Below are 261,682 nucleotides of genomic sequence, written 5' to 3'. Positions count from 1 at the left end.
TAGTCATTCTAACAAGTGTGAGATTCTCTTATTATATTTTTAGAGCTTTTGAAATAAATAGGAATGTCATATGTTTTCATTCCTAAAATCAGAATGTGTGCCTTATCTTTTTAAAATAATAAGTCTTTCCAGAGTTTTATCAAAAAAAATTTTTTTTAAGATTTTATTTATTTGCGAGAGAGAGAATGAGAGACAGAGAGCATGAGAGGGAGGAGGGCCAGAGGGAGAAGCAGACTCCCTGCTGAGCAGGGAGCCTGATGCGGGACTCGATCCCGGGACTCCGGGATCATGACCTGAGCCGAAGGCAGTTGCTTAACCAACTGAGCCACCCAGGCGCCCCTATCAAAAATTTTAAAGATTTTATTTTTTAAGTAATCTCTACACCCAGTGTGGGGCTCAAACTTAAAACCCCAAGATCAAGAGTCACATGATCCAACTGTGCCAGCCAGGCGCCCTTAGAATTTTATCAATTTTATTAGTCCTTTTAAAGAACCAATTTTGACTCTGTTTTTCTTTTTCTTTTTCTTTTTAATGATTTTATTTATTTATTTGAGAGAGAGAGAGAGAATGAGAATGGGGAGGAGCAGAGGGAGAAGCAGATTCCCTGCTGAGCAGGGGGCCCGATGTGGGGCTCAATCCCAGGACTCCAGGATCATGACTTGAGCCAAAAGTAGACACCCAACCGTCTGAGCCACCCAGGCGCCCCTGTTGTTTTTCTTTATTGTGTTTGCTTACCATTTCATTAGTTTCTTTTTAAATTTTTTTATTTTTCAAAATTGTGTGTTTGGGGTGCCTGGATGGCTTAGTTAAGGCTCCAACTCTTGATTTCGGCTCAGGTCATGAGCTCAGGGTTGTGATATCAAGCCCCGCATGGGGCTCAGCACTCAGCACAGAGTCGGCTTCATCTGTATTACTTTTAAATGTTCAGTAGTGTTCAGTATGTCCACATTGTTGTGACTCCAATCTATTTTTAACCCTAATAGCAAAGCAGGAATCTGGGACATATTTTCTTTGCTTTAACACACCCTTTGAAGTGGTCCTCACTAGGGCAACAGAATCATTACAAAACTGTAAGTTCATTTATTCACAGGATGACTGAGCAATTACTACACTGATGTGAATCAGTGAGTCCATGGACACTGAAAAAATCACATTTATATCACTGTTACCCTCCTCCTCTCCCAACCACAGGGAATTTGCCGGGTATTTGTTTATTTTTATTGTGGTAACAGCACTTCCTTGCTTTTAAATATATTTTCACCAAGGAGCAAAACACCTGTCCTTTCGTAAACGCAGTTTTTCCTACAAGTGGTCTCATTTAAATCTATCAACATGTAACAAATGCCTTTAACATAAAGTTTTCATTCCCTTTAATATATTTCATTTAATTGTAGAAGATTTTAAAAACATACATAAAGAACAAAGAGGAAAATAACAATAAATAAATTATAAAAAAACCCAACCACATGAAATGAGTTTCTGTGGATGTTTTTTGCTTGTTTTTAAAAAGATACTTATTTATTTGTTTGTTTATTTATTTATCAGAGAGAGAGAGACACAGCGAGAGAGGGAACACAAACAGGGGGAGTGGGAGAGGGAGAAGCAGACTCCCCGCTGAGCAGGGAGCCCAATGTGGGGCTCGATCCCAGGACCCTGAGATCATGACCTGAGCCGAAGGCAGAAGCCCAACTGACTGAGCCACCCAGCTGCACTCTGTGGATGTTTTCTTTTCCTCAGGCCTTTTAAAATTGTCTCCCCTACCACGGAACCATCGGTGACGGGGAATCAGAGCTCTATCAGGAGAGGGAGTCTGACAAACAGCTATCCCGTCCAAGGAAGGCAAGCAGGTGTGCAAATTGCCCCCTCTTCCCCAGGAAACGGCAATGATGAAAAGTAGCAATACAAGACCCTTTCAAGGTCTTATAATTGGAATGCACCCACTTTCAGTTCTTTAATGAGAGTCTGTTGGAGGGCAAGCCTGGTGCCAGCGCCACAGTAATTCTAGCTCTAACAGAGGATACTGAAGTTGCGGCAGTTGAAACGCTCACACCCGGCTCTCAGGAGCAGATAGGGTGCTAGCAAGGCAGAGGGGAGTCTCTGCCACCTGCCTGCCCGCCTCTTGGCACCCCCTCCATGCTCTTAGTGGACTGTCCCTGGAGGCTCAAAGCATTTACTTTGAAAAAGTTAGGGTGTTCAAAGCAGACCAGAGCCACCTGGACACCACAGCTAGAAATAGTGGACTAGAACTGTAATTCTCTTCTGATGGCTTTTGGATCGGAGACCATGATCAAGAGGGATGGCTGGGGACATTCGTAATGCACTGCTAGCGGTGAAATTCTTGAACTGATTCAAGTAAAAAAAAAGTTTCTTATTAAAAAAACCAAACATTTGGGGCGCCTGGGTGGCTCAGTTGGTTAAGCGACTGCCTTCAGCTCAAGTCATGATCCTGGAGTCCCGGGATCGAGTCCCGCATCGGGCTCCCTGCTCGGCGGGGGGTCTGCTTCTCCCTCTGACCCTCCCCCCTCTCATGCTCTCTATCTCATTCTCTCTTAAATAAATAAATAAAATCTTTAAACAAACAAACAAACAAACATTTTCTCTTAATAAATGTAAATGATGCCTACATAGCCACATGCATTTTGGGGTCATCACGGGGGGCCTTAGAAAAACAGGGGAGACTGTGTCAGGGGCATTTGAAACATCTGCTTTGTACCAGCAGCTCCCTACTTTGGGGGGCATTGGAATTACCTGGAGGGTTTGCTAAACTACAGATCGCTGTGTTCTGCAACCCCCTTCCCCACAGATGCTAAACCTGGGGTGAGGCCCGAGAATGTGCATGTCAGACTTTTTCCCAAGGAACTGATTCTGCTGGTCCAGGGACCACCTTCAGAACCACTGAGCAGCACAGCCCAATTCTAACCAGAAAGGATGTGTTACAGAGTCAAGGGAAATTATGCAGGCATCCTCATGGGTTAGCAGATCCATGCATTTGCATTCCATCTAGCAACCCAGGGCCTCTCCCATTACTAAAGCAGGAAACTTTCTCAGGGAACCAGATAGGGACATTTCAGCAGTGAATGAGTTTTTGAAGGATTTTTCCTCCTTTCCTCAAAGTTTTCCTTCTCCACATGATCATCAAACCACTGGGGTAGTCTCTATAAAATGGTCTCAGCAGGGGTGGAGGTGGGGGACACCTGGCTGGCTCAGTCAGTAGAGCGTGCGACTCTTGATCTCAGGGTTGTGAGTTCGAGCCCCATATTGGGTATAGAGATTACTTTAAAAAAATGGGGCGCCTGGGCGGCTCAGTCGTTAAGCCTCTGCCTTCAGCTCAGGTCATGATCCCAGGATCCTGCTTCTCCCTCTCCCACTCCCCCTGCTTGTGTTCCCTCTCTCGCTATGTCTCTCTCTGTCAAATAAATAAATAAATAAAATCTTTAAAAAATGATTGATCTCAGGGGATTCATTTTGTAGTAATTCCTCAAACAGAAGCTACCAGCATCTGTAACAATAAGCACTTTTCACCAGCCTATGTGAAAACACATCATCAGTGTTTCTGCTTTTGTGGGGCAGGGAGGATTGAAACCAAACAACTCTTACCAGAATTTGAGGAGCTGACCAGAATGTTTAAGAAAAGATTACAAGATAACAGACCTTTAAAATCTGGCATTGGATTTTTTTTTTTTTTAAGATTTTATTTTTAAGTAATCTCCACACCCAATGTGGGGCTTGAACTTACAAACCTGAGATCAAGAGTCACATGCTCTTCCAACTGAACCAAACAGGAGCCCCTGGATTTGTCTAATTATAGCAAAGTGCTGTGTTTTTTTCAGAAGTTTCAAATGCAGGAAAAGCTCCATGTTCACCAGAATGTGGGGATTTGGGGCACTTGTTTTCTCCTTGTGTTATAAGTTCCTAGAACAATACCTGGCACGTAATAGGTGCTCTATAAATACCTGTTAAGTAAATAATTAAAACCTAAATTTTAGGGCGCCTGGGTGGCTCAGTTGGTTAAGCGACTGCCTTCGGCTCAGGTCATGATCCTGGAGTCCTGGGATCGAGTCCCGCATCGGGCTCCCTGCTCAGCGGGGAGTCTGCTTCTCCCTCTGATCCTCCCCCATCTCATGCTCTCTCTCTCTGTCTCATTCTCTCTCTCAAATAAATAAATAAAATCTTAAAAAAAAAAAAACAAAAAAACCCCTAAATTTTATAAACAGTAAAAATTCACATCTCAATTACTGTTGTGCCTGAGGTTATAATTCTGTGGCTTTCAAGGTGCAGATACGTTCTCTGGGGCTCCTTGTCAGGAGCTGAGGTTTGCTCTCCTAAGTAGAGCCTTCTAAAGCAAGCATGACTCACTTTCCCTCAACAGTCAGCCTATCCATTTATATAACTCCTAGTGGGATGTAATGTGGAGGAGCAGGCTCGAAAAGCCTATGTATTACCAGAAGTCATGCTGTTAAGTCTATTCCCATATTATACTGTCTTCTTTAATAAAAGAAAGACAAAGGAAGGGAAACACACTTAAAAAACTCTATATAGGGGTGCCTGGGTGGCTCTGTTGGTTAAGTGTCTGCCTTTGGCTTGGGTCATGGTCTTGGGGTCCTGGGATTGAGCCCCGCATAGGGCTCCCTGCTCAGAAGGGAGTCTGCTTCTCCCTCTTCCTCTGCCCCCTGCCTCCCCTGCTCATGCTCTCTCTCTCTCATAAATAAATAAAAAATACTTACTTTCCCCTATTAAAAACAGAAAAACCAAAAAAAAAAAAAAAGAAAAAAAAACCCAGAAAAACCTCTATGTCTACCCACTAACCTGACACACTTACTAGATTGGTATTGAGCAGATTAATTCTGGACCAATGCCTTGAAAGTTGTCAACAGAGCCCTCTGTCTCTGTTCAGCCACATTAGCTCATTTCTTTTTAAAAGATTTTAGTTATTTATTTGACAGAGAGAGAGAGAGAGAGCACAAGCGGGGGAGCGGCAGGCAGAGGGAGAAGCAGACTCCCCACTGAGCGGGACTCAATCCCAGGACCCTGGGACCATGACCTGAGCTGAAGGCAGACACTTAACCGATGGAGCCAACCAGGCATCCGTCCAGACACTAGCCCATTCCAAATACTCTATCAGTCGGGGTGCAGACAAGAAAGCCGAAACCACACTAGGTAGTTCAAACACAGCAAATCTAGGAAGAGGATTTGTTATGAAAATATTTGAAGAGCTCACTGAGCAAAATGAGAAGGGAGGGCACCCCAAAGTTCAGTGTTTGCAAGCAGTTGTCCCATACCCAGGGCTGGGAGATCCTGAGCACAGAACACACTCCCTGCCAGCAGTTATTGCCAAAACCCCAAATTTCTGCTGCTGAAACTGCCCAAGGCTGTAGCCTGCAGCCTTGCATTGCTACAGGAGAGGCTTCCAGAAACAGAGATAGAACACTGGCTTCTCCTCTTTTCCTGCCTTCCAATCTCCCCCAGTGCTTCCCCTATTTGGTCAAACACAACTAGAAGCCAGTTGCCCAGGGATTCCAGGAAATGCAATTTGTAGTGGTCTAGTCCTCTGCAAAACAGAACAGAGCACGAGGATAGGCACTCCATTTCCATTCCACTGGAGAATGAAATGGAGCTGAGAACAAACAGGAACATAATTGGATCTCTCACCTTTAGATTTTTGCTTTTATTTTTTATTTATTTATTTTGAGAGACAGAGAGAGAGAAAAAGAGCAGGGGGAGGGACAGAAGGAGAGAGAGGAAGGGAGAGAAGGAGAGAGAGAATCCTAAGCCTGTTCCACGCCCAGCACGGAGCCCAATCTCACGACCCTGAGATCATGACCTGAGCCGAAATCAAGCGTGGGACGCTTAACCGACTAAACCACCCAGGCGCCGCTAGATTTTTGTGTTTAAGTAAAATGAGACAGGTACCTGTCTTCCAAACTCTAGAGAACACATGTTCACTCTCTGAGTGATTGTCTGAAGCATCCACTTACTTGGCTTGAGATGGGCAGTGAGTAGCGAAGCACAACAAACTTCCATGGTGCTGAAATACTCAAAATACTGAATACCTTTTTTTCAATCTCATGGTTATCCTGTGACAATCGCGTTGATATTTTGTGCTGAGGATGCAAAAGCGATGGTGGGTAGGACTGCTGGTGCCTTCCCCTGACTCGAAACAGTGGCACCAAGCCGTGCTAACAGTTACTGTATACCTCGCATGCAGAGTCAAAACAAACGCCCCTTTCACTAAAGAACCTTTTTAATGACATAGGAAACAGAAGGATGTGTAAAGTGCTCTGACTCCCTGCTGCTCCAACGCTGGTTCTGGTTTAGCTTCTGCCCTGTGTAGCCTTACCTTACAATGCACCCAGATACTTGGAGAACAGCAGGTTTGTTGGTCTCTTTGTGAGAGTGAGTCAACTGAAGACCTCTTATACCTCCTATAAAAACAATGCCTCATGGATTGTGTCCTTTTTTTTTTTTTAAAGACTTATTTACTTACTTTAAATTTTTTTTTAAGACTTTATTTATTTATTTGAGAGAGAGAGTGAGAGAGAGAAAGAGCACAAGAGGGGGGAGCGGGAGAGGGAGAAGCAGACTCCCTGCTGAGCAGGGAGCCCGATGCGGGACTCGATCCTGGGACTCCAGGATCATGACCTGAGCCGAAGGCAGTCGCTTAACCAACTGAGCCACCCAGGCGCCCCTATTTACTTACTTTAGAGAGAGCAAGAGAGGGGGCAGGGACAAAGGGAGAGAAAATCCCAAGCAGACTCCCCGCTGAGCAAGGAGCCTGAGGTGGGGCTTGATCTCAAGAACCCGAGATCATGACCTGAGCAGAAATCAAGAGTCGGATGCTTAACCAACGGACCCATCCAGGCACCGGGGACCGTGTCTTACTAAGGGTCTAGTTATGCAGAGGGAGGGTCTCTCAGAGCTCCTGGTCATATGATAACAGAAGTGATTATAGGGCGAGCATAAAATAAAGATATTTCAGATAGGCAAGTTTCCTTTCATAGAAAGCTGTGAAGGAGGTATTTATCAAAATAGGGAAGGACACCAAAAAAAAAAAAAAAAAAAGGAAGTGAGCCTGAGATCAGGAAAAAGGCAATCTAACACATCACCCCAAGATGATGGTGAAGGTAACTCCACAGCGACAGGTGTACAAACACAGAGAGAGTGAAAAACCCACATGTGTGCTCAGAAAGCACCAGGGAGGAATTTGGATAACTGGTAAAGAATTTGGAGTTGAATTACTGATCAGCATTGATAAAACAAAGTGTGTGGGGAAAAAAATTAATTCCTGAGGGGCGCCTGGGTGGCTCAGTCGTTAAGCGTCTGCCTTCGGCTCAGGTCATGATCCCGGAGTCCTGGGATCGAGCCCCGCATCGGGCTCCCTGCTCCGCGGGAAGCCTGCTTCTCCCTCTCCCACTCCCCCTGCTTGTGTTCCCTCCCTCGCTGTGTCTCTCTCTGTCAAATAAATAAATAAAATCTTTTAAAAAGATTAATTCCTCAGAAGATAAAAAGTTATGCAGAAAAGGAAAGTAATCGTAATTTGCTACGTCTTTTTTTTTTTCATTTTCTAACACCTTTTTTTTTTAAGTTTTTATTTAAATTCCAGTTAGTTAAAATACAGTGTAGTATTAGTTTCAGATGTACAATATACTGATTCAACATTTCCATACATCACCTGGCACTCATTAAGTTAATGGTCATTCAAGTTTGAACCCGTTCTTTTCTCCTCTCCTCCCTTTTAGGTGTATTATATTTTACATCCTTTTGTATACGTGTAAGTTCTTTCACTGATTTTTACGGAAATATTTTCACTGCTTTTGTGTTTCCTCGATGTGGCCTCTTCTCTCCTTCAGTTATGGAGTTTGTTCTGTTAGTCTTCAGGTCCATTTCTGGGGTATTTAGGATGATTTGATAGTTTTCTAGTTGTGTTCGTGGGAGAAGCCAAGCCTAGGGTCCTCCTCTGCTGTCGCCATCTTCCTGCTCCTAAACGTTTCAGTTTTTAATAAATTCCAGAGTCATAATAATCAGAGTGGAAGTTTAATGTATAATGCTTCCTGCTGAGGAATCAAGACGTAGCGAGACAAATGAATTAAATGTAAAAGCAATCAGCGAGGTGTGCGTGGCTCTCAGTCGTTAGAGCACCTGAGTCTTGGTCTCGGGGTTGTGAGTTCAAGCCCCATGTTGGGTATAGAGATTACTTAAAAATAGAATCTTTCAAAAAAATAAATAAAAGTAATCAGCTCAGGGCGCCTGGGTGGCTCAGTTGGTTAAGCCACTGCCTTTGGCTCAGGTCATGATCCTGGAGTCCCGGGATCGAGTCCCGCATCGGGCTCCCTGCTCAGCAGGGAGTCTGCTTCTCCCTCTGACCCTCCCCCTTCTCATGCTCTCTCTATCTCATTCTCTCTCTCAAATAAATAAATAAAATCTTAAAAAAAAAAAGTAATCAGCTCAGTATTGTGGGACGTTAAAAACCCTGTCATCCAGGACATATTGCTTTCACTGGAGCTAATTCCACACGCTTCTTTCAACAGGGTGATTTCCTGCCACTGGCCTCAAGATCATCGAGCCATTGCCTGTGGAACTACTCTATTTTGAATCTTGCTGCCTGAAGTCTGGTTGCTACCACTGGTTGGTCCACACTGTAAAGTTACATTGCGTTCAGCCTACGGAATGGGCAGTTTTTACATTCGTATTTGACAACTCCATCTGTTGTTCCACTCTGAAAAATAAAAATTAAAAACAGAAATGAGTGTTTGGACCTGAAACCGAGCCTTTACATATAATGTCATTTACACGGAAATTACTGTATTTCAGGGAAGCTAAAAACAGTATGAGTGGCAATGAAAAAAAGTATGGAGGAAAAGGGCTTTTATGTGGCTCATCAGCTACTCCTAGAATCCCTGTCATTAACTTTTTTTTTTAAAGATTTTATTTGTTTATTTGGGAGAGAGAGAGCACAAGCAGAGATTGAGGAATATTAAGTTAAATAGAATTTTTAAAAAGATTTTATTTATTTATTTGAGAGAGAGAGAATGAGAGAGAGAAGAGAGCGCACAAGCAAGGGGGAGGGGTAGAGGGAGAAGAAGATTCCCCACCAAGCAGGGAGCCTGATGCAGCAAATGATCCCAGGACCCTGGGATCATGACCTGAGCTGAAGACAGACGCTTAACCAACTGAGCCACCCAGGCACCCCTGTCATTAACTCTTTCACTAACTCATTCAAGGGCCTGACAGAGTCACATCATCTCTTAGTATTATGTTCTGATTTGTTACATGACAATACCTGTCCTAGTTGCAGTACACTGTTATTATGAAATTCATATGTACTGATGTTCATGAAAGTGCTTAGAAAAGTGTAAAAACCTAGAGCACAAAGAGGGATGCTGGTTCAGGGCTCCCCCCCAGGAATAAACCGTGTATGAGAACTCTGAAAAAAAAACATATATAAGACACCCACACATTGCCAAGAAAAATACTGTTTTTATTTTATTTTTAAGATTTTATTTATTTATTTGAGAGTGCAGAGCAGGGGAAGAGGCAGAAGGACGGAGAGGGAGAAGCAGACTCCCCACTGAGCAAGGAGCCCGATGTGGGGCTCGATCCCAGGACTCTGAGATCATGACCTGAGCCGAAGGCAGATGCTTAACCAACTGAGCCACCGAGATTGCCCTTGCCAAGAAAAATTTTAAAATATTTGGCTTCTTATTTGACCTCCAGCACACATATTATGTATTTTACAAATAGGTTGTCTAAAAAGGAAAATAAACAGATATTAATGAAAACATTTCCTCCACAAAAGCCAAATTTATAATCTCAGGAATCTTTACACATTAAAATATTAAAAGGAAGATACCCCAAGAAGGTTATCATATTGGAGTTTTGTTTAGAAAAGAGACATATCAGTCCCCTCTGATCTTCTCTGTCAGCTGGTTTACAATTGTCACTTATCCAAAAACTAACTTGATAGGAATAATCAGAATTGGCTCTGAGAAAAAAAATAAAAATAAAAATAAAAAAGAATTAAAGAATTCAAAAAAACCAAAAAACAAAAAATAAGAATAAACAAACAAACAAAAAAAGAAATTGGCTCTGATATTGTGATGCATTAGTTTCCAGATTTGTTAACATTTCTCTTTTCTGAGCTATGTTGTTTTATCGGGAGCATCTTGTGAAGAATCTCATTTGGTTTTATGCTTTCCATCATCTCTTCTCTCTCGTTGGATTATCTCCCTAGGTTGACAAGATCCTCAATTTTCTCCATAGTAGATTAAGTTATTTATGCTGTGTGTTGGTGGATCTGCGGAGGAAGCAGCAGAGATTGAGGAATATTAAGTTAAATAGAATTTTTAAAAAGACTTTATTTATTTATTTGAGAGAGAGTATAAGAGAGAGAGAGAGCACACAAGCAAGGGGGAGGGGTAGAGGGAGAAGCAGATTCCCTGCTGAGCAGGGAGCCCAACAAGGGACTCGATCCCAGGATCCTGGGATCATGACCTAAGCCAAAGGCAGATGCTTAACCAACTGAGCCACCCAGGTGCCCCAAGTTAAACAGAATTTTTAACTCAACTTATTATTTAAGTTAATACTTGGCTTAAAAAATACTTAATATTCTGGGATTGCCTGGGTGGCTCAATCAATAAAAATCAATAAAAGATCAATAGAAATTGATCTCTGATGCCTCCTCTGGGTAAACTAATCTTAGCCACTATCTGTATCAATGATTCCAGATCCTTCCACTACAGCTTTCTTCTGAGTAACTGTACGCCTTATGATTTTCTGAACTCATCCTTTCAAGTCAGAAAAAATTAAAACTGTGCTATCATATTTGGAAATCACTGTTAATTTATTAACCCTCACTGAGGCTATAAATGAAAAATAATAGATTATATCCTTTATTTTTTTTTAAAGATTTTATTTATTTGACAGAAAGAGACACAGCGAGAGAGGGAACAGAAGCAAGGGGAGTGGGAGAGGGAAAAGCAGGTTCCCCACGGAGCAGGGAGCCTGATGAGGGGCTCGCTCCCAGGACCCTGGGATCGTGACCTGAGCCGAAGGCAGGCGCTTAACCGACTGAGCCACCCAGGTGCCCCAGATAATATCCTTTAGACTACTGGTGTCTTCCTAAGGAATTTTAAATGCAAATAGAGGAGCCTATGGACTCCTATAGAGAACTCATATCTACTCATCAGAGCCTGTTCCCTCTCTGACCTTAACTATTTCCTTCCCCCTCCTTCACTGTATTCCAGCCACGCTGGCCTCCTTGCTCCTTTACAAACTCTCCTGATACACTCTCATTTCAGGGCCTTGGCACATACCATTCCCTTGACTATCCCTCCCATCCATACCTTCTTCTGACTTTAACTTAAAGTCACTTGAGACCTCCCCTAACTTCACTCTATCTAGAATTGCATACAACACGCTGGTCAACAATCCATATTCACCTCACCTACTTTATCTTCTAAGCTGCATTCATCATATACTCTATATTTTACTTATTATGTTTATTGTCTCTCTCCCGGATAGAACATAAGCTCTAATAGGACAGAGCTTTCTCTCTGGATTTGTCTCTTTTTTCCCACTGCTGTCTCCCCAGCACCTAAAATCTCCTGCCCATGGTAATTTAATGAATTAGCGAATATGCAGGTATATTTCTATAACTTAATTTTAATATTTATATATTTACATTTATAGTTTACATTCCTGAAGGAAATTACAGTTTCAAAGCACTTTTTCAAGATTCTATTTGGGCACCTGGGTGGCTCAGTTGGTTAGGCGGCTGCCTTCGGCTCAGGTCATGATCCTGGAGTCCCGGGATCGAGTCCCGCATCGGGCTCCCTGCTCGGCAGGGAGTCTGCTTCTCCCTCTGACCCTCCTCCCTCTCATGCTGTCTCTCATTCTCTCTGTCTCAAATAAATAAATAAAAAATAAAATCTTAAAAAAAAAAAAAGATTCTATTTGTCATATTCTCCTCTCCTCTCCATCCCCAGGTGACTTAAACCATTTTACTTTTCAGCATCTGAGTCAGCTAAGGGCAGTTTGGGACAGGAAACCCATAAAATAATGGCTAAATATTTAAATAAGGCTTCTAGGTTAGTTTGAATTCTATATACCTTGAATTGTGAACAGTTCCATCGTCCTAGACCTAGTGATGATAAGGCAAGATCGATGAAGCGGTGTATTGGCCTGAACACCATGTAAGGAAAGATCACGCTTCGCCATTACATTCTAGGGGTAATGGAGTATTCTCCCCAGCAGGGGGCATAAGGCCCAGTTCTCGGCTGTGGGTTTCTCTCCCTTTGCCCCACCGTGTAGTCCCACTGGAGGACCCTATACTCTAGTGCAGAATGGTCTCAGAAGGCCACCTTTTAAGGAGTTCTTAAGACCTTTTGAATTATTGTCAAGACAGTTATGGGGCACCCGGGTGGCTCAGTTGGTTAAGTGTCTGCCTTCGGCTCGGGTCATGATCCTGGGGTCCTGGGATCGAGTTCCGGATTGGGCTCCCTGCTCCGCGGGAAGCCTGTTTCTCCCTCTCCCTCTGCTGCTCCCCCTGCTTGTGCTCTCTTGAGCTCTCTCTCTGTCAAATAAATAAGTAAATAAAATCTTAAAAAAAAAAAAAAAAAAAAAGACAGGGCGCCTGGGTGGCTCAGTTGGTTAGGCGACTGCCTTCGGCTCAGGTCATGATCCTGGAGTCCCTGGATCAAGTCCCGCATCGGGCTCCCTGCTTGGCAGGGGGTCTGCTTCTCCCTCTGACCCTCCCCCCTCTCATGTACTCGCTCTCTCTCTCATTCTCTCTTTCTCAAATAAATAAATAAAATCTTAAAAAAAAAAAAAAAGACAGTGACTCAGCAGGACCCCTTCCAGCCCTAACCTTTTTCTCTAGACCAGCCAAAATGTGGTCCACCAATCGGCAGCATCAATATCACCAGGAAGCAGATCCAGTACCAGACCAATTGAATCAGAATCCGTGTGTTAGCAGATTCCAAGGGGATTTGTGCGCACGATCATACTGGAGAAGCGCTGCCCTAGAGCCTTTTTTTTTTTTTTTTAAGATTTTATTTATTTATTTGAGAGAGAGAATGAGATAGAGAGAGCATGAGAGGGGAGAGGGTCAGAGGGATGCCCTAGAGCCTTTAAGGCAGGCGTTTGGCTCACCTAAATCCTGCTGTGCAGGTTTTCAAATTGGAACTCAGGGGAACTCAGGGGTCTCTGCCTCTGCGTTCTTAAGGTTGAACAGGAAGTCAAAGCTTGGTTTTCCCAAACTGTCACAGAGGGCCCAGGCTTTAGAGAAGCCAGACTCAGAACTCTTGGTGTGAGAGAGAGAGTGGCTGGCCGACCCAAGCTCTTTATATATTTGTTGTCATTTATCACAGTGTGGTTCCAGTTCACCATATCCCATTGGATAATCCAGCTGCCCTACTCGAAATCATATCGTGGAAATGCGCCACTGATTGAAAAGAAAAGCAATCAAATCACCTCATCTTCCTTCTGTGACTTTGGAGGAAGGGTCCAAGCCTATGCCAGGCCCTTCCCAGTGTTGGGTTCCATCACTCTTAGGTTGTTTTTTTTAATTTTTTTTAAAGGTTTCTGAAATCATACTCTGTTTTCTCCAAATAAGTGAATAAACCAGGATACAAATGTGATAATTCCTATTCCTCTGCTATTTAGGAGATTTTTATTTCTCTGCTACCATAAACTCACAGTAAATATGTAAAAGCAACTCTGGATATATAAGAGCTCAACAGCGTACCAATATCCATCCATGTCCCCATCCTTTCCTCCCTCAACATAAACATACTTTTTTTATTTTTGTCCTTATCTCTCCTAATTTGATCCTCAGTGATCATCTATTCATTTTCTTTTTTTTTTTTTAAGATTTATTTATCTATTTATTTATTTGACAGAGAGAGAGCACAAGCAGGGGGAGCGGCAGGCAGAGGGTGAGGGAGAAGCAGGCTCCCCACTGAACAGGGAGCCTGATGCAGGGCTCAATCCCAGGACCCTGGGACCATGACCTGAGCCGAAGGCAGACGCCCAACCATCTGAGCCACCCAGAGGCCCCATCTATTCATTTTCTTTTTTTTTTTTCTTTTTTTTTTAAAGATTTTATTTATTTCAGAGAGAGAGAATGAGAGACAGAGAGCACAAGAGGGAAGAGGGCAGAGGGAGAAGCAGACCCCCCGCCGAGCAGGGAGCCCGATGCGGGACCCAATCCCGGGACTCCAGGATCATGACCTGAGCCGAAGGCAGCCGCCCAACCAACTGAGCCACCCAGGCGCCCCTCATTTTCTAATCATGGTATTAAATGTGTAAAAATAGAGTACTGGAAGTGTTAGGCTTCATTTATCCAGGGAACATGAAGGATTAAAAGATTCAGGACTTGAGGACACTGGAAAATATGGTCAACACTACTGACATTTTATATCAGATTAATTCTTTGCTTTAGGGGGGCTATCCTCTGGCGTGGCAGATGCTTAGCAGCATCCCCGGCCTTTACCCCCTTTGCCCACTAGATGTCAGTAGCACTCCCTCAATTGTGACATCCAATAAAATGCCAAATTTGAGGGGGGAGGGGAGGAGGGGACTGGCCCCAGTTGAGAACTACTGTGTTTATAATCTGTCCGAGCTTTAGTATGTGCTGCTCTCAACATCAAACTGATTCTGTCTTCTCCGTTTGAGAGGTATTGGGAGTAGAAAGAGTTTAAAAATTATAAGGTTTGGGGGATTGAGAGATGCGAACTACATACAAGGTTTTCCCTAGAATCACTTTACCTTTCCTGACAAGGAAATTCAGACGTGAAACCTCAGGTAGGAATGGCTTTACACATATTGGCAGAGAATCAACAGCAGTGACTACTTCGGCAACATGTTAGAATCAGCCGGGGGTAAAAAAAAAATTTCTTCCTTTCTTTCTTCTCTCTTTTTTTTTAAAGATTTTATTTATTTATTTATTTGAGAGAGAGAGAGAGAGAGAAACAGCATGAGAGGGGACAGGGTCAGAGGGAGAAGCAGGCTCCCCGCTGAGTCAGGAGCCCGACGTGGGACTCGATCCCAGGACTCCGGGATCATGACCTGAGCTGAAGGCAGTCGCTTAACCAACTGAGCCACCCAGGTGCCCTCTTTCTTCTCTTTCTTTTCTTTCTTTCTCTCCTTTCTTCTCTTTCTTTTCTTTTCTTTCTTTCTTTCTTTCTTTCTTTCTTTCTTTCTTTCTTTCTTTCTTTCTTTCTTTCTTTCTTCCTTCCTTTCTTCCTTCCTTTCCTTCCTTTTCTTTCTTTCTTTCTTTCTTTCTTTCTTTCTTTCTTTCTTTCTTTCTTTCTTTCTTTCTTTCTTTCTTTTTTCCTTTCCTTTCCTTTCCTTTCCTTTCCTTTCCTTTCCTTTTTCCTTTCCTTTTTCCTTTCCTTTCCTTTCCTTTCCTTTCCTTTCCTTTCCTTTCCTCCTCCGCCTCAACCCTGCCCTGGAAAACTGAGATTTAATTGGTCTGGAGATGGGCCTAGAATAGGTATTGTTTTTGTTTATTTTTGAGAGAGAGAGACAGCATGAGCGGAGTGGGAGGGGCGTGGCGGGCAGAGGGAGAAGCAGGCTCCCCCTGAGCAGGGAGCCCCTGCAGGGTTCCATCCCAGGACCCTGAGATCCTGACCCAAGCAAGCCAAAGGCAGCTCCTTAACTGACTGAGCCACCCAGGCGTCCCTTAGTTACTTACTTTTTAATGTTTAAATCTTTGAGGGGCACAGCCTCCCATGGATTCTGCGTCCAATGGCTTTAGCGGGAATTTGGCATGAACCATGCAACTGTTTGCTTGGGCATTAAGTTCCCTTTCCCCAAATTACTCTGGTTTTGTTTGGTTTGCCACCAGGAGTCACTGGGTTATTTGCTTTGCACATATAAGCATGTCTTGCCTAGATAGAATTCAGTTTCCTCTCTAATATAAATACCTTCAGTTTTTAATTTTTTTAATTTTTATTTTTTTACCTTCAATTTTAAGAAGAGCTGTGTGGTCCCTTTGGTTTCAGAGACACCACTTATAGCCAGTAAAAATGGCCTTTGCTCATAGATCTCCAGACAAATTTGTTTTAGAAGTCCTGTCACCAGCAGGTCTCCACACCTCCAAAATAGCGGAAAAGGCCTTACATCATTAATAAAAGTTGAGGACTTATATTAAAGTGCCGCTCAGCATGTACTTTTTGTCCTCTTTCACACAGTGTTGTCCAGAGTGCACTAGTGAAACACAAAGATGAACCTGGAGTATCTGAGCAGTGGTGTTCTCTTTCTCTGATGTTCTGAGAAAAGAGTGGCATCTTGTGTGGTCTAGTGAGAGATCTGAGTTACTGCTGTTTTGTGTTTATGAATGTGGGATATCCAAATCTTTCCCAAGTTCCCTTAGGGTAGTTATTTTTTAAATCTTCTCTTAAGTTCTTGAAGATAAGCTAAATGAACAAAACATGAGACTTCTTTTCACTCAGAGAAATTAGGGAATGAAGATGAGCCGCAATAGTTCAAAAGTGGAATACTGAGTGGTGCCTGGCTGGCTCAGTTGGTAGAGTATGTGACTCTTGATCTCGGGGTCATGAGTTCCAGAACCACATTAGGTGTAGAGATTACTTAAGTAAATACAACTTAAACAAAAAAGTATTATACCAAGGGAGAGGAAAACGATTCCAGAATTCACTACCCTGAGCACTGAATTCTGTTCTGAAGTCCAGGTAATTCCTTTTGTTTGTTGTTTTTTTAAATATATTATCTTTTTTTGTGCTATCTTTTTTTTTTTTAAGATTTTTATTTATTTGCGAGAGCAAGCGACACAGATCACAGAGGGAAAGAGAGAAGCAGACTCCCCACTGAGCAGGGAGCCCAATGTGGGGCCTGATCCCAGGACCCTGAGATCATGACCTGAGCTGAAGGCAGACATTTAACTGACTGAGCCACCCACCCAGGCACCCAAGGCAGAGTTCTTAAGAGGTGACACTAAAAGCAGGATCCATAAAAGGAAAAGTCCATAAATTGGATTTCATTAAGAACTATTCCTCCATGAAAAACCTTGCTAAGAGGATGAAAAAACAAACTAGAGTGAGGAAAAGTGTTTGCAAACTACATATTTTTTAAAGTAGATGAAACAGGTCTCTACTGGAAGATCTAGGACTTTCATAGCTGGTGAGAAGTCAGGCCTGGCTTCAGAGCTTCCAAGACAGGCTAATGTAGCTGGTGACTTTAAGCTGAAGCCAATGCTCATTCACCATTCTGAAAATTCTAGGGCCCTTAAGAATTATGCTAAATGTCTTCTGTCTGTGGTCTGTAAGTGGAACAGCAAAGCCTGCAGGACAACGCATTGGTTTATGACATGGTTTACTGAATAGTAAGCCCACTGTTGAGATCTACTGCTCAGAAAAGATTCCTTTCCAAATATAACTGCTCATTGACAATGCACCTGGTCACCCAGGAGCTTTGATGGAGATGTCCATTGCAATTCATACTGTGTTCATGCCTGCTAATACCACATCCATTCTGCAGCCCATGGAGCAAGGAGTAATTTCTTAAGACTTTTGAATCTTATTAAGAAATACCTTTTTTGAGAAAGACATGTATCATATGATCTCACTGATATGAGGAATTCTTAATTGTAGGAAACAAACTGAGGGTTGCTGGAGTGGGGGGTGGGGTGGGAGGGGTGGGATGACTGGGTGATAGACACTGGGGAGGGTATGTGCTCTGGTAAGCGCTGTGAATTGTGCAAGACTGTTGAATCTCAGATCTGTACCTCTGAAACAAATAATGCAATATATGTTAAGAAAAAAAAAAGAAGAAGAAGAAGGTAGTGGGAGGGGAAGAATGAAGCGGGGGAAATCGGAGGGGTAGACGAACCATGAGAGATGATGGACTCTGAAAAACAAACAGGGTTCTAGAGGGGAGGGGGGTGGGAGGATGGGTTAGCCTGGTGGTGGGTATTGAGGAGGGCACATTCTGCATGGAGCACTGGGTGTTATGCACAAACAATGAATCATGGAACACCTCATCTAAAACTAATGATGTAATGTATGGGGATTAACATAAGAATTAAGAAAAAAAACAATGTATATCTCAGTTTTATATAATTTTGATAAAATAAATTTCAAATAAAGTTAAATGAATATGAAAAATATAAAAAAAATAATAATAGTTGAAATATATTGTCCAATAATATAAGCTTAATAAACTAAATCTAATCATTTGTCCACTGATGGGCCTAAAAAAATCCACCTCTGAAATTCTAAATATATTACCATAATTTAAAAAAAAAAAAAAAGAAATACCTTTTTTAAGGCTATAGCTGTCATTGATAGTGAATTTTCTGATAGATCTGGACAAAACAAATTGAACACTTTCTGGAAAAGATTCACTATTCTTCCCCCTTTTTAAAAGATTTATTTATTTGACAGAGAGAAAGTGAGAGAGCACAAGCAGGGGGAGGGGGAGGCAGAGGGAGGGAGAGGGAACAGACTCCCCACTGAGCAGAGAGCCCCATGCGGGACTCGATCCCAGGACCCTAGGATCATGACCTGAGCTGAAGGCAGACGCTTAACAACTGAGCCACCCAGGGGCCCAGAATTCGTTATTCTTGATGCCATTAAGAACATGTTATTCAGGGCGCCTGGGTGGCTCAGTTGGTTAAGCGACTGCCTCCGGCTCAGGTCATGATCCTGGAGTCCCGGGATCGAGTCCCGCATCGGGCTCCCTGCTCGGCAGGGAGCCTGCTTCTCCCTCTAACCCTCCCCCCTCTCATGTGCTCTCTCTCTCTCATTCTCTCTCTCTGAAATAAATAAATAAAATCTTTTAAAAAAAAAAAGAACATGTTATTCAGAGTTAAGAGGTCAAAATATCAATATTAACAGAAGTTTGGAAGAAGCTGATTCCAGCCCTCATTGGAGGATTGAGGGATTCAAGACTTCAGGAGAGGAAGTGACTGTTGATGTGGTTGAAACAGCAAGATAACTAGAATCAGATGTGGAGACTTAAGATGTGCCTGAATTGCTGCAACTTCAGGATCATGAGAGTTTCTTCTAACGGGAAGAGCAAAGAAAGTGGCTTCTTGAGATGGAACCTACTCCTATCGAAGATGCTGTGAAGACTGTTGAAATGATAAAGGATTTAGAATATTACATTAACTTCGTTGATAAAGCAGCGGCAGGTTGGAGAGGAGGAGACTCCAATTCTGAAAGAAGTTCTACTGTGGGTAAAATGCTATCAAAGAGCAAAGATGCACACTACACAGAATTGTTCTTGAAAGGAATTGAGGAAGCAAACTTCATTGTTGTCTCAGGAACCTGCCCAGCCTCCGCACCTTAAGCAACCACCTCCCTAATTAGTCAGCAGCCATCAACATCAGAGGCCAGACCATCCACCAGTAAAAAGATTACCACTGGCTGAAAACTCAAATGGTGGTTAATATTTGTAGCAATAAAGTATTTAATTAGGGCATCTACATTTATAGACATAATGCTTTTGCACATTTAATAAACTACAGTATAGTGTAAACCTAACTTTTGTATGCACTGGGAAACCAAAACATTTATTTGACTCACTTTGTTGAGATACCGTCTTTATTGCAGTGGTCTGGAACCAAACTCACAGTAACTCCGAGGTATGCCTATAAATAGAAGATAGAAAGTAGAATAACAAAGAAAATTAAGTGGAAATAATTTTTAAAAGATTCTAGAAAAAAATATAAAGACAAGCAAAGGCAATCCAAAATACACAGAATTGGACTCCCCAGAGAAAACAAAAGCAATGGAACAGAACCATTCTGAAGAAAGCACTCAAAGATACTAAATGAAACCGAAAGAATACACCATGTTCAAGAGGAAATGATCCAGAATGGTCCAAACAGAGAGCTATTTGAAGAGCTATCTTCAAAGATAAAAGACCCTTTTGAACAGTGAGGCAAAAAGAGACACTTAAGGCTTTGGGGATGAGGGGAAGTAGCAGGCTGGCCTCAGCTCTCATTGACACTCAGCATTTACAACAGAACAATGCTCCTAATATCCTTGAGCAAGAGGAGTGAGCCAAGCAGTCTTTCAAGAAAAAAAAGTTTTAGATATGAAAGAACTCGGCATTCTGAGTCCTTTCTGAAGAAAGCTCTACAGAACAAACAAATCAAGTCAGGAGTAACTGGATTAACTACAGAAAAGAGTTAATAAGCATTACATATACATAACTGGAGGAAAAAGGACTTTAAAAAGTGAGCAGATAGGAGTAACAGAACAAGCAGTGGGAATCTAATGATGTAGAAATGACATAAAGTTGAGGGGAAGAAGGAACAAGATAGGAGAATAGTTGGTTCCTATGCAAACTTGAGTTTAGTGTGACAAAGCTGAACACCAAGAGATAATTGACTCAAATGCAAATTAAGAGGTGGATAAGACTGAAGGATGAGGGAAGGGAAAAATGTAATAATCACTGTTCACATAGAAAAATAGGTACTAATGAAAGTAAAAGTATTGGGGCACCTGGGTGGCTCAGGCATTAAGCGTCTGCCTTTGGCTCAGGTCATGATCCCAGGACATGCCCCGCATCGGGCTCCCTGCTCCGCGGGAAGCCTGCTTCTCCCTCCCCCACTCCTCCTGCTTGAGTTCCCTCTCTCACTGTGTGTCTGTCAAATAAATAAAATCTTAAAAAAAAAAAAAAAAGTAAAAGTATTAAGGAGGTTCAAGTTTTATGGGTAACCACTAGAGAGAAAATTTGAATTCTCCTAAATTCCTGAAGAACTACACACATACACAAATATAGCTGGCATGATAAAAAGATAAAAATCACCCACTGAATTATTTTTAGATTGCATTAGACAAAAAACCTAAATCTTTGCTGCATCGAAGAGTCACACAAGAGGATACAGAAGGCTGAATAGAAACAGGCAAAATTATACAATTCCTTTATAAATCTTGTCATTATAAGAGAACATTCATATTCAAGATACAAAATATTTGAGGATGAAGGATTTTAACATCTTTAGTTTACTTCCAAATATCTCACTAAAAAGTGTTAAGCATGTGGGAATGCAAGCTGGTGCAGCCACTCTAGAATAAAAAGTATGGAGGTTACTCAAAAAGTTGAGAATAGAGCTACCCTATGACCCAGCAATTGCACTGGGTATTTACCCCAAAGATACAAATGTAGTGATCTGGGGCGCCTGGGTGGCTCAGTTGGTTAAGCGACTGCCTTCGGCTCAGGTCATGATCCTGGAGTCCCGGGATCGAGTCCCGCATCGGGCTCCCTGCTTGGCAGGGAGTCTGCTTCTCCCTCTGACCCTCCTCCCTCTCATGCTCTCTGTCTCTCATTCTCTCCCTCTCAAATAAATAAATAAAATCTTAAAAAAAAAAAAATGTAGTGATCCGAAGAGGCACATGCACTCCAACACTTATAGCAGCAATATCCACAAGAGCCAAACTATGGAAAGAGCCTAGATGTCCATCAACAAATGAATGGATAAAGATGTGGTATATATGTATATAATGGAATATTATGCAGCCATCAAAAGGAATGAAATCTTGCCATTTGCAATGACGTGAATGGAACTGGAGGGTATTATGCTAAGCAAAATAAGTCAATCAGAGAAAGACAATTATATCTCACTGATGTGTGGAATTTGAGAAACAAGGCAGAGGATCATAGGGGAATGGAGGGAAAAATGAAACAAAACAAAACCAGAGAGGAAGACATACGGTAAGAGACTCAGGAAACAAACTGAGGGTTGCTGGAGTGGAGGGGGGTGGGAGGGATGGGGTGGCTGGGTGATAGACATTGGGGAGGATATGTGCTATGGTGAGTGCTGTGAATTGTGTAAGACTGATGAATCACAGACCTGTACCCCTGAGACAAATATGACGTATATGTTAATAAAAAGAAAAAAAAAGATAATTGACTAAGCAAAAAAAAGTGTTAAGTATGGCTAATATCTATGTGAGATGTACATACTTATTGGTCTAATTGTGGGAATTTTGTTCAAAATTTCTTAAAGAGTTAAAAATAAAAAATTACGCTTTAAGGGGCGCCTGGGTGGCTCAGTTGTTAAGCGTCTGCTTTCAGCTCAGGTCACGGTCCCAGGGTCCTGGAATCGAGCCCCGCATCGGGCTCCCTGCTCTGCAGGAAGCCTGCTTCTCCCTCTCCCACCCCCTTGCTGTGTTCCCTCTCTTGCTGTGTCTCTGTCAAATAAAATCTTAAAAAAAAAAAAAAAAAAAATGTACGGACACCTCGCTGGCTCAGTCAGTAGAACGACTGACTCGATCTCAGGGCTGTGAGTCTGAGCTTCATGTCGGATGTTGATTAAAAAAAATTATTTTAGGGGCGCCTGGTGGCTCAGTCGTTAAGCATCTGCCTTTGGCTCAGGTCATGATCGCAGGGTCCTGGGATGGAGCCCCGCGTTAAGCTCCTTGCTCCGCGGGGAACCTGATTCTCCCTCTGATTCTGACTGCCACTCTGCCTACTTGTGCTGTCAAATAAAATCTTTTAAAAAAGTTTTTTAGATTCTGTATTTTTGGCAGAGAAAGCACAAGCAGGGGGAGCAGCAGAGGGAGAGGGAGAAGCCGACTCCCTGCAGAGCAGGGAGCCCAACACAGGGCGGGGCTCCATCCCAGGACTTCAGGATCATGAACGGAGCCTGAGGCAGAGGCTTGACTGAGCCACTCAGGCGCCCCTAAAAATAAAATCTTGAAAAATAAAAATGTAAAATAAAATAAAGGCAACAAAAATAGAAACTGACAGCTCTCCTGTAATGCAATCAGTGAGGAAATCCAATGTCAGTCCCTCAGAACACCTGAGAGAGGAACTCAAGAGGAAAGATGGAAGAGCTATAGGGTGTATTTGCTTAAGTGCAGAAAGTGACTTCCCTCTCACATCACCCACTTGAATAGGTTTTCCATGAAAAATACTAATACATGCCTCCTAGTTTTGTTGCAAGCTTAAACAAAACTTCAAGCCTGCCCACCCTTATCCATGTTAGTAGACTAGGGCAGCTAGACTAGTTCTAAGTAGAAAAACCTCTGAAGACCTACTTTGGTAGTGAGCAGAGGCTATTATTTAATACCGCTCCCTGACATCACTGTTGCACTTGACCTTTGTTGGAACCAGTCCTCCCCAAGTTCATGCTGTTTCTGCCTCCACCCTATTCTGAAGACCAACAGATTGTTGGTTCCGTACCTGTGTACTCATCAGCATGGGATTCTTCACCCAGGTCTCTAGTTGCTTCTCTTCCAAACCGTTCCTTGTAAGTGAACAAAACACTTTGAACACATGCTCCACCTCTATCTTCCTCCCGGTTTTTGAGAGCTCTTCCAGAAGGTGGTACGTACAAGTATTTGTCTTTTTTAAAAAAAAAGATTAGGGGCGCCTGGGTGGCTCAGTCGTTAAGCGTCTGCCTTCGGCTCAGGTCATGATCCCAGGGTCCTGGGATCAAGCCCCACATCGGACTCCCTGCTCAGCAGGAAGCCTGCTTCTCCCTCTCCCACTCCCACTGCTTGTGTTCCCTCTCTCGCTGTGTCTGTCAAATAAATAAAATCTTAAAAAAAAAAGATTAGAGAGAGATCACGAGTAGGGGGTAAGGTAGAGGGAGAAGCAGACTCCCGCTGAGCAGGGAGCCTGATGTGGGACTCGATCCCAGGACCCTGGGATCATGACCCGAGCCGAAGGCAGACACTTAACCGACTGAGCCACCCAGGTGCCCTGGTATCTGTGTCCTTGCTTTCTAACTTTACCCAGATGTATCAAGTGCCTTTCCAGTGGGACAGTATCACACATTAAAATGCCAGAAGTTTACATTCTAGCAATGTCATGAGGGTAAGAACACTTGTTCACTGAATACACAGTAAAAACAAGTTAAAAAAAGAACAAGACTCTTTAAGAGGTATTCAAATAAATCAATTTTAATAAGATCCTCTACACACACATTTGCTACTGAAAACTGAAACAGCACAAAAAAATTTTATTACAATTTTTGAAAACCAGAAAATCTAGCATACATATCTGCCCTAATCATGCTCTCACCAAACCACCCAAAGTTTTCTGTGTATTCCTTCTGCACAAGTTACTTGGCTTCCAATTTTTGAGGTTAGGTCTTGTCTTAATGACTTCAGGCCTCTCAAACACACAGGCAACACTCAAAACCTATTAGTGCTTCCTTAGGTCAAATCAAAAGGTGGACGTGTACTGAAGTCATTCAAATGCAAACTACAGGATTCCTCACAAATTACCGGTAGGAAGGTAGGAAAGATACAAAAAAGACTTTATAATATCATAGATTACCAAAATATTATAGTTTGCCCTAACATAGAGCAGCTTTCCCAAGCTGTTGCAAAATGATCCTAAAATCAGTAGTTAAGAAGAAACCATACAAGAATAAAGTTTATGTTTACATTGGCTCTATGTCATAATTATTCTCCATGCTGGTTTCCTCAGAAAGATCTTTATGATACAGGCAATAATGACAGCGACATTGAAATCTTTCTACTCTTGATTCACCCTGAAAAAGTGAAATGGATTAATTGCGTTAATTTTTTTTTTTTTAAGATTTTATTTATTTGAGAGAGAGAATGAGAGACAGAGAGCAGAAGAGGGAGGAGGGTCAGAGGGAGAAGCAGACTCCCTGTTGAGCAGGGAGTCCGATGTGGGACTCGATGCCAGGACTCCAGGATCATGACCTGAGCCGAAGGCAGTTGCTTAACCAACTGAGCCACCCAGGCGCCCGCGTTAATAATTTAAATAAAATGGATTAACTGCACCATGATGAGGTGTAACCAAGCCTCCACCCTCAAATCTAGGGTTGGTTATTATTATAACCTTTTAAGTTGTGTTCCATGCCAACTCGGGGCTTGAATTCACCACCGAGATCAAGACCTGCGCTGAGATCAAGAGTCGGATGCTTCACCAACTGAGCCACCCAGGCACCCCTAGAATAGCCTTTGGAATACATTTTGGAGGGCAAAGAGGTGGCAGGATTGAAATGTATGGGTACCAAAGAATGCCAGATTGTGGGTCATTTTGTGATGGTAACATCTGACTGTCAACCAGTAAAATATATCCTAGTGTCATTATTCTCTGAATGCCTTAAATGTAACTTCTTCTGGACCCAGTACTCAAGGTTGTTTGCTCCTACTAGAGTATCATCATGACCATGTTTCTGACAGCACTTGAAAAGGTACAAATATACCACCAAGAGTTAACCCTAATGTAAACAATAGACTTGAAGTGAGAACGTGTCAGTGTAGGTTCAACTATACAAATTTATCACTAGCATGGGATGTTCATAGTGGAGGACACTATATTCAGGAAGTATATGGGAACACTCAACTTTCCGCTCAATTTTGCCATTAATCTAAAACTGCTCTAAAAAATTAAAAAATAACTAAATAAAAATTACAAACATGAACGGATTTCTCCAGAATTCCCAGAGATTCAAAATCAAATTCCCCTTTCCTCCTCTCAAAAACAAAAATCAAAAAATAGAAACCAGACAGCCACCCACATGTATAGTTTGAGAAAATCTTTTTTACCTCATCAGCTTCCTTCTGCTGTAGATCTTTTTGAAGCTTTATGGGAAGAAAAACATATATTTACTGAAAACTATCAAAAAGGTTGGATTACTAACATTATACATCTACCGTAAGAAGTTGGAGAATCTTAAAAACACAACTGTTACTCACACCCTGCGTTCGTCAGTATGGTTGACTGACCGCTGCCTATCATTCCTAGTGGCTATTGAGCACCCTGGTGGGGCAGCGCTGTCTGCCCATATCCCATGAACCTACCTGGGACCCCGGGCTGAGGTAGCGCTGGTACTGAATCATTCGAATCATCTTTGCCGTCCTTTCTTTCCGAGCAGTTAACAAAGTCCTTACTCCAGTCCTCCTCCCGCTGCTGCTAAGGATGCGCTCAACCAGCCCCTGTGGTTTCGTCTCTCTGTCCTGCTGCTGGGATGGATATTCTGGAAGAGGGGAAGGGAGCTTGATACTAGAGTCGAGAGTCAATTTACCAAGATTCTTTGTTAATACTTCGGAGATAGTTTGAGAGGCACCTGTAAGAAAAGAGAAAAGTTAAGATCCATTAGAGTGCATTGCATCATCCAGAAGTCACTTGTCTCAGGCTCCAAGTAGGTCTGCTCTTAAGCAGGTTGACAATGGACAACGGGAGGTACTTCAGCGTGGAAGATCACACATAGCGAGCACATTACCTACTCTGCTAACCTAACATGTTGCATGTGGTGAGACAGTACGTTTGAGAATATGCTTAAGAATCCACTATGATGAGACACCTGGGTGGCTCAGTCGGTTCAGCATCTGCCTTCGGCTCAGGTCATGATCCCAGGGTCCTGGGACTGAGCCCCACATTGGGCTCCCTGCTCAGCGGGGAGCCTGCTGCTCTCCCTGCTGTGCTCTGTCAAATGACTAAAATCCTAAAAAGAAGCCATTATGATGGGGGGCACCTGGGTGGCTCAGTCAGTTTAGCAGCCAAATGGATCTCAGCTCAGGTCTTTATTTCATGGTCTCAGTGTCCTGAGACCAAGCCCCCGTCAGGCTCTGCGCTCAGAGTGGAGTCTGTTTGTCCCTCTCCCTCTGCTCCTCCTCCCTCTTGTGCTCTCTCTCTCTAAAAATAAAGCCAAAAAAAGAAAGAAAGAAAAGAAGAATCATCCACTATGATGGGAAACAGTCCTTAAAAAAATTTTCCCCGCTCTTCTTGTTATTGGTAGTTCTGACGGTTAGATGTTTTTCCCGCCACAGGGTCAAAAGGTACCTAAATAGGATTCCAACTGGAAAAACATGTGATTCCACCTGGAAAAACATGTGCAGTTTTCCTATTTTCACTTGTGTTAGTTTGTAATAGAAGGAGGGGAAGAGACACACAACAAAGCATTAATGCAAATCAAATCAGTAAACAAGTTTCAGCAGTTCAACTTGATAACACTTATAAATCTCTTAAACTTTCTTGGGGGGGAGTGGTGGGGGGGTAAAGGCCCGTGAAATAGACAAGGAAACCCCACATACAACCGTCTCTCCTTAAACAGAACTAAGAAGCTGAACTGGCTGTTACCCTCTTCACTTACACCCAACCTTTTCATGGTACAAAATCTCTCCACTCAAACTCCAAAATCAGCCACTCACTTGCCTCTTTGATCCAAACCCATATGCATACCCTGTACACTCTCAAAACTCATATAAAGCAGTTAACATTCATTTTCCCTGTGTGTGAAAGCATTAAGTAAAAGAGTCAGGATCCATTTGACTTCCAGGGACTTGCGCACACGTAAATAAAGATCCCTAGTTGGGAACCATCAGGTACTAAGGCAGGTTCGAGGGAAAGCAGAGATCGGATTATACAGATACCCTCTCTTTGTTAATTTTCCCTTTGTATATATCCACCCAGGTTCTTTCCTCAAAGATGGGGGGAAGCAGGTCTGGACTGGGGAGGGGCAGGGGGAGAAGATGCTGACGGAATAGAAAATATCAGCAAGCTTCCCACCCAGCTTTTTAGCTGCCCAGTGCACCCACCACCATCCAGCCCCACCCATTAGTCCCGGTAGTAAGGTTTCAAATCCATTGAGTGGTTCTCTGTGGTCAAGCCTGGGGTTGGGTTCTGCTACGGGAAGAAGCCAGGAGAGGACCTAATTGGCAGTATTTCTGGGACACTGTTCCTCAAAAAGCCCTCCAGAGTCTGTCCTACTAATTTACATTATAGAACACATTCACTGGCTTTAAGTGTTCCCCTTTTTTCAATTTCTTCTGAAAAGCCATCTCCCTGCTTAACATTCCTAAAGGGAAAATTTAGCTGGAAAACCAATCCAGAAAATGCTGGTGAGATTAAGAAAAACTTTAGGTTAAACTAAGAGTTTAGGTTTCTTGTATTTTGTTCCTTTTCACATTCCTGACATGTATTGCTGATAGGCAGACATTTTGAGCCACGACCTAGGAGAATCCCGATTGCTCTTCCCCAGAAACAGAACTGAAAACATTTTTAAGTATTCCTGAACGTAGGAAGTAAACCAAGCAGCTCTCAATACCCCTTCCCCAATTTCCCCCCTGCCCTCCGTGTTTCTTCACTGGGGAGACCTACAGAACCTTGGCCCTCCTGCCTGGAAGACTGAAGTCAATTTAAGAAGGAGGGCAACCTCTTCGCTCCCGAACCCTCTGTCGTCAGAAAGGGTACCATCTGGCTTACCCGAGCCTTCCTGGGAATTCTCTTCACTGGGCATCTGAGATGACCCCAGGGCCCAGGTTGGGTAAAGCTGCTTTGGCAAATCCATTGGAAGCCTGGTCACAGACCGAAGCTCCTCCTAGATCTTCGGGGTCCAGTGGGAGGTGATGCTCAAGACTCAACTTGCTACAAAATACCTGGGAAGAACTTCATAGCCCAGAAGGAGCAAGAAAAACCCAAACTCCTTTAGAGTGGCAAGAGAAAGAACAAACCTCAAAGCTCCCATCAGGTTTCCTCTTAAAACTACAGATAAGCCAATCAGCCAGCCTATTTTAATGTAAATGCTAATGGTTAAAGGGATAAGGTGAGTGGGTGTAGTCCCATTAGTGGACTAATAGGGTGATGCTTCATCTGCTCCGCATTAAAACAATCATACTCTCCTACACGTAGGCTGGAAAATTTTAAAAGAGCCTCTGTGGTTGTATCTCCCTAAGGTTGCCTTGAAAATCAGTTTTTCCAAACTACTTCTGGAAATGGCTACTGGTTTGTGAACTGGGCTCTACAGTGTTCTAGTGCAGAGAGATGAAGGGTGGTTCCCCCCCCAACTGCTAATTAATTCCCAATTAAATTAATTGAGAAAGTTCCTTTAAAAGTTTTCCTTGCCTGACATCTTAAACCTGCGGATGCTAGTAAGGGAACAGAGAGGAGAAATAAAGTGTCTGTTAGAAACACTTCAATAGCTTGATATTTTATGGATGTGTGCTTTGGATCTGTAATTTTAGTTTGTTTTCTAGACTATTAATTGAATTGCATTTAACATTTGTGAGCAGCTGAAATTAAATTTATGAATTCCCACCCCCACCCCAATGCTTGTACTGAACTCTGGCAACGAGCACGATTATTAACTGCTGATTTTCTGCAGGAGGTGGAAAACAAGGCCCACCCCCCTCTGGCAAAATGCATGTTTTTCCCATCTCCTATTTAATGTACAGCTTCCCCTATACCGGCTGTAGCTGGAAATCATGAGAAAATACTCAAACGCAATCTCGCTTTTTTTTACTAAAAAGCAAAAGTCGAAGTTCTGATCAAGAAATATTTTTGCAGGAGATGAAGAACGGCCATAAATACATGTTAGGTTACAATACTTTATTCAAATGGTTCTCAAAAAATATGGCCTCCAGACAGGCAGCATCAACAGCCCCTGGTAACTTGGAGGATATGATTAAAAAAGCACTGAGCTCCAACCCAGCTCTGCTGAATCAAAGACGCACCCAGCAGTTTAGCAAGCCTCCCAGGTGAATCAGAAGCACTGCTTTATGGCACTCTTAACTCTCCACTCCTGGTCTGTTCTTAGCCATTCCCCTTTTGCCATGGATACCTGTCCCCTAGCAGTCTCTCAGAATTCTGCGGGAGACGTGAGGGCAAATATCAGATGGCAGGAGGTGTAAGATTAGGAGGTAAGACAGTGAAAAGGGCTGGCATAGACTCTCACTCAAAAAATCCAGGTTTAGAGAGAGCCATTCTTACAGGAAATGTGTGGGATATGGATGGCGGAGATGCAGTTTTCTTCAACATGACAGAAGCTGAGCCAACAGAAGGCAAAAAATATGAGGGACAGGGTTCTTGGGGAAACACCCTCCCTAAATATGCTTAAAAAGATCAGATTTTTAAAAAATCTTTAGGGGCGCCTGGGTGGCTCAGTCGGTTAAGCATCTGCCTTCGGCTCAGGTCACGATCCCAGGGTCCTGGGATCGAGTCTCACATCGGGCTCCTTTCTCAGTAGGGAGCCTGCTTCTCCCTCTCCCTCTTGCTTGTGCTCACTATCTCTCTCTCTAAAATAAATAAAATCTTGGGGCGCCTGGGTGGCTCAGTTGGTTAAGCGACTGCCTTCGGCTCAGGTCATGATCCTGGAGTCCCTGGATCGAGTCCCGCATCGGGCTCCCTGCTCGGCAGGGAGTCTGCTTCTCCCTCTGACCCTCCCCACTCTCATGTGCTCTCTCTCTCTCATTCTCTCTCTCAAGTAAATAAATAAAAATCTTAAAAAAAATAAAATAAAATAAAATAAAATCTTTAAAAAAATAAATAAAATAAAAAATCTTCAAAAGTTATGACAGCTTTCTAGTTAACATGTTTTTTTCTTCATAGTATGAAAGATGAGGTAAAAAGCCAAACAATGAAGCAACTTGAAAACAAACAAACGGCGCCTGGGTGGCTCAGTTGGTTAAGCGACTGCCTTAGGCTCAGGTCATGATCCCAGGGTCCTGGGACTGAGTCCCACATCGGGCTCCCCGTGCTGTGTGGGGAGCCTGCTTCTCCCTCTGCCTACCACACCCCCTGCTTGTGCTCTCTCTCTGTCAAATAAATAAAATCTTTAAAACAAACAAACAAAACAATGCAGACTATAAAAACACATCAAGAAAATGATACCTAATTTCTCTAGAGATAAGAAATCATATGTAATATTTTTGAAACAGGATGCCCCTTTTAAAGAAGGAAAAGAGCAAAAAAAAAGAGTACCTGGATTTAGACATTTGATATTAGAAACAAAAAAAAAATGGTTTGAAGACAAAAATCAAAGATATTCTCTTAATAAGTAAAGCAGAACCACAAGCAGATATAAAATAGAGAAAATATAAGAAGAGCATTTAATATCAGGAATATAATGGCTCAGATTCCTCAACAACATTGAATGCTAGAGGATAGTGGAGAAACACCTTCCAAATTCTGAAGGAAAATACTTCCCAACCTAGAATTCTATATTTAGTCAAATTATTGAGCAAGTGTGGAACATTCCCAGATACTCAGTTTCTCAAAAATGTTACCATCAGGATAGATTCCTTTGTCTTGTGGGAAATTAACTTGATACAAGAACACTACCAGGCAAGTACTCCCAAGGTCATGAAACAGAAAGGCTCACAGACCATATTAAAAAGCTCATATCTCAGGCGCCTGGGTGGCTCAGTTGGTTAAGTGACTGCCTTCGACTCAGGTCATGATCCTGGAGTCCCTGGATCGAGTCCCACATTGGGCTCCCTGCTTGGCAGGGAGTCTGCTTCTCCCTCTGACCCTAACCCCTCTCATGTGCTCTCTCTCATTCTCTCTCTCTCAAATAAATAAAATCTTAAAAAAAAAAAAAAGCTCATATCTCTCAGTTTTTTCAGTTTAAGGTGCACAGCAAAAGGCAATGCAAAAGGGGTGGGGTAAACAAATGGATTCAGAACGTTAAAAACAAGACAACAGGCCCAAATGTAGTCGCTCCTGCTAAGCTCCATGTCACCAAATTGATATTTCATGTAATTAATTACAGTTTTGGTTCTCCCAGAAATGAAATCTGAAACCAATCCATCTGATCAGCACTGTTAGGTAATCTGCCAGCAGACCCCTGCCATTCCCTAAAGGAAAGTATCCTTACAATAACTAGTCCGCTTTTTTGCGCGGTACAACTTCCTTACTCCTACTGCCTTCTGCCTGTAAAATCTCCTTTCTTGTATAGCTCTTTAAAATTCCTTTCTATTTGCTAGATTGGATGCTGCCCAATCCATGAATCATTGAATAAAGCCAATAAGATCTTTAAAATTTACTCCAGTGAATTTTGTTTTTTGGGAATAGGCTACAGTCTAGATGGATCTTAATTCCCAAGTTAAGGAATCTGCAGTTGATAGGCTTCAATACACACTATCCTAAAATATGACATCTTGGCATATTGAATATTTTAAGCTGAGAGGTACCCTTCCCATACCTGCAGGAAAGGAACATATTTATCTCCAAGACAGAGGGACACTGATAAGAACCCAGATGAAGGGGCGCCTGGGTGGCTCAGTCAGTTAAGCGTCTGACTCTTGGTTTCTCAGAGTCCTGAGATCGAGTCCCACATCAGGCTCCTCACTGCAGAGTCTACTTGAGATTCCCTTTCTCCCTCCGTCCCTTCACCCCAACCCCTCCACACTCTCTCTCAAATAAATAAATATATATTTTTTAAAAGAACCCAAATGTACAGGTCTTGCTAAGTTTCCCCTTCTACTACAATTACCTCATACTCCTTAATCCATGATATTCTTTCATGACTGTCCAGTCTTCATCAAACCTAGCATAGAAAGGCTCAGCTTTAACCATTTGTCCAGGTCTTCATTTCCTTAGAAAGGCTCCTGTGAGTCAAATTTACATTTGTAAAGTAAATTTGTATCCTTTTCTCCTGCTAATCTGTGTTTGTCAGTTTAATTTTTAGGCCCAGCCAGGGACCTTAACAGGGTCAAGAAAGCTTCTTCCTTCCCTACACACTGTTTATATGTTTTTGTTTTGTTTTGTTTTTAAGATTTTATTTATTTATTTGACAGAGAGAGACACAGCGAGAGGGAACACAAGCAGGGGGAGTGGGAGAGGGAGAAGCAGGCTTCCCGCGGAGCAGGGAGCCCAATGCGGGGCTCGATCCCAGGACCCTGGGATCATGACCTGAGCCGAAGGCAGACGCTTAACGACTGAGCCACCCAGGCGCCCCAAGATTTTATTTATTTATTTGACAGAGAGAGACACAGCGAGAGCGGGAACACAAGCAGGGGGAGTGGGAGAGGGAGAAGCAGGCTTCCCGCCGAGCAGGGAGCCCGATGCGGGGCTCGATCCCAGGACCCTGAGATCATGACCTGAGGCGAAGGCAGACGTTTAACGACTGAGCCATCCAGGCGCCCCTGTTTATATGTTTTGTCTCTCTGCTGCATCTTCCTTCCCCGTTGATGGGGTTGTCATGAGAACCAGAGCTGAGGTTGAGGAAAGAGCCCTACGTGGAAAGTACCAGGTACCAATAACACACACTGATTCTACCAGTGAAATTGGCCGGGCCATAGCTGTAGACCGCCAATTAGCCTGGTGAGCAATCATGCATTTTGTTTGCATTTCAAGGGCAGAGCATATGTGGGCCCACGATGGGATAATAGTGGGTGCCCCTAATGGGTGACTGATTTAGGGGTGAGAGAGTCAGTCCACAGGTGATATGATCATGACTTGTTCTTTCCATCCTTTTTTTTCTGTAAGTAATAACTGTGTTTTTTTGGTTACTATTTTACTTACTGAATATTTTTTTAACTTACAGTATATTTAAACACACATAATGAATTCTGCCTATATCTCACATGCTAGTTATTTACTAAGTATCCACACTCAGTAATGAGTTTCACCTCTGTCTCATAAGCTACTAGTTCACTGTCCATGCTTAACCTTAAGGGTATCATCTATCCCATTTCTTTTTTCCCTCTACTGCAGAATTGAATACTCTCAAATAACAGTTCAAATGCATGTTATACCTTTTACCAGGAATGCTGATCTAACTAAAACAGAAAATAACCACATTAGAAGGGTGAGGAGATTGAAAATATTTGAGTGTAGTAGGGGAGAAGAAAAAGCTAAATCTGTGTTGGAAGTCAATAATAATGCCCAACACCAAAAAGAAAGAAAGAAGGAAAGAAAGAAAGAAAGAAAGAAAGAAAGAAAGAAAGAAAGGAAGAAAGAAAAGAAAGAATCAAAGAAAGAGGGACGCCTGGGTGGCTCAGATGGTAAGTGTCCACCTTTGGCTCAGGTCATGATCCCAGGGTCCTAAGATTAAGCCCTGCATCGGGCTCCTGCTTGGTGAGCCGGTGAGCCTGCTTCTCCCTCTGCCTGCCGCTCCCCCTGCTTGTGCTCTCTCTCTCTATCAAATAAATAAATAAAATCTTTAAAAGAAAGAAAGAAAGAAGGAGAGAAGAGAGGGGCATCTGGGTGGCTCAGTCGGTTAAGCAACTGCCTTTGGCTCATGTCATGATCCTGGAGTCCTGGGATCGAGTCCTGCATCAGGCTCCCTGCTCAGTGGTGGGTCTGCTTCTCCCTCTAACCCTCCCCATTCTCATGCTCTCTCTCTCTCTCTCTCATTCTCTTTCTTTCAAATAAATAAATAAAATCTTAAAAAAAGAAAGAAAGAAAAAGGAACTTGCAGCATATATATGTCCGATAAAGAACACAATAATACTAATGAATAAAAATCCATGAGGGGGTGCCCAGCTGCCTCAATTGGAGGAGACTGCAGCTCTTGATCTCAGTCTCATGGATTCAAGCCCCACGTTGGGTGTAGAGATTACTTAAATAAATAAAACCTAAAAAAAAAAAAATCCATTAGATGAATTTCAAAAAAAGCAAAGATTTCTCATTTGAGGAAATATGAGTAAAGTAACATATAAAACAGTTCACTTCTACTTGAGTTTTAAAACCCTAATAAAGATAGCTTTTAAACTTTTGCATGGCAATTTTAGAATAGAAAAACTAGGAAAGATGTATGGTGAGATTATAGCTGGTAGCTGTGAACCAAATCTTTGAAATATTGTCTGCAAATAGATATTAAGAGCTTTAAAATAGATACATACAAAACATGAGATTTGAGATCAGGTAAACCGTTAAATTCGTGTTCTCTCTAGTGCGTAACACATTACAGAACCATGGACATGAAACGCTTGAGTGAATCAAAACATCATACCAACATCTCTACTTAGACAATTATTAAAAACCAAAATTCGACTGAGTAAATTTTGAAGATTTATATTGGCTTTATTCAATGATCCATGAATGGGACAGCATCCCATCCAGTGGATAGAAACAGTCCCAATTGGCTTCAACTTTTTCTATGTGTTGGGGACGGTTGCCATTATTCTTCCCTTGGTCCTGTAACCTCAGGCCTAGCTTGCAGAGCAGGGAGATTTTTAGGCAATCTCTAAGAGATACAACTAGAAAAGATAGGCTCTTTAAATTATCCAAAAGAATTGTAGAAGCTGTCATTTTTTTTTTTCTTTTTTGGTGAAAGAATGGAATTGGAAGCATATCAGTTCTAATTCAATCTCAATACCCACCCACCTAATTATTTCAGTCAATGGTTCATTTATTTTTCAATGGATTGGCAGATAGGTTTACTTGATAGGCTAAAAGGAGGTAAGAATTGAATTTCTAGGACAGTCCCACCTACCGTTTTACTGGAAGTCTGCTCTAATTGAGCTGAAGTTCTTTTCAGATCAACTTGAAGCAAAATGTCATCTTTCTGTTCGGACTTCTGGGAGGAGGCCAGACCTAGATCTGTTCAGATCTAGGTGGAACTTCAAGCTGTGACTAGAGCTCCATGGACCCACCACAGAAGTTTACCTTGAACTGGAGTATTCACAGATGGGCAGGGAAGAAAATTAACGGGAAGACACAGAGAAGCTGATAAACCTCGTTTTTTTGTTTTTTTTTTTAAAGATTTTATTTATTTATTTGAGACAGAATGAGAGAGAGAGAGAGCACATGAGAGGGGGGAGGGTCAGAGGGAGAAGCAGACTCCCCGCCGAGCAGGGAGCCCGATGCGGGACTCGATCCAGGGACTCCAGGATCATGACCTGAGCCGAAGGCAGTCGCTTAACCAACTGAGCCACCCAGGCGCCCGATAAACCTCGTTTTGACAAGACAGAGATAAGCCAGATAACCCTCTTCTTCTTCTTTTTTAAGATTTTATTTATTTATTTGAGAGAGAGAGCACAAGCAGGAGAGAGAGGCAGAGGGAGAGGGAGAAGCAGGCTTCCTGACGAGCAGGAAGGCTGACATAGGACTCGATTCCAGGACCCTGGGATCATGACCTGAGCCAAAGACAGACGCTTAACCGACTGAGACACCCAGGTGCCTCATGATAACCCCTGTCTTGACAGTGGGAAATTTCAGATTCTTTGTATTAATTTCCAGTCCTTGAAGGAGGAATATAAGTACAGCTCCTCAAGCCAGAAGCAGGAGTATAAGTCCTTCTAGTAGCAAAACAGGAGGGCAAAGGGAAAATCTGTTAAGGGTGAACTACATTGTTAAACTATGTTAACTATGCATTGTTAAGAACAAGACAACAGGCCCAAAATGGACTCACTTGTGCTAAGCCCCACCTCGCCAAACCAAAAATTAATTACAATTTTGGCTCTCCCTAGAAACAGAATCTCAAACCAGTCAACCAGGGATCACCTGATCAGCACTAGTTAGGTAATCTGATAGACTCTTGCTATCCCCTATGGGTAAGTAACCTTGCCATAACCAATCTGCTTTTTGCCTAAGTATAATGTCCTGTTCCTGCCCCCTTTTGCCTTGAAAGTCTTTCATTTTATACAGCCCTTTGGAGCTCCTTTCTATCTGCTAGATAGGATGCTTCCCCATTTGAACTGAGTTTTGCTCAAATAAACTCTTACACATTTTAATATGCCTAAATTCATCTTTTTTTACTAAATCAGTTCATATCATTTTATTCATGTTTGAGCTCCACTGGAGTCAGGGATGAAGTGTCATCTTTCCTTCCAAGAATGAAGTCTTCAGGTAACATCTCAGGTGCTACCTGAGCTAACTGGTCATCACAAGAAGGTAGAGTCCATAATTTCTCGAATTCACAGGTTTCTCTTTTCTGGAGGCATCAAATGAATCACCATGCTGCCAAAGTCCACACAGAGCCATTCATCAGGGTCCTTCCCTTCTTTTACTGTGAGACCCACTTTTATATTTCGGGCATTTGTACGTTTTCACAATGTGAAAAGAAGTTTTCTACTTGAAAAGGTTTTCTACTATCAATCACGAAGTAATCTGTATATTTCTTTTTTTTTTTTTAAGATTTTATTTATTTATTTGAGAGAGAGAATGAGAGAGAGAGCAGGAGAGGGGGGAGGGTCAGAGGGAGAAGCAGACTCCCCGCCGAGCAGGGAGCCCGATGCGGGACTCAATCCTGGGACTCCAGGATCATGACCTGAGCCGAAGGCAGTCGCTTAACCAACTGAGCCACCCAGGCGCCCGTAATCTGTATATTTCATTTCTGTTGGACCCTTAATCTCACAAACATCTCTTGCATTTTCTAGCCTCAAAAGCGAAACCAGCATATTGATGTCAAACTTAGGGCCAGAACGATGTGCGGTGCCTGACTCCAGGTCCCCCAAGCTGGCTGCCCCTCCGCGGGCTCAGTAGGGCCACTGCCGCAGTGCAGGGCACGTGTGAGCCCTGGAGTCAGGCAGGTGGGGCCCAATGCTGGTCCCACCTTCAGCCAACCCCGCAGCGGGCAGTCCCCCAAGCGGGTCCAGCACCCTCCACTACCCTGCACCACAGCTGGGTCCGCATCTGCGGCCGCACACTGCTTGCTTAAGCTTATTGTTTTCTGTTTTTTTTTTTTAATTAACATATAATGTATTATTTATTTCAGAGGTACAGTTCTGTGATTCATCAATCTTACACAATTCACAGCACTCACCATAGCACATAACCTCCCCAATGTCCATCACCCAGCCACCCCATTCCCCCGCTCCGCAAAGCTTATCTTTAACAGTACAGGACGCTCCAGTTCCCAGACTCATTTCTGGAAAGGGGGATGATAAACAGTGAAATAGCTTCATCTACTGGAGGTCTTCATCTACATGGAGTCTTTAAGATCGGATGAATGGAATTTAAAATTCTAATCTGCCCCAGGGGGTTGAACTGATGAAGTCGGAATCTTGGCTGTCCTTTCTCTCTGATCTGTGGAGCCCACGTTTTCCCTCCAGGTGGCCTCTCTAGCTCAGAAATGTTTTCCCTTCAACTGTGCCAGGTTGGTTTCAGGTCAGGCAACAGAGCCGCAGGCAAAATTAAAGTGTTGCCCTCAGGGCGCAAACATTCTGGTGGATCTAGACAACAAACCGTAGATCCAAAATATAGGGTAGGTAGTGAAACATATTCCAAAGAGAGGTAAAGCCTGGTAAAGGAGAGGGGAAAGCTGCTGTTCCCCAAACACACAGTTAATGAATTACTCGATGTACTGCTCTGGGCTCGCGTCTGGCGGGGAGGGACTCCCCCTGCACCCCTTGTCCTTGCTTTGGTCCCTCTGCCCCGTGGGCTCCACCCCCCGTGCCCCACCAGTGTGTCTCCTCTGCCCTCGCTCAGTTTCTCCACTGAGCCTTGAGTTGAGAAGCCTGTTTCCACTGGCGTCCAAGGCCATCTGCCCAGGAGTCGGGCCTTGAGGCCTGACACACGGGGTAGGGACAAGTGGTTGGGTGCCCCGCACCTGCGCCCACCTGGGGACCGGGGTCTCTGCAGCCCCATGTGCCTGCCGCGCGCCAGGCGCCCCGCGCTTTGCCTCTCTCCCCGCACCGACTGTGGTTGCCTTCCTTTCCGCGGATCCACCTTAGTTCTTGAAATTCCACAAGGAAGAATCAATGCTCCTCGGGGTCGAATCCTGGGTCTACGATCAATTATTGAACAGCTTAGTGGAAAACATTTAACGACTTTCCAATGTGAGAGTCGGCTAAAGAGCAGCCTCCCTGGCGGGATTCTGATGGAAAGAGCTCAGTACGCGCTGGGGCCATAAATTTCCCAACATTTGTGGTTTGAATGAAGATATGGGACCCACGAAGGTACTGGTTAACTAGTCAATTAGGCCTATCAGAAGAGAGTAGCAAATACTGCCGGCATTCCCAAGTTTGCTTAAAGAGGAGATTTCAGGAAAGACAAGGAGGCAATGCTGTGAGGCATAGCCCAAGTGGAACGTTGTATTTCAGCTTTGGAAACCCAGTCCGGAGATCAAAGGAATGCCTGTGTCTTCGTTCCTGTTGTTCCATTGACTTTCTGCCTTGACTTCTCTTTTTGAGAAAAGGAACCCAGACACAAAGGCTTGTTGTCTTTCCTTTGTCTACCCGTGAAGAACTTCTAGTGCAGTCCATTGTTCCTTGTTAAAGAGGGTATCTGGGCGCCTGGGTGGCTCAGCGACTGCTGAGTTAAGCGACTGCCTTCGGCTCAGGTCATGATCCTGGAGTCCCGGGATCGAGTCCCACATCAGGCTCCCTGCTCAGCAGGGAGTCTGCTTCTCCCTCTGACCCTCCTCCCTCTCATGCTCTCTGTCTCTCATTCTCTCTCTCACAAATAAATAAAATCTTAAAAAAAAAAAAAAAAAAGAGGGTATCTGACCAGGGGTGGGGTGGGGGTGGGGGGGTGGGGGCAAGGGACTTCCAGAGGAGGCACTTCACCCAACAGATTTTATTTACTTTGTCTCCTTTCACCAGCCTCATGCTCAGAAATGCTGGCAGAGGGCTTCAGCCCTGGTACCAAGCCCCCATCCTCTGTTCCAGAAGGACAACAGGGCAGGAAGATTGGACACCAATGCTTTTTTTTTTTTTTTTTTTAAGATTTTATTTATTTATTTGACAGAGAGATAGAAGAGCACAAGCAGAGGGAGTGGCAGAGGGAGAGGGAGAAGCAGGCTCTGCACTGAGCAGGGAACCCGATGCGGGACTCGATTCCAGGACCCTGAGATCACGACCTGAGCCGAAGGCAGACGCTTAACCATCTGAGCCACCCAGGCGCCCCACACCAATGCTTTTCAACTTCCCCATAGTACAGTTTCCATGATTCCTTGTCTTTTCCCTCCAGCTCTGTCTTTCTCGTGTCATTATCCTCATTTCATAAGCCAGCTGTATAGTTTGAATGCTTTTCTGATTTCAATTAGTTTTTATTCCATTTTATTTATTTGCCCCAAGAAGAAACATCAGGACCCATGGGATGCAAGTGTTGTAGAATTCTAATGTCAATAAATTGAGATGAAATATTAATAATATGAAACAAAAGATTGGAAAAGGGATGTGAAAGTAGAACTTGGAGGTATTGCATTGCAAAATAATTGGGGGCATTAATGAGGACTCTAAGTCAGCTTAAAAACATGGCCAGAGGGCACCTGGGTGGCTCAGTCAGTTAAGCGGCTGCCTTTGGCTCAGGTCATGATCCCAGGGTCCTGGGATCGAGCCCCACATCAGGCTCCCTGCTTCTTCTTCTCCCTCCGCCTGCCTCTCTGCCTACTTGTGCTCTCTATCTCTCTGTCAAATAAATAAATAAAATCTTAAAAAAAAAAAAAGAAAAGAAACCTGGCCAGAGATCAGAGCAATGCCATCCCTATGCCCCTGTACAAATTGTGCAATTGATGTTCTGCCTCAGTGTCGGGTTTTTAAGAACATGCAGGGACGAAGCATTATTTTTCCTCTGATCTTCTACCCTTAAAGAACCTCCAGTGCATACAACTCAAGAATAAAAAGTCATATAAAAACCCAATTAAGGTTTTTATTTGTATATACATATATTAGTATAAACACATACACTTTTTGCTTTGTCCATGAGAGGGCCTGCAGAAATGACCCCCAGGAGCAATGAGCATGCCTCATGCCTGGATCTTGGTTTCTTTTTTTATTTTAATTTTTTTTTTTAAAGATTTTATTTATTTATTTGACAGAGAGAGACACAGTGAGAGAGGGAACACAAGCAGGGGGAGTGGGAGAGGGAGAAGCAGGCTTCCTCCTGAGCAGGGAGCCCGATGCAGGACTCAATCCCAGGACCCTGAGACATGACCTGAGCCGAAGGCAGACGCTTAACTGACTGAGCCACCCAGGTGCCCCTAGGTCTTGGTTTCTAATACCATTTTCTATTGAAAAGGAACCAAGGCTCCTCGGGGAAATGGTTATTTCTAGGATTGGGGCAGGAAATATATAAAATAAATCCTGAGCACTTTGTAGTGCCAGAAAGAAAGGAAGTGTTCAAGAAAAAAAAAAAAAAAGAGGGGCATCTGGGTAGCTCAATCAGTTAAGCATCCGACTGTTGGTTTTGACTAGGGTCATAATTTCAGGGTCGTGAGAGCAAGCCTCACGTCGGATTCCTCTGGGCACAGAGCCTGTTTAAGAGTCTCTCCCTCTCCCTCTACCCCCCACCCCACTCATGTGCTCTCTCTCAAATTAATAAATAAATCTTTAAAATAAAAAGAAAAAGGAAAAACAACAACACAATGCACACATTGGTAGGGGCACGTAAAAGGAAAATATGAAATAATACTGGATTCTAACCCAAAGTATAAAATAAATATCCATGAGTCCCTATAGATAAAAATTCTAGAAATTGGCAAATGGAGGAGAAGAGACAAATCTCTTATGCAAATAATTCCAAGTAATTTTTGTTTTCACCCATTCCGCAAGGAGGATGGGCATAACTCCCCCTCCTTAAGTGTGGGCTGCACATAGTCACTTCATTTCAAAGTGTACAGTGTGGAAAGCAGGGGAAGAAAGGATACTTTTATGGGGGAGAAACCTAACGAACATGACCTCAGCCAGATGATCAAGGCCAACATCAACAGTGATGAGTCACATTGGTAGCATGTACCCTTGATATGATATGAAGAAAATGGCACTTTGCCTCTGTGGGCTCCTTCCAATAACCCATAACCCTGCTCTCACCACAAGAGAGACATAAAGACAAATTCCAGTACTGCGGTATCCTACAAAACACCTCACCAGGACTCCTCAAAATTGTCAAGGTTGTCAGGGCACCTCGGTGGCTCAATCGGTTCAGCATCTGCCTTCAGCTCAGGTCATGATGCCAGGTCATGATCCAGAGTTGGGCTCTTTGCTCAGTGGGGAGTCTGCTTCTCCCTCTGCCTGCTTCTCTCCCTCCCCCTCTTTTTCCCTCTTCCCTCCCCCTGCTCCTGCTCTCTCTCTCTTTCTCTCTCAAACAAATATATAATAAAATCTTTAAAAAAAAATTGTCCAGGACATCAAAAACAAGGCAAGTCTGAGGAATTGCCCAACTAAGAGAACGATAAAGGAGACACGACAACTAGAGTAATGTGGTATCTTGCATGGGATCCTGGAACAGAAAAAGGAAGTTAGGTAAAACCTAAAGGAAATCACGGCGCCTGGGTGGCTCAAGTGGTTAAACATCTGCCTTCGGCTCAGGTCATGATCCCAGGGTCCTAGGATCGAGCCCTGCATCAGGCTCCCCGCTCCACGGGAAGCCTGCTTCTCCTTCTCCCACTCCCCCTGCTTATGTTCCCTCTCTCCCTGTGTCTCTCTCTGTCAAATAAATAAAATCTTTAAAAAAACCCCAAAACCTAAAGGAAATCTAAATAAATTATGACTGTATGTATGTATATATGTATTAATATTGGTTTATTATTTTTTTAATATTTTTAAATATTTTTAATATTTTTTAATATTAATTTATTCGAGAGAGAGTGAGAGAGCAAAAGCAGGGGGAGTGGGAGAGGGAGAAGCAGGCTCCCCACTGAGCAGGGAGCCCGATGAAGGACTCGATCTCAGGACCCTGGGATCACAACCTGAGCCGAAGGCAGATGCTTAACCGACTGAGCCACCTAGGTGCCCCTATATTAGAATTCTTAATGTTTTGTGCAGTTTCATAGACTTTGAGTGCTTTTGTCCCTTTACCCTATATTCTCCATAATGACTGTGTGTGCGTGTGTGTTTCTGTTTGTGTGCATATGCACACACATAATTTTGCAGGGCGTGAGGTCTTTCTGAAGTCACATGTGGCAGACTGAATAATGGCCCTCGAAAGATGTCCACATTCTGTTCCCTGGAACCTGTGAATGTGACCTTCCATGGCAAAAGAGCCTTTGCAGATGTGATTAAGTTAAGATTCCGGACATCAGGAGATGATCCTGGATAATCCAGGTGGGCCCAAGATAATAATAAAGGTCTTTATAAGAGGGAGGCTGGAGGGTCACACAGAGAAAACCGAGTGACAACAGAAGCAGAGAGAGGAAAGGCAAAGTGATTGGGGAGCCATGACCAAGGGAAAAGGACAAGCTGTATAAGGCCCTTCCTCTTCCTGCCCCGCCTCCACCTTGTGTCTTCAACTCTGGTTCCTTCCCATGAATATGTTTGAACATGCATAAGACCCTACCTACAAAAAATACCACCTTCTTTCATTCATTCTTTCTTTCTCTCTTTCTCCCTTCCTTCCTTTCTTTTCTTTTCCTTTCCTGTCTTCCATCCCTCCTTTCTTTCTTCTTTTTTTCAAGATTTTATTTTTAAGTGATCTCTACACCCAACATGGGGCTCAAACTCACAACCCCAAAATCAAGAGCTGCATGCTCCACCAACTGAGCCAGCCAGGGGCCCCCCAAATACCTCTTTCCTTCTCTCCTTCTTCCACTTTCTCTCTTATCTGTCTTTCAATGCTGATTTCTCAGTATCTGCCCTTTCCTTTCCGTTTCTGCTCTTTCATCCCTCAATCTGGGGCCCACCTGCTCCCTTGAACAACTTTCTCTAGGGGCTCTGTTCATGTTCATCAAAGTCCTCTAAACACCTAGTGGACACTGTTCAGGCCTTATTCTCAGAAATATTTGACCCCATTCAAAAAGTCTTTCTTAAAACATCACTTGACTTACATAACACCACATTCTTCAGGGTTTCCTTTTATCCAGAAGGAAAGACGGTTTTCCCTTGTATTTTGTTCTGCTCAAAGATAAACTGAGGCAAAGGCACCTGCCTGGCTTAGTCGGTAAAGGTAGAGCATGCGACACTTGATCTTAGGGTCGTGAGTTCAAACCCCACATTGGGCGTGGAGCCTACTTAAAAAGAATTAAAAAGAGAAAGATAAACTGAGGCACACTGAAAATTTTAAGAGTTTATTTGAGTAAAAAGTGATTTCAGTCAGACAGCACCAAACTACCGGAAGTAGTTAGGAGCACTGCAAGACAGGAGCCAGGGGAAAAGACATACAGAGAAAGTTCAGAAGAGAAGAAAGAAAATTATTTGGTTGATTGGCTATCGCTCAAAGCCCAGTTGGCTTTGCTGGTTGTCCCTAGCATTGTGATTTTGTAACCTTGAGGCATTTACAAGCTTAGCTTTCGGTGTGCTTATGCAGACTCCATGGGATTAGAGCCACCTCAGTCTAATGGCCTCCTTGTCTAGTAAACTGAACAGTTCTTTCTGTGGATTCTGCCCATGGTGTTCATTATTTTTCTCATGCCGCATCAGATGTCCTCAAAGATCTCATGGATGTGATTTAAGAAGTTAAGGAACTCCCTAAAAATGCAATCAGAGGGCAACTGGGTGGCTCAGTCGTTGGGCATCTGCCTTCAGCTCAGGTCATGATCCCAGGGTCCTGGGATCGAGTCCCACATCAGGCTCCCTGCTCCGCGGGAAGCCTGCTCTCCCTCTCCCACTCCCGCTGCTTGTGTTCCTGCTTTCTCTGTCTCTGTCTCTGTCAAATAAATAAATAAAATCTTTAAAAAAAATGCAGTCAGAGTTATGAGTATGTGTTTTCTCTGGAAAGCAGATAGATTACTTTCATTACATTTTCCTACGTGTCCCTGATTCCCTGATTCCCTGATAATGATCCACTGCTCTGGGCAATCTAATGACTCCTAAATCCACGGGTGCGATCAGAGCCCCCTTCTCAGCCCCACATTGGCATATGCAACTGTCCATTCAACATCTCTCTTCGGACATTAAGGAGGCAGCTTAGATTTACCCCTAAACCTGCTCTACTTCCTCGGTTTTCTACTTCAGTGATTGGCACCCCCATCCATCCAGCTGCCCAGGTCCAAAGCCTCATTACCATATAGGATTCCTCCCTTTTTTCAGTCTAGATACTCAATCACCAATTCTGGTTAATTCTACGTATTCATGTCTCTCTCTTCAATCCTCACTGCTACAGCCACCATTATTTCCAGTCTGAATCACTGAGCCAGTAACCTGGCTAACCTCCTTGTATTATTTAGTCCTCTGCGATCCATTTCTTTTCCCATTGAGGGTATGTTTTGCTGAAAGGTGATGGGGAAATCCAGCCTGTGCCCCACTACGGGGCTCTACTAGTCCAGAATATTGTCTAAACCACTGTCTAGAGAGAAGATCTTTAAAAGAAATATGTACTGGGGCTCCTGGGTGGCTCAGTCAGTTAAGCGTCTGCCTTCGGCTCAGGTCATGATCCCAGGGTCCTGGGATTGAGCCCCCATCGGGCTCCCTGCTCAGTGGGGAGTCTGCTTCTCCCTCTGACCCTCCCCTTGCTTGTGCTCTCTCTCTTTCAAATCAATAAAATAAAATCTTAAAAAGTGGGGTGGAGGACCACCCTGCTCCAGGCGTGTGGGGTAGGTCATGTGGGATGGCTGTCTTTATGATAATCACCTGTGACCAACAAAGAATAACCAGACCCTAAAAAGGAAGTAAGCCATTGAAGGTGTTATCAATAGAGATATTAAAAGGATTTAAGTTCCCTGGTTAGCTTTCTATAAAAGACCAACCCTAAAGGCTTTCGTGGGCAACCCTATCTGGACCCCTCTCACTCTTGAGAGCTTTTTCTGTATCTTCACTTAATAAACTTCTATCACTTTACTCACAAAAAAAATACAAAATAAAATAAAATCTTTAAAAAAATATACGTACTAAAGTAAATGTGCGCTATCAAGCAGATCCTGGCCTCATGAGAGCCAGGGTGATGTCAAGCCTGCTTTAAACTCTTCAAAGTCCCCATTGTCTGAAGATTGAAGTCCACATTTTCCATATGGTTTACAAGGCCTTTCATACTCTAACCCTCTTTTACTTTACCACCTTATCACTTCTCCCAGGGTTTGTCTTATGCTCTGCTCCATTCTCAACCCCATCCCAAGTCGTAGGGGCCCTCAGGCCCCACATGCGGGGGCACATGTGCACTTCCCCTCCTGCCCCGTCTGTCCCCCAGATCCCATGAGGTAATGGTAAATACTTGTTATGGCTGTGTCAGGCTGAGCACTTTACTGTTATTATGTCAGTTAATCCTAACCATGTCCCTATAGGACAGGGACCTTTATTTTTTCCTTCTTCAGATAAGGAAACTAAGGTGTAGAGATTAAGTAACTTGCACAAAGTCACATGGGAAATAATGATGGCGCCCTGGAAGGATCCAGGCGGTCTGTCTTCAGAGTACATGTTCTTAGCCACTCCTCCAGGCTTTAGCAAAATGACATTTCTTCCAGGAAGCAGCCCTGATCCCTCATTTCTAGGTAAGGCACTTTTCACACTGCTTCCCCTGCTGCTGTACTCACCCTATCACATCATCACTGTTGGTTCCATATCAGTCCCCTCACCAGAATGTAAACTCCATGAAAGAAAGGAGTCGTTCAAGAACGTCATTAGTATGGTGGCATTCACACTGTCTTGCCAGTGACCCACATTAAGAAATAAACCCGGGGCGCCTGGGTGGCTCAGTTGGTTAAGCGACTGCCTTCGGCTCAGGTCATGATCCTGGAGTCCCGGGATCGAGTCCCGCATCGGGCTCCCTGCTCGGCAGGGAGTCTGCTTCTCCCTCTCCCACTCCCTCCTGCTTGTGTTCCCTCTCTCGCTGTGTCTTTCTCTGTCAAATAAATAAATAAAATCTTTAAAAAAAATAAAAAATAAAAAATAAAAAAAATAAACCCAATATAGGGGTGCCTGGCTGGCTCAGTTGGTAGAGCATGAGACTGTTGATTTTGGGGGTTGTAAGTTCGAGCCCCACATTGGGTATAGATATTACTTAAAAACAAAATCTTCCAAAAAAAAAAGAAAGAAAAAGAAGAAGAAATAAACTCAGTATAAAATTTAAAAAATAAAATAAAAAATTTAAAGCCCCCCCAAAAGAGAAAAGAAATATGCCCAGTAACATATCCAGATAAATATTAAAAGCTAAAAATTTCAGGAAAAAATCATTAGCCATTGTACAATGCATTCTGATATTATCTAGAGTTTTGGGTTTTTTTTCAATCCTGACACACAAATTTATTTTGCTATTCATTAATGACTCAAAGGTTGAAAAACACCCACCTAGTGCATTGCCTGGAACAAAGTCAGGACATCATAATATCTGTTTAACCATTCGTTCATTATTAATTCAATGGCTATGTATATTTCATACTCATATATAATAAGTCACAAGTATTCAAAGAATGAGTACATTCATTTTCAAGGTTGTTTTGGTTTTTGTTCTTTCTTCTTCTCCTTTAAAATTTGTAAATTCTGTCACTACTTTTGAAACAACAAAAATAAACTTGGAGCTCCTGAATCTCAAGAGGTTAAAGAGGTTAATCCTAAGAGTAAAGGTCAAGACCAACATCTTTTCTATTATCTTCTGACCCTCTTAAAAAAGAATACTTTTAAAAATTTGTTATCTAAGAATGCAAGGCTTAGAAAATACTGTTATCCAAGGCAATAAGAATGACCCCACTAACCCTTATCAACTGCAAATTTATACCCTTGGAGGAAAGGAGGACTATTTTTTGTTTTCTTTGCTCTAGGCCCAGACATTCAGGGTAGTGTTTTAGATAAAATACACAATTTAGACATAGTAATAATATTTTATTTTCCTTGCCTTGGAGAAACCAAAAAGATCCAGAAAAGAAATTGTTCATAACCATTTATTTAAATTTTAAATTGCCATTCAAGCAATTTCTCAATCATAATGTACAAAATATTAAATATAAAGTTTTATAATGAAATATCATTTATCTCTCACCTAATTTTAATTTACAAAGTTATTCAACTCTGTTAAGTATTTATTTTATTTATCCATTATATTTATCCTATCTAAAATATATAATTGAGTATTGCTATGTGTTTATATTTATTTTTATTCCAGATTAGTTTTCACAAATATTTTGAGGTAGACCATTCTAATTATGAAAATCTTCTGAGTATAATAAATTTATGGATTTAAGGTAGCAATTTCATTGATAAGATTAAATAGTCTTAGGGATGCCTAGGTGGCTCAGTTGGTTGGGTGTCTGCCTTCGGTGCAGGTCATGATCCCAGAATGCTGGGATGGAGTCCTGCATCAGGCTCCTTGCTCAGCGGGGAGCCTGCTTCTCCCTCTGCCTCTGCCTCTCCCTGCTGCTCATTCTCTCTCTGTCTCTCAAATGAATAAAATCTTTAAAAAAAAAAAAGACTAGTCTTAATTTTTTTTTTAAGATTTTATTTATTTGACAGAGAGAGACACAGCAAGAGAGGGAACACAAGCAGGGGAGTGGGAGAGGGAGAAGCAGCTTCCTGCTGAGCGGGGAGCCGATGTGGGGCTCGATCCCAGGACCCTGGGACCATAACCTGAGCCGAAGGCAGACACTTAATGACTGAGCCACCCAGGTGCCCCAATAGTCTTAATTTTTAAAATTCATTTTAATTATGAAAGAGAAAGATTGGTAATACCAAGTATTCTAAGTCAGTGGTTCTCAAACCCTGTGACTTAAAAAACCAGTATCGTTTCCCATTTCTCTCCACACAAAAAAATTCCAAATATTTTTTTCCCCAGTAAGACTATTAATGAAAAAATACCATCATTTATTCTATCACTTCATAAAATATAAAAGAGAGACATGTTCTCGGATTAAGTTACAGGTCACACCTAGAAAAGACAGCTAGTACTCATATGACAAATACTTAGGTATGAATATATGCATATATGTGTGTATACATAAGTGTGCCTGACCCAATATTTTCCTATTGGTTATTATTATTACTTTTTAAAGATTTCATTTGTCCATTTGTCAGAGAAAGAGAGACAGAGAGAGCACAAGCAAGGGGAATGGCAGGCAGAGGGAGAATCAGGTTCCCCACGGAGAAGGAGCCTGACGCAGGACTCGATCCCAGGACCCTGGGATCATGACCTGAGCTGAAGGCAGACGCTTAACTTACTGAGCCACCCAGGGGTCCCTACCTGTTGGTTATTGATTAGCAATTTGGCCATATTGTACAGAAACTTACAGAATGCATATTCTTTGACCCAGCAATTCCATTTCTAGAAAACTGTTCTGTAGAAGTACTTGAATAAGTGCCCGAAGATATTTCTATTTATTTATTCCACAAATAATATTTACTTATTTATTATATTTATGTGTACTGACTGTCTTGCTGCACTAGAACATAAGTTGTTTGAAGTCAGGGATTTTCATCTTTAGTTCACTTGTACATCCTAAATGCATAAAACAATGACTGGCACAAATATCCGTTGAACAGATGAATGAAATTATTAGTATGTTAAAAAATACATGCTGTGAACAGGGCAAAGGAGATTGCAAGTGTGGGAGAAGAGCAAAGTGGGAAAGTAAAATGGAATGGTAGGAATACGCTTTAAGGAGAGGGGGAGGAATGTGTAGAGACTTGAGGGAGGTGAGAAAGCCAGACATGGGGACATCCAGTGAGAGTCTTCCTGGCAGCGGGAGCAGCGAGTACGTAAAGAATTTGGAGTAGCACCAGCAGAGGAAGGGGGAGATCACACACACACACACACACACACATTAGAGTAGCAGCAAAACCACTGTTCTGGAGCCAAATGAACAAGGGGCAAAATTAGCAGATAAGGCAACTGTAGACACCACTTTTCCCCTGGGGTAAAACAGAGAGCCAGTGGAGAGTTTCTGAGCACATGAATGAATGAGTTAACTGAACTTTTTAAAGAATTTGGTTGATGTAGGGCGCCTGGATGGCTCAGTCGGTTGAGCGTCCGACTCTTGATTTCATCTCAGGGCATGATCTCAGGGTTGTGGGATCCAGCCCTGTGTTGGGCTCTGCACTCAATGCGGAGTCTGCTTGAGATTCTCTCTCTCCTTCTCCTTCTGCTCCTCCCCCCTCTCACGTACATGCATTCTCTTTCTCAAATAAAGGCAGAGATCAATTTAGAGGTTACAGTATAATTTAGAGAGGAAATAGTAGTGTCTCAAATTAGAGTGGCTTCAGGGAGTACAGATTCTGAAAATATTTTGGAGGTAGAGCCAGTAGAATTTCCTGATGAACTGAATATGGGGTATGAGAGAACAGAACCAAGAAGAATTCCAAGGCTTTGTTCTGAACACCTAAAGGACAGAGCTGGCATTAGCGAAGGCAGAAAAGCCTGCATGTGGTGATGCAAAGTAGGGTATGGTATGGAGACCAGAAATTCCACTTTGAGTAATATAAACTTTTACAATGATTTTGAGATACCCAAGAGGAGATGAATAACCAATAAAATGGTTCTGGAATACAGAGAAGTTCTGAGCACACAGAAATTCAATCACCAAATATGGTAGTTGAAGCCACAGACTAGATGAGGTCTCCAAGATGGTGAATGTAATTATAAATGAAAAGAGACCCGGGGCGCCTGGGGGGCTCAGTCGTTAAGCATCTGCCTTCGGCTCAGGTCATGGTCCCAGGGTCCAGGGACAGATTCCCTCCTTGGGCTCCTTGCTCAGCAGGGAGTCTGCTTTTCCCTTTGCCTGCTCTCTCTGTCAAATAAATAAAATCTTAAAAAAAACCCAAATCAGGGGCGCCTGGGTGGCTCAGTTGGTTAAGCAACTGCCTTCGGCTCAGGTCATGATCCTGGAGTCCCAGGATCGAGTCCCGCATCGGGCTCCCTGCCGAGCAGGGAGCCTGCTTCTCCCTCTCACCCTCCCCCCTCTCATGCTCTCTGTCTCTCATTCTCTCTCTCGCAAATAAATAAAATCTTAAAAAATAAATAAATAAATAAATAAAATTAAACACCTTTGGGATGCCTGGGTGGCTCAGTCGGTTAAGCGTCTGCCTTCAGCTCAGGTCATGATCCTGGAGTCCCGGGATCGAGTCCCGCATCGGGCTCCCTGCTCGGCGGGGAGTCTGCTTCTCCCTCTGACCCTCCCCCCTCTCATGTACTCTCTCTCATTCTCGCTCTCTCAAATGAATAAATAAATCTTGAAAAAAAAAAAAACCCAAATCAAACAATAATTCTTTATATTTGTATCTTACTAAAGGAATATAAATAGGGGTGCCCACAACTGTTGGCAGTATAAAGTGAAACATTATCTAAAACAATTTGTTCAAAAGAATTAAGACCCTTAACAGTCTTTATGTGCAATGAAGTAATAATGAGACTTATAATTTAGTAAGAATATAATATGAACCACAGATAAAATTTAATTGGCATGTAATGAAATGCAGCATAATTATTTAGTGTCTAAAGATTAAAAATATTCCTAAATGAGTAAAATATAGGACATGCAAAGTGATATTACTACAGTCATTAATGTGCTTCTAAGGGATTTTATTCATTATTATTTTGCTTTGTTTTTGGCAATACGATAAAATATTCAAACTGTTAAATGGCAAGAATGAGGTCTTATAGGATATAGAAAAATACTAAAAATATTAACCTTGTATACCTTCCGGGTTTTTCCCCCAACATTCTATTACTAGTCCTACTCAGACTATAGTTCTTTTCATTCATTCACCCATTAAACGTAACTATAAATAAATAATATGCTTCATAGTAAAATAACGGCGTTGGGTGGTGCAGTTGGTTAAACATTCGATTCTTGGTTTCTGCTCAGGTTGTGATCTCAGGGTTGTGAGGTGAGCCCAAGGTTGGGCTCCCTGCTCAGTGGGGAGTCTGCTTGAGATTCTCTCTCCCTCTCCCTCTGCTTCTCCCACTCATTCTCTCTCTCAAATAAATAAATAAAAAGCTCAAGAGTCGCACACTCCACCCACTGAGCCATCCAGGCGCCCTGCTGTTGTCTTTCTCATCTTGCTAATTGAGAGACATTTCGTTGCTTTAATCTGCCTTTTGGGCGCCTGGGTTGCTCAGTTGGTTGGGTGGCTGCCTTCGGCTCAGGTCATGATCCTGGAGTCCCGGGATCGAGTCCCGCATCGGGCTCCCTGCTCAGCAGGGAGCCTGCTTCTCCCTCTGACCCTATCCCCTCTCATGCTGTTTCTCGCTCTCTCTCTCAAATAAATAAATAAATAAAATCTTAAAAAAAAAAGATTAATCTGCCTTTTTTTTCCCTACTGAGGTTAAATATCTTTTATACTTAGGATCACAATAATTCTGTTGGACCGATATCTTTTTTGTTGTATTAATTATAAAACCGAAGGCCAGAGAAACAATTTGTCCAGGACTCCCCAGACAGTGAATGATAGAGCTGGGGGTTTAATCTAAGTCCTTGACTGCAGAACCAATTCTATGTTATTTAGCCATGTTGCCTCACTTTTGAATTTCTGATTTGGGCTGAAAATCCAGAATCACATATTTTTGTAAAATCCTTAAAGACAATCCAATTCAATCTTGTGATTTTATTGGGAAAGAAAGTGAGGCCCAGATAGGTTAACCCTTTATGACATTGCAGACCATTTAAATCTTTCTATTTAAAACATTTCCATGCTTGGGTAGGTATCATAAAACACTGACACTGAGTGAAATGACCAGGATTACATGGTCATTGGAGGAACTGTGATTACCTTAGATCTTCTGACTCTTGCTTGATGTGGTGCTTTTCTTGCTATATATATATTGCTATATTACACACTCTCAATTATTTTCTTTCCCTTGATTAAACTCCCTTTAAATAAGCAAAAATGATAACAGTAATTACTACCAGCTAACTTTTATCAAGTATGTCAAATGACAAAACTAAAACAATTTAGTAACAAATTTTATGTCTTTTTTTTTTTTAATGTCCTTTATTTAAGAGAAAACAACCATGGATTGGGAGAGTACAGTGCTTCACAGCAAAGGGACACTGTTCCCAAGGGATTTGATGCAAGTTTTATAGAGCTTTAGAAGAGGCAACAGGAGAACAGGGCATGATTGGCTAGGTTGGGGATTTCCTTAGAAGGCTAGCAAGTCCTATTTTCCAGGGAAAGGTGAGCTAGCTAAAGCTGAGTTGGAGGACTGTGATTGATGTATATTAAATTTTCCTAATAGGTGTTTCCATAAATGCAGGCTAAGTTAGGTTTAGTTTTGTGACGTGGGCACCAGGCCACTCGGGTGGCCTCCATTTTGTGGGTACCGATACTAATGGACTTTATCAAATGCTTCAATGGCAGACATTGTCCTGAGCATTGTGTACACATCATCCCATCAGATTTCCTCAGCACCGTAGCAAAGAATGTTTTATTCTTACTTTACAGTTGAGTGACTTGGTCATGATCACACAACTCATAAGTGGTGGAACCTGAATTTAAACCAGTTTGCCTGATTCTGAATTCTTTTTTTAAGATTTATTTATTTATTTATTTATTTATTTATTTATTTATTTATTTATTTATCAGAGAGAGAGCATGAGCTTTGGGGAGGGGCAGAGGGAGTGGGAGAAGCAGACTTCCCACTGAGCAAGGAGCCACATGTGGGGCTCAATCCCAGGACCTGGAGATCATGAACTGAGCCGAAGGCAGATGCTTAACCGACTGAGCCACCCAGGCGCCCCGAACTCTGACACTAAGAAAAGTTGAATAAGGAAAAATGAGACGCAACCCACACTTATTGTTGAAACAGGTGAAGATTATAGATTAATTAAAGCCTCCTTTAAAAGATTTTATTTATTTATTTGACACAGAAAGAGAGAGAGAGCAAGAGAGAACAACCAGGGGGAATGGCAGGCAGAGGGAGAGGGAGAGGGAGAAGGAGGCTCCCTGCTGAGCAAGGAGCCCGACGCAGGCTGTGGTCGATCCCAGGACCCCGAGATCGTGACCTGAGTGAGCCAAAGGCAGACACTTAACTGACTGAGCCACCCAAGCACCCCTATAGATGAATGTAAAAGTGTTAACGTTTAGCTTTTTAGGATGCAAGCAGGAGGACATAGGAGAAATAGGAATGGGGGAAACTTGGCTATCTAGAAGAATGAGACCTTGGAAATAGCACCAATTCATTTTGTACATTTATTTGTTGCACAGATATTTACTGAATGTCTACTACCTGCCAGATACTTCCTTGGGCCGTGGAGATACTTAGAGGAAAATACACAGTGGAGAGACTTAGAAGAAAACACATGATTCCCCTTCTGCAGAAGTATATTGTCTGGGAGGGACAGAGACAAAAGACACAGTGAGGGGTGCCTGGGTGGCTCAGTCGTTGAGCATCTGCCTTCAGCTCAGGTCATGATCCCAGGGTCCTGGGATCGAGTCCTGCATCGGGCTCCCTGCTCCAAGGAAGCCTGCTTCTCCCTCTCCCACTCCCCCTGCTTGTGTTCCCTTTCTAGCTGTATCTCTCTCTGTAAATAAATAAATAAATAAAATCTTTACAAAAAGAAAAAAAGTAACCTTATCTTGGCAGCAGCTGTCCCCTCAAGGTCCTGAAAGCCTTGCTTCCAGATTCCTTGGAGACTTGCGCTAGTATGCAATCAGTCACTCCTCACAATCCCAGTGTAGCTTTTTCTGCCCACAGGTCCCATCCCATGAATAGGGAAGGGGTTAAGGAATAGGCAGGAGAGATAGGAGGCCCCCTGACTCTCCTGACCAGGTTCCAGAATTATTCCGGCAGGTGGAGACGCTGAGACAGAGTGGAACAAGAGATGAGGAAACAAACCAAGACGGCACAAGAATCTCAAGGCCACAAGCTTCCCAGTCAAGTTTTCAATAAGACTGCCGCTAATAGCCCTCATTGGCAACCCATTTGGGACCCGTCTCCCTCTAGAGAGCTTTTTCTTTCCTTTCTGTTCTCACCTTCACTTAATAAACGTTCACTTCACTTTACCCTTTTGTGTCCGCAAAATTCATTCTTCGACTCATTCTTCGACTCCATGGGACAAGAACCCTGCAATCCTGCAACAATATGACTGCCAGATCAATACAATCTTTCCGTGCCAAGCTAAGGGGGTGTCTGGGTGGCTCAGTCCGTTAAGCGGTTGCCTTCAGCTCAGGCCATGATCTCAGGGTCCTGGGATCGATTGAGCCCTGCGTTAGGCTTCCTGCTCAGCAGGGAGTCTGCTTCTCCCTCTGCCTTCCCCTGCCCCCGTCATTCTCTCTCAAATAAATAAATAAAATATTTTAAAAATTAAAATTAAAAAAAACTAAAAATTAAAAAAAAAAAAAGAAATGCCAAGCTAAGGAGTCTTGACTTTATGCTGTAGATGATGGGAAACTATTATATATTAGATACAATATTTTGTTTTTCCTTTGGGGGAAACAAGGTCTTAAAATAGGTGGTATAAAAGAATGTAAAATGAAAAAGTCCCTGTTAGTCCCAAATTAGTTTGGCAAGAAACCAGTTAATTCTTCTATAGCATTTGGAAATCTTCTAGGAGTTTGGTAAAACAACAAAATGCAAAACCAGAAATTGATAAGTGCTGCCATAAACTTCTCAATAACGTCCATGCCTTTCCACATCAGTTCCTTCAGCCTTGAACGCGCGATTGTCTTACTGAAAAACGTCTACTTACTTCAACTTTGAAGCTTTCTCCTCTGCGAACACTTTGTGCTTGCCATTTGGCAGGCGTACAGAGCACTTTAAATACATCATCTTGTCAGATTCCTATAGCAAATTAAAAGGTCAGTTTTTCTTTTCAGTTGAGAAAACAAAAACTTTAGAAGGTTAAGTGACATGCCCAGTTTCACATACCTAAAAAGTAGTAGAATCAGAAGTAACCCAGTCAGTCTGATTTTTGACTTTTAATCAGGAAGGGCAAAGTTAGGGGCACCTTGCTGGCTTAGTCCGAGGAACATGGGACTCTTGGTCTTGGGGTCGTGAGTTCAAGCCCCAGGTTGGGTGTAGAGATTACTTAAATAAATGCAACTTTAAATAAAAAGGAAGGGCAGGGCGCCTGGGTGGCTCAGCCGTTAAGCGTCTGCCTTCGGCTCGGGTCATGATCCTGGAGTCCCAGGATCGAGTCCCGCATCGGGCTCCCTGCTCGGCGGGAAGCCTGCTTCTCCCGCTCCCACTCCCCCTGCTTGTGTTCCCTCTCTCGCTGTCTCTCTGTCAAATAAATAAATAAAGTCTTTAAAAAAAAAATAAAAAAAAAATAAAGGAAGGGCAAAGTTAGGTGAGTAAAATTCAGTCCCTCTTAGAGCTGAAGACAGAGTGTAGATCGAATTCCTTGGGTGGAGTTTTCTCTTCCTGGTTTGGCTTCCCACAGCACTGTGGATACAGTCTAATAGAAAGCTGCCTATGTATTTGTCTAAACAGACTGTCAGTGACAAGACTCTGCATTTTTCATTACTATTCTAGCACCTCTATCAGAGCCTTGCACGTAATAGATGCTTAATAAGTTTGTTACATGAATAAATGCATGTCTCCTTTCCAGTCTGTCTACTGCAGACAAACCTCAGATTTTTGTAGTTAAGTCTATGCATTGGTAATCTTTGCTTTGTGAACTTTTTGAGGGGAAGAGCAGAGCAAGAGAAGAGGAAAAAAAGTCAATGTCCTCTGACATCCAATTGCCTTTGAGGAGCTGGGAAGAGAGCAATTCACACTTGATTATCTTCCATCAGATAAATTAGCAGCATCTGAATTGCCAGGCAGTCAGGCCACCGAAGTCTCTCCAGCCCGACTGGCCCGCTTTGTCTCCTCTCAGAGGCCATGATTCCTTCCCTGACTGCCTTGACTCTCCGCCTCCTGGTCATTGTGGCTTTGGGCCAGACATTCCAATTTCAAAAACATGTCTTTCTCCAATTTCTGGGCTTAGACAAAGTGCCTTCACCCCAGAAGTTCCAACCTGTGCCTTCTGTTTTGAAGAAAATTTTCCGGGATCAAGAGGCAGCGGCAACCAGTGGGGACTCCCGAGATTTATGCTACATAAAGGATCTTGGTATCCGTGGGAACATACTGCGACTTCTCCTGGATCAAGGTAAGGAAATTAGCGTGCCAATTCGATGGCATGAAGAAAGAAAAGAAGGGGAAGGTAACAATTACCGAGGGGTTTGTAGAAGGCCTTGTGCTGGTCTTTTACATGTTTTATCTCATGATCCTGGCCACATCCCGAGATTCCAAAGGCAGGTATTCTTATCAGCTTTTTAACAATAAGGAAAGTCAGACTCGGACAGTAGATTAACCCATAAGCTATTCAAGATCAGGATCATATGAGCAAAGTCAGGATTCAAAATACATTTTTTCGGGGTGCCTGCATGACTCAGTCGTTGAGAGTCTGCCTTCGGCTCAGGTCATGATCCCAGGGTCCTGGGATCGAGTCCCGTATCAGGCTCCCTGCTCAGCCGGGAGCCTGCTTCTCCCGCTCCCACTCCCCCTGCTTGTGATCCCTCTCTCGCTGTGTCTCTCTCTGCCAAATAAATAAAATCCTTAAAAAAACACACAAAAAAACCAAAATACGTTTTTCTTTTTTTTAAAAAAAGATTTTATTTATTTGACAGAGAGACACAATCATACTTTTATATATAACAAATGTCTTCCAAAATTTATACCCCATCATGGATGTATAAGAATTTATACTTTTTAGGGGCACCTGGGTGGCTCAGTCGGTTAAGCGTCTGCCTTCGGCTCAGGTCATGATCCCAGGGTCCTGGGATGGAGCCCCGCATCGGGCCCCCTGCTCAACGGGAACCTGCTTCTCCCTCTGCCTGCCGCTCCTGCTGCTTGTGCTCTCTCTCTCTGTCAAATAAATAAATAAAATCTTTAAAAAAAAAATTTATACTTTTTATATATAGCAAGTGTCTTCCAAAATTTATACCCCACCATAAATGTATAAAAATTCTTGCTTTCTGGGGTGCCTCGGTGGCTCAGTCGTTAAGTGTCTGCCTTCGGCTCAGGTCATGATCCCAGGGTCCTGGGATCGAGCCCCGCATCGGGCCCCCTGCTCAACGGGAACCTGCTTCTCCCTCTCCCACGCCCCCTGCTTGTGTTCCCGCTCTCGCTGTGTGTCTCTCTGTCAGATAAATAAATAAAATCTTAAAAAAAAAAAAAGAATTCTGGAACGCCTGGGTGGCTCCGTCAGTTAAGTGTCTGCCTCTGGCTCAGGTCTTGATCCCAGGGTCCAGGGATCGAGTACCGCATCAGTCTCCTTGCTCAGTGAGGAGCCTGCTTCTCCCTCTGCCAGCCGCTTCCCTGCTTGTGCTCTCTCTCTCTCTGGCAAGTAAATAAATCAAATATTTTTTTTAGGCCATTTAAGCCATTGAGTAACAATACTCTTTTAGCTTTTAATTTTTGTTACTCTGGTAGTAAAACATGATCTCATTGTTTTGATTTTTATTTCTTTAATAAGGTGGAATGCATTTTTAAATGGATAATGAATCTTTCTTTTTTTTTCTTCAAACAATTGCCTATTTTTATACACACTGGCCATTTTCTACTGAGGAGTCTTCCTTTCCTTAATGATTTGTAAGCCCTCTTGATCATCTGTAAAAGCTCTTTCTAATTATGAATTTAAACTCATGCATATTATACGTTTTCTTGTTGTTCTTTGTGGTTTTAATTTTGTTAATGATGTCTTTTGAATACAGAAGTTCTTTTATCTTCATGCTCTCAAATCTGTCCATCCTTTCCATTGTGGCTTTTGGATTTTCTTTTATGCTTAAGGAATCTGACTAGTGCTAGGAAGAGGAAGGGAGATGGATAGGTTAGAATTCTAGCCTGGAACAGGAGATGTCAACTTTTCAGAGAAGTGGAAAAGATAAGTACTATGAAGACATCTCTGCACTTGACAGCCAACCTTTAAGAAAGATGTTTCAGTGGAATAGTGAGGGGCAAAGAGTTGGAAAATAACAGAAGAATATGAAGAGGCAGAGACAGCAAATATAGACTTACCTTTTCAAAAGATGGTCAATGAAAAGAAAGAGAAAGATGATAAGGTAGTCTTGAAGAGGATGCTGGATAATTTCAAATGCTTCTTAATTTTATTGTTTTTTAAATGAGGCTTGAGAATGAAGGGGGAATGGTTAGAATGTTAGGGTGTCTTTGGGGGAGCAGTTCTTTCTGTTTTGTTTTGTTTTTTAAAGTAATCTCCACAGATCCAGTGTGGGGCTTGAACTCAACGACGCTGAGATCAAGAGTCGCGTGTTCTACCGACTGAGCCAGCCAGGCACCGTTGGAATGTTTGGGTTTGTGTTGTAATTTCTCCATAAGCTGAAGGGTCTTAGAAAATCCCTACTTAGGGTTGGGGCACCTGGGTGGTTCAGTCGGTTGAGCATCTGATTCTTGATTTCTTCGGCTCAGATCATGATCTCAGGGTGGTGAGATGGAGCCTGCATCAGGCTCGTGCTAGGTGTGGAGCCTGCTTAAGATTCTCCCTCTCCCTCTCCCTCTGCCTCCTACTCCCCCTAAAAACAAAATCCCTACCTAGGGTGGAGACACCCTACCTAACAATATGATGGCATTAAGTCAAAGAAATTACTTGCGGAGAGGGAGAAATTGAAGCCGGGGGAATAAGAGGTAAAAGTAAGCTCTACTGGGCCTTTTCGTAAAGGAATAGGTAAGGTTTGAAAATCTGGGCAGAGAAGTCAGCTTTGAAAACAGGGAGAGTACATCTACAATGGCAAAAGATTAGAGAGAGGGGTCCATGTGGAGAAACTGGAGAATCACACTGCACCTCAATATTCAGTGAAGTGGGATATGATCTTTGCAGAGACCCTGGACCAGAAATTGTTGACATAGACAGCTGTGGGCTTTAGATAAGGAATCATCTAAGGATGAAACACATGGGATTTCAGAGGGCCAGTCTTGGCTAGATTAGAGTTTGTTTTGAAGTCAATCTAAGTAGTTAGATTTTTGGCGAGCAACACCTGACTGTCTAGGATGTTCTTAAACATTTTTTTTTAAAGATTTTATTTATTTATTTGAGAGAGAGAATGAGATAGAGAGAGAGAGCATGAGACAGGGGAGGGTCAGAGGGAGAAGCAGACTCTCTGCTGAGCAGGGAGCCCGATGCGGGACTCGATCCTGGGACTCCAGGATCATGACCTGAGCTGAAGGCAGTCGCTTAACCAACTGAGCCACCCAGGCACCCCATGTTCTTAAACATTTTTGTGCCTTTGGCCATTCTGTTGAAGGTGATGGACTCCTTCTCAGAGTAATGGTTTATATGCTAAAAGAAAATACTTAGGGGGCGCCTGGGTGGCTCAGTCGTTGAGCGTCTGCCTTCGGCTCAGGTCACGATCCCAGGGTCCTGGGGTCGAGCCCCGCATCGGGCTCCCTGCACAGTGGGGAGCCTGCTTCTCCCTCTCCCACTCCTCCTGCTGTGTTTCCTCTCTCGCTGTGTCTCTCTCTGTCAAATAAATGAAATCTTAAAAGAAAAATAAAGTATTTAGGATTTCCAAGGAAATCAATTAAATATTTAAATACATTTATGAAAATATTTTAAACCAAATGTGTGTACAGTGACATACACGGATGCATTTATTTTATTTTTATTTTTATTCTTTTTTAAGATTTTATTTATTTATTTGAGAGAGAGAGAATGAGAGAGAGCAAGCACATGAGAGGGGGGAGGGTCAGAGGGAGAAGCAGACTCCCTGCTGAGCAGGGAGCCCGATGTGGGACTTGATCCAGGGACTCCAGGATCATGACCTGAGCCGAAGGCAGTCGCTTAACCAACTGAGCCACCCAGGCGCCCCACGGATGCATTTATTAATGCAACAAATAACAAGATCCAGGGTTGGGACTATATTTACCATAAATTCAAAGTAGTGTGAGTGTAAATGTTATTTTGAGATACTTGCAACAACTTAATCTATGAACACACCTAGGACTTTTATTGGTAACAGTGTCATAGGCCCTGAAAATATTTTTGGGATTTGTTGCCTATATTCATAGCTGAAAGAAATGCTAAATTTCATTTAGAGTTCCGTGAAAATACAGATGTAATTCTTTTTTTTTTTTTTTTTAAGATTTTATTTATTTATTTGAGAGAGAGAGAATGAGAGAGAGCACATGAGAGGCGGGAGGGTCAGAGGGAGAAGCAGACTCCCTGCCGAGCAGGGAGCCCGATGCAGGACTCGATCCCGGGACTGCAGGATCATGACCTGAGCTGAAGGCAGTGGCTTAACCAACTGAGCCACCCAGGCGCCCAATACAGATGTAATTCTTTCTCCCATCCAAATTCATGGACCTTCTAAATTCTATCCAGGACCCCTTGGGGACCTGCAGATGTGAAGATAAGAACCTCTGGCCTTGAATGAGGAGTGAAAGAAACAAATCCTCCCAATGGTAGGGTTTGAGTATAGCTGATAACTTCCTGCCCTTAGTTTGCATATGTAGATATCATATAACATTTGACATTTATATCATATAGGCGGATCTGAAGTGAAATATGTTTTGGTGACTCTCACATCTCTGTTCCCATCTAGGTCTCTTTCTTTACTCCGAGAAACTCCCTCAAGCCTCCTCCTGCCTACAGAAGCAGCTCTACTTTAACTTGTCCGCCATTCAAGATAAGGAGCAGTTAACAATGGCCCAGCTGGGCCTGGATTTGGGGCCCAACACTTACTATGAGCAGGGACCGGAACTGGAGTTGGCTCTGTCCCTGGTTCAGAAGCCTCATGTGTGGGGCCAGTCCATCCCCAAACCAGGTAAAATGCTTGTGTTACAGTCAGTACCATGGCCTCAAGGTGTTGTGCATTTCAACCTGCTGGATGTGGCTAAGGATTGGAAGAGCAAGCCCCAGAAGAACTTAGGTTTGTTGCTAGAGATACTGGTCAAGGGGACCAGAGATGGGGGGCGGAATTTTCAGCTTCAGGACACCTGTGCCAGACTGAGACAGTCCCTCCATGCTTCCCTGCTGGTGGTGAGTCTCAACCCTGAGCCATGCCACCCTTCATCCCGAAGAAGGAGGGAGGCCGTTCTGGCCCCTGAAGCTTCTTGCAGGAGTCTCTGCCTTCGTCACCAGCTCTTCATCAACTTCCAGGACTTAGGTTGGCACAAGTGGATTATTGCCCCCAAAGGGTTCATGGCAAACTATTGCCATGGAGACTGTCCTTTCTCAATGACCACCTCCCTCAACGGTTCCAATTATGCTTTCATGCAAGCACTGATGCGTGCAGTTGACCCGGAGATCCCCCAGGCCGTCTGTATCCCCACCAAGCTGTCCCCCATTTCCATGCTCTATCAGGACAATGATGACAATGTCATTTTACGACATTATGAAGACATGGTGGTTGACGAATGTGGATGTGGGTAGGCTGTTAGAAATAGGAGGGGTGTTCTTAGAGTAAACCTTCTAATAAAACTAGCAACGTGGTTTATGACTTCTTGGATCTGAAATATCAATATATTTGTGTTTACGATTTGTCTTCCTGGAAAATCCATCATGATTAATGATCTCCCTAAGTAGACACACACACACACACACACACACACACACACACACACCCCAGCCCTAATAATCTAACAGTCATGATGCACTTGACAGTATATTCGACTCTAGATAGAAGGAGACTTGCATTTATTGGTGGCCTAGGATGGGCAGGCATTATTCTATGTGTTACTTATAAACATCATTTCAGGATGTTTCTTGAGATAGGCCTTATTATTTATAAAATACTTCATAGAGAAAGTAGATAACAAATTTCCTTAAATTTATCAACTTTCCCTGGCAGATCTCACAGGCTAACAATGTTCTTAAAAAAAAATTATCTTGACGGGCACCTGTGTGGCTCAGTTGGTTAAGTGGTGGACTCTTGATTTCAGCTCAGGTCATGATCCCAGGGTTCTGGGATTGAGCCCCGAGTCAGACTCCACACTCAATGGGGAGTCTACTTGAGGATTCCCTCTCTCCCTCTCTCTCAAATAAATGCTACCCTCACTCACACACTCTCTCTTTCTCTCTCTCAAATAAATAAATAAATCTTTAAAAAAATTACTTTGCGATAATACAAAATAATATGAAAAATATTATCAAAACAGTACCTGATATCTACATTTCCTTCTGGTCTTTTATTGTTGTTATATATGATTTTTATAGCTCAGATCACACTGTATATATAATTTTGTATCTTTCTGTACTCAGTGTTACCATAGGAATTTTTTTCAAATCACCAACATCTACATAGTTCATTTAATGGCTGTATTATATACGAATATTTAGATACATATTTTACTTAAGAGAGTGTTTATCATTGGGCATTATATTGTTTGCAGTTTTCATGGTGGAATAGTGTTATGACTTTCTGTTCATATTTCAGTTGATATTTTGTCCCCACTTGGAAAAATTTTAGAGATGGAATTACAGAGTCAAAGATATAAATTGACTTCTATAATCAATAGAAAATATATTGATATTAAAATAAACATGCATACGATATGGGATAAAATGCAAAATTTATACAGACTTCAAATACAAAACTCTAGATTTGGTAGGATACTTTGGGTGGTACCTGGAAGTATGAGTTCACTCATTTCCCCCGTTGGGAGAACTAAAGCAGAAGTTTGTGAATCACTGCTTTATTTAGTCCTTTCTTTAATGCCATTTGTCACTGTCTTCTGTCAACTTCACCACTCTCATCTGGATTACTGCCACTTTTTGTTTGTTTGTTTTTTAAGATTTTTATTTTTATTTATTTGACAGAGAGAGAGGGCGAGAGCAGGAACACAAGCAGGGGGATTGGGAGAGGGAGAAGCAGGTTTCCCACAGCAGAGGGTGGCTGAGAAGATGGCTCCCAAGGTTGCAACTGAAAAAAAGTTTGGAGGGTGGTCAGAGGCTGGTAGAAGGGGTGTCCCTGGGTCTGTTCTGTTCACTGTTGGAAAGACAAAACACACAATATTTTGCAAATAATTTCAGTTGCTTCATGGAATCCCTGCAGTGTAAACTGTAAGGTTGTGGAGAACACATTCTTCTTTTCCTTTTTTATTTTACAATTTTATTTATTTATTTGTCAGAGAGAGAGAGAGCACAAGCAGGGGGAAAGGGAGAAGGAGAGGGAGAAGCAGGCTCCCCGCTGAGCAGGGAGCCTGATGTGGGACTCGATCTCAGGATGGCAGAAATTGAGGACTGCTAGATTTCCTTAGTCCACTAAGAATTTTGATGTGGGTTCTGTGCTTAATACATTTATATTATTTTTTAGAAGATTTATTTATTTTAGGGGGAGGGGCAGAGAGAGAGGGAGAGAGAGAATCTCAGACTCTCTGCTGAATGCTGAGCCCAACACAGGGCTCCATCCCACAACCCTGAAATCATGACCTGAGCCGAAATCAAGAGTTGGCCGCTTAACGGACCAAGCCACCCAGACACCCCTATATTATTTTAAAAAGTTATTTAAAACTATTAAAAGGGTAGCTATTTCCTTCTGCTTGCAGTTCTGTTGTTGGCAGGTTTGTTCACTCCCCAGTTAATCAAGTTTTCTCCTGGGGCCATTATGCCCAGGGCTAGAGAAGAACATACATTACTGGCTTCATGGCTTTGGGACACACATTATCTTCTTTCTCTACTAGAACATTAATGTCTGACAAATTGGTCTACAAATAGGCATGTGCCCTGTAAGTCAAGTTATATGCTCTGATTTGGGCAGGATGGCACAGGGTAGGACTTCTTAATCCAAAATATAAATAAATTATGAACCGATGGGTCGTACGGCTATTTCGGAGCATTTCAAGACCAGTGATCTTATTTATTGGCAGGTCTGTCCACTCACTTACAGGCCAGTTTGGTTTGAAACTTCACCATCAGTTTAATTCATTTCAATTCAATTTGATGCTTATTGAAGGCCTTGAAAGGGAGAAAGACACGGTGTCTGCCTTTGGTCGTTTGCCATGAAATGATGCATTCCAAAATCAAGTCAGGCCTTAATTTTGTTTCTTTTAAAATAAGAAATGAGACATAAATAGGACACCAAGGGTTATTCAAGGGTTATTTCTCACCATTTTATTCTCTACTCAAAAAAACATTAAGCACTTCAAGTATTATCACAGAGTTTTCTGTGCTCAGCTTGTGAGTAGAAATCTTGGGGTAGCTAAGCTCAAAATAGTATGTTGGCTCGTCCCAGAGGCAGAGGGTGGCTGAGAAGATGGCTCCCAAGGTTGCAACTGAAAAAGAGTTTGGAGGGTGGTCAGAGGCTGGTAGAAGGGGTGTCCCTGGGTCTGTTCTGTTCACTGTTGGAAAGACAGATCCATGGGTCTGCCGGGAGCACTGCCTTCTCTTACTTTTTCTGTTTAATTGTTTGCTTAGCAACATTACACAGCAAGCTGGTACCATTGTTTTGGGGCAAAAACTTATCACATATTTTGCAACCATCACCTTTGTCTTGTTGCAGTGATGTGAAATTTACCTTCTGACACACAGATCTTTTGGAACCTTACTTGAAAATGATTGGTTTAGTTACAACCTATATTTTCATCTTTCAAAAAAATAATAATTATGCAGTGATTAATACGGGTAATTGACCAAGGTCTCCTGGAACAATAATTAAATCAATAGCTGTTTTGAAAGGAAGAATATGATAACTCCCATAGATATCAACAGAATGCACAGGGAAACTGAAAGGAAGGAGTGAATCCATCCAAATTAAAGAAGAAGGGCTGCTTTTGATATGGGTAGTCGGAGACAGTAGGGTTTTGACATATGCAGAAGGGGATTGCAGGTAGGGAATTTTAGCCTAGAGAAAAGCCAGAGCAAATGGGCACCTGGCTGGCTCAGTCAGTAGACACGTGACTCTTGATATCAGAGTCGTGAGTTCAAGCCCCACGCTGGGTGTAGAGCTCACTTAAAAAAACAAACAAACTAGAGCAAAGACAGGAAATAGATGGCAGAAATTGAGGACTTATTTATAGAGGGTTGAATTTGCTAATTGTATTACTTTTCTGCCCTCTGCTGATTAAAACAGGGAAGAGCAAATCTATTAAAATAGTGGTTCCGGGACCCCTGGGTGGCTCAGTGGGTTAAGTGTCTGCCTTCAGCTCAGGTCATGATCCCGGGGTCCTGGGATCCAGCCCCGCATCAGGCTCCCTGCTCGGCGGGGAGCCTGCTTCTCCCTCTCCCTCTGCCTGCCACTCCCCCTGCTTGTGCTCTCTCTTTCTCTCTCTCTGACCAATAAATAAATAAAATCTTAAAATAAAATAAAATAAAATAAAATTTTATTCACCAATTTATGGTTCCTAATGTCTAGAGGATCAAGGGTGTTGTTGAGAACCTGGTAAAACATATAGACTCTCCCCAGAATATAATACATATAAACACACAATATTTTGCAAATAATTTCAGTTGCTTCATGGAATCCCTGCAGTGTAAACTGTAAGGTTGTGGAGAACACATTCTTCTTCTTCTTTTTTATTTTACAATTTTATTTATTTATTTGTCAGAGAGAGAGAGAGAGCACAAGCAGGGGGAAAGGGAGAAGGAGAGGGAGAAGCAGGCTCCCCGCTGAGCAGGGAGCCTGATGTGGGACTCGATCTCAGGACCCTGGGATCATGACCTGAGCCAAAGACAGACAACAAAATGAGCCACCCAGGTGCCCCTGAGTTTACTTTTTTTTTTTTTAAGATTGATTTATTTATTTTAGAGAGAGAGAGCAAGTGGAGGAGGGCAGAGGGAGAGGGAGAGAAGCAGACTCCCTGCTGAGCGCAGAGCCCCTTGCGGGCCTGGGTCCTACGACCCTAAGATCATGACCTGAGCCGGAACCAAGGGTCGGAGGCTAAACCTACTGAGCTACCCAAGGAGCCCCAGTTCTGAGTTTTCCAACACAAAATCTAATCCAAAGTACCCTTGATGACGAGTATCCGATAGGAATTCTAACAGAAACAAACTCAGATTATACTCCATCTTAACTATTATATATATGCCTCTGTGAGTGTGTCACGTTAGTTTTCTCTTGCTGCTGTAACAAACTACCATGAATTTAGTGGTGTAAAACAACATAAGTTATCATATAGCTCTGGAGGTCAGAAATACACAACAGGGTCTCACTGGCTAAAATCAAGGTGTCATCAGGGCAGCATTTCTTCAGGAGGCTCTAGGGAAAAATCCATTTACACACCCTTCCAACTTCTAGAAGCTATCCTCATTCCCTGAATCATGGCCCCTTCCAGCCATATCTGCTTTCATATTCACCCGGCTTTCTTGGACTCTGATTCTTTTTTTTAATTGTTATGTTAATCACCATACATTACATCATTAGTTTTAGATGTAGTGTTCCATGATTCATTGTTTGTGCATAACACCCAGTGCTCCATGCAGTACGTGCCCCCTTAATACCCATCACCACGCTAACCCATCCTCCCACCACCCTCCCCTCTAGAACCCTCAGTTTGCTTTTTTAGAGTCCATCGTCTCTCATGGTTTGTCTCCCCCTCCGATTCCCCCCCTTCATTTTTCCCTTCCTGCTATCTTCTTCTTCTTCTTTTTTTTTTTCTTAACATATATTGCATTATTTGTTTCAGAGGTACAGATCTGAGATTCAACAGTCTTGCACAATTCACTGCGCTTACCAGAGCACATACCCTCCCCAGTGTCTATCACCCAGTCACCGCATCCCTCCCACCCCACCCCCCACTCCAGCAACCCTCAGTTTGTTTCCTTAGATTAAGAATTCCTCATATCAGTGAGGTCATATGATACATGTCTTTCTCTGTTTGACTTATTTCGCTCAGCATAATACCCTCCAGTTCCATCCCCGTCGTTGCAAATGGCAAGATCTCGTTCCTTTTGATGGCTACATAATATTCCATTGTATATATAGACCACATCTTCTTTATCCATTCATCTGTCGATGGACATCTTGGCTCTTTCCACAGTTTAGCTATTGTGGACATTGCTGCTATAAACATGAGGGTGCACATACCCCTTCGGATCCCTACTTTTGTATCTTTGGGGTAAATACCCAGTTCTGACTCTGATTCTTTCGCACCGCTCTTATAAGGATACTTTTGATAGGATAATAGGATAAGGGTACTCATGATAGGATAATCTTCTTACCCCAAGATCCTTAACTTAATCACACCTGCAAAGTCCCATGTGCCATTGTAAGGTACCACACTTATAGATTTCAGATATTAGGAGGCAGACATCTCTGAGGGGCTGTTCTTCTACTTACCACAAATACAACTTTGAAATACTTGGCTTCTGAAGGACCTGCATTTATGATGTGGCACTTCTGCCCCTTCTTCAAAACTCTAACCTGCCCCTTGAACAACTGCTTTACCTGAGGAAACTCTAGTTTGACTTTCATAATTAAGGAATGTCTTATATTTAGGGCTCAGGTAGAGGGTTCATGGTACTTGAGATTCAAATTTAGCAGCTCTAGATCTGAGACGCTAGAGGAAGGGAGACTTAGGTCTTGAAAGTGACCTCAATTCTGGGAGTCTGTGCTGAAACTCAAGAGATGCCTGAGCCAGGGGTCAGGCAACAGGAGGCAATGGTAATCTGGAGCACAGTATTCACTCTCTCAAGAAGAATGAAAAAGCAGAAGTGGACTTGGCCATACACTTCACCTTAGCTTCAAAAAGGAAGAGAGATCACCCAAGACTTGTACACTAATTACCCAACTTCGAGGCCAAAGTTCTTCTGATTTTGCATCTAACAGTGCACTTCCCCATTCCAACAGGACTGGGGGCAAAGAGCAAAATAGGAGGAAGTTAGAAATATGAGAGAGGCAGAAGAGCACTTATAGAAAAACAAATAAGGGGCGCCTGGGTGGCTCAGTTGTTAATATTAAAAGGCAAGTCCATAGTGTCTTCACCAGGTAACATTGAAGGTCTTCAGGTTATACAAACAGGTTAATTCTCTCTTCTCTTTGTTCTTCCTTTGTGCTCTTGAATAAGGAATGATGGGTCAGCGTTAATTTAAGGAGAGGGAAAAACTAAATTCAGATGTTATCAGGGAAGAACTTAGAAATTCAGGGGCGCACGCATGGCTCCGTTGGTTAAGCGTCTGCCTTCGGCTTGGATCGTCCAGGGATCAAGCCCCAAGTGGGGCTCCCTCCTTGGTGGAGAGCCTGCTTCTCTCTCTCCCTCTGCTGCTCCCCCTGTTTGTGCTCTCTCCGTGTCTGTCTCTCTCTGTGTCAAATAAAAAAAATTAAAAAAAAAAGAGAAAGAAAAATTCAGATAGCCTCAGTGATTTACTCTATTGGGTTAATTATTTGAGGAGTGCCTGGGTGGCTCAGTTTGTTAAGTGTCTGCCTTCGGTTCAGGTCATGATCCCGGGGTTCTGTGTCCTGGGACTTGGCCCCACAGCAGGCTCCCTTGCTGAGTGGGGAGTCTGCTTTTCCCCCTCCCTCTGCCGCTCCCCCTGCTTGTGCTCTCTCTCTCTCAATAAATAAAATCTTTATTAGCACATGCTCTAACCAGCTGAGCTAACTGGCCAACCCAATAAATAAAATCTTTTAAAAAAAGGATTAATTATTTGATTCATGAGCTTTCTTATCAACATAGTGATACAAATCCCCACACCTTGTATAATCGAGATACCCAGTAATTGCCTGAGACTCAGGACTGAGTCATCCTCTGCCCAAGCCAGGTAGCAGTGGTCACACCTACCATGTTCAGGCATGTTGTTGGTAAGAGCAATCCACACAATAATATAATTCCAGGGGAAAAGTCCAGTGACAGAGCACCATGGCTTCTGACAAAGGTAAACGGGACCCAGGGGCCTGGTAAATTCTGTATTCTTGAAAAGGGCAAAATCTGTGTGTGTGTGTGTGTGTGTCCTGTCTGTGCTTGTGTCTTGGGCATTTTTCAACTTTCCTATTTATTAATATATTGATATTATTCTTTTTTTTTTTAATTTTTTAAGATTTTATTTATTTGCGAGAGAGAGAATGAGAGACAGAGAGCATGAGAGGGGGGAGGGTCAGAGGGAGAAGCAGACTCCCTGCTGAGCAGGGAGCCCGATTCGGGACTCGATCCCGGGACTCCAGGATCATGACCTGAGCCGAAGGCAGTCGCTTAACCGAATGAGCCACCCAGGCGCCCCCTTAATGCTTTTTTTTAAAAAAAGATTTTATTTATTTGAGAGTTCATGAGTGGGGGAAGGGAGAGGGAGAAGCAGACTCCCTGCCGAGCAGGGAGCCCGATGCGGGACTCGATCCCGGGACTCCAGGATCATGACCTGAGCCGAAGGCAGTCACTTAACCAACTGAGCCACCCAGGCGCCCTATTGATATTCTTCTTCTTTTTTTTTTTTTTTTAAAGATTTTATTTATTTTTTAGAGAGTGAGCGAGAGAGAAACAGCATGAGAGGAGAGAGGGTCAGAGGGAGAAGCAGGCTCCCCGCTGAGCCGGGAGCCCGATGTGGGACTCGATCCCGGGACCCTGGGATCATGACCCGAGCCGAAGGCCGACGCTTAACCATCTGAGCCACCCAGGCGCCCCCTATTGATATTATTCTTAAACAGGGTTTATTATTGTTATTAATACTAACTATTCACATCCACAAATTATTTTGGTCAAATGACACCAAATCAATGCTTATTTCACCATAATAAAAAATTAAGTAAAAAATACAACTGTTAATTAACAGTTTAAAATAGCAACAGAAGTGAAAGCACAAGGGCATGTTAATTGATATTTTAAGGTTCAGTTACTTAATGTTGGAGAAATTTGTGGGAGAGGGAGAACACTTCAGGATGTGGAAGGAAATGATTTTCAGCTGAAGTGGGATTTGAGCTGGATCCTGAAAGGGTAGAATTTGGATTGGCAAAGAGGAAGAGAGTCCTGGTTGACTGACACAAAGAACTTGAGAGAATTTACAAAGATTGTGTGTGGAAATATCAAGAGTAAACTGGTTAAGCTATAGGAGAGTCTGGGGAAATAATCTGCAGTCAGATTAGAAAGCAAAGCTGGAGGGGCGCCTGGTGGCACAGTTGGTCACGCAACAGACTCTTGGTTTTGCTCAGGTCATGATCTCAGGGTCTGGATCTCAGGGTCATGAGATGGAACCCCAAGTTGGGCTCTGCGCTCAGCAAAGAGTCTGAGGATTCTCTCTCTGCTCCTCCCCCCCACTCTCTCTCTCCGTATCTCTCTCAAATCAATAAATAAATCTTAAAAAAAAAAAAGGGAAAGCAAACCTGGAATGATATTATGGAGGACTTTGAATGCTAGGCTAAGGAAAATGAGGTTGATCTTTTTGGTCAGAGAAGATCTTTGGAGAATTTGTGACTAGCATAGCAATGACTAAAATAGTGCTTTATTGTTTTTATTATTTTATTTTATTTTATTTTATTTTATTTTATTTGGGAGAGAGAGAGCAAGTGATCAGGGGAAGGAGCAGAGGGAGAGAATATCCAAGCAGACTCCCACTGAACAAGGAGTCTAACGTGGGGCTTGATCTCACAAGCCATGAGATCAGGGCCTGAGCCAAAATCAAGAGTCAGATGCTTAACCAGCTGAGCCACCCAGGTGCCCCTTATTTTATTTTTTTTAGAGGAGGGGAGAGGCAGAAGGGGAGAGAGAATCTTTTTTTAAAATTTTTATTCTTATGTTAATCCCCATACATTACATCATTAGTTTTAGATGTAGTGTTCCATGATTCATTGTTCGCGTATAACACCCAGTGCTCCATGCAGAACGTGCCCTCTTTAATACCCATCACCAGGCTAACCCATCCTCCCACCTCCTTCCCCTCTAGAACTCTCAGTTTGTTTTTCAGAGTCCATCATCTCTCATGGTTCGTCTACCCCTCCGATTTCTGGGGAGAGAGAATCTTAAAGATTTTATTTTTTTATTTTTTTTATTTGAGACAGAGAGAATGAGAGAGAGAGAGCACATGAGAGGGGGGAGGGGGAGGGTCAGAGGGAGAAGCAGGCTCCTTGCTGAGCAGGGAGCCTGATGCGGGACTCAATCCCGGGACTCCAGGATCATGACCTGAGCCGAAGGCAGTCACTTAACCAACTGAGCCACCCAGGCGCCCGGGTAGAGAGAATCTTTTTTTTTTTTTTAAAGATTTTATTTATTTATTTGACAGAGACAGAGACAGCGAGAGCAGGAACACAAGCAGGGGCATGGGAGAGGGAGAAGCAGGCTTCCCGCTGAGCCGGGAGCCCGACGTGGGACTCGATCCCAGGACCCTGGGATCATGACCCGAGCCGAAGGCAGTCGCTTAACCAACTGAGCCACCCATGCACCCAGGGGAGAGAGAATCTTAAGCAGGCTCCACACCCAGGGTGGCTCGACTTGGGGTTCAATCTCACAACCCTGAGATCATGACCCGAGCCAAAATCAAGAGTCGGATGCTTAACCAACTGAGCCCTAAAATAGTGCTTATATACCACCTTAACAGGAAAAGCAGAGAGGCAGAAGAGCACTTACAGAAAAACAAATAAACTTTTAGGAAATCTAGATGGGCCCTTGGGAGACTAGACGGACATATTATGTTTTTGTGGCAATGTCTGTGTGGGTGTGTATCTTGAGTGGTAAGAGTCGAACTCTCCTGGTTTGTTCCAGGGGATGGGGCTTATGACAGTTGATTTCTTTCTTTTTTTTTTCTTTTAAAGATTTTATTTATTTATTTGAGAGAGAATGAGATAGAGAAAGAGAGCATGAGAGGGGGGAGGGTGAGAGGGAGAAGCAGACTCCCCGCTGAGCAGGGAGCCCGATGCGGGACTTGATCCCAGGACTCCAGGATCATGACCTGAGCCGAAGGCAGTCGCTTAACCAACTGAGCCACCCAGGCGCCCTCTTTTGAGTTCTTTTGGAAGGCTCTGCTTATAGGAAAATAAAGGATTTCAGAAGAAGGCAGTCTATTTTTGAATGTCTTCAGATCCAAAATAATTTTTATGCCTCAGTGGCACATTGTGGACCCCTCAACACACACACAGACACACACACAAACACACACACAGCCTCGGGCAAAATGCCTTCTGTTTTAGAGGAAGTGTCTTCCAGGTCTTGTGACTCTTCTTGGCTTAAAAACACCACCTCAGAGTTAAGGTTTACCAGCAGGATAGACTGAACATCCTGGCTGCATCTCTGCACAGCTACTTCCCCCTCAGGAGTGGCAATGACTTGTGCGTCTCTCTGGCCCACGGAAAAAGGGTATCATGTGGAACGTTTTGCTCTGTGTCTCCTCTTTCTTGGGAAAGAGAGATTGGTAATAATGACAATTGAACCTTTCAATTTATGATCCTTTTCTCCCACTTCCCCAAATTTTAGCTTTCAAATAACCAGGGAGCAAACCCTTAACATGAGTTCTTGTTGCCAAAATAAATGTCCATGTTCCTCCAAATAAAACAAATGACTTGCATTTCTGCTTTCAGAGTTTTACAGGCCAGTGCCCATTTCATCCCCAAAGCTCTGAGTCTTGAGAGGCATGGGCCTCTAAAATCCAGTACTTGAACTTGAATAGTCCTTACATGCTCTAATGGCTTCTAGGACACTTCGAATAAAATCCATGGCTTAGAATATAAACTCCATGAACATAAAGATAGGGATTTGTTTTGTTCCCTGTTCCTGTACTTCAAAGAGTCCCTAACATTTAGTAGGCCCCTCATTAATAGCTCTACCGACTGAGCCAGCCAGGCACCCCGGTGTGTGGTTTTTAATTAAGAAACTGCCAAACTGGGGCGCCTGGGTGGCTCAGTCGTTAAGCATCTGCCTTCAGCTCAGGTCATGATCTCAGGGTCCTGGGATCGAGCCCCACATCGGGCTCCCTGCTCCGCAGGAGGCCTGCTTCTCCCTCTCCCACTCCCCCTGCTTGTGTTCCCTCTCTCGCTGTGTCTCTCTCTGTCAAATAAATTAAAAAAAAAAAAAAAAAAATCTTTAAAAAGAAACTGCCAAACTGTTTCCTAGAGGGGCTGTACCAATTTACATTCCCACCAGCAATATATGAGAGATATACTTTCTCTGCACAGTGTGGTTCTCTCTCTCTCTTATAGCTATCCTATAAAGGATAGTAGTGAGATTCATTCAGTCATTTGCTCAATAAATATCTATTACTAACCAACATGTTTCAGGCAGTGTGATAGGGTCTGGAACAAGATATACATAATCCATACCTCACATAATTTACAATTCAGTGTTATTATAGGCATATAAATAACGGTAAAATACAGCATGATTGCTATGATGAAGGAAGTACAAGAAGCTATGGAAACACTTAGAAATTACACATGGGAGCCTCTGAGGAATGACTTTCTCATTGCACTTAATCATTCTTGTTGGAGCCTTAAGGAAAGTTACTTGGTTTGGGATTGGGCAAATAGATTTCGGCAAAGCCCTTAGAAACTTGCTTTTCTTGATGGTCCAATACAATTAATACAGGAGAGAATCTTTTAACTCCATTTTCTGATATGGTTCGCAGGTTTGAAAGAACAGAGTATTTTTTTGTTAGCTAAATTTGTATGTGGGGAGCGCCTGAGTGGCTCAGATGGTTAAGCGTCTGCCTTCGGCTCAGGTCATGATCCCAGGGTCCTGGGATCGAGTCCCGCATCGGGCTCCCTGCTCCTTGGGAGCCTGCTTCTCCCTCTGCCTCTCTCTCTCTCTCTCTCTCTATCTCTCATGAATAAATAAATAAAATCTTTAAAAAAAAAATTTGTATGTGGGTGTTATCTGACATAATCATCTCTTGGTCAACAGGTCCTTCAGCTGGAGATGCCACCTTGAGGTAAGAATAATACCATCATAGTGAGCATCTAATTCAACCAAGAATAAGTGGATTTAAGAGCTGTAGGACTATAGCTTTCCATATTTTTCCTTTCTTCTTTTATCATGCTCCCACTCTTTCTTTTTTGTCTTTTCTAACTTCATTCTCTGTGATTATTGCTTTCTATATCTTTGCTTGTATGTCTTTTGGGTTTTGTTTAAATAAATTACCTTCCAGCTTTGTTCCATTGTTGCCTTACCTTTGTTTCTTCTCTGTTTAAATCACATGATTGTATAGCCATTAGTGAAAAGTCCAGAGAACTCATTTGTCACTTTGATTTCATCTTTTTGTTTTATACTATATGCCCATTTTTTTGGATGTAGCATTATAACAGGGGGTCTTCTGTCAGGGAATATATTATTTCATGATGGGTGGAAGGATTGATCTATGTAATAAATAAATGTAATACTTTAGGGATGAGTAGAAATATTAGGATGTAATAACAAGCTGATGACTCAACCATATTGCAAAGAGTCCTCAGCACAATCCTGAGTCTCCCCTGAGTTCCAGCTGTGATGCATGGAAAATATTAAATCTAAAGATGTCATTGGGAGGGGCACCTGGCTGGCTCAGTCAGTAGAGCATGTAACTCTCGATCTCAGTATTTTAAGTTTGAGCCCCACATTGGGTGTAGAGATTACTTAAAAATAAAATCCTAAAAAAAAAAAAAAATGAATAAAGATGTCATTGGGAGCAGTTTGAATTTTTTTCTTATGAGGAATTAGGATACAGAATTTAATGTGGAAGAATCCTGAGGTTCTCTCTCTCTTCTCAGACTTGGCAATAGAATCTTGTTGGTGATTTGAGGCTTCTACACCTAAAATCTAGTTAGAGTCCATTGAGTCATGAAGATTAACGATTGTGTGAAGATTGGGACATGGCAACTCCATGGTGAGACAGAAAGATTAGACTATAAAGAGAAGCCTTTAAAAGTGAAACAAGGTCATATTTATACCTGAATTCTAAATTACCAGGTAATGGTACAGAGACAGTGGTAACCAAATAACATGAGTTGGGAAAAATCTCTTCACTATGCTTATGAGAGAAACTCTGATAATTCAAATGGACCTCCCTAGATAACTTTGAAAAACAGAAAAAAAAAGTTTCCTGAGACATCATGTTTTATTTTTTCTAAAGATTTTATTTATTTATTTGACAGAGAGAGTGGGAACACAAGCAGGAGGAGTGGGAAAAGGAGAAGCAGGCTGTCCACCGAGCAGGGAGCCCGCCAAGCAGAGAGCCTAATGCAGGGCTTGATCCCAGGACGCTGGGATCATGACCTGAGCCGAAGGCAGATGCTTAACAACTGAGCCACCCAGGCATCCCGAGATGTCATGTTTTAGATCTGCCTGATAGAAGAGGGGAGCAGGAAATGATTTCAAGTTCCCTCTAAAGATAGCATGACAACATGGGAGTGTTTTTTGTATTTCAGGAGGAGAATCAAACCCTGGGAATTTGAAGTCTTCTTTGACCCCAGAGAACTCCGTAAAGAGACCTGCCTGCTCTATGAAATCCAGTGGGGCACAAGTCATAAGATCTGGCGAAACGCAGGCAAAAACACTGCCAACCATGTGGAAATCAATTTTATAGAAAAATTTACTTCAGAAAGACAGTATTGCCCATCCATCCGCTGCTCCATTACCTGGTTCCTGTCCTGGAGTCCGTGTTGGGAATGCTCCAAGGCTATTAGAAGATTTTTGAGTCAACACCCTAGTGTGACTCTGGTTATTTATGTAGCACGGCTTTTCTGGCATATGGATCCACAAAACCGTCAAGGACTCAGAGACCTCATTAACAGTGGTGTGACTATCCAGATTATGAGAGTCCCAGGTAAAAACAATGAACAAAGAATCTTGAGTGTTTATGAGAGACCGTGGTGCTGGCATGTTTCAAGGCCAGGAGATTGATTATCCCACTCTGGAAGTCTCAGAAGTGAAAGTCCAAAATAACGTAAGAAAGGACCGGGTCTGAATTTCATAGTAAGGAAGTATCAAAAAGAGGACTCCTTTCTCCATTCCTGCCACTATGACCTCTCAGCCATCTTCATCTTTTTTCTTTTTTAGGGATTCTGGGGAGTGTAGCCCTTCTCCAATGACAAAGAGGCTAATAGGCTTTATATAAAGTATATCTATAAGTTAGGCTCCCTTTAAAGTAAGTTTCTGCTGTATTTGTTGAATGAACCAAGATTTGTGTTTCCTCAGAGTATGATCATTGCTGGAGGAATTTTGTCAACTACCTACCTGGGAAAGAAGATCACTGGCCAAGATACCCTGTGCTATGGATGAAGCTGTATGCACTGGAACTCCACTGCATAATTCTAGTAAGTTACTTTAAGGGGTAGAGATTCTGATGCCAAAAGAAGCATCCTTCTTCAAACTTCTTTTTTGATGAATTGACATGTACTTTCCTCACCATCTCTTTGCCATTTATATTGAAATTTGGTTATTTAACTACTTGATCCACCTGAAGAAAATGTGAGAACAAAACAATCTCTTTGTAGGAAGAAAGAGGGAGAAAGGAGTGGATAAACTGGTCTAAGATATATGTGGACTCCACGTTAACTTGATATTATTATCATTATTATTACAACACTTGCTAGCTCTACAGAATTGCAGATATTCTCCTTTCCCATATTGGTTTGTGCCATCCTATTGAAGAAATAAATGGAGGTGTCCCATTTGTATTCTCTTCAAAGTTGTTTAATAGTCTTCCAACTAATGTTTTAAAATGTTTGTGGTAGGGGCATCTAGGTGGCTTAGTCAGTTAAGTGGCCAGCTTTTGATTTTGGCTCAGGTCATGGTCTTGGGGTCCTGGGATCAAACCCCACATCAGGCTTCACGCTCAGCAGGGAGTCTGCTTGAGGATTTGCTTTCCCTCTGCCCCTCCCGCCTCTCCTGCTCACACTTCTCTCTCTCTCTCAAATAAATAATTAAATCTTGGGCTCCTGGGTGGCTCAGTCGTTAAGCGTCTGCCTTCAGCTCAGGTCATGATCCCAGGGTCCTGGGATCGAGTCCCACATCGGGCTCCCTGCTCGGCAGGAAGCCTGCTTCTCGCTCTCCCACTCCCCCTGCTTGTGTTCCTGCTCTCGCTATCTCTCTCTCTCTGTCAAATAAATAAATAAAATCTTTAAAATAATAATAATAATTAAATCTTAAAATAAGATAAATAAAATGTTTCTGGTAATAATAGTATGAAGAAAAATATTATTCTAACTTTTTTTTCTTCCAGAGTCTCCCTCCCTGTTTAAGGATTTCAAGACGTCAGAATCAGCTTACATTGTTCAGACTTACTCTTCAAAATTGCCATTATCAAATGATTCCACCCCATATCCTTTTAGCTACAGGGTTGATACAAGTTCCTGTGACTTGGAAATGAATAGAATGGTTCCTTGTGTACACTGTTTCTGTAGCAGACATTGAAGACCCACGAGAGAGTGAGTGCCACTAGAATGTAGAAAATTTCAGTTTGTGTTTCTATATACCAACAACAAATTATCTGAAAAAAGAAATTTTTAAAAATCCCATTCATTATTGCATCAAAAGTAATAAAATACTTAAGAATAAATTTAACTAAGGAAGTGAAAGGTTTGTGCTCTGTGAAATCTTGGACATTGACGAAAAGACATTGGAAACAGGTAAATGAATGAAAAGATATCCCATGTTCATGGGTTGGTAGAATTAATATTGTTAAAATGTCCATACTACTCAAAGTGATCTGTAAATTCAGTGTAATCCTTATCAAGATTTTAATGGCTTTTTACAGAAATATAAAAAAATTCTGAATTTCATATGAAACCACAAAAGACCCTGAAAACCCAAAACAATTCTGAGAAAGAAGAACAAAGCCGGTGGCATCACACTTTGTAATTTCAAACTATATTCCAAAGCTGTATAATCAAAATAGAATGGTACCAGTATTAAAAACAGACATATAGATCAATAAAACAGAATCCAGAGCCCAGAAGTAAACCCATGTGTATATGGTCAACTAATATTTGGCAAGGAAGCAAAGAATATTCAATGAGGAAAAGATAGTCTCTTTAATAAATGGTGGTGAAAAACTGATTTCACATGCAAAAAAATGAAATGGGATGCCTATCTTACACTACTCAGAGAAATTATTTCAAAATGGGTTAAAGACTTAAACCCAAGACCTGAAACCATAAAACTCCTAGGAGGAAACATAGAGAAAAAGCTCCTTGACATTAGTCTTGGTAATGATTTTATGGTTATGACACCAAAAGCACAAGCAACCAAAGCAAAAATAGACAAGTGGTACTATATCAAAATAAAAGCTTCTGCACAGCAAAAGAAACAACCAACAAAATGAGAAGGCAACCTATGGAATGGGAGAAAATATTACACATCTGATAACGGGCAAATATCCAAAACAGATAATGAACTCATACAACTCAAGAGCAAAAGAACAAACAATCTGATTTAAAAATGGGCAAAGGATCCAAATAGACATTTTTCCAAAGAAGATAGTCAAATGGGGTGCCTGGGTGGCTCAGTTGGTTAAGCGACTGCCTTCGGCTCAGGTCATGATCCTGGAGTCCCGGGATCGAGTCCTACGTCGGGCTCCCTGCTCAGCAGGGGGTCTGCTTCTCCCTCTGACCCTCTTCCCTCTCGTGCGTGCTCTCTGTCTCTCATTCTCTCTCTCTCAAATAAATAAATAGAATCTTAAAAAAAAAAAAAAAGAAGATAGTCAAATGGCCAACACCTACATGAAAAGTTGTTTAACATTACTAATCACTAGGGAATGCAAAACTACAATGAGCTATCACCTCACACCTGTTGATGAATTTCTATCATCAAAAACGTAAGTGATAAAAAATGTTGGTGAGATTGAGGAGAAAAGGGAACAATTGTACACTGTCAATGGCAATATAAATTGGTAGAGCCACCATGGAAAGCGGTATGGAAGTTCCTCAAAAAATTAAAAATAGGGGCGCCTGGTTGGCTCCGTTGGTTAAGCATCTGCCTTCAGCTCAGGTCATGATCCCAGAGGCCAGGAATTGGGCCCCACATCGGGCTTCCTGCTCAGTGGGGAGTCTGCTTCTCCTTCCACCTGCTCCTTCTCTCTCTCTCTCACTCACTCTCTCTCAAATAAATAAATAAAATCTTTTTAAAAAATTAAAAATAGAGGGGCACCTAGGTGGTTCAGTCGGTTAATCATCTGCCATTGGCTCAGGTCATGATCCCAGGGTCCTGGGATTGAGCCCTACATTGGACTCCCTGCTCAAAAGAGAGTCTGCTTCTCCTCCCTCTGCACCTCCCCTCTGCTTGTGCTCTCTCGAATGCTCTCTCTCTCAGATAAATAAACACTTCAAAAAATAAATAAATAAAGTAACTCTAGCACATTAAAAAAAAAAAATTAAAAATAGAACTACCATAAGGGCTCCTGAGTGGCTCAGTTGGTGGTTGAGTGTCCAAATTTTTTTTTTTTAAGATTTTATTTATGTATTTGACAGAGAGAGACACAGCGAGAGAGGGAACACAAGCAGGAGGAGTGGGAGAGGGAGAAGCAGGCTTCCCGCAGAGCAGGGAGCCTGATCCGGGGCTCGATCCCAGGACCCTGGGATCATGACCTGAGCCAAAGGCAGACGCTTAACGACTGAGTCACCCAGGCGCCCCTGAGTATCCAAATCTTGATCTCAGGTCTTAATATCAGGGTCATGAGTTCAAGACCCATGTTGGGCATGGGGCCTACCTAAAAAAATAAAAAATAAAAAAAAAGAACTACCATATGATTCAACAATGTTTTTTCTGGGTATATATCTGAAGGAAATGAAATCACTATCTCAAGATATCTGTACCCCATGTTCATTGCGACATTATTTACTATAGTCTAGACATGTAAACAACCTATGTGTCCATCAACAGGTATGAATAAAGAAGATGCAATGTATATTATATATATACACACACATATACATATATAGATGTATATTACACACACACACACACAAATATTATATAGCCATAAAAAAGGAGGAAATCCTGCTATTTGTGACAACATGGATGAAACTTGAGGACATTATGTCATTTGAAATAGAGAGAGACAAATACTACATGATCTCACTTATATGCAGAATCTAAAAAATCCAAACTCATAGAAACAAAGAGAAGATTAGTGGTTACCAGGGGCGGGGATGAAGGTAGTCAAAGGGTATGAACTTCCAGTTTTAAGATGAATAAGTTCTGGGGATGTAATGTACCACATGGTGATTATGTTTAACAATACTGTATTGGGTTTTTTGGGAAGATTTTATTTATTTGAGAGAGAGAGTGAGAGACAGAGTACACACATGAGCAGTGGCAAAGGGAGAGGGAGAAGCAAACTCCCTGCTGAGCAGGGAGCCCGATGCCAGGCTCAATCCCAGGACCCTGGGATCATGACCTGAGCCGAAGGCAGACGCTTAACCGACTGAGCCACCCAGGTTCCCCAGCAATACTGTATTGTAAACTTGAAGTTTGCTAAGAGAGTGGATCTTAAATATTCTTATCACACATACACTGACACACACAACTGTAACTATATGAGGTGATAAATGTGTTTACTCACCTTATTGTAGTAATCATTTTGCAATATATATTATATCAAACCATTATTTTGTACCCCTTAAACTTATACAATGCTGTATGTTAATTGTCTCAATACTGTTTGAGGAAAAAAAAAAAGAGATTAAAAAAAGATCTAGAAATTTTACCAAACAGTAGTATCATGGATTATGTCAACTGCCTTGTTACAAATTATTCCAATACCTTTTGGCTTAAGATAACAATTAATATTTATTATGTCAAATTCATCAGGAATTCAGGAGCAACTTATCATGGTGTTTGTGGCTCAGGATCTCTCATGAGGTTTCAGTCAAGCTGTGAGCCAGGGATGTAGTCATCTCCAGGTTTGATTGAGGCTGGGGAATATGCTTCCCAGGTGGCATACTCATGGCTGGAAAGTAGGTGCTAGTGGTTGATGGGAGGTCTGTTTCTCCACAGGCTGCTTAAATGTCCTCATGACATGGCAGTTGGCTCTCTACAGAGCAAGTGGTCTAAGAAAGACCAAGGTGGACATTACCATGTCTTCAATGACTCAGTCTTGGAATCATACACTATTTCTTCTGCAGTAATGGACTACACAAGGACTTGAATCCCTGGAGATGAGAATAATTGGAGGCCATCTTGGATTTTAACTGTAGGGACTTTTGCTGTGTGTTTAGGACAAATAATTACATGGAACTAATTTCTAAGATGCTAAAGGGAAGCAAGAAACAAGTTTTTATTTATTTTTGACTCAGAACATCATAAGATTTAATAGAAAATTTATTAGTCAGAATTTATAGGATGACTTATTGTTATAATTAACAACATCTTAAACTTTGAGTAGCTAAACACAAAAAAGGGTTATTTCTTGCTCACATTGCAGCCTAATGTAAACTGGATGAGAATGTGGTTGCTCTGTGTGGTTTTTCAGGAACCCAAATTCCTTCCATCTGGGGACTCCACCATCTCCTATGACCTTCTGAATTCTCCACATTCAGCCAGCTCACAGGAGAAAGCACACACAGGAGAGGAGAGAGACAGAGACAGAAAGCATTAGTTTGCATGAAATAATGTTTTGTTTATTTATTTATTTTTATTTTATTTTTTAAGTAGGCTCCATGCCTAACATGGAACCCAGAGTGGGGCTTGAACTCACAACCCTGAGATCAAAACCTAAAGTGAGATCAAGAGTCAGATACTCAACTGACTGAGCCACCCAGGTGCCCCCGAAAGAGTATTTTTAGAATTAAGGTTTGGAAATGGCAAACATCACTTAATTTTTTTTTAAAGATTTATTTATTTATTTTAGAGAGACAGAGAGAGAGATCATGAGCAGGAGGGGCAGAGAGAGAGAGAGAATCAGGAGACTCTGCGCTGAGCTCAGAGCCCAAAGTGGGCCTCAATCTCACGACCCTGAGATCACAACCTGAGCTAAAACCAAGAGTTGGAGGCTTAACTGACTGTGCCATCCAAGTGCCCCTGCAAACATCACTTCTGACCCAATTCCACTAACCAAAAATCAGTCATGTGGCCCTACCCAACTCTTAGAAAGACAGAAACATGGTCCAGGAAGAGAAGAAAATGGAGATTGGTGAACACATAAAGTGCTTGCCACATGAGGAAACTGAAAGATTATGCAATCTAGCCAGGGTCAGACAAGGAACACCAGGGGAGTAAAAGTAGTGTGTTTTTTAAAAATACTTAATCTTGGGGGCACTTGGGTGGCTCATTCGGTTGGGTGTCTGCCTTCGGCTCGGTTCGTGGTCCCAGGGTTCTGGGATCGAGTCCCACATCGGGCTCCCTGCTCAGTGGGAAGCCTGCTTCTCCCTCTGCCTGATGCTCCCCCTGCTTGTTCTCCCTCTCTCTCTCTCTGACAAATAAAATCTTAAAAAAAAAAACAAAACTTAATTTTTAAAAACTTTGTTTGGCCATTCAGGATATGCCAGTAACCAACATCTCACCAACTCTCATTATGGATTCAGACTGGCTCAGTTACTTGCTTCACTTGCTTTCCTGGATTGGCATGAGGATATAAAGTGTTTTTTGGGGGGGGGGCATAAATAGGTGCTGGGAACTTATTGAATGTCCATATGAAGACTATGTGCATTTTTAATTTTTTAATTTTTTAAAGATTTATTTATTTATTTGAGAAAGAGAAAATGAGAGAGAGTGCAAGCCAGGGAGAGGGGGAGAGGGAGAGAGACAATCTCAAGCAGGGTCCATGCCCAGCATGTGAGGCTCAATCTCACAACCCTGAGATCACGACCCTAGCCAAAAATCAAGAGTTGGATGCTTAACCACTGAGCTACCCAGGCACCCTGAGAGCTAAGTTTTATATGCATCCATTGCTCTGTCTCATATATATATATATATGTATATCTCTCACATATACATATATACATATATATGTATATCTCTATCTCATAGATATGTGTGTGTGTGTGTGTATATATATATATATACTTTTAAATAGTTTATTTTTAAATAATCTCTACACCCAATGTGGGGCTTGAATTTATAACTCTGAGATCAAGAGTCACATGCTCTAGCGACTGAGCCAGCCAGCCACCCTGCCTTTTCTTATATATTAAACATATTCCTCCACAGTCCACACCCCTAATCATTTACCTTTTGTCATTTTACTCTTGCTTTAAAAGTTTTTGCTAACTACAGGGCGCCTGGGTGGTTCAGTCTGTTAAGTGTCTGACTCTTGATTTCAGCTCAGGTAGCTTTTCAGGGCTGTGAGATCCAGCCGCAAGTTGGGGCTCCACCCTCAGCTCAGGTCTGCTTAAGATTCTCTCCCTCTCCCTCTGCTTCTACCCCCAACCCCCTCTCACTCTTATTCTCTCTCTCTTTCAAAAAAAAAAGTTTTTGCTAATCTGATGGGGCACCTGGCTGGCTCAGTCAGTAGAGAATGTGAATCTTGATCTCGGGGTTGTGAGTTCAACCTCATGCTGGGGTGTAGATATTACTTAAAAATAATATCTTTAAAAAAATAAAAGAGTTTGCTAACTTGAATATTAAATTTATGATTTGGAAAGTTGGTATGGATAAGTCATTAAAGTGTGAATGATAAGCAATATAAGAATTATGTGACAAATAAAGTTATAGAACAATATGGGAAAGACCTAAAACTCTAAATAAATACATAACATACTAAATAAGGATATGCCTATGATCACCATATTTCTCAAAGAAAAATAAGTCTAGCTTGACCCTTGACTAATCCCTGAGGTCAATATAAATTTTTTCAACCTTGAAATTTCCATCTTGCCCAAATATACTCCTTCTGATTCTTTTATTTTCTTTCTTTCTTTTTTTTTAAGATTTTATTTATTTATTTGACAGAGAGAGACACAGCGAGAGAGGGAACACAAGCAGGGGGAGCGGGAGAGGGAGAAGCAGGCTCCCGGAGGAGCAGGGAGCCCGATGCGGGGCTCAATCCCAGGACCCTGGGATCATGACCTGAGCCGAAGGCAGACGCCCAGCGACTGAGCCACCCAGGCGCCCCCTGATTCCTTTGTTTTCTGTCATTTTGTATCTGAGCCTTTTCACATCCACTACTCCCGTGAGATTTATCCCTGTACTATTCCTTCATCTCACACTCTACGAGCCATCTGACTTGCCTCATGCATCTTTATATCCCCAGTGCCTAAGGTAGTGGTTAATATAGGCCCTGCCTGTCTATAACCATCATTTCATTAGGAAAAAAATCAATAATTTAAAATTAGTAAAAGCAACATGAGAGGGTACAAGGAACACTGCCTGCACATCAGAAAACCTAAAAACGTTCATAGCCTGTCACTTAAACACTGTAACCTTGAATAAGTACATTAACTTGTATGGGCCTTAATTTACTCATCTATAAAATTTTGATGATCATGGCTTAAGGCAAAGGAAAAGATTAAGATCATATATAGCTTAAGGAAAGGGAAGACTGAAGTCAGAAACTTCTATTTCTCTACTGTATTAGTTATCTATGGCTGTATAACAAATTACCCCGAAACCTAGTGGCTTAGTCAAAACTTCAGTTTCTTCAGTCAAAACACTTTCAGTTTTCTGTGGCAGGAATCTGGGAGTGGCTTAGCTGGGTGGTTCTTGCTCTGGGTTTAGATTTGACTCTAGTACTTTAGCATCTGTAACAGACCTGCCATTCATCAAACATTTGCAACTTTTTGTTAATATTTCGGATCTTCAGGGCACCTGGGTGACTCAGTTGTTTAAGCCTCCGACTCTTGATTTCGGCTCAGGTCATGATCTCAGAATTGTGAGATCGAGCCCCACGTCAGGTTCTGCACTGGACATGGAGCCTGCTTAAGATTCTCTCTCTCTCTCCCTCTCTCTCTCTGCCCCTCTCTTTAAAAAAAAAAAAAAAAATTCAAATCCCATTCATTTCTGCAAGAAGTAGGTTTCCTTTCCAGGTTTTTAAATTTCCTTGCATGATTTACAGAAAACTGATAGTATTGGAATTTTCTTAAATGACATGGGGGGGGCGGTGCTGTTGATCAGAGATTGTCTCATATCAACCTTGGGAAGTTTTGCCAGATGTATTAACAGAAAATGACCAAGGTAGGTTTTTTCCCACAGAGTAGGTTGACCTGAATTTTGTTTGTGAGACAGGACTGATGTTGTCTCCTCAGAAGAGTTTTAAGCACAGAAGAGAGGAGAAAAAATTCCCAGGGTGATAGTGAAGGGAGATCCCAGGATAATAGTAGACTCAGTAAGCAATTACATAGTTTGGGGCAAGAAGGCAAAGAGGTCCAGAAAGAATGTATCTAAGAAAAAAAGTGAACTTCCAGTTTTCCCACATTTTTACCAACACTGGATAATAGAAAAACAGCCCCTCTGGGAATTGTTTGTTATTATCCTTTGCCCATTTATCTGTTGGTTTTGTCATCTCCCCTCTATTAATATTTGTAAAAGAGCTTTGTACATTTGAGAAAACATCCATTATAGAGAAATACATCCAGATGTATTTTTCTCTCTTTTGATTTTGTTCTGTTTTGTTTTTCCCCTTTTGAGAACTGTTAAAATTTTATGTAGTCAAATATATAAATCTCTAGTTTCTACATCATGCTGATAAAGGTAATTTGTATATCGGGACTGTGATACTGTGAATTATAATTTGAATTGTAATAAATACATATTTGGTCTTCATCCATGTTTCTAGCACAGTGCTTTCTAAAACCCTTGGAATTTCCTAAGTGGCTGGAGGGATGAGGGATTAAAGTGTCTTTTGTTATGTTAATGAGGTAATTTTTGGACCGCCTCGGGTCACTTAAGAAAGAGGGGTGGTTGCCCGGGGAACTGACCGAGTGATTAAAGGGCTGAAACTTTCAGTTCCAAGTTCCATGAGGGTGAGGGGCTGGAGGTTAAATGGATCACCAATGGCCAATGATTTAATCCATCATCACCTAAGCACTGGAGCCATCCTTTTTAAAAAGCCAAAGGGACAGGGTTTGAAGAGCTTCAGGGCTGGTGAATAGGTGGAGATTTGGGGAGAACATTGCGCTTGGAGAGGGTGTGAAAGCTCCCCTCATTTCCCCATACCTTGCTCACTGTATCTCTTCCATCTGGTTGTTCCTGAGTTACATCCTTTTATAAGAAGCTGGCACTCTAGGGGCACCTGAGTGGCTTAGTCCTTAGGCGTCTGCCTTTGGCTCAGGTCATGATCCCAGGGTCCTGGGATCAAGCCCCGCGTCAGGCTCCCTGCTCCGCGGGAAGCCTGCTTCTCCCTCTCCCACTCCCTCTGCTTGTGTTCCCTCTCTCGCTGTGTCTCTCTCTGTCAAATAAATAAATAAAATCTTAAAAAAAAAAAAAGCTGGCACTCTAGTAAGTAAAATGTTTCTCTGAGTTCTGTGAGCCCCTCTAGCAAATTAATCAACCCCTAGGAGTGGATCGAGGGAGCCTCTGATTTATAGCCAGTAGGTCAGGAGCACGCGTGACAGCCTGGACTTGTGATTGGTATCCTATTGCAGGGAGTTGTTGGAAACTCCCAGTTTGTGGCTCATCAGTCAAAACACAGATAATGAGCCTGCCATTGGTGTCTGAAGGCAGGGATGAGGGGGTGTGGGACTGAGCCTTTATTCTGTGGAATCTGATGCTATATCCTAGAACATAGTGTCAGAATTAAGTTGACAGCAGCTGGTGTCCTGAGCATTGCTTCATGGTGTATATGGGGGTAACCTCCTTCCCATATTGGAACTGGGCCCAGAACCTCATTTAGGGACCCACAAAATGGTGGTCAGTCCACATCACAAAACTAGTTGAAACCTAAGTTGGCCTGTACTTACGAGAAATGCTTCATGGTTAAAGAAGCATCACATACACTAATCACACACACCCCCCCCCTCGGCTTTAGCTCACCTTACCCTAGAAAACAGGATCTGCTAGCCTATTAAGGAAATCCCTGACATCCTAACTAATCATGCCAGGTTTCCAAGTTGTGGCTTCTAATGACTTATAAAACTCACTTTTGGCCAAACATCCTTCTGGAAGAGTCTCCTTTGCTTGTGAGGCACTGGACTCCCCCAGTCCACGGATGATTTTCCCTTGAGTGAAGAATATCTAACTTGTTACTAAATTATTGTACTTTCTTTGACAATGCTTCGTAAGACTTTTACCTCTACCAGAGTATAATATATTCATTCATCTTCCCCTCCTCCCACCCAAGGTGGGGGGGAGAGTTCACAAGAAAAAGGGCCCATTTGGGATGCCTCAGGTCACTTAAGTTGTCTTAAATTTATAGTCTTTAATGTCCCTTTTCTGTGGCATTCTCCAGTTGCTCTGAGCTACTAAGGTTCAGGCATGGAGAGGGCAGATGGGGTTTTAGCAGATGAGAGCAATAAAGTGAAGGGGAAAAAAACCTTCAGACAAGTCTGAGTCTGAGCTGGATAAGAAAGAAAATGGAGAGGACTGGTAGGTTGGGAAAAGTCAGAAAGGTCAACCAGCTGGAAATCTTGATAAGATCATTAAATAGGTCTCGTGGGTGTATTTCAACAATCGAGCTTGAAGAATGGTATGTTATGGTCAGAAACAGGATGGGTTAGCTATTTGGAAAGCCAGGTAGCTACAACTGATAACATTGCTGAGGGTGTGACCAAGGGAGTCTGTGCTTGAGTTTGAGTAGAAAAGCAGAAAGGAGGAGGAGGTCAAGTAACTAAGAGGTAAGCCCCACTATTGTCTTGCTGTTTTCTTGGTGTTCTTAACAAGTTTCAGAATTTTTCTTGCTGTTCTCACATGTTTCTTTTTTATTTATTATAAATATATATTTATTTATTACATGTTTCTTTTAGTAGATGAACTCTGGAATAATTTTGTGCAATTCTTAAAGGTCTGTTAGAATTTTCAAAATGCCATTAAGGAGGCTGTAAATGCCATGTAAAAAAAGCAACTTTTCCTTTATCCTCCAATAATGTGGTACTGTCCTGTGTCCATTTCTTCCCAGCCAAGTTTCTTGAGATAATAGTGTATATGCACTATTTTATTTACTTATCTTTTGCTCCTCAACTCCTTTGGGAAGTTTATGCTAAAGACTCTCTTCAGTCTTTGTCTTCCTTTACATATTTGCAGACAGAGATTGAGTAAAACCAATTTGGGAAAATAGCAGTGACTAAAACAGACCCCACCTTTGCTTTCATGGTGCTCAAATACTAGTTTTCTCTTACTATAAAAACACACCTCTCAAAAGATCTCACCCATCTCCATGGCTTCAACTATCACCTGTAATCAGAAGTGATAGTCATATTAACAGTTGATATCACCCAAGCACCAACTAAGTCAGAACGGGGCACCAGCCAATCAGACAACTAGTCTGGTTGCACTCTAATGTTGGCTGAATATTGGCCCAACCTACAATATATAAATATTATATGATAATATGATGTCTGATAGTTTGTTCTTTTAATAAACTGGAACCTCCAGACTGCTCAAGTTCTAGCTGTTAATTCCTGCTGTGTGATTTGGGGCAAGTTACTTTACCTGTTTGCTCCAGTTTCATCCTCTAAATGGGGGAGAATAGAGTTCTTATATCATAGGGTTGTTAGGCAAATCAAATGAGATGAACATGGAAAGCATTTAGAACAGCCTGGAATATAATAAGCACTCAGTAAATGAAAGCTATTAGTATTCATTGTTCTATGACCATGTCCCTAATCCTGAGACATTTTCCCCCCTGAGTTTCAAAGTTACAGATTAAGTGGCTTCCCCCACACCCTCAGTTATACCATGGATGCCTGGGTAACATATAAGTTTAAGTATAATTAGTAGAGGCAGACTTGTAAACAAATCGGGCAAACAAATTTTATATGTACTTGATTATAGGTACTGGGTTGAATGCGGAAAGTAATAAAAACAGCAGTTATATAAGGTACTCATCATGTATGGGATGCCTGGGGGGCTCAATCAGTTAAGCGTCTGCCTTCGGCTCAGGTCATGATCCCAGGGTCCTCGAAACCAGTCCTACATCGAGCTCCCTGCTCAGCGGGAAGCCTGCTTCTCCCTCTGCCTGCCACTCCCTCTGCTTGTGCTCTCTCTCTCTGACAAATACATAAAATCTTTATTTAAAAAAAAAAAAAAAAGGTACTCATCGTGTACCAGGTACTGTTATAAGTTATTCATATATGTGGACCCACTTAATCTTAGCGACTGTCCCATCAAGTAAGTACTGTTCTTATTCTCACTTTATAAATAAGAAAACAAGCACAGAAAGCTCAACTGATTTGAACAAGGTCACAGAGCTACTCAGTTTTAAACGACTCTGCCTCCAGACTTGAAGCTCCTTGTCACGCCACTGTTCTGCCTCACCAAAGAGGAAGCAGTTATTCGTGACAAAAGAGCATTTCTTAAACTCTTTACATATCAGATCTATTTCCCTCCAGATTTTACAATTCTAAAATATCCCCCAGAGGAAGCGAGCTGTGGACCCTTGTTCTGCTGGTTAATATAACAGTATATCCTTTCATTATACCTGGGATCAGCGCCCTGATGGTGACTTATTTTTTTTTAAGATTATTTATTTATTTATTTGAGAGAGAGAATGGGAGGGGGGAGGGGCAGAGGGAGAAGCAGACTCCCCGCTGAGCAGGGAGCCCGATGCGGGACTCGATCCGGGGACTCCAGGGTCATGACCTGAGCCGAAGGCAGTCGCTTAACCAACTGAGCCACCCAGGCACCCGATGGTGACTTCTTTTTTGATCTCCTATTTTTAAACATCTGATCCTTTATCATGAAAGATATATTCTTCACTTTAACGTATAAAGTTAGTTTTCTGAGACAGAACCATTTCTGTCTGCTCGAACAGCCCTGCTTCATTGCCTAATTATTAAAGAGGAAATGAACACTGTTGGAGCCAAGGTCAAAGCTAGAGTCAAAGGAACTGACAAACTTGAATCATTTTCTGAATAACTACCTTCTCGTCCCAGAACTCAGAGCAAGTGAACACACACGTGTGTACCTGTGTGCACAACTGGATAATAAATTTTGATCTGCCCTCAAAGAAGTAAAAAAGTACATAATTTTTACACAATATAATGAGAAGGATGCTATTCATGTTTCTAGTGTTGATGACAGTCACTTAGCTTCACTGAGACCCTATATTGGCTGAGAACTGGCATCCTTTGATACCGGCAAGGCAGTGTTTCCCAAACTTAAATCATCAGAGACAAATTACAAATTTTCATATAAGAATACGTGGGGGATGCCTGGGGGGCTCAGTCGGCTAAGGGTGGGCTCAGGTCGTGATCTCAGGCTCCTGGGATCGAGCCCCATATGGGGCTCCCTGCTCAGCGATGAGTCTGCCTCTCCCTCTCTTTCTGCCCCTCTCCCTGGCTCATTCTCTCTCTCTCTCAAACTAAAAAAAAAAAAAAAAAAAAAAAATACTGGATCATCTGGAATAACTGTTTTATAATAGAATTATCAATGTCAAGAGAAGTCTAAAGGAGAGCACTGGGTACTGTACTGAAGAAAGATTAACAGTAACTTGAATAAATTAAAATTATGGGACAGATGAGCCATCCTGGGACACTGGGTGGAATTTGGAGCTTCTATATAAGTTATTGCCATATTTATTTTGTAGTCTATACTTATGAAAGTATATACTCATCTTGGTGTGAACCAAGGTGAAAACATTTCATTAAAAATAGTATCGTAACTTTCTTAGTTAGGAGAAAAAAAAAGTGAGAGAGTTTATACTCCAAGTAGATGATCACCACAAGTTCCTTCTAATTTTATCATTCTATCGTTGACTGATTTTGTGTTTTTAAGACTCTAGTTCAACTTCATTAATCTTTATGAAGGCCTTTGCCAAACTTCTGTAGCTCAGTGGTTTCAATATTCTTTATCCCTCCTGGCTTAATTTTGGGTTTGGATCTCATCTCTGATAAAGGGTACATGAAGTCTCTATGGGATTTAAATCAGAAGGAAAAAGAAACCAAATTTCATGGACCATGACAGCTTTAAAACCCCAGGGGCAGATTTTATTTGATTAACACTCAGAGGTGGTTATTTGTGCTGTGCAGATTTCATGGTCCAAAGATTAGAACAGCTTGTTATGCATCAACCTAGCCAGGCTTTGTGCCTATCTCTCCAATGGTGTGTGACTTCAGACAAGCTCTCTCCTGAGCTGGCCTCTCCACACCTTCCTGACAATCACTCCTTCCCCTTTGCCTCTCAGCTGCGACGTGGGACCCCTCCTGAGCTGTTACTAGCCCTAGGACACTTCGTGGTCTCTCTTTGGCTCCCTTAAGCCCTGTTCTCCCCTTGTAAATAGTTAAAGTGTGCCATCTGTCGCTGCCAGGATTCTGACCATTTTTATGAAATTAACAGGAAATACATTTTTTTTTTTTTTTTTTTTTTTTACATTCTTGCTTTTCCCAGGTTTGTAGGCACTGGCAATATTTGGTGATTGTCTTTATGAACCAGCGCGTGGATGCATGTATTAGTTTGTTGGTGTGGCTTACAGAGCCAGGAATAAAGGAGACACCAGCTCTTAACTTGGATACCGGCCTCTTGTCTACCCAACTATGCAGTGCAAGCAACCAGATCCTGTCTTTGGGTCACATGGTCTTCCCACTGCATCAAGTATTGCAGATGGCCAAGGACCCGGAGGAAGGCTGGCAGCTTCTCAAGTATCTACTCTTCTTCATTTTTATTGGAGCTGGATGCCGGTTTGTGAGCTAGAAGTTTCGGCAAGGGTGTATCTGAATAGACAAAGGTTGTTGGAGATGAGAATCTAAAGGGTTTAATAACTCAATCACCATAGAGCTTTCAAAGGAAGGGGCAGTCTTCCAGCTTGGACTGGAGGTAGGGGAGACATATCAAGAAGCCAACCAATCAACTTCTCTAGCTTGGATTTTCTACTGGTACTTGATGCTTTCACTTTATGCTACAACTTATCAAATATCTTAGAAAAGCTGGTGGAGGGGGGCACCTGGGTGGCTCAGTTGGTTAAGCGACTGCCTTCGGCTCAGGTCATGATCCTGGAGTCCCGGGATCGGGCTCCCTGCTCGGCAGGGAGTCTGCTTCTCCCTCTGACCCTCTCTCCTCTCATGCTCTCTCTCTCTCTATCTCATTCTCTCTCAAATAAATAAATAAAATCTTAAAAAAAAAAAAAAGAAAAGAAAAGCTGGTGGAGGGAGTGTAGCTCTTCCTGGGCTTGTGATGGTGCAGAGTGGTTTGAGCAAGTTCCTAGGATAAAGCCATAGCTGCTGAAGAATGGTATACTCTTGGTGGAAGAGTGAATTCTTCTATGGGATTTCTTTGAAGGTAAGGTTGGTGAGTCAGTCACATTCTCTGAGAGATAAAGGGCAGAGAGACATTCTCCAGGGTTCTGACTAGTCGTTAAGTAGAGGACTTGCACAGTGTTTGGTAGAATAACGATCTAAAATGAGAGCTGCGTGAGAGATTATACAGTCAGGTAAGCAGTAGAGGTAGAATAATCTAGAGTCTTAAAATAATAAGGAAAATTACCCTGTGTCTTCTTGAACACCCAAATCCCTGAAGAGGGAAATGTTTGTACAGTTTTCTTAGCTGTATCCCAAATCACATTTCCATGGAGAGTCACATGCTTCCTAAGAACATCCTTATACCACAAGGTAATAAAAACTTTTCAGCCTTCAGTAAAATTTTATATATTACTTCAAGTCATTTTTTTTCCTACAAAGAAACAACATATATCCCCTATATGATAAATAAAGAATAATAAAACCATAATGAAATATAGATTCTAGGCTGCCAACTTCCTTTACACCAGCCTTAAAGTTGATGAACAAATTAAAAAGGTATTGCAGGGGCACCTGGGTGGGTCATTTGACTAAGCGGCTGCCTTCAGTCAGGTCGTGATCTCGGGGTCCTGGGACTGAGTCCCACATTGGGCTCTCTGCTCAGCAGGGAGTCTGCTGCTGCTTCTCTCTCTTTCTCTCTCTCTCTCAAATAAATGAATAAAATCTTAAAAACAAATAAAAAGTATTTCATTGCATATCATAGAAACTTCATTGTCTAAGGAAATAATAAAACCAGGTAGGGTTGGAAAAATGTTCCATTCTTCTCCGTTTTTTGGCTAGTGTAATAATTACATTGACATAGGGCAGATTAACGGGAAGAAAACAAATTTAATTTTATATGTACAGGAGCCCCATAAAAATATGAGACTCAGAGAAGGAAGGAAGGAAACTTTTAGACAAACACAAATTTGTGAAGACTTGGCAAGACAACGGTGTTTGAGCTTCAGACGGTTAAATGGTGAAGAAGTAACAAGACTTGTTTATACAGCCTTCTCAGTCCTAACTTCCCTGTCTCTGGTGAGAAGGATGCCTCCACCTTCCTGGTACAGGGAAGGTACCTTTCCCATGGGAGATTTATCTCCTGCTTCCAGGAGGGCAAGGAGGGTCAGAGTGTCCTTCTTGCACCAGCTGTTTCTCAAGAGCCTTTGATTCACAACAATCAATATGCCCAGGTGGCATATTTGGGGGTGGCATGTTCTGTTCTCCTTCAACCAGAAAATGTTAAACTTGAGAATGACAAGAGTCTGCCATATATGTTTGATAAAACAAGAGACACTGTCAGGGGTTGAAGGGACTACCCAGTGCAGTATATGACCTGGGTTGGGGGTGAGGTCATTCTCGGGTTCACCAACTACCTGCATTCAGGGCCTTGGGAAAGAGGCATGTGTAAGATACAATCATGAGTGTGGGTCAAGGAGATCACTAGGAACTATTTTAAGACCTGTAGGCCTGAAGCAGTCCTGTGTTGGGGCATGCTTTATATTCTTTTATGAGATGATCAAGTGCAGCCATAACAGGAGACAGAGACACTCAGGAAAAATTTACTCTATTCGCAGGTTGTAGAGACAGGAGACACAGCATGTGATACAGGGCCCCATGAAAGAACATCAGAGTGGTCAGGAAGCAGAAGATTGGTGGGAGCCAAAGGTCTAGGGGAGAGCCTCCACTGGAGTTTCCAATGAGAAAAGCAAGGCAGGGTAGGGTAAACAGTTTAGGACTATCTAGTTTGAATAATTTTCTTGGGCTCTACCCTATTGAGATGGTCCCTCCTTGCCTGGTATCTGGCCCTGGGATGAATAAGGAAGAGGAATTTTACCTCCAGGGGCATATGGTCAGCTAGGGGAGGTATGGCTGTGGATTTGTTAGTTTGCACGTCAAGGACATGCTGGGTCCTTGCTATCTCTAAGAATTGGCTAGCCTCTGGAGGGGCAGCCTCTTCCCAGCCCGAAGGTTGTTGTGTTGTGTTTTGTTTTTTAGTTTGTTGTTTGTTTTTAAGTAATCTCTAGGCCCAACATGTGGCTCAGACTCAGGACCTTGAGATCTAGAGTCACATGCTCTACTGACTGGGCCAGCCACATGACCCTTTTTAAGGTGTTAAGATAGAATACCCCGAAAAAGTTTAAAAATATGTACAACAGGGCACGTGGGTGACTCAGTGGGTTAAGCCTCTGCCATTGGCTCAGGTCATGATCCCAGCGTCCTGGGATCAAACCCTGCGTCGGGCTCTCTGCTCAGTGGGGAATCTGCTTCTCCCTCTCTCTCTGCCCCTCCCCCTGCTCATGCTCTCTCTCTGTCTCTGCCCCTCTCTCAAATAAATAAAGTCTTTAAATAAAAATATGTACAACAGGGCACCTGGTTGGCTCAGTCAGTTAAGCATCTGCCTTCAGCTCAGGGCTCAGGTCATGATCCCAGGGTCCTGGGATTGAGACCCACGCCGGGCTCTCTGCTCAGCAGAGAGTCTGCTTCTCCCTCTCCCTCTGCCTGCTGCTCCCCCTGCTTGTCCTCTTTCTCTCTCTGTCAAATAAATAAATAAAATCTTTAAAAAAAGAGAGTACCTTTAAAAAAAATATGTACAACACGGGGGACCCTACTATGTATCAGTTGTTTATATGTAATATTAATTTTAGGGGCACCTGGGTGGCTCAGTAGATGAAGCATCTGCCTTTGGCTCCGGTCATGATCCCAGGGTCTTAGGATCCGAGTCCCACATCGGTCTCCTTGCTCTGTGAGGGGCCTGCTTCTCCCTCTCCCTCTGCCCCTGCTCGTTTGCTCTCTCTCAAATAAATAAATAAAATCTTTTTTAAAAAAATAAATTTATATGTGAGTTAAGTAACTATTGGCCAATTGGCATATTATGTTTTGTTGGTATTTAATTAAACATTTATTTACTTTTCAGGAATTTGGCAATGGGTAGGTGGGCATTTTAGAGGTGTTCACTTTTAGGTCTCAGATAGTTTTTAGACCTCTGAAAAGTTTATAAGGCCTAGAGTAGCTCAGGCCATAACCTAGTTTACCAAATCTCCTGATGTCCTTTAATCTCCTTCACATTTTTCAGGAGGGGTTGGTTGTGGTAATCTCAACTTGTGATGGATATCATATCAGCCGTCCTCTCAGTAAGACCTGACAAATGCACCCTTGACTAATGCACTTGCAATCCTTGGCTTGTTGTGATACCAGGCATCAACTGATCTGATTCTCTACAGAAAAGATAAAACTGTCTGCTCTCTGTCCAAACAGCAGGTATTTATTATCTGTGCCTCCCAGGCAAGAGAAGTTGTAGCCTGGTTGAAGGCAATCTTAGTAGAATTAAGAATCTGCTGATGAGTTTGACCTGTACCCCAGTTGAAGATGTAATCAATCAGGTACCTGGGTGGCTCAGTTGGTTAAGTGTCCAACTCGTGATTTTGGCCCAGGTCATGATCTTAGGGTCTTGAGATCAAGCCCCATGTCAGGCTATGCACTGAGCATGAAGTCTGCTTAAGATTCTCTCTCCCCCGGGTGCCTGAGTGGCTCAGGTGGTTAAGTGTCTGCCTTTGGCTCAGGTCATGATCCCAGAGTCCTGGGGTTGAGCACCACATCGGGCTCCCAGCTCAGCGGGGAGTCTGCTTCTCCCTCTCCCTCTCCCTCTGCCCCTCCTCCCTGCTTGTGTGCTCTCTCTCTCTCTCAAATGAATAAAATCTTAAAAAAAAAAATTCTCTCCCCGCTTTCCCTCTGTCCCTCCCCACATGCTCTCTCTCACTTTAAAAAAAAAAAGATGCAGTCAGTCAGAACAACAAATGTATCAAGGGTCTATCATGTTTCAGATGATCCTCTAAGACAATGATGGCCAAAAGAATACAAATCCTATAATTCTCCCTCATACAATCAAACTTTATGAAAGAACAATTTCTGATTAGTGCTCTTGATCCCCAGTTCTTTCCTGCTCATTGTTTTTTCAATGGAACACATCCACGTCCCCCTGAAGCCCTTGTTCACCTCCACATCATTAAATCCAGTCAGTACTTATCATCTTATCTGCCTCCTTTCTGAAAACTCCCTACTCCGTTGCCTCCATGGATGCTGCTCCCGTGGTTTCCCTTTTTTCCTCTGGATGTCTCCTCTGAGACTCATTCTTAGATTCTTCTTTCCCTTTCTGCACCTTACATGTCTGTGCTCCCCAGTTCTCTCTCATTTATTTGCATTTTATATACTTTCTTCCTGTGGACCTCCTACACATGCATGGATCCATTTAAGAAAGTATAAGGCTGATAGCTACCAAATCTATTTTTTCTTCAAATGAACCATTTTCCTGCTTTAACATGTCTCAACATAAACCCACTGTCCTCAGGAAACAACAGATGTTGGCGAGGATGTGGGGAAAGGGGAACCCTCTTAGACTATCGGTGGGAATGCAAACTGGTACAGTCACACTGGAAAACAGTATGGAGATTCCTCAAAAAGCTAAAAATAGAGCTACCCTATGACCCAGCAATTGCACTACTAGGTATTTATCCAAAGGATACAAACATAGTGATCTAAAGGGGCACCTGCACCCCAATGTTTATAGCAGCAATGTCCACAATAGCCAAACTGTGGAAAGCGCCCATATACCCAGATTTTGAATGGATAAAGAACACACACACACACACACACACACAATGGCATATTACTTGGCCATCAAAAAGAATGAAATCTTGCCATTTGCAACGATGTGGAGGGAACTAGAGGGTATTATGCTAAGCAAAACTAAGTTAGAGAAAGACAAATATATGATTTCGCTCATATGTGGAATTTAAGAAACAAAACAGATGAACATAGGGGAAGAGGGAAGGAAAAATAAGATGAAAATAGAGAGAGGGGCAAACTATGAGACCCTGAACTATAGGAAACAAACTGAAGGTTGCTGGAGGGGAGGTTGCAGGGGAGGGATGAGGTAACTGGGTGATGAGCATTAAGGAGGGCACTTGATGTAATGAGAACTGGGTGTTATATGCAACTGATGAATCACTAAATTCTACCTCTGAAACTAACACTACACTGTATGTTAACTAACTTGAATTTAAATTTAAAAATTAAAAAAAAAAAAAACCCATAAACCCGTTGTCTTTATCACCCTGTTCTTTTTTCCCTCCTTTGTTTTCTCTCTTGGTGATGAGATCACCATCAAGTCATTTTCAAAGTGGAAACCTAGCAGTTACCCTCAACCACAACCTCTTCCACAACTAATTAGCTAAGGCAGATGCTACTCCCTAACATTCACCAGCTCCCTCCCTCATCCATGACTCCAGTCCTGCCTTAAAGTCTTCATCCCTTTTATCCAGGCCTAACTGCAATAGTATTTTAAGAAACCTTCCAGGGCGCTTGGGTGGCTCAGTCGGTTAAGCATCTGCGTAGAGCATCTGCCTTTGGCTCAGGTCATGGTCCCAGGGTCTTGGGATCGAGTCCCACACCGGGCTCCCAGCTCAGCAGGGAATCTGCTTCTCCCTCTCCCTTGGCCTGTCTCCCCCACTTGTGCTCTCTTTCTCTCTGACATAAGTAAAATCTTAAAAAAAAAAAAAAAAGACAAGGGTTTTCAGGATCAGGCTACTGCTTATAGAGGAGATCAGCTTTATTTCCAACCACCCCCTTCTCCTACTACCTAAGTCACACAAATTTCTACCTTCTGCACTACTTTAAACCTCTCAGTCTTTATTTTTTTTAAAGGTTTTATTTATTTGTCAGAGAGAGAGCACACAAGCAGGGACAGTGGCAGGCAGAGCAATGAGCCCAACGTGGGGCTTGATTCTAGGACCCTGGGATCATGACCTGAGCTGAAGGCAGACACTTAACTGACTGAGCCACCCAGGCATCCCTAAACCTCTTAATCTTTAGACATGCTATTCTATCTGCCAAGTATATCCTTACCACTTTTCACTCCTAACTTCTTTTAATGTAAGCAAGAGGACTGGGAGGATGCATAAGCAGAGCTCTGGAATGCTAGTAATGTTCTATTTCTTGATCTTGGTGTTTGTCATACATTCTTGAAAATTCTCAAAGTGTCATTTGTGATTCCTGCACTTTTCTCTATGTGCATAATATTTTAATTAAAAAATTATTTAAAACTTAAAAATATTAAGTTCCTGGATATTCTGCTCTGGGAAGCCTTCTTTGGAACTTCAAGCTAAATAAAACAACTTCCTCCACATGTATGTCTGCATACTTTTGTCAAATTGTGTGTAATTGTGGATTGTTAGCCTCTCTCTTTTCTAGGAGCTTTTTAGGGGAAAGGCTATTTCTCATTTACTTTGTAGCATGAGTACTCACCAGTGCTTGCCAAAATAGTAGGTGCTCAAAAGATACATGATACAGAAACATAAGTCTCCTCTCCCTCTGCTTTGAAGGAGACATGGCCGGCCTGACCAGTCATAGTCACTAGAAGATGGAATTCGATTCCCGAGTTTTGAGATAGAGCTCTGTTCCTACCAAAATCAACAGTTTTTACTAGAAACTGAAGAGTTAAGCGAAGATTGAGTAGAGGAGAATCAAGATGGAAATACCAGGAATAGACAGATTAAAAGCCTAGAACAACAGAGATTAGAATTGGGGTGACTCAGTGACACTGAGTTTAGAGGACAGACAGGACAGACATAAGCCAAGGGTGTCCTGGTGATGGTGAGAAACACAAGCTGGCATTGGGCTTTTAGTTTCCAATTGCAGGGCTGTTAGGTTCCTGCATGAGTCACATTGGCTTATGGGATCAGGGCATGGAGAGACAGGCGATTAGGCAAGGACCAGCGCCACTGGGTGAGACCTAGGGACTCAGGCAATGTATTTCTCTCAAATACAGCTATCTTCAAGGAGCAATACTCCAGTCAATGTAGAAACCTGTGATTTGCTTTTAATTCACTCTCCCTTTACAACATTCATATCTAATCACTCATCTCCTCAAAGTCTATAAAGTGGTTCACGCCTCTCATTTCTTTTTTTTTTAAGATTTTATTTATTTATTTATTTATTTATTTATTTATTTATTTGAGAGAGAGAGAGAGAGAGAAACAGCATGAGAGGGGATAGGGTCAGAGGGAGAAGCAGGCTCCCTGCTGAGCCGGGAGCCAGATGTGGGACTCAATCCCAGGACTCCGGGATCATGACCTGAGTCGAAGGCAGTCGCTTAACCAACTGAGCCACCCAGGCGCCCTCGCCTCTCATTTCTAATTCCCACTGATACCACCTTAGTAGGAACATGTTTTGAACAGCCCAAAAGATAGTTGAGGCAATTTAAATTGTCCCTCTTTGGGCAATTTGAAAAAATTGCCAATTAGCCATAATATTTACGAATAAAAAAGTAGAGAAGATGGGAGCATCCATGAGGGATTATACACAAGTTCAAGTATTACGGAACAGCAACTTGGAGTAAGCAGAGGAAGTAAGCTAAGAAGGGAGGTGAACAGGGGCACCTGGCTGGCTCAGTCACTGGAGTGTGTGACTCTTGATCTTGGGGTTGTGAGTTCAAGCCCCACCTTGGGTGTAGAGCTCACTTAAAAATAAAGCCTTAAAAAAAATAAATAAGGGAGGTGAACAGAGGGAACCCTTAGTGGAAAAAAAGGAGACTCTTAATAGAGACAGAGGTCATGTGGTCCCTGAAAAAGAGACAGAAAAAGTAAAAGGCGAAAGATTTATGCGATCTGAAGAGAAACCAGAGTATTGAGACAGAAAAAGTAATCAGGGAGCGCCTGGGTGACTCAGTTGTTAAGCGTCTGCCTTCGGCTCAGGTCATGATCCCAGGGTCCTGGGATCGAGCCCCGCGTCAGGCTCCCTGCTCGGCGGGGAGTCTGCTTCTCCCTCTCCCACTCCTCCTGCTTGTGTTCTCTCTTTTGCTGTGTCTCTCTCTGTCAGATAAATAAATAAAATTTAGGGGGCGCCTGGGTGGCTCAGTTGGTTAAGCGACTGCCTTCGGCTCAGGTCATGATCCTGGAGTCCCGGGATCGAGTCCCGCATCGAGTCCCACATCGGGCTCCCTGCTCGGCAGGGAGTCTGCTTCTCCCTCTGACCCTCCTCCCTCTCATGCTCTCTGTCTCTCATTCTCTCTGTCTCAAATAAACAAATAAAATCTTAAAAATAAATAAATAAATAAATAAATAAATAAATAAATAAAATTTAAAAAAAAAGAAAAAGTAATCAGTCACAAGAACCGTATCAGTTGCTAGTAAAACCATCTCACTTTTCCAGTTAGTCTACCTGTGGCTATGAAAGAAGTTTCCTTTTTATGTGTAAATTGAGCCGGTCTCTGCAACTGAATGAGCTACATTAATTCAAATAAATGTCAGAGTCACCGGTACCTAAATTTAAGTCTACTTTGGTAGCTGACCGTGGGACTATACTGCATGACTAAGTGAGGTAACGTGTCAAGCAACTAGCCCCATGACAGGCCTAAGGTCTGCACTCAAAGATGGTTACTGTGGGAGCACCTGAGTGGCTCAGTGGGTTAAACCTTCGGCTCAGGTCATGATCTCAGGGTCCTGGGATCTCAGGGTCCTGGGATCGAGCCCTGCATAGGGCTACATGCTCAATGGGGAGTCCTCTTTCTCCCTCTGCCCCTCCCCCTGCTTGTGCATGCACTCTCTCTCTGTCTCAGATAAATACATTTTTTTAAATCTTTTCTAAAAAACTTAAAAATAGTGACTCTGATATGTCTTTTTTTGTTCTTTACATAGACATACTGTGACGTGTTTTTATGAGTCAATTTTTTTTTTAAAGATTTTTATTTATTTATTTGACAGAGACACAGCGAAAGAGGGAACACAAGCAGGGGGAGAGGGAGAGGGAGAAGCAGACTCCCCGCTGAGCAGGGAGCCTGATGCGGGGCTTGATCCCAGGACCCTGGGATCATGACCTGAGCCAAAGGCAGACGCTTAACGACTGAGCCACCCAGGCGCCCCTTTATGAGTCAATTTGCCTAGACCCCAGTTATTCAATCAAACACCAACCCAGGTGTTACTCCGGAATAGTCCATTGATAAGACTTAAGTCCATAATCAGTTCACTGTGAGATTCTTAGATAATATGGGTGGGCCTGATTCAGTTAGTTTAAAGGATGTAAGAACAGAACTGAGGCTTCCACAGAGAAATTTCACCTGAGCACGAAAGCATCAGGTCCTTCCCTAAAGCCCCGGCCTGTTTTCCTGGCAGCCAGCACAGACTCCAGACTTGTTCTGCAGACGCCTACAATCATGTAAGCCAACCCCTGACTAGGTATCGCCATTTCTCTTTCTCTTGGCGAATTCCGCCTACTAGACTCTGGCGTACAGATTACTCAGTCCTTAAAAAGTGTTTCATAAATCATTGGTGGGAGGAGGAAGAAAGCTTTTGGACATTCAAAGAAAGATCCATGCCTCTGCTAGAGTGAAAGTGAAAGTCCCCTCTCCCTGCCTTCTTCCTCCCATCCAGTTTTTCTCTCTGGATATAACCACAGCTGATGGTTTGGATTTTATCACTTCAGCATTTTTCCTGAGCGTATATCTATATGAATATGTATATGTATATGTAAAAGTTTTATGTATACATATACACATACCTATGAAAGTATAAATGAGATCAAGCTATACAAAGTTTTAAAACAATTTTTCTTCACTTAGTAATATGTTTTGGATATTTTTCTATGTCTTTCTTTTTTACTGGTTGCTTAGAGTTTATTTTTTACGTGGTGCAAGACGTTACAGGGTGTCAGGAAGGCTTGTGTGTGGCCTGGATAGTAAGGAGTGGGGTTCTCTCAACTCCCTTTTTGATGTTTTGCTGTTTTGATATAGAAGAACCCAACTGCGTCTGCGTGCTGCAGCCTGCCTAGTCTACCGGGAGAGAGAGGAGGGGTTCTCATGAGCCTAGCACCTTCTGAAGCCTAGTGGCTGGTGGTGGCCACTCAGGATTGGGGCTCGGTGTTGGCTTTGACACGCTGGCCACCGGGCTACTTTTTCATGGCTTCTGGAGCCAAGTCCCAGGTGATCGAGCTGCTCGAGTCCTAGGAGAGGCTCAGCGTTCTGGGGACTCCGACACTGTAGCCGTGAACCCGAGAGTGGACTTGCGGAAAAAGAAGCTTGCCCACTAGGGACCCTGGTCAGCGTTGGGGAGACGGGGATGCTGAGAGATAACTTCTCCAGGATGCCCTGCACTTCCGCAGGAGCTGTTACTGCAAGTAGAACCCCCGCGGCTTGGGTAATGGTCGTGGGTGGCCACTGCGAGCCCGTGGAGGGGATGGATGACATGCCGTCGCTTGTGCGCTGGTGGAAATCTCGGGCGCCCCCTCGCGGCCTCTGCGCAGGACCGGGGTGGCGGGAACCCGGTCGGGCGCTGGGACACAGAGCCCACTTGCAGAGACCGCCAAAGGCAGCTCCGCGACCGAGGCTCAGGCGGGTCCTCTGCCTTTTCTATATGCATTTATGTAGCTTTACAGTATTTTTTGAAGAATTTGTTCATTTAGAATGCAAGTGGGGGGAGGAGGAGAGAGAATCTCAAGCGGACTCCAGGTAGAGCAGGAGCTGCTAGGGGCTCAGTCTCACCACCCTGAGATCATGACCTGAGCTGAAACCAAGAGTCGGACACCCAAGAGACTGAGCCACCCAGGGCGCCCCACAGTATCCTTTTTTTACTTTCTGAGCTCATTGCAGAGTGCGCTTGAGATTCTCGCCCTCTCCCTCTGCTCCAGCGCAGCTTGCGCTCTTTTTCTAAAATAAAAAAATAAAAAATCTTAAAAAAATAATAATTCTCCCTCTCCCTCTGTCCCCCCTCCCCAAATAAATAAAATCTTAAAAAAAATTGTGGCCAAGATTATGGAAAGAATTCAAATTAGTGAAAAGATTAGATAAATCCAATTAAGTAGTGAAGGAAGTTAGCTGCAACATGGTGTAGGGGGATCAAATTCCATCTACCCAAATTGGGTAACTACCATTTAGAGGCTGAGAGTACTTGGGGAATCTGTTGACAAATCAGCCCTATAAGAGTCCATTCCTACTCTTAACAGAATAAACCTGGAGTTTTGTAGTTCTCAGATTCCATGGCTCGTCTGCAATCTCAAACCCTGCAACGGATACGCAACTGTATTATTACCCGGAATTTCCAGCCCATCTTAGATATTAAATACTTTGCAATCCTATTAAAGTTTGGACTTGAATCTATAGATAATAAAGTAGATGAAACTGATTATATTAAAACCTTTGGTTTTAATTAAGGATAATATGTGTGCAGATGTGATTTAAAGAATCTTCACATATTAGATCTTAGCATTTTAAGCTGAAAGGTTTAAGATAATTTGGTCAGGCCTGTAATGAATATTGAGATGTTTGGAATATTTAACAAAATTCGTTTTGACATTTCATAGTGTTTTTTTGGTTGTTGTTGTTGTTAGACTTGCTTATAAACCAGGCTGCCCTGTCAAGCATTTAAGGTGGTTAAAAAGCAGCCACATGAATATACATAACTTAAAATGGTAAAAGTAGTGTAATCGTATTTGTGAATAGGGACGGTTTTTAAGTTTAATTGCTATTTTAGGTTATTCTAATATTAAAGAGCAAGTAATACTGGGTTTGGTAAAAAAAGAGCAAGTGAAAGTGGTTGCTCTTATTTAATACAAAATTAGACTTATAAATCATAAAATAATTTTGAAGTTTGAAACAAAGGCTTAAAAGTTAGGTGCTTAAATTTGTATCTTTAATAAGTTGAACATTTAAATTCTAAAATACTATAATTAGCAGTTTCTATAACAAAAAGTACCCCAACTCACATTTAAAAACATATGTAGTATTTTCTTCATGCACATGGATTGTCTTTCTGGCCAGAATGTAAGCTTTTTGAACACATGGATATAGATACATATATGCTGGTCACACTGCTATGCACCTAGTAGTTGATCAGTAAATATTAAGGAGAATGAATGATTAAATAGCAGATTCAGCATTTATTTCTCATGAAATTTTCTTAAAACCAACCATATCATCACCACCACAGAATACTTCTCGTGGGGCATCCTGATTGAGAGGGGGCCAACTGCAAAAGAATTCACCCAGGGCAGAACAAAAGAGTTCATTGAATACATTGCAAGGGAGACTGTCTGCCACAAAATGGTGGTGAGATACCACAGTTACAGAGTGGAGTGAGAAGGTATGGAATGTATGGAATTTTCCCTTTTTTGGTAACTGCCTGGTTGTAAGTAGCCCATTGGTTAGTTAGGACCTATGGCGATTTCCAAGGTGAGTCACTTAACGAGCCTGTGTGTCACCTGGGTGGTCACTGTGGGCCCTTTTGCCTCGCTCTTGTTTCCATTGCTCAAACCTGTTCACTCAAAGTGGCCTCTACACTTGTCAGTAAAATGTTACAAGAATTAGTGAATATCATAACTATTACAATAGACTAAGATGTCGGTAGCTCCAGCTAAGATGTGTCAATGGCCTCCATCCAAAGACAATAAATAACTCGCCTCCTGTAGTTGAACAAGTGGGATTTATTACTCTTGCCGTGAGAGAGAACCAACATTATGGGCAGCCATGAGCTGTGAAGTGTCTAGTCAGTAAGAGGGTGTTTCTCTCACTGAGACACGTCATGACTATGAATTTAAGTACAGAATTTGGGCTTTGGTTCGGTGAATTGGGGGAGGGGCTAAGAAAATGGGAATTTGTGTTAGATTAGATATTGTGAGGGAATTAGGTCAGTTCTATAATCGGGTGTGTCCCATCTTTCTGGAGGGCTGACTAGAACACGGATAAAGCTGTAACTGGTAAGGAAGTAGCAGTCATTCCTTCCAGCCAAGAGAGGTGGTGTTTGGTATTTTGTGGGGTGGCTCAGACAAATTATGAAATGGTTTTGCTTTCTCTCATATCAGTCTGAATAATCCTGTTTGAGGTTGTTATTCTATGAGACTGTTTGTGTCCAACAGGAAAATAATAATGGCCTGGCTAAAAGTGTCAGGCCTGCTTTCAACTATCAGACTATTTTTTGTTTTCGTTTTTTACCCTCTTTCTTAGGTACTAGTAGAGGAGGGAGAGAAAAGTGAATGCAAGAAGTATTTAGCATACAAAGTGTAAGGACCCGATATGGGGGCAGACGGTGATGTCATGGGTGATTTCTAGGTTTGTCCGGCAAACAGAAAGGGTAGCAATGCTAATCACTAAGATAGTTGTGTTTGTGTTATTTTCTAATTTAATACTTACCAAAATTGTGAAAAGTTCATATTATCATACCCATGTAGAGATCGGGAACTAAAGCTGTAGAGAGGTTAAATGTATCTTGCCCACTGTCGCATAGAAACAGAATTCAAATTTAGGGTCACCTGACTCAAGTCATATTGGCTTGTCTTAAATGAGATAAAATTCACATAACATAAAATTTGCATTTATAAGTTCATTTATCAATTCACACACATGTAAACTTTAGCCACTCTAAAATACACGTTAGTGGGTTTTAGTACATTCAGAATGTTTTGCAACCATCACCACTGAAATGTAGACCATTTTCATCACCCCCAAAAGAAACTCCATATGCATTAAGTAACTCCCATGCCCTTTTCCCTCTTGCCCCTGGCAACCACTAATTTTTTTGTCTGTCTCTGTGGGATTACCTGTTCTGGACATTTCATATGAGCGGAATCATAAAATATATGGCATTTTGTGTCTGGCTTTCTTTCCGTTGGCACAACGTTTTCAAGATTCATTCATGTTGTATCATGTTCCTACTTCATTCCTTTTTATGACTGAATAAAATACTGTTGTATGGATATAGCACGTTTATTTATCCACCCATCACTTGATGGGACATTTGGTGTTTCCTTTTTTTTTTTTTTGGCTCTTACGAATACTCCTGCTATAAATATTCACGGAAGAGTTTTTGTTTCAACGTATGCTTTTAATCTCTTGGATATATACCTAGAAGTGGAATTGCTGGGTGATATCTGTGTTCAGCTTTTGAGGAACCACCAAACTGTTATCCATAGCAGCTGCACAATTTTACATTTCCACCAGTTAACATATGGAAGGTTTGTTTCTCCATCTTGAGCAACGATTGTGATTGTTTTTGATGTTGATAGCCATGCTAATAGTCTGAGTGGTATCTCACTGGCTTTGATTTCCCTAAAGACTAAGGATGTTGAGTACCTTTCATGTGCTTATTAGCCATGTGTGTATCATCTTTGGAGGAATGTCTATTCAAGTCTTTTGGCCATTTTAAAATTAGGTTGTTGGGGTTTTTTATGAGTTGTAAGAGTTCTTGGTGTATTCTGTCTACTAAACTCTTACCAGGTATATTATTTGTAAATATTTTCTCCCATTTTGCAGATTGTCTTTTTACTTCCTTGCTTTTCTTTTGATGCACAAAAGCTTTTAATTTTAAAGAAGTCCAATTTCTCTCTTTTTTCCTTCTGTTGCTTGTGCTTTTGCTGTCATATTTAAGGGACTTGATCATATCCAAGGTCGTGAAGATTTCCACCTGTGTTTCCTTCTAAGGGTTTTATAGTTTTAGTTCTTGCATGTGGTATGTGGTAAGAGATCCAAATTCATTCTTTTGCATATAGATATCCAGTTGTCCCAGCAGTTTGTTGCAAAGGATTATTCTTTCTTCTATTGATTAGTCCTGGCACCCATTTGTAGTTGTAAAACAACGCAATTGTGCATTCAACTTGTCATGCAGATCTATTTATCTGCATTGCAAGGGTTGCTAGGTAATAATTGCACAGTGATATGGTTATTTTTTAATATTTTTCTTAGTCAAAGAGAGTTGTTACAAAGAGGCACTTTCTGCCATGTTGGCTCCCTACATTTTGCTGGAGAAAACACTATTTCTTTGTAATGAATGCTCTGTCATCCTTCCTTTCCAAATGTTACTCTCTTTTTGTCACACTGTCCTACATAGTGAACATTTCTTTGAGAGGAGCATCGCATACATACAAAAAGTCGGAAATGTTGGCCTGGTTGACACTGTTCAAGTTACGAGACCCACTGGAGAGGACAGATTTTTCTTTTCTCAAACTGAAGCAAGTCCTTTCCAAGTGTTACCTAATTAAATGTGAAATTTATGGTTGTGGTTTCTGACCTATGGACTTCTTTAAAAGGATCTATGTTTCCAGATGTGTTAATTGAGGCATCAACTAACTTTTAGAGTGTCTTCTTCACAGTCCTCATTCATTTTAAGATCCTTTATTATAAAATAGCTTGAAGGTGATCATGCATATTTCATACCAAGAAAAAAATTGTCTTATGTACAAACATAAAAACATACCTCAGACAATGAAAACATACAGTGCATGCTTAGATATTAATGCCTTGGGAAGATGTTTTGGGGTTACAATTACCCAGATCCTTTCATTAGGAGGTTCTGTATAGATCATGGACTGGTACAAGTTTGTTCACTTGAAAGGGAACCCCAAAGGAAAAGAGTAGAAAAAAATATCACTAATATCATTGAAAACTCCGTATGAATCACATAATAAAGGATACATATTATAAAAACATTTGATCTTCTCACCATGCTTTTACAGATTTACCTTTTGTTTCCTCCCTCAGTCATAGAACACGACACTTTAGGTGCTCCCAGGCCCTGCAATTCTGTCATTTCCCAGTAGGGGGCGCTGTTGCATTAAAAGCTGCACCAGTTGCAGCATTTCCCTGGTGGGCCTGTGTTCCTTCTGTACTTTCAAGACGGTTTTTTTTTACAAAGTCCTGTAATGAATATTTTCTCTCTAAACTCTTAAGAAAATGAGAGTTGAAGAAAAACGGAATTCTTGAAAGATTGTCCTTTTACCCACTGTCTTCAGAGGTGGTTAATTTTAAGTGACATTCTTGGAGGTTGATATCAAAGTCCCAAAGTACGAAATGCATCTCGTAAGTCATCAACCTCATACAGGGGCTGTAAAGAAAGAAAGAAGCTGAGTGGATGTATTTGTAACATCGTGGAAGAAAGTAACTTGGCAGGGGTAGGAAGAGGAGAGGAAGGAATTCTACCTGAAGGAAAACAGAATCCTGAGGAGAGTGTAAGGGAGAGAGTTGTGGGTGATGAAAGAGGGGAAAGGAAGGGCATCTCAGCAGAGGGCTCTGAATTGTGAAACAAAAGAGCAAATTCAAATGTAGGAGAAATAACAAAAAAAAAAGACACAGTACGGCTTTCATCAGAGAAAAAATGAGAGTGATACCTACACACATATGCACAGACAATGTAAAAAATATGCTAAAGGAAAATTTAAGTAGCTCCAGGAAAAGATGACTTTGGAGAGAGAAAGAAAATGAGAAGCAAAGAAGCCCCTTACCAAAAGAATGCGTCGAAGCTGTCTGGATAGTCGAACGGAATTTTCGTGCAATCCCTCCCAGGCTTTGAAAGTTTTTTCACGATTTTCCACAAAAGTATTCCAGCAATAAAAATAATCTTTAAAAAAGGAGGGGCATGGGGTAGGAGATAGCTCAGATCCCAAATAGAGAGGAAAGAAAGAACCCCCTCCCCCTTTTAAATCTCATTTCCTACAAAGCCTGGTGTCCAAGCCTTAATTCTCTTCCTCCTATTCTAGTCAATTTTTGGCTGAATTCCGCCCCCCGCCCCCCCCCCCCCCGATTTTTCTCCTCCGAACTGCAGTCCCAAACGAGGTCCCCTTCTCACCTTTGAAGGTCATGATGGCGATCTGGACCCCCGCGCGGTGCAGCCGCCGCAGCCCCTCGGGCTCAGCCTTGCGGTCCTCGCAGAAGTAGAGGCGCGCGGTGAAGATCCTCAGACTGAGGTTGGGGTACCCTCTCAGAAAGTCGGCCACGTGCCGGGCACAGTCGTAGCAGGGGCTCCAGGAGGTGAACCAGGTGACGCGGTAGCACCGGCCAGGGTCCAGGTCCCAGTCGGAGATGTAGCGGAGGAAGAGCAACTCCACGTGGCAGCCCGACTGCGGACAGAGCAGAGGACTTAGGTGACGTTTAGTGACCTTTACTGCGGTGCCGGCAGCTTTATGGTCACTAATTCATCTGCCTCCCCCAGTAATCTTTTTTAGCGTGTCTGCAGTTTGGGCCTTAGGTTACAACAGAACAGAAAAGCAGGAGGATGCGATGAGTCTGGCTGAAGTAGCATCACAGTGTTCCAGAGTTTTGAGTTGTGTTCGCGAAGTTACTTCTGGCGCGTTTGTGGAGAAAGAAAATGGCCTGTTGCTGTAACATTGTGGAAACACACCAGACCACTAGGGGGAGGTAGGAAACATATGGTTGAGGACTGGAAGGGGTAAAAGAGATTAGGCTAAGGCCAACAGAGGGGTGTTGTAGGAGAGGTAATAGGACTGCTGTGGGTTCAGAACAATTAAATAATGTGATTGCTCATCCTATGATCCCTGTGATTGTAATAACTGCGCAATAATGAGATAGAGCAAATCTGCATAGTATTGCCGAAAAGTCATTAGTCCTAGAATCTGAAAGATCTAGGTTTCATTTCCTGGCATCACCACTCAGGTGACTGGGACAACTCATCCAACTCTTGGATCTTCTAAGTCCTCACCAATAAAATGGCCTGGTATCGATCGTGAGGATTAAAGGAGAAGGAAAGAAAGGGTTGGTAACAGCAAACCCTTCTCTACTTAGAATGTGTCACATCACCAAACAGGAAAGATTAGAATGTAAAACAACCGAAGTGAGATAATTTACACAATACAAATGGAGGCAAAGGAAATTGAATCATAAAATAAACACTTAACAGTGAGCCAGACAATGTCCTTCCACCTATGGATTCTTCCCTGGGATCCCACCAGTATCAGATCTCACTGCCTGTTTTGAGACATGAAATACTCAGATTATGCAAACCCATCTGGATGGTGAAGTCGCTTGTAAATATAATTCTCTGATAGATGCTGAGAGATTGATTTAATTAATTGACCAATTGAGGCTTCCCTGAGTATTCTGGGTCTCACCATGCTGAATGTACTCATTGGCCTATGATCTATGTGAGCAGGAGGGACTAGAAATCATTAGGGAAACAGAATTGAGTCGTTAATTTTTCCTACTTTTTTCTTAATTTTCCAAAAAATTCTAAAGAAAGGGAATTTTCACATTTAAATTTAGCTTGAGTGAGCTGACAATATTCTTCCAAATCAAAAGGCTCTTATATTTGATTTCCTTAATCTCAAAGGCAATTCAGGTGCTGGGGAAAGGGAAGGAAAGTTTGGGGGCAGTTACTCTTGGCATTGAAGCAAGGTGTCACAGTAATGTGCCCAACATGATCAGGGAGGACATAAAATGGCATGCTTTGGGGCATACCTGTTCTGGTTTCATGGATATAAAAAAGAAAGAGATTTGAGAAATCTGGTGGAGACCTAAACGTGAAACAGGCTGAAAGTAGTACTATCTGCATATGGTTCTGAAAGTGCCCGAAGTCTAGCTTGGAAGCAACTAATTGATACCTTGTTTCGAAGGTGACCAAAGTCCAGTGAAAAGGAGGTGGCGCTATCCCGCCGCTTCACCACGTAGCACAAGTAGGTCTCATGGCGACCCTTAGCCCAGCGGACATTCTTGAAATGGTAAAGAAACTTCCTCTGCTTCATCAGGAGGCTGTGGGTGAGGAGAGGGAGGAACATTCAGGAGCAGCGCTCATTCTCCTGGCTTTCCTTCAGCTTTTAAAAATATCTATAATGACTTGAGCCAAACCAGAGAAGATCCTCTTCTTACTTCACTGGATGCCTGAGACTTACTGAACTTGGAATCCATTATAAAACCCTCTTCATGCTTATATTTAAGAACAATTGAGGGGCTCCTGGGTGGCTCAGTCAGTTAAGCGTCTGCCTTCAGCATGATCCCAGCATCCTGGGATCGAGTCCCACATTGGGTCTTTGTTCAGTGGGGAGTCTGCTTCTCCCTCTGCCTGCAGCTCCTCCTGCTTGTGCTCACTCACTCTCTCTGACAAATAAAATCTTAAAAAAAAAAAAAAAATTTGAGAGGTAGCCAGAACCCCCAAATGGTATGAACTCGCAGGACAGTCTCCTCTCATAGCTGTCTGTTAGATGCTGACAACTTGGACTTACAAACCTGTTCCTCGGTTCCATAATTTTTTCAGAGTTCCCCTCTAAACTCTACCTAAATGTCCAATATGTACTTCAAACCCAACCTGACCAAAACAGTAATTCCTAAAATGTCCTCTGTACTGACTATCCTGTCTCTCCTTACTTTTCCATCTCAAGTAACCAGGCGAAAAGCTTTGGCTCATCTTTGATTCTTCTTCATATTTAATGATCTAAATTTATTGATTCAAATCTCTTTTGTTTTTCAGTATTTTTATTTTTTAAACCTCCAAATATTTCTTGAGTCTTTGTACCTGCGCTATTCCCTCTATTCTCTGCTTACTCTCAAAGCCCTCACCTTTCGGCTTATCTCTTGTCCTGGCCTCTAAGCTGGTCTGTCTGGCCCCAGTCCCTCCAAAAGAACATTCTCCGTGCTGTGCCAGAGTGATCTCACAAAAGCCCAGGCGTGACCATGTCATTTCTATGTTGAAAAATCCCCAGTTGAATCTCCTGTGCCCACAGGATAAATCCCAAGCTCTAAGATGGTATTTAGGCCAGTTTTTACGTTTGATCATCAAATCTGCATTTCTAGCTTCCTCTCCTGCTACTTTTCCCCTTCCCCTCCCTATCTTCAAGGCCTATGCAGCTGATCCCCTGGTGCTAGTGTCGGATCCTGTGGCTTTTTCTTTCCAGTCACCTTGCTGATGCGCTTCCTCTCAGTGAATCCTTTCCTACCTTTTTCCACTGGACAAAACTTACATATCCTTCAAAGCCAGTTCACAGTTCAACTCTTCTTTCTCACCACCGCTTATCCCAACATTTCTAGGCAAAAAATCGAACGCTTAACAGCAACAAAAACCCCTCCTGTAATTTCCCTTCATTCTCCAGTTTATCTCTGTCAAAGCCCTCATCCTCTGTTACCAATTGATCACTGACATCTCTGTCTCCCCAATTGGATTTTTTGTGTTTTGAGGCAGAAAGTATCACTTTATGAGAAAAGATTTCTTTTTAATATCAGAGTAATATTTGTTAACTTGTATAATACAAAAAGTTGAAAGTTTTACATGTAAAAATACTAAAGAATTAAAATTTAGGGACACCTGGGTGGCTCAGTGGGTTAAGCATCTGACTCTTGATTTCAGCTCAGGTCATGCATGATCTCAGGGTTGTGAGAGAGAGCTCGCATTGGGTTCCCCCCTCAGTGTGGGAAGTCTGCTTAAGATTCCCTCCCTCTGCCCCCCCAACTTGCATGTACATCACTCTTTAAATATTAAACAAAATTTAAATTTAAAAAATTTAAAATTTAGGATACAGTGTCAAATAATTCGACATAGTATCTAATAAAAATTACTGTTAAAAAATTTTTTCTGGTCTTCTTATAGGCATGTTTACATGATTTTGATTATACTGATTTCATATGCAATTTTGCATCCTGCTGCTTTTTTAGCTTGGCAATATAATCTATTACTCTGTGTTGCTCACATGCAGGGACTTGCTCTGGTTTCCTTATGCCTAGCAGTGTTTTGCATGTCATAAGCACTAAATTGAATTGAATTTGTGGAAATACTCTTGGCTAACTGAAGTTTCTTTGCAGTTGTGGACATAAAACAAGCTATACGTGTGGTTGATACCAAAGCACTAATGAGGTCTCTCTCGTTTTTTGTCCCTAGTCTTTTCCAGAAATGTATTCAAGTTGTGGAGATCATGCTGCCACCTAATGGCAGTGGGCAGAAGTGCAGTAAACTTGTAAAAGTAAAGACCTAGGCAAGGATTTGAATACGGTTTGCTGGCAAGAGAATTGAAACTTTTTTCACCTTTATTTATTTATTTTTTTTTAAGAATTGAGGTATAATTTACATACCTCACCCATTTAAAACGTGCGATTTTATGAGTCCTGGCAAATGTAAACACCCAAAACTGCAACCACAATCAGGACACAGAACGTTTCCAGGGCACCCTTCCCCAAAATTTGCTCATTCACCTTTTCAGTCAGTTCTTCCCCAACCCTCTACGCAACGACTAATCTGCCTTCTGTAACTCTACATTACTATCCACTTCCTAGAATCCCATATAAGTCCTACATTATCTCTTACTTTGTGTCCAACTTCTTTCACTTAGCATAATGAATTTGAAATTCATTTGCGTTGCATGTATCAGTAGTTTGATCCTTTTTACTGCAAAGTAATATTCCACTGCATGGCCATAGCACATTTATCCCTCCACCTGTAGATGGACATTTGGATTGTTGCCACTTCGGGGCTGTTGTGAAGACAGCTTCTACAAACATGTACCAGTCTTTGGGAGGACATATGTTGAGAATTAATTTTAATGCAGTACATGTGATAGACCGTGAAGTTAAAAGTTAAATACCCAAGCATCAACCTTAAGAGTTAGGTAAACACAGATGAGTTTTTTATAGCTGTCTCAATTTAAATGTCACGCTTCACACACAATGAAGCTTGTTGAAATACACTTTAGGCAGAGAACTAGATTTATCACCAGTATATACATTATACCAAACAGTATAAAAATTGTTGAATCATATTATTTTAGAATTAAAAATTGGCAGGAATCTGACATAATTGCTAACAAAGATCTAATAACTGTTGGCTTTACTTTAAAATGACAATTTTATTGCTTGCTTTGGCAGTACATATACTATAATTGGAGTGATACAGAGATTAGTATGGCCCCTGCACAAGGATGACACGCAAATTCATGAAGTGTTCCATATTTTTTGACCAAGATCGTAAGTTTTGATGGTGAAAACATGACATTTTCATATACCAAAAAAAATAATTTTATAGTAATCATCATAGCACTTACCACCATTATTATTACTGTTGTGACATAATTTGCATATAGTCATTAGCATATATAAATTGAATACATAATAAGTGCTTAATCAATCCTGAAGTAAAAGGGGGAAGAAAGTCTCTTGGCTCAGTTTTAAACTGATAGCATCATTCCTTACTGATAAATTTCTCTGAACAGTTAACCTGCCCTCCTGGGCTGTCCAGCTGAGAAAGGGGTGGAGGGGGGTACTGTGTCATGCACAGGCATTAGGTGGGGATCTGCTGCTGGGAGAAAGCAAAGGTGTCCTGGGAGTATAGGAAAGGACATGGCTTAGGTAAGAGAATTCAGATGGACTTTTGCCTTCTGCTCACATGAAAATACGTAGTTCCTGTTTCTATCAGAAGTGACCAGTCACAGTGAAGCGAATTGCTTGATGGTGACCTTTTAATTAACTTTCTTGGTTCATCACTTTTAACTGTAGCTAGGAGCCCGTTTCAAGTACCCTCTTCTCTTAGTTTCTCTTTTGGGTACGAAGGACTTTGTAGGGGCAGTTTTTCAAGCTCAAAAGTCGACAGCTGCCCTAGACAGCTGTGCTCCCTGAGGCAGAACATCGCTGCATCCCCAGCAATGCAAACCGGAGACAGATGGGTTAAAAATAATCATGACCGAGTCCTCTCCTGTCCTGTGCCATCACTAATGCCCTCTGCAGATGTTCTTTTCCCTAATGATAATTATGTATTTCCCTTTTTCTCCTGTTCCGTTTCATCTTTTCTCCTTGTTGCCTTTGAATTTCAACTATTAATTATTGCTTTGCATTTTATTATATACAGATATTTTCATTGAACCCTTTACCTCTGACTTAGACCTCAGATGAATTTTCAAAATCTCATTGCAAGCTGAGCAGACAGCTGACATTTTTGCCCTCAAGAAAATTTTCTGAAGAACATTGAGTCTTCCATTAAAAATTTTAATTCTGGGGACACCTGACTTGCTCAGTCGGTGGAGCGTGCGACTCTTGATCTCAGGTTTGTGAGTTCGAGCCCCACATTGGGTATACAGATAGATTACTTAATAATACAGTCTTCAAAAAGATTTTAAAAAATAAAATCTTAATTCTGTAGTCTAAATTCTTTATAAAAGTTAAATTGAGATAAAGTATATGGATTAGGTATTCTCATATTTGTAGTAATCATAAAAGTAGGAATAAAGTTAAGTTGTGATAATAACTTGTCATAAACTACATGTGAAAACATTGTGTAAATCTTACAAAATACATTTTAAGAAATAAGTTAGCAGTGTCTGAAGAAATTGAAAGACAGTAAATAGTAAAAATGCCATTAACTGCCTAGTGATTGGAACTATAACATTAAATAACTTGACTGAATTTTTCTTCCTGTAATAGGTATATACCAGCATAGTGACTTTCAAGCAGTTTTTAATATTGGCATTAAAAAAATATTTTCCTTACTATGTAGCTCAATTATTCAGTAAAGGCTCCCCAGGAAAGTTTACAAAGTCCTTTTGCAATTGAATATTTACAAAATTAGTATTACAATTTCCACAACTGTCTTTAGTATACTAGATTATTGCTATTACCTCTTCATGATTTGAATCTTTAAACATTTGCTATGTTAATATTACCATAAACTAGTCCTAACTGCAGTACATGGCCATACATGGCCCATAAAAGTTCTTTTGGGTGTGGAAGAGAGACAGAACAGAGAGAATTAGGCAGAGAGCATGTAAGATCTGAAGAGATGAGACAGATCCAGAAAAATAAATGTGCATATTGACCAAGCAGTGAGTCAGATAGTGAGAGGAGAGAAAGGGATAGCTCCTGATCTGAAAACTCAGATGTGCTCTGAGAGAAAAGCCAGGGCAAGCACGCACAAGGAGACTGCTTTACCTGTCCATAGTGGAATCCAGAGTGTCTTTCTTAGTCTTAGGCATGGGAGCCTTGCCTCAAGTCCTGCTGCTTCACTGAACTCTGTCTGGCAAGGCATTGGCCCCACACATTCAAATTTGAGCTTACCCTCCTAGGCCCCTCCCCCAGGCATCATCACCATCAGGTACCCCAACAGCCTTCCTCCTGTTTGGGTCCAAAAAAGATGGGCGGGGCTGTCATACAGAGTCACGTGGGTAAATGACTGAGGGCCACTCTGCTTAATGTATAGGTTCCTTTAGGGCTACATCTCTAAAAATCCAGTCTGTGCTCCACAGGCAACAAAGATCAGGAGAGAGTAGCCGTAGACGCTTTGGAAATTGTATTCCTGATGACAAATAATATCTTTAATTTTTTTTTTAAGATTTTATTTATTTATTCATGATAGAGCGCGAGAGAGAAACAGAGGGAGAAGCAGGCTCCCAAGGAGCAGGGAGCCTGATGCGGGACTCGATCCCAGGACCCTGGGATCATGACCTGAGCCGAAGGCAGACGCTTAACCATCTGAGCCACCCAGGCGCCCTATCTTTAATTTTTTTAAAAAGATTTTATTTATTTGTCAGAGAGCACAAGCAGGGGGAGCGGTAGGCAGAGGGACTCGATCCCAGGATGCTGGGATCATGACCTGAGCCAAAGGCAGATGCTTAACCCACTGAGTCCCCCAGGTGTCCCATATCTTTAATTTTAAAAGCATAATAATAGTAATGTTCACTCAAGTAGCATATTGCGCCCTGTTAGCTAAAGTATCTATTCCCTTGCTTAAGTGCACGCTGTCTCTTGACCAGCACTTACAGCTGCTGCTTTGTGGCCAAGCAAGTAAACTCAAGTCACTTATATAGGACTTAGGAATAGAAATTTTGCATCCTAAACCAATGATTTTTTTTCCCTTTCTGATTGCATTATAAGAATTGCTAGAAGACTAGATGATTGCACAAGAGAATTTTGCAAAAGCTGTCTTTTCCACGAAAGTCATATATGCTGAATTCAGAAGCAGCAGCATCCCAAACCATTAAAGAAATGTTTATTTCATCAGACAGAATCAGCATCTAAATGACTGCGTTGAACTTGGAACACAGGTTGGGCTTTTCGAATAAAAGGCTTTAAATCCCTGCCCTCATACGATTTGGTCTATTAAAGATTTGGCTTCTCGGGACGCCTGGGTGGCTCAGTTGGTTAAGCGACTGCCTTCGGCTCAGGTCATGATCCTGGAGTCCCAGGATCGAGTCCCGCATCGGGCTCTCTGCTCGGCAGGGAGTCTGCTTCTCCCTCTGACCCTCCCCCCTCTCATGTGCTCTCTCGCTCTCATTCTCTCTCTCAAATAAATAAATAAAATCTTAAAAAAAAAAAAAAAAAGATTTGGCTTCTCCCTCCAACTTCAGTCTGTATGCATTCTATTTCTTCATTCAATAGAAAATACCTAACTACGTGATGGAAACTGGGTACTGGGGATACAGTGGTGAGTAAAGCAGCTAGGGTCTCAGCTCCCTTCTTACCTCAAGGCTTTAAATATCATCTATACATTGATTCCCAAATCTCTAGCTCTAGCTTGGACTACTTCCTTGAACTCAGGACCAATGCAAACCACTTCTGCCTCAGCATCTCCATTTAAATATCTGATGGGCATCTCAAACATGCCTCAAACTGAGCACCTGTTCTCTCTCAACACACCCGTTCCTTTTGTCATCTTTCCTATCTTGGTGGTGATGTCATCCCTCCCACGGCTCTGGCCAACCTGGCAGTCTTCCTTGATTGCTGTCTTCCTTTTAAAGTCCAGTCCATTAGCAAATCCTGTTAACTCTACTTGCAGAATAAATCCAGAACTGGCCACTTTTCAACACCTCCAGGTCCGAGCAACCTGGATTGCTGCATTTAGCCTCCCAACTGCTCTTCCCGTTTCACCCTCCTTAAATTACAGTCTATTCTTTACACAGGAGTCAGGGTAATCCTTTCAACACTCCCCCCCCCCTTTTTTTTTAAGATTTTATTTATTTGAGAGAGAGGAGAGAGAGGAGGGAGGGAGAGGGAGAAGCAGACTTCCTGCTGAGCAAAGAGCCGGATGTGGGGCTTGATCCCAGAACCCCAGGATCATGACCTGAGCCGAAGGCAGACGCTCAATGGACTGAGCCACCGAGGCGCACCATTGAAACCCTTCAGATCCTGTCACTCCTCTGTCAGTACTCTCCATGTCTCCCCATTCTCTCAGTAATAGCCAACATCCTTACATGACTCACAAGACCCTCTACCATCTGCCCCTGCTTTACCTCTAAATTTTACCTTCAGGGGCACCTGGCTGACTCAGTTGGTAAAGCTTGCAATTCTTGATCTAGGGGTTATAAGTTCGAGCCCCAAGTTGGGTGTAGAGATTACTTTAAAAAATAAAATCTTGGGGTGCCTGGGTGGCTCAGTTGTTAAGCGTCTGCCTTCGGGTCAAGTCATGATCCCAGGGTCCTGGGATCGAGCCCCGCATCGGGCTCCCTTCTCTGCGGGAAGCCTGCTTCTCCCTCTCCCACTCCCCCTGCTTGTGTTCCCTCTCACTCTGTCTCTCTCTCTCTCTGTCAAATAAATAAATAAATAAAATCTTTAATAAATAATAAAAATAAATAAATAATAAAATCTTAAAAAAATGATCACCTTTAATTCTCTCCCTTGCTTACACAAGGAACACCCACTCCTACCCCACTTACTGATGCCCCTGCCTGGAGTGATCTTTCCCTGTATCTCATTATGGTTTTTTTTTTTTAAGCTTTTATTTTAATTCTAGTATAGCTAACTGTTGTATTAGTTTCAGGTGTTATATCATTACAGTTTGATTTCCTTATTTATGTCTTAACTCAAATATGTCCTTGTAGTTGAGGATTTTCCTAGCTACCATGTATCTAAAATTTCAACTGTAGCCCACAATCCTCACATTTCCTCTTTCCCTAATTCATACTTCTTTTTACTACTTATCACAAAATGCGCTGTGATCTCTGTTCCTCAGTGAATCTTAGTTCTATGAGGGGAGGGATTTTTGTCTTTGTTTTCCCCCACGACGATATCACTAGTAACTAGTACCTGGTTGGCCTATAGTAGACACTGAATGAATGTAGAATGGATGAATCAAGAAGGATCTCATGGACCTTACACTCAAGTGGGAAACAATAATCAAATAATCTGTAAATACGTCATTGAAACAGATGTTTACTATGAAAGAAAATTACACATCACATAACCAGAAACTGGCCAGTCCATGATCACTGGAAGGACTCCTGGTTGGGAGATGGTAATAGACAATGTCTTAACTCCCTTCTCAGTCCGAGACTCCCTGATGGTTGGGTTATGGAAGAAAGGCAGTATCCACTACTTCATCTTAACATTCCATGCTCTGACCCAGAAACTTTATAATTACATCCTTTGTTAAACCATAGAAGTTTAGACTTTCCGATTTGCCCTACTCCTCCCTTCACACTATCAAAGCTGGGACATTAAGGGAAATTTCTGAAGTGGGTTAATGCATAGAACAGCTAGTAGTTTTGAGAGCTTATTATGGTTAGACATTATGCTAAGCACTTTAAAGACAAAGTAAACGTATTTAGGAAAACTGTGGTGGGACAAAGTCTCTTGTATGCTCCTGAGTTGTGCTCCTGGTCACTGATTCTATAGATTGCAAATTCTGCTTTGCTTCATGGTGGGTACCCAGCCAAGGATGGCCTGATGCTAGTTCACTCTCAGGACTCTCTTAAGGAGGGAGAGGATTTAATGCAGGGAAGCCTCACTAAGCTTTACGAGGCTATCTCTCACTTGCCTCCAATAAACCACACCAAAATGCAAAGGTACAGCAGATTTCACTGAAGTGTTGGAGAAATCCAAGGGAATAATACACGTGAAAGAAGTCATAAATTAATAGGCTAATTTTGGCTTTTTATGGTTTAAGAAAGAATTTCAAAAGAACTAGGCTCTTAACAGGACTCTGCTCAAGACTACACCCATTCCTGCCCTCCAGTCTACTCCTCTTGGTCAAAAAGCCTCTATTTCTCACTTCCACAGGGAAACTCGACCTTGGATTCTCTTGGATTATTCTCACCCATGGATCCATTTCCTATCTAGACATTTATTTCTCCAAGTCTTTATTTCTGAAAAAGATTCTAAGGGCACCAGAAAGTGACCTTTGGCGCTCTGAATTCCATGGAACAGATGGGTGGGGGCAGAGGGAAGGACACTTCACAAATTCCTCTGCAGAGACCACAGTGGGGCAGGGCCACAGGCAAGTTGATTCCTTTAAATTGTCTCCTCAGATAAGAGTTGGACCTTTACCATATTTTTATCCAATTGTCCAGAGAATTACACACACACACACACATCCTCCCAAAAGATAAATATTAATTTTTAGAGATGGTAGTATCTCCAAATCCAAAAAATAGAAATTTCCCATCGGCCCAAAACTTTTCATCATTATGCCAAACTGTATTTAGTTCCCGTTATGTATTCTCTCATCAAATTATACCCCTTTGTTCCAGCCAGAAATAAGAAAACTGGGCCATTGCTGATCCACGTGCCTCTTTGTTTGGTTTTGGTTTGATTTGTTTTCATTTTTTGCAGTTTTAATCATTTCTAAGTGTATAATTCAGTGGTGTTAATTGTATTCACAGTGTTGTACAATCATCACCACTGTCTGTTTCCAAAACGTTTTCATCACCCCAAAAACAAACTTCATAAACATTAAGCAATAACTCACCATTCCCTCCTTGTACATCCTGGTAACCTCTAATCTACTTTCTTTTTTTTTTAAAGATTTATTTATTTATTTATTTGAGAGAGCGAGCACATGAGAGGGGGGAGGGTCGGAGGGAGAAGCAGACTCCCTGCCGAGCAGGGAGCCCGATGCGGGACTTGATCCCGGGACTCCAGGATCATGACCTGAGCCGAAGGCAGTCGCTCAACCAACTGAGCCACCCAGGCGCCCTCTAATCTACTTTCTTAATTTGCCTACTCTAGATATTCCATGTAAGTGAAAAACATACAAGGTTTGTCCATTTGTGTTTGGTTTATTTCACTTTGTCAGTTTTCAAGATTCATGATACAGCTTGTATCAGAACATCATCCCTTTTTATGGTTTATACATTTATAATGTTCCATTGTATGTATATAGCACATTTTACTTATCCACGCATCTGGACACTTGGGTTTCCACCTTTTGGTTATTGTGCATAGTGTCGCAATGAAGATTTGCATACAGCATGAGTCCTTGTTTTTGGTTTTTTTTAAAGATTTTATTTGACACAGAGACAAAGAGAGCACAAGCAGGGGGAGAAGCAGGTTTCCCTCTGAGCAAGGAGCCAGATGCGGGACTTGATTCCAGGTCCCTAGGACCATGACCTGAGCTGAAGGCAGCGGCTTAACTGACTGAGCTACCCAGGCGCTCCTGAGTCCTTGTTTTCAAAACTAGAAGTGGAGTCACCTTCTGAATGACATAGACATACACGCGTGCGCGTGCACACACACACACACACACATATTCTGGCTGAGGGTTGCCTAGCTGGCTCAGTTGCTACAGTGTGCGACTCTTCATCTCGGGATTGTGAGTTTGAGCACAACGTTGGGTGTAGACATTAGGAAAAAAGTAAAATCTTGAAAAAATAATTCTGGCTGAAACTGTGATCACTTTAAAAGACCCAACGGCTCCTCACATAGGGGCCCTCCTTTCTGCTCAGCCTCTGGCTGGGGAGAGATTTTCATTCTACTTTTCACAAGCCCATTTAATAGCTGAGAAGTAGAAAAGCTACACATAACTTCTGAACCCAAGTCAGCAGTTCTTCCATACTGTCCATGCAATACTATCAGGCTGGTAAAAACAACCCCACAGAACCGTAATCAGTTTGAACATACCAGCTCAGCAATCTTTATCAGAGCTACAGAGAAGGATTTTCTCCCCCTGTATTACTGTATCACTTAGAAGTCGGTTTGGCTAGATATGTCAGGCAAACTCAATGAATTACTTAATGGAAGATAGAATTTCTCTCCCACATAAAACATGTAAGTGTCTAGCAGGGAATTTAAATCTAATTGAAACATGCATTTTGGAGCTCTTTATTTTTATCAACAGTATCTGTGGGTCACCTTTTTAGCCAGGATGTTTTTCTCATCTCTCAGTTCAGTGATGCGGCATGAGTCTCAGCCAGGCACCACTGGGAAATGAAATGCTGCATATCAGGAACCATACAAGAATGGGGGTGTGGGAGAGAATATAGGAAGGTGGCTATGGGTGTACTTCACTGGTTCAGGTGGTGGAGCATATGACTCTTGATCTCCAGTCTGGGATGTAAGTTTGAGCCCCATGTTGAGTGTGGGGATTAATTTTAAAAAAGATGGCTATGGAGTCAATTCCTCCAAATTGGTTTCTGAGGCAGAGTTACCTGTGGATATTTACTTCATCTCTAAAGCAGATTTGATACGATGTTGGCAAAATCTATGAACACAACATAAGTACATTCTTGTATATCTCCTGCTTGAAAATCTTTTCAGTGTATAGACTTAAAAAGATTTCTCCAACAGATGTAAAAGTTTTAAATATTTATTACTTGAATTGAAAATGAAGTTTCTGGAGAGAGGATGTTTTGATGTTCTGCTTTGAGGGCAATTTAAAAAGTACTCTTGTAAGTTATGAATAAAATCTTAGAAAACTGAAATTCATTCAGTTAATATTTATTGAAGGCCTACTATGAGAAAGCATAAGGCTGAGTTTATGATGCACATTGTAGTTCTTCAAGGAATTCATAATTTTGTTTGAAGTTTTAAAGCTAGACAAAATAACTTACATGACAATATAAAAGAATTAAATATCAATGGAAGACAAATCTAAAAATTACAGAACCAGGGGCACCTGGGTGACTGACTTGGTTGGGTGTCCAGCTCTTGGTCGGCTCTGGTGGTGATCTCAGAGTCATGGGATTTGGCCCCGTATTGGGCTTGGCATTCAGCATGGAGCCTGCTTGTCCCTCTCCCTCTGCTCCTCCCCACACTCACTCTCTCAGATAATCTTTTAAAAAATAAAAAATAAAAATAAAAATTACGGAATCATATTTCAGAGTTGAGGAACTTTAGTGTATATGTAGCCCTATGCTTCTCAAAATGACATGCTTATTTGGAGATACACTTAAATATGAGTGCATGACCGTATATCAGATCAAAACTGCAGGATAAATATGTCGTGCTATCCTAGAACATAAAAGCTTTCCAGAGATTAGGGGGAAACAGCAATTTTGGTTTTTTATTTTATTTATTTATTTTTTTTTACAGGCCCCACTCAGGAAAGAATGCACCAAATACCCCTTGCATTTTTTAAGCAAATGACAAAGACCTAGTTTACCAGCTTTACTTTTTTAAACCTAAGCTTAACGTTACATATTTAAACAATTGTCAAAACTTACTAAGTTGCCAGCAGTCATAAACAACTAGAAAAACATTCTCAATTTACATTAAATGAGAAATGTATTACCATTAATGCATTAATATCTCTCACTACTAAATACTGAAAAAAATATTTTTTTGTGAAAGATTCATCCTGGCAATGTCTACTTCACAGTGTATGGGGCGCCTGGGTGGCTCAGTCGTTGGGTGTCTGCCTTCGGCTCAGGTCATGATCCCAGGGTCCTGGGATCGAGCCCCGCAGCGGGCTCCTTGCTCAGCGGGGAGCCTGCTTCTCCCTCCCCCACTCCCCCTTCATGTGTTCCCTCTCTCGCCCGTGTCTCTCTCTCTGTCAAATAAATAAATAAAATCTTAAAAAAAAAAAAAAACTTCACAGTGTACGAAAGAATCCTGGCCACCTTGCTTTACATTTAAAGTAGAATATAATATGCATATTCATTTTCCTTACATTATATGGCTTTTCCCCAATATCCTCTCCCACCCTCATGTAAAAAGTAAGAGTTCTCAAAACATGGAAGATTTCAAAGATGATTCTCCCTTGTAGGTAGAGTTAGCCCACATTTGGAAGGCTCACAAGTGTGATTGCTAATATAGCATCATGTAAATGTTAAGAATAAAACAGATTCCAGGGAAATTTCAGCCTAATGTGGGTTGTTTGGGATTATATCCTCAGATCATCAGCATTTATTACCTTTGTTTTTTTTAAGATTTTATTCATTTATTTGAAAGAGGGAAAGAGAGCATGCAAGCACATGGAAGGAGAGGGAGAAGCAGACTCCCCGCTGAGCAGGGAGCCTGACTTGGGGCTCGATCCCAGGATCCCAAGACCATGACCTGAGCCAAAGGCAGATGCTTAACCGACTGAGCCACCCAGGTGGCCCATTTTACTCTTTTATAGGGGGAAATATGAATAACAATGGTTCTCTAATTCTCCATAGAAAGCATGAATCCTAAAGCATCCCAAGCAGTTGTCTACTAACCTCATACTTGTATAATTCCAATAACAGGACATACATCACCCACTTCCATGAGCTCAGGTGGCTACTGTGTGTGAATGTGAAAGCATGGTATTTGGAATATGTGGAATATGCCTGCTAAAAACTTAACCATCCTCTCTCCAGGTAACAGAAGCCCCATGAGCAAAGGCAGGGACTGTGTGGATGTGCTTCATCTGTTTTAGCAACAATGAGTAGTTTAGTTCGGTTTGAGTGATGGCTCATAACAAAACAATGACGACAGATAAAATTGAGATGTCATTCATATTTCGTGTAAGCTTTTTTTAAAATTTTTTATTTATTTGTGAGAGAGGGAGGGAGAGTGTGCCATCGTGCACAAGTGCGCGAGCACGAGCATGGGGGGGGGGACAGAGGGAGAGGGAGACGCGGGACTCCCCGTTGAGCAGGGAGCCCGATATGGGCTCGATCCTTGGATCCTGGGATCATGACCCCAATCGAAGAGAGACACTTAACTTACTGAACCACCCAGGCACCCCTCATGTAAGTTTCTTAAGGAAAGCTTTTGAACAAAGTAGAGAGTTCTATACCTTGCACAACGACTATAAATAAAAAGCTATTGAAGAGGCATGATTTGTTCAGCATAAGAAAATAATTTTTTTCCCCCCAGAGGCTGTATTCCCTGCTTCCCTTTCTCTTAAAAGAAGGAAAATTACATCTCTTATAATTACAATAGCATTTTTTTTTCCTGGGCATTTGGAGTTGGTGCAGTTAAAAAGACCATTTTTTGAGGTTTCATTTTGCTATTTTTAAAACTTATTTTCCTTACTAATTACCCTCTCCCCTCACCAACTTCCCTTGAAAAACCACAGGACAACCTGGTTAGTTTATTTTTAACAAAAACAACATGACTTGGAAATTATGCCTCCGGTAGCTGAGTGAAGTTTTGGACATCTGGACTTCACCACTGCTGATCTTCATCATGGGAAGCTCGTGGTGAGGTTTCATTCTGGCCAGCGTGTGAGGCCAAAAGGCCCCCTGGGAATCCTCCAGGGCACACATTCCTGGGTCTGTGAGCCAAGATGCTCAGATAATGACTCCCCAGGCCACTATTTTTGGGCACCAGGTAGATTGTTCAATATGATACTTTCTTGTTTTTGAAAAAGCCCAAAAAGGGATCCATGTGGGTGAAGTGTGGTTTTTGGAGTGCTTTAACTTCTGCATTTCCTGATTTTTGTTTTTCTCAGTTGGCTGCCAGACACATTACTGAATTTCTCTGGGGTATGAACAAGTTGAGGGACAGACCTTTAAGCATATACAGGAATTACTCATCCACCTTCCGCTGTGCAGCTGCCCGGGTCTCAGTGAGGTTGAGAGAACAAACAAGTATTCATCAAAAGCCTAGGGCTGGGCACAGGGCTGAAGAAAGTTATTTTCAGTGGGAAAAGTCACGAAAGAAGCTTCATTGATCATGCACATAATGAAAAATAGTACAGAGTAGTGGGAAAAGTTGGGTTTTGAAATTAAGCACATTGAGTTGAATCGTCTCTGCCACTTCCTAGCAGAGTGTCTGCGTGTGTCTGTTTCAGTTTCCCCACATGTGAAATGTGGGGAAAAAAAAAAGTAATAACAGCTAATCTTTAGTGTGCACATACTTTATGCAAGCTTCTGTGCCAAGCATGTTGCATATATTGAGTATAAGAGGTGGGGACTATTACCCCAATTTTCAGCCATGAACACTGAAGCTCAGATATGAAACAACTATCCTGCAGGATTGTTAAAGATAATGTAAGCAAGGGACGCCACACGATGCCTAGTGCATGGCAGATATTCTATAAAGAACTGGTTTTAGGGCGCCTGGGTGGCTCAGTTGGTTAAGCCACAGCCTTTGGCTCAGGTCATGATCCTGGAGTCCCAGGATCGAGTCCCGCATCGGGCTCCCTGCTCGGCAGGGAGTCTGCTTCTCCCTCTCCCACTCCCCGTTTGTGTTCCCTCTCTCGCTGTGTCTTTCTCTGTCAAATAAATAAATAAAATCTTAAAAAAAAAAAAAAAGAACTGGTTTTATAAGATATCTTATAGAACTGATAAATTTAGAAGGTCAGATATTTTAAAAATATCAGCCGGGATCATCAGCACGTTATGGGAGCACATGGTTTTCTGATTAGTAATAAAATGTGAGTGAGGAGTTTTGAGGTTCTCACACTTCAGTGACAGTGAGTGTATAAAATTGCAGATTCTGGTCTTTAATCCCTGAAGAGTTTATTCAGTAAGTCTGGAATGCAGCCCAGGTTCTCTGCCTTTCTGACAAGCGGCCATTCATTCCAAAGCAGGTGGTGTGGTTGGAACCTAACTTTGAAAAATATTGGCCTAGTTGAACTCAAATCTCTCCCAGCTCTAAAATTCTGTGTTTGTATGACTTCGCTCTACAATTTTGTGTTTATATGACTTCACATAGTTTTGAAAAATTGGAGAGTGTTTGCTTCATTGCTTTTTAGCCAATTGAAATGCCAGGGGAAATTAGAGATGCTCGAAATAACATGGAGATCTTTTCTCTTTTTGTGGGAAGGTACATTCCAAAGACCAAATTCCCTGTTACTTGTTTGCTCAGTGATGTAAGGAATGACGATTCCCATCTTGACAAAACTGCTCCGAAGTGGATGAGGGACAGTTCCTAAAGAAAGCATAGCATATTAGAAACAATATGTTACCTGTGGAATTGCCATTCTCCTCTATTCCTCTCTAAATAATCCTGAACAGTTGAAATCAAATCACCCTCTGCTCTAAGGAAGTCCTGGCACCATATTGGCAAATTCTTCCTCTGTTTTTGTAGAGTCTGTGCTGATTATTGCCTTTCTTCTCAATAATTGTTCTGTCACTGATAATTAAATCACACCCTCTTGGTTTTATTATAGTCAGTATTCCTGATGAGATTTGAGAAACAGCTACTTGATATCAGCAGATCCAAATTGTGTGTAGCCTGGTTTTCTCTTCCCCCACAACCCTCAGACCTTCCCTCCTCCTCTACTCACCCATACATTGGCCAAAAGTACCAACAAAGATCTCTTCCCTTTACCAGAGGGAGACTGGAAGAGCCAAACTATGTCAGTAATAGTAGAAAAAAAACCACCACTAACTCATCCAGTGCACTCAGCATTTTGGTTAATTTATTCAGCATGGTCCTGTCTCCCACACATCTTGGTTACTTTAGACCTCCGTCCACAGGTTCCACAGACGAGGTATGGCTACAGCACATGAAGAAGTCAAAGTTCTCCCTGTTGAGAAAGTTATCTTGGATATGCTCTGTAACTAGTTGTTTATGCCCCAAAGAAATAACCTTTTTAAAAAGATTTTATTTATTTATTTATTTGATGGGGGGGAGAGTGCCTGCATGCAAGCAGGTGGAGGAGCAGAAGAGGGAGAGGGACAAGCTGACTGTGCTGACCTCGGAGCCTGACATGGGGCTTGAACTCAGGACCCTAAGATCATGACCTGAGCCAAAACCAAGAGTTGGACACTTAACCAACTGAGCCACCCAGGCACCCCTTCATACAGATCATTTTAACAAGCATGGTTATGGCAGACACAAAAGGTCACAGAGTATATGATTCTTTATATTAAATATCCAGAATAAGTGAATTCTGAGAGGCAGAAAGCAGATTGGTGGTTTCCCAGGGGCTGGAAGGAGGAGGAATAGGGAATAACTGCGTAATGGATATGGAGTTTTCTTTTGGGGTGATAGTTTTGGAAGTAGGGGGGCACCTGGTTGGCTCAGTCAGAAGAACATGCGAGTCTTGATCTTGGGGTTGTGAGTTGGAGTCCCATGTGGGGTGTAGAGATTACTTAAATGAGTAAACTTTAAAAAAGTCTGGAAGTGAAGAAAGCAAAGGTGATTAACACCCTGGGACAGAGAAGAGGAGTAGTAATGGGAATGGGAAGGAAGAACTCAGATATAAATGGCAAGTTCACCAACACTTAGGGAGTAGGTGCTAATGGGAACTGAAGGCTGTGGGCACGGCTGTACAAAATTAAGGACCTCTTTATTTCTGAACAGGAGGAAACACAATATGTAGTATAAATTAAAGCATTGCTTTATCTCTAATCAAAAATTAAACCTGAAAAGAAACAAAATGTATGCCATTGCAGGAAACAAAAGGTGTTATTCAAAGCAGAAAGAAACAAGTTGAGTAACAAGTGACTCTACTCTCATTGAGGGAAGGCACCGTGTCTTACTTGACTTTGTAGTCCCAGCAAGGTGCCAGGCATAGATAGTCAAAAGTTGCTGCTGATCTCTCAGCTCCTCTTCTATTTAAGATTTTTTATTTATTTATTTGACACAGAGAGACACAGTGAGAGAGGGAACCACAAGCAGGGGAAGTGGGAGAGGGAGAAGCAGGCTTCCCGCTGAGCGAGGAGCCCGATGCGGGGGGATCATGACCTGAGCCGAAGGCAGACGCTTAACGACTGAGCCACCCAGGCGCCCCTGTCAACTCTTTTTCTAACTATCTAATCCACTTAATCTAAACAATGGTCCTAAGTGTTTGGTATCATTGAGTTCTCCTGAGGCATGGAAAGGTTAGGATCATAATGGCGGAGTTAGGATTTGCATCCAGGTGGTTTAGCTCCAGAGTTTGTGCTCTGAAACACTTGCTATATTTCCCGAAGGAATCAAAGACACAATAATTAAAAGATTGACTAGTCAGCAAACATATGGATTCTCTTTATCCTTCTGAGGAGAGGAAAAAGTACGAACCTCTTTGGCATTTCCAATGTTCTTCTGGCCAGATTTCGTAGCTCTCAACAACTTGGTGTCTCCCAAAAATTCCCCAGTAACCTAGTTCTTGGGTAGTCTATGGCAGTGTGGGAAGGGAAGCACAAGGGCTTTCAGCCTTCATTCATGATCCCAGGTTCCTGGGATCGAGCCCCGCATCGGGGCTCCCTGCTCTGCGGGGAGACTGCTTCTCCCTCTCCCACTCCCCCTGCTTGTGTTCTCTCTCTCGCTGTGTCTCCCTCTGTCAAATAAATAAAAATAAAATCTTTAAAAAATATATTTTATTTGAGGGCGCCTGGGTGGCTCAGTTGGTTAAGCGACTGCCTTCGGCTCAGGTCATGATCCTGGAGTCCTGGGATCGAGTCCCGCATCGGGCTCCCTGCTCGGTAGGGAGTCTGCTTCTCCCTCTGATCCTCCCGACCCTCCCCCCTCTCATGCTCTCTCTCTCTCTCAAATAAATAAATAAAATCTAAAAAAAAATAAAAAATTAAAAAAAAATAAAAAATATATTTTATTTGAGAGAGAGAGAGAGCAATCAGAGGGAGGGGAAGGGACAAGCTGACTCCGCACTGAACACGGAGCATGACCCAGGGCTCAATCTCATGACCCTAGGATCCTGACCTGAGCTGAAATCAGGAGATGGATGCTTAACTGACTGAACCACCCAGTTTACCGTATTTTTAATTCCAATTTTTAAAAAAGTCTAGACTCTCTTACAAACCTTTTGCAACTCATTTATGACCCTTAAAAAACACCTTTGTCTTCAAATCTTCCTTTTGCAGTGGAACCAACATTAACCTGAGTTTTAGCATTCGTGAGTTTGGCCATGGTTCCACTGCACTAAATTTTATGAAGTCAGTGGCACCTCTCCACGGCTCAAAACCTTGTTCTCTGTCAGGAAAAATGGGAGCAATAATCCCTTTAACTGCCCACCGCATGGGGTTGCTCTTAGAATGAAATACGAGATTCATAATAAACAACCTGATAAAAAAAATTTTGAAAGTTAAATTTAATCTGGGCTAGTTGGAAAAGGAGGTGGCATCATGCAAATCGCCATTCACCACAACAAGGACCGAAAAGTTGAGCTCAGGGCCCCAAGAGCTAGGGCATCTACCGAAGGCTGGGCAGGCTGAACAGGTTTCTGGCCAGATGAACCAATCACACCTTCAACCAAGTTGTGCCAAAAAGGTTTGACTCTCTCCAACCAGTCGCCTCGGACCCTTCTGCGGAACATTGGAAGATGAAGCTTCCTGGCCGAGATGACAAAACAGCTGTGGTTGTAGGGACAGTAACAGAGGATGTTGCGTGTGCCCAAGGTGCCAAACTGTATCTGTGTGCACTGCGCATGCACGGCCATGCCCAGAGACGCATCCTCAAGGGCAGAGATGAGGTCCTCGCCTTAGACCAGCTGGCCCTGGACTCCCCCCAAGGGCTGTGGCGCCAGCCCGACCTGCGCTCCCGTCCTCTAAAGGGCTGAGAGATGTACAAGCATTTGGGCAAGGTCTCGTGAAGCGGGCACGGCCACACCAGACCCCTAAGCACATTCCAAGGGACGTGTGTGCCGGAGGTGGAGGGGCCTGTGGGGGGCTACAAAAACTAACCCGAGATCCTGCTCTCTTATTAAAGATTCTGGATGGTGGGGAAAAAAATTTAAATTAGAGACAAACTAGTATTGGTGATATTTACACTCTGCAGGTTTGCACACCTGTCTGCTCAGTGGCTAATCAGCAAGGGTTATCTCATTCTGTTGCAAAGGAAGGAAGAGTAAACCTACTCAAGAACAGTTAGGGAGAAACCAATCCATTTAAGTAGAAAAAAAATCTTACTGTTATATTAAATATATAATATTACAGGTGCTGACCCTTTGGAATACGATCTTGTTCATTCTCAGAACAACTCCGAAGGTAGATGTACTCCCATAAATTTACAGGTGAGCAGCTATTCACTTAGGACACACAACTAGTGAGTGCTACATCAGGACTGGCCCTGAAAGAAACATGAATTCCTTTATGTTGAAATGAACAGGATGATGTAAATATATATTTTATTATACCTAGAACCATGTTGATTTGAGTGTAGGTGCCCCATGCATAGATGCATATATTTTTTAGCTATGTGACAAAAATTATTCCTGCCCTGCATCAGTAGAAGATACTGTGATTCTTATGAATTGTACTTACACATACAGTTTATAATTTATGAATTATTGTACATTACCACTTATTACAATGTGCCTGATCTTCCCCAGTTTTTGTGAAATAATGGCAACATAAGAACATAGTTTAACATTACCGAGCTATAGGGGTGCCTGGGTGGCTCAGTTGTTAAGCGTCTGCCTTCGGCTCAGGTCATGATCCCAGGGTCCTGGGATCGAGCCCCGCGTCGGGCTCCCTGCTCAGAGGGAAGCCTGCTTCTCCCTCTCCCACTCCCCCTGCTTGTGTTCTCTCTCTCACTGTGTCTCTCTCTGTCAAATAAATAAATAAAATCTTTAAAAAAAATTTACCAAGTTATAGATTACCTTCCAGCAAAGTGGTTTCTCTGAAAAACCAGTTGAGGAGTTGTCATTCATGATTTTATATGAACATTTTCGAAGTAATTTTTGTTTTCAACACCTATTGACTTTGAGGTTAACATTACACATTTTCATAAGCTTATTATATTAGTAATACTTTTTGGGACACCTGGCTGCCTCAGTCAGTGGAGCATGTGACTCTCAATCTCAGGGTTGTGAGTTTGAGCCCCACGTTGGGTGTAGATATTACTTAAATAAATCTTGGGGAAAAAAAAACATTTTTTTCCCTTCTTCTGAAAATCTCATCCCTTTTGGGAAATGGATGGGTAGGTATATGAATGTCATTTTATACAAATGGAAGAAAACTTTTTCTGGGCAGTCCTCATTATCCTTCATTGTAACTCATGTGTTTGACCCTTAGGGACAGAACAACATATTAGGAAACAATGTATAATGACACAGTTGATACCTCAATGCCCATCAATCCCTTAAGTGTCATTCAGGTTATTTTCCATTTAACTGTTAGCTTGCATTTGCTCAAAGTTCATCTGTTCTTCTTTTTCCGGGTTAAGGCAAGAGGCGAATCTCACAAATTTAAGACCATCCTGAATTCAGTCCTCATGGTTCATCATGTAAATTTAATAATGTACCCCACAAAGCTACACATATGGTAGGTAAACCTGCAGAAGCAAGGAAAAGGGAGAGGAAGGAGAAAATTAGCTGAGATAGAGAAAAGACCTGCAGGACCCCCTGGGTTAGGAAAAAACCCAGAACCTTCCTAAAGTGATGGGACAAATTGAAAGAAAGAAAAAAAAAACCTTTATCGGCTATTTAAAAAAAAAAAATTGAGGGTTTGAGGTGAAGTGAAGCTCAGTTTGTCAACAGGAAGCTATGGGCTCTGCACCTCTATTTATATAAACAGCATTTGCTTTTTCCATCTTAGGTTCTGCCCAGAAGTTGTTGTCTGACCACTGCTTCTGGCTCTGCTTGACTGGTTTTTAGAAAAAAAAAAAAGAAAGAAAGAAAGAAAAAAACTGTGGCCACATGTTCCTTTCTCTACCACAGAGAACCTCAATAAGTCACTTTCCCTGATGTTTGGTTAGTGAAAATGCTAAATGATACAGGATTTCAATGTTGATTGGAGCGTTGTATTTTTAACCACCTCCCTGAGTTGACAAAACTATGGGGACAGTCCTGCCTCTCTTCTGCTGTGCTCCTGATGTCTTCCCATTCTACCCTGTAAAGTTCCAGGTCTCTCGGGACCTCTTGGCCACACTTTGCAAATTCCCTTTCCCCATCAGATCTGCGAATTCCCATCTTCCAGTGTCCTGGTCCCCTGCCCTGATGCCAACCTGCCATTACTGTCCCATCTGCTAACTCCCCTTCTCTGGTGCTCTTCTGTCTTCTGTTTCTTCTCAGATTTCTTTCTTCACTGGTTTACAGCTGCTTCAGTACCAGAGGAAGGGTAACCTTAAAGGTGGCAAGTTGTTTGCACCTCTACCTGGGTGGAACATAGTTGCTTTGACACAAACACCCTGAGGCAGAGGAGGGAGGAGCCTGTGGCTAGCAGCATCCACCGCTTGATGTCATCAAAAGCAAGGCCCAGAAGTGGGGAGACCAGCTGGGGTTTGCACCATCTGCCTGTGAGTCAAAAGAATACTTAGAGAAAGTGTGCATGGAACTATATTTAGAGTATAGTGCACACTTGAATTTCCCATTCAGGGAGAAAGGAGAATTTTCATAAGCATGCAGTATGGAAAAAGTTAGGCTCAGAGCAGGATCAGCTCAATTTTGGACGAGAAAACAGGAGTAAACCTCATGGGTGGGCAGATGAAGCTGCTATCTTTCAAAGTACCAGAAGGCATTCAATCTCAAAAATTGCTTAAAGATACCTTCTTTTTTAAGATTTTATTTATTTATTTGAGAGAGAATGAGCAAGAGAGCATGAGCAGGGGGAGGGGCGGAGAGAAAGGGAGAAGCAGACTCCCCGCTGAGCTGGGAACCCAAAGACCTGGGGCTCTGATCCCGGGACTCCAGGATCATGACCTGAGCCAAAGGTGAGCTGAAGGCAGATGCTTAACTGACTGAGCCACCCAAGCGCTCCTGCCTACAGATACTTTCACCAAATCCTTTAGTTCCAAGTTTAAAGATGCACTGTTTGGGTTCAAATAATTTTTCATCAAAATATAAATTCCTCACTGAAGAGAGTTATCATTTGTGCTCACCAAGAAAGGGATAATATTAATACCTAAAAGAATAAAAGATTTTCAGATCCTTTCATGGGAGGAGCAAGGAATGAAAACTAGAACATCAGAAATGGGGTGAGGGTAAAAAACTAGAAGGAGGTAAATGAAATTCTGCCAGTGGGCAAGAATACAGAGGGAAAAGGGGCACCTGGGTGGCTCAGTCAGTTAAGGGTCTGCCTTTGGCTCAGGTCATGATTCCAGGGTCCTGGGATTGGGCCCTGCTCAGCAGGGTGTCTGCTTCTCCCTCTGACCCTCACCCCTCTCGTGCTCTCTCTCAAATACCCACCGCTAGTGCACAAGCACTCTGGCATGTGCTCTCTCTCTCTCAAATAAATAAAATCTCAAAAAAAAATACAGAGGGAAAGAACAGGACTGGGCTCCTGGGTGGCTCAGACCATTGAGTGACCCACTCTTGGCTTCAGCTCAGGTCGTTAGATGTACACCCCCATCAACCCAGCCTAGCCCCTTGTAGGGCTCCATGCTCAGCAGGGAGTCAGCTTCGGATTCTCTCCCTCTGCCCCTCCCTCCATGCCCCCCCCTTTCTAAAATAAATAAATCTGGGGGGGGGGAAAGAAAGAAAAACCAGGACCAAATCAACCTCCTGAAACTGATCTGGGACTGTCCTTAGGGAAAAGTTGTGGGGGAAAATAAGAATTTAGAAGCATAAGGAAAGAATGGGAAGCAAGTTAGGAATGTTGGTTTACATATCAAGAGTAAAAAAGGTAGAGAACATAAGAACAATGAGAAATGGGAAAACACTGGAACATGATCCCGTAGAAGAGAAGCAAGAGTAAAGCATGAAGCTTTACCTAGCAAGACTGTTGGGTCCAAAAGGGTAGAAAAGAAAAAGAATTTTCTGATGAATTCAGGAATTTCCTGGAGGAGAGTAAATTTGCTGCGTTGGAGTACCAATGACAAAATTGTGGTGTGAGGAACGATACAATAGAGAATAGTAGACTAGAGCAATACCGGTGTTCCTTTTGCAAAGTGGGATAAAAGCATAAATGGGGGCGGGCACCTGGGTGGTGCAGTCGGTTAAGCCTCCAGCTCTTGTTTTTGGGTCAGGTCATGATTTCTGGGTTATGAGATGGAGCCCTGAGTCGGGCTCCTCACTCAGTGCAGAGTCGGGCTCCTCACTCAGTGCAGAGTCAGCTTGAGATTCTCTCTCCCTCTGCTCCTCTCTACTGCACATGCTCTCTCTAAAATAAATCTTAAAAAAAAAAAAATTAGGGGCGCCTCGGTGACTCAGTCAGTTAGCAAGGGACTCTTGATTTCATTCAGACCGTGATCTCGGTGTCCTGGGATCCGGCTCTGCGCTTAGCGGAGTCTGCTTGTCCCTCTCTCTCTGCTCCTCCCACCCCCCTCACATGCACTCTCTCTGTCTCAAATAAATGAATAAATGAAGTCTTTAAAAAGAAAAAAATTTTTAATAATTTAAAAAGTACAAACTGGCATCATTCTAAACATGAGAAAAAAAAAACAGATCAAAGACCACTCTTCTGAAAAGGAATTAAGAAAAATTTATTTTAAAATGTTTAATTTGCAATATACACAATACTGGGATTGAGGTGCTTTGTGGTGGGAATGCCACCTCATTCAATATACGGTAGGAGGATCATGTTCACGGTGAGATCCTTAAATGATTCTTGGAAATTCTGTGCCTATGAGATTTCTCTACGGTGGGTATAATATTTACTTAATACCTCTATCTATATATGAGGATATTTACTTTTAGAGGCTGTAGAGCAGAGATTACATGCTTTGGGTCTTAGCATTTCTCTTTAATCAGTTGTGCAAATCCAATTAAACTAAATTGTTTCTTAACAGCAAGAGTCTGATGCTATGTAAAACTATGTAAATTTTTTTTCTTTTCTTTTTTTTTTTTTTAAAGATTTTATTTATTTATTTGAGACAGAGAGAATGAGAGACAGAGAGCATGAGAGGGAGGGTCAGAGGGAGAAGCAGACTCCCCACCGAGCAGGGAGCCTGATGTGGGACTCGATCCCGGGACTCCAGGATCATGACCTGAGCCGAAGGCAGTCGCTTAACCAACTGAGCCACCCAGGCGCCCTACATAGTTTTTTTTCAATAGGAAAAGAATCCAACCCTACCAAGCAGAGAGGAATTCTGAGTGTGTAACTTGCCTCAAAGTCTCCTATTTCTTATCTTAGTTGACTTTTGTGGGCTTTTTTGGAAAGTTACTAAGTTATTCAGATAGAAGGATCTATAGTATGTAATTGGTAACTTATAATGGGATTTTTTTCCTTTATGTTGTGGACTGCTGTCTTAATATATTTCTCCTGTTTTGAAGTACACATGGTGGTTATAAATTAAGAGTGCATCTAGGCTTCAAGAAATTCAAATAATGCATTTAAATCTTAAGAATCACAGAATGAAAAGATACCTTAGAACCAACATAAATTTAACCTTGTCGTGTTAGAGATGGGAAATTAGACCTGGCTTACTGGTTTACCTAGTTACTGCTAGAGCCAGGATAAGAATGTAGGTTGTCTGAATATTGTGTTTTACTCTTTCTTATAAACCCATAGGTAAACTTGGTCTGCTTATTAAAATTTAGGTCTGAATGCCCTTCTTAAGCCCCAAATCAGGCTATTCCAGAGTCCATTTGCACGGTAATCTCTACAGATTTTGTTTAGTGATGAGAATGAAAGAAGTAGCACAAATCAAGGAAACTCTGACCAAAGTCAGAAATTATTTCACATGAAATTATCTAATTTGCGAGGGTGGGCAACCCCCATATGACCAAAAATAGGTAAATGGGACTTTGTACCCCTACTTGCCAATTGGACAACTGCATGAAAAAGTGAATAGGGAACCAATGAGTCCCAGTTCCATACATAGCCTACTCCTCTCTCTCTATCCTCAGCCTCTAAACTTAACAGACCTCATCTTGGGTCTTTATATATTGCCAGTACGACTGTGTAACTCTTGGTTCTGGAGAATTGTCTAGGACTACAAAAATTACCATGACTCTTCTCAAAGAAGATCTGAGCAGGCAAATCCAGAAAATAGTTAAAATAAGAGTAAAGAGTGCTATGTAAATGAATGAGGCGTTAATCTAGGAAACTCTTGAAAATCAAAAAAATGGCTAGCCAAAATGGACAGCAACAACTTCTTCCACCCTAAGATTTATTTCAGACAGATTCGGTGGTAAATATTAACCCAAGGTTTATTTTCCTTTGAAATTGTATGTAGAGTGCTTATATATAAGCCACATGGTTATCATTAATCTATGTCTATGATATTGAGAAGCAGCAAAACCATGCAATAATATAGACTTTATGTTATCAGTCTGGATGGAAAATCAGGGAGTGGAAGCAAAAGCTAGACACTGCAAAGGGATTGTTTTAAGAAATACTACTGTCTGTGGGTTAGTGGACATTGGTTGGACAAGAAGGAGTTCCCTCTTGTTAGAGCATTCTCTTCCACCCACCCACGCATTCTTCTTTCCTCTTCCTTGATGATCACAGACCACTGGGTCTCTGCAAATTCACATTTTCACATGGAGGAAGTCGGAAGTAGTTGGAGCGACGGAGTCGCCTTGGGGGTAAACCAGCCATCTGACGGCAAAGTTCATCTAGAAGAGAAGCAGAGCATAATGGGGTGGGACTGCAAAAAAATAACAAAGAATCCTGTTTAAAGAGAAAGAGAAGACCCTAGGGTGCTGTAGTGAAAGACTGAAGAGAAATAGATCTGGGCTAGAACCCCAGATGTGCAGCTCACTGGTTATTTCTTACTTACTAGAAAGTTTCTTAACTTTGCTGAACCTCACTGTCCCTTCCAGTATAATAAGCATGAAATACCTGCCTCAACAGTGTAGTTGTGAGTATTAAAATGAAATAATGTATGCAAAGTACCTAGCACAGGTGGCCAGTAAATTTTAGGTTCCTCTGTATACCTAGCTCCCAATTCTTATAATCATGGATTTATTAATAGCAAAAAAAAAAAAAAAGAGATTCAATCATTCACAATATATTTAAGTGTTTACTGTGTGCAAATAGCTAATTTTAGTAAGTCCCCTGAGACATTTGAAAGTGCCTAGAGTCCCAAATACTCATCCTCAGTCTCAAGGTGCTTCCCTTGCAGGTGGCTTGCACAACGCCAATGGGGGCAAGTAGCAAGTTTCCTTCTGCGAAGTTAACTACAGCTCTTACTCAGGAGCTCAGTGCAAGATGGGCTGCTGAGTCAGAAGGGGCTGTGTCTGTGGTTCCTTCACCAACCACACTTATCGTTTGGGGCTGGCCATAGGGGAGGTGAGAAGTATCTTTGTTCCCACAATGCACGGTTTATAACCACACACTTTGGACCCTTGTAATCGTTTTTATAAAGGTTTTCTACCCTTGTTTACTTCTAAATTTTCACAATAAGTAATTTAAATGGTTCCTGGCATTGGTAGACTGTTTAAATGTTGCCAACTTCTAAATATCCAGTTTGTTTTTTTTTATTTACTTATAGGCTCTATATAGACATCAGTGTCTCCAAATTAGTGGATTTTTTTTTTTTTTTTACAAAGTTTTTCCTTTATGAACATGGCTTCCAACTATTAGTCTATTGTTTGTAATGGCTGACTTGGCCTTTTTTTAAGTTTTCATTTTTTTTCAGTAATCTCTATAACCAATGAGTGGCTCAAACTCATGAACCCAAGATCAAGAGTTGCTTGCTCCCCAGACTGAGCCAGAAAGCTCTATGTATAGGAGAGGTTGGGGGTTACAACCTAGCTGGAAAGAGACCCAAGCATACTTTTCTTATATATTAAGCATACTTCTTTACTTAGATTGCTTATTTAGCATAACTGGGTGGAGCAGGGATTGATGAGGTTTAAGGAGGTGGCCTAAAGCCGTCCTCAGAAGCCAGACCTTGGATCCATTAGGACCATGTTTCTACTCACCTCTCTCATAACTGCCCCTCCCCACTAAAACCCAGACATCATCTTACCTTTCATAACTTCGTGTTCTTTACAGACAAGACGAGAGCAGATCTCATTGTTGATGATGTACATACGTCGTAAACTGCCATAGTCCCAGTAACATGGTTAAGGAAGGAGATAGAACAAAGCATTGTGGGGGAGAACTAGACTAGGCCAAGGGTGCCTGCTCAACTCCTGTATTCCCCACTCTCCCTATCTGTTCTCCTCCTCTCTGGATTTCCTTAATTATTTTGGATCACTTTTTTCCCTCCCAGAGGAGTGCAGGGAATGGAATGGTATTATTCTTAGTGATACTTTACACACTCCACCTAGAGTCAAGTTTAATACTCCTCCCCACTATTTTCTACCTTTAGAGTTGGATCTTATGCTTCAGCCTTTTTCTATGAGGTAATAGGTTCACTGTGCCAGTATTTCTCTCATGACTGTCCCTTCCCCAGCCCTGATCTCACTTGCCTTCTGGCATCTAGTCTTATTGGTCAGTCTGTTCTCCATATACCTCAATTCAGACTCCAGGTTCTATCTGGCACCAGCAGGAATAGCTAGGAGGATCATGTTAAGAACTTCTGTGCCACCAAAAACTGAAATCCCATGATGGGTGCTCATTAAACAGTTACTGACATGAAAATACGACCATGGATGATGCTTTCTGCATATCCTGGGATCCCTTACCTTGTGAAACATAACTGATGAATGCATTGCTTGACTGGTCGATGCACAGAGTAGAGTCTCGTGCAAGCGAATTTTTCATCCCGGCAATCTGAAGAAGTCAAACACAGAAAACAGGGATAAACAAAGGATTCAAGAGATGGAAGAAGGTAGATAAAATGGGGAAAAAATACAAAGTAGTCTCTACACAGAATCATTGCAGTTTGGGGAATGCCCTCCCTGTTTACCAAAAGAGAACGGTAGGAAATTGGCTGAAATAAAATTTAGGTGCTTTCCTACCTGGAAGCAGAAGTTGATAAAATAATCTTTGAGGGTTCTTCTAGGAAAGTCTTTCTAGGGTTCTCCAGGTGGCCGTATGAAATATAAAATTGAGGTGCTTTTAACCCCATTCTAAAGAATCAGAATTCTTAGGTGGGTAATAGTTTCTATTTTAGCAGTTTCCAGTCCTAGATGCACATCAGAATCAGTACAATAGAGAGAGCAACTTTGGCCATGACAACTCAAGTAATATTGGGTCCTTGCAGTTACTTCCCAACTCACTAACCACCACAGAAAGTCCGAATCTAGTTTAGGAAGAGGATTCTTTCAGGATCATCCAACAGTGGTCCCATCTTTTCCCCATGAGATTGAAGATAGGAGCTCATAAAAAAAGAGTAGGAATGAAGAGCACTAAAAATATTCTTTGAGAAAGAACTGGAAGCAAACTAGAAGGTATACCAAGTATCCTCCAAAAATAAGGAGGTGTGAATCCCCAAGAAGAAGGCTGAGGAAGAAGACATGCAATCATACCTGTTGTGGTATTTTTATCAGTAGGAGAAGCTGGAAGGCAGAAATTTTATTCAGTTATTACCAGTTCCAGTAGTCACACCTCTACAACTGTCATGTCGCCTCACTTATAAATAAAAAACAAATGAGTTGCTAAGCTTTAGCAACTTCTAACAGAAAACCCACAATGGGCTGTTCCACAAAATTGGAGAGGTTTGGAATTTAGGATAAGAATTCTGATTTTGCCTTTCTCCTCTTCTAAAATTGAAAAATTGATTTTCATTGTGTCTTTGTTTTGTTGACAAGAAGCAAATTTAGTAGGGACACAAGGCAAGGAGCCATATGCCCAGAAGAGATTCATCCTACAGCTAAGGGAGAAAAGATTGTAGAAGCTCTTACTCATAAAAGAAAATTTCTTTGTAAATCAAATATGTCATCATGAGTTCTTGGATAAAAGTTACTCAGCAAAGAATAGCAAAGGTCACAGCCATAGCCAAACTTAATCTAAGGTCAAGTTAAATATGGGCCTAACTTGTAGAATGAATAAGTCAAGGAGTAAGATGAATCTTGGGAAGACACTAACCACGGGAGTTATGTGTCAAAATGCCATTGGAAGAGTTGTCGATAGATAGAATACTATGGGAAGTATGCTAGGTGATCTCATCTGTCCCCTGGTTTCAATTGCAGGTTTAAATCCTGAGAATTCTCAGACTTCTCCTTCCAGCCCAGATCTCTTCTAAGCTCCAGACTTCTAGAAAAGCCACCTGACATTTTATGGAAGAGTTTGTGGATTTTTCCAAGATCCTTCAAATCTAACATCTTAAACTGTCCTATCTTTCCCTTCACTGATTCAAACTGTTCTTCAGTGAATGGTCCCACCATCTACACAACAGGACACTGGACCTCATCTCAACAGTCCTCTTTCACGGCTCACACTTAATTCTCCCTACCTCCACCTCAGTGAGTTCAGGCCATCATCTTTTATTGGGACTAGGGCAATAGCATCCTGGCTGGATTTCCAATTCACAAATCTGATGGGAACCTTTCTTTGTCTAAGCTATTCTGATGGGTTTTTATTTCCGTCCTAAGCCTTCTCGCATAGTGTTTTCTTTACCCAAAAGCTCTTCTTCCTCGTTACTCGATTCACTTCTACTTGTCGTTCAAGAAGCAACTTAGTGTGCCCTCCACAGAAGCCTTTCTTAAGCCCCAGCACTGAATACTCCAGGACTCTTTTTAGTGTCTGTTACTTACCCTGATTACGGCATTTTGTAAAACTGAATAAAGTTACCCATTTGTTTATCTTGTGGATTAGACAAAAAATATCAAGTAAAAGGAAGTCAGTTTTGTTCATCTTTATATTCCTGGTACTCAGTAGTAGGTTTTCAGTAACTATTTCTTCAAAATCTAATTTCTGTCTCATTTTCTCACATCCTACCACTCGTTTCTTGTAGATTTTGCCCTATTCATTAAAAAAAAATTTTTTTCCTCAATGTGCCAAGTTCTATTTTGTGTTCAAATCTTTGAACATACTGCTCCCTCTTTGACTGCCTGACTGGCTCCAATTCTTTTTTCGAGAATCGGTTCAACCATTACTTCTAGGAAGTTTCCCTTCAGCTTCCCAAACATTGATCTGTTTATATATTTGTCTTGCCTTTACCCACCCAGGCTTGGAAACTTTGAGGAAAAGATGACACGTTGGTATTTTGTACGTCAAACACCCAGCACAGCCCCTGCTTGTTAGGGGACAAAAATGTCATTAATTTAAATTGAACTGTTGGAAGAATGTGCTACATAAACTGTAGTCCTCTCTGTGTCGGATCCTTCACCAGCTGTACTGCCTTCCGTAATGGGCTCTGGGGAAAGCCCAAAGTGGCCCCAGTGGCCCTGGGATCGCAGATCTGAACTCACCCAGGTCATCTGTGGAAGGCTCGATATCAGCCAGAACTGAAAAGGCACAAAACAGCAGGTATGAGGAGGGCTTTGAACTGGCAAGGGGGAAGGCACAGGAGAAAAAGGAAGAATGAAGGGGCGCCTGGGCGGCTCAGTCGGTTAAGTGGTTAAGCATCTGACTCTTGGTTTTGGCTCAGGTCATGATCTCAGGGTCTTGAGATCAAACCCCGGGTCAGGCTCTGCACTGGGCCTGGAGCCTGCTTCCGATTCTCTCTCTGCCCCTCCCCCATTATAAAAAATAAAGACTGAAAAAAAGGGAGCTTGGCGGTATGGGGCAAAGTCAAGGCTATGGCTGGATTTGTGTATTATATCCAAGGGAATAGAGTTAATTGTTAAGTAATTGTGAAATTTCCTTTTGAAGAATATTTGGCCTACTGACATTATACTTTATTATACATGCCTTATTTTAGCTATTCATCCACTTTGTTTCATCTTTTTAGAGGAATGGGGACTCTCTTTTTATCCCACTGTCACTGGACAAAATACCCCCAATTCCTCTATCCCTTTCTTAGATAAAAATACAGGATTAATTCAAAAGCTGGGAAAAATAATTATGGATATTAACAATCATGCCATTTTAAAAGCGGTAGTAAAACTTACCTGTTTCATCTGTAGAGGGCTCGTTCACCAGATCTGCAAAGATACAACACAAAGAATAAAAAAAACACAGGCAGGAAAAGTGGGAAAGGGAAGCAGGATAAAGGGATGATCTAAAAGGAGGCAAGAAAGATTGAAGTGAAAGGATATGGCCTCTTGGGCCCCTGTAAGGGACTTTCAGGAAGGAAGTGGGAGAGAAAACATGTTCACAGCATCAGTGGTATCCGAGACGCTAGGGTCTGCATGAGCTCAGAGTGCCCACTAACGTCTCTCTACTCCTCATTTATCTTTGTACAGACATCTCAATCCTATTCCCAGTTTGAAAACGAAGAAATAAAAAGGATAGCTTACTAGGATCTTCTGTGAATGGTTCTGGAGTCGCTGGAGTCACATCATCTGAATAAAAAAAAAAAGCAGAAAACATTTTTAATAATTTTTTAAAAATTTTATTTATTCATTTATGAGAGAGAAAACAAGAGCAGGGGGAGGGGCCGAGGGAGATGGAGAAGCAGACTCCTCGCCGAGCAGGGACCTTTTTATCTGGGGCTCGATCCCAGGATCCCTGGATCATGACCTGAGCTGAAGGCAGACGCTTAACCAACTGAGCTGCCCAGGCACCCCAGGAAACATATTTTTTGAGCATTCTCTGTCCCCCTCCCATTCTTGTACTCCCAGTGAGTGAAACCTGTCTATCACAGTTGCCAACACGTAGCAAGTATCCCACAATTGGTTTTCATTGTTTGCTTCCCAACCTGAGTCCTTTCCCCCACAACCCAATGTCACAGTTTCCCACTTCCATGAATATACCCATACTGTCCTAGCCTAGAATATCCTTTTCCCTTTGTCTCCTTTACGTATATGCCCATCAGATAATCCTCCACAGGCATCCCCTTCTTCAGTTAGACTTTTAAGTTTAGGAATAGAAGAATAACATATTTCATTGTCCTACCAGATAATACGATAATAGCTAATTTGGGTTTACTATATGCCAGGCACTATTTAAAAAATCTGTTTTTTACAGATGATACAATTGAGCACCGGACAAGTAAATAATTTACCCAAGGTCATACAGCTTGTTGGCAGTACAATGGATTGATGACTTCCTTGCAATACTTATTTTAAGTGAAAACTGTCTTTACCAAAGACACTGATTTCGATAATGACAGGTTTGAAGTAATTGGATATCAGTTTGCTGATATGCTTACATGAAAGTATGTTCACCAAAGGTGATGTTGATGATTTTCTGATGCTCAGAAGTGAGGTGAGAAGAGGGGAGGGGATGTTTGTAGAGAATACTTGCAGTTGATCATTGGAAAGTAAAGGCAAGAGGAGAAATAAAAATAAATGGTCCAGGGCTTAAGGTGGAATCTATTAAGATACACTAAGAAAACTGTATCTGAAACTATAAATAACAGCACTACCTGAAACAAATTGTCTCAGCTTTAAAAAGCAAAATAGGGGCGCCTGGGTGGCTCAGTCGTTAAGCGTCTGCCTTCGGCTCAGGTCATGATCCCAGGGTCCTGGGATCGAGCCCCACATCAGGCTCTCTGCTCAGCGGGAAGCCTGCTTCTCCCTCTCCCACTCCCCCTGCTTGTGTTCCCTCTCTCGCTGTGTTTCTCTCTGTCAAATAAATAAATAAAATCTTTAAAAAATAAAAAAATAAAAAAATAAAATAAATAAAATAAATAAAAAGCAAAATAACAATGCAGTGTTCACATCTAAATATTTAATAAATATCCTATCTATAATTATCCTTTGTTGTAGATGACTTATCGTCATAATCTGGTTCGCCCACCAGGGGTCAGCAAATTCAGTTTGCTTTGAACTTTTCCCTTAAACTTCAGCATCTAAATGCCATGTTTAGTCTGGAGAAAATAGCATTTTTATACAGCATGCCAGAGCTATGGATCATTGTGGCAGAGGCAAAACGCAAATAATATATTCTGAAGCAATCTCCCCTGCTAACTGCTTACATCAGCCTCTTTAAAAAAAAAAAATTCCAGGTAGAAAGTTATCAGATTTAGCTTTCGCATTTCAGAAGAAATTTTGGTAAAAGAAATCCAAGTCTGTTCCCATCCCCCAGGACGTTGGAAAAACCACTAGCCCAAGTCATTCCAAAAACCGTTAAGAGGGGCGTGGAACCTCTCCAGGGTGTAGCCCAGTGCCTCCAGTTCCCTTCCTCCCTAGCTGCATTCCAGTACAGAAATGCAAGTGATCCAGGGGCAGAGCAGAGGGGTTGAGAGTGAGTCCTTGCTGTCACCTCAGAATTTCTGGATAGAGTACTGGTTTTCAGTATATTCCTCGGATTATCCACCTTTTCCATGAGCTACCACTGTATAAATGCTTATCTAGGATTCATCTTCCCTGAAAAGAAATCTTAAGTAGGCAATTTCTTTTTAAGATTTTATTTATTAGAGAGAGGGCACCCCAGAGTATGCGCACAAGCGGGGGTGGGGGGCAGAGGGAGAAGCAGGCTCCCCTGCTGAGCAGAGAGCCCCATGCGGGGCTCTATCCCAGGACCCCGAGATCATGACCTGAGCCAAAGGCAGACGCTTAACCGACTGAGCCACCCAGGTGCCCCTTAAGTAGTCATTTTAATATCACATTTCTGCTAGGAAACCATCCCAAACTTGTAGACAAGGACTAGACCTTAACCAGCCTAGAGAAACGAATGCAAAATTTTTTTTGCTAATGCTGAACTCTGATGTAGATTCAGAAAGTTCGGGATTCAGACCACTTTAGCCACAGCAGATTAAAAAAAAAAATTGTGTTTCTATATTTTTATCTTCTGTACCAGGATGCACAGCAAGAAATTACATTGTGCCCCAATGCACACATAGAAAATTGAAACAAGTTTAAAAAGATAATGCTTTACTCTTGCAGTGTACTCCATTTTTATTTTAGTCTGTACTAATTCATTAAAAATTAACCATTGTGATCTGCTAATTTGATTTTATGGTCCATTAATGTGCTCTCAAGGGTTGGGAAAAGTAAGAGATGAATTGTCATAAGGTTGAATGTCTGGAGGCAGAGTGGAGATGTTTGATTGGAGTTTCCATCATTGAACTGGAGGAAGTGGCTGCTTGGAAGCCAAAACTTTTGGGTTCTGTCCATTTAGTGCCAGAATTTCGCTGCAGTACTGAGCTGACTTTTTATTCTGTCTGCATGTTAGCTTCTCCATTGTTACATGGATAGGAAAAAGCCCTGTTAGGATTAGTGGCATTTTCTGAGTGAGATAAGAGCCGTATATAGGAGAGTGGAAATAAGAGATGGGCCATAGAGGAGGGTTGGGACAAGGTATTTCAGTTGTTAAAAAGTAAGAAGATTTTGTGAACAGGATAATAGGATTGTGGAAACTGGTGAGTTAGATCCTATTTTCCACACTTTGGCAATGTGTCTCTCTGTTATATTACAGGTTCTTTAACTCTGACCATTCATCAGTATTCTTTAACTCTGACCATTCATCAATATTCTTTAACTCTGACCATCTACATTATCTTTTTTTTTTTTTATTTGAGAGAGAGAATGAGAGAGAGAAAGAGCATGAGAGGGGGGAGGGTCAGAGGGAGAAGCAGACTCCCCGCCGAGCAGGGAGCCCGATGTGGGACTCGATCCAGGGACTCCAGGATCATGACCTGAGCCGAAGGCAGTCGCTTAACCAACTGAGCCACCCAGGCGCCCCCCATCTACATTATCTTGATAACCCCAGCAGATAGGGTGCCTGGCTGTCTCAGTTGGAAGAGCATATGACTCTTGAATCATGGGGTCTTGAGTTGGAGCCCCACACTGGGGGTAGAGATTACTTAAATGTATATTTTTAAAAAAACCACAGAAGAGCCCAGCTCCAAAGGTTTACCTACCTCCTCGTTGACCACCGACTCCTAGTGGTGTCCAGTCTGTACCAAAGGACAGAGAAGAGGGATCAATGACTCCAGCTGTACACCCCATAAAGCTCTTATAAGATGAACCAGAAAATGATGGGAAAATGGTTGTACTTTATTTTTCTGCGTTTTCTTTCTATACAGTCCAATACAAAATTACTCAGACCATTAGTGCTGACATGGAGACACTCAGGAAAAATAAGTTCCTGAGAATAAAGCCCTGCTTTGGCAAGCCCCGACTCGGGATGCCCTTCCCCCTCATCCCCTAGCAGAAGGAGTGGGGTCCTGTTCAGCTGTAGGGCCCAGCAGCCTTCTAATGTGTCCCATCCCAGCCCCACAGCCATCGTACTAGCTACACTCCGAACAAGGCACAACACGATTTTCTCACAGTGTGTATCTGGCAGAATGAGAAAATAGAGCAGGATTTCTTCAAAGTCCCGAGATTCACTTTCTGTGGCGAGGCTTTCAGCTCTGTTCTGTGACGTCTGTGATGGCTTTTCTTGAGCATATAGCTTGGCACAGGTTTGTGTGCCTGTGAATACATTTGTGTGTATGCTGGAGCTAGTGTGGGGTAGGTGTGAGTGTATATAGTCCCACTGTTCCCCGTCATGCATTGCATTTGGTCCAGTTTCTTACTAGCTGTCTCCATATGGTTGAGAAGGCATTTGTGTATCAGCTTCTCTGTCTTCTGTTTGCTCGTACATTTTTGTGTGTGTGACCCTCGTTTGGGGTTAATAGGCATTTATTTGTGTGGATCTTATATTCATAACTCTCCAGTTACTTCCCGAGTCTGATGGTCTCATCCCAGCCCTTGCTTTTCAGACACAAATCTGTCCTTTAATAGCGACTCTAGAACTCCGTAGCAAGCACCTCTGCTCCTGGTCCCCTTCCGCATCCCGCCCTCCAGTAACGTCCACGGCCATGCGCACCCAGGAGCAGGCACCGTAGGGAGGAAAGATGAAAGGTCGGGACTCACCGGAGGGGAGGATGAGTGCGGTCAGGAACAGCAGCACCCTGGGTCCCAAGAGCAGCATATCTAACGGCTGTTGGGAGAGTGGAGGCTGTAATGCTCGGGACACATCAGCATTGAAGTCCAAGCACGCATACCTCTAGGGCCCCTGTCTCTTCGTCTGTCCAGGGCTTTTCCTGGTCCCCGTGTGACACCAGCCCTTTTCTCTTTTCACCCATCATTTGTTTCTCCTTCAGATTCACTTCTTTTTGATCCCTCACCGTTATTCTCATTCGCATTCCTTTTTTCTGCCAAGTCAGAGGAAACTATATAGTCTAAATGGTGCGTGTTTGCCCCTATTCTGTGGCCACTTTCACCCCCAGTGTCTGATCTTCCTTTTTGGTATCTGGCCTTTTAATTTCCTCTGCTTATCTTGGTGGTATCTTGTCTGTCTAATTTCATGGATAAATGGGATATTCGCTCAATTCCAAGTCAGTGACATTCCCCATTGCCCCCCTCTGGCTTTCAGTTTCAACACACACTCACACACACACACTCTGTCTGTCTAGGGTTTTGTACAATCAGAGAACTCACTGTGTATTTTTCCTCTGCTCTTTCCACCGAGTCCTTTGGCTGCTGAATGTGCCTCTCTCCTTCTCACGCTGTTTCTACTTTGGCTGGAGAATAGGATGAACAGGGCCACTCCCTGGGAAGGACTTCAAATTTGGCTGTACTCTGAAACAACGAGATGAGGGAGAGCGAGAGAGAGCGAGAGAGAAAGCAAGGCTAGAGGAGTGTGATGAGGCGGGAATGAGAAGGGGCTGGGGATTTACAGTCACTCACACCCTCATTCCAAAGGTTATGACCACACCAGTGAGTGGTACTGCTATTCCCTGGGAGGCCTGGCTCCCGCTCACAAACGCCTTTCTTCCATGAGCTTCTTTTCCCTCTTGGAACATGGCCCCAGCCCCCAGCCCACCTCTGCCTTGGGTTCCTTCTTACCTAAATAGCTCCATCTCATCTTTGGACAGTCTGCCCCTTCTGTGGCCATCTTCCAAGTTTGAATCATTCTTCCATCTTCTCTCACTTTTTCGACATTTGTCTCTTCAACACCAACAAATTCCTTTATATCCCTGTATTTGTCTCTCTTTTTTCCTCTTTCTTGAGGATTTCTTTAAGAATGTGGTCCTCCTCATCCCAATCCTATTTATTCCATATTCAGAGACACACAGACACCACATGAATTTTGTTCAAGAGGAGGCTTGGCTGTTAGAAAAAGTTGAAAAATATAGTACCCTCTGAATCCTTTTGAAATGTGGAGGAGCTCTGTGAGAAGACATGTCAGCCTTCTTCTGTCTTTTGGCTTTGCTTAGGTTTATGCTCAGAATCTTGGTTTCTGGAATGTTCAGGACAAAATGCCATTAGAAGTCTAAAGAAAATGGGGAGCCAAGCTCACCTTGCTTGCGTTATTTTCCAACAGTACTTTCCCCCACATCATGTAATATGTAGATAACACTTTCTCTGATCCAGAAGTTTTAAAGTCTTTGTATTTGCTCTTACTCACTGAAACCTAGTGGTTAGACTGGTAAAAATATTTCCACTTTTTTTTTTTTTTAATATTTCCACTTTGAAGGGAATAAATTTAAATTACAGAAACGCAAATCTGAGGAATCATTGACCTGATGTGCATTTACTGGTGTGTAAGTTTCACGTTCTCTGTTAGCTCCTTGAGTCTACATTGTATATCTCCCTGAGGAGCTAAATTAGAGGAGAATACAGGTAGACAGAGCAGATCATGTTTAATAGAGTACAGACTAGAAAAGGAAAAAGAGTAAGAAAAAGAAGGGAAGGAGGGAAAGAGAGGAAGGAAGGAAGCTAGTTAGCTGGGAGGAAGGGAGAGCAATGGACATAATCAGAAATAAGGAAACAGCACCTTTGGCTCTGCCCAAGGAGTGATCAATACATGTTCCATCTCTAAGATCCATGGATTCTGGTCAGTCTCTAGAACAAAGCTGAGTACCAAACCCAGCTCTTTCTCATCTGCCTGGCCGAGAACTTGCTCTTCGCCCATCTGCTCTGCAGCGAGAGTGCAGAGGTGGAAAACAGATGTGATTCTAGTCTGTGAGAGTCAGGGAAAGGAAAGACAGGGAGGTGGGGGTGGGGAAAGAAACAAAAGCCAGATGCAAAGCAGAGCTAAGGCAGAACATAGAATAGAGAGCTTAGAACAACAATCATGTTTTCCATGAAGCTCAGGCAGATGGACAAACTGAACTCAGGCCAATCATTTGGCAGGGAGAGCAATGACCTCAACGTGCTGGCCCAGCTCAAGACCATAGCATAGGAAAGTCTCCCCAGGCAGTAGGAGGGGGTGCTCTCCTGGGGTCCTAGGAGGGAGTCTGAAGCTGGGCAGTGAAAATGGAACAGAATGTTCAGAGTAAGGCAGAGGGAGAAGGCAGGCAGGCAGGCAGCAGCAGCTTAGAAGGAAAGGAGAGGAAATCCAGCAAGCACTGGTGAGAGCAGAAACCGTCATCCGTTCATGCTGGGCTTATAGGCATTCAAGAATGCAGTTGGTTTTAAAGTAGTCTGAATTTTTTTCTTCCTTGTGGCTATGGTGCCCCCTTTATTCTAGCATTGTTCCCCACTTGTTTTCAGAGCCCAGGCTTGGAACCTCAGGTTTGGAGAACCTCAGATTTCCTTTTCTCAAGGTGATTTGGTCAGCCTTTCTATTCCGACATTTATCATTGAAGTACATGGCGTCATGATCAGCACCAGTGGTCAGAAATGAGCAACAGCCATCCAGAGCCCTGAGACTATAATTTTCTGAGGTTCTCACTGACACTGGGGAAGGTACTCTCAGGGCAGCGGTGCGTGCCTGCATCCAACACAGGCTGATCTCCTGTGGGTAGGTAGAGAGCAGGTTCTCCGGCAACAGGAAGATCCTCCATGAAACCAACTGGCAGGTGCAGAAGCCGCTTAGTGCATGCAAGGAAATGTTTGAGTTACCTAGGAAAATTTTTAGTTTTCCAAAAGGTCTCCAGTCAATGGAAGATGGGTATAAAGTGCAAGGAAACAGAAGGGAGGCAGACATGCAAGACAGCACTGGCTCGCAGGTCCTATTCGTCTGTTTATTGGCCTGTAAAGAATACACCCATTAGCTGAAGGCCTCTGGGCAAATGTACAGAAATGTTATTACTCCAGTCCAATCTAACTAAATTAAATCCAGGGTCTAAACGCGAAAAAAAAATTCCCATAAAAGGAAAGCAAGAAGGCAGGAGGATTATACGAGGTGGGGAAGGAGAAAAGGCAGAGAGCTGTGTGTGTAGAGGAATGAAGCAATAAACTAGTAACAGCCAAAGTTAAAAGATGGACTCAGTGTAGGAGTTAGAAGCTAGCAAACATATGTCATCAGACAACTTCCCACTTCTTAGTAGCCCAGACTTGCTGTATCTCCCTTCGTGCCTCTGTAGTTTGTACTTTGTGTTCCTTCCTTTCTGACACATCTTTTCCCAATTCCAGTAAATAAATGCTCATAGGTACATCAAAACCCACGTTAGAGGGGTGCCTGGGTGGCTCAGTCGTTAAGCGTCTGCCTTCAGCTCAGGTCATGATCCCAGGGTCCTGGGATCGAGCCCCGCATCGGGCTCCCTGCTCGGCGGGAAGCCTGCTTCTCCCTCTCTCACTCCCACTGCTTGTGTTCCCTCTCTCACTGTGTCTGTCTCTGTCAAATAAATAAATAAAATCTTAAAAAAAAAAAACAAAAACCCAGGTTAAATGCTGTCTCTTCCCACAAACCTTTCCTGGTCTCCTCTGCTTCTAAGAGTTTTTTTTCTTTTTCTTTTTTTTTTTGTTTTTTTTTTTTTTGTTTTTTAAATATTTTATTTCAGAGAGAGAGTGAGAGCATGAGCGGGGGCGTTGGTGGGGGGAGCCGCAGAGGGAGGGGGAGAAGCAGGCTCCCCACTGAGCAGGGGAGCCCAAAGTGGGACTCGATCCCAGGACCCTGGGATCACAATCTGAGCCCAAGGCAGATGCTTAACCAACTGAGTCACCCAGGTGCCCCCGTTTTTGTTTTGTTTTAAAGTATGCTCTGCACCCAACGGTGGGGCTTGAACTCACCACCCCGAGATCAAGCCACATGCTCTACTGATTGAGCCAGCCAGGTGCCCCCCTGCTTCTAAAGAGCTTATCATTCTCTCTACTGAGCTACCTTTTTATTTTTATAATCATGTCATCAACTCTATTATACTCATTTGCATGTCTCTATTCCCTATTAGACCAAGTTCCTTGATTGCAGAGGTAAGGTCTTACTCATCTCTGGCTAATATTATGATTAGCACTAAAAAGTCAAAATTTGGTCATTCGAATTGAGTTGAGATGATGACTTAAAATTGTAACTTGCAGTTTCCACGTAGAAACTTTCAAAAACTGGGGCGCCTGGGTGGCTCAGTCGGTTAGTTATCTGCCTTCGGCTCAGGTCAAGATCCCAGGGTCCTGGGATCAAGCCCTGCATCGAGCCCACATTGGGCTCCCCGCTCCCCCAGGAGTCTGCTTCTCCCTCTCCCTCTGCCCCTCCCCCTGTTCGTGCGCGCACTGTCTCTCAAATAAAATCTTTTTTAAAAGTTTCAAAAACTGGGAGCGCCTGGGTGGCTCAGATGGTTAAGCATCTGCCTTCGGCTCAGGTCATGATCCCAGGGTCCTGGGATCGAGCCCCGCATCGGGCTCCTGGCTCAGCAGGGAGCCTGCTTCTCCTTCTCCCTCTGTCTCTCTCCCTGCTCATGCTCTCTCTCTCTCTGTATCTCTGTGTCTCAAATGAATAAATAAAATCTTTAAAAAAAAAAAAAGTTTCAAAAACTGGGGTGCCTGGGTGGCTCAGTCGTTAAGCATCTGCCTTCGGCTCAGGTCATGATCCCAGGGTCCTGGGATCGAGCCCCGCATCGGGCTCCCTGCTCGGCGGGGAGTCTGCTTCTCCCTCTCCCACTCCCCCTGCTTGTGTTCCCTCTCTTGCTGTGTCTCTGTCAAATAAATAAAATCTTAAAATAATAATAATAATAATAATTTCTAAAAAAAAAAAGTTTCAAAAACTGAGTCAGGTATAAAGAAGTAGAGGACAGAATTCTAGAGAAGAAAGTAGTTTGAGCATATACAAGGAGTGTAGTAAGTGGAACAAAAAGCCAGTGTATTGAAGTGATCTGAAGGGAATTAGAGCAAAAGGAAAAAGGCCCAGAAATTGGGCAACAGTTATTTTAGAAACAAAGGAATCTTGGCAGGAAGGCTGTAAAGTCAGTGCATGTAATACATGTAGTTGATATCGACAATAAGTAGTGCTTCTGTCCCATCATTTTGGTTTGGGTAAATCTGATTGCATTCGTGGTCTTACATAGTACACCCACACTCTACTGACCACGCAAATGACCACGTAAAATGATGAAAAATGCTTCATCCCAGTTCAGGATTCTGTTAAGGTTCCTGAAACCCACAACAACAACAAAATTTAAATAACTGATGAAACTGGCTATAAACAAACAAAATAGGATAAATACTAGATATTCATTAATGGGCAGGAAGTCTCCATCTCCAGAAAACAAACAAAACAGAAAGTCTGTACTTTGCAGATACAGGGGAAGAAATGGGAAAGTTCAGTGCATATAATAACAACAGCTAGTAAGTTTGGTAGATTTATATGATACATATTTATATTTTTATAGATTGTATGTGCTAGGCAGCCTGCAGGACCCCCTCCCTTCCCGTATCCCCACTTCCTATTCTTTACCCCCTCGAGTGTGGGCTGGATTTAGGGACCACTAACAAATAGAATGCAGCAAAGGCATGGCGTGTATCTTCCCAGATGAGATTACAAAGACTGGCTTCTAGCATTAGTGCTCTCTTTTGATCTCTTGCTTGCTGTTTGCTCTGAACAAAGCCAGCTGCCATGCTCTGAGCTACTCTACAGTAATGCTCATGTGAAAGAAGGCATGTCCTAGCCAACAGTCAGCAACCTCAGGACTGCAAAAAGCCATGTGAATGAACTTGGAAGTAGATCTTCCCTCAATTGGGCCTTGAGAAGACTGCAGCTCCAGCCAACATCTTGACGATAGCCTTGTGAGACCCTGAGCCAGAGGTATGCAGCTAAACTGTACTTGCATTCTTAATCAATATAAACTTGGAAAATAAATTTTTGCTGCTTTAAGCTGCTAAATAGATAAGTAATATGTGCTATCCTATAATACATAACTATTTCATTTATTATATAAATAAAATAACATTTATATATTTCTTTTTTTTCCCAAAGATTTTATGTATTTATTTAATTGACAGAGAGAGAGAGAGCGTGAGAGGGAACACAAGCAGGGGGAGTGGGAGAGGGATGGCCGAGCAGGAAGCCCGATGCGGGGCTCGATCCCCGGACCCTGGGATCATGACCTGAGCCGAAGGCAGTCGCTTAACCAACTGAGCCACCCAGGCGCCCCAACATTTATATATTTCTAACTGTATATAGTATATAATAATGTCTTATAATATTGCTATAATTATATGAAAGACTAAATTAGCTATTATTATGCATTAGCTATTAATACTTACTAGTTAATAGTAATGACGAATGTTTATGGAACATTGACCATATGCTAGACACTGTGTTAAAAAGTATGATTATGGGGCACCTGGGTGGCTCAGTCGTTAGGTGTCTGCCTTTGGCTCAGGTCATGGTCCCAGTGTCCTGGGATCGAGCCCTGCATCAGGCTCCTTCCTCAGCGGGGAGCCTGCTTCTCCCTCTAAAATGATGGGACAGAAGCACTACTTATTGTCGATATCAACTACATGTATTACATGCACTGACTTTACAGCCTTCCTGCCAAGATTCCTTTGTTTCTAAAATAACTGTTGCCCAATTTCTGGGCCTTTTTCCTTTTGCTCTAATTCCCTTCGGATCACTTCAATACACTGGCTTTTTGTTCCACTTACTACACTCCTTGTATATGCTCAAACTACTTTCTTCTCTAGAATTCTATCCTCTACTTCTTTACACCTGACTCAGTTTTTGAAACTTTTTTTTTTAGAAATTATTATTATTATTATTATTTTAAGATTTTATTTATTTGACAGAGAGAGACACAGCAAGAAAGGGAACACAGAAATAATGGACAATATTTTGCCATTAGTTTGCTTACATTTCTTAAGGAAAGCTATGGAAATTTTTTCTTTGCAGATTAGACTTTAGTGACTGAACGTTGATATATTTCTGGAAACAATGATGGATTGGATGGTCATTAAAGTTGGAACTCCTCATAAGTAGGCTCCACACGCGATGTGGGGTTTGAACTCACAACCCTGAGATCTAGAGCTGCAGGCTCTATGACTGAGCCAGCCAGGTAGCCTGTAAATTTTCTGGTAGAAGAGTGAAGGGGGCTCTCAGAGCTTTCTGGAAGATGGTGATGGGCGGGAGTGCAATGCCACGCATTCAAACACTGCATACCAGTTGATTATCATGAACCGTTGATACCTTTCCACTTGAAGATCTTCTCCCCAGGTCCCTTAGTAGTGCTGTTTAACAAACCATGCCAAAACTTAGTGATTGAAAACAACAATTTATTATTCTCCCTGATGTGGTGTGTCGGTCAGGCAGGAATTCTGCTTTCCGTGGTGTTGGCCGCAAGATCCGGAATGGCCTCACTCTAACAGCTAGCTCGTACTAGCTGCCCACAGGAATCTGTGACGCAGTTGCAGGCAACAGTTCTCCATGTAGTGTTAACTCATTTGGGTTTCGACAGCATAGCCATGGTTGGAGATGGAGCATTCCAAGAAACAAAGGAAGAAGCAGATCTCAGTTGAGGCTCAGCCTCAGTTACCCAGCATCCCTCCCCCATATTCTGTTGGTCAAAACAAGTCTCCAGCATCAGTTCCAGTTTTGGAGGAGGAGCAGTAGACTCCCTCTTCATGGGAGGAGTGGCAGAAAATGCGTAGCCATCTTTCATCTACCACAGTGCCTCTGAGGTTACAGTGAATCTTTCCAACAGCCTAGGTAAGTGCCTTCGGGTGACATTTGTATTTTGCTCTTTCCTGGAAACCTCATTCACTTCTCTTCACAGTGCTCAAGCCAGCTGTCCCGCAAGGCCCTCTTTTGAAGCTCAGTATTATAGAGGAACTTCACTCTCATTTTCTTGTTTTCTGCAGCATTAGGCACTGTTGACCAGTCCTCCTTGTTGAAATATTCTCTTCCTTTGGCGTCTCTGACATCTCATCCCTTTGTCCCTCTTTGCCTCATTCAGTGTTCTTTCACATTTCTTTTTCTTCTGTTCATGCTTAAACGCTGGTAGTTTTCAAGGTGCTTGCCCCGGTCCTCTCTCGTTATTACACTCTATCCCTCAGTGGTCACATTTCATGCCCGTGTCTGTATTTTCCATCTATAGACTTATGCTCCCAGATCCACACCTCACTCTCATCTACCTCTCTCTTCTGAGCTCTACAGCTGAATGTCCAACAGCATATCTCTATTTGGATGACGTCCGACAGGCACCCTGAGTCATTCAGACTTTACCTGAGCAAGAGAGAAAGCTGAAGAGCAGACTTTGGCTGAGCTTTCAGACGGGACCACCAAGAGACTCTACTGCTGCTCCTGCCATCACGAGGGTACCTTCTAAACTGAGATGTCACCACTCAGGGTCTAGAACCACCCTGGCTCTGCCTCACTTACTTTGGTTTTGACTCCAAGTCTTCTACTAGGGCACATGGTTGCTGGAACCTAAGTAACATCCCAACTTCAGCTGTAGGAGAGTCTAGGGTATGTAGTTTTTAGTTGTGCACCCTGGAATGCAGGAAGGTGCACAAGAAGGAGGTTGGTATAAATGTTAAGTAAGCTAAATTATGATGTGTTAGTGTCTAAAGTGGAGTCACCTTCTTCCCTGCACAGTCTCATCTCTATCCCACTCTAGGACTGTGCTGCCATTATCTGCCCAGCTACTAAATTGAAATATGGCCAGTCATGCTCAGGCTCCCTTGCTCTTTTCCCTCAACCCTGAGTCCTCCCCACACACCCTTGGTCATCAAAATTCTACAGATCTTACTCCTTCATCTTTCAAATCCTTCCATTCTGTCCATTATTTCCATCACCACTTGAGTTCAGCCCAGACATTGCTCCCAGTTTCAGTGTTTCTCCACCCTTGTTCCTAACACAAAGTCCCAAGAGTCCTATTTCTAGCACTGGTCAGATTAAGTCACTTTTTGGCTTAAAGACCTTAAAGGTTCCTCATCCTTAGGGTATGGATGGAATTCTTAGTATGCATACATATGGCTATTTATATTTTTATCACTCAGGGCGCCTGGGTGGCTCAGTCTGTTAAGCATCTGCCTTCGGCTCAGGTCCTGATCTCCTGGTCCTGGGACTGAGCCCTGGGTTGGGCTCCTTGCTCAGCCAGGACTCTGATACTCACTCTGCCTCTGCCCCTCCACCCACCACCCCCCCAGCTTGTGCTCTCTCTCTCTCTGTCTCCCTCTGCTCTCTCGAATAAATAAATAAAAAATATTTTTATCTCTCATCACCAGTGCTCCAACCAACCCACAGTATCTAGGACATTTGCACCTTGCTTACCACCTATACTGAATTACTTGCAATTCTGAAAAACTGCAAGCACTCTCTTGCATCTAAGCCATTGTACGTGCTACATTCTATTTGCCATACCTCCAACCATAATCCTTACTTTCCCACAATCTTTATGTTCAGCTGGCTAATTGCTACTTAACCTTTTTAACTCAGGTTGGGTAATACCTCTATGGACTGTTTTCCAGAGTGTCTCCATGACAATGAGTGGCTCAATGTGGACAGATTGTTTACTGTTGTATGCCCAAAACCAGCCTAGAGACTCAATATTCTGTGCATCAGAAGGAAGTGTCGAGTGTGAAGGGGAGAGGCTGTATTTCCTAAAATTTATCACAAGAGGGCAGCAAATAACTTCTTTAGGCCAGCTAGGCAGTTGGTTTTTCTTGTGTCCCGTTTACTTTTCCAGTTGTCTGTTGATATTCATGTAGGACGACTCTAGAGCTATGCTTAATGAAATGGAAGATTTCTTTTTTTTTTTTAAGATTTTATTTATTTATTCATAAGAGACACAGAGAGAGAGAGGCAGAGGGAGAAGCAGGCTCCCCACTGAGCAGGGGGCCAGATACGGGACTCGATCCCAGGACCCTGAGATCATGACCTGAGCCGAAGGCAGACGCTTAACCATCTGAGCCACCCAGGCACCCCGAGATGGAAGATTCCTAATGACTCAGACGTGTACTTCATTTATATTCTGATTGGTTTCTCAATGCCAGCCACTTCACTAAGTACTGGTAATTACAGAAAGAATCAGGGACACCTGGCTGGCTCAGTCAGTAGAGTGTGTGACTCTTGATCTTGGGGTCAGGAGCTGGAGCCCCACGTTGGGTGTAGAAATTACTTAAAAAAAAAAAAAAAAGATGAATCAGTCACAGTTCCTGCATTCAAGGAATCAATTTAGTGGGAAAGAGAAGTGGTCCTGAACTTTATTCCTTCACATGGGAAGAAACAAGTGATTTGACCCATTTTTATCAGTAGCAATGACTGCTTCAGATGGTAGAGCAGTGAGGGTGCTTGGCCATCTCAGTCAGTAGAGCGTGTGACTCCTAATCTCTAGGGTAGTGGGTTCAAGTCCCGTAGGGCCTAGAGCTTACTTAAAAAAAAGGGATGGCGGAATGGTTAGTTATTGGGTGCAGATAAGGTAGAATCTCTTAAATGACTGACATGTTTGAAGAGCAAGATCACCATGAACCCAGCTAATTCTACCCCAAGTAATTCTCAAATGCCTGGAGAAGCATGATTCATCTTAAGCCCACTGCTTTTCTTTCTTTCTCTAACAGACTTGAGCATTATTATGTTCACAACAAAAATTAAGTGAAAAGTACAGAAAATTCCTATATACCCTTTGCTCCCCACACTCACATGCTCATCCACTATCGGAGCGGTGCATTTGTTACAACTAATGAAGGGTGTACAGGGCTCGCTGAAGACAAAGTATAAGCTGACACCCTGCAAACCCCCCCAACACACATACACACACACAGTCCTGGGTGGGATTATGTGTGACATTCTTCCAGGATCTCTCAGCTATTTTAATGTAAATACCTTGTTAGAGGAGAAAACAATCTTAACTTGTCCACTTTAGCGTTGTCTTGTAGGTCCTCTTTAGCATATAAAAGTTCTTGTGGAACCACCTTTTTCCTTACCTCCCCCAACTCCCAAGTATATAATCGGTACCCCCCCCCTTACAGTCCTGGTGCAGTAACTTCTTCTGCCCAGGGGTCCTTTCCCCAAGCTTTAATAAAACCACCATTTTGTAATAAAGATGTCTCAAGAATCCTTTCTTGGTCATCAGCTCCGGACCTCACCCCACCGAACCTCACCTATATTCTAAAACCATATCACTGACTCTACATAGACCCATCATTATCACCCAAAGCCCAGAGTTTACCTTAGGGTTCACTTTGGCTGTTTTAAGTTCTATGGGCTATGACAAGTGTATCATGACATGTATCCACCATTAGAATATACTGGCTCACTGCCCTAAAAATGCTCTGCCTATTTTTTTAAATAAGCTTTATGCCCAACATGGGTACTTGAACTCATGACCCTGAGGTCATGAGAAGGCTGTGAGTTCTGTATCTAGATTCCTAGAATTTTTTTTTTTTTTTTTTTGGCATGTGGCGGTCCAATAGTTCAGCATGATTTGTTGAAGACTGTCTTTGATCCATTGTATTGCCTTTGATCCTTTGCCAAAGATCAGCTGACTATATGTGGGTCTATTTCTGAGCTCTCAATTCTGTTCCTTTGATGTATTTGTCTATTCTTTTGCCAATGCTACACTGTCTTGATTCCTGTAGCTTTATAGTAAGTTTTCTCAGATTTATTTTTGTACTGGTCTTACCTCCTCACAGTTCCTAAAACCCTTCTAATTGATTCATGTCTTTTTGTATGCTAATGAGATGACTTGGTGGTTGGGGAATCCAGGATAGATGGCCTCAAGATGGGTGCTGGTTGCTGGGGAACAAGCCATGTGATCAGAGGGCTGGAACTTTGAGTCCTGCCTCCAGGGAAGCAGTAACTGCTAATGGGCAGTGATTTAATCACTACCCCCATGTAATGAAACCTCCGTAAAAAACTCTAACCCACTGGATTTGGAGAGCTGCTGTGTTGAACACATTCAAGTGCTGAGAAGGCGGTGTAGCCTGGGATGACATGGAAACTCTTGATGTGGTTTTGGAATATAGGTGAGGTTCAGTGGGGTGAGGTCTGGAGCGGACGACCAAGAAAGAATTCTTTTTTTTTTTTTTTTTTAGATTTTTTAATTTATTTGTCAGAGAGAGAGAGCACAAACAGGGGGAGCAGCAGGCTCCCCACTGAGTAGGGAACCCTATGCGGGACTCGATCCCGGGACCCTGGGATCATGACCTGAGCCAAAGGCAGACACTTAACTGACTGAGGCACCCAGGCGTCCCACCAAGAAAGAATTCTGGAGACGTCTTTGGTGCAGAATGGTGGTTTATTGAAGCATGGGGAAAGGACCTGTGGGCAGAAAGGGTTGCTGCACCGGGATCTTGAGTGGAGTTGGGGGAAGTAAGGAAAAGGGAGGTTTCAAAAGAACTTTCATATGCTAAAGACGACCCACCTACAAGATACCTACAAGATACTGGAGGCCTTGCCATTGTCAAATTAAGGATGTTTCCCCTCTAGCAAGAGGGGAAGATCTGGGAGATTCCTGGAAAAATGTCTCACATACCCCATCCAGGAGTGTGGGGGGTGTCACTTTGTACTTTGTCTTTAGCTAGCCTTCTGCTCCCTCATCACTCTGCACTCGTTCCTCATACCTTGCCTTACGCACTCTTACCATTTAGCTGCTTCTGAGTTGTAGTCTTTATTAATAAGTGGGCGGTAATAAGGAAAGCACTTTCTTGAGTTCTGTGAGCCATTCTAGCAAATTATTGAACTCAAGGTCGGACTCCTGATTTATAGTTGTTAGAAGTACAGGAGGCAGGATGTCAGTTGATAGATAGGAGTCGTCCGTGGGATTGATCCCCTGACTTGTGGGACCGGACCTTAACTCCAGGTAGACAGTGTCAAATTGAACTGTAGGATGCCCAGCTGGAGTTTCAGAATTGAGTTAAATAACCCTACACATTTGTCAGAAGTGTTGTGAATAGAGAAGAAACAGGAGCTTTTCCTTTCAGGCTATAATTAAATTTTTTTAGATTTGTTTATTTGAGAGCTTGTGAGCAGGGTGAGGGGCAGAGGGGGAGAGAGAATCTCAAGCAGACTCCACACTGAGTGCAGAGCCCAACTCAGGGCTCCATCTCACCACCCTGAGTTCATCACCTGAGCGAAACCCCAAGTTGGATTCCCAACCTACTGGGCCATCCAGGCACCCTATAAATGGTATTTTTTTAATTTCAAATTCCAGTTGTTCATTGCTGATATATGGAAAAATGAATTTTTTATAATTTGTATTCTGCAACCTTGCTGTGATTCCTTATTAGGTCCAGGAGGGTTTTTTTTGTTCAGTTCTTTAACATTTTCTACATAGATGATCAAGTCATCTGCAAATAAAGACAATTTTATTTCTTCTTTCTCAATGCATACACGTCATCTTTGCTATTCTTATCTTATTGCAATAGCTAGACTTCCAGCATGTTGAAAAGCAGTGACGAGTTGAGATATCCTTTCCTTGTTATGATTATAGTGGGAAATAGTATCTCACTATTAAGTATGATATTAGCTATAGGTTTCTACAGATCTGGTTTGTAGCAGGACAGTGGGATTCCCTGTAGAGATTGAGTAGTTCCCCTTTATCTAGGGATGCAAAGTAACTCACTCATCCCAGTGGATGTCCCATTGCAAATTCCAGTAGATAATTCCTTTCTCAGGCATGATGAAACTTGGTGTTCTCAGCAGCATAGCACATTGATCCATGGTGAGAGTTGGGACCATGGCTGTTTCTTGCACCTTCCATACCTTTACAGTATTGGGTGCCTTGACAGGGGTCCCCAGTCTGGCATATGAGTCAACAGGCCTTACAGGTTGTCATTCAAATGTATTAAAGTTTAGGACAGGAGTGCCTGGCTGGTTCACTTAATAGAGCATGATTTTGGGATTGGAGATCAAGCCCCATGTTGTGTGTAAGAGATGACTGTAAAACATAAAAATAAAATAAAAATTACATGGTTGTAAAAACCCTAGTTTTTCTAGGAGAGAAGACAATATTTTTTTAAGTAATCAAAGACCTGCTAAAGACAAAATTTATTAAAATAAAGAAAAACCTTTGTTCACAGTTTATTAGGAGCAGACCAAAAATCTAAGAAAATGTATATATTTTTTTAAACATTTTATTTATTTATTTGAGAGAGAGAGAGCACATGTGAGGGGGGAGGGTCAGAGGGAGAAGCAGACTCCCCGCCGAGCAGGGAGCCCGATGCGGGACTCGATCCCGGGACTCCAGGATCATGACCTGAGCCGAAGGCAGTCGCTTAACCGACTGAGCCACCCAGGCGCCCAGAAAATGTATTTTTAACAGAAAGGAAACAATTCTAATTTTGCGGCAGTGTACTTTTGATATTAAAACTATCCTTTTCGGGCGCCTGGGTGGCTCAGTCGGTTAAGCAACTGCCTTCGGCTCAGGTCATGATCCTGGAGTCCCGGGATCGAGTCCCACATCGGGCTCCCTGCTCGGCGGGGAGTCTGCTTCTCCCTCTCATGCTCTCTGTCTCCCATTCTCTCTCTCAGATAAATAAATAAAATCTTTAAAAAAACAAAAAACAAAAAACTATCCTTTTCGGGGCGCCTGGGTGGCTCAGTCGTTAAGCGTCTGCCTTCGACACAAGTCATGATCCGAGGGTCCTGGGATCGAGCCCCGCATCAGGCTCCCTGCTCCTAGGGGAGCCTGTTTCTCCCTCTCCCACTCCCCCTGCTTGTGTCCCTGCTCTTGCTATCTCTGTCAAATAAATACAATCTTTAAAAACAAAAAACAAAAAACCTGTCCTTTTCTTTTTTAACTTAAATAAATCCATCCTGATCTTGGCTTGACCACAGGTAAAAGTCCTTTCTTAATGTTCTTTTCCCACAGACTTTCTGCAGTTTTCTGTATCTGTTCAGCTTTAGCCCATCTTACGTTTTTCATCTTGGAACAGTAATTTTATTTTAGGACAAAATTACTTTCCCCCTTTACCAAACAGAACCAACCCCCCATGTCCTTCACATCTTTCCTTACCCTCCCCCTACAAAACTCTATCACATTCTTCTTTCCTTACCTTCTTTTCATGCACAGTCATTTCCTTCCACCCTTACTTATAGTAGTTTTGTTTAAAAAAAAAAAAACTTGCCTGTTTTATAAATCAATTTTGGCAATACCCTGGAGGTTAAAAAGAAAATCACATACAGAACATACATCAATACAGATAGCTTTTATTTCACTCCCATGGCTAAAACTTTTTATTGATATTTGTGATCTTTTGGAGGCTACAGAGTAGATTTGGGGCAAGAGAACTTAAAAGCACTGTATTTTGAAAAATTCTCTTTCCGCTCGTTTTTTATCTTCAGTCTCTGTGCGCAATGTTTTGGATAACTCCTAGGTGTTTACATTTCAAAGACACGATAAGATTTACAATTTCAAGGCAACAGCAAAAGAATGTTAAGTTTTTGCCCTAGGCATTTTGGGGTAATTGCTACTTAAAAATTGCTTTTGTTTTTGGGGTGGACAGCATGGGGCATTTCATCCCTTTCCCCTTCAATCATCACACCACCATATTCATGCCCATTCTTTTTCTAGGGAATTCCACCACTTAGTATCCCAATCAGGCTTTGTCAGGATCAAGTCAGACCTTATTAATCTGTGCCCTCCTAGCTTTTGAAAATGACACGCTAAGGTTTCCAGATTATTCTGCTTTCCCACCTTGTCAGCCAGCCCCAAAGCTAGCAGAATAGTGGAAACCTTCATGCCCTTCTCTTGCCTTAGCTCTTCTTCCAACTTTCTAACTCAAGATTCAGTGTCTCGTTGGACATTGATGGCCAGCTAAACTGCCCCCAGGAAGAGCCAGCCCATTACAGCAGTCATGTGTCCCCATCTTTCTGCAGTACACTGTGCAGTTTATCAGATAAGCACATCAAAGCAGCCAACATTTTCAGGGTGTCCTCATTCTCATTTGGTGATCTACAAACATCTAACGTAGAAGCCACCTCTCCCATTGACTTAGAAGTCAGTGCCAATGTGGGATCTCCCCCTTAGACACTTCTTTCCCAAGTCCCATTTCTTTGGTCTCCTGGGTGGCTCAGCAATTGTTGGCTTGCAAATTGGTCCTGTATTTAGTGGGCAAGGAGAGACTGAAAGGCAGACCTTCCCAGATTGGTAAATTGCAGGTTTCAGAAGCAAAAGAACTTACAAGGGTTGTCTTGGGTGGCCTCAGGATGAGTAGATCTGTGCACGTAACTGCCAAATCGTAGAAGTTTATATTAGAGGCCCTACCTGGGTTTAGTCACATCTGTTGTTCAGATAGTCTCAACACCACATTTCTATCTGAAGGCTGGGTCCTTCGGGCAGCTTCTGGGAATAGGGAAGGCAAGCAAAATGCACATACCAAAGACAGGGTGAGGGAGAGGGGCTTCCAGTAGTCCAGGTACACCTTGCAGTCAGCTGGGGGGTCATGTTCTCTTGATGACCTCCGCCAACACTTGAGTTGGACCCACTTCAATTCTGGCTTATTCCTGAACCCAGTCTGGGAAAAGAAATGCTCAAATAAAGCTCATAACACAAAAGCTGCAGAGCTAGGATTAGAGAGGCACTAACCTATAACCTCCAACACAGGGAAAAAGCAGTGAACTCATTGGGCTCACTGGGTATTTATCTGGCTCACTGGGTTGCTCAGTGCCCATGGGGGTTATCAGGCGTCTCCCCTGGTTCCCTCTGTTAACACCAAAACTATTAAAAAGATAAACTGAAGCATATTAAAATTTTTAAGAGTTTATATGAACAAGAATTGAATTGGGCAGTACCAAACTGGGTGTGGCTGGGAGTGCTCTACCCACAGGAACTCTGAGACACTTTTATATTTTTTTTTTACTTTTTATAATTTTTATTTTTTAAAGATTTTATTTATTTGAGAGAGAGAGAGCACAAGCACAAGCTGGGGGAAGAGCAGAGGGAGAGGGAGAGGGAGAAGCACACTCGCCGCTGAACCAGGAGCCCAACACGGTACTCGATCCCAGGACCCTGAGACGATGACCACAGCCAAAGTCAGATGCTTAACCAACTGAGCCACCCTGGTCCCCCAGGAGAGACTTACAGAGAAAAGGCAAAAGCGAGATTAATAGCTTAATCACTTAGTTGATTTGGCTGTTTGTGCTTGGCTGTCCTTAGCTTTAAATTTTGTAATCTTGAGATAATTATAGGCTGATTTTGGTTTCTTACATAGAGCCTCAGTTTAATGGTCCCCTTGTTTAATTACTTTAACACATTTCATGTAGATTTAGGAAGGGCTCCAGGGAAGAATTGAGAAAATCGGGGGTTATCCAACTTTAGTGTATCAAAATTATCCAGTGCATGTCAAATTCTTAAGCTCCTTTTTTGGCGATCTCAATTTGGCATGTTTGTGTTGGGGTTCGAATCTACACTTTGCAACCACTTCCTGTGGTCTTATTAAATGCCTGCTTTCTTACTTTGTCCCAGTATTTCTCAGACTTGAGCATGTGTCAGAATCCCCTGAGGATATGATTGGTAGATAAGATACAGGATGGCCAAATAAATTTGAATTTCAGATAAACAGCAGATCAATTTTTTCTATATCTCAAATACTGCAATATTTGTGACAAATACCTGTTTTAACTGAAATTTAAATGTACCTTCTCTCCAACCATCGCTAAATACTTTCAAATTGGTTGTTTGAATTTTCCTTTTGTCAGATATATGTGATGGGTGTCTATTCTGTCTTTGTAGGAAATTTAAAAATATATAATCTCATCTATAGATTTTCTTTATCACGGATTCTTTTTTTCTTTTTTAAAGAGAGGGAGAGCAGGGGAAGGGCAAGGGGAGAGCGTGAGAATCTTACACAGGCTCTGTGCCCAACACAGAGTCTGACATAGGGTTCAATCTGAGGACCCTGAGATCGTGACCTGAGCTGAAATCGAGAGTCAGATGCTTAACTGACTGAGCCACCCAGGCGCCCCTCACTGATTCTCTTTTTAACTTTCTAATCTCTTCTACTTCTAGGGTTACCTCAGTAACTTACTGGGTAACAAAAAGCTTGAGAAACTGTTACAACTACTCTGTCATAATTCTATCTGTTTTTTGTTTCTCCTTTTACTTTAACACCCGCTCCATTTTCTCTCTCCTCCTCTGCTCTTCCCTCTTTCCTTCTTAAGTCTGTTTCTTGGCTTTTGTTCCAGTTGTCTTTCTTGAAATTTCTACCAGGGCTTTCTCTTTTCCACTTCCTTCCCTCTTTTCTGTTTTCCTTCTCTTTTTCTTTCCTCCCTGCCTTCTCCCCGAGCCTTCCATGTCAAAATGAGGCTCCACAGAAACAAGTGAGGTCACTAGGATCCAGCCTACAGGGTTGTGTTCCAGAAGGAGATTCTGTTCCGACAGCCCCTTCGGTGGAGCAAGTTCTCCGTCAGGAGAAAAGCGAGCTTCAAGAAACAGTTCCTTGGCCTGAGGATCTGTTGAGAGGGTGATGGATGGCACCGCAGTTAGGACTTTGAGAACTGCAGGAAAAGGAGGGGAGCCACTGCCAGGCGGGGGTGGGGAGAGCCAGTCAGGAAGAGCTTATGAAAGGGGAGGAGAATGTACTGGCGGAGTATGCTGCCTGCAAAAGACGTTTCTGCAGATACTGTGTCTTTGTGAGCTGACTGCAGAGGCCATGTGCATGCAGAATGCATGTGAATGCATGTGTTGCTGATTTCAGATCATGGGTCTGTGTGAACTGCTGAGTGCAGGAAACGGGAATGCATTGTTGAAAGGATTTTGCAGTCAGAGTGCTTGTTTGTGGTTGTGTGGTATGTGTGACTGACTTTTTGCCAAATGCACTGTTCTGATTCCAGCTCTGAAAGTTTAGTGGAAGTCTGGCTGACTAAGCCAAGACACAACAAAGTCCAAAGGAAATGTGGGGGCAACATGAGCTGGAAATAATGAGAGCTGTTGCAACAAGAGAAAAAAAAAGAGATTTGAAGAAAGAGGGAATGAGAAAACAGAAGATTAAACAATAGACATTCTCTCCATAGAAAGAAATTTGAGAAGAGGAGGGAGAGAAAAGTAACATTCTTCCTGATAACAGGCATTATATTTCCCTAGTTCTTCCTGCACCTTGGTGAGATCGTTCCTAGTTTTCCTCTTTTTCCTTTTAGACAGGTCTATGTAAACGTGAATGTTCCGGGTATGTTTCGGTTACGACGGAGGATATTTTAAAACTTAACAGTTATCCAAACAGGAGCATTAATGGTCTCTAAAGAGAAAAAAGAGGGTTCATTTTGTTAAATAGGAAAGCAAATGGACGTAATGGAAGGACATTCAGTTTTGATCAGAGATTAATTGAACAGGATTAGAGAATTACCTTTGTGGTGATTAAAATAATAATGTGAGGTGGTAGTTATTGTTATTATTACCACAATTATTAACAAAATTTAACAGGGACTCCTTACACCTGGAATGAAATATTTAACTTAGGCATAAGAACTAGTAGATCTAGACAGATAAACACAGGGGCATCATAACTTTGAACTTGGATGCAGGCTGGGGAGGGAAGTTTCATTTGGGAGCATCCCAGTTTTGCTTTATTGCCAAAACACTAACTACATATTTTTTATTTCAAATCGTAACCATTACAGTGTCTTTCTCAGCTCTTTACTCAAGTCGTTTTTTAAGCCTAAGAGGTTACATTTTATTATAATTACATTTCCAATGCTACTTTTGCCCCATTCACTAATAGGTCTTTTGTTTCATTCAGCCATCTTTTCCTCCTTTCCTTCCTACTATTTTTTTTTAATCTGCCTCTCTCCTTTGTTATTTCCTCCTCTCGATCATGGTTCCCTGGATTTGATTAAAATTCTCTTTCCCTTCTTTCCTCACCTGTCTCTCCTTTATCAAACTAATTACTTTTCAGGCTTGTCTTTCTCCTCATTCCTTTCTCGGCTGTCTTTGTCTCCAGCAGAGGGGGTCTGATGATGATCGGAGGTAGGGATGAGGCCTGGGCGAAGGCAGGCTGGGAGGGGGAGGAGGAGTAGTGCTTCAGCTGTTTCTGCCATCAGCAGAAAGGCTGATTTCAGCTCGGCTCCAAATTCCTCGCCTCCCGCCTCCCGCTTCTCCCCTTCATAGAGTCTCTCTACTTTAAATTCTACCTCCCCTTCTCCCCACCACATTTTTCAGATGACATCCCTTTCTCCCAGCTGTGACTGCCAGGGACACTGACCTACTTTTGCCCTCTGTTAGGCACCAAACCCTGGTTTCTTTGTGAACCTCTGAATTTCTGGTAACTACTTTTTGCCCCAGTGTGTCAGTTGGTCCCTTTTAAACCTCAAAACATTTCCTGGTCTCCCATAAGGCAGTGATTTTTTAGTCTTGGAGCGTTGAGAAAAAGCATAATGCTAAAAAGCTCTCATGACTTCAGCAAATTCATTTATGACTTAAATGGATTAGTACTTTGTTAATCAAAATGGAATCTCTGTAGTTAGACAATACAGGTATTAGTAATTTTGTTCAGTCTTTATAGGTATGTTTGGCTGATGGACTTTAGATCCTTTGTGACAAATTCTAATATGTATTTGCAAATATTCTCTATATGATATTGGAGACATCAGCCGAAACTGCAGGCATTGATACCTGAATAAAACTTTATATACAGTTGTCCCCCCTTATCCACCGGGGATATGTTCTAAGACCCCCAGTGGATGCCTGAAACCACACATAGTAGAGTCTTAGTTTTTTCCTATACATACACACCTATGATAAATTTAACATATAAATTATGCATAGTATGAGATTACTGATAAAACTAATAATAAAAGAACAGTTATAATTTACTGTAATAAAAGTTATATGAATGTGGTCTCTCCAATATCTCGTGCCGTACTCCCCCTTCTTGTGATGATGCGAGAGGACACACAATGCCTGTGTGATGAGATGAAGTGAGGTGAATGACACTGTGACATTGCATTAAGCTGCTATTGACGAGGATCATCTGCTTCCTGACCTGGGTTGACTGTGGGTAACTGAAACCACAGAACGCAAAACCACGGATAAGGGGGGCTACTGTACTAAGAAGTGGGGGGAAAACTGCGGAGAAAACCAATTTTATAGCCTTTGGAGGGATTAGAAGAAATGGTTAAGAGTATGTAGTTTGATGCTTGAACTCTAGTTATGGTCATGCCACTTGCTAGCTGTGTAAGTTTGAAAAAGTTACTCAGCCTGTCTGCCTTAGTTTGCTCACTTGTAAAAGAAGATACTGAAATCAAGTAGGGTTATTACAAGGATTAAAATGATCTACCTAAAATCTCTGAGAATGTTCCATAATCTAAGACATTTTAGGTTTATGAGCCTGAGGACAGATAATTATACATGTTTCAAGTATTTTTCTGATAATTTTCTCATGCCTGTGTTTTCATTCATCATTTCTTTACTAGGCAAGCCACTATTAATAGATCCTCTTTCTTAGTCTAGGTTGTCTATTCTGGTTGTCCAGAAAATTTCTGGGAAACAAGCAAGAAGGATTGGAACCTGTATATTAGAGATTTGTCTAGTATTTCCATTGTGTCACCCAACATGGATTTCTTTTTTCCTTTTTCTGTCTCTTTATTGTCCCTTCTGACTTTATATTGTGCTGTTAGGATAAAACTCCAGTTGCAAAGCACTGAGAGAGAGAAGAAAAATCAAGGAGTTTGGCAATTCAGGTGGAGTTGATGAAAGAAAGGCTAAATAAAAGCAAGGAAGAGGTTAAAAAAAAAAAAAAACTCAGGGCGCCTGGGTGGCTCAGTTGGTTAAGCGGCTGCCTTCGGCTCTGGTCATGATCTCAGGGTTCTGGGATCGAGTTCCGCATCGGGCTCCCTGCTCAGCGGGGAGTCTGCTTCTCCCTCTTCTCCCTATGTTTGTGCACGCGCTCTCGCTCTCTCTCTCTGTCAAATAAATAAATAAATAAACTAATTCAACGATCAGTATAGGGTTTGAAAGCCAAGAAAACAAAAGTGATTTAAAAACAAAATAAAAGGGGCGTCTGGGTGACTCAGTTGGTTAGGCGTCTGTTCTGCTCAGGTTCTGATCTTAGGGTTGTGGTATCAAACCCTGCATAGGGGCTCCATGCTCAGCAGAGGGCGGGCGGATTCTCTCTGTCCCTCTCCCTCTGCCCTTCCCCCCCTAAATGAATAGGGCAAGAATTTGGACAGAATAGATGTAAATTGCTGTTTCTTTTTATTTAAATTCAATTAACATATTGTATTATTGGTTTCAGAGGTAGAGGTCAGGGATTCATCTGTTTTACATAATACCCAGTGCTCATTACATCACTTGTCCTCCTTAATGTCCATCACCCAGTTACCCCATCCCTCCACCCCCTAAATTGCTCTGTTTCTTTGCACTGAGGAGAACTACATGAATTTATACTCATCAACAGGGCTTCATAGTCTAACTTTTTCAATGTGCAAAAGAAGCAAAGCAGACCAGGACAGTCATGGTGGTGCTAGGTCATTAGAATGCTTCTAGAATTTTTATTCAATATGTAAATGTTTGTTAATAATTTGGGGCACTGATAGTGAGATAAATTCTGACAGGTCCATACAGCCCTTGTGTGGTTTAAATAACAGCATTTCTAGGGCACCTGCATGGCTCCATTGGTTAGGCCTCTGACTCTTGATTTTGGCTCAGGTCCTGATCTCAGGGTTGTGAGATCGAGACCCACATCGGGCTCTGTGCTCAGCACTGAGTTGCCTTGAGACTCTTCCTCTGCCCCTCTCTCTGCTCATACTCCCTGTCTAAAATTAATAAATCAAATCTTTATGTTATTTATTTGAGAGAGCGTGCACAAGCAGGGGAGGGGCAGAGGAAGAAGTGGATTCCCTGCCGAGCAGAGAGCCGGACCTGGGGCTTAATCCCAGGACTCTGGGATGATGACCTGAGCTGAAGGCAGATGTTTAACTGAATGAGCCACTCAGGTGCCCCAAATAAAATATTAAAAAAAAATAGCTGCATTTCTGTGGTTGAAGGGTCTACTAATTCATTCATGTTTCTGTTATTCTTCCCAGATTGATACACTTAAAAAATTTTTTTTAATTAAAAAAATTTATTTAAATTCAATGTAGTTAACATATACTTTGTTAGTTTCAGAGGTAGAATTTAGTGATTCATAGTTGCATATAACACCAGTGCTCATTACATCAAGTGCCCTCCTTAATGCCCATCACCCAGTTACCACATCCCCCCACACGCTGAATTTAAAAAAATTTTTAAGTAATGTCTACTCCCAACATGTGGCTTAAACTCAATCCTGAGATCAAGAGTTGCATGCTCTACTGAATGAGCCAGCCAGGTGCTCCCAGATTGATACACTTTTTAAAATACTCCAGGGAAGAGGGAACAGGAGACTAGGAAATTACCACCAAGGATTTAATCTCCATGCCTCAGTTTTCTCTTTCAGAGGGGACTCACAATATTTGCTTAATCATACCAAGTTGCCTGAGGCTAGATGAGTTTATAAATGTTGAAGGCTTTAAATAAAGAACATTTTACAAATGGTTCTTTTTCTCTTAAAGACATTATTCTCAAACTTTCATGTGTCTAAGAATTACTTGGGATGCAAATTTAAAAAATGCAGAGTCATGGCTGGTTCTGTAAGCTTTGAGTTTGGCTCAAAATGCAGATACACAGCTGCATTTTATTTATTTATTAAGATTTTATTTATTTATTTGACAGAGACACAGCGAGAGAGGGAATACAAGCAGGGGGAGTGGGAGAGGGAGAAGCAGGCTTCCCGCTGAGCAGGGAGCCAAATGCGGGGCTTGATCCCGGGACCCTGGGATCATGACCTGAGCTGAAGGCAGACGCTTAACGACTGAGCCACCCAGGCACCCTGGAATCTGCATTTTAAACAAGCATTCCAGGTTATTCCTATGTAGTGAGAAAAAGGAAATATTCCTAACAACCAGTACAATTAAAGGACAGCGAAACCTCCATTAATTCCTCTTTTTAAGTCTTATTTTTCTTTACACCCTTTCCTTCTGATTCAGCAAATGTACAATCTTCACTGCCTCCCTTCCCCCCATCCTCCTTTGTGTCTGGCATCGACATTTTCTTAGCATAGTTAGAGAGACGCTCAGTTTAATGTGCAGAAATGGAGTGGCGGAAAAGGAGGAGGGATGTGGGTGGGGAAAGGCTAGATCAGTATTTAGCTATTCTAACTGTGAAGACTGTTGTTGTCGGGCTGGTTCTAGCCGGCTGGTTCAGGGAGAGGAAGCAGTGGGGAAAGCTAGATCTACTGCAGCTGCTGCCACCATTCCTTATTTTTGAGTGTAGGTTCTGATGCGATACCTACTACCTTTTCTCCACCAACAAGAATTTTACAGTAATCACATTAGATATGCCATCAAGAAGACTATTTTATGTCCTGATAACAATCCTGGATTCATTCCTGTTTACAATTCTCCTCTTTACTACCTTGAGGACTTTAATTTTGATCAAATCCCAGCTTGTTTTCTTGTCTAAACCCAGGAGGAAAAAATTTGCACCAGATGGTGTCTATGGGGTACTTAAAGATTTTTGTTTGATGTGCATACTAGATAACAATATATGAATTATGTTTTTCTGCCTGATGTACAGATTCACCAATGCGACACAAGTCAGATAAGAGACATGGAGTGGGTTGGACCCAGACAACTTTGTTAGGGGAGATTTTATTTTCCATCAACTCACTGCATTTTCTGTGCCTTCCATCTAGCATCTCAAGAACTGTCTACCAAGAACTGTCTACCAAAAACTTTTAAAAGTGTTTCTTGGGGCACCTGGGTGGCTTAGTCAGTTAAGCATCTACCTTCTGTTGAGGTCATGATCTCAGGGTCCTGGGATCAAGCCCTGAGGAGGGCTTCCAGCTCAGCGGGGAGTCTGCCTCTCCTCCTGCTCCTCCCCCTACTTGCGCTCTCTCTCTCAAATAAATAGTCTTTATTTTATCTATTTATTTTTAAAGGTTTTATTTATTGGAGACAGAGCGTGCATGCACGCACGAGAGAGAGAGAGAGAGAGAGAGAGTCAGGGAGAAGGGCATGAGGGGCAGAGGGAGAGGGAGAACCAGATCCCCTGATGAGCAGGGAGCCTGATGCGGGACTTGATCCTAGGACCCTGAAATCATACCTGAGCCGAAGGCAGCCACTTAACCGACTGAGCCACCCAGGTGCCCCTGATAAAATCTTTAAAAATAAATAAATAAATAAAAGTGCTTTTTGCTGCAAATCTAGCCATCATATTCTGAATCAGCTAATCTGGTTGATTAAATGAAATGTATCTAGATAATGTGCACATTTCAATATAGTCATATATATAGCTAATTTGACATGTGTGTTGTCCAAACCTTGGTTCAGCTTGGCTGCATATTAAAATTCCCTGGAGAGCATTAAAAAATATTGGTGCCTGGATCAAAATCCCAGAAATTCTGATTAAATCAATTTCAAAAGCTCTCCATTGATTCTGATGTGTCTAGGAAGGAGAGCACAAATATAGAAATGTTTTGGCTCAGGTAAAAGATGCCTTTCAATTCAGTCTTACATTACTCATGCTTCCGGCGTGCAGTAAATATGTAACTATTTGTACTATTACACATATTTAAACATTGTATAACTTCTCTTTGCTATTTGACTTTTGTTATTGGTCTTGTATAATAGCCTATATTTATATCTATATATTTACATATCTATCTAGATATATATTCATTTTTAAAAAATTTTATTATGTTAGTCACCATAGAATACATCATTAGTTTTTGATGTGGTGATCCACAATCCATTGTTTTTGTATAACACCCTATATTCATTTTTTTTTTAAAGATTTTATTTATTCGAGAGAGAGAGAGCAAGAGGTAGCATGAGGACTCTGGGATCAGGACATGAGCCAAAGGTAGGCGTTTAACCGACTGAGCCACCTAGGTGCCCCTAATCAGTTTTTTTAAGTAGGCTCCAGGCCCAGCATGGAGCCCAACACAAGGCTTGAACTCAGGACTCAACCGACTGCTCACCCAGGTGCCCCCAATATATATATATATATATAGCCTGTTTCTCCCTCTCCTCCCCACGCTTGCTCTCTCAGTATCTCTCTCTCTGTCTTTCAAATAAATAAAATCTTAAAAAAAAAGACTATCTATTTGAGAGAGAGCACCAATGGGGGGAGGGGCAGAGGGAGAGGAAGAAGCAGACTCCCAACTGAGTAAGGAGCCTGACGTGGGGCTGGACGACGACGTGGGGCTGGACTACGTGGGGCTTGATCCCAGGACCTTGAGATCATGACCTGAGCAGAATGCAGAGGCTTAACCAACTGAGCCACCCAGGTGCCCCTAAGATTTTATTTTTAAATCTCTGCACCCAGTGTGGGGCTCAAACTCACAACCCCAAGTCAAGTCATACGTTGTAGCTACTGAGCCAGCGAGCTGCTCCAATAGCTAATATTTTTTGGGCACTTACTATGTAGTACATTATGTTTGAGTTACCTCATCTTTATTTTGTTGATAACTGAGGCTTATAGAACTTAAGCAACAATCACATGCCACTAATAAAGCTGGGATTTCAAGTCAAATTTATCTGACTCCAAAGGTGCTAGGCTAGTTATGTCTTCTCAAGCGATTCAGCTGGCTGAAGAATATTAATTTAATGGTTAAAAATGAGTGGTGCACAATTCAACCAAGACAAGCTATTTAAAATACTTCTTTTGTTTTAAAAGGAAACTCTACCCCCAATATGGGGCTCGAACTCAGAACCCCAAGATCAAGAGTTTCATGCTCTACCCACTGAGCTAGCCAGGTGCCCCAGAATACTTTGGAGCATACATTGCTACCCAAAGGAGTTGTGAGTCCATACCTGTCTAAACATATCAGCCACGAAAGTACGAAGATTATGAGCGAGTCTAGGAAACCAAGCCTTCTGGACCTTGCTTTCCATTATGGAAATGCCAAAAATAATTGCTTCTCCCTCATTACTTCATACAAAAATATAAAGTAGGAATTTGATCATCATTGATGTAAATAGTATATAATAGTTGGTTTAAAATGAGCCATATCCTTGGCTTTGTTTTTTTTTTTTTAAGATGTTATCTTATTTTAGAAAGAGAGAGCACGTACACATAAGTGGGGGAGGGGCAGAGGGAGAGGGGGAGAGAATCTCAAGCCGACTCCATGGTGAGCAGGAACCTGATGAAGTCAGATCCTTGACCTCAAGATCATGACCTGAGCCAAATGAAAGTCAGATGCTCAACTGACTGAGCCACCCAGGCGCTCCTACTTGTTTTTTTTTTAAGAACATAGTTCTTTAAGGGGCACCTGGGTGGCTCAGTAGATTAGGTGTCAGACTCTTAATTTTGGCTGGGGTCATGATCTCAGCTGGGAGTCGGCTTGAGGATTCTCTCTCTCCCGTTCCCTCTGCCCCTCCCCCCACCCACATGCCTGTACATACACTCTCTAAAATAGATATAACATAAAAAAACCCACAGCAACATAGCTCTGTTTTTTGTATCTTTCTGACTACTTTAAGTGGAAAGCAATTTTGTATACATTATGAATTTTTGGGTGTGTCTGGTGCATAATGACAGTACGTGAATAGATAGCATTTTTTTAAAGGCAGGTGGCCAGTGAATTAATAGTCTAATACTCCCTATCCACAGTTTCACCCTTCTTTTTCTGGGTGATGCATCGTTACCCTGAATTGGGTTTCTTAACAGTAGGACTGAAGGATAGGCTAGGTATTATTGATAATCTGCTTGCCCAGTCATGCTTTTCCCTGTGTCAATTTCTCCCTTTATCTTTTGCCAGATTCTCACTGTGTTAATATCTCTGTGATGAAATGCTTCTCTTTTGTCTTTAGGTTGAATATACTTTGTTTCAGGAGACTGAATATCCGGGTGGAAATAAATAGCAACATTTTAGCTCTGTAAACTTTCCCCCCTTTCTTCTGAAGGTAGTGTGTCATATAGCACATTTGTTCCTCTAAATGTGTTCTTTGTGAAAACTGTTCACTATCCTAGGTTACTCTAAGTGGGCAAACGTAACAGCAGTAAACACAGTAGCACTCAGTTTGCGCCAGGCCTTAAGTCTTATACACTTATTAGCTCATTTACTGTTTATACCAGTTCAGTGAAGTAACTACTTTTATAGTTTCTATAAAATATTTTTATAGACAGCTTGTGTAATCAAGTAGATTAAGATACAGAGAAGTCAGGGTACTTTAGAAGATCACATAAGTTAAGTCTGATCCAGTCCAGAAGTTACCACCCTGGGTTATGCTATATCTCTTAAAGGACTAAGTACTGAGTGAAATCAGGAAGAAAAAAAAAAGGGGGGGGGGGCAGACCAAAAAGATTGGGAACTGAGTGCTGAAAAGAATTTGTTGGCTGAGGCCATTCAGAATGGAATGTGACTTGCAAGAAGGCAAACTGGTTAGGACATTATGGTAGCTCATATCTGGGATCTCTGGTGGTAATAAATGACTAAGGTTATTTAGAAATGAATTTGTCATGTAAAGTAGCACGGTCATCTGTTGCCTTTGTTTTCATTCTTCATGATCTAGAAAAATTAACAGGAGTATCGTAGCTGAACATACTCATATTCTTAGCTTCCTTTGGACTATAATTTTATTTTTATAGACAGCCTGAGGATTTTCAAAATGCTCCTAAATATATTTCATTCTCACAGCAACCTTGGAACATACTCTTAGCTTTTCATAACAAAAGCTCGGAGGAAGTTAAGGAACTGATTTGCGGGAGGTTTATACTGGTTTCCAAGTAGCGAGGCTGGCTGCACCACACTACCCTGTCTTTATCTTCAAAAACCTGCTTAAAGCCCTGAGAATATATGATGTACTGTAGTTTAAAAATTTGCCTCACAGTGTACAGAGGCAACGTCTTTATTCCGTACAGGGATAAGGACCTTATAGGTATTGATCTTTGTCCCCAATCTTTGCCTCTGGGGCTGGGAGGCGGACCACGGCTTGAGGGGACTGTAGGCGAGGTCGCCGGAAAGGCTGCGCGGGAGGTGGGCTGGGCTGGGCAGGGCAGGAGACACAGAGGCGTGGACAGGCAGACAGCACGCTGTCCCCCAGAGGCTTGGTGGGCTGGCGTCAGGGTTCACATTGTGTATGAATGGGGCCCGATGAGGGAATGTGAAGGCGGGGAGGGTGTACAACGGAAGGAATCAATCTCGCGGTTTCAAGCTGGGAACAAACCTCGCCCCCCCACCCGTTTCCCGTCCTTAGGGAGGACGGTTTGGGGGCGGGTGGGGAAAGCGCGTCCTCGAAGCGCTCTCGCGCTCCCATTTCCCTCCTAGCGCGCGCTCTCCATCGCCCCTTCACCACCCGAGAGGCGGGCGATGGCTGCGAGTGGGGACGCGGAGTCCGGAGGGCGGGTCCCGACGCAGGTGTTGGATCCGCTAGGCCGAGCTCCGCGGGCCGGCCCGTCCCCTCGCCCCGGCAGCCACCCCCGCTGCCCGCCGCGTCGCCGCGCCTGGAGGGCGGGGCCGGCGCGCGCGAGGGTCCTCTGCACGCGGGCGGGCGGCGCGCGGCGCCTCGGTCTGGGGGAGCGCGGGGCGGTCTCCGCCGGCGTCGCGCGCGCTGTGTGTGAGCGGGGTCGCGCGCGCGCGCACTACAGACGAGTGAGGCAGTGAGGGAGCGAGGGAGCGAGGAGCGGCCGGGTGTGAGTGTGTGTGGGGGTGGGGGCGAGTGTGTGTGGGAGTGGGGGTGAGGGAGAGCCAGACAGACCGCGAGGCTGTGAGAAAGTGGGCGAGTGTGCGAGGGCGCCCGGCCTGGCTGCGGGAGCCGCGGTGGTGGAGGAGAAAGGAGGCGGCTCCCGGCATCCCTCCCCCCTTCCCCCTCCTTCTCGGACTTCCAGCCCGCCCGGCAGCCCGCGGTTCCCTCGGAGGCCCCAGTCCGGTTCCGCTGGCCGAAAGCGAGGGAGGAGCCGCCCGGGCCAGGTGAGCGGTGCGATCGCTTCTCTCCGAGCCCGGTGTAGGGGCGTGAGGCGGAGGCGCGCCCGCCCCCGCGCCCCTCCCCCCCAGTGGGCGACTGCGGCCGGAGGGACTCGGCGACGAGCCGGGGCTCGGCCGGGGCAGGGAGCGGGGCCGGGCGCACCGGAGATTGTGAAGGCCGGGGTGGGGGTGGGGGGGTCCACTCCTCGGCGAGAGGCGGTGGGGAGCCCGGGCGGGTCGTTGTGCTGGGAGGGGGCTGATGAAGCCGTGTGCGTGCGACGGGAGAACTGTTGGAGAGGCAGCGACCTCGGGCGTGAAGTGTGCTTCCCCCTGTTTGTGAGGGGGTGTGGTAACCCTGGGAATGCTTGTTGGAGTAAAACACGCGTTGTGCCAACCTGTCCTCGAGAGTGTGGTAATCTCTCCTGCCCCTGCTTCCCTCAGACGACATTCCTGTGGTGTGACCGAGGGAGGAGGATGTGTTCGTCCTGCACTTGAGTATGGCTTAAATTCCCTGTTTTCCTCCTGACGCGTAAGATTTTAGATAGTCTGACAGTCATTCCTCTTTCTCTTTTGACAGCCCTCTGGATAAGAATGGGGTGACAAATAATTGCTTAAATTTTTTTTTTTTGTCAGCATTTGACCATGATGCAAATCCTGCCTCCCCACCCCTTCCCTTTAAAAACCCCCAAATAGTTAGGAGATAGTAACTTCAGATTTGCCTTACTCATGTATCCTTATCTGTGATTGCAGATTTGTAATCCCAGTATTTTATCCCATTTGTGGGTATGAATAGAGTTGGGGTGTTAGTTGTATTCAGTGAGTGAGGTTATTGCGCTAACCGTGTTGAATGTAACTTCGATGTAAATTCTTTCAGCGTGCTGTTATTTTCCCATTAATTACATAAATCGTTCTCACGTCTTTGGGGAGTTGGATTAAATTCTAAATCTGTATGGAAAGTACATGGGCAGCCTAATATGGAAGATACTCCTTTTCTGTGGGCTTGATGTTTATTATATTTGATGAAGTTCATAATTATTAACTGTAACCATTAGAATTTAAATGCCATGTAGATATCATTTCTTTCACAGCATTGGGCAGTTTAAAGGTCTTTTTTTCTGTTTCTTAAAAAATTCATTGTCAGAATACTTTAAGATACTCATTTGGAATGAAACACTCTGAAATTCCAGTGACGGATCCGGACTGAGTATTTTCTAACTTTTAGAATGACAACCTCTAATTTTAGAAATTAACAGTCATAGTTAAATTTCTTTTCTAATGTTTACTGTGTGATATTTCGTTAGTGTGTCGAAGGGGAGGAGGCCTATTTTGTTTAGAGGTAATCTTTTGTTTCTTACTTTCTATCTTGGTTAGTGCAATTAATTTCCTTCTTTCCTGTAATAGATTCAGTTGTTTGGCAAGATGGCTGTTGATGCTTTTATCTTTCTCTGTCTCCTTTTTTTCTCTTAACCCCCCCCCCCCCCCCCCCCCCCCCCCCCGCTGGAGTCCGCTTGTCAGGGAGGGGGTACTCTGTGATTCTGAGAACAGAGAGGTCAAGAAGGGGAACAGCAAATTCAGTCACATAGAATCCTCCACTCAGTGAAGATCCTTTTTTTGGTTCCTGCCTTTCCCCCTGCAGGGGGTAAGGAATTGTATATATCTACCCTTTAGACTGGGGCTCCCAGCTAACATTCCTCTACCTTAGTTTCTGGTAGGTATCTTCAAAATTTTTTTTTCATTTTCTTAGATTCCCTATTGAATACATTAGCATCTGAGTGTGGAGGGAGAGTGACAACAACAAATTTCCCTTTTTTTCTTTCCCTTCTCATTCAGTCCCCTTTTCCTCTCTAGAGGGAAATTACTAGCAATGTTTTATAAATCCTCTACCCCTTCTTAATCATATGAAGAAACACACTAAAGAGAACTTTTTTTTTTTATTACCTCAGACCAATGAATGCCAACCAAGCTTCAGGCATTAGTGTTTTGGGGCACAGGATGAAACATGGCTTTAAAAAAAAATCTCTCCCAGTTCTGCTTTGGGAGAGTTTGTACTTACCTGGGATTTGCTACTGGGGTAAGTCACTAGAGGGATCTCTCAACTTCTCCCTTCCCTATGAGCTGAAAGAACATGAACACTGGAACAGGTTGGGGCGGGGGAGAGAACAGAGCCGGTTGTTCCACAGTTTGAGAAGTAGCTTTTGTCCTCTTTCTCTGGGAAGCAGGCATAGAGTCCTAAATTGAGTGAAAGAGGGTGGAGGAAAAACTTCTGTACCCAGGAACAACATTTGAAGAGTGAGAGAAAACTAAACATAAAGTAAAGGAAGGAATTTTGTATGTTGCTTACTGACAACTGGGGGTGTATTTTAGTGATGTGGATTTGTAGAGAGCGTATGACAGGTTAGTTTTAGAGTATTCTCTGCAAGTGGGATTAAGTCACAAGCATATGGGAAAAGAGCCTTGAGAAATTACAGTCTAATATTATTTTAAAATCTGGAAGTAGACTGTGATAGGAATGTTTAATGTTAACTGTACTGGCATGTGCAGTTGTTTCAAGAGAGGTTGAATAGGAGAGATGAGGTACAGATGTTGAGGAAATTGTCTTTCATTACTTGGGAATTTTCCTGCTTGTCATATTAAGGATTGTTAAATAATAATATACTACCTCAAAATACCTGTACATAATGTATTTTATTTTATTTTATTTTTATTATTTTTTAAAGATTTTATTTATTTGAGAGAGAGAGAATGAGAGAGAGCACATGAGAGAGGGGGGAGGGTCAGAGGGAGAAGCAGACTCCCTGCCGAGCAGGGAGCCCGATGCGGGACTCGATCCCGGGACTCCAGGATCATGACCTGAGCCGAAGGCAGTCGCTTAACCAACTGAGCCACCCAGGCGCCCTGTACATAATGTATTTTAGATTCATGTACCATATGTGTCTGTGTACATCATAGGTTTGCAGAAAGAACTGACTTTCTGGCGTCATGGTAACTCATGCCATGGTATTTTTTCAATGTTTTCTTTTCCAGTGATCTTTTCCTTTCAAAATTGGCTTATAGGACAAAAGCCACAGAGCTAGCCAGCTCTACTCCCTTAGAGCCTGGCCTGCATGGAACCCATCTGCTTATATCTTTTTTACTCCTTTTACTAAAATTATAGGGTTTTTTTTCCCCTTTGACTTTAATTGTTAACAAAGCTAATTATTTAAGGATGAGTTGTATAATGGCAATGGAAAGTAGCATTAGGCTTGGGTTGTTTGTTTTTTATGAGAAACTGAAAAGATAGATTTTGAATTTTTTTTTTTTTAAAGATTTTATTTATTCATTTATTTGAGAGAGAGAGAGAGAGGGCACACGAGAGGGGGGAGGGTCAGAGGGAGAAGCAGACTCCCCGCCAAGCAGGGAGCCCGATGCGGGACTCGATCCCGGGACTCCAGGATCATGACCTGAGCCGAAGGCAGTCGCTTAACCGACTGAGCCACCCAGGCGCCCGATTTTGAATTTTTTAAAAAAGACTTACTTATTTGAGAGAGAGAAAGGGGAGGAGTAGAAGGAGAGAATCTTCAAGCAGACTCCCTGCTGAGCACAGAGCCCAACTCAGGGCCCTGTCCCATGGCCCATGAAATCATGACCTGAGTGGAAACCAGGAGTCACCAACCAAGCCACCCAGGCATCCTGATAAATTATGAATTTTTGACAGCTGTGTTTAGATCTTATGGGTACATATTTGCCTGGTATTAAATACTGAAAATAGCTATGGTTTGTTTGTTTTTTGATACTGCCTTAAAATTCAGTATAACAAACTGCTTTAAAATGATTCCTAACCCCTTAACCCTTAACATTTGTCTGTCATACATGAGGTTCTATGTTACCTGCTGGGGATAATAGAGAATAAAACAGGGATTCTGTCTTCATGGAGATCACAATGTAATTTCATTGATCCTTGTTCTTTTCATCTAGCAGTCTGTTCTCCCAGCGGTGTCTGGAGGAGACTACTAGATTCTTGTAAAATGTGTACCAATTTGTCAATTGATAAAGTAACAAATTTGTATAAACATTGATATGCCCAAATAATTTTTACTACGTACATCACCAAGTTGTGACCAATAAAAAAATTCTACAGTTGTTGAATCACTGTATTGTACACCTGAAACTAATATAACACTGTATGTGAACTAACTGGAATTAAAATAAAAACTTAAAAAAATTCCAAATCTGCCCCTTAATGATTTTACTCTATTCAGCTCCTTATTTTCCCTTTCTTCCCCCACCCCTTGTTTTAACCCTTTTTGATACTAGTTCTTGGCTTCATATTCTAAGGAATATAGAAATAAGGTCTCCAGGGCGCCTGGGTGGCTCAGTTGGTTAAGCAACTGCCTTCGGCTCAGGTCATGATCCTGGACTCCCGGGATCGAGTCCCGCATCGGGCTCCCTGCTTGGCAGGGAGTCTGCTTCTCCCTCTCCCACTCCCCGTTTGTGTTCCCTCTCTCGCTGTGTCTTTCTCTGTCAAATAAATAAATAAAATCTTTAAAAAAAAAAAAAAGAAATAAGGTCTCCAAAATAGAATAAGGATTTGTTATATTAGATCACACCAGTTCTCTCTTACTGCTCCACTGTCCCATATTTGGCAGGATTTCAAACTTTGATAATTTATCAGAAAACTACGACTTGGAAATCCTTGCAGATTTGTCTAAATAGCAAACGTCAAATATTTCCTGAGTTCTTTGTTGTTAGCTTATTACTTTGACATGTGATTTAGTTAGCCATATCTGTATATCTTTCAGCTTGACTATATTAATAGTTTCCTAACTCATTTTTTTTTAAGATTTTATTTATTTAAGAGAGAGAAAGAGAGAGAGAGAGCGTGCACGAGAGTGGGGAGGGTCAGAGGGAGAAGCAGACTTTCTGCCGAGCAGGGAGCTGATGCGGGACTCACCCAGGGACTCCAGGATCATGACCTGAGCCGAAGGCAGTTGCTTAACAAACTGAGCCACCCAGGCGCCCCTCCTAACTTATTTTTCAATGTGATGTCCAGAAAGGAAATTTGGAAGGCCCAACATTTAACATATTAAGCATGATGAATTTTTTTAAAGATTTCATTTTTTTAAGTAGTCTCTACTCCCAATTTGGGGCTCTAACTCACAACCCTGAGATCAGGAGTTGCATGCTCCACTGACTGAGCCGGTCAGGTGCCCCTAAACATAATGAACTTTGAGGGAGCCACACCGTGCACTGCATCTCAGGAAGATTTTGCAAATTTTGTGCCATGTTGCAGAGAGAGATACTTTGATTCCTGTATTAAGTGAAATCATTAGAAATTTTATTTGGATTCCAGAGAAGACTTTTTTTTGAAGAAGATTTTAAGTAATCTTTACACCCAACGTGGGGCTCGAACCCACAATCCAGAGATGAAGAGTGGCATGCTCCACCAACTGAGCCGGCCAGGTGCCTCATGCAGAGAAAATTTTCTTAAAAAGTTTAATTAGGGGGTCCTGGGTGGCTCAGCTGGTTGAGTGTCTGCCTTCGGCTCAGGTCATGATCCCAGGGTCCTGGGATTGAGTCCTGCATTGGGCTCCCTGCTCTGCGGGGACCCTGCTTCTCTCTCTGCCTCTCTCTCTCTCTCTCTCAGGAATGAATAAAATCTTAAGAAAAAAAAAATTAAAATGTTAGTTTTATACGCCCCAAACTACTTTGGGAAATTTAGTAACAAAGCTACAGGTAATTTAAAACATTTTTCTGATCCTTTAGGTGAATATGTGTAAAAATTTGCATGTTAATTTGCTTATGACAGTTTTTTCCTTCTCCAGTTTTCTTTTTATTGTGGCAAAATAAACAGCACAAAATTTATTGTCTTAATCATGTTTTAAGAACGTAGGTTGGTTGGGCACCTGGGTGGCTCAGTCGTTGAGTGTCTGCCTTCGGCTCAGGTCATGGTCCCAGGGTCCTAGGATGGAGTCCCACATTGGGCTCCCTCCTTGGCGGGGAGTCTGCTTCTCCCTCTCCTACTGCCCCTGCTTGTGTTCCCTCTCTCGCTCTGTCTCTCTCTGTCAAATAAATAAAAAAATCTTAAAAAACAAAACACAGGTTGGTGATATTAACTATATTCATATTTTTGTGCAACTATCCACCATATTCATCTCTAGAATTCTTCATACCAATAAAACTAAGTCTTGATTCCAACCAACACCCCAGCCCCTGGCAACCACCATTCTACTTCTGTGAATTTGGCAGTTGCATACTGGTACATAATGTCCTCCAGGTTCATCCATGTGGTAGCATGTATTGGAATTTAATTCTTTTTTTAAGGCATTGTATGTATATTCTGTGTTTTACTCATTCATCTTTTGATGAACACTTGGGTTGCTTCCACCATTTAGTTACTGTAACGCTGCTGTGAACCTGTGTACAGATACCTCTTTGAAAACTTTGCTTTCATTTCTTTGGGTTATATACCTAAAAGCAGAATCACTGGATCATATGGGAATTCTTTTTTTAATTTTTTGAGTAACTGCCATACTGTTTTTCATAGCTGCTGCACCATTTTACATTCTGACTTAACAGTTTTCAAGGCTTCCAGTGTCTCCACATGCTCCCCAACATTTGTTTTCTGTTTTTTTTTTTTAAAGATTTTATTTATTTATTTGAGACAGAGAGAATGAGAGAGAGAGAGCGAGAGCACAGGAGAGGGGGGAGGGTTAGAGGGAAAAGCAGGCTCCCTGCCGAGCAGGGAGCCCGATGTGGGACTCGATCCGGAGACTCCAGGATCATGACCCGAGCTAAAGGCAGTCGCTTAACCAACTGAGCCACCCAGGCGCCCTGTTTTCTGTTTTTTGATAGTAGCCATCCAATGTGTGTGATTGACTTATGTCGTTTTGATTTGCATTTTCCTAATGATTATTGATGTTGAGCATCTTTTCTTGTGACATTTTAATATCAGATATTTTTAACTCTGTGAGGGTTGGGATTATGTTTTGTTTACCAGAATATTTTTAGGCAATCAAATATTAATTGAATATATTATTGAATCAAATAGTTTGTGTGTTTCGTACTTATGTTCTTACTTGATCTGAGATTTAAAACTAATTTTTGACTTTGAACAGTTTGCCTTTTCTGGAGGGAGGATATAGAAATACTTTTCCAGGGGTGTTGTGAAAATAAATGTAAAAGTGAAATGGATCAAATGTAAGAAGATCTTGTTACTGTAAAAAGAAAATCTCTCTTACAAACAATACCACTACTTGCTGACATATGCAGACTTAGCTGTTAAGGTAATAATTTCCTATAACTTTTGAGCAAGGTATGACAAACCATACTTAAGGTAAAGTTCTGTGGCTTGTAATAAAAAATTCCCAAATATCATTGACATAAGCAAAAGAGGTAGTAAGTAGTCCAAGGTCATGGCACCACACAGTTGTCAGGGATTCAATTCTAACAGGTAGCTTTTCTTTTCCTAGGGTTCACTCCTGTCCTTAGAGTCCAGGTGGTTGTTAGAGCTGTAGCTATAACATTTACATTGCAGGTAGAAGATGGAAGAAGGGCCAAGGAATAGTATACCTCTCATCAAATACGCATTCTGAAAGTTGCAGTGCGGTGCTTTCAGGTCTCATTACTTACATGACCACATCAAGTTGCAAGAAAGCCTAGGGAATTCAGTCTTTTACTTACATGGCATTATGTTTAACTAGCAACAGATATCTTATTACTAAGGAGTCAGTAGAAAATGAATATTGGGGAGCAAGTGATAATCTCTGCCATGGAGTGTGTGGAATTTCAATTCACCCTGGGCTTTATCACTTTCTAATTTTGCAAATTTAGACAAGGTTAACTAACCTCTTTCCTAGAACAGCTTCACCTGCCAAATGAAGACAATAATGTATCAAAGGGATGGTTGTGAGGATTAAATGAAAGGATACAAACAAGTCTCCTAACACAGGATTTGGTATATATAATCACTCTAAATGTGGACTTATATTTTTATCCAAATTCCTTTCACTGTCTTTAGGTATGATAGAAAAAGTAGAAAGAAATCAGAAAACCTGAATCCTACCTACTCTTGGCTTTATTATTGTGATAACTTGGGCAGGCGATTTCTTAAAAATGGGAAAATAGGGGCACCTGGGTTGCTCAGTTGGTTAAGCGACTCACTTTTGGTTTCGGCTCAGGTCATGATATCAGGGTCTTGAGATTAAGCCCCCCGTTGGGCTCTGTGCTGGTGAAAATGGGAAAAGTCTGTATTCCTTACATAATTATATGTAGTTGAAATGAGAAAATATATGTGGAATGTGTTTCATGAGCTGTAAATGGAGAATTTTTAAAAAAAATTTTATTTATATATTTGAGAGAGAGAGGAGCGGGGGAGGGGCAGAGGGAGCTTGAGGAGCGGACTCCTGGCTGAGCAGGGAGCCCGCTGTGGAGCTATATCCCAGTATTCCAGGATTATGACCTGCACTGATGCTTACGGCAGACGCTTAACCGACTGAGCCACCCAGGCGCTGCAATGGAGAATTTTTAACCTTATCTGTATGCATTGTTTTGCCTTTTCCTACATATGTTTCTTTGTATGAAGAAAGGGAATCTATAGGTAATTATCTATATATTTCATAGTGTTGCCCTTTCTTAATTTTTCTGTTTTAACACTCATGTTTTATCATTATTTTTTTCAGTCTTTTGATAAAGGGATCATGTTACTGTGTTTGGTTAGGAAATCATTGTCCTCTTTGACCCATAATTGTGCATGTAGCTTTTTAAAAAAGGTGTCATAGGTAAAAGAGCTATAAAAAGGGGAGAGTAATGAGCGAGTGTGTGAAGTACCCTTTGGGACCTTACTTGTTTGCTCTGTTTTTGAGGTATGTTCTTTTGAATATAAAGAGGGAACTGTGAGAACTGTCATAAAGTTTTTTTCTGTCACAGCTCTAAAGACAACTTTGATTAATATCTAGCCTTCTGCTCCTATTTTCACAGCATTCCAGTCTACCTTAAAGTTAATGTGACAAACACCTAAGCAGTGCTATTTTAAGTGGCATCTTAGCTAAAGGATGAGATTGTGTAAGAACTACCAAGGTTTCAGAGGGACATTTTTTTGGTGGTCATTTATTGGTGAACATTATTAGTGTGTAAAGGGGTAATTGGACTAAGACAGTTATTCGGTTGTTTCTGAGACTCTTCGGAGGTTTTCAATTTATCATTCATTCATTTTCTGTACCTTTGATAAGAGCTACAGGGGCACTAGCGTGGTTCAATCAGTTAAGTGTCTGCCTTCAGCTCAGATCATGATCCTAGGGTCCTTGGAACAAGCCCCATGTTGGGCTCCCTTCTCGGCGGGGAGCCTGCTTCTCCCTCTCCTTCTGCAGGTCCCCCTGCTTGTGCTTGCACTCTCTCTCTGTCAAATCTTAAAAAAAAAAAAATATATATATATATATATATGTATATATACACACACACACACACATAAGTTTTACTTTATTTTTACAAGATTTATTTAATTTTTAAAATAGCAATTTTATTTTTTGGACTTAATTTTTTTATTTTTAAGAAATAGACTTTTTAAAAGATTTTATTTATTGAGAGAGAGAGTAAGCACAGAGGGAGAGGAAGAAGCAGACTCCTTGCTGAGCAGAGAGCCTGTTGCAGAGCTCAATCCCAGGACCCTGAGATAATGATCTGAGCTGGAGGCAGATGCTTAACTGACTGAGCCACCCAGACCCCCCCTAAATTTTTTATTTATGTAATCTCTACACTCAACATAAGAGTTTGAACCCACAACCCTGAGATCTTACCAACTGAACCAGCCCGGTGCCCCCTCACCCATCCTTCTTAATACTTTTATTCCTTTATCCCTTATTCACATTCTTTCTCATTTTAACAGTAATTCGGATCCACTTGTAATAGACTTTTGGATAGTGCAAGGGAAAGGAAAGAGGAAAAATTTATATATATCCCAAAATGTGAGGTCTTTTTTGTGGAGTGGGATTGAAAAGAATTGGAGGCATTAGAAGTCACTGAGAGAAAAAGCATTGATAAAGAGATCCTCGGTTAATATCTGGAACATCACAAAGTTAGTGTTAAAAGGTACATTCTTCTATTAAGTCAAGTAATAGGCACATAGTGTGATTTGAAGGGAAACTGTTAGGACTTAGAATCAGAAATTCTCTTGATATTCAATCTGTGCTATTTATTTTTTGGTGAAAAAAATTTTATGTATGTCTCTCAACCTCAGTTTAGTTTTTTTTTTTTTTTTTAAGATTTTATTTATTTATTTGGCAGAGACACAGCGAGAGAGGGAACACAAGCAGGGGAGTGGGAGAGGGAGAAGCAGGATCCCCACTGAGCAGGGAGCCTGGTGCGGGACTTGATCCCAGGACCCTGGGATCATGACCTGAGCCGAAGGCAGAACCGATTGAGCCAGCCAGGCGCCCCACCTCAGGTGTTTTTTTTTAATTTTTAATTTTAATTTGGATTCCTTTATTTGTGAGGCCAAGCATATTTTTATATGTGTTTTGATAATTTGTTTCTTTAACTGTAAAATGGTTATTGTAATACCTGAGGTTTAGTTGAAATAGCATGTATGAAAATGTTCAGTATTTGAACTTTGATAAGGCATGTAATCATTCAGCATCTTCACACATGTTTCTGTTATGGCATACAGTGTTTTAGAAATGCTAGGTTCTGAGGATAGACAAGAAGACTTAACTCCTGGGCACCTTAAGTGGCTTAGTCGGTTACGCGTCTAACATCGGCTCAGGTTGTGATTCCAGGGTTCTGGGATTGAGTCCCAGTAGGGCTCCCTGCTCAGTGGGGAGTCTACGTCTCCCTCTGCCCCTCCTCCCTGCTTGTGTTCTCTCTCTCTCAGATAAATAAAATCTTTAAAAAAAAAAAAAAAGACTTCTATGTTCAGTGAGATAAGGTTAAATTTTTTTTTTTAAGATTTTATTTATTTATTTGACAGAGACACAGTGAGAGAGAGAACACAAGCAGGGGGATGGGAGAGGGAGAAGCAGGCTTCCCTCAGAACAGGGAGCCCAATGCAGGGCTCGATCCCAGGACCCTGGGATCATGACCTGAGCGGAAGGCAGATGCCTAACGACTCAGCCACCCAGGCACCCCAAAGTTAAATTTTTGTGTGGAAACAGGCCCATGAACTTTTTCAAGTTTGTCATATGGGGAAAAAATGTGCACCGCCCCCAAATATGTTTCAGGGCCCTAGTTTGAGAAACATCAACTTAAAGTAGGCTTATTCTTTGAAAATACCTTTGAATTACGATTTAGCCCTGTAAAAGAGAAATTGTCTTTTTAATCAATAGAATCATTTAAAATACGCATCTACATGAAGACATACTTTTAAGAATTTATCTTACAGCGCTGGCAGAGTTATTAAAAATAAAACTAAACATACTGTATAATTGCTAGAATATACATATAACAAGATAATGTAGATTCACAGAGTTAGGATGATTTTTAGGAGTTGGAAGAACGTAACAGGTGCATTAAGGATTTACTTGTTTTTATTTTATAGAGAGGGTGCAAGTGGCGGGAGGGGCGGAGGGAGAGAATCCTCAATCAAGCAGGCTCCCCGCTGAGCACAGAGCCTGACTTGGGGCTCAATCCCAGGACCCTGAGATCATGATGTGAGCTGAAATCAAGAGTCAGATGCTTAACTGACTGATGCACCCAGGCACCTCAAACTTAACAGATGGATTAACTCCTGAGCTCAAAAGTTCAGTAAGGTAGGTCTAGGATATATATTCTAAGCGGAAGGAAGCATGAGAGAATGCAGTGTGTTCAGAAAATTGGTAAATGGGAGAGAGTAGATTGCAGAAGATTAGTTTGGGGGGGGTGTTTTTAGGTGTTCAGTGATGATTGTACTGGGGATGAACAGTAAAATTCAAGTGATATTTAGGAGATGGAATTACTGTGGTGTGTGTATATTGAAGTAGTGCATGAAAGATAGAAGTAAATGATGCCCAAGTTTCTGAATTAAGTCCTTAAATTAGTATGGGTATATCAGTCAGTATTCTTCTGAGAAACAGAACCAATAGGAAATTGTATATACGTGAAGACAGACTTAAGGTAGGGAAAGAGAGAAAGAAAGAAATAGAAATTAATTTTAAGGAATTGGTTAGTGTGATTGTGGCTAGTCTGAAATTCATAGGGCAGGCCAGTAGGTTGGAAATTCAGGGAGGGACTTAATACAGTATTGATGCGTAGTTAACTTTGTGAAACCTGTTTTTGCTCTGTAGACCTTCAACTGATTGGGTGAGGCCCACCCACATCATAGTAATCTTCACTGTGTCAACTTATTACAGATTTTAATCATATTTACAAAATACCTTCATAGCAACTGAACCATTGTCTAGCCACGTTGACACAAAATTGAACTGTCACAATGAGAAATCCAGGTGTTGAAGCAGGTATGTGAATAAAATCAACTTTTTACTTGCTCAACTGAGGCAATAGTCAGTGGCATTTAGCTAGAGATGCCCACTAGGCAGATTGAAATAGGATCTCAAATTCAGTTGAGAACTGTTTGGAAAGAGATTTAGTAGGTCAGTATTCAAATTTTAACGATAATAGCTGAAACATGGCTGAGGATGGTAGTTCTAAGAGAAAGGAGAGAAGGGTTCAAGAAGGAAGCCCTGGGGGTTATGTATAGAGAAAGAACTGTCAGGAGAAAAGAGTCACAGAAAAGAAGACTGAAGGAGTGCCCAACTCAAGTTACAGAAATTTGTTATTTTTCACTACAAGCCTGATATAACTCCCATATTCCCCATCCAAGACAGAAATGATGTCATCAAAAGCACATCTGGAGCCAAATGGAGTCAATTCTTTTTTTTTTTTTTTAAAGATTTTATTTATTTGACAGAGAGAGACACAGCGAGAGAGGGAACACAAGCAGGGGGAGTGGGGGAAGGAGAATCAGGCTTCCCGCGGAGCTGGGAGCCCGATGTGGGGCTCGATCCCAGGACCCTGGGATCATGACCTGAGCCGAAGGCAGGCGCTTAACGACTGAGCCACCCAGGTGCCCCAAATGGAGTCAATTCTTATTTGTACATTAGTATGTATATTTTCCTTATCTAACCTTTATTCTTTTTCAGTGTTTTGATTCTAAGTTCACATGCTGTGTCTTATCTGGAATAAGTAATGTTCCTAGAAGTAAGAGGTGCCTTAATATCTTCGTGGTAGATTTTAATTGTGCTTTTTTCCTAGCAGAATAAGTACCATTGGGAAGGGGTCTCATGAGAAAAATGAATGAAGCACTTTATGATTAATTAGTCCTGCCTAGGCTATTGACAGATGACAGGGACTTTTTTTTTTTTATTGGTGTGTATCCAGAAGTTTGCATGGGAAAACTGTACCTAATATAAATGTAAATTTTCTTTGTCAAATGTCTCTTAAAAAAAAAAAACAACTGCTTTAGCAGTTTATCAATAGCATTTATTTGGTATCTGATATTTGTACATTGTTTTCCTTGATACCTTGGTGTGGGGGGAAGGAACCATTTTACTTTTACAAAGGACTCTTTACTGTCTTTTAAAATAGTGAATATAATCTGATGTTTTATTTTTAAGACTCAGGACTATCATTTTATTGGTGTACTTTTGGTCTCTTGGTATATGCGCTGCCGAAGCGAGCACAGAGAGAGAGAGAGCACATGAGGGGGAAGGGTCAGAGGGAGAAGCAGACTCCCTGGACTCCAGGATCATGACTTGAGCTGAAGGCAGTCGCTTAACTGACTGAGCCACCCAGGCACCCCCTTGGTCTCTTGGACTGTAGATTTACCGTTATGCTTTTTACTTATCAGCAGTTGTTTTTTTTTTCCCCCTGGATGTTCACGAATGGGATAGATAGAAAAGTAGATATGTTGGAGGAGGCGCTGGCCTGCTGTTCTCCACCTGGCCCACAGGAAGGTGGCCTCCCAGGTCCAGGAGGGCCATGGGGGTGGGGTAGGGTGGGGAGGGGGAGAGAATGCAGAGCCTCTGCCTTTGTGGTTGGAGAGTCTTTACCTCGTTTCCTGGGTATTCTTAGATGTGAATCCCAGTGGAGCAGCCTGATAGACAAGCCACCCTGGGGACCTGAGGACGGTCAGCTGCTCCTCTACCTGTCGAAATAAGAGTGGACCATTGGTTGAAGGAGAGAGTTGTGCTCTTTCTCTGGCAATAAAATGGTCTTTGGAGATCACTGTAAAATTATAATGGATAAAAAATTGGACAGGTGTCACTTGAAGATACCAGGACAAATGGAACAGTAATTAACAAGCTGGAGGTTGTTAAGCTTACTTGCCCTTTTCCTGGAGATGTCATCTACTTTGATGTACATTGGAATACAGTGTGGTATACCTCTGTGATTCTTTACATGAAAAGCAAGACAAAGCATAAGAATCTTTTGAAGCTGATAAAGAAAATGTATCCCATAAGAACAAAGATAATCTTGGGGCTGGGCAAGGTCATGATCCCCAGATCCTGCCATATTGACTGCCACTAGGTGGATTTGAGGAACCACAATCATTGACATTGATGTTGGACCTCTTCAAGACAGTGTCTACCTCTTTCATAGAGTCTTCTGCAGAGCATTTCTTCAGTTTCAGATCTGGAGGTGCGAGTATCCCCTATGAAAGCCTTGCAAAGATTGGGCTGCTCCATTGGGAGAAAATGAAAGGAGGGGCACCTGGGTGGCTCAGTCAGTTAAGCATCTGCCTTTTGCTTAGTTCGTGATCCCCGGGTCCTGGGATTGAACCCTACATCAGGCTCCCTGCTCAGTGGGGAGTCTTATTTCTCCATCTCCCTCTGTCCCCTCTCCCCCCCGCCCCCAGCTCATGCTCTGTTTCTTACTCTCTCTGATAAGTAGTGTTTTTTTTTTTTAAAAATGAAAGGAGATGGGGAGGCTAATCTGAACTTGCAGTTGATGGTTTCATACCAGTGTGGAAACACCCAAAGATTAAGCATGGGTATCAGAGCTGCAGCCATGATGCTCATGTGCATCATTTGTCAGAAGTTGCTGCACAACTACATGAGATTGCAGCCCAGGAGTGTTTTTATTATCTGGTTATAGAATCATTGAAAACACCATGTGTTAATGTTGTGGCCTGGGCATTTTCCACAAGTTGACATACCAGTATTGGCAAATATTCCTACTTCCCAGTTGCCAGTGGCTTTAACATCCTATCCTGATTTGTGTTGGGGCCACAACTGCTATACTCACTCAGTGAAATTCAGTCATATCATCGAACAGATGTTCAAGACCTAAGTGTCAGGGAAGGCACCAAGATGGCTTCAGAGTATTGGAGGTCATTGACAGGGTGTTTCGAGAACTACTCCGTCTAAACATCTTAAGGTCATTTTTATATGCCCCTCTCAAGGGAAACTGGGGAGACATTAGGTACTCTGGTGCGACTTTTCTTACATGGAGCTTTTCCTTTGAGTGAGACTTTTTAGTGACCACATCTTCGATTCGTATCTAGCCTAAGGCTTAAGAGGGTATGTTCTTTTTTTAAGAGTTCATGTTCTTGACCACAGCTCTGGAACAAGAACACAAGGGGTCAGGAGGCTCTGGGCACCAAGCAATCCCTTTGCTGGTTACTTTGGGTCTTGGCCTGATGCATCACATCTGAGAGCTCTTCCCTTGCTTTTCCACAGCTACAGGTCACATTTGTGTGTATCTCCCATGTTATTTTATTCCTTCCCTGCTTTCCTGTGATTGATGCCTTGAGATCCTGGGTTGTGGGGCAGGTGGGTGAGTGTGGCAGGCATGGCAGGCTAAAGTTTGGGGTGAGGGCTGTGTGTATGTGTGTGGTGGTGCGTCTGGCTCATGATGTTCTAGTCACCCTGTGTATCTATGGAGCAGACCCTTCTGACTGAGACCCTGGAGAGTGTGTGAATGGTGCATGAGGGACCATTTCCAGCTCTGATGCTGGAAGCCGCCCATCTGTATGGCCATTGCTTCCTCTAGTTCTTTTTTCTATGTTAGGTTTGCTAGGTCATCTGGGGGGGTATTAGGAATTTTTTTAAAGTAGGCTCCATGCCCAACGTGAGGCTAGAATTCAGGATCCTGAGATAAAGAGTTACATGCTCTACTGACTGAGTCAGCCAGGGGCCTCAGGAATTTTAATTTTGTAAAGTTTTTTTTTTTTTTTTTTGCTTGAAATCACCTGTTAACGTTTGTTAGTAAAACTTGTAACTTTTTGCTTCTTAGGAAAATTTTCAACTGTTGTCTTGCTCATGATACAAACTCTGAGAAGCAGCTCTCTATTTGTGGAAGGAAGTGCTTTTTTGTGTTCTAGTAAACAATCTGCTTGTTTAAAAAAATTCTATTTAAAGTAAGCATAAAAACTTTTTTTCTATTTAAAGTAAGCATAAAAACCTTGAGTAAGAGCATGCTATCCCCTGACTCAAATAAATTTTAGTGAATGGACCCCAGCACTTACTGTTTTTTTAAGGTTGTTTTTCCCATATTCTTGAACTATTTATTTTGATTGATGTTGGTATATAAATGATTTCAGTGTTGATACTCCTAGTAATACAGGTGTTACTGTGTCATTATTTAAAACATTTCTATAAATGTATTTGTAATAAAATACACATAAATTAACAATAAGGGAAGAAAATTGAATAAAAAACTAACTGCAGATATACTGATGATTACAGTCTCATCTATTTTATATCAAGGGATTTGCATTTTGGGGGAAGGAGTAAATCAGCCAAAAGTAGATGATGAGATTAAAGTACATTCCTAGATAGTATGTAAGAATACAGGAAATGACATTGAATATGATACAGAAAATGGGACTTTTACTAAGTGATCTGCTGTAATTATAAAACTGCAGTGGGGGGCGCCTGGGTGGCTCAGTCGTTAAGCGTCTGCCTTCGGCTCAGGTCATGATCCCAGGGTCCTGGGATCGAGCCCCGCATCGGGCTCCCTGCTCGGCGGGAAGCCTGCTTCTCCCTCTCCCACTCCCCCTGCTTGTGTTCCCTCTCTCGCTGTGCCTCTCTCTGTCAAATAAATAAATAAAATCTTTAAAAACAAACAAACAAACAAAAAAAACTGCAGTGGTAGCTTCCCCAGTGGAAGATGGAGAAATTTTGTTTCATGGGAAGTTGTGAGTTTCTATATTTCTAGTGGTATAAAAATTTTTGATTTGAATAAGATGGAAAAGGCATCATTATTACCTTATTCATTTGTTTGTATAGTTAATATATAATCACAGCATTTATTTGTGTGAAAGCCAAGAATTAGATTTCTTTTTTTAACATTTATATATATAAATACTGTAACATTTATATACGTATATATATATAAATTTTTTAAAAAAGATTTTATTTATTTATTTGGCAGAGAGAAAGAGAGCGAGCACAAGCAGGGGCAGAGGGAGAGGGAGAAGCAGGCTTCCTGCTAAGCAGGGAGCCCGATGCGGGGCTCAATCCCAGGACCCTGGAATCATGACCTGAGCCGAAGGCAGACGCTTAACCGACTGAGCCACCTAGGCTCCCCATTAATATATTTTTTTAAGTAATCTCTACGCCTAATGTGGGGCTTTAACTCAGCAACCCCCAAAATCAAGAGTTGCACACACTACCAACTGAGCCAGCCAGTAGCCCCAAATAGATGTATTTTTTAACAAGAGGAAATGAAATTTAATTTCATATGTATGGGGAGCCCCAAAGACATGAAATTCCTTAAGTAGAGTTCTTTATTTACCCTGTTTGTGAATTTTGTCTTTCTGTGTAGAAAGAATCTGCATTCAGGAGGAAATAATCCAGAAGGAAGACCAAGCAGATCAAGATGTGTAGCTCTGTGGCAGCCAAGTTGTGGTTTTTGACAGATCGTCGAATCAGGGAAGACTATCCCCAAAAAGAGATTTTACGAGCATTAAAGGCCAAATGTTGTGAGGAGGAATTGGACTTCAGGGCCGTGGTGATGGATGAGGTGGTACTGACAATCGAGCAAGGAAACCTGGGTAAGTCTATACTAAGTAATTTAATGGATTTTTTTCTTAGAATATCTTGAATCCACATTTTTTAGGAATAGTTTGGAGGAAGGAATTGTTAGCCTTATCGTTACGAAGTATCATCTAATCTTAAAATCTAGCATTTTTTTTTTTTTTAAGATTTTGAGAGAGAGCACAAGCCACTTAACCAACAATATTTTGGCCCTCCAAAATCTATATGTTATGGAAGAAATGGAAACATCAGTATTTATTGAACTTCTTATTATGTAGAAAATAGTTGGGAGAGAAATTAAAGATGATCTATTTTTCCCCCCATTATTGCTGTCTAATTTTAAAAGACCTTGTTTATAAAGTGCTCATAAGAGAATTTGTACCTCATGGGGGTCTTTTCAGTAAATGCATCAAATTCCACATGTGATTCTTATTTTCTTTATAAAATATTTTATACATATAGTATAAAATGGCAATACAATTTTATTCTTTTTACTGGATAGAAGTGTCCTAATGATTTGACTCAATTGGTGATGTCTTGTATTTTTAATATTTCATGTTTGTTTTAAGGTTATAAGGGGAAGATATTTTAGAAATATAGAAATTCTTGGGGCGCCTGGGTGGCTCAGTCGCAAAGCGTCTGCCTTTGGCTCAGGTCATGGTCCCAGGGTCCTGGGATTGAGCCTGGCGTCGGGCTCCCTGCCCCCTCTCTCACTCCCCCTGCTTGTATTCTTTTTTTCTCTGTCAAATAAATAAAATCTTTAAAAAATAGGAATTCTTTTGAACTGACTTAGGAGTCTTTACGTCTTTGGAAAGTTATGACTTGTTGTAGCTAAATCGGTCATTTCTGTTAAGGAGCATCATATGGTGGCATATACATGAAATTTTTAATTAACTTTCAGAAAATACTTCATAGTTTACTGATAGTATTGTATTAAGGTATAAGACAAACACTTAAAATAGATTCTACATAACTTGTTTTGTGTCTAGAATCATAATGAGACCATGTGTTTTAATTTTCTCATCAATAAAATGGAGAGATATGGTTATTGTGAGAATTAATATTATTCAGTATATGAATCTGCTGTTAGGGTAATTTCATTCATACACTAGTTAATGGATCTAAACTCTTACCTGATAACATGATCCTGTAGTTTAAGTGGGTAGAATCTCTTAGCAGTTACTCTTTACTCTGCCCTCTTGACATTTAATTCATTCTCATTACCTTTCAACAGTTATGTTTTGTCAGCAGATCTTTAATATGTAAATTAATGTATATCAAAGACTTAATAGAAAAACAGAATGATCCCCATTTTAGTATAAATGATCCTCATTGCTAATTTAGGATCAAAAGTTATTGCTGTAGAAATAACGTCTTTTTTTTTTTTTTTTTTTTTAAAGATTTTATTTATTTATTTGAGACAGAGAGAATGAGAGACAGAGAGCATGAGAGGGAGGAGGGTCAGAGGGAGAAGCAGACTCCCTGCCGAGCAGGGAGCCTGATGCGGGACTTGATCCAGGAACTCCAGGATCATGACCTGAGCCGAAGGCAGTCGCTTAACCAACTGAGCCACCCAGGCGCCCTAGAAATAACTTCTTTAGAATTGAACTGTTTCTAGATGGTTTCACTTGAGTGTATAAGTAGTAACTACGTTTACAGGAAAGATGCACAGTATTTTATTTTAGTCAAGCTTTCTTTTTTTAATATATACACCTAGATCTAGCACTTAGTTATTCAGATTCTGAAGACTTGGTATAGAGCCTGTTCCATTCTTTCATAAGTATAATTTAAGTATTACTGTGTGCTAGTTAATTGGTATGGTGTGCAAAATGAGATAGGCTAAGATTAACATTAATCAAGTGATCACACAATTAAGTGTATAATTGTTATAACTTTGGTAAATTATAAAAGGTATGAATGTCACTTTGCACCCTCCCCACCCTGCACCTATGACAGATACTCTGATCGAACCAATTAAAATCCCGAATCTAGGGCGCCTGGGTGGCTCAGTTGATTAAGCTGTCTGAATATTAATTTCAGCTCAGGTCCGGATCTCAGGGTCCTGGGATCCAGCCCCTTTGGACTCTGTGCCTAGGGGGGAGTCTGCTTGAGATTCTCTCCCTCGGCCCCTCCCCCTGCTTGTGCGCATGTGCCCTCTCTCTAATATAAATACACATTTTCTCTCTAAAATAAATAAATAAAATCCAGAATCTATCACATTCTTTTACAATTCACAGCTTTTCAACATAAGTGCATGTACAAACTGTTGAGATTGGAGTCAGAAATTTGGACACTGTATTGTGTTAGGAGCCATGCTCTTGAAGTATGTGTGAGAAGAGGCTTAAAGGCCAGTGTGGTACATAGCTCACTAAGCACCACTTTCACAGGCTTAATGGTGTATGCTTCTGCATTTTATTTATTTTTTGAAAAGATTTTATTTATTCATTTGACAGCACAAGCAAGGGGAGCAGCAGTCAGAGGGAGAGGTGTTAAACTATGTTTTAAAAGTTGGAAAACCAAAGGCTGCATAAACATGTATTGGAAAGGATGTAGAGAAATTCGAACCCTCCTACATTGATAAAGGGAATGTACAATGTGGCAGTCCCTTTGGGAAAAAGTTTGGCAGTTCCTCTGAAGGTTGGACGTAGAATTACCACAGGATCCATCCCACTCCTGCATACATACCAAAGAAGAGTGACAGCATATGTTTGGGAGTCTGTAAGATGGGTTGGTGTTAATTGTTCTTTAAATGTTTGGTAGAATTCACCAGTGAAAACACCTGGTGCTGTGCTTTTCCTTGGAGATTTTGGATTACTGGTTCAGTATGTCTGTTCTGATTTTTTTACTTCTTATTCAGTCTTACTAGGTTGTATGTTGCTAGGAATTTATCCATTTTTTTCTTGGTTATCCAATTTCTTGTCATATAATTTTTCTTTCTTTTTTTTTTTTTATTTGACAGAGAAAGACAGAGCGAGAGAGGGAACACAAACAGGGGGAGTGGGAGAGGGAGAAGCAGGCTTCCCGCCGAGCAGGGAGCCCGATGCGGGGCTTGATCCCAGGACCCCGGGATCATGACCTGAGCCGAAGGCAGACGCCTAACGACTGAGCCACCCAGGCGCCCCCATATAATTTTTTTTTTTTTTTAAGATTTTATTTATTCATTCATGAGAGACAGAGAGACAGAGAGAGAGAGAGGCAGAGGGAGAAGCAGGCTCCCAAGGAGCAGGGAGCCCGATGCGGGACTCCATCCCAGGACCCTGAGATCATGACCTGAGCCGAAGGCAGACGCTTAACCATCTGAGCCACCCAGGCGCCCCCCCCCAATATAATTTTTCATAGTCATCTCTTACAATCTCTATTTTTGTGATGTCCATTGTAATATCTCCTTTCATTTTGAATTTTTGTTATTTAAGACCTCTCTTTTTTCCTTACTCTCTTTTTTTCTTAGTCTAACTAAAGGTTTGTCAATTTGTTGATATTTCCAAAAGATAGTGTTGGTTTTTTTCTGTTTTTCTCTTTTCTATTTAGGTTATTTGTGTTCTCATTTTTATTTTTCTGTTAACTGTGGGTTTAGTTTGTTCTTTTTCCCCTTGTTTATGGTGTAAGTTTAGGTTGTTGATTTGAGATTTTTCTTTTTAATGAGCTTTTTTTTTTAATGTGCATGCTTATAGCTGTACACTTCCCTCTTAACACTGCTTTCACCACATCCCATAAGTTTTGGTATGCTATATTTCGCTTTTGTCTTAAGATATGTCTCATTTCCCTTGTGACATCTTTTGTCTTATTTGTTTTAAGTGTGTGTTATTTAGGGGTGTCTGGGTGGCTTAGTCTGTTAAGCATCCGACTCTTGGTTTCACCTCGGGTCCTGATACTGGGGTTGTGAGATGGAGTCCCGTATCGGGCTCAGCGCTGGGCATGGCGCCTGCTTAAGATTCTCTCTCCCTCTTCCTCTCCCCACCCCCCTCCAAAAAAAAGTGTTATTTAATTTCCAGATATTTGTGAATTCTGTTTCCTTTTGTTATTAACTTCTAGTTTCGTCTCTAGAAAAGATACTTGGTATGATATCAGTACTCTTAAATTTGTTGAGATTTGCTTTGTGGCTTAAGATGTGATGGATCTTGGAGAAAATCCCATTTGCCCTTGAAGAATGAGGATTGTGTTGTTAGTAGTGTTTTTTATATTTTAGGTCCAATTGATCTGTAGTGTTTTCCAGTTATTTTGTTTCCTCATTAGATTTTCTGTTTGCTCGATCCATTATTAAAAGTAGGGTATTTGAAGTTTTCATTTATTGTTAGTGTCCATTTCTCTCTTTGGTCTCTCACTGTTCCATACATGTGGGTGCTGTATTGGGTGCCTGCATATTTATAATTGTTATAATTTCCTGGTGAATTGACTCTTTTATCATAATAATGATGATTATCTCTTGTGACAGTTTTTCTCTTATAGCCTATTTTGTCTTATAAGTAGGGCCACTTCAGCTCTCTTTCCGTAACCATTTGCATGAAGTACCTTTTCTCAGCCTTTCACTTTCACCCTTTGAGTGTCCTTACATCTAGAGTGAGTCTCTTGTTGATAGCATATAGTTGGGCATTGGTTTTTGGTCCATTTTGTCCCTGTGTATCTTTTCTTTTTTTTTTTTTTTTTTTTTAATTTTTTTGGTAAAGATTTTATTTATTTGACAGAGAGAGAGAGACAGCCAGAGAGGGAACCACAAGCAGGGGGAGCGGAGAGGGAGAGGCGGGCTTCCCACTGAGCAGGTAGCCCGATGTGGGGCTCGATCCCAGGGCTCTGGGATCATGACCTGAGCCGAAGGCAGACGCTTAACGACTGAGCCACCCAGGCGCCCTAAAATTTTTTTGAGACACAGATGTGGGGAGGGGCAGAGGGAGAGAATCTCCAGCAGACTCCCCACTGAGTGCAGAGAGGGACACAGGGCTCAGTCTCAAGGACCTATGAGACTACAACCTGAGCAAGACATTTTATTGTTTTCTGTATGTCTTACACCTATTTTGTCTCTTTTCCTCTCTTGTTAACTTCCTTTGTGTTGTGTTGATTTGTTGTTGTGGCATGCTTTAGTTCCTTATTATAGGTATCATCTGTAGGTATTTTATTCATCATTACTGTGAAGATTACATAATACATTGTATACTTTTAATCTCTTTTAGGTGATAAATTTATTCATATATCAACTCTACCCTTATAAATTTCCCCTTATTTTATGTTAATAATATCACAATTTACATCTTGGAAATTTGAGTCTAGTTTTTTCTTTTCTTTTTTTTAAGATTTTATTTATTTGACAGAGAGAGACACAGCGAGAGAGGGAACACAAGCAGGGGGAGCAGGAGAGGGAGAAGCAGGCCTCCCACCGAGCAGGGAGCCCAATGCGGGGCTCGATCCCAGGACCCCAGGATCATGACCTGAGCCGAAGGCAGATGCTTAACGACTGAGCCACCCAGGCACTCCTCAATTTTTTTTTTTTTTTTAAAGATTTTATTTATTTATTTGACAGAGAGAGAGCACAAGCAGGGGGAGTGGCAGGCAGAGGGAGAGGGAGAAGCAGGCTCCCCGCTGAGCAAGGAGCCGGATGCGGGGCTCAATCCCAGTATCCTGGGATCATGACCCGAGCTGAAGGCAGACGCTTAACCGACTGAGCCACCCAGGCGCTCCTCAATTTTTTTTAAGATTTTATTTATTTGAAAGAGACACAGCGAGAGAGGGAACACAAGCAGAGGGAGTGGGAGAGGGGGAAGCAGACTTCCCACGGAGCAGGGAGCCTGATGCGGGGCTCCATCCCAGGACCCTGGGACCATGACCTGAGCCGAAGGCAGCCGCTTAACGACTGAACCACCCAGACGCCCCTAGTTTTTTTTCATTTTTAAAAATGGTTTTGTAAGAAGAAATCAGTTTGCTTTTACATATATTGTGTTACTTTGTTTGGTTTTAATTTCTAGATTTATAAATTACCTCATTTTAATATAGACATATACCCATCGCCCACGTCCCCCATTCCCCCCCCCCCCATGTTATAGTGCTCTCATGGGGTTGATTCGGTTATTTGAAGCAGGTACTGTCAATGACACCTCAGCTGGTCCCAATTTATTGGGCTAATACCCACTCTTTGGCATTTCCCCCCCATTGTTGCATTAGTAAATAAACCTATCCCCAAATAACACTTAGTTATTTCATATAATTGAAACATTTTAATTTATTCTCAAGATTTTCCCCTGGAAGTTTCCTCTTAGTTAATTGCTAAAGAAAGAGAAAAGAATAGTTTGAGAGTAATACTATATATGAAGCATAGCATTAGGCACATACATCTTGTTTTTTCTCTTTTTAAAAATACTAATAGCGGGCGCCTGGGGGGCTCAGTTGGTTAAGCGACTGCCTTTGGCTCAGGTCATGATCCTGGAGTCCCGGGATCGAGTCCCGCATCGGGCTCCCTGCTCGGCAGGGAGTCTGCTTCTCCCTCTGACCCTCCTCCCTCTCATGCTGTCTCTCATTCTCTCTGTCTCAAATAAATAAATAAAATCTTTAAAAAAAAAAATACTAATAGCTTTATATTTTTACTAATTATAAAGTGACATAAACAGTACTGAAATATAAAATTAAAGCAAATATTATTTGATATTTTTACCATCCACAGATCACTGCTAACCCCATACACATAAATGAATTATAGCATACCTACTGTTCTCTAAATTTTTTTTTACTTATCAGTGAGTGTCACCTGTGTGCCAAGATATTAGGTATTGGAGATAGAGAGTTTAGCAAAGTAGCCCTGTTCTAAGTGCTTCATGGCCTCTTTAAGGTAAGTGGGAGACATGGACATTATACAAAGCCAAAGAAATAATTACTTAAGTGGTAGAAAAGTAAAGTGTGATATGGGAATCCAACGGAATCAGTAGAATCAAATGGAACCAATGGAATCTACTTTTATTTATTTTTAATATTTAAAAAAAATTTTTTTAAAAGATTTTATTTATTCGAGAGAGAGAGAGAGAACACAAGCAGGCGGAGTGGGAGGGGGAGAAGCAGGCTTCCCGCTGAGCTGAGCAGGGAGCCCGATGCGGGGCTCAGTCCCAGGACCCTGAGATCATGACCTGAGCTGAAGGCAGTCGCTTAACCAACTGAGCCACCCAGGCGCTCCTAAAAAATTTTTTAAATAATCTCTACACCCATCATGGGGCTTGAACCCACACCCCTGAGATCAAGAGTTGCATGCTCTACCAACTAAGCCAGCCAGGTTTCCCCAGTGGAATCTAATTTAGATTGAAAGGTTAGAAAAGGCCTCTTTAAGGAAGTGACACTAAAACCTGAAGGATGAGTAGGTATTATCCCGGGGTACAGTGAGAGGAAGAATATATGCTTGCTCTTACGTAGTTCTAGGAGAGGAATCACTGTTTGTTGCCAGACTGTCCTCCAGAAAGTTTGTACTACTGTGTCCTTTTCCAATATCCTCTCCAGTGTGATTGTTTGCATTTTAATATTAGACCACAAATGGCCCTGGTTGAGTCACTTTTCTGCTTAATCTTTTAGGAACTTGGACTGTGATTCCAAACCCAGCCGGACAGTGAGATTTACAGTTGAGTATTTCCTTAAGTCAGAAAATAAGTTGAGTATTCAAAGGAAAAACCTTTAATGTTTTTAGTCATCAGGAAGAAAATCTTTTCTTGTTTGAGCTCAGGCCTCCTGTTCCTGTTACCAAAATAGTTGGGAGCGTTGCTTATGTTTAGTCTCCGTGCTGAATTGGTCTGGATGTTTATTAATTCTCCAGTGAGATACTTGAATCAAATTTTATCTTCTCTGTCTTCTTAGCACCAAGTACCTATAGTAGTCAGAAATCAGAGCAGTTGCCTATCCCTTTCTAAAGTAGTTCAGGAAAGTGAAGCAATTGGATTAGTTGTACCTTTAATGCTTTAAACTCTTTCAGGTTTAGGGATCAATTTTCTTATGCAAATGTGTAGTTTTTATATGTGATGTTGAATATTATAAATTAAGGTATGAATGTATAATGTATGTTCATATGAATAAAAGTTAACTGATAATTTACAGAGAAGTGAGGTAAATTAAGAGATGTCATATTCTTGCAAGTAAAAAAGCAGGTTCTTAATTATAGATGCCATGTCAAAATAATTCCCTTGGTTATGATGCAGGATGAGATAGTAATGAAGACGTTGAATATCCCTGGTCAGTGCCCCTAACTATATTTATTAAAGATAACCAAAACTGTCTTACCAAATATTATTAAATTGTGTGGACTACATAAAATGTAGATAAAGTTGCTAGTTCAGTTCTTGGCCTTCAGTATCTATCCTCCCCTCCCCCCCTTTTGTACAAAGAGCACATGGATTTCCTTTTGAGAAATTACCTCACTGTCTTGGTGAGACTGTAAGTCAGTGGTGCATTGCCCGTTGTTAGTCAAGCTAGTCTTCTCCCCTGCTCCGTTTTTTGTTTTGTTTTGTTTTAAGATTTTATTTGTCAGAGAGCGAGCGAGCGAGAGAGAGTACAAGCAGGGAGAGTAGCAGGCAGAGGGAGAAGCAGGCTCCCCTCTGAGCAAGGAGCCCAATACGGGACTTGATCCCAGGATCCTGGGATCATAACTTGAGCCAAAGGCAGGCGCTTAACTTACTGAGCCACCTAGGTGTCCCTCCCCCACCCCATTTAAAGGTTTTTTTATTTTAGAGAAAGCGCAAGTGGGGGTGGGGCAGTGGGAGAGGGAGAGAATCTCAAGCAGACTCCACAACGAGCTCAGAACCCTATGTGGGGCTTGATCTCCCAACCCAGAGATCATGACCTGAGCCAAAATCAAGAGTTGGGTGCTCAACCGACTGAGCCACCCAGGCATCCTCTCTTCCCTTTGAATTTGAGCAGTTTGACTCAAGGATAGAAGGAGAATGTTTGAAATTTAATAATGTTGGTATGGCACTTACAGATTCTAGGTCCTGTCTTGGTCCTAGATTCCCAGAATGGCCCTTGTCTTTTTTCTGCACCTGTTTTGTCATCATTCTTTTTAGTTCTGAGCACAATCCTATATCCATCCATTTTTTTTTCTTGCTCAACTTAACTAGAGATAGTTTCTTAAAATCAAATAACCTTAACCAATGCAGAAATTAATTCCCGAGAAAGTATTGCAGATGGTAGACCTTCAGAGAATTGATTACTTGGCATAGATAGGATAGAAATCAAATTAGTATGATTCGAGAATGGTAATCTAATAACCCATGATACACAGTGTTCAAAATGGTGATTAAGTAGTTACCTTTATTTACTTAGAACCATGGTCTTATTGAGGATAAAGCTCAGTGGAATGATAGGTATTGCCACAGAAAACCTTTTTAAAAAAGTATGACGAATTTGGAATGGAAGACTAGAATGGCCTTTTGAAGGAATTGGAGGAACTTAAAGGAATAAATGAGTTCAAATGTCCCAATTATTTTTTCAAGGCAAATAATAAAATTCAGGGGCTTTCTAGTATCCGGGACTATAGGTCTAACCTAACCATATATTCCTCCTGAAAAGCCTTCCAGCTATCATGCTGCTTAGTAAATTAGCACAGCTAGAGATTTGGAGGGAATTCATGTGACATAAAAAAAGGGGTTGTGCTTTAGAACTAGCTAGATTTAATTTTCCTGGCTGATCTAGTTATTAAACCTTTTGTGGTTGGTCAGATTGGTTGTCTGGTTTCATTTACTTGCTGGGAAATTAAATCTGTTGGTAAGTTCTCTAACAAGTAGGAATAAAAAATTAAAAGGCCTACTCTATAATGTGCTCAGGATTACTTTAGATGTGTATAAAATTCCCTGGTATGGTATCTCACACATAGTAAGTATTCAGTAAATGATACTGTTATTAATTGGCAACAGGAAAACATGATAATCTTCTGTTTATGCAAAGTACTTTTTAAAAATTATTTTTGTATTTATTTTTTAAGTATCTACACCCCTTGTGCGACTTTAACTCACAACCCTGAGATCAAGAATCACATGCTCGGGCGCCTGGGTGGCTCATTTGGTTAGGCGACTGCCTTCGGCTCAGGTCATGATCCTGGAGTCCCTGGATCAAGTCCCGCATCGGGCTCCCTGCTCGGCAGGGAGTCTGCTTCTCCCTCTGACCCTCCCCCCTCTCATGTGCTCTCTCTCATTCTCTCTCTCTCAAATAAATAAATAAAATCTTAAAAAAAAAAAAAAAAAAAGAATCACATGCTCTACTGACTGAGCCAGCCAGGTGCCCCTTACACAGAGTACACACAGTACTTTTGGTGTTTGTGAAATTGGATGTTCTGATTTTTTTTTCCCCCCAAGATTTTTTAATTTATTTAGTTGACAGAGATTGAGAAAGAGCATACAAGCAGGGTGAGCAGCAGAGGGAGAGGGAGAAACAGGCTCTCTGCTGAGCAGGGAGCCTGATACGGGGCTCGATTCCAGGACCCTGGGATCATGATCTGAGCAGACGCTTAACTGACTGAGCCACCCAGGTGCCCTGGATATTCTGATTCTTGAAGACTATTCTGTGAGAGGTACCCAAGTGACAAGTCACCATAGAACTTAGAGTAGTAGTCAGTGTAGTTACTAAACTTTGGTAAAGAATACTAGTCCGAGGTCTTAGAGTTGAAATTATAAAATTATATATTTTTTTACAAACACTTACATAGCGATATACAAAGCTTATTATAAATATCAACTCATTTGATCCTGGCAGTAATCCCATGAGGTTGGTACTGATTGTTTGTTTCTGTTTTACAAATAAGAAAATGGAATCCTAGATTGGTTAAATGTTTTTTTACCCTAGATCATAAAGCTGTAAGTGGTGGAGCCAAGATTTAGAATCAGGCAATCTGTCTTCTGATCTTGAATATATTCATATTCTCTTTTCCTACATATAAAGTGGTATACTATAAATACTCTCTCCTGGTTTTTTCCTCCATTTGATTCTCTAGATTATTTTTTTTCCAAGATTTTATGTATTTATTTGACAGAGAGAGAGGGAGGAAAAGCAGAGGGAGCAGCAGACTTTCCGCTGAGCGGAGAGCCCCGCATGGGGCTCAATCTGAGGTCCCTGGGATCATGACCTGAGCTGAAGGCAGATGATTGACCCACTGAGCCACCCAGGTGTCCCTGATTCTCGAGAGTATCTTATGCAAATAATGTCTGCAAATGATGACAATTTTCTTCTGCTTGATCTTAAAGGGAGTACTGTGAATTTATTCCAGTAAATAAACCTGACATTTACTATAGATTTTTTTGGCAAATAACCTTTACCAAGTTAAGGAAATTCCCTTTTCTTCCTAGTGACCAAAGAAGTGGTTAAAGCTTTTTATTTTTTAAATTATTAAAGATTTTATTTATTTGAGAGAGAGAGAGAGATCATGAGCAGGGGGGAGGGGTAGAGGGAGAAGCAGGTACCCCGCTGAGCAGTGACCCCGATGCTGGGATCATGACTTGAGCCAGCTGCCCGAAGTGTTTCTCTTTAAATCACATACTCATCAAAAATTGTTAGGGTCAGTTTGGTTCTAGCTATTCTAGTGGGTATGAAATAGTGTCTAGTTGTGGTTTTATATCCCAGTTTACTAATAAGGTTGAGTATCTTTTTTTTTTTAAGATTTATTTACTTATTTGAGAGAGAGAGAGAGGGAAGGGGGTGCACAGAGGGAGAGAGAATCTTAAGGACACTGTGCTGAGTCTGAGCCCAATGCAGGACTCAATCTCATGATCCTGAGATCATGGCCTGAGCTGAAACTAAGAGACCCTTTAACAGACTGTGCTACCCAGGCACTCCAAGGTTGAGTATCTTTTTATATATTCATTTGGGTATCCTCACTTGTAAAGTGACTGTTCAAGTGTCTTCTCCATTTTGCTGTTGGGTTGGTTGTCTGATTATTTTACTTTTAAATGCATCATTTGTAGCTTGCTTTTTAACTTCTTAATGACGTTTTGATATAAAAGAATTTACCTTTAGTGTACTCTTAACTTGTCTTGTTTATGGTTGATTTCTGTCTGTACCCTGCATAAAAAATCTTCTGTGTTGAGGTCATGAAGATAACCTCTTATGTTAGCTTTTAAAAAGAGAGTTAACTTTAAGGAGTTTTGTCATTCACATGTAGATTTATAATCCACCTAGAATTGAGATTTGTGTGTGGTGATAGGTAATGGTAAAGTTTCATTTTCTTTCCATTTGCACCCTTTATACTAAGGGAGACTGACTTTTCCCTACTGCTCTCCAGTGTTACCTTTACAATCAAGTTTTCTGTACATGGGTGGTTTTATTCTGCTCCTTTGCTTAATTTTAATTCTTTTCACCAGCATGACAGTGTCTTAATCACTACAGTGTTAAGATACCCAGTAAGGCAGTTCTCTTTTTTTGATTGTCCAGTTATTCATGTTCTTTTGCACTTATTCATAAATTTTATTTTATTTTAGAGAGAGAGAGAGCAAGCATGAGCAGGAGCGGCAGAGAGAGAGGGAGAGAGAATCTCAGGCAGGACTCCACACTGGGTGTGGACTCTTGAGATCATGACCTGAGCAGAAACCAAGAGGTGGACACTTAACCGACTGCACCACCCAGGCACCCCTATATAAATTTTATAGTCAGCTTGTCAAGTTCCACAGAAATACTGCTTGGAATTTTGATTAGGTTTTTATTGAATTTATAGATCAGTTTGGGAAGAAATGACACATTCATACTATTGAAAATATTTGCATGTGCTCTTGGGCTTGTTCTCTCTCAATTGTCTTTAATGTTTCTAATGATAGTTTGTAATTTTATCCCCAGAGGTCTTGCACATCTTTATTAGATATACTTTATTCCTATGAATTTGTTGCTATTATAAATTATAACAATAAAAATTTTTTCGTTTCTACTTCATTGCTGGTTAAGTTTGTTAAGTTTAATAATATGTTGACAGTCAGATAACTCACTTATTTCAGTAATTTATGATAGATTATTTTGGATTACCTGCTTTTAAAATTGTATCATTTACAAGGAATATCAGTTTTATATTTCATTTTTTTTTTTTTTTTTTTTAAGATTTTTTACTTATTTGACAGACAGTGAGAGAAGGAACACAAGCAGGGGGAGTGGGAGAGGGAAGAAGCAGGCTTCCCGCTGAGCAGGGAGCCTGATGCGGGGCTCGGTCCCAGGACCCGGGGATCACGACCTGAGCCGAAGGCAGAGGCCCAATGACTGAGCCACCACCCAGGCGCTCCTTATATTTCATTTCTAATCCTTATATCTCACTTCCTTTTCTTAACAGTGTAGGGCAGGATCTTTGGGACAATATTGGATTGAATAGTTATAGTGAACATTCTAGCGTTCCTTATGATCTCAGGAAAGCTTACAACATTAAACCATTAAAAATGTTGTTGGCTGTAGGATTTTTAAGATACCCATTATCAGAATAAGGAAGTTTTCTTATATAAGTATGCTAAAAGATTTTTTAAAATCCTGAATGCTTGTTGAATTTTATCAGTGTTCATACATCTATTGAATGGTTATACATATTTTTACACTTGGAAATTATATGATTGGTTTTTGTAAGTTAAACCAACCTAAAAATTTTAATAAACCCAACTTGCTTATGATTGTTATTATTATGGTAGGTTTAATTTGTTAATATTTGTTGGAAGATTTTTACATTTATGTTCATGAATGAGATTGCCTTATAACTTTGCTTCTGTGAACTTGTCATTGTCAATTTCTGCTAAGTTGTGTTTGGCCTTACTAAAAGGGCTGGGGAGTGTTTTTTTTGTTTGTTTGTTTGTTTTAAGGATTTTATTTATTTATTTGAGAGAGAGAATGAGAGACAGAGAGCATGAGAGGGAAGAGGATCAGAGGGAGAAGCAGACTCCCCGCTGAGCAGGGAGCCTGATGCGGGACTCGATTCCGGGACTCCAGGATAATGACCTGAGCCAAAGGCGGTCGCTTAACCAACTGAGCCACCCAGGCGCCCCTGGGGAGTGTTTTTTGTTCCAGAAGACAAAAGTATAGTAACACTGTTTTATTTTTTCCTTAAATGATGTAATTCACCTTTGAAAGCCATTTGTTCTGGGGTGCCTGGGTGGCTCAGTCGGTTAAGTGGCTGCCTTTGGCTCGGGTCATGATTCCAGGGTCCTGGGATCGAGCCCCATGTCTGGCTCCCTGCTTAGTGGAGAGTCTGCTTCTGCCTCTGCCTCTGCCTCTCCCCCTGCTTGTGCCCTCTCTCTGTCAAATAAAGAAATAAAATCTTAAAAAAAAAAAAAAAAAGAAAGCTATTTGTTCTGGAGATTTCTTTTTGAAAAGTTTTAGTTAATGGTTAATTTGTTTTAGTGATTTATTTCTTCTTGCAGTTTTGGTAAATTTTGGTAAATTTCCTAGGAATTTATGTACATTTTATCTTAAGTTTTCATGTGTTATTCAGGAAATCATTTCATTATCTTTTTAATATCTATAGGATATAAGGTGAAGCTCCCTTTTCATTCTCAACTTTATTTGTGCCTTTTTATTTTAAACTGTATCAGTCTCAGCAGGGACTTAAATTTATTAGTTTTGGGGGACAAACTTTTAGTTTGGTTGTCTTTTCTGTTGATGTTGGCTTTCCATTCCATTAATTTCTGCTCTTAAATTTTTTTTCCTTCTACTTACTTTGGATTTTTTAGATGTTAATATGGTTTGATTTCTCTTTGAGTTTGCTCGTTTTTCTAAAGCAATTTATAGAGACAATTTTGTTTTAGGCAGAAGAGCTTCAGACTCAGACCTGGGTTTCAGTCCCTTTTCTGCTTCTTGAAACAACTGTGAGATAAATTCAAATTTCAATAAATAATAATTGAGCATTTACTCTGTGCCAAATAGTGCTGGGGCACATAGCTGTTAAGAAGATAGATTCCTACTCTCACGGAATTTACTTCTACTTTCTCTAGCTATCATTTTCCCGGCTGTAAGAGGGAATGGTGGATGACAGTGATGATTAAGTGCCTGTTATTTCCCAGGTACTTTTTCACTAATGTTAACCACCTTAATCCTCACAGCAACTCTATAAAGGAACTATTTTTACTGTTCCCATTTTACAGATGAGGAACTTGAGACAGAAGTTAAGTAACTTGTCTGAGGTTACACAGTGGGTAAGTGGTGGAACTAGGTTTGAATCAGATGTGGGGTTATTGTTACAGGCATGCCAGAGAAGACCTTGCAATAGATCACTTTCTTTTTTTGCCTTTGCTATCCCCTCACCATTATCCCTTGCTATTTTGGGTCTAAATGAAACATTTGATGGGAAAAACCCTAATCTCCTACATTCCCAGTAGTTTTCTTTGGAACATTGAGTATTCAGAGAGTATGATATAGTTCCCTTCCTTTATTATTAATTCCATAACCTTTAATTTATATTTATTTAAAATTATATAAATATATTTATATTTATTATAGCTGCATTCAGAAAGTTCTATTTATAATTAGTTGTGTAAGCTGGTATTGATTGCCAAAAGTTGGTAGAACAGATTGATACAAATATTTGTCTTCAACCAGGAGCCACTGTTAGAAAGAAGTTTGCCCTTTTTAAAGTGGACAGAAGGGGCTTTGCCTACACCACAAGGAAGCTTTGCTTCCCCTCTCCTTTCTTCTACAGCAGTCTGTTGCTGGAAGACTGCACTAAATTTTTATGGCTGGCTTCATTAACAGTGACTTGAATTATACATTTACCCACTTATCTTTTTTTTTTTTTTTTAAAAGATTTTATTTATTTATTTGAGAGAGAGAGAGAGAGCACATGAGAGGGGGGAGGGTCAGAGGGAGAAGCAGACTCCCTGCTGAGCAGGGAGCCCGATGCAGGACTCGATCCCGGGACTCCAGGATCATGACCTGAGCCGAAGGCAGTCACTTAACCAACTGAGCCACCCAGGCGCCCGACCCACTTATCTTCTGTATAGGGCTTTCTTTACCATTTCAGGAAAGATTGCTATTTTATGGGGGAGCAAAATATATTAATTAGGTTTACTACAGTATTTCAACTTTTAATTTTTAAATCATATTAGAATAATAGCATATAGAATTAAGTTAGCAAAATAGAAGTATATCTTGTTTCTAATAGTGAGTTCTTGTGTGTCAAATAATTAAAAAATTAGATCAGTTTGATTGGGATTGGGGACAAGAGGGGATAAAGAAACAAGTTCCCAGGTTTTATTGCTATTAACTGTACCATCTGTGCCATCAACCTACCCTCCCCAGCAATGTAAACTCAGTTCTATTTATAGCCACTAACAATTATTAAGCACTTACTATATGCCAATCATTTATTAAGAACTTTACATGCATTTTTCCTCCCTGTCATCCTCTTTAAAAACTCTCAACTGGGGCTAGGATTTTTTTTTTTTTTTTAAAGATTTTATTTATTCATGAGAGAGAGAGGCAGAGGGAGAAGCCGGCTCCCAAGGAGCAGGGAGCCCGATGCGGGACTCGATGCCAGGACCCTGAGATCATGACCTGAGCCGAAGGCAGACGCTTAACCATCTGAGCCACCCAGGCACCCTGGGGCTAGGATTTTATCCCAAGGCTCAGAGCATGTTAAATTGGGTCTTCAGCAAATGTTTCTGAACAGATAAAAGAAGGAATGTATAAATGGAATAGGCCCTTAAAGGTATTTTGTCTTTTTTTTTTTTTTTAAAGATTTTATTTATTTATTTGAGACAGAGAGAATGAGAAAGAGAGCACATGAGAGGGGGGAGTGTCAGAGGCAGAAGCAGGCTCCCTGCCGAGCAGGGAGCCCGATGCGGGACTCGATCCAGGGACTCCAGGATCATGACCTGAGCCGAAGGCAGTCGCTTAACCAACTGAGCCACCCAGGCGCCCAGTATTTTGTCTTTTTGTTTATCAATTTCAGGAAGTATTTCTCCTAAGATAATTTTCTTTTTCTTTTTTTTAAAATTTTTTTATTGTTACGTTAATCACCATACATCATTCGTTTTAGATGTAGTGTTCCATGATTCGTTGTTTGTGCATAACACCCAGTGCTCCATGAAGAACGTGCCCTCTTTAATAACCCATCACCAGGCTAACCCATTCTCCCACCCCCTTCCCCTCTAGAACCCTCTGTTTTTCAGAGTCCATCGTCTCTCATGGTTGGCTCCCCCTCCGATTTCCCCCCCTTCATTCTTCCCCTCCTGCTATCTTCTTTTTCTTTTTTTTTTTTTTCTTAACATATATTGCATTATCCTAAGATAATTTTCTTAAAACTATCTGTGGAAATGCTGAAGAGAATGTACTCAAACCTGCAGAGCTTGAGGGGCGCCTGGGTGGCTCAGTTGGTTAAGCGACTGCCTTCGGCTCAGGTCATGATCCTGGAGTCCCTGGATCAAGTCCCGCATCGGGCTCCCTGCTCAGCAGGGAGTCTGCTGTTCTCTCTGACCCTCCCCCCTCTCATGTGCTGTCTCTGTCACTCTCTCTCTCTCAAATAAATAAATAAAATCTTTTTAAAAATAAAAAAAATAATAAAATAATAAAAAAAAACCCTGCAGAGCTTGAATGTCGGCATTTATAAAATTTAAGGAGATGAATACTTTTATTTTTTTAAGAGATTAATTATTTTAGCTAGTAACATCACATTTCTGTATAATTGGTGTCTTAGCTTTTTCTGCCAATTTTTGGTATAGAGTTGGTTATCTTAACCTCACATTCTCTATTTGTTAAAGATACTTGGAAAAGAAGCTAACTAGTCACTACTTCAGTAAAGATGCTTTTATAATATGGACAGTGATAATCTGCTTGTTTACCTCCTTTTGGTTTCCCTCTTCTTTAAAACTTTTTTTCAGTTTATCTAAGCCAAAAAAACAAAAAAAAAAACCACAAAAACCCCACAAAAACCAAACCCACCAAACAAACAGTTCACCCATTTTCTCTTTCTCTTTTTTAAAACACATGACTGTCAGCTGCAATGTGCAGTGCACAGTGATAATGAGGTAGACTGTTACAGTAGTCTTCCTTTTGTTTCTGTGCCACTGACAAGGGATCTGGAAAGGAATTTTATTGGTTCCTCATTTCCAAAAGGGCTTACCTTTGAAAAAAATAATTTTGTCTCTACCTGGATTACCAGCTAAGACTTAGAAACAAATTGCAGGGCAAAAGGATTGCTGTGGAGGGTTAAAGAAGGATATTTTGATAGGAAACACAAAATACGTCTTGTTAGGAAGTGACTAAGCAAATAGGAAAGGCATCATATATATTCTTAGTAGAATGGAGTCTTAATATTATTTTTGTTTTTGGTGTTTGATAATTAGTAGCTGTTTGAATTCTTACCCAGAATTATTTTATCTTTATTAAAATAAAGGCTTTTTTAGTGTTTTGTGTAACTCTTGAGAATTATCTGTCCTTTGGTACTATAAATACCCATTATCCAGTGTCGTCTTCAAAATTTACGTACTTTTACTACTTCATTTTGATTAGTTTGGACCTGATGGTCAGGGAAACAAACCCGTGATTTAAAAAAAAAAGTTCAAGAGGACATTTCTGATGTGTTAGAGATACGGGAAGACAGATTTGCAATTTGTATTTAATGGTAGGCATTAATTGTGACCAATTGGAAAATAAGTTTTAATGACTTGAGTATCATAAAATGTTCATAATTATTTGGTCTTTTTTTGTGTGATATGACTTGGAGATTTTAAAATGTGGGAAATACAACTTTTTGGTGGTACATTTTCATTTTGTCAGTTAAGTAATGGATCAGTTTCCTGGACTATTGACCCAAACAGCTAAATTTTGTTAGGAGAATTTAGCTGGGAATATGGAGCGCAAAGTTGTTCATCTCTTATACTGCCAACTTGCTTTTTCTAACTAGAACTCACAGACTGAAACATTTCAGGTCCTAGGATTGGTTCTGATTACCTTTAGCAAGCTATTCTAGCTCTTAGTTACTTTTCCGTTCTCACCCCTTCCAAGATGAACTAATAAGTAATTTTACTGCACTAATAACACTTTGAACATAAATGGCAAGGGAAGTAGGACAGTGGTGGAACAGTAAATGGACTTTCAGTATTGGTGAAAGGATGAGAAACTATTAAAAAAATAAGAGCAGAAAGCTGAGCAACAACAAACCCTGGAGATTTTGAAATAGGAATGACCAGCATTAGTTTTCCTTAGATGAATTTGATATGATGTCTTGGTTTCTGCCCCCACCCCACCCCCACCCCCACTTTGTATTTAAAGTTTTAAGTGAATAGAAAAATTGAAAGAATAGAATTATGGACAGCTATATTCTTGATGCCTAGATGGAGTGTTCAGTAGCAACATTTTGTTCTTTTATGTCTCTTTTTCCTAATATATATAAATATTATGTACATTGCATACAGCTTTTTGAGAGAGTTGTTAGCCTTTTACAAGTAGCTGTCTTCATGTTACCCCTAAATGCTTCAGTATCTGTAGCCAAAAAAAAAAAAGGACACTGTCCCATATACTTTAATACCATTAGCACACCTTAAGACATGAATAACTCTTTAATGGCATCTAATACTTCAGAGTCAGATATTTATAGTTGAATCTAAAATATCTTTCAGTTATTCTTTTCAGATCAGGCTCTGTAAGGGTTCATGCAAGGATATTTGGATGTAATGTCTTAGTCTTTCTAACTCTAGAACAGTCTTCCCATCTTTTTCTTCAGTGACATAACTTTTTGAAGTAATCAGAAAAATTATCTTTAATGTCTCATATTCTGGGTTTGTCTGATAGTTTCCTTGTGGCGTCTGCCTTCTGAAGTTTCTTGTGAATTGGCACGATTACATACAGGTTATGCATTTTGAGCAAAAAATTACTATGTGATGTAGATACTTCATAGTGCATTCAGCCAGGAGGCACAAAACGACAGTCTGTGCCACTGGTAGTGATGCTAAGTTTGGTCCCTGGGTAAGTAATGTGTGTATGGTCTGTCTATTACAAAAACCTATTTTTACTTTTTGCCTAGCAAATTGCTGATATTTTGGCACTATACAAATATCCCATCAACCTTTTCTTAATGCTTTTAACATCTTTGATGATCTTTGCCTGATTCACTTACTGCATTGGGTTTTACAAAATGGTTATTTTTCAGATTTTGTTATTCTTTGTTAATTGGCATTCATGTCCAAAGAAGAGCTTTTCCTATCTTTTCCTAGTAAACTGTAGTTCCTGCAGAAATGGTGGGATAAATGTAATTTTTCCTTATCTACTGGTTTTTAGAATAAGGAATTATATAGTAGTCCCTTCAGTGATAGAAAATGAGGCTTTTTTTTTTTTTTTGGTTGTCCTTTCTCTATAATTATTATGAATGCATAAACTTTTTTTGCAGTCAAAATATTATCAGTTAATTGACCTTTTTGATGGTCAGATCACCTGAAATTTGGCTAATTTTGAGTCCCTCCGGACTGTCACGTTTGTTTTAGGGACACATCTCCCTTAGTCTTTGAGTGCTTCCTTGATCTCTGACACACAGATTGTGTGGGTTTTTAATTGTGTACAAATAGTACCTTCACTTAAATGAAACTTTCATTTAATATTCTGACAGTTCTTTTTCTTTTCTTTTTGAAGATAAAATGTTCAGAGCCACTTGGGGTGCCTGGGTGGCTCAGTCGGTTAAGCGACTGCCTTCATCAGCTCGGGTCATGATCTCAGGGTTCTGGGATCAAGCCCCACATCGGGCTCCCTGCTCGGCGGGAGGCCTGCTTCTCCCTCTCCCACTCCCCCTGCTTGTGTTCCCTCTCTTGCTGTCTTTCTGTCAAATAAATAAAATCTTAAAAAAAAAAAATGTTTAGAGCCACAATAAATAAATAAATAAATAAATAAAATTCTTACAATTCTGTAAGCTCTAAATATCTCAGAAATCCTGAAGAATCCTCTGGAACACTAGAAGATGGAAAAAAAAAAAATGTCAGTTAGCAAGGAACCTGTTTGTTTCCTGAGGACAAAAACACTTAACCCCCCCTAATAAAAAAAACACTAGTACTTAATTCTTAATGGTGTAGCCAAATTCTACACTCAAAAAGCACAGGTTTAAATTAGGGCTACGTAAGAGATTCTCCACTTAGTTATTGGCAAGGAGATTGTTAATCTCCCAAAGGAATCTTTGAACTTGGAGAATAATCAGCCCATAGCACCTTCTCACTCTGCCTTAACAGCAGTAGGCTTTTAATACATAGTAGATTTCTTAATCATTTTATTTTTCATCATAAGTGTACTTTTTAATGTCCATCACCTTTTTTCCACACCCCCCACCCCTCCCACTCCTCTGGTAACCATCAGTTTGTTCTCCGTAGTTGAGAGTCTCTTTGTCTCTCTTTTTTTCCTTTGCTCATTTGTTTTGTTTCTTAAATTCCACATATGAGTGAGATCATATGGTATTTCTTTCTCTGACTGATTTATTTCACATAGCATAATACTCTCCAGCTCCATCCATGTCGTTGTGAATGGCAAGATTTCATTCTTTTTTTTTTTTTTTTTTAAAGATTTTATTTATTTATTTGAGAGAGAGAATGAGAGACAGAGAGCACGAGAGGGAAGAGGGCAGAGGGAGAAGCAGACCCCCTGCCGAGCAGGGAGCCCGATGTGGGACTCGATCCCGGGACTCCAGGATCATGACCTGAGCCGAAGGCAGTCGCTTAACCAACTGAGCCACCCAGGCGCCCCAAGATTTCATTCTTATTTATGGCTAATAATATCCCATTGTATATATATGCCACACCTTCTTTAGCCATTCATCTCTTAGTGGACACTTGGGCTGCTTTCATAGTGCAGCTATTGTAAATAGTGCTGCAATAAACAGGGGTGCATGTATCCCTTTGAATTAGTGTTTTTGTATTTTTTTGGTAAATACCCTATACAATTCTGGATCGTAGGGTGCTTCCATTTTTACCTTTTGAGGAACCTCCATATTGTTTTCCACGATGGTTGCACCAGTTTGCATTCCCAGCAACAGTGCAAGAGGGTTCTTTTTTCTCAACATCTTTGCCAACACTTGTTTCTGCCTAATACTTTTTTTTAAAAGTAGGCTCCAGGGGCGCCTGGGTGGCTCAGTCGTTAAGCATCTGCCTTTGGCTCAGGTCATGATCCCAGGGTCCTGGGATCGAGCCCCGCATCAGGATCCCTGCTCCACGGGAAGCCTGCTTCTCCCTCTACCACTCCCCCTGCTTGTGTTCCCTCTTTTCGCTGTGTCTCTCTCTGTCAAATAAATAAATAAAATCTTTAAAAAAAAAAAAAAAAAGTAGGCTCCATACCCAGCATGGAGCCCAGTGCAGGGCTTGACCTCACGACCCTGAGATCAAGACCTGAGCTGAGATCAGGAGTTGGATGCCTAACTGACTGAGCCATCCAGGTACCTCTACATGATAAATTTCTTATCTCGAAAATATAGGAATAACCCCCTCCCCATTGCTTTTCTAAGGTTCACTTATTATTGGTTGTTAATGCTTGATCATGCACTTAATCTAAAATGTAAAATCTAAAATATTTGTATTGAAATCTTCATCCCAGTACAAAATAAAATTAGATGAACGGTTTCACAAGTTGAGGTTTAAGATAAGTAAAAAATATATTTCTGAGAAAATGGAGTCTAGCAAAGTGAGTGGTAGCACATTCAACTATTTTACGATGAGTGTAATGGAATTGTGGGGAAAATTCTATACACATCTTTGTGCACGTGTATACTGAGTAACAGGGATCTTATATTTCAGTTTTATAAACTCTACATCAAAGGTAATGGTACAGCATTTGCTAACAGTGCCCAAAAGATGAGTAACATTTAAGGCAGAGTTCTGAGAGATGTTGTTTTGCCTTTTTGGGCTCACATTGATCTGTACCTGCCCTTCTTTCTAGTCTTGGTTCACCTTCTGCTTATCTAAAAAAAAGAAGTGTTTGTTTCTGATACAAGAGGTATTGAATTTCTTTTCATCAATAATACCCATATAGTGTAGTATGCAGATATGCACTTTGGGTAAAGTACTCCTATACTCCCAATTTCTGGTGGCAACAGATGGGTGGACTAAGCGTGGAACATTTCCATTGCTTTCTTTCTTAAGATTTATGTGTATTTTGAGAGAGAGAATGCACAAGGGGAAGGGAGAGCGAGTACTAAGCAGACTCTGTGCTAAGCGTGGAGCCTGACGTGGGGCTTGGTCTTAATGACCCTGAGATCACGACCTGAGCCCAAACCCAAGAGTTGGCTGATTAACGAACTGTGCCACCCAGGTGCCCCAATTTTATCACATTTCTTAAAAGTGCAGTTTAGGGAAATGAGATGAAACTATAATGATGGTTGAATTTTTCTCTTGGCAATTGACAGTATCCTTTTCTGATCACTCAGACTTCTTAAAACTCATCCTTCCTATTTCTTCTGTTTTATTTAGTGAATTTGATCATTCTCTCCTGATTATGCTGACCTTTCTCATTTTTCACAATACTACTTAAAAGTAGATTTTCCTAGTGTTTTGGCTGATTTTTTCCCCCTCAGGTTTTTAGTTCCTTTCGCTGTCTCTGATTGATATCCATCAAATCTTGGTCTTAGGTTTCTTCATTTTTTCAGGTTTTTTTTTTCAGCCTATATATCGCTGTTTCCTTAGCTATTATGTCTTGGGCAAATTCCAGTAAACAGACAAGTAAATATGCACACATGTACACACACTCCACAATACCAATATGAATTATGTACACATATATGTATAGTTTCAACCCATACTTCTACTATTACAGAATAGTTACACTTTGATGTCCTCATGTTATCACTGAAATCTTTTATATCCAAATTCAGCATCTTCTGCCCTAAAATGGCTTTGCTTTTTTAACTTCTCATTCTTCATGTCTTAGTTTAAAAACTTGTAACTCCCAATCTGGTCAATAAATTTCTTCTGTCTTAAAAAAAATGCTTTTTACATTTGCCGATTGAGGCAAGTCACTAAAAAGCCTAAGAATTGAGAAAGGGCAGGGGCGCCTGGGTGGCTCAGTCACTTAAGCCTCTGACTCTTGATTTCGGCTCGGGTCATAATCTCGGGGTCATGAGATCAAGCCCCATGTCAGGCTCCATGCTTATCACGGTGTCTGCTTTGCTTGTCCCTCTCTGTATGCTCCTCCCCCCCTTCTCTCTCAAATAAATAAAATACATTTTTTTTTAAATGACAAAGTGCGGGATTGCAGACAACTGTATGGTGCTGATCTCAAGATACCTGTAGCCGCACCATGAATGATTATGGGAATCCCTGAAGCCACTGGCAAAACCTCACATCTCCCAATGACTACATACCTATGTGCAGCTGCCCCTGGAGAATAGTGACTTCTACTTCTCTTTGACCTTTAAATTTTTGTGTAATTCTGTCTTGGTGGTAGATTTTCAAAATCGAATCCTGCTGGTAAGGGAGTGTGGGAAATGCTTCTAGATCCTGCCATATAGAGAAGGATTAAAAGATGGAGATAGTGTGAAGTATCACAGGCAGTATGCAGCACACAGTCTGAGTTCCCTTACTCAGAACAAATATAAACTCTTTAGCTTAGAATTTGTGGATCCAGCAATTCCAGGTCTAAGTATTTACCTGAATGAAACAAAACCACTATCTCAAAGATGTATCTGCATGCCCCATGTTCAGTGCTTTATTATTTATGATAGCTAAGACATAGGAATAACCTAAGTGTCCATTGACAGATGAATAAAGAAAATGTGATACATATGTACATATATTTAAATATTATTCATCCATTGAAAAGAAGGAAGTTCTGCCATTTGTGACAATATGGAGGGACCTTGCAGGTATTATGCTAAGAGAAGTAAGTCAGACAGGAAAGGCAGATGCTGTATGATCTTATATGTGGAATCAAAAAAAAGCCGAACTCATAGGTACAGAAAACAGTTTGGTGGTTGTCAGAGGTGGGTAGTGGGGTGGAGGAAATGGGAAATGGTGGTCAAACAGTACAGACTTCCAAGTTATAAATAAATCCTAGGGATGTAATGTTCAGCGTGGTGACTATGACTGACAATACTGTAGTGTATATTTCTCTTTTAAAGAGAGAAGGGATGGGGAGGGGGCCCAAGGGGGAGAGAGAATATTAAGCAGGCTCTACACCCAGTGCAGACTCTGACACGGCTCAGTCTCACAACCCTGGGATTATGACCTGAGCTGAAATTAAGAGTTAGTTGCTCAACTGACTAAGTCATGCAGGTACTCCTATATTGTATATATAAATGTTGCTAAGAGAGTGATAGATGTTCAGTAAATTTATTGTAGTGATCATCTCCCAATGTATTTCATATATTAAAGCATTATGTTGTACACCTAAAACTAATACAGTGTTATATGGCAGTTATATCTTAATAAAAACTTGTGGCTTTTCATGTTTGACAGCTTAAATGACCAACCTTATCTTTTACATTCTGTTAGTAAATATTGTAGTTGAACCACTTACTTACTGCTTTTTTGTTCTGTGACTTCAACTCCCTTAAATGTGAAGTTTCCTTCCTCTTTAAACATACACATAACTAAGTCTTATACCCTAACTCAGGTGATAACCCACTTCTCTCTCCTATATCAGAACTTCCACGTTTAAAAGTGTCTCTCCCACTAGAATGGATTCTTCTAAGAATAAGGACCTTATCTGCCTTATTTACCAATCTATTTCTAATCTTTACAAAATAATCTGACACATAGTAATAGCTTAATATTAAGTAAATGAATGTCTATGAGTAAGGTATTGGTCATATGGTATATCTCATATAAGATATAAGTCCAGTTAAATTCCACTAAAAAGAGAAGGAAATGAAACGTTATATGTACTGACAGAGAAAGATGTCTCTGGTGTAATTTTAAGTGATGAGAGAAAGTAACGTAAAATATCTATAATTTTTCTAAAAATAATCTAAATATTTTTGTATACTTAGCAGTGGGGAAAATACACTATAAACACTGAGTACCTAGGATATTGGATGGGAGCTGAATACATCATATATTTTTGTATTTGAATGTTTTAAAACAAGCATACTATTTTTTAATGTAAACAGGTTTTTTTTAAAAGACTTTTAAAATTTTTAAGTAATCTCTACACCCAAGTTGTGGCTCAAACTTATAACCTCGAGATCAAGCGTTGCATGTGGTCCCCAATAAGCCTCCTGGGTGCCCCTGTTTTTGGATTTTTTTTTTTTTTAAAGAATAAATTTTAGCAGGTGTTGAAAAAATGCAACACCTAGGCGTAAAATCATACGAGAAAAACCATAAAAGATGGCAACTTCCTTATTTCTTGCTTTATCTAAAATGAATACATAAAAATATAATTAATACAGAATTTAATTCCATTAAATTAAATTTAATATAGTTAGCATACAGTGTTATGTTAATTTCAGGTGTACAGTGTAGTGCTTCAACAATTCCATACATCTGCTTTGCTTTTGGTTGTTTTTTTTTAATTTATTTATTTTATTTATTTATTTGACAGAGAGCGAGACAGGGAGAGCAGGAACACAAGCAGGGGGAATGGGAGACAGAGAAGCAGGCTTCCTGCTGAGCAGGGAGCCCAATGTGGGACTCGATCCCAGGACCCTGGGATCATGACCTGAGCCGAAGGCAGATGCATAACGACTGAGCCACCCAGGCGCCCTTAAGATTTTATTTTTAAGGAATTTCTAGACCCAGCATGTGGCTGGGACCTACAACCCTGAGATCAAGAGTCACAGGCTCTAATGACTGAGCCAGCCAGGTGCCCTGTGACATTTTTTTTTTTTTAAGGCTTTCTGGTATTTCATTTTATTGACACATACCATAATTTAACCACTGCAGAAATTTTTCTCATTAAATTTTCTTTTTTTCTTGTAAAGGAATATAAGGAATGTCTCCTTCCAGTGAAACCTTAACAAAATTGTATTGTACTTTTAGTTTCGTGACCCAATATAAAGTGTGTGTGTGTATATATATGTGTGTGTGTGTATATATATATATATATATAGGTATATTCCCTTTTAATGGTTTTGACTTCATTCCTATATATTTCAGGTCTACGGATCAATGGAGAACTAATTACTGCCTATCCCCAAGTGGTGGTAGTGAGAGTACCAACCCCTTGGGTGCAAAGTGATAGTGACATCACTGTTTTGCGCCATTTAGAGAAGATGGGATGCCGGTTGATGAACCGACCTCAAGCCATCCTGAACTGTGTTAATAAGTTTTGGACTTTTCAAGAGTTGGCTGGCCATGGTGTTCCTCTACCAGATACTTTCTCTTACGGTAAGTTCATTAATAAGAATTTATAGCCTAAGTTTTACAGCACTTATAGTTTTGAAAGCCATACTGAATTAATAGGGTTATGTGATACATGAAGGAACTTTTTATAGAAATAACTTTCAGTTTTGGGGCGCCTGGGTGGCTTAGTCGTTAAGCGTCTGCCTTTGACTCAGGTCATGATCCCAGGGTCCTGGGATTGAGCCCGACATTGGGCTCCCTGCTCGGCAGGAAGCCTGCTTCTCCCTCTCCCACTCCCCCTGCTTGTGTTCCCTCTCTCGCTGTGTCTCTCTCTGTCAAATAAATAAAATCTTAAAAAAAAAACCTTTCAGTTTTAACAAACTAGGCACGAGAATTATAAATCTGTGTTAAGATTTAATTCCATGATACTGGTAGAGTAGATTTAGCAAACTTTTTATTAAGGGCCAAATAGTAAATATTTTGCACTTTCTGGGTCATCAGTCCTCTCTTGTGACCCTCAGTAATGCTGTTGTAGTGTGAAAGCTGCCATAGGCCACACTTAAATGAGTATGGCAGTGTTCCAATAAAACTTTATTATAAAAAAAGACACTGGACCAAATCTGTCTTAAAAGCCTTAGTTTGCCAATGACATGGTAAAAGATAATACAATTTGGTGACATCTCTGTTTAATGTCTGATTATCCTTACCAGCATTTTCATGGTAATTCTTAATAAATTTTTCATATTTTTTAAGAAAATGACCTATCCTAGGTATACTTGAAAACCATTGCTTCCAAAACTATCTATGGTAAAGGTAAAGGATCATTTTTTTTTAAAAGACCAACATGCTGTGGATCAGTACTCTTATAAAATATGATAAAAATGTCTGAGCAATGCAAGATTGCTATAAAAGCTTTCAGTGCTACTCTTTTTATATTTATCGGGTCACATATCAGTATCAGAGAAGTTGCGAACAGGCACAGGTTACCGGACAACGCTTTTGAGTAGCACTGTCGTAAGTAATATTGTGTTAGTATATTTCCTGCCTGTCCAGTTCTTTTGTTTGGAAAGGATCAAACTTACTATAAATCATTACAATTTTCCATAAAGACAATTCCTCAAATAAATGTTCAGTAGTGTTTTTGGAGAGTTAATGAGGCTTTTTTTTATATATATATAAACGATTTATTTATTTATGAGAGAGAGACAGAACGCACGCACATCCGCACGTGTGGGGAGGATTAGAGGGAAAGGGACAAGCAAACTCTGCACTGAGTGTGGAGCCCGTAACAGGGCTCAAGTCTCATGACCCTGAGATCATGACCTGAGCCAAAATGAAGAGTCGGACGTTTAACTGACTTGAATCACTCAGGTGCCCCAACCTAAATTTTTTTAAAGATTTTATTTATTTATTTGACAGAGACACAGCAAGAGAGGGAACACAAGCAGGGGGAGTTCCGGGAGAGGGAGAAGCGAAGCAGGCTTCCTGCTGAGCAGGGAGCCCAATGCAGGGCTCGATCCCAGGACCCTGGAATCATGACCTGAGCTGAAGGCAGATGCTTAACGACTGAGTCACCCAGGCGCCCCCCAACTTAAAAGGAGCTCCCCAAGTCTGTATGGCATGTGTGGATACAGTTGCTGTTTTTAGCAATTGCATAAGAAGAGACCGTATGTTTGAGAATTCTGTCAGATGCTTTTGGGATATTCTAGCTTATATTATGGGTCTACACTTTGGATTTCAAGAGAGTGGAAAGGAGAAAAGAGTTAAACAAATTAACAAATGTTACCTATACTCTCATGTTGAAGGTTTAAAATTAGGGGACTGAATCATCTTAATTTCTCTAAGCTGTAAATGTGTGATACTGCATTTGATTAACGAACTTTTTCCTGGTTTAATTTTTTTTTTATCACCATGCTGATTTTTTACATTTTTGTAAATGTAAGTTCATTTTTGCTCTAATCTTACTACTGTATCATTTGTTCTTAGGCAGTAAAAACAGGAAAGAATAAAACTTAACTCATGGGTACTAGGTGGCTCAGTGTAGAAAGAACGCTGATTATAATGAAGATAAAAATTAATTTGTATGTTTCGTGAGAGGGAGAGAACACGTGGCATCAACCTTGGATGAGTCTTCTAAACAGACTCATTCTTCCTTTTCTTATTCTAAACCGGGCAATAAGTACACTGAAGTAGATCTTGATGCTTCTGTTATTTTGTGTAGCAGAGGAATAAGGGATAAAAATATAAAATATCGTATAGAATTAGGAAAGTGAGCTGAAAGATACTTAATTTCTTTAAGTTAGATACTAGAATATTTGTAGTTTAAGATAGCTTTCATCCATTTTAACAGGGGTTGTTTCAAACTGGTATTTAACTGTACTTAACAGCTTTTTAAAGTAGGCTCCATGCTGTGCATGGGGCTTGAACTCATGACCGTGAGATCATGAGATCAAGACCTGACCTGAGATTAAGGGTTGGATGCTTAACTGCCTGAGCCACCCAGGCACCCTTCAACCTTTTTTTTTAAAGATACTGTTCATTTATTAGTGTGTGAGAGAGGACATGAGCAGCGGGGAGAGGGAGAAGCAGACTCCCAACTGAGCAGGGAGCCCCATGTGGGGCTTGATCCCAGGGCCCCGGGATCATGTCCTGAGCTGAAGGTAGATGCTCAGCTGACTGAGCCACCCGGGCGCTACAGGCACCCCTCGACTTTTAATTACTTTCTTTAAGAAAAACAAAATTTAGCCACCAGGTTCTTAACCTTCTACCTCCTCTGTGTTGCTGACTTTAGTATAGATAAAACTTACCACATAACACCTGTGTTACTGTTTTTAATTTCTTTTTTGCTCAAACCAGGCGGTCATGAAAATTTTGCTAAAATGATTGATGAAGCAGAAGTACTGGAGTTTCCAATGGTAGTGAAGAATACTCGAGGTCATAGAGGTGTGTACGAATTGTTACTATGGTACATCATTTTGAGATTACTCTTGAGAATTAATAAGGGTGATTATACAAAATAAATTTTTCTTAATCTAATCATTGCTATTATTTTCTTTATATTTCCTTATGGTTATTGACTAGACAGTAGTCTTAACAATTGAAATGAATAGCTTTTGAAAGGACTTTGGGAGAATAGAAGGAAATTGTTGGTACATGGTACTTCAAACTTATGGAGGTCTACTGTGAGTTGTTCACTTTGGCTAGAAGCTATTTCTTTTTTTTAAGATTTTTTATTTATTCATTTGTGACACAGAGATAGAGAGGGGCAGAGGAAGAGGGAGAAACAGGCTCCCTGCTGAGCCAGGAGCCCGATGTGGGGCTCGATCCGAGGACCCTGGGATCATGTCCCGAGCCGAAGGCAGACGCTTAACCATCTTAGCCACCCAGGTGCCCCTAGAAGCTATTTCTGTTCATTTAGTGGTTGTCCTGGAGATTTTAAGATGCATATTTAATTTAGACCAACCTTCAAATTATATCTTTATCTTTCTCTTTAACAATGCAAGGACCTTGGATCACTAACTCCAGTGATCCCTGTCCCAATTTATATAGTTTGAAGACTTAAATATATAAAGCAAAGCTATGAAGCTATAGAATAGTAAGGATTTCATTTTCAAAATTTTCATGGATCCAAGTACTTCATAAAGCTTGATGCCTTGACAGAGATAGTTGGATCGGGGTTCAGCTGGGGCTGTCGAATGTATTATCATTAGGTCTCCAGTATGGCAGCCAAGAAGTCTTAGGGCTCCACAGAGAGGCTCCAGTGAACACAGAAGCGACATGATCTTTTATGAATTAGCCTCAGAAGTCATACAGAAAAGCTTCTGCTGTGTTCCATTGTTCGAAGCAATCACAGCCCCTCCTTGATTCAAAGGGAAGGGACAAAGATTCCCCCTCTTCTCAGTGGGAAGAATGTCAAAGGATTTGTACCCATTTTATTTTACTGTCTTTAAAGGATTTTATTTATTTATTTATTTATTTATTTATTTATTTATTTATTTATTTGAGAGAGAGATCGATCACAGGCGGGCATTGGGGCAGAGGGAGAGGGAGAAAGTCTCCCTTTGAGCAGGGAGTCTGATTCAGGCTGGATCCTAGGACTCCAGGATCATGACCTGTGCTGAAGGTAGATGCTTAACCAACTTAGCCACCCAGGCGCCCCATACCCATGCTTTAAAAGCAACCACTTGTTTTATCATAGAAATTGACAAATACAGTAATGGAATTGTCTAGTGAACTCAGAAATAAAACTAGGTATGTAGTAACATACTATTTTATTCTATGCAAGTGTTATATATATTGTATATTAATATGTAGGACTTGTTTTTACTCAGAGGAAAATGTTTTGCTAATAAATGAGGCTGGCATTATTGGCTCACCTGGAGGAGTACAAATCTTAGACCCCTACTTCATGACATATACCGAAATAAATTCTAGATTAATGTAGGAATTAAGGGAGTGGTAGGAGAGTATTAACTTTATACACATTTTTGCATTGTTTACTCATTACCATAACTGTTACTTTGGTTAAAAAGTAATAGATCCTGAAAGAGCAGGTTGAGACCCAAGAAGATGCAGGTGATACATATCAACTGCTCAGAGTTTGACTTACATATATTTTGTATTCTTTTTCAACCACAGGCAAAGCGGTTTTCTTGGCTCGAGATAAGCACCATTTGGCTGATCTAAGCCATCTTATTCGCCATGAAGCTCCATACCTGTTCCAGAAGTATATTAAGGAATCTCATGGACGGGATGTGCGTGTCATTGTTGTGGGAGGCCGTGTGGTTGGCACCATGTTACGTTGTTCAACAGATGGAAGGATGCAGAGCAACTGCTCACTAGGTAAAAACAATGCAGGTGTCTTTCTAGTATATATAATATTATAGCTTGTCTAGTGAGTACTCATATATAACTGCAGGTCTTTTTACTTAGTAAGTTGAAAAACATTATCTTTCACTTGTAACTATGATCAATAGACTTATAATGAATATAATGTACTTTTGAGTTGTTTTTCTAGTAATAAAATTGGATTTCTCTGAAACATAAATTTGCTTTTACCCATGCTCAGTTTGTAACCCAATTCACACTTGTATGAAATGTCTGACCAGAGTTAAAAATTCCATCTTTGGTGATAATACTTATTTTGTGTGTAATTGGAGTTCACTCAAGCTGGGTCCTAACCTGTTTTACCCATTGGTCCAAACAAGATTACTGCTTTTGATTTACTTTAATGTGTATTTTTTGATCTCTTATTGTTGAAGTGCCTTAGAGTTTTTTCTTTTCTGTGTATTTCATCTTAGTCATCTGATCTGGTTGTGGCTCTAAATACTATCTGTGTTGTTATTTTCAAATTTATATCTCTACCTTAGGCTTTCTTCCTGAACTCCAAGTACATATAAATAACTGTCTACTCAGTATCTACCAGTAGTTGTCTAACAGACATTTTAATCCTGTCCAAAAGTGAACTCCTGATAAAACTCCCCCTCCCAGTGTATTTTACCCCCCGTTCTCCTTATCATTTAATGGCAACTCTGTCTCTCCAATTTAGACCAAAATACTTAGTCATTGAGTCTTACACCACATATAAAAACTGTCAGATTCTGATTTCTTTATTTCTACTCTCAAAATGTATCCAAATCTGACAATTTCTCATTATCTCTGCCATTAATATTGTCTTACCTTATTTGGATTACTTGTAGTCGCCCCTAATTGGTCCTCTTGCTTCCGTCCTTATTGTCCTACAGTCTGTTTCTAACACAGCAGTGATGTGATAGATCTTTTTAAAATACAAGTCAAATCAAGTCAGGCTTTGTTTAAAATCCTCCAGTAGTTCCTTGCTTCATTCAAAGTACAGTAGTCTATATTGGTCTTACAGTAGACTAACAGGCCCTGCATGATTTGACCCCTACTTACCTCTGAGATTACAGCCTCAGGGGCAAATCTCAGAAACATAATGTTGAGAGAAGAAATGAAAGTCACAGAAGAGAATACATATAGTATGATTCCATTTATATAAAATTTAAATATACGCAAAAATCAATAATAGTTTGCTGGGAATATAAATTTATGTAGTAAACTATAAAAAACTATTGATAAATGTGAAATTCAGCATAGTGCATAGAATAGGAGCACAGGGAATTTAAAAGCTAATAGTGATATAAAGCCTCTTTTGTACTCTTGAAAAATAATTTCTGCCTCCTGGCATTAGTTCTTCATATCTCATTTTACATTTTCCATCCCGTCATATTATGCTTATTAGCTGCTGCAGAGTTGAATAGCATTTTTTCATTTCTGGAACACCTTTACCTTCTTACTTTTCTACCGTGAGACTTAATTAACAATTACTTTTTATACTTTAAGCAAAGAAACTAAAAAGGTAAGTTAATTTTATATTAAGAAGTGATACTTTTTAAATTTTGAAGTAACTGAGGCTTACAGGAAAGTATGAAGGATAATATAATCGTTTGTAACCATTACCTGGCTTGAGAAATAAGTTAATTACATTCTCTGTTTACTCCCCTCCCTGGTCATTTCTCCCTCTTCTCCCCAAGTTCTGAACTTGATGTTTCTTTTTACCTTAAAAGTACTTTCAGTTCTTCGGTCTTCCTAAACAAGGTATTGTTTTGTGTGTCATAAAACTTTATATAAATGATTTATAACTTTCTTTTTTTTTCACTTGGCATCATTTTTGAGACTCATCGATGTCAACATTGTAGCAGTAGTTGATTAATTTTCCCTGCTGCATAAATTTACCTGTTGACTGCTTCCAATTTGGGCCTTTTACAAGCGCTGTTGCTATGAAAATTTTTTTGTGTCCTTAGATACAGGGCCAATTGTGTTTGTAGGTTAGCCCATTCACTCAGAAGTGGATTTCTGTATCCTAGTGAATTATACAACTTCACCTTTACTAGATATTACCAAATGAGTGTCCAAAGTTATTATATAATGTTTCTTTCTTGTAGTACCACCTTCTTACCTACTTGTGATATTGATAGACTTTAAACATTTTGTCAGACTGGTGTGACATTATATCATGTTACTTTAATTTGTACCTCAGACCCTCTTCATCTATCTTCGGTGAATTGCCTGTTGAGGTCCTTTGCCTCCTTTTTTATTGGAATTTTTTTTTTCTTTTTTTTAACATGACTTGAAAAAGAGTCCTGTATATAATCTGATTTCAAATCCTTCATTTACATGAATTGTAAATGCAGTTTTCATCCCAGCTTATGATACCTCATCTTTTTTTTTCTCCAAAGATTTTATTTATTTATTTGAGAGAGAGAGGAGAGGCAGAGGGAAAGGGAGACACATACTCTCCCTGCTGAGCAGGGAGCCCGAAGTGGGGCTCCATCCCAGGACCCTGAGATCATGACCTGAGCCGAAAGCAGCTGCTTAACCGACTGAGCCACCCAGGCTCCCTCATCTTTTTGGTTTATATATTTTAATGAACAGAAGTTTTCAGTTTTAGTGTCAAGCATATTCATGGTTTTCTTTACATTCTTTATTTTTTATTGAAGAAATTCTTTTTCACCCTGTGGTTGTGTTCTACTCTTGTATATAGTCCTCTAAAAGTTTTTGAAGTTTCACTTACCGTGTTTAGGTTGTTAAGCTACCTGAAATTGATTTTGTTGTTCAGTGTAAGATAGGGATTCCATTTTCTTTTTTCCAAATGAGTTAACAACTGGTTTTCCCAGCACTATTTATTGAATAGCCTGTTCATTACTGATTTGTAATGCTATTTTCCTTCTGTTTCAGGGTCCTCTGGTCTGTTTTATATACTCTTCATTCCCTATATGATTATCAATCTTAAGTCCTCTAGTATGCCTAAATATCTGATAGAGCAAGAGCACCTCTACCTTATTCTTCAAAATTGAATGCCCTCATTATTCTATCCCCAGGGAGGCCCCCCCATTTTTGGTAATCCAGATATTTATTTTTCTATCTTTATTGAGATATAATTGGCATATAACATTGTGTAGTTTGAAATGTACAACATAGTGATTTTATATATCTATATATTGCAAAATGATTACCCCGATAAGATTAGTTAATGCATCCATTGCTTCATTTATTACTGGAGTGTGTGTGTGGTGAGAACTTTAAAAAAATCTGGTCTTAGTCGGTTAAGTGTCTGATTCTCTCACTCTTTTTGAAATAAAAATAAATCTTAAAAAAAAAAAAACCTCTCAGCAACTTTCAAATATGTAATATAGTATTGTTAACAATAATCATCAGTCTATACATTATATCCCCAGAAGTTAGTCATCTTATAACTGGCAGCTCATACCCATTGATCACCTTCACCCATTTCCCCTGCCTCCTCCCCCCTACCCCCCTCTGGCAACCACCAATCTGTTCTCTGTGAGCTTTTTTTTTTAATTCCACATATAATCATACAGTATTTCCCTTTCTGTGACTTATTTCACTTAGTATAATGCCCTCAATATATATCCATGCTACAAATGGTAGGATTTCTTTTTTTTTTTTTTTTATGGCTAAAAAATATTCCTTTGTGTGTGTAATCTCACATTTTAAAAATACTTATCATTGCAGTGTAGTGGACATACTAGTTTCAGGTGTACAACACAGTGATTTGATAATTCTGTGAATTACTCGATGTTCACTACAACAAGCATAGTAGTCACCGTATAACATTATTGCAGTGTTACTGACTATATTCCCTTCATCTATACCTTTCATCTTATGACCTATTTATTCATTTAGTTTTTAAAAAGATTTACACATGCTTGCAGGGGAGGGCGGGTGGGGAAGAGGAAGGGAGGAAGGGAGAGCCCCAAGGCAGCGCTCAATCTCATGAACCCGAGATCACCACCTGAGCGGAAACCAGTCAGGTGCTTAAGGACTGCACCACCCAGGCACCCCCATGACTTCTTTATTTTATAACTGGAAGTTTGTACCTCTTAATCCCTTTCACCTATTTTACCCATCTCCCCTACCCCCTCCCCTCTGGCAGCAAGTTGTTTAGAGTCCTTTTTTATATGAATATTCTCTTACATTCAGTATTTACAGTAAAGGTAACTATATCTCTTCAGTTCTGGTACTGTAGTAAGTGCTTAATGACTATTAACTTCTTTAGATATTGCTAGATATTGTTAGTATTCCCATTTTAGAGATGAGGAAGGCCCAGAACAGTTAAGTAACTTGCTCAAGATACAGATCTAATAATCGTGGAGCCAGAATGCCAATGTATTATTTGGCTGCAGAGTTGTCCTCTTAACCACTCTTTGAATATGTTGATTTCCAAAATTGGAAAAATTACATGGAAGCTATGCAGATACCATTTAGATTTTCAAGGAAATGACATGAAAATAGCCTTTTTAAAAAACTGTTAAGCTATGTGCCTCTGTACTCTTCTTAATGTTTATTAACTATATTATGATCTCAGTTATGTGAAATTACCTAGACACATCTGATGGATAGTTAACTAAAGGTTAGATAATTATGGTTAGTACTGGAAATCAGCTTTCAAGCTATTTTTGCAGAGACTTTTGGTTTTTCCATAATGAATAGGTTTTGGTCGACTTTAAAATATTTTAAATAATTTTATAAAATCATTTAAATGTCATCCTTTTCATCCCCCCCCATTTTCCTTACCTCTTCTACTCTCCTTTCCCCTACTATATATACATCTGTCCCTTTATTGATTTGCATTTATTTTCAGTTTTTCGCCACTGTGAGCATGTTACTTTAAATACATATCTTTGTGAATAATGCTTTTACATACTGGTACTTTTGTGTTGAGGAGTCTCAAGATTGGTATTGCTGGGTCAAAATATTTTTAATTTTTATAGATGTGGCCAGAGTAATTTACCAGAAGGCTATCAGTGTATTTTTACGTCTGACATATTAAAATACCCTTTTTTCATCTCCGCCTCACAAGCACTGTTACTTTTTTTTTTTTTTTTTTTTTTAAAAGATTTTATTTATTTATTTGAGAGAGAGAGAATGAGAGAGAGCACATGAGAGGGTGGAGGGTCAGAGGGAGAAACAGACTCCCCGCCGAGCAGGGAGCCCGATGCGGGACTCGATCCAGGGACTCCAGGATCATGACCTGAGCCGAAGGCAGTCGCTTAACCGACTGAGCCACCCAGGCGCCCCTGTTACTTTTTTTATCTTAAGTTTTTGCCCATCTAATGGGAGTCAAAATGCTATCTCACTGTTAACTTTAATTTTATTTCCCTGTTAATGATGGGAGTATCTTTTCATAGCTTATTGGTAATTTACATGTACTTGTATATGAATTGCTTTTTATTATATTTGTCATCTTTTTTGTTTAACATTTCTGACCAATAACCACTAAATGTCGGCTATAGAGCCCTCCTCCTCTAATCTCAATTGAACAGCCCAAAATGCCACCATTCAGTTTCTAAATTCTCCCCTGTTGAGAACCACCGCTTTAGAACCTCTGGTACAGTGTTAAGTAATGATTGTAAGTATCTAAGTTTCTGATTTTCTTTTTTTTAAGATTTTATTTATTTATTTGACAGACACAGCAAGAGAGGGAACACAAGCAGGGGGAGTGGGAGAGGGGGAAGCAGGCTTCCCATGGAGCAGGGAGCCCAGTGCGGGGCTCGATCCCAGAATCCTGGGATCGTGACCTGAGCCGAAGGCAGACGCTTAATGACTGAGCCACCCAGGTGCTCCTAAGTTTCTGATTTTCATTGAAATAGATTTAATTTGCTATTTAGAATACTTAAGTAACTCTGTTCTACTAGAGTTTTTAAGTAGGAATGATTGTCTAATTTTATCCAGTGTCTTTTGGAATTCTTGTATTGATAAGATCATTAGTGTGTTTTCCACCTTTAATTTCTTTGTGTAATGGATTATGTTGATAAATTTTAGATTTAAAACAGTTTTTGAACTACCCTTGCATTTCTAGAATAAACCTTTAAATAGGTATTAGCATACTTGTAAATTGGTATTCCTTTAGTATTTCATGTAAAATAGTTACATCTATTTTAATAATTAAAGATTGGTCTATAATGTTACTTTTTAAAATGACTTGATCAAGGTTATGTAACATTGGTTTTTATTCAGTGTATTGGGAAATTTTCAGTCTTTTCCTAGGGCATTCTACAGGTAAAGTTAACATCGGAATAAAGGATAGCTAAAGAAAACTCCACTTTGAAACCATCCTGTCCTGATTCTTTTTTTTTTTTTTTTAAAGATTTTATTTATTTATTTGAGACAGAGAGAATGAGATACAGAGAGCATGAGAGGGAGGAGGGTCAGAGGGAGAAGCAGACTCCCTGCCGAGCAGGGAGCCCGATGCGGGACTCGATCCCAGGACTCCGGGATCATGACCTGAGCCGAAGGCAGTCGCTTAACCAACTGAGCCACCCAGGCACCCTGTCCTGATTCTTTTTGTAGAAGTAGCTCTTTTATCACCTTTCCAGTCTCTTCTGTAATAATAGTTGGCCTGTTTAATACAGTTTCCTTCTTCTTGGATGAATGATGATTTCTCGTTTGTTTAGAAATCAGCCATTTGTGGGGCGCCTGGGTGGCTCAGTTGTTACGTATCTGCCTTCAGCTCAGGTCATGATCCTGGGGTCCTAGGATCAAGTCCCACATCGGTCTCCCTGCTCGGCCGGGAGTCTGCTTCTCCCTCTCCCACTCCCCCTGCTTTTGTTCCTGCTCTCGCGGTCTCTCTCTCTGTCAAATAAGTAAAATCTTTAAAAAAAAAAATAAATCAGCCATTTGTTTTAGGTTTCAGGCAGGCCTCAGTCTTCAGTTTCATGAGATGATTGCTTATGTTTATTTGAATCTCTTCTTTTGTCTGCAGTTCTTTCTTTGATATCATTCATAATTTTGTCAAAGTAGCACTTGGATTTTTTTTCTCCTCTATTTTTTCTTTTCTAGTCATTCAACTTTTTTTCTTTATTAAGTCTCTCTTCTTAATTTCTTCTTAGTTTCTTTTTTTTAGAGTACTTAGTTTCTTTCTAATTTCAAAATAAGTTTTAGTATGAAGTGTTTTTACAGATGGTATTTATTTTCCTTTAATTTAGGGGATCAGTTTCTAAGTCCTTAATAACCTTTTGGTTACTTAAATCATTAATTCCTAATTTCTAATCTTCTTGGGTTATTGTCAGGGAATGTTGCCTGTAAAAAGTGTTTTATAAGTGTTTATAATTTGTTGGGACACCTCCGCTCTGTCGGCTGAGTGTCTGACTCTTTTTTTTTTTTTTTTTTTTTTAGATTTTATTTATTTATGAGACAGGGGAGGAGGGTCAGAGGGAGAAGCAGATTCCCTGCCGAGCAGGGAGCCCAATGCGGGACTCGATCCCGGGACTCCAGGACCATGACCTGAGCTGAAGGCAGTCGCTTAACCAACTGAGCCACCCAGGCGCCCTGAGCGTCTGACTCTTGATTTTGGCTCAGGTCATGATCTCAGGGTTTTGAGATCTCACGCTGAGCTGAGCTTGGAGCCTACTTGGGATTCATTCTCTCCCTCCATCTGTCCCAACCCCCCACTTAACATGCTCTCTCTTTCTCTCTCTCTCTCTTTTTTTTTTAAAGATTTTATTTATTTATTCATGAGAGAGAGAGAGAGAGAAGCAGGGAGCCCGATGCGGGACTTGATCCCAGGACTTTGGGATCATGACCTGAGCCGAAGGCAGACGCTTAACCATCTGAGCCACTCAGGCGCCCTTTGTTTGGTTTGGGCAAACACGTGATTGTTTATTGTCAGTAAAGGAAAAATGGGTATGTGGGTATATACTATATTCAAGAGGTATAAAGCTATGAAGTGAAGTTTGTTTTTGCCTTTGTCCCTTATCTCTTTGCCCATCCCTTTAGTTTTCAGAAATTTTTTTGTTTGGTACAGTATATAGATAAACTTCGTCTTTCATACCAATCTGACCAGTTTCCACCTTTTCCATGGGAAATTTCAGTTTGTCTTTAGTGTAATTGCCAATACAATTCATGTTATTCCTTTATTCCAGTTTTATTTTGTGTTTGCTGTTTTGTAAGGTACCATTAATTCCATTTCCACCCCGGTTCCCAAACTCAGTCAATCTGGATGCTCATCCGCAGTTTTACATTCCATTAGTGGTTAATTTTTTCTTTCCATATGCTTAAATCAGACACTATTTCCTCCTATTATTTGAGAAGGTAACAGTTTTCCCTGATACTCTCAGTTTTCTACTCTCTTCTGCCTTCATAGAAATATGAGGTCTTAAGAATATTACCTTGATCCATATTATTCCAAGTAAAATAAGTTTCTGTGAAAGTTTATGCCATCTTCAGAAAAACCATATTGAAAAAATACTAAGTTATTTCTTTGAATTGGACAGGGATTCTCTAATGAAGGAAACAGATTTCGGAAGTCACAGTTTTACACTAGAATGGCACATTTGTTATCACTGCTAATTTAAAAGACAATCAGCATTAGAGGCAAGTTTTAGTTTTACTCTAAAAATGTATCATTTTGGTAACTTATGTTGTTTCTTTTTTGCCAGGTGGTGTGGGGATGATGTGCTCCTTGAGTGAACAAGGGAAGCAGCTAGCTATCCAGGTGTCTAATATCCTGGGGATGGATGTGTGTGGCATTGACCTATTGATGAAAGATGACGGCTCCTTCTGTGTCTGCGAGGCCAATGCAAATGTAGGTTTCATCGCCTTTGATAAGGCTTGTAATCTAGATGTAGCTGGTATCATAGCGGACTATGCCGCCTCCCTCCTGCCCTCTGGCCGGCTCACCCGGCGTATGTCCCTGCTCTCCGTGGTGTCCACGGCCAGTGAGACTAGTGAGCCGGAGCTGGGTCCCCCAGCCAGCACTGCTGTCGACAACATGAGCGCAAGTTCCAGCTCTGTTGACAGCGACCCTGAAAGCACGGAGCGAGAGCTACTCACCAAGCTCCCAGGGGGCCTATTCAACATGAACCAGCTGATAGCCAATGAAATCAAACTCCTGGTGGAGTGACTCCACCGGTAAATAATTAACCAACAAAACCTTGTAAAACTCACTTTCTTTTTCTTCTTTTTTTTCTTTCTTTCTTTCTTTCTTTTTTTTTAAACCAACTTGCAATGCTGTTCATGGAAGGGTACTCAGGAAGATGAGAGAAAATTGAGTAGAATTAGGAGAGAAGAAAGGGGAGATAGACTCGACCTCTGCTATTAAGATGTTACTGACTTTCATTTACAGATACTACAGATAGAATGGCAGAAGAGGTGAGATACAGAAAAATGTCAGGCTCTTCTGTAACCCTTTAAAATTACTCAATGTGTATGCTCTCAGGTCATGAAGAACACACAACTTTTTCTTCATGGCCCCTTGCTTTTGCTTTTGTACAGTTGCTACAAATTTTGTTGTAGCGTTACTTCACATCGCATTGCAGAGATTTGTAATGAGAGGAAAACATCTACCTAAATTATAGGAATTTTTACATACAAATCTGAAAATTCTGCCTTTACCATATTAACTAGCAACTTTATGTTCATAGTTTATGAAGTCTTGAGGAACTCTTTTACTGGGATTTATTATTTCTGTTTTTTGGTTTTCCTTTAATTTGGGTGGGAGGGCAACATTAGTATGACCCAATAAATAAAGGTTTCTTAATGACAGAATTGGCATTTTCGTATGATGAAAGGGAAGTGAACAGTATTGCAATGTCTGGTACACAAAATGACATTTACTCCAATGTAGATAAAATTACACTAGTTTAAAATATGTGCATTGACTTGTATATGTTAGTGTTTTAATCTTTTTTGAAAGATACATGCTCTGTTAATGTTGCAATTTTTTTTTAATACATGCTAGTCTAACATTCCCTGATCTATGCCTGCATCTTTAACAATGGCCAAAGTGAAGAAAGTGCTACCTTTTTGTTAACAAGACACTGACTTGAAACATGTGCATTTAAAGCCTTTTCCTTTTTCCTTTTTTCTTTTGGTGGTTGGGCATTTAAAGTATAAGGACAAGGGAAAATATTTTTGGGGGGCAAATCAAGGGCCTATAAGTTCTTAAGTATAAAGCTGAAGTGATTTTATAATACCAGCATTATATATTTGCATTTTTCACATTTTAGGAGGGAGTATATATATGTGTGTGTGTGCACGCATGCATGTGTATGTGTTTTGCTTTTTGTTTACACCAACCAATCAAAAAGGATAGATTCTAGAAAATGGAGCATGATGGGGAAACACAGTTTTTACTTTAAATAACAGAAATAACTACACTGGGGTAGAGGTACTCACTAAAGACTTAAAGAGAATAGATGCTTCTAAGGCCTTTTAATGTATATGTATGTTGTTTGGTTTTTTTCTTTGGTTCTAGACTGTTCAGTGTATGATTTATTTAAGGCTACATGCTTTTCTATGCTTCTGGCTGTGCATTTTCTCCTATTACACATAGGTTTTAGGGTGGGGTGGACTGGACATTTTTGTCTGGAGACTTATTTTGCAGTATTAAGTCTCTTACAGCCCAACTCTGAAGCCTTCAATACTGTCCACTCTTTATATTCCTTTATTTTCTGAATTTATAAAAGCCCCAAAATGGCATATAACACGAGCCTTTAAAACATGGGTAAATCTATTTGAATAATGGGTTTGGAAGGTGTGTTAAGAAATGGAGATGCTCCAGAACTCAACGTAATTTTTTTAAACAGCAAGTTCCATCTCACTACAATCCTCTGAAGCTTTTACCTGAGTCCTTTCTTGCCTCTCCAGTGCTTTTTTTCCTTCAGATGGACCTTAAACATAATTTCTCGGACACTACTAGAGAGACTTCAAGGCAATAATAAAAGATCAGTATTAACCAGCTCTAACAGAGGTTTGATCATGCTTGTACAGTTTTTTCCCCCATTTTAAAAAGGAATGTAATAAAATTTGTTCTTTTCCATAGAATTAAATAATATTGAAATTGAGTGAAAGGTTGATTGTTGGCAAATAGAATAGTACTTCTGATCTGTGCAGTGTCTCATTTCAACTCAGAAAAAAGATGATAATAAGAGGATTTTCTAATTTATTTTAAGATATTCTAATCTCATATAAAAGAATTTGCATAGGGTTATTGTGGGCCTTACATATGTCTATAAGTACCTCTGACTCATTAACAGAAAGAAATACTTGGTGGTACTTTCACTGAATGACCATAGGAGGATGCATATTTGGGATAGAGAAATAAATGAGGGAGAAAGAAGTGCTTAATTAAGTTATTCATATGATTGTGTAGAGAGCATCTGGTTGTCACATAAATTATGATACATTAAATACATATCACATGTATATAGATTTATGAATTTTAAAACATAAATAGAACACCCTCTCTACTTGATGAAAAACTCAGGGTTTGTTGCTGGGTGGGATAAGGTGTCAGGAAAAATGTAGATAGCCTTTAAAACTATTTTACCAAACTAACCAAATATAAGAATTATGTGAGATTATTTCACTTTTAGTTTTATTCACTACTGATCAATCTTTTTTGCAATCACACTATATTAAAACATAGCTTTACCAACCTATTTCTGGATTTATACACTCACATGTTAGAATAAAGAGGTTAGGAATGATCATCTTAGCGTTTAAAAACATGAATATCTTCTTGAACTCCCTCAAAAATTAAGGTAAAGAATATGATCAAATCATTCTGGAAGAACCCAGATGAAACACCCCAGATATATAAGTGAAACTTAAATATATTTTCATATTGTTTAATAACTTTTGTATAATCTTCATTGCTATTATGAGAGCTAAAAATGTATTTATCAAATATGTGTAATTCTTATCATGCCCAAATCTGAACTATTGTAAAATTGTGTATTGTTAAAATTGTAATTCTTAATTGTATTTTAAAAGTAATTCTTTCTGATATTGTTTTTATGTTACCTCTGATGAAAACTGGACTACACATACACACACACACACCGCCACACACACCCCCATGAACTATTCCATTTAAAATTTTTAATAGTTTTTTCTTTTTTTTGGTGCCTAATAATTGATTGGTCATTTCTGCTGGCTTTTCCTTCACTGAACTTTGAAATCTTTCTGTATATGCTATCAATAAGAAAATATGCTGGAACGTTAGAAAAATCCACCAAGAGACTTGGCTTTCATCAAGCACTTTATCAGACTTTTGAGAAGGTATCGAAGGCATTGAAAGAATTGACTTTAAAAATCATCTCTTTTTCTCAAGAAGAAAACAATGGAAAAACAAATTCTCTTCATTCAGTGAATCCCCAGTTTGGGGTCTGGGGAGTGTAGAGACATTGTGAAATCAAATCTTGTGTTACATTTTTCTCCTGGCTCACTCTTTTTGAGAAGGTTTATGGGCTATATGGCTGGTGAGACACGATCCCCTCCTAAGAAAATGTAGGTGCTCAGACAGGTAACCTCTGCTGCTACTGTTTTTATTTGTTTGTTTGTTTGTTTAATTTCATTTAAAATTTGTTTTTGTTGTACTAGGATATTTTTAAATGTAATATATTGCAGGATTTATAACCAGGTTCACTGCTTGCTTTCTTTTTTTTTTTCTTAAAAAAAAAACAAAGTTTCATTTAAGATACATTTAGGCGCCTTTGAAGCTTGGATTTTGGAATGTTTCAGTAGTGGACAGAAATCTGCTGTTGGAATCTTCTAGTCTTCCAGGTTTAATTTGAAATGTTTTTAGTTTTGTTTTGGATTTTTGTGTGGTATTTTATTTCCTTTATATCAGTGCCCTTTTGCCATGCTGTTTTGGGGTGGCTGCCTAACTCTAGTGAAAATTCTTTCTATATTAACGGAAGTTTGGTGTTTTAAATTCCTTAATGTTTTGCATTTTTTAAAACTGTTTTTAAAGAAATATTCTAACTGCTTGCACTGTTACTGTTCTTTGCCAGCCTTTTCAGGAGCCAAAAAAACAAAAACAAACAAACAAAAAAATACCCAGAGAAAAAACTTTCCTTCTTCCCCCTTCCTGATGATGAGTGAGAAGTATTGAGAACTTTCGGGGTCAGTGCCCTTCTAAACTCCCCTTCCCCCAATAATGCAGCTGTATAATGAATGGTAAATGCAGCGGTTTGGATTCAGGCACAGCCCCAGCCTGCTTGCAGGTAATTTGACTCTCCTTTCTTTCCATCGCAAGGCTAACTTTACTTTCCTTTTAAAAATTTTTCTTTCTTTATGTACTTAAAGGCAACCATGGGTTTGTAAAAACTCTTGATTAGAAAATAACGCTTAAGTATATCTAACAAATAATTTGATTAAAGAAGAACTTTTGGGGGTAAAGTTTGAATTGGTTGGGATGAACTCAGGACTTTCTTTGGGGATTTACTTTAGCCATTTAGATAACTCCATTCCTTGCATATATGTCTATAATTAAGTATTTCAGAGTGTGACTTTTTTGGCTTTGTTTTTGTTTTGGGTTTGTTTGTTTCTTCCATTGTGCTACTCTGGCTTAAGCTTTTTCAGGGTTTGGTGTTCCGAATACACAGTGAGCTCACAGTATAAAGACATCAATTAGGAGTTGACAGGTATGGAAAACTAGAGTTTTGAAAAGGTAAAATTAGGCTCTAGGTTATATATATGGTAAAAACTCACCATAGTGTTGAGTTGATCTTAGTGCTTCTCTTTCTGTGATGTCATTATAAAGGTGAAAAGGAATGATGAGACAAAGAAAATAGAAGCATTTCAGTTATTTTAGGAACAGTGTGATTTCAGAACTAATCTTTTTAGCATTTCTAAGACACTAGTTCTAACAAAGAGATAGATGTGAACAGTTTCAGGTTATCATAATGGTTCAAATATTTAAAAAATTTACAGGTTTGAGCAGTTTGGAGGGCATTTCTGAAGCACAAATCATTAAGCCCATTAACCAAGGGCTTAGTGGCAGGAATAGGAATGCAACTTGTCCATTTTAATATAGCCTTTCCGTTAATGTAGTATACCTTTCTCTGTATACCCCAGTCCCTTGCCCTTTCCTCCTTTCTCCTGTCATTCCTAGAGTTTTAGTTCTGATATGAGTTGTTATCATTGGGAAGATAATCCTCTTTCTCTTAGGTAGAATTTTAGTGACAGTGGTCAGGACCTTTTCAAGATAGATTTCTGCACAATTTTATTCTGTGACTTTAGATGTCCTATCTGAAGAGGTTTTAAGTTCACTAGTTAGCTAGTAGGATATCGTGGCTTATAATGCATTCTACAGCTGAAGGCATAAAATAAATCATTAACCTGTTTTGTGCTTCAATTCACTTATGTAAGATAGGGCCATTTGTCCCCTAAACGTCTTAAGACAAAATTATGTGTTGAAGTAAAATTTACTAACAGAGGAATCCCAGCTGCCTCCTGAAGGAATTAATGAATAGATACTAAAAAAGGCTTGTACCAGAGAACCTTGTTCTCTTGCTAAGAATGGCCAGCATTAGAATGTGTGGACTATGTGATTGCATGGGACATAGAGAATTTTAACAGTCCCCATTCTGCTATCCCCATGAAGATCATGGACTTGTTAAGAATGATCTTGCTTTCAGATTTCACCATATTCAAACTTATTAGCTGGGCCTTATATAGCATATATACCTGGCTGCTATTGTGGGGTTTGGGAACATGAGGGGTGGGGTGAATTGTTGTTGTTTTAGGTTTCAGTCAGACAGACATCACTGTGCCCCAGTTCCCAGAAGCACAGCAGGCCTCTAGGAGCATCCGTGGGAACGGCGCAGTCCTGACATCACCAACTCTCCTGCTCAGGCTCATCCCACATACAGAGGTCAAAGGGGGTGGGGTTTGAGATCGGGGGAAGGAATGAGAAAGTAGAAACAATGTCACTGCAGTGCCACTGTTGACTAGCCTTTGGTGCTTAATGTCAATGTTTGTTTTATGTTGGCAAAACTACCTGTTTTGGGGTACAGGTAGTGGGAGGGTGGAACAAAAACAAGCCATTACTATTATTACTAGTTCATTAGTGGATACTGTTCTTTAGTAGCTAATACAGAATAAACTTGAAACCTAGACCTTCAGTGACAAAGAGAATGGGAATAGAAATGAATCTCAGGACACAAAACATTTATGTTGTGTTAGTTTCCAGTTTTACAACTGCTATTACATTTGTCCCTCTGTCTCCCTTTTCAACCCTAGTTTTTTTGTGTATGTATACAGTTTGAGGAAGTGTGCATTTGTGATCAGTCCTTTTAAAAAGGACTCGGTGACTTTATTACTCTTGCACAAAGATATACCCAATGCTTATATGGGCATACAAATGCTACCCTATTTTAAATATAGGTGGCGTATGTGTTCGTGTTTTAATGTATTCAGAGCCATTGGGCAATAAGCAGTCCAGAACATTGAAAACTCATGCAGGTAAAGCACCTAACACCTTTAGTTTCTAGAATTACTATTAAAAATTCCTTTATTGCTGCATCTTCCACAATTCTTTAATAGTCTCTGAACTTAAAATTTGCAGGAGTTGTGGACTACCTCATTAAAATTTTAAATTGCACACTTATTCATAAATTGTAGGGATAGGTGAAAAAGGATAATATAACAAAAGAAATGGTTCCTTGAGATGGCAACTGCTGAGTGTCTAAATGTTTCCAGTTATTCCAGTTAAAAAAAAAAAATTTCCAGCTTAGCATGAATATTGATCATACATTACATTATTTGATTTTCTGTGATTGGGATTTTTGTTGTTTTGACTTTGGTGGGGAGGTCTTGGGGAATCAGTGAGGAAGCTCATACACATGTGAAAGTATGAAATGTTAAAGGAATTTTTCCATTTAATCTGAATAGTAAGCAAGAACTTTTTCTATATACCCTTCTGCTGCAGCAGAGAGATAAACTGGTAGGTGGCAGCAGAAGAAGGAATTCTTCAGATTGATGGCTACTGAAAGAATCTACATAGAAGAGATAGAGCATAACATATCAAGTGAAGCAAAGGGGGCAGAAAATGGAAACAGGACTAAAATGTTTGGATTTTGACTCTAAATGGTAAGTTATTTTCAACTAAGAATGTGTTATCAGTCTAGTGGTATTATATGCCATTGTGGTATGAATTCATAAATGGCTCTGTAGGTCCTTGCCTTGGGATGAATTTGGCCTAACTAGGGTACTATCATTTTTTACTTTGGGGGGGGGGAAATATTAGCATTATGTAAAATTCGGGATCTTTCCCCAGTATATTGTTACATACGAACCTTTTTCCAGCTTTATAGAGGTATAATTGACAATTGTAAGATATTTAAAGTGTGCAACATGATGATTTGATAGGTGTATACATTATAAAAGAATCCTCCCCCATCAAGTTGTTATTTCACATCCAATATGTGAACCTCAATGATGGCAAAAATTATGCCTCTTACAATAAATAAGATTTTTATTTTATTTTTTTTTAAAGATTTTATTTATTTATTTGAGACAGAGAGAATGAGAGACAGAGAGCATGAGAGGGAGGAGGGTCAGAGGGAGAAGCAGACTCCCTGCCGAGCAGCGAGCCCGATGCGGGACTTGATCCCGGGACTCCAGGATCATGACCTGAGCCGAAGGCAGTCGCTTAACCAACTGAGCCACCCAGGCGCCCCAATAAATAAGATTTTTAAAAATCTGCAAGATAAATGAAATATACATTGTTTAACCATTTTGTAAAAAATAAAGTGTCTTTTTCAGTGGCAGCACTGGGGAGATAGCAACAAAAGTAGGTAATTTGGAAAACTTACTGGGTGAAAATGATTTTTTCTTCAACTAGTTATGTCTTACCTATCTGGTCCCATTTCCTTGTCATTGTGTCTGCTCATCAGTTCCACTCTGTTCACCTTTCTTTGTTGCTTTTCTGTCTCTGCTCTTATTTCTTCCATTTTCTTTAGTTGTGTTTTTTCCTCCCTGTCTTTGTATCTCTTCCTCCTCTTGGTCTCTCTCTGTGCCTGTCTCATTCATTCCCTCAGAATTTTACTTTTCCAGTATTGCCATTTTTCATCTCTGCTCCCTTTTTTTCTATATGTGTGTATCCTCCCCCTTTTTTGCATTATCTATGTCTATATCTTTCAGAGTAAACAGCTTTATTTTCTTTGCATCGGCAACTGCCTTAAGATGTTTTAATCAGAGTATCAACATTGTGATTACTTTTTTAGAATTTAGAGAGGCTATATAGAAGAAATTGGGATTTTTAAGTCCCTGGTAAGATTAAATTTCAGCATTGAAATTTATAGTAAGATGCAGATCCTTTTATTCATTCACCCACAAGTTTATTTTAACTATAGTGTCTTTATTGTTGTTAAAACAAGCTGTTTTAAGATCACTTGGACAGAAAGAAAAGTCCTGTCATTCTTAATTTCATCTAGCCTTCAAATTGATTCGGATTTTTTCAAGTTTTGAAATCAGAAAAAGCACTTATTATTTTATAGACATTTACTAGAGAATAAATTTTTTATTGAGATATAATTGACATACACTCTAAGCTTTAGATGTACAACACAATGATTTAATATTTATATACATTGGGAAATGATCGCCATTGTAAGTCTAGGTAACATGCATCCCTATACATAATTACAGATTTTTTTTTTTTTTTTTTAAGATTTTATTCATTCGAGACACACAGATACAGAGAGAGAGAGCATGAGCAGGGAGAGAGGGAGAGGGAGAAGCAGGCTCCCCGCTGAGCCAGGAGCCCAATGTGGGACTCGATCCCAGGACGCTGGGATCATGACCTGAGCCAAAGGTAGACGCTTACCCATCTGAGCCATCCAGGCACCCCAGAATTTTTTTTCTTGTGATGAGGACTTTAAAGATCTACTCTCAACAACTTTTAAATATGCAGTACAGCATTACGATTTAGGTATTTGTAACTGGAGAGAAAATAAATCTTCAGTCTTTCAGATAAAAGTTAAAAGTGAGATAATATGTCTTTTTTTCTAGGATATACATGTAAACATTTTAGAAGTGTTAATTAGCTTCATTAAAGTAGCACACAAATAATTGTTTTCAAATTTTATAGATGGTGAAAACAGGATATCCAGAGGAGAAATTATTTAAAGAAAAGGAGTCCTGTTTCCTATTAATAGATGTAGTAACAGATTGAACTACCTCATACAAGTGCCTGCCATAGAAGTTCAGAATTTTTAAGCTGGAAAGCTTAAAGGCTATATTATTATAATCTTGAATATGCTAGTAAGGAAACTAAGGTTCACAGAAGTTAGTAACTTTCCCAAGATAACAGAGCCAGAGCAAGGGCCCAAGTCTCCTATCTGCTAATAAAGTGCTCATTGCATTATATATCATGTATCTTTCTAAATCTGTTGTAGTAACTGAAGAAATGAAATGCTCTGTAATGAGAGCTGTGGTATACCAATAAAAAGTTACCACTATTTGTGCTTGTGGTTATCTCATATGGTGGGAAGTCTGTTCAAATAAAGATATTAAGGCAAACTGTGGGTGACTATTTTAGATGGCTTATATGTAAAATTAATGAGTACATCATTTACAGGGTTTGGTAATGAAAAGGTGTCCCCCGTTAAGACACAAAGAAGCCTTTTGGTTCTTTGTAATTTCTGGTTAATGGAGAAGAGGAATGGATTCCTTAGATCTAGTATAGCATGGATGAATAGTAACATGAAGCTAGAATAACTGATACCATTGACTAAATATGCAGTATTCTTTTCTTTTTTCTTTTTTCTTTTTTTTTTATTTTTAAAGATTTTATTTATTTATTTGAGAGAGAGAATGAGATAGAGAGAGCATGAGAGGGAGGAGGGTCAGAGGGAGAAGCAGACTCCCTGCTGAGCAGGGAGCCCGATGCGGGACTCGATCCCGGGACTCCAGGATCATGACCTGAGCCAAAGGCAGTCGCTTAACCAACTGAGCCACCCAGGCGCCCTTCTTTTCTTTTTAAAAAAAAAAAAAGTGTAAAAAAAAATTGTAAAAGGAACTTACCTTCTATTAAAAAATATTTATCCTAATGCCAAATGACATTATGTATCCCAGTGTGGAACACAAGACTACACAGCCTAAGTTAATATGGTTAGAATTTCTAAATCTTTTTGAACAGTTTTGTCTTTATCACGAAAATTTTCATATAGTTCATATAGAGATGACAGTGCTTTAGAACTGAAAGAAGATGATCAACTTGAATTTTAATCTGAACAAAAATATATTGTTTATTGGATAACTTACTGAAAATGTAACCTAGGGATGGCCTGGCTGGCTCGGTTGGTAGAGCGTGTGATTCTTGATCTCAGGGTTGTGAGTTCAAGCCGCACATTGGGCATGGAGCCTACTTAAAATAAAAATTTAAAAAAAAAAAATGTAACCTAGGGTAATAATAGGGTAAGAACATAACATTTAAATTTAATTTTGTTTGTTCAGGTATTTTGGTATAATTTTATGTTTTATTTTGTGCGATGTTCAAGAATTATTTTTGCCTCAGGGTTTTCCTCTTGGTACAGTTTTTCTGACTAAAATCAACACTTGTCTATAATTAATAGGATTGTAAAGGGATAATATTGCTGATACATCTTTATATGTCAGAATAACAGACCGTACCTTAGTATACTTAGTATACCTTTTTCAGATGAGATCACAAAGTTAAAGTGTGGTAATCACAAAAAAAACGATTGTAAATTTCTTTGGTAATCTAGACAGTTTGTAGTATTTTATTGTCACAACTTAATTTTCAATATTCTCTTTTTCTTTTTTCTCATCTTAATTACAAAGACTGTTTAAATCTGATTTAAGTGAGCTGTATGTGTTTTTCCCCTCTAGGTTCTTTTGAAGTAACCAGTGATCCTTTTTGCTTATTACTTCATTCACAGAATGGACGAAGATAGATTTGACTGTTTTTTGAAATGGAGGATAGAAATACCCAGAACAAGGAAGCAGTAGCTCTAACCTGTTTGATTCAATGTGTTTTCTAAAATAAAAACACCAGAACTGGGAATAAAATAGTATGGAGTGTGATTTGTTCTTTTGGCAGTTATTCCTGCCTGCTCCATCTTATATGAATTCACTTCAGTCTGCATGGCTAGACTTGAAGTCTAGCTCCACATGTGTCATTCTCTTTATTCTTTCCTTCACTTTGCAAACTCCACTGATTTTTCTATAATATGTTTTGAAATGATTACTTCTCCTCTTAGTACATAGGCACTAAAATATGTATCATTTTACATGTAAATATGTATTACATGGATTTAGCCCTGCCCTTTTCCGTCCCACTTTATCTGTCCATGCTAAATAATGGTTTCTGTGTTTTTTTAATCTCTGAAGAAATGCAGCTTTTTTCTCTTTCCCTCTGACAACACCCTGGCATACACTCATCACAGCATCACTCACTATGTTTTAATCTTCTTGTAGCTAGAGACCATGTCTGACCCAATATATTTGGACTATAGAAGATCTGATACCTATATGTGTATACAGAGGCAGCCCTAGTACTTAGAACAGAAAATACTGATATTCTTGGTAGTCAGATATTGATACAAATTCTAATTCCATTATTTAACTGGTTACATGGACTTTGGACAAATCACCCTCTTCAAGCCATAGGAGAGTATTTGTAAAAAATGGAAATAATTGTACCTACTTTACTAGATTAAAGTGTAAGTATAACTTTGCTATAATACATGTATAGTCCTTAACACATGTTTGAATAATAAATACTGATCTTTAATTATGTAAATCTTGGTTATTGATATCTTATTCAAGAGCTGCTAAATCTTTTCATCTCAGAATTGAAGTACATATGATTTTCTTTATTGATTACTTTTTGGTGTTCTTACTTAAGCCCCTTTCATAAGATTTTGTGGTTGGAACATAGTGTGTATGCATGTATGTGCATGTGCACATTTGTGGCATTTCTCCTAGACTAATTATTCCTTGTCTCCACACTTCATTGACTAAGGAATTTTATATAAGAAACCTTTTATTTCATACTTTCTCCAATTTTTCCCTATCAGCTCATAACAAAAATACTTTTTCTTATAAATCAGGAGAATTAAACAAGTGAGGAATATGCACACCATGCACCATAAGGAATAATTTAGGATAGTGTGACTTGTTTCCTAAAAATGATTTAATGTGACTTAACAGAGATGTATTAAATCAAACGGTAGAGAAGCCAAAATAAAGGGCAAAGATAGGTTGAAACAAGGATTAAAATCATGCAAATACATACTATCAGGTCTTTACATTTGCTTAGAGGTGGAACAAAATCGGCAAAGAGTGGAATAAGAAAATTACGGGAGGAGGGGGCTGCATGGCTTAGTCAGTTGGGCGCCCGACTCTTGATTTTGGCTCAGGGTTGTGAGATTGAGCTCTACTTGCGTGCTCACTCTCTCTTGCTCTCTAAAATAATGTTAAAGATAATTAGAAGATTCTTAGTAACCTTAAGATAGAAGCAAATTTATTGCACAGGAGAGGCAATATGTTCTGATCTTGAGATATCCCACAATGTAGATCAGTACTGTGACACTAAAATATAATCCATTAAAGCCAGCACAGTAAGAAACCCTCCTGGTGGTCTAATCTGATTCAGTCATAAAATTTTAAATTTTCTTGGTGACCTACAACCACCTATAAGATAACTCCTTAAAAATATTTTTTAAAAATCTTAGCTCAGGGGAGCCTGGGTGGCTCAGTCAGTTATGCGTCTTTCTTCAGCTCAGGGTTGTGGGATCCAGCCCCCTGTTGGGCTCTGTGCTTGAGTCTGAGATTTTCTCCCTGTCTCTTGGCCCCTCCCCCCACTCTCACTTGCTCCCCCACTGTCTCTCTGAAATAAATAAATGCAATCTTAATTTTTTATTTTTTAAAAGATTTATCAGAGAGAGAGAGCACACAAGCAGGGAGAGCTGCAGGCAGAGGGAGAAGTAGGCTCCCCGTTGAGCAGGGAGCCCGATGCAGGACTCGATCCCAGGATCCCGGGATCATAACCTGAGCCAAAGGCAGACGCTTAACTGACCGAGCCACCCAAGTGTCCCAAGTAAATACAATCTTTAAAAAAGTTTATTGTTTAAAGCATCCATGCTAGTGTTACTTTGGAACCTCCAACAGGCAGACATTAAGATGGAGTTAGATGAGCTAGAGGTGTTTGAAGAAGATGGCAGTGAAGGGTACAAGGGAGAGGGAACAGTTGCCAGGAAAAAGCATAGGACACCTATGACAGAAGAAAATTGAATGGAAAGAGCATCAGACCTAAGCTGTCCTGAGAAAGTCTCTGGCCAACCTGATAGAGGAATGTTAGAGCAGATTACCCATTATGGCAGTGCAGCATTGGACAGAAGTGGCCTGGCTAGTATGCTAGGAGCAGCTTGAGGAGAAATGGGCCTCCACACAAATGCTGTGACATAAGGAGTTGGAGCTGGGGGCTGCTTGCCTCATACCCTACCCCCCAGCTTTACTGAGATACAATTGAAATGTAATACTGTATCAGTTTAAGGTATTAGCAATTATTTGCAATGTGTATATACTGCAGAATTACTACAATGGGTTTAGTTAACATCCATCACCACACAGTTATGTTTTTCTTGAGAGATTTTTAAAGGTCTACTTTCTTAGAAACTTTAAAATCTACAATACAGCATTATTAACTGTAGTCAACATGCTGTACATGACACCCCCAGAACTCATTTATCACTGGAGGTTTGTACCTTTTGGCCACCTTCACCTATCCTCCCTCTCCCCCCGCCCCCCCCCCTGCAAATCCACTTCTGACCAACCACAAATCTGATCTTTTTTCCTATGAGTTTTTGTGTTTTAGATTCCACATAGATCATTAGAGTATTTCTTTGTCAGACCTTATTTCATTTAGCATAATGCCCCCAAATTCCATCCATGTTGTCACAGATGGCAAGATTTCCTTTTCTATAGCTGAATAATATCCCATTGCATCTAATTGCATCTAGATACCACATTATTTTTATCCATTCATTCATTGATGGACACTTTTTTTTAAAAAAGATTTTATTTATTTGACAGAGACACAGCGAGAGAGGGAACACAAGCAGGGGGAGTGGAAGAGGGAGAAGCAGGCCTCCCGCCGAGCAGGGAGCCCGATGTGGGGTTCGATCCCAGGACCCTGAGATCATGACCTGAGCTGAAGGCAGACGCTTAATGACTGAGCCACCCAGGTGCCCCGATGGACACTTTAAGTTGTTCCCATACCATGGCTTTTATAAAGCTGTAGTGAACATGTAGTTGCAGATACTGGATCATATAGTAGTTCTATTTAATTTTTGGAGGGGCCTCCATAATGTTTTTCATGGTTGCTGTACCAATTTACATTCCCACCAGCAGTGTATAAGCTTTTCCTTTTCTCCACATCCTTGCCAGCAATTTCTCTCTTGTCTTTTTGATAATAGCCATTCTAATAGGTGTGAAGTGATAGCTCATTTTGGTTTTGATTTGCATTTCGCCAATGATTAGCGATGTTGCACTTTTTCATGTGCCTGTTGGCCACTTGTAGCTTGTGTCTGGAAAAATTTCTATTCAAGCCCTCTGTCCATTTTTATTAACCACTTGTCAAATATATAATTTGTACATATTTTCTACCATTCCATAGGCTGCCTCTTCATGGTTTCCTTCAGTCTGTAAGAGCTTTTTTTTTTTTTGTAAAAATACTTTATTTATTTATTTGACAGAGTTAGCGAGAGCAGGAACACAAGCAGGGGGAGTGGGAGAGGGAGAAGCAGGCTTCCTGCCAAGCAAGGAGCCCGATGCGGGGCTCGATCCCAGGACCCCGGGATCATGACCTGAGCCGAAGGCAGACGCCCAACGACTGAGCCACCCAGGCGCCCCATCCCCTCTTCTTTTTCAGGAACAAAAGGCTCCTTTTCCCTCTCACTGACCTTCACTTCCAGACTAGCCCCTGACCCTTCCCTGGTGATCTATGCCATTTTTCCCAGTGGAGGCATTATAGCTGACAAAATTCAGTTCTCAGTAGAGATGTTTGACAATCAGGTAAAATGGCAGCTGAGGAAGGTGAAGAAAAGGTCTGGGCATAGAGAGAGATCACATGTATGCTGAGGTTGGAGATCAGGCAGGGGCAGGGAAATAAGAAGATCATATTGAAGTGGATGTCATTGTTGTATTTATGTCTTCAGTATGTTTTGTTGAAATCTATCTCCCACTTCTTTTTAAGAAGTCGTGCTGGGAACTTGTATATTCTATAAAGCTATTCTTTCTTTCTAGTTTTTGTCTCAAACTTTCTATGTTATTCTGTGTTATGCTGCTCGCTTTTTCCAATTGTACCACAAGAGAGGAGTTCTAAAAGGGCTAGACTTAAAAAAAAAAAAAAAAAGATCAGTATAAAAGTGAAGGAATGGGCTTGAATGCCAGAGTTGGGGCATATTGGCTGATGTTCCAAATGACATTGTTTCGCCTTCTCTTCAGGCTGACCTGACCCCTCAGTTGTACTTCTCCCTTCCACGGGTTTCCCTTGGCTTCTCACCTCCCCAGCAGCTTCCAGGAGCAGATGTGGAAGTACAGCTACAGGCAGCTCCTGGGTCCCCGTGTGCAGTCCGGGCTGTGGGTGAGAGTGTCTTACTACTTAGGCCAGAGACAGAGCAGAGCAACGATTCTGTGAGGAGTCTGCTAATGGGGTGGGAACAGGGAGTTGACAGGGAAGACAGTTTGACTGAATTAGAATAAAAGATGGGTTTCAGGGAGTGGGAAAGAAAGTCTGAGGGAAATAGTGCACCACCATAAGGTGGTAGAAAAGCTGGTGTGGAAGTGAAGGTCAAATGATGGTATGAGAAAGGCATGGATCATGTGGACATAGAGGTAGGGAATTTGTAATAGGAGATAATTATTGAAAAAGGTGAGAAAGAGATCAAAATTTAGAAAGTAGGGAAGGGATGGGGTGGCTGGATGGCTCAGGTGGTTGAGCGTCTGACTCTTGATCTCAGCTCAGGTCTTGGTCTTGGGGTCGTGAGTTCAAGCCCCACATTGGAGCCCAGCGTGGAGCCTACTTTAAAAAAAAAAAAGGAAAGAAAAAATGGGGCGCCTGAGTGGCTCAGTCGTTAAGTGTCTGCCTTCAGCTCAGGTCAGGATATGAGCAGATCATATGGCCCCAGTTTGCAGGGTTACTTGGATCACATCCTGAATCTTGTACAGATCCCTTTCTGATCCAGGCCCTACTCAAACTTACTAACCTTTTATATCATCCAGCATGTGGGTTGGAATACTGTTCTAGGTGGAATGTATTGCCTCCAGAATCCAGAGAGAACCACCAGGTATTGTGCTTGCTTCGTTGTAGCAGGTGATACAAATGTAGCAAGCTTTTACATTGTAGGGGCTGTTCCAGCATGCCCTTTACCATTGGGTCTCCTAAAAACTTCCTAAGAATGGCAGACCCTCAAATCTTTATAGAGTTTATCTCCCACCCTCTGAAACACATATCTCCACAAGGCCTTCAGTGTGGTAAGCTGACTTTTGCTTATCTGGTCCAGTTGGCATAATGTCATTGTGATGTTCTGTGGAATGTCCATATGATGTATAATTTAAATTATATCATCAAAAGCTCAATGGTTAACATCCCTGGAGCAAAACTAAGTGACTATTTTCCATTCCATGTAAATGCAAACTTTCTGGTCCTCTTCTGTTCAAGATAGAAAAAAAACTTCTTTTATTTACCAGATCAATGGCTGTATATTAGGTACCTGAGATCCAGTACCACTGCTGTGTGCAGTCATTGGCTAGGAGTAAGCCAGGAAGACTGTGGCCTTGAATGCTGAGGTGGATCCAAAAGAGGAGCAGCTGGAGACTGGCCAGCCAGCAACATTTTTCACAGTAAGTTTTAGGAGAGGTCTGACTGGCAAACCTCAATACTTCAATGGCTGTCACAGTGCTCATGGCTAACAAATGGGTCTCAAGAAGATCCACCAGGATCCCTCCCCCTCCTGACCTTACTCTCTGGAGGGAATTACTGTTAACATTTTCTTGCATATCCTTCCAGAATTTCTAAATCATTAAAAGCATGTCTTTTTTCTTTTTCTTTTTTTAAGATTTTATTTATCTGACAGAACAAAAGCAGGGGGAGCGGCAGGGAGAGGGAGATGGAGGCTTCCCACTGAGCAGGGAGCCTGATGTGGGGCTCAATCCCAGGACCCCGAGATCATGACGTGAGCTGAAGGCAGACACCCTGCATGTCTTTTTTCTCTTAAACCCAATGGGATCATGGTATAAACAGTGCACCATAACTTCACAACATGTCTTTGAATACCTTGCCATACAAATAGGTATACTGCTACCTCAAGTTTTTTAAACAGCTACATAAAATTCTATTTGCTTCTGTTGTAATTTATTTTCTTGGCTTAGTTACATGAAATATTCCAGCATTCTTTAAATGAAGTTTCCCTTCTAAAATTTTTTTTCTGTTATATGCCACAAAAGAATTCTAAGACAAGAAAAGAAAATGAGAAAAAATAAACTTTGACAAATTTTCTTAGGATAACCAGTTGAAAATTATTTGAACAGAAACTGAGCTTTGCTGGAGAGGTAAAAACAAAACAAAAACTGGCTTACTTCCATAATTCAGAAGGCTTATATTGACCTGAGTCGTACTAGGTCTAATGGAGGATAACTTGATCATAATAGGGATGTGGTAGGATTAAAGAATTGCAAAGTCTCATTAACATCTAGGAACTATACAGTGCCAGCAGGAATAGTAAAGTCATTTCTACCAGTTAAATCAATGGAGTATTTAAACACACACTCGGAATAGATTCAAAATCCATATTTGGCCTAATTAGGGTACGGGATCATATGAACGCAAAAAGAAAAAGGCTGCCAACCAATTCAGTATTTCCAAAACAGTTTTTATAGTCCTCAATTTTATTTCCATATACACTCCATCTCTAAATCTACAGGAAAATCCGTTTGAGCAAAAACATGCCATTAGTCAGAAACATTTAATATATATTTGTTAGTGCAAGTCAGAAACATAATTTCATTTTATAAGCAGAGTAATTAACATAATTCTCCACCACTTCATGCAAGGCGTCTGTGCCACAGAGCCTGAAGTAGTATATGGTGGGCTTAGTCTGGGTTGAACAGACTTGACTTTTGATTACATAAACACATTATCCCTAAGGGCAGATTTATATGGATTTCCCAGTTAATGGAGTTTTTTTTTTTTTAAGATTTTATTTATGAGAGAGTGCAAGAGAGAGCATGAGCGGGGTGAAGGGAGAAGCTGACTCCCGACTGAGCAAGGAGCCTGACACGGGACTCAATCCCGGGACTCCAGGATCATGACCAAAGCCAAAGGCAGACCACCCAGGCGCCCCCAGTTCTTGGAGTTCGCAGTTAAGTCAACTAATAAGAACAAGTCTGTTATTTGCCCAATAGTGTCTAATAACCCTAGCCTAATCATTTGATACGTATCATCATGCATACTGAGCAAATTAAGTTAAACTCTAAATCTCAGCTGCTCCATGTACTAGTTCTGAGATTGTGGGCAAGTTAAACTTTCTTTGCACCAATTTTTATCTGCAAAAGATGATTAGTGACAAGTTTTTCCTTTATTTGGGAGTAATCCTAGTAGCATTTGGTACATAATTGCTATTTAATGGCTCTCCTAGAATTTCTCCCCTTTGCACCAAACAATCATAACATAACAGAAATACAGGATAATCTGTCTTCCACTAGCCAAAATTCTGCTGGGATATGGAGAAAAGAAAAAATACTTGTGAACAATTAAAAACATTGCATAATATCAACATTGAAAAAGCAACCCACAAAATGTAAGAATGTTTGCAAATCATATTTCTGCTAAGAGAATAATAACCAGAATATATAAAGACAATAGAGAAAAATCAGTAGTAGAGAAAACAACCAAATTTAAAAATGGACAAAGGATTTGAATAGACATCTCTCCAAAGAAGATGTACAAATGGCCAATAAACACATGAAAAAGATGCTCAACATCACTAATCAATGAAGTCCAAATCAAACCACAATGCATCATCACCTTACACTTATTAGGATAACTAATAAACAAGTGTTGGCAAGATAGGTCGGCCCCTCCTGATACACAGAGTTTCCCACAACAATAAAAGGGAGGGGGCAGTTTCCTTTACCAGAAGACACAGAAGAGATGAAGGAAATGAAAATGGTTGAGGAATATTAATATAAAGACAATACTGTCTTGTGGCTCCTGAGTGGCTCAGTTGATTGAGCATCTGACTCCTGATTTCAGCTCAGGTCATGATCTCAGGGTTGTGACATCGAGCCCCACATGGGGCTCCACATTCAGTGGGGAGTCTGCTTAAAATTCTCTCCCTCTCCCCCTTCCCCCCCCATGCACTCTGTCTCTAAATAAATAAATAAATCTTAAAAACAAAAAAAAAGACAACATTGTCTTAATGGAGACAAATAATATTTGAAAGGTTAGGGCATAGATTTGGAGAAATTAACCTTCCACGAGATAGAAAAGCACACTAGCCTTTTGTTAACTCTTAGTCACTGCTATCAGAGTAGGGATTTCAAGCATTTTGGTCTATTTTATGATGATCTGGTAAAGGGAAATTATTTGGAATAGCTCTGGAGGCTCAGGAAGTAAGAAGAATGAAATATCTTCCACTAAGTATTGCAGTAGGCAAAATTCTAAAACAACCTCCAAGATTCCTCTCAGTGTATATGCCCTATATAGTTCCCCCTCCTTGAATGGAACCTTTGACTATAATGGGATATTATTCCTGTGATTAGGCTATGTTACATGATACGGGTAATGGGATTTTGCTGTTATAATTTAGGCCTCTAATCAGTTGACTTTAAGTTATTAAGAGGATGGTCCTTGGTGGGCCCTACCTAATCAGGTGAGCCAATTAAAAAAAGATCTGGAGGACAGGGACAGGAGCAATCAGATTTGAATCAGCAGAGAGTCTTGTTGGCTTTGAAGAGACAAACTGCCATATGGAAAAGTCCATATGGCAAGGAACAGTGACCTCTAAGAGTCAAGTCTAAACCAACTAGTGAACTTGGAAAAGGAACCTGAGCCTCAGATGAGACTGCAGCTCAGGTAAGATCTGAGTAGACTTGTGTCCAGATTCCTGACCCATGAAAACTGTAAGATAATATGTGTTCTTTCAAACCACAAAAACTTGTGGTAGTTTGTTACATGGCACTGGAAACCTAACACAAGTATCTTTATAGTAAAAATATATAAAATAAATATATTTAATATTTTGTGTGTATTATATATTATAAATATATTTTATACTATAAAATATGGTATATAGACTGGCAGATTTATGCTAACTTGTCTGATGGTGGGGTAACATAGCTTATAGGTTCACAGGCATAGGAGTCTAGTATATTGAATGATCGAGGGCAATAGCATATGTAATGGAGAGAATAATGGATTGAGAGACAGGAAATAGTATTGTGTGCTGGTTCAGCCACTCACTGAGTAACCCTAGATAAATCACTTAATTTGGGGGAGCTTCAGCTCCCTCATCTGGAAAGGAAGGAATTAGACTGGGTGGTGATGATGGTTGTACAACAATGTGAACGTACTTAATGCCACCGAATTGTACACTTAAAAACGGTTCAAAGGGGGGCACCTGGGTGGCTCAGTCCTTAACCGACTGCCTTCGGCTCAGGTCATGATCCCAGGGTCTTGGGATCGAGTCTTGCATCGGGCTCCCTGCTCAGCGGGAAGCCTGCTTCTCCCTCTCCCACTCCCCCTGCTTGTGTTCCCTCTCTTGCTGTGTCTCTGTCAAATAAATAAAATCTTAAAAAAAAAAATGGTTCGAAGGGTAAATTTTATGTATATTTTACCACAATTTTTTAAAAATTAAATGTTTGGATCACAATTCGATCATAAAGTGCTCATTTTACCACATCTCTATCAGCATTAACAATCCTGACAAATTGTTTTTTAAAAAGGATGATGATATATAGTCAGTCTGCAGTTCTAATAGGAATATTAGACATTTTTGCCCTTTGAAATTATGTTTTTGAGGCATTTCCAGCTGAGCTTAATATCAGATCCTCTTTCCACAGTTTGAGTCACTTTATTCCCATCTCAGCTGAATCTCTAGATTAAATTCTGGTCTTTGGTAAAACACATTAAATATCTCTTGTTTAACAATAACACTTGGCATCAAATAACCTTTGTTACTGGCAAGACTCAAAATTGTATTTGTTTTGTTTCCTATGGCTGACTGCCTATTTTTGTAACCTTCCTAATACCCTAAATGCTCTGTGACTTTCATTCAACAAATACTTAAAAGTGTCTACTGTGTACTGTGCACTATTTTAGCTGCTTAGATTAAAATAGGGAAAAACAAAAACATCTTGCCAGTATTTACTTTTTAGTACAGCAGGGGAAACAGTAAGTCATAAATTTAAGTGATTAAGCTGAAAGTGTTCCTGGAATGTTTGAGGAACAGCAGTGAGTATGGATGGACAGAGCAGTAGTAGGTCAGAGAGGTAATGAAGGGCCCAGTTAAACATGGATTTAGGATAACTGTGGAGGCATTGTTTTAATTTGAGGGAAATTGCAAGGCATTGCACACTTTTTTTTTTTTTTTAATTTTATTTACTTATTTGAGAGAGAGGAGAGTGTGAGACGGGGGAGGGTCAGAGGGAGAAGCAGGCTCCCCGCTGAGCAGGGAGCCCAATGCAGGGCTCCATCCCAGGACTCTGGGTTCATGACCTGAGCCAAAGGCAGACGCTTATCCAACTGAGCCACCCAGACACCCCTGCACTGCACACTTTTTTTTTTTTTTTTTTACATAATGTATTATTTGTTTCAGGGGTACAGGTCTGTGATTCAACAGTCTTACACAATTCACAGCGCTCACCATAGCACATATGCTCCCCAGTGTCTATCATGCAGCCACCCCATCCCTCCCACCCCCCACCACTCCAGCAACCCTCAGTTTGTTTCCTGAGATGAAGAGTCTCTTACGGTTTGTCTCCCTCTCTGGTTTCATCTTGTTTCATTTTTTCCTCTCTTTCGCTATGATTCTCTGCCTTGTTTCTCAAATTCCACATATCAGTGAGATCATATGATAATTGTCTTTCTCTGACTTATTTCGCTTAGCATAATACCCTTTAGTTCCAACCACATCATTGCAAATGGCAAGATTTCATTTTTTTGATGGCTGCATAATATTCCATTGTGTATATGTATGTGTGTATATATATACATATATATACACATATATATGTGTATATATACATATATACATGTATATATGTACATACATATATATGTACATACATATATACATATACATACATATATATATATACACACACACACACACATACACACACACATCTTCTCTAGCCACTCATCGGTCGATGGACATCTAGGATCTTTCCATAATTTGACCATTGTAGACATTGCTGCTATAAACATTGGGGTGCAGGTGCCCTTCAGATCACTACATTTGTATCTTTGTGGTAAATACCCTGTATGCACTACTTTTAACAGAAAAGTAATATGATCTAATTTATATTTTAAAAGACTAAAAAAACAAAGACCTATTTTAGCTACACTGTTGATAATAGACTCTGGACAGTCATAGGTAGAAACAGGGAGACTATGGAAGTAACATAGGCAAGAAGACTTCTTGCTAAGATGGAATAACAGAGACTGAATTACCCTGCCATCTGAAACAATTAATAAAAAGGACATAATATATAAAATAAATATTGAACATCAGCAGAAGATGATTCTTTAGAGAGGGACAACAACTAAGGTGAGCCCTGTGATTGCCAGCACACTCCATGGGGAGTTTCTTCATCACAGTGCAGGGGAAGGCAGTCTAACAGGGGCCTAGTGGTTTCACTGAGTTGAAGGAATGGAGTTGAGAATTAGAGAACCAGCACCGCTAGAATTCCCAGAGCAGAGTACCAGAGAGGAAGGAGCTGCAGAGTACAGAGGTTGCAGAGGATCTCCCCGAGTTTTTGGATGAGTACTGTTTAGCACATGTGTGTGAAGAAACTACCCAAGGACAGGAAGAGAACCACCTGCACTAGTGGACACAGTTCCTGGGGCTCACGAGAGGTTTGGATTAGTATTCCCACCAGCCAGAGTGAAAAAACTAAGTAGATTATGGGAGAAAAAGTAGAGAACTCAGAAAAGTATTGCTTCAGGAGTGGGAAAAAAATTGCCCTAGACCAAAGGCTGCTCCATCACACTTAACCAACTTAAAAGAAAGCCTCAGTCACAGTTGGGGCAAACAATAGATTAGCCAAAAGTCATTAGAGGGAAAAGGTGAGGAATGAGATGACCAGATGGGCTTTGAAAACTCCAACATATTCCTGGGATCTAAGAGGCCACATGCGTGAGTAGGGCTGTTCACAAGGTCAGGAAAGACCTGAGAAGGTCCTAAGCTCTCACTTCTGACTGGCCTTGTGAGTACGTACAAGCAGGAAATAAACGCTAAGATAAAGTTGTAAACTGCATGGGTAAATGTAGAAGATGTGCTCCAACATGCACAAAGATCCCTCAGCAAAGACAGAGATTTACTTTTTAGGCATGTAAGGAAATTTCTCTCCACAGTTACCAGCTGACCATTGAGCTAACTGAGTAGGGGCGTCAGTGGCTCTACACACAAACAACACACACACACACAAATACAGACTAAACAGAATCAGTCCAGAAAGAGTCACTGAACAAACAAATACAACACGTAGCAACAGCAACAAACCCTGGGAAGGTGAAAGAATCTGATTTCCAGAGTTGCTTAATTATATTGTTTGAAATGCCCCATTTTCTTTTTCTTTTTCTTTTAAAGATTGATTGATTGATTTATCAGAGATTGAGAGAGAGTGCGTGAGTGCGCAAGCAGGGGAAGCAGCAGGCCGAGGGAGAAGCAGACACCCTGCTGAGCAAGGAATCTGATGCTGGACTCTATCCCAGGACCCTGGGCTCATGACCCGAGCTGAAGGCAGATACTTAAGCGACTGAGCCACCCAGGCATTCCAGAAATGCCCCATTTTCAACCAAAAATTATGACATATGGAAAGAAACTATGGTCCATACATAGAAGGAAAGAAAGCATTCAATGGAAACTGTACCTGAGGGAAGAGCAAATGATTAGTAGACAAACACTTTAAACCAGCTATTTAAAATATGTTCAAAGAATTAAGAGAAAACTATAAAGAACTAATAAAATAATGTTTGAGAACAATGTCTCATCAAATTGAGAATATCAATAAAAAGATAAAAAGTATTTTTTTAGAAGATTTATTTATTTGAGAGAGGGAGCACGTGCGTGCTTGAGCATGAGCTGGGGGGAGGGGCAGAAGGAGAGGGAGAAGCAAACTCCTCCCTGAGCAGGAAGCCCTAGGTGGGGCTCGATCCCAGGACCCTGATACCAGGACCTGAGCCGAAGGCAGATGCTTAACCAACTGAGCCACACAGGTGCCCCAAAAGATAAAAGGTATTAAAAGGATCCAGATAAAATTTCTGGAGTTGAAATATACTATATCTGAAATGAGATATGCACTAAAGGAGCTTTAAGGAGGAATAATAAAGAATCAGCAAACTCGAGGATAGGTTAATTAAAATTATATAACATAAAATGGGGGTGGTGTGGAGCTATACATATATATATACAGTTTTTGTAAACTATTGAAATTAAATCTATATTAATCCAAGTTAGATTGCTGTCAATTAAAATGTTAATCCACAGAGCAACCACTAAGAAAATAATTTAAAAATATATAGTAAAGGGGTGCCTGGGTGGCTCAGTTGTTAAGTGTCTGCCTTCCGCTCAGGTCATGATCCCAGCATCCTGGGATCAAGTCCCACATCAGGCTCCATG

General features: G+C 41.1%; 5 protein-coding genes, 1 long non-coding RNA gene and 1 pseudogene across 11 annotated transcripts; 5 read left to right on the top strand and 2 right to left on the bottom strand.

Annotated features, from left to right (window-relative positions):
• Positions 1–56,012: 56,012 nt before the first annotated feature.
• On the top strand, positions 56,013–61,774 carry GDF3 (growth differentiation factor 3). Its single transcript, XM_045871052.3, has 2 exons — positions 56,013–56,443; positions 60,891–61,774. Exons 1-2 carry the CDS (start codon positions 56,176–56,178, stop codon positions 61,718–61,720), a joined length of 1,098 nt encoding a protein of 365 aa, XP_045727008.1. The 5' UTR covers positions 56,013–56,175; the 3' UTR covers positions 61,721–61,774.
• Positions 61,775–69,044: 7,270 nt separating this feature from the next.
• APOBEC1 (apolipoprotein B mRNA editing enzyme catalytic subunit 1) lies at positions 69,045–77,623 on the top strand. The gene is made up of 5 exons (XM_045871041.1): positions 69,045–69,097; positions 74,038–74,065; positions 75,537–75,934; positions 76,306–76,424; positions 77,333–77,623. Exons 1-5 carry the CDS (start codon positions 69,082–69,084, stop codon positions 77,477–77,479), a joined length of 708 nt encoding a protein of 235 aa, XP_045726997.1. The 5' UTR covers positions 69,045–69,081; the 3' UTR covers positions 77,480–77,623.
• A 9,967-nt stretch (positions 77,624–87,590) lies between these two features.
• Positions 87,591–240,818, top strand: RIMKLB (ribosomal modification protein rimK like family member B). Of its 5 annotated transcripts, XM_064591605.1 has the most exons (7): positions 177,252–177,922; positions 194,096–194,219; positions 195,629–195,857; positions 222,795–223,025; positions 225,837–225,923; positions 227,619–227,822; positions 236,459–240,818. In XM_064591605.1, exons 3-7 carry the CDS (start codon positions 195,683–195,685, stop codon positions 236,920–236,922), a joined length of 1,161 nt encoding a protein of 386 aa, XP_064447675.1. In that variant the 5' UTR covers positions 177,252–177,922; positions 194,096–194,219; positions 195,629–195,682; the 3' UTR covers positions 236,923–240,818. The 5 variants fall into 5 exon arrangements, with proteins under 5 accessions (XP_054363174.1, XP_064447675.1, XP_054363167.1 ...); XM_054507199.2 differs by lacking the exons at positions 177,252–177,922; positions 194,096–194,219 and adding an exon at positions 87,591–87,815; XM_054507192.2 differs by lacking the exon at positions 194,096–194,219 and having other exon boundaries at positions 177,255–177,922.
• On the bottom strand, positions 107,544–116,081 carry AICDA (activation induced cytidine deaminase). Its single transcript, XM_045869793.1, has 5 exons — positions 116,074–116,081; positions 110,778–110,925; positions 109,010–109,280; positions 108,666–108,781; positions 107,544–108,268 (listed from the first exon to the last, which is right to left on the bottom strand). Exons 1-5 carry the CDS (start codon positions 116,079–116,081, stop codon positions 108,215–108,217), a joined length of 597 nt encoding a protein of 198 aa, XP_045725749.1. The 3' UTR covers positions 107,544–108,214.
• On the top strand, positions 114,010–114,109 carry LOC123845077 (U6 spliceosomal RNA; annotated as a pseudogene).
• Positions 137,165–148,551, bottom strand: MFAP5 (microfibril associated protein 5). 2 transcript variants are annotated; one of them, XM_045873903.3, is made up of 10 exons: positions 148,343–148,548; positions 147,776–147,842; positions 146,779–146,814; positions 143,270–143,314; positions 142,922–142,954; positions 142,280–142,315; positions 140,396–140,425; positions 139,610–139,697; positions 138,949–139,022; positions 137,165–137,590 (listed from the first exon to the last, which is right to left on the bottom strand). In XM_045873903.3, the coding sequence occupies exons 2-10, from the start codon at positions 147,831–147,833 to the stop codon at positions 137,478–137,480; spliced, it is 513 nt and encodes a 170-aa protein (XP_045729859.2). In that variant the 5' UTR covers positions 147,834–147,842; positions 148,343–148,548; the 3' UTR covers positions 137,165–137,477. The 2 variants fall into 2 exon arrangements, with proteins under 2 accessions (XP_045729859.2, XP_045729860.2); XM_045873904.3 differs by lacking the exon at positions 142,280–142,315 and having other exon boundaries at positions 148,343–148,551.
• Positions 240,819–253,610: 12,792 nt separating the features above from the next.
• On the top strand, positions 253,611–261,088 carry LOC135364464 (uncharacterized). Its single transcript, XR_010411612.1, has 2 exons — positions 253,611–253,682; positions 260,651–261,088. It is a non-coding gene; the product is annotated as an uncharacterized LOC135364464 (long non-coding RNA).
• Positions 261,089–261,682: the final 594 nt, after the last annotated feature.

The sequence above is a fragment of the Mirounga angustirostris genome, unplaced genomic scaffold (assembly GCF_029215605.1).
Source record: "Mirounga angustirostris isolate CCGP_5_RB_7025 unplaced genomic scaffold, mMirAng1.0.hap1 SCAF_5, whole genome shotgun sequence".
NCBI lineage: Eukaryota > Metazoa > Chordata > Mammalia > Carnivora > Phocidae > Mirounga > Mirounga angustirostris.
This window is presented reverse-complemented; position numbering and strand designations above follow the sequence as displayed.

Bases quoted from the DNA above. Each gene is read 5' to 3' on its own strand.
- GDF3 (XM_045871052.3), top strand. From the start codon at position 56,176: ATGATTCCTTCCCTGACTGCCTTGACTCTCCGCCTCCTGGTCATTGTG. The intron at 56,444-60,890 runs GTAAGGAAATTA...GTTCCCATCTAG, and splicing joins GCGACTTCTCCTGGATCAAG to GTCTCTTTCTTTACTCCGAG.
- APOBEC1 (XM_045871041.1), top strand. The intron at 75,935-76,305 runs GTAAAAACAATG...GTGTTTCCTCAG, and splicing joins CCAGATTATGAGAGTCCCAG to AGTATGATCATTGCTGGAGG. The intron at 76,425-77,332 runs GTAAGTTACTTT...TTTTTCTTCCAG, and splicing joins AACTCCACTGCATAATTCTA to AGTCTCCCTCCCTGTTTAAG.
- AICDA (XM_045869793.1), bottom strand. The intron at 109,281-110,777 runs GTATCAATTAGT...CTCTGTCCGCAG, and splicing joins TTGGTCACCTTCGAAACAAG to TCGGGCTGCCACGTGGAGTT. The intron at 108,269-108,665 runs GTAAGGGGCTTC...CTTTCTTTACAG, and splicing joins AGCTTCGACGCATTCTTTTG to CCCCTGTATGAGGTTGATGA.
- MFAP5 (XM_045873903.3), bottom strand. From the start codon at position 147,833: ATGCTGCTCTTGGGACCCAGGGTGCTGCTGTTCCTGACCGCACTCATC. The intron at 146,815-147,775 runs GTGAGTCCCGAC...CCTTTGGTACAG, and splicing joins CGCACTCATCCTCCCCTCCG to ACTGGACACCACTAGGAGTC. The intron at 139,023-139,609 runs GTAAGGGATCCC...GGACTATGGCAG, and splicing joins CATCAGTTATGTTTCACAAG to TTTACGACGTATGTACATCA.
- RIMKLB (XM_054507199.2), top strand. From the start codon at position 195,683: ATGTGTAGCTCTGTGGCAGCCAAGTTGTGGTTTTTGACAGATCGTCGA. The intron at 195,858-222,794 runs GTAAGTCTATAC...TATATATTTCAG, and splicing joins AATCGAGCAAGGAAACCTGG to GTCTACGGATCAATGGAGAA. The intron at 225,924-227,618 runs GTGTGTACGAAT...TTTCAACCACAG, and splicing joins GAATACTCGAGGTCATAGAG to GCAAAGCGGTTTTCTTGGCT.